Source organism: Meles meles, chromosome 2 (assembly GCF_922984935.1).
Source record: "Meles meles chromosome 2, mMelMel3.1 paternal haplotype, whole genome shotgun sequence".
Classification (NCBI taxonomy): Eukaryota; Metazoa; Chordata; class Mammalia; order Carnivora; family Mustelidae; genus Meles; species Meles meles.
In genome coordinates this window covers 151214471-151471430 of record NC_060067.1, presented here as the reverse complement: position 1 = coordinate 151471430, position 256960 = coordinate 151214471, and the positions used below count along the sequence as shown (strand labels likewise).

Below are 256960 nucleotides of genomic sequence, written 5' to 3'. Positions count from 1 at the left end.
TACCATTTCCTTTGTTCTCCATCTATTTTGTGTAATCTAGATTTCCATCTGCCATTATTTTCTTTCTGCCTGAAACATTTCCTTTAACATTTCTTGTAGTGTGAGCCTGCTGGTGATAAATTCTTACAGGTTTTTTTTTTTTAATTTCTAGAAAAACTTCTTATTTCATCTTCATTTTTGAAGAATATTGAGCTTGGTAAAGAATTCTAGATTGATAGTTTTTTCTGGTAGTACCTTCCTCCACTATGCTCTCAGTTGCATTGTTTCCTAGAACAAGTCCTCTGTCATTCTTAAATTGTTTCTTCATATATGTTTCTTCCTCTGACTGGTCTTTTTAATTTTTTATGGTTATTAATAGGCTTTATTTTTTTAAAGATTACTTATTTGAAAGAGATAGTGTGCGAGGAAGGAAAGGGTTAGAGGGAGAGAGAGAATCCTCAAGTAGACTCCTGGCTGAGCACTGAGCCCAACACAGGACTCTATCCTAGGACCCTGAGATCATGACCTGAGCCAAAACCAAGAGGGAGCCTCTTAACCAACTGAGACACCCAGGCACCTCAGTAGACTTTACTTTTTAAGGCAGTGTAGGTTTAAAATAAAAACTGAAAGGAAAATATAGAGAGTTCCTTTATACCTTCCCTCCTCTCCCCATGCAGCTTCCTCTATTACTAACATCTTGCATTAGTATGGCACATTTATTCTAATTAACTAACCAATATTGATGCATTATTAACTAAAGTCATTAGTTTACAATAGGGTTTACTTTTTGCATTTCACCATTCTATCAGTTTTCATAAATGCATAATATCATGTACCCACCATTACAGTACCATAAAGAATTGTTTACCCACCCTAAAAATTTCCTATATTCCATCTATACCTCTCTCCCTCCCTCCCTGCCTCTGACCTCTGGCAATGACCAATAAATTTTCCTGTTTCTATAGTTTCACCTTCTCTAAGTGCTCTGTCTTTATTGCTTTAAAATTTATATAACATATTTATTGAAGAGACTGTCTTTTTTCCATTGTATATTTTTTCCTGTTTTGTCAAAGATTATTTGACCATAGAGCTGAGGGTCCATATCTGGGCTCTCCACTCTGTTCCACTGGTCTATGTGTCTGTTTTTATGCCAGTACCACGCTGTCTTGGTGATCACAGCTTTGTAGTAAAGCTTGAAATCAGGTACATGATGCCGCCAGTTTTATTTTTGTTTTTCAACATTTCCTTAGCAATTCGGGGTCTCTTCTGATTCCATACAAATTTTAGGATTATTTGCTCCAGCTCTTTGAAAAATGCCGGTTGAATTTTGATTGGAATGGTATTAAAAGTATAGATTGCTCTAGGTAGTATAGACATTTTTAACCCAAGAGCATGGAACGGTCTTCCATCTTTTTGTGTCTTCTTCAATTTCTTTCAGGAGTGTTCTGTAGTTCCTCGAGTACAGGTCCTTTACCTCTTTGGTTAGGTTTATTCCCAGGTATCTTATTGTTCTTGGTGCTATAGTAAATGGAATCAATTCTCTAATTTGCCTTTCTGTATTTTCATTGTTAGTGTATAAGAAAGCCACTGATTTCTCTACATTGACTTTGTATCCTGCCACGTTACTGAATTGCTGTATGAGTTCTCGTAGTTTGGGGGTAGAGTCTTTGGGGTTTTCCATATAAAGAATCATGTCATCTGCGAAGAGAGAGAGTTTGACTTCTTCCTTGCCAATTTGGAAACCTTTTATTTCTCTTTGTTGTCTGATTGCCTTTGCTAGGGCTTCTAATACAATGTTGAACAAGAGTGGTGAGAGTGGGCATACTTGTCGTGTTCCTGATCTCAATGGGAAGGCTGCAGGCTTTTTCCCTTTGAGGATGATATTTGCTGTGGGTCTTTCATAGATAGATTTAATGAAGTTCAGAAATGTTCCCTCTATCCCTATACTTTGAAGCGTTTTAATCAGGAACAGATACTGGATTTTGTCAAATGCTTTTTCTGCACCAATTGAGAGGACCAAGTGGTTCTTCTCTCTTCTCTTATTGATTTGTTCTATCACATTGATTGATTTGTGAATGTTGAACCATCCTTGTAACCCAGGGATGAATCCCACCTGGTCATGGTGGATTGGAGAGGTTGTGGAGAAAGGGGAACCCTCTTACACTGTTGGTGGGAATGCAAGTTGGTGCAGCCACTCTGGAGGACAGTGTAGAGATTCCTCAAGAAATTAAAAATAGAGCTTCCCTATGACCCTTCAATTGCACTGCTGGGTATTTACCCCAAAGATACAGATGGAGTGAAAAGAAGAGCCATCTGTACACCAATGTTTATAGCAGCAATGGCCACGGTCACCAAACTGTGGAAAGAACCAAGATGCCCTTCAATGACGAATGGATAAGGAAGATGTGGTCCATATACACGATGGAGTATTATGCCTCCATCAGAAAGGATGAATACCCAACTTTTGTAGCAAAATGGATGGGACTGGAAGAGATTATGCTGAGCGAAATAAGTCAAGCAGAGAGAGTCAAATATCATATGGTCTCACTTATTTTGGAGCATAACAAATGACATGGAGGACATGGGGAGATGGAGAGGAGAAGGGAGTTGTGGGAAATTGGAAGGGGAGATGAACCATGAGAGACTATGGACTCTGAAAAACAAACTGAGGGTTTTGAAGGGGCGGGGGGTGGGAGGTTGGGGAACCAGGTGGACGGTAATAGAGAGGGCACGTATTGCATGGAGCACTGGGTGTGGTGCAAAAGCAATAAGTACTGTTACGCTGAAAATAAATAAGTAAATTTTAAAAAATTTATATAACATAAAAGTTATCAATTTAAGCATTTTTAATTGTACAATTCAGTGGCATTAAGTATACATTCGCAGTACTGTACAATCATCTCCAATATCCACTTCCAGAACTCTTTCATCATTTCAAATAGAAACTCTGTACGTATTAAACAATAACTCTCCATTCCCACTTTCTCACACCCCCAGTAACCTCTATTATGCTTTCTGTATCTATGAATTTGCCTATTCTTAATACCTCATATAAGTGGAATCATATAATATCTGTGCTTTGTGTCTGGTTTATTTCAGTCATTGTTATTCACTAATGTCCTGAAAATTCATTTCAAAATTTCATTTCTTTTTATGGTTGAATAATATTCCATGGTATGTATATATCACATTTTCTATCCATTCATCTATTGAACAACTTAGGTTGTTTTCACCTTTTAGCTTCTGTGAATAATGCTGCTATAAACAAAGGTATATGGGTGTCAGTTTGAGTTTCTGCTTTCAACTCTTTGGAGAATATAAATACAAGTGAAATTTCTCTGGTGATTTAAGATTTCTGCTTTAGAGAGAAGTAGCAGGCTGAGACTACATCAGGTAGCAGGAAATCAGCTCGATAGCTTATCTAAACATTGCAAACACCTACAAATCCAACGGGAGAGCGAAGAGAAGAAGAACAGCAACTCTAGAAACAGAAAATCAACCACTTTCTGAAAGGTAGGACTGGCCGAGAAGTGAATCTAAAATGATGGGAAGATAGACCGTGGGGGGAGGGGCCGGCTCCCAGCAAGCGGCGGAGGAACGGAGCACAAAATCAGGACTTTTAAAAGTCTGTTCCACTGAGGGACATTGCTCCAGAGGCTAAACCAGGGTGAAGCCCACGCGGGGTCAGCGTGGCTCCAAGTCCCGCAGGGTCACAGAAGGATCGGGGGTGTCAGAGTGTCGGAGAGTTCGCAGGTATTAGAACGGAGAAGCCGGCTGCAGACACAGAGCCGAGGACTGAACTCTCAGCTCGGGGTTACCTTGAACTGGTCGCGGGCATGGGTGAGCTCGGAGCGCGGCTAGAGGCTGGGGATACGGGAGTGATTGGGTGCTGTCCTCTGGGGGCGCACTGAGGAGGGGGGCCCCAGGCTCTCGGCTCCTCCGGCCAGGAGACTAGGAGGCCGCCATTTTCATTCCCGTCCTCCGGAACTCTACGGAAAGCGTTCAGGGAAGAGAAGCTCCCAAAAAACGAACCCGAGCCGATTACTTAGTCCAGCCGCCAGTAAGGGCAGTGCAATCCCGCCTCGGGCAAAGACACTTGAGAGTCACTACAACAGGCCCCTCCCCCAGAAGAGCAACAAAATATCCAGCCAGGACAAAGTTCATCTATCAAGGAAAGTAGGTTCAATTCCTAAGACAGCAGCCCAATTCCAGAGGAAGAGAAAGCAAAGCACGGAACTCATGGCTTTCTCCCCATGATTCTTTAGTCTTGCGGCTACTTCAATTTTTTTTTTTTTTCAATTTTTTTTCTTTTTTCTTTTTCTTCTTCTGCTAAATTTTTAAAAACTTATACCCTTTTCTTTTTTAACATTTTTTGACTAGTTTATCTAAATATATATATTTTTTCTTTCTTTTTTATATTTTTTCTTTATTTGTTTTATTTTTTTAATTTTTTTCTTTTTTTTTCTGAACCTCTTTTTATCCCCTTTCTCCCCCCCACAATTTGGGGTCTCTTCTCATTTGGTTACAGCGCATTTTTCTGGGGTCTTTGCCACCCTTTCAGTATTTTATTTGCTCCTTCATATCCTCTTATCTGGACAAAATGACAAGGCGGAAAAAATCACCACAAACAAAAGAACAAGAGACAGTACCAAAGGCTAGGGACCTAATCAACACAGACATTGGTAATATGTCAGATCAAGAGTTCAGAATGACGATTCTGAACATTCTAGCCGGGCTGGAAAAAGGCATGGAAGATATTAGAGAAACCCTCTCTGGAGAGATAAAAGCCCTTTCTGGAGAAATTAAAGAACTAAAATCTAACCAAGTAGAAATCAAAAAAGCTATTAATGAGGTGCAATCAAAAATGGAGGCTCTCACTGCTAGGATAAATGAGGCAGAAGAAAGAATTAGTGATATAGAAGACCAAATGACAGAGAATAAAGAAGCCAAACAAAAGAGGGACAAACAGCTACTGGACCATGAGGGGAGAATTCGAGAGATAAGTGACACCATAAGACAAAACAATATTAGAATAATTGGGATTCCAGAAGAAGAAGAAACAGAGAGGGGAGCAGAAGGTCTATTGGAGAGAATTATTAGAGAGAATTTTCCTAATATGGCAAAGGGAACAAGCATCAAAATCCAGGAGATGCAGAGAACCCCCCTCAAAGTCAACAAGAATAGGTCCACACCCCGTCACCTAATAGTAAAATTTACAAGTCTTAGTGACAAAGAGAAAATCCTGAAAGCAGCCCAAGAAAAGAAGTCTGTAACATACAATGGTAAAAATATTAGATTGGCAGCAGACTTATCCACAGAGACCTGGCAGGCCAGGAAGAACTGGCATGATATATTCAGAGGACTAAACGAGAAAAACATGCAGCCAAGAATACTCTATCCAGCTTGGCTATCATTGAAAATAGAAGGAGAGATCAAAAGCTTCCAGGACAAACAAAAACTGAAAGAATGTGCAAACACCAAACCAGCTCTACAGGAAATATTGAAAGGGGTCCTCTAAGCAAAGAGAGAGCCTAAAAGTAGTAGATCAGAAAGGTACAGAGACAATATACAGTAACAGTCACCTTACAGGCTAATAATGGCACTAAATTCATATCTCTCAATAGTTACCCTGAATGTTAATGGGCTAAATGCCCCAATCAAAAGACACAGGGTAGCAGAATGGATAAAAAAACAAAACCCATCAGTATGTTGCCTATACGAAACTCATTTTAGACGCGAAGACACCTCCAGATTTAAAGTGAGGGGGTGGAAAACAATTTACCATGCTAATGGGCATCAGAAGAAAGCTGGGGCGGCAATCCTTATATCAGATCAATCAGATTTTAAGCCAAAGACTATAATAAGAGATGAGGAAGGACACTATCTCCTACTCAAAGGGTCTGTCCAACAAGAAGATCTAACCATTTTAAATATCTATGCCCCTAACGTGGGAGCAGCCAACTATATCAACCAATTAATAACAAAATCAAAGAAACACATCAATAATAATACAATAATAGTAGGGGACTTTAACACTCCCCTCACTGAAATGGACAGATCATCCAAGCAAAAGATCAACAAGGAAATAAAGGCCTTAAATGACACACTGGACCAGATGGACATCACAGATATATTCAGAACATTTCAACCCAAAGCAACAGAATACACATTCTTCTCTAGTGCACGTGGAACCTTCTCCAGAATAGATCACATCCTGGGTCACAAATCAAGTCTCAACCGGTATCAAAAGATTAGGATCATTCCCTGCATATTTTCAGACCACAATGCTCTGAAGCTAGAACTCAATCACAAGAGGAAAGCTAGAAAGAACCCAAATACATGGAGACTAAACAGCATCCTTCTAAAGAATGAATGGGTCAACCAGGAAATTAAAGAAGAACTGGAAAAATTCATGGAAACAAATGATAATGAAAACACAACAGTTCAAAATCTGTGGGACACAGCAAAGGCAGTCCTGAGAGGAAAATATATAGCGGTACAAGCCTTTCTCAAGAAACAAGAAAGGTCTCAAGTACACAACCTAACCCTACACGTAAAGGAGCTGGAGAAAGAACAAGAAAGAAACCCTAAACCCAGCAGGAGAAGAGAAATCATAAAGATCAGAGCAGAAATCAATGAAATAGAAACCAAAAAAACAATGGAAAAAATCAATGAAACTAGGAGCTGGTTCTTTGAAAGAATCAATAAGATTGATAAACCCCTGGCCAGACTCATCAAAAAGAAAAAAGAAAGGACCCAAATAAATAAAATCATGAATGAAAGAGGAGAGATCACAACTAACACCAAAGAAATACAGACAATTATAAGAACATACTATGAGCAACTCTACGCCAACAAATTGGACAATCTGGAAGAAATGGATGCATTCCTAGAGACATATAAACTACCACAACTGAACCAGGAAGAAATAGAAAACCTGAACAGGCCCATAACCAATAAGGAGATTGAAACAGTCATCAAAAATCTCCAAACAAACAAAAGCCCAGGGCCAGACGGCTTCCCAGGGGAATTCTACCAAACATTTAAAGAAGAACTAATTCTTATTCTCCTGAAACTGTTCCAAAAAAATAGAAATGGAAGGAAAACTTCCAAACTCATTTTATGAGGCCAGCATCACCTTGATCCCAAAACCAGACAAGGATCCCACCAAAAAAGAGAACTACAGACCAATATCCTTGATGAACACAGATGCAAAAATTCTCGCCAAAATACTAGCCAATAGGATTCAACAGTACATTAAAAGGATTATTCACCACGATCAAGTGGGATTTATTCCAGGGCTGCAGGGTTGGTTCAACATCCGCAAATCAATCAATGTGATAGAACACATTAATAAAAGAAAGAACAAGAATCATATGATACTTTCAATAGATGCTGAAAAATCATTTGACAAAGTACAGCATCCCTTCCTTATACAAACTCTTCAAAGTGTAGGGATAGAGGGCACATACCTCAATATTATCAAAGCCATCTATGAAAAACCCACTGCAAATATCATTCTCAATGGAGAAAAACTGAAAGCTTTTCTGCTAAGGTCAGGAACACGGCAGGGATGTCCATTATCACCACTGCTATTCAACATAGTACTAGAAGTCCTAGCCTCAGCAATCAGACAACAAAAAGAAATTAAAGGCATCCAAATCGGCAAAGAAGAAGTCAAACTATCACTCTTCGCAGATGATATGATACTATATGTGGAAAACCCAAAAGACTCAACTCCAAAACTGCTAGAACTTGTACAGGAATTCAGTAAAGTGTCAGGATATAAAATCAATGCACAGAAATCAGTTGCATTTCTGTACACCAACAACAAGACAGAAGAAAGAGAAATTAAGGAGTCAATCCCATTTACAATTGCACCCAAAACTATAAGATACCTAGGAATAAACCTAACCAAAGAGGCTAAGAATCTATACACAGAAAATTATAAAGTACTCATGAAAGAAATTGAGGAAGACACAAAGAAATGGAAAAATGTTCCATGCTCCTGGATTGGAAGAATAAATATTGTGAAAATGTCCATGCTACCTAAAGCAATCTACACATTTAATGCAATCCCTATCAAAATACCATCCATTTTTTTCAAAGAAATGGAACAAATAATCCTAAAATTTATATGGAACCAGAAAAGACCTCGAATAGCCAAAGGAATATTGAAAAAGAAAGCCAAAGTTGGTGGCATCACAATTCCAGACTTCAAGCTCTATTACAAAGCTGTCATCATCAAGACAGCATGGTACTGGCACAAAAACAGACACATAGATCAGTGGAACAGAATAGAGAGCCCAGAAATAGACCCTCAACTCTATGGTCAACTCATCTTCGACAAAGCAGGAAAGAATGTCCAATGGAAAAAAGACAGCCTCTTCAATAAATGGTGCTGGGAAAATTGGACAGCCACATGCAGAAAAATGAAATTGGACCACTTCCTTACACCACACACGAAAATAGACTCAAAATGGATGAAGGACCTCAATGTGAGAAAGGAATCCATCAAAATCCTTGAGGAGAATGCAGGCAGCAACCTCTTCGACCTCAGCCATAGCAACATCTTCCTAGGAACAACGGCAAAGGCAAAGGAAGCAAGGGCAAAAATGAACTATTGGGATTTCATCAAGATCAAAAGCTTTTGCACAGCAAAGGAAACAGTTAACAAAACCAAAAGACAACTGACAGAATGGGAGAAGATATTTGCAAATGACATATCAGACAAAGGGCTAGTATCCAAAATCTATAAGGAACTTAGCAAGCTCAACACCCAAAGAACAAACAATCCAATCAAGAAATGGGCAGAGGACATGAACAGACATTTCTGCAAAGAAGACATCCAGATGGCCAACAGACACATGAAAAAGTGCTCCACGTCACTCGGCATCAGGGAAATACAAATCAAAACCACAATGAGATATCACCTCACACCAGTCAGAATGGCTAAAATTAACAAGTCAGGAAATGACAGATGCTGGCGAGGATGTGGAGAAAGGGGAACCCTCCTCCACTGTTGGTGGGAATGCAAGCTGGTGCAACCACTCTGGAAAACAACATGGAGGTTCCTCAAAATGTTGAAAATAGAACTACCCTATGATCCAGCAATTGCACTACTGGGTATTTACCCTAAAGATACAAACATAGTGATCCGAAGGGGCATGTGTACCCGAATGTTTATAGCAGCAATGTCTACAATAGGCAAACTATGGAAAGAACCTAGATGTCCATCAACAGATGAATGGATAAAGAAGAGGTGGTATATATACACAATGGAATACTATGCAGCCATCAAAAGAAATGAAATCTTGCCATTTGCGACGACATGGATGGAACTAGAGCGTATCATGCTTAGTGAAATAAGTCAATTGGAGAAAGACAACTATGATCTCCCTGATATGAGGACATGGAGAAGCAACATGGGGGGTTAGGGGGATAGGAGAAGAATAAATGAAACAAGATGGGATTGGGAGGGAGACAAACCATAAATGACTCTTAATCTCACAAAACAAACTGGGGGGAGGTGGGATTGGGAGAGGGGGAGGGGGCTATGGACATTGGGGAGGGTATGTGCTATTGTGAGTGCTGTGAAGTGTGTAAACCTGGCGATTCACAGACCTGTACCCCTGGGGATAAAAATACATTATACGTTTATTAAAAAAAAAAATTTGGAAGGGGAGGCGAACCATAAGAGACTATGGACTCTGAAAAACAACCTGAGGGTTTTGAAGGGTCAGGGGTGGGAGATTGGGGGAACAGGTGGTGGGTAATGGGGAGGGCACGTTTTGCGTGGAGCACTGGGTGTTGTGCAAAAACAATGAATACTGTTACGCTGAAAAAATAAATAAAATTGAAAAAAAAAGATTTCTGCTTTATCCTTGGCTTTAAGCAATTTAATTATGATGTGCCGTGATATAGATTTTATTGTTGTTGTGCTTATAATTTGCTGAGCTTCTCTGCTGTCCAATTATCCTTTTCATAAAACTTGAAAATGTTTCAGCTATTATTTCTTTGCACTTTTTTCTGCCCCCCACATTATTCTTTGAGAACTCTAATTACACATATATTAGGCTGTTTGAAATTGCCTCACATTGATGTTGTTTATTTTTCTCTTTATTTTGCTCTGGGTTTCATTCTGGATAGTTTCTAATGTTATGTCTTCAAATATACTAATGTTTTCTTCTGAAATATCTAGTCTTCTGTTAACCCCATCCAGTGCATTTTTCATCTCAGACACTGTAAATTTCATCTCTAGATCTTTGATTTGAGTCCTTTTTTAAAAATCTTCCATATGTCTAGTTAACACAGCCCATCTTTCCTCTACTTCCTCAAACATCTGGAGATTGTCTGTAATACTTGTTTTAATGTCTTTGTTTACTAATTCTATCACCTGGTTCATTTTTGTGTCTGTTTCTATTGACTCATTTTTCTCCTCATAATGGGTCCTATTTTCCTTCTTTGCATGCCTGATAGTTTTTGTTTTGTTTTGCTTTGTTTTGTTTTTCTGGATGTCAGACATTGTATTACCTTGTTTGGTACTAGATATTTTATAATGCCTGCAAATATTCTTGAGCTTTATTCTGGAATGTAGTTAAATTACTTGGAAATTGTTTGATCCTTTCATGTCTTATATTTATGTTTTGTTAGGTAGAACCAGACAGTGTTAGTCTAGGGCTGATTCTGCCCCAATACTGAGGCAAACCTAACATTTCTGGGTATTCTGTTAGTTTCCCTGTGAATTATGAAGGTTTTTTACCCTGCTTTGTGGGAATACGAACTACTTCTGATCTTATGTGAGCTGAGTTATTGCTCCTTCTAAACCTTTTAGGTGGTTTTCCTAGGCTTGGGGAATTTCCTCATGTGCATACACTGATCCGTACTCACCTGACATCTAAGGGCAGACCCTTTGCAGATCATCACAGCTCTTTCTATGCCATTCTCTTCTGATTCTCTACCTTGGAAGCTTTAAGTGTGTTTGCCTCTCTGTATTCCCAGCTCCATCTCCACAACTCAGCTTCAACAGACACACCACAAGGTTTCAGGCCATCCTCTGGAGTTCCAGTCCATGCTCTGACTTCTAGCCTGCCCTTGACATCCATATTCCCTTCCTGAATCCCTGTCCTATGGACTTGAAATGCCAGCATCAGACATGGAGAAAACAGACTTAGAGAGACTGCTTAACCAGCTCCCCCAATTGTGTGGGGCCACATTCCTGTAACAATTCCTTGATCCTCTATCCCTTTCATACTTTGATCCTTTTTCCTATGAGTACTGCTTCTCTGGTTGAACACAGGCTAACACACCTTGAATTTTAAAGTGAACATTGCCTGCTTCCAGGGAGGGGAATGGGGCAGACTGTGCATGGAGCTTGGCTTGGCAGAGTCAGAGCAGGAACACCATATGCTGCATGTCTGGGCACAAGAAGCCTGAAACAAGAGGTAACCAAGAGTTAGCATCAAAGAGGTAGAAGCCAAGCTTTCAATGAGCAAAGCACAGCGCTGAGGTGTGGAGTCAGTGTCAATTACTAGGGGTCAAATTCAAAACACAAAGAACCAACCTGAGTGGCTGATGGTGACAAGGGTCACACCTGTGCCATAAAAAGCCACAGTGGCTAGAATGGTCACAGTGAGTAGAACAGAGATTGGCTTGGGAAGCCAGCAACCCCTCCCCTACACCCCCACTCTGTGCACTCTTAACAGGACCTATCTACATCAGCTAATTTGCATTTTGTCTCAGTTAATATCGAGACAGGAAAACAGAAACTACTCTGCATAGAGTAAAATGGGGTGACATGCTGTGAATTGGTTACAAATGTGTTGGCAGAACTGGAGAAGTAAAATAGAATGAGGATGGGGAGTACCCAGAGGTCAGGACTCTGCTACCTGAGCTGGAGCCACACTTGAGGCCATTGTGGTTTCTGGAACTGTTGTCACTGCTGTGGTTGCAGAGATGCTGTTGGACCCCGCCATCACCTGCTACTGCTGCAGTGTCCAGGGCTAGACCCAGGGAGATGCTTCTATTTCAGGCCTCTTCTTTCCCACCACTACTTCCTGCTGATGGGCCACACCTGGGAAACAGCCAGCAGGGGAGTCTGAGAAATGCAGTTTTCAGATTTCTGGCCCACTGTAAAATAGAGGCAAACACAGAAAGGCAGCCATGGAGCTGAATGCCAACAGACAGAATCTGACATGCATGCTGTGCTCTTACTTTTCTCAACTGGCTAGAGGAATAGGGATGTTTTTGTGAATGGACATCCTGGGGAGAGGTGGGGACAAAAGAGCAGGAGCCATTAAATCTTTTCCCACCATTAGAATCACCCTGGGCTGATTCTAATCCACACTGGAGCAAAGTCAGAAAAGTCAGTGGCTGTTTTCCTGCAAGTCCTTGTGAACAGAAAGCAGTCAGGCCCAGGTGACCACCGGAACAAATCCATAGGGTTCAAGTTTGTTCGACTGCGTGCAAGTGCTTCAATCCCTAGGAGCATGAGAAGAGTACACAATGTGCTCGCCCTAGCTGTATGGGTATATGTAAGGGAGATGAAAAGACAACTCTGCAAACAGAGTTTGCCTATCTCTGAAGAGCCCTGTTTTATGTTGCTCAGGCTGCCATCACAAAGTACCCCAGACCATGTAAATGAAACAAAAGACATTTGTTTTCTCACAGCTCTGGAGACTGGAAGTCTAGGATCAAGGTGTCAGCTGGTTTGGTTCCTGCTTGGACCTCCCTCCTTGGGTTGTAGGTGGCCATCTTTTCACCGTGTTCTCACATGGTCTTTCTTCAGTGTGTACTTCCGTGTGTGTGTCTCTCTCTCATTTTCCGAGGACACAATCATATTACACAAATGAGTAATGACCTCATTTTAACTTAATGACCTCTTTAAAGACCCTTTCTCCAAAAACAGTCATATTCTAAGGTACTAGGGGTTAGGACTTCAGCATATGAATCAGGGGAGGGGAAACATTTCAGCCTATAAGTCTGGAAGTTTGCAGGGTCAGTGGGGCCAAAGAATCCTCAGGAATGCCTCTGAACTCTGAGCCGTTATGCTTCCTGATGGGAGAGACCCAGGTAATACTTTCCACTCAACAGGGCACATATAAGCACATCAAAATTCAGAGGATGCATGTACTACAGCAACAGAACTCATCTGATCACTGTCAGCTCATTCATAATTTGGCATGTGGTTAAAGCCAGTGCTTCTCAAAGTTTCTCGTGTGTACAAATCCTGGGAGTTTGTTAACACACAGATTCTGATTCAGTGGGTCAGGGTGGGGCCTGAGAGTCTGCATTCCTATACTCTTCTAGGTACCACCCATGCTGTAGGTCTGCAAACCATACTTTAAGTAGCATACAGTAGTTCTCAACCTTGACCATGTTAGAATCTGGGGAGCATTTAAAGCCCCCAAGAGCTGGGCTTTACCTTACACCAATAAGCTCTGAATGCTGATCCTGGGACCCAGGCATCAGTATTTATATAAAGTTTCCCAGGCAATGCCAATGAGCAGCCAAGACAGAGAATCATTTCTATTGATGAGTGCCCACTGCCCTAAGTGTGATGAAACTGGGAAAAAGATCATTCCTCCAGTCATATCTTTACCATGCTCCCCCCCCCCCCCACCACCACCACCGGGTAGCTTTGACACCACACAGCATGTAGATGGCAGCCAGGGACATCACCAGAAATAGGCAGGTCTCAAGTGTGGCCCTGGATCTCTGCCAGAGACAGAGAGGAAGACTAATTCCTAAAGACATGGCTAAACACTGGGGACTCCCCAAAATAACTAGGGGGGAACCTGAGGAAGCTGAAATTTCACATCAGCACGTGGGAGATAGAAAGTTGGCAAGAGCTGAGTGGCATTTTTAAAGTGACTTCTTTCACATCTGCAGTCCGGTGGGATGTGGTACATTCAGGTTAGACAGGTTCAAAGACCGGGGTGTAGACAAGGCAAAGGGAGATACGGTTGCAGGTAGAAAACACTAGGCTGTCTGAGAACCTGTCTGGCACTTAGAAGGTAGGGAAGTGATCACCAGTCATAGGCCTGAGTGTTATTGCGTGAAGTGTTCTTCTGAATGGAAGGTACAACTTAAGGAGGCTGGTCTGGACTCATGGGAACATTGGCCTTATGGCTGTGTGTCTGGCAAAGCCTACTTCAATTAGCAGTTTTCTTTCTTAGTACATTTGGGCAAAGGTACTGGACATCCTAATGTGCCTCCTATGCATGGACCTTTAGAATAAAGAAAGAGACTTAATTTATGGCAAATGTAAGATTGAATACCACGTGTACAGCCTTTAACAGGAAACCGAGTTTTCTCGATAGCTCAATCCTGTGCCCCAGCTCACAGTCTCTGAACAAGCCATACCTGAACCCCATCAAAGTGCCAGAACTGAAATGCCTGCCACAGACAAAGCTTGCCACTACTGCCAGCCAGGGTTTTATCCAAGAGCAAGCTATAGCAATTAATTTTAAAAATACTTTTAAAAATTATTTTCCTCAAACCTTCCTTCCCTATCCCCATCACCACCCCTGTGATCTTGAAAACGACAGAGATGTAAGGAAATGGGGAGGGAAGAAAAATGTGATTATGCTCCTTCACCACCATGGGTCCTATTTGGGACTTATCTTGTTATGAATTGTACCCCCCAGAATTCATATGTTGAAGTTCCAACCCCCAGCACCTCAGAACATGACTGTATTTGGATACAGGGCCTATAAAGAGTTCATTAAGTTAACAGGTAAAGTGATTTGTGGGCCCTGATCCAATATGACTGGTGCTGTTCTAAAGGAGCTTAAGACAGACATGTACAGACAGAAGACTATGTGAGGACCCAGGGAAGGATGGCCATCTGCAAGCCAAGGAGAGTGGCCTGAGAGGAAACCTGATACCTTGATCTCAAGCCCCATAGCCTCCAGAAATTTGAGAAAACAAATTTCTGTTGTTAACCTACCCAGTGTGGGGGACTTTGCTATGGAAGCCCCAGAAAACTACTCTGGTCACCTGCCACAGATCTGCCTGCCTGGAATTGGGACAAAGGGTAAAAAAGCAAGATTTGGTGTTTGGGGCTGGTCCTTTTCATTGTGCAACTAAGTTGCAAATGTCAGATGGGACTTTTTTTTATTACTGAAAGCAATTTGATGCCACAGGTTCTGCAGGAGACACTGTCAAAGAGGAGGAAGCACATCACAGAGCTGGTCTGAAGGCAGTGCTGGAGGAGATACAAGTCATTTCCTGTTTGGACCCCATGGAGTTTAGCTTAATCAATAAACCCAACACACCCAACGTACTTTAGTGTCTTCTGTTGGCTTCTTTTCTCTCCTGAGCCGTTCTTCTCTACTTATGTCTTTTTGAAATCCTTTTGCTCAATTTTTCTGATTCTCAGAATTCTGTAAAAGAGAAAGAATGCAATTGCAGTACTGGGTATTTACCCTAAAGATACAAACGCAGTGATCCGAAGGGGCACATGCACCCGAATGTTTATAGCAGCAATGTCTACAATAGCCAAACTATGGAAAGAACCTAGATGTCCATCAACAGATGAATGGATAAAGAAGATGTGGTATATATACACAATGGAATACTATGCAGCCATCAAAAGAAATGAAATCTTGCCATTTGCGACGACGTGGATGGAACTAGAGCGTATCATGCTTAGTGAAATAAGTCAATCGGAGAAAGACAACTATCATATGATCTCCCTGATATGAGGACATGGAGATGCAACATGGGGGGTTAGGGGGATAGGAGAAGAATAAATGAAACAAGATGGGATTGGGAGGGAGACAAACCATAAATGACTCTTAATCTCACAAAACAAACTGGGGGTTGCTGGGGGGAGGTGGGGTTGGGAGAGGGGGAGGGGGTTATGGACATTGGGGAGGGTATGTGCTATGGTGAGTGCTGTGAAGTGTGTAAACCTGGTGATTCACAGACCTGTACCCCTGGGGATAAAAATACATTATATGTTTATTAAAAAAAAAAAATTTGGAAGGGGAGGCGAACCATAAGAGACTATGGACTCTGAAAAACAACCTGAGGGTTTTGAAGGGTTGGGGGTGGGAGGTTGGGGGAACAGGTGGTGGGTATTAGGGAGGGCACGTATTGCGTGGAGCACTGGGTGTGATGCAAAAACAATGAATACTGTTATGCTGAAAAAATAAATAAATTAAAAAAAGATCTTAAAGGGTAAGAGCTGAGTGTTTTTATGTCATTTCTGTATTTTTAGTGTTCACAAATCATACGGTAAATAGGACTTCACATCTGAAGAGATTTTTTCATGAGTAATTTCTTATTGCAGCATACTCTCTCATGCTTATTTAAAGCCCTTGTTTTTTGAGCCATGGATTCAATTTACAGAACCACTTCAGGTGTGAATCATCTCTATGAATCTGGACTGATACTCCCAGCCACAAAGAAACAACGGTTTCCAAGATGATCGGCCTCAGTATTGGATCCTGGACCATAGCAGTCAAGGCTCTTCTGTTACGAACAACAGATTTTTGTTGGCTCTTTAAAGGGGGTGGAAAAGGATTGTATTGGGAAACATTGAATCAATAAGAATTAAGAAGAATTAAGAAGCCAAACCTCCAGAAAGACAAACTCTGGGAGCATAGAGAGCAGGAATGCACTGAACCTTTCCTCTTGTGCCTCATTATTGTGACACAGCTCTACGACTGTCAGATTCTGCTTCTCTGTTCAAATACACACAATGGACTAACACTGAACCTTAAAAAGCGAGGAAACTCTATCTAACACATGCTACAATGAACCTTGAAGACATTATGCAGTCACAATAGGACAAATACTATAGGATTCTACTTATATAAGGTGCCCACAGTACTGGGATTAATAAAGACACAAAATAGAAGGGTTCAGGGACTTGTTGCTTAATGGGTACAGAGTTTCAGTTTGGGAAGATAGGGAAAATTCTGGACGTGGATGAGGGTGATGGTTGTGCAATAGTGTGAGTGTACTTAATGCCACTGAGGTATACACTTAAACATGGTAAAAATATTCAAAAGCAAAAAGAAGAGAAAAGAAATAGAAATGATGACTAAGAGGTTAAGTCACAACCCTGATTCTGATGCCAGGAGCTAATCATACTCCAAAGACTACAGGCTCATGTTTTGGTTATCAAATAAACAGAGGAAACCCTGAGAAACAGGCAACAGGAGGTGATTTGCCCATGAAGAAGAGAGCGTGTTGGGTGATGACTGTGTGCATACCCTGACATGGAGAACTTGGTGCTTATGATCAGGATTGAAGGCACCATGACCTGTGTTGAGCTTTCTATCTCCAGGGCAGTGAGCCCTTGCTCAGGTGGGATGCTCTGTTCCCAGCCCCCTCCCTCAGGTTAGCTCACCTGGGAGCAGGAGCAGGTTTTCCAGTGCTAACAGGGGTCTAACCACCACAGCTTCTTCTCCTGTTGGTCAAGATTAAGCCAGAGGCTTCTATCCTGGTCAAAGTACAGAAAGCCTCAGCTGATCAATCCCGCAGGTATTAACCTGATAAAAACAAACTCTAAGTCAGTGAACATAGAGGGAGTCGATGTTTTAATTACATTTAGTGTCAGGAGGCTCTATTACTCTAAGCAGACCTCTTCACTATGCCAAGCAAGGAACTCTCCCCCAGTATTTACATACAATACAGACAACATTCCCTTCATTGTTCCCATTTATAATCTAGTTATGGCTCCAGGCTCAGAAGTTTTATGGGCAAGTCTTTCCAAACTTCCAAACAATAGACAATTCTTGCGCTCTGTAAACTACTTTGCAGCACAGAAACAAATGGAAACAATCCAAATTAATTTAAGATACCATAGCCCTAAAACCAAAATCTGAAAAAACTGACATATGCAGAAAAATTAGGTTATTCTTAATAATAAATATTGATCCAAATAAAGTTCTAACAAATTGGTATCACCTTTATGTTAAAAAATAATATGTATAAATTAATGTATCACTTTAATAGATTTTAATTATATTATCCCAATAGGATTTGATAAAATTTGGTATCTGTATTTCTAAAAAAAAAAAAATGCCAGAACAGGATTTTAAAAATATTTTCTTAACACGATAGAGAATATCTTATATTAACACAACAGCCAAAGCCATATTTACTTGGTATATCTCAAAATATGTCCCAAATAATTTTAGTTCTGATGGATTTTATTAGCAAGTATATAAACTATGCTTTGAATAAATAAATTTGAGAAATGATTGATTAAACAAATTAAACAGATGTTTATGTGTTTATATATATATTAACTGTCCATATGTTTCATACCCATTTGACCCTATAGGATATTGTTTTCACAGCATATGTCACCAGGCTACTATTTTACAGGAACTTACTTTGGAAAATGTTATACTGATGGTCTCCCCAGTAATGTGGAGGACAAAATGGAATGCTACTGACTCAACTTTAACATTGTTCTAAAACTTTAAAATAAATTATTCTTAGCTATACCATATTGGTATGGACTGATAAAAGAAGTAGACAGAAAATCATTGTGAACATTACAAGATTTGAATGATTCTATCATCCAGTTTGACCTACTGGCACTTTTAGAATATTCCATCAACCAACAGCAGAAAGTTCATTCTTCTCAAGTGCACTTGAAATATTTTTCAAAGTGGACCACATTTAAATCCATAAAACAATTCTCAATAAATGTAAAGTTATTTAAGTCATACAAAATATGCTCTTTAATTATGATGAAAATAAAATATAAATAAGTAACAGAAAGATCTCTGCACAAGTTCTAAATATTTAGAAACTAAATACCATGCTTCTCAATAATTGATATATAAAAGAAAGTAAAACACTAACCAAGATAAAACTTATAGCACCAAATGCCTATATTAGAAAAGAAGTTTACTAGGAAACTAGGAAAAGAAGACAAATTAAACTCAAATTAAATAGAACAAAGGAAAATATAAAAATCAGAGTACATTATCACTTAAATAGAAAATAGTAACACAATAGAGAAAAATCAATGAAACCAAAAGCTGGTTCTTTGAGAAGATGAATAAAATTGATAGCTTCTAACCATTGTGATCAGGCAAAAAAGAGAGAAGCACAGATTACTAATATCAGGATGAGATGGTGACAACTGTAAAAGTTCTACAGATAGCAAAAACACTAAGAAATAGCATTAACATAATATTTATTAACATAAATTCAACAACTCAGGTGAAATGGATCAGTTCCCTAAAAGACACAAATTTCCAAAGCATATGCAAAAAGAAAGAGATAACATGAATAGCTTTCTACCTATTGAAGAAATTGAATTTGTAATCTAAAAACCTTACCACAAAGATAATTCCAAGACAAGATAGCTTTGATAGCAATTCTAGCAAACAGTTTAGAAAGAAAGAATATCAATTCTACACAAGCTCTTTTAGAGATTGAGGAGAAAATACTTCAAAATTTATTATATAAAATCAACATTACATGTATACTAAATCAAAGACATTACAAGTAAAGAAAACTCAGATTACTTTTCTCATAACACAGATATAAACATTCTAAATAAAAGTTTAGCAAACTGAATCAAACAACGTAACAGAAGGATAATACATAGGGCAGTTTGCCCTAATGCCAAGAATGCAAGGTTTGTTCAACATTTGAAAATCAACCTCGGTAACCCATCATACTAATAAATTTAAAAATATATATATAAGGTCATCTCAATAAATAATGAAAAAGCACTTGGAAAAAAAATCCAACATCTATTCTTATTTTTAAAAAATTCTCAAGGGGTTCCTGGGTGGCTCAGTCAGTTAAGTGTCCAACCCCTGATTTTGGCTCAGGTCATGATCTCATTGTTGTGAGACTGAGCCCCACACTGGGCATGAAGCCTGCTTAAGATTCTGTCTCTCATCTTCTCTCTGCTCTTCCCCATTACTCTCTCCCTCTCTTAAAATAAATAAACAAATAAATACAATTTAAAGATAAAGGATTTATTAATAGTGACTTAAAAATATAATTCTCAGGAAACAAGGAATAGAAAGGAATTTCCTCAACCTTATAAAGAATATCTATAAGGGGGTGCCTGGGTGGCTCAGTAGTTAGGCATCTGTCTGTGGTTCAGGTCAGGATCCCAGGGTCCTGGAATTGAGCCCCGCATCAGGCTCCCTGCTCAGCAGGAAGTCTGCTTGCTTCTTCCTCTCCCACTACCCTGCCTGTATTCCCTTTCTCGCTGTGTCTCTCTCTGTCAAATGAATAAGTAAAATCTTTTTTTTAAAGAATATTTTTAAAAATTTTAGTGATGACATCATACTTTAAAATACTAAATGTCTTCCCCATAAGATGAGGAACATGATAAAGATTTCTGTTCTCTCTGCTTCTATTTAGCATTAGACTAGAGGTTCTAGCCAATGTAATAAGGCATGAAAAAGAAATAAAGGTACCAAGATTAAAACAAAAGAAATAAAATCATTTTTATTTGCAGAAAACCTAATTGTCTCAATAGAAAATTCAGTGGGAGCTACAAAAAGGTACTGAAACAAATAAGCAAGATTAGCAAGATTTCAAGATCCATATACAAAGAGCAACTATATATCTAAACACTATCAACAAATCAAAATTTATAAAACAATCGCACTTCAAATAGCATCAAAACTACAAAATGGGAAAAATCTGACAAAAATGAAAGATCTGGGGTGTCTGGGTGACTCAGTCAGTTAAGCATGTGTCTGTGAGATCATGATCCTGCTTCTCCCTCTCCTGTGCTCCTCATGCTTGTGCACTCTTGCTCTCTCTCTCTCTCAAATAAATAAATAAAATCTTTTTAAAACTTTTTAAAAAATGAAATATCTATACATTAAAAATCTATATACTCTACCCTCAAATAAGGGGCACAAACTCCCCACTCCTTAGTGCAAGACGTGCATGGTGACCTCTTTCCAAAGAGAATAATTTGTAAGAAAAGAAAAAATAGTAACTTCGCAGAATAAAAACCTGAAAAACTCTGTCTCAGCCAAGTGATCAAGATTCACATCAACACTGATAAATCATGTTAATAATATACACCTAAAATGTAATATGATGAGATACATATAATGACAATGACACTTTACCTCCCCAAACCAATAACCCCCACCTAACTGTGAGAAAAACACCAGACAGATCCCTACTGAGGGACATTCTTCAGAGTACCTAACCACTACTCTTCAAAACTATCAAGACCATCAAAAACAAGGAAAGTCGGGGGAGGAGTCAAGATGGCGGAGAAGTAATAGGCTGAGACTACATCAGGTAGCAGGAGATCAGCTCGATAGCTTATCTAAATATTGCAAACACCTACAAATCCAATGGGAGATTGAAGAGAAGAAGACCAGCAATTCTAGAAACAGAAAATCAACCACTTTCTGAAAGGTAGGACTGGCTGAGAAGTGAATCTAAAACGACGGGAAGATAGACTGTGGGGGGAGGGTATGGCTCCCGGCAAGCGGCGGAGCAATGGAGCACAAAATCAGGACTTTTAAAAGTCTGTTCCACTGAGGGACATTGCTCCAGAAGCTAAACCAGGGTGAAGCCCACGTGGGGTCAGCGTGGCCCCAGGTCCCGCAGGGTCATAGAAGGATCAGGGGTGTCAGAGTGTCGCAGAGCTCGCAGGTGTTAGAACGGAGAAGCCGGCTACAGAGACAGAGCCGAGGACTGAGCTCTCAGCTCGGGGTTACCTTGAACTGGTCGCGGGCTGGGTGAGCTCAAAGTGCGTCTGGAGGCTGGGGATATGGGAATGATTGGGTACTGTCCTCTGGGGGCGCACTGAAGAGTGGGGCCCCGGGCTCTCGGCTCCTCCTGGCCGGAGACTAGGAGGCCGCCATTTTCATTCCCGTCCTCCAGAACTCTACGGAAAGTGTTCAGGGAAGAGAAGCTCCGAAAAGCGAACCCAAGCAGATTACTTAGTCCGGCCCCCAGTAAGGGCGGTGCAGTTCCGCCTCGGGCAAAGACACTTCAGAATCACTACAACAGGCCCCTCCCCCAGAAGATCAATAAAATATCCAGCCAGGACGAAGTTCATCTATCAAGGAAAGCAGGTTCAATACCTAAGACAGCGGCGGAATTCCAGAGGAGGAGAAAGCAAAGCACGGAACTCATGGCTTTCTCCCCATGATTCTTTAGTCTCATGGTTAATTCAATTTTTTTTTCAATTTTTTTTCATTCTTTTTTCTTCTTCTGCTAAATTTTTTAAAACTTTTACCCTTTTCTTTTTTAACGTTTCTTGACTAGTTTATCTAAAATATATATTTTTTCTTTCTTTTCTATATTTTTTCTTTATTTGTTTTATTTTTTAAACTTTTAATTTTTTTTTTCTGAACCTCTTTTTATCCCCTTTCTCCCCCCCACAATTTGGGGTCTCTTCTCATTTGGTTACAGCGCATTTTTCTGGGGTCTTTGCCACCCTTTTAGTATTTTATTTGATCCTTCATATCCTTTTATCTGGACGAAATGACAAGGCAGAAAAAATCACCACAAACAAAAGAACAAGAGGCAGTACCAAAGGCTAGGGACCTAACCAACACAGACATTGGTAATATGTGAGATCAAGAATGACGATTCTGAACATTCTAGCCGGGCTGGAAAAAGGCATGGAAGATATTAGAGAAACCCTCTCTGGAGAGATAAAAGCCCTTTCTGGAGAAATTAAAGAACTAAAATCTAACCAAGTTGAAGACAAAAAAGCTATTAATGAGGTGCAATCAAAAATGGAGGCTCTCACTGCTAGGATAAACGAGGCAGAAGAAAGAATTAGTGATATAGAAGACCAAATGACAGAGAATAAAGAAGCTGAGCAAAAGAGGGACAAACAGCTACCGGACCACGAGGAGAGAGTTCGAGGGATAAGTGACACCATAAGACGAAACAACATTAGAATAATTGGGATTCCAGAAGAAGAAGAAAGAGAGAGGGGAGCAGAAGGTCTATTGGAGAGAATTATTGGAGAGAATTTCCCTAATATGACAAAGGGAACAAGCATCAAAATCCAGGAGGTGCAGAGAACCCCCCTCAAAATAAATAAGAAAGGGCCCACACCCCGTCACCTAATAGTAAAATTTACAAGTCTTAGTGACAAAGAGAAAATCCTGAAAGCAGCCCGGGAAAAGAAGTCTGTAACATACAATGGTAAAAATATTAGATTGGCAGCAGACTTATCCACAGAGACCTGGCAGGCCAGAAAGAGCTGGCATGATATATTCAGAGCACTAAATGAGAAAAACATGCAGCCAAGAATACTCTATCCAGCTAGGCTATCATTGAAAATAGAAGGAGAGATCAAAAGCTTCCAGGACAAACAAAAACTGAAAGAATGTGCAAACACCAAACCAGCTCTACAGGAAATATTGAAAGGGGTCCTCTAAGCAAAGAGAGAGCCTAAAAGTAGTAGATCAGAAAGGTACAGAGACAATATACGGTAACAGTTACCTTACAGGCTAATAATGGCACTAAATTCATATCTCTCAATAGTTACCCTGAATGTTAATGGGCTAAATGCCCCAATCAAAAGACACAGGGTAGCAGAATGGATAAAAAAACAAAACCCATCAGTATGTTGCCTATACGAAACTCATTTTAGACGCGAAGACACCTCCAGATTTAAAGTGAGGGGGTGGAAAACAATTTACCATGCTAATGGGCATCAGAAGAAAGCTGGGGCGGCAATCCTTATATCAGATCAATCAGATTTTAAGCCAAAGACTATAATAAGAGATGAGGAAGGACACTATCTCCTACTCAAAGGGTCTGTCCAACAAGAAGATCTAACCATTTTAAATATCTATGCCCCTAACGTGGGAGCAGCCAACTATATCAACCAATTAATAACAAAATCAAAGAAACACATCAATAATAATACAATAATAGTAGGGGACTTTAACACTCCCCTCACTGAAATGGACAGATCATCCAAGCAAAAGATCAACAAGGAAATAAAGGCCTTAAATGACACACTGGACCAGATGGACATCACAGATATATTCAGAACATTTCAACCCAAAGCAACAGAATACACATTCTTCTCTAGTGCACGTGGAACCTTCTCCAGAATAGATCACATCCTGGGTCACAAATCAAGTCTCAACCGGTATCAAAAGATTAGGATCATTCCCTGCATATTTTCAGACCACAATGCTCTGAAGCTAGAACTCAATCACAAGAGGAAAGCTAGAAAGAACCCAAATACATGGAGACTAAACAGCATCCTTCTAAAGAATGAATGGGTCAACCAGGAAATTAAAGAAGAACTGGAAAAATTCATGGAAACAAATGATAATGAAAACACAACAGTTCAAAATCTGTGGGACACAGCAAAGGCAGTCCTGAGAGGAAAATATATAGCGGTACAAGCCTTTCTCAAGAAACAAGAAAGGTCTCAAGTACACAACCTAACCCTACACGTAAAGGAGCTGGAGAAAGAACAAGAAAGAAACCCTAAACCCAGCAGGAGAAGAGAAATCATAAATATCAGAGCAGAAATCAATGAAATAGAAACAAAAAAACAATAGAAAAAAAATCAGTGAAACTAGGAGCTGGTTCTTTGAAGGAATCAATAAGATTGATAAACCTCTGGCCAGACTTATCAAAAAGAAAAGAGAAAGGACCCAAATAAATAAAATCATGAATGAAAGAGGAGAGATCACAACTAACACCAAAGAAATACAGACAATTATAAGAACATACTATGAGCAACTCTACGCCAACAAATTGGACAATCTGGAAGAAATGGATGCATTCCTAGAGACATATAAACTACCACAACTGAACCAGGAAGAAATAGAAAACCTGAACAGGCCCATAACCAATAAGGAGATTGAAACAGTCATCAAAAATCTCCAAACAAACAAAAGCCTAGGGCCTGATGGCTTCCCAGGGGAATTCTACCAAACATTTAAAGAAGAACTAATTCTTATTCTCCTGAAACTGTTCCAAAAAATAGAAATGGAAGGAAAACTTCCAAACTCATTTTATGAGGCCAGCGTCACCCTGATCCCAAAACCAGACAAGGATCCCACCAAAATAGAGAACTACAGACCAATATCCTTGATGAACACAGATGCAAAAATTCTCACCAAAGTACTAGCCAATAGGATTCAACAGTACATTAAAAGGATTATTCATCACGATCAAGTGGGATTTATTCCAGGGCTGCAGGGTTGGTTCAAAATCTGCAAATCAATCAATGTGATAGAACACATTAATAAAAGAAAGAACAAGAACCATATGATACTTTCAATAGATGCTGAAAAATCATTTGACAAAGTACAGCATCCCTTCCTTATACAAACTCTTCAAAGTGTAGGGATAGAGGGCACATACCTCAATATTATCAAAGCCATCTATGAAAAACCCACTGCAAATATCATTCTCAATGGAGAAAAACTGAAAGCTTTTCTGCTAAGGTCAGGAACACGGCAGGGATGTCCATTATCACCACTGCTATTCAACATAGTACTAGAAGTCCTAGCCTCAGCAATCAGACAACAAAAAGAAATTAAAGGCATCCAAATTGGCAAAGAAGAAGTCAAACTATCACTCTTCGCAGATGATATGATACTATATGTGGAAAACCCAAAAGACTCCACTGCAAACTGCTAGAACTTGTACAGGAATTCAGTAAAGTGTCAGGATATAAAATCAATGCACAGAAATCAGTTGCATTTCTGTACACCAACAACAAGACAGAAGAAAGAGAAATTAAGGAGTCAATCCCATTTACAATTGCACCCAAAACTATAAGATACCTAGGAATAAACCTAACCAAAGAGGCTAAGAATCTATATGCAGAAAACTATAAAGTACTCATGAAAGAAATTGAGGAAGACATAAAGAAATGGAAAAATGTTCCATGCTCCTGGATTGGAAGAATAAATATTGTGAAAATGTCTATGCTACCTAAAGTAATCTACACATTTAATGCAATCCCTATCAAAATACCATCCATTTTTTTCAAAGAAATGGAACAAATAATCCTAAAATTTATATGGAACCAGAAAAGACCTCGAATAGCCAAAGGAATATTGAAAAAGAAAGCCATAGTGGGTGGCATCACAATTCCAGACTTCAAACTCTATTACAAAGCTGTCATCATCAAGACAGCATGGTACTGGCACAAAAACAGACAAATAAATCAATGGAACAGAATAGAGAGCCCAGAAATAGACCCTCAACTCTATGGTCAACTCATCTTCGACAAAGCAGGAAAGAATGTCCAATGGAAAAAAGACAGCCTCTTCAATAAATGGTGCTGGGAAAATTGGACAGCCACATGCAGAAGAATGAAATTGGACCACTTCCTTACACCACACACAAAAATAGACTCAAAATGGATGAAGGACCTCAATGTGAGAAAGGAATCCATCAAAATCCTTGAGGAGAACGCAGGCAGCAACCTCTTCGACCTCAGCCGCAGCAACATCTTTCTAGGAACATCAACAAAGGCAAGGGAAGCAAGGGCAAAAATGAACTATTGGGATTTCATCAAGATCAAAAGCTTTTGCACAGCAAAGGAAACAGTTAACAAAACCAAAAGACCAGTGACAGAATGGGAGAAGATATTTGCAAACGACATATCAGATAAAGGGCTAGTATCCAAAATCTATAAGGAACTTAGCAAACTCAACACCCAAAGAACAAAGAATCCAATCAAGAAATGGGCAGAGGACATGAACAGACATTTCTGCAAAGAAGACAACCAGATGGCCAACAGACACATGAAAAAGTGCTCCACATCACTTGGCGTCAGGGAAATACAAATCAAAACCACAATGAGATATCACCTCACACCAGTCAGAATGGCTAAAATTAACAAGTCATAAAATGAGAGATGCTGGCGACGATGCGGAGAAAGATGAACCCTCCTACACTGTTGGTGGGACTGCAAGCTGGTGCAACCACTCTGGAAAACAGCATGGAGGTTCCTCAAAATGTTGAAAATAGAACTACCCTATGACCCAGCAATTGCACTACTGGGTATTTACACTAAAGATACAAACATAGTGATCCGAAGGGGCACGTGTACCCGAATGTTTATAGCAGCTATGTCTACAATAGCCAAACTATGGAAAGAACCTAGATGTCCATCAACAGATGAATGGATAAAGAAGAGGTGGTATATATACACAATGGAATACTATGCAGCCATCAAAAGAAATGAAATCTTGGGGCGCCTGGGTGGCTCAGCAGGCTAAAGCCTCTGCATTCGGCTCAGGTCATGATCCCAGGGTCCTGGGATCAAGCCCCGCATCGGGCTCTCTGCTTGGCTGGGAGCCTGCTTCCTCCTCTCTCTCTCTCTCTGCCTGCCTCTCTGCCTACTTGTAATCTCTATCTGTCAAAAAAATAAATCTTTAAAAAAAAAAAAAAGAAAGAAATGAAATCTTGCCATTTGCGACGATGTGGATGGAACTAGAGGGGATCATGCTTAGTGAAATAAGTCAATCAGAGAAAGACAACTATCATATGATCTCCCTGATATGAGGACATGGAGATGTAACATGGGGGGTAGGGCGATAGGAGAAGAATAAATGAAACAAGATGGGATTGAGAGGGAGACACACCATAAATGACTCTTAATCTCACAAAACAAACTGGGGGTTGCTGTGGGGAGGTGGGGTTGGGAGAGAGGGAGGGGGTTATGGACATTGGGGAGGGTATGTGGTATCGTTAGTGCTGTGAAGTGTGTAAACCTGATGATTCACAGACCTGTACCCCTGGGGATAAAAATACATTATATGTTTATAAAAAAAAATTTAAAAAAAAAAGAAAGAGAAGAAAGGATGAATACCCAACTTTTGTAGCAACATGGATGGGACTGGAAAGTGATTATGCTGAGTGAAGTAAGTCAAGCAGAGAGAGTCAAGTATCATATGGTTTCACTTATTTGTGGAGCATAACAAATGACATGGAGGACATTGGGAGATGGAGAGGAGAAGGAAGTGGAGGGAAATTTCAAGGGGAGGCGAACCATAAGAGACTATGGACTCTGAAAAACAACCTGAGGGTTTTTGAAGGGGCGGGGGTGGGAGGTTGGGGAACCAGGTGGTGGGTAATAGGGAGGGCACGTATTGCATGGACACTGGGTGTTGTGCAAAAACAATGAATACTGTTACGCTGAAAAAATAAATAAATAAATTTATAAAAGGGTAAAACAAACAAACAAAAAAACAAAACAAGGAAAGTCTGAGAAACTGTCACAGCCAAGAGGAGCCCAAAGAGACAAGACAACTTGTCTCACTGGAGAGGACCCCATACCATAAAAGGCACATTAGGTAAAAACTAAGGAAATTTGAATAAAATATGGATGTTAGTTATTATAATGTATCAATATTTGTTCATTAAATGTGACAAATGTACCATACTTACATAAGATGTTAAAAATAGGAGAAACTGGGTATGGGGGGTGCATGAAAATCTCTGTACTATCTTCAAAATTTTTCTCTAACTCCAAAATTATTAAAAGTAAAAATAGATTTAAAATAAAAGTTTACATGCTGATAGTAATTTTATAAAAGCCTTTTAAAATGGAAAGATATACTATATTTGTGGGTTAGAAAACTCAATGTTGTAAAAATTTCCATTCTCTCCCAAATTCATCTACTACACAATCCCAATCAGGCTTTTTCTGTAAAAATTGACCATCTCACTCTAAAATTCATATGGATTCATATGGAAACTTAGGGGACCTAGAATAGCCAAAACAAATTTGAAAATGAAACAAGGTGGTACCAGGGAGGGAGACAAACCATGAGACTCTTAATCTCAGGAAACAAACTGAGGGTTGCTGGAGGGGAGAGTGGAGGGAGGGATTGGGTGGCTGGGTGATGGATATTGGGGAGGGTATATGCTATGGTGAGTGCTGTGAATTGTATAAGACTGATGATTCACAGACCTGTATCCCTGGGGCAGATAATACATTATATGTTAATAAAATAAAAAATTTTAAATAAGAAATTAAAAAAAACAAATTTGAGAAAAGAGAACAAATTTTGAGAACTAACACTACCTGATTCTAAGACTTATTATCAAGACAGTAAAATACTAGTGTCAAGATACAAAATTGGTCAAGGGCACAGAATAAGAAGTCCAGAAATAGGCCCACACATATATGAACATCTGCTTTTTAATAGAAGTATGAAAGCATTTCAATGGAGAATGAAAAGACAATCCCACAGACTGAAGAAAATATTTGCAAGATATACATCTGATAGAAACATGAACCCAGAATATATTTAAATCCTCAAAAATTGATAATATTCAATGCCAAAGAAGATATACAGATGGTAAATAAGTATATGAAAAGATGTTTGACATTATGCATCATAGGGGAAATACAATTTAAATATTAAAAAGACTGACACATCACATGTTGGTTAGGGGAAGCACCAACTAGACCCCGCATACCCGCTGGTGGAAATGTAAAGTGGCACAGACTCTTTGAAAAATTGTTTGGCAATTTTTTTTTTAAAAAATGAAACATGCCGTATGATCTAAAAACCATTCCTAGGTTTTTACGTACGAAAGCAGATGTCCATACAAAGACTGTACCTGAAAGCTCATGGCAGCCTTTACTGTAGTAGCAAAAAAGTGGAAACGATCCAAATGACTGTCAACAAGTAAAAGGATAAACAACTTCTATGCAAGGTAACAATGTCCAGCCATGGAAAGGAATGAACTACTGATAGATGCAACAACATGCATGAATATAAAAATAATTGTACTAAGAGAAAGAAGCCAGGCAAAAATGAATCATACGTACTATAGTATTCCAGTTATATGAAATTCTAGAAAATGAAAATTAGTTGCTAGGGACAGAAAGCAGATCAATGGCTGCCTTGGGATAGGAATGGTGGGGGGGGGGTTGGTACATGAATTACAGGGGCACAATGAAACACAGGGGCATCTGCTCATTATCTTTATTCTGGTGATGGTGTCATACAAGTTCACAGGTGTCCAAACACCAGATTGTTCACTTTAAATATGTATAGTTTAGTATATTTCGCTTATACCTCAATGAAGCTGTTAAAGAACTAGCAGACTTATAAAATATTTTTAAAAAGCAAATCATGTCAAACAATGGGCAGAAGACATGAACAAACACTTCTGCAATGAAGACATACAAATGGCTAACAGACACATGAAAAAAATGTTCATTATCAATAGCCATCAGGGAGGTTCAAATCAAAACCACATTGAGATACCACCTTACACCAGTTAGAATGGCCAAAATCAACAAGACAGTAAACAACCTGTGTTGGAGAAGATGTGGAGAAGGGGTTACCCTTTTACACTGTTGGCAGGAATGCAAGTTGGTGCAGCTACTTTGGAAAACAGTGTGGAGATTCCTTAAGAAATTAAAAATAGAGCTTCCCTATGACCCTGCAATGCTGGGTATTTACCCCAAAGATACAGATGTAGTGAAAAGAAGGCCACCTGTACCCCAATGTTCATCGCAGGAATGGCCACAGTCGCCAAACTGTGGAAAGAACCAAGATCCCCTTCAATGGACGAATGGATAAGGAAGATATGGTCCATATATACTATGGAGTATTAGGCCTCCATCAGGAAGGATGAATACCCAACTTTTATATCAACATGGATGGGACTGGAAGAGATTATGCTGAATGAAATAAGTCAAGCAGAGAGAGTCAATTATTGTATGGTTTCACTTACTCGTGGAGCATAAGGAATAACACGGAAGATATGAGGAGATGGAGAGGAGAAGGGAGTTGGGGGAAATCAGAGGGGGAGACAAACCATGAGAGACTGTGGACTCTGAAAAACAGTCTGAGGATTTTGGAGGGGAGGGAGTGGGGGGTTGGGTAAGCCTGGTGGTGGGTATTATGGAGGGCACATATTGCATGGAGCACTGAGTGTGGTGCATAAACAATGAATTCTGGAACACTGAAAAGAAATTTTAAAAATAAATAAAATTAAAAAAAAAAAAAAAAGCATATGATGAACAAGGCACCTGGGTGTCCCAGACAGCTAATCGGCTGACTGTTGGTTTCAGCTCACGTCATGATCTCAGGGTCCTGGGACTGAGCCTCACATCAGGCTCCTCAATCAGCAGAGTTCTCTCTCTCCCTCTGCCACTCTCCCCCCCCCGTTCACGCCCACATTCTCTCACTCTCTCTCTCTCTCAAATAAATAAATAAATAAATCTTTTTTTTTAAAAGCAAAGGATGATTTAGAGAAATATTTGCAAATACATTAAATACATTACAGAGAAAGGGTAAATATCTGTATACAAAGGCTATACAGATCAATGGAAACAATAAGCACTGTACATTTTAAATGGACAAATGACATGTAGTGAAGAACAAACACAAATATAAATAATAAATATAAGTATAAGAAAGTGAAATAAATAAAAATAAATATAAGAAACAGTAATCAAAGAACTATAAATAGCACAAAAATAGAATTCTTTTGCTATTTTTATGGTTAGTGTATTCGATGTTAGTGAGGATGTGAGGGCACTCAGGTAAATACTTTCTGATGGTCATTTTGACAATACATATCACAGTCTTAAAATTTTTGGCTAAAGAATTGCTTCCTAGAAATTTGTACTAAGGCTAAAATCATGAATGAACACAAATCTACCTGCAAGTGTATTCGTGAATGAGTTATAACAGAAAAAAATGAAAACCAACAATAAGAACAGGGGATTGGTCAAATACACTACACTTTTTTAGAATAGACTACTAATCGCCCATTAAAAATCACATTACTAGGGCGCCTGGGTGGCTCAGTGGGTTAGGCCTCTGCCTTCGGCCTGGGTAGCAATCTCAGGATCCTAGGATTGAGTCCCGCATTGGGTTTCCTGCTCAGCAGGGAGCCTGCTTCCCTCTCTCTCTCTCTCTCTTTCTCTGCCTGCCTCTCTGCCTACTTGTGATCTCTCTGTGTCAAATAAATAAATAAAATCTTAAAAAAAGAAAAATGACATTACTAGGGGTACGCCTGGGTGGCTCAGTATTAAGCGTCTGACTTCTGCTCAGGTCATGATACCTGGGTCCCGAGTTCAAGCCTGGCATCCGGCTCTCTGCTCAGTGGGAAGCCTGTTTCCCCCTCTTCCTCTGCCCCTGTTTGTTCTTCTCTTGCTGTGTTTCTCTCTGTCAAACAAATAAATAAAATCTTAAAAAAAAAAACTCCTAAAAAATGGCATTACTAGGGACTCTTCCTCTGCTCTCCCCCTGCTTGTGCTCGCTCACTCTCTTTCTCTCTCTGAAAAATAAGTAATTAAATATATTTAAAAATGACATTATTAAAAAATATTTCTGTATGGTATATACAGACTGATACCAGGTTTTTTCCTGAGGGTTGGGGGGCAGAATACATGAATGTACATAGCAAAATGTATTGTCAAGTTGCATACTCTAAGTTAAGTGCAGACCAAGACCCTTATGCTTCCAAAACGTAAACTCGATGTGAAGTGAAGATTCATATGTGGCAGTTTGTGCCCAGTTGTGGAAAGAAGTTAGAACAAGGCCGCACTATAGGCAAGTTGGATACTCTAAGGTAAGTGCATGCCAAGTCCCTTATGCTCCAAAACGTATAATCGCTCTTAAGGTTAAGTCTCCTAAGTGGCAGTGAGTTCCCAGGTGAGGAAAGATCTTAGAACAAGGGCCGACTATAAACATGTTGGACACTCTGAGTTAACTTAAAGTGAAGGCCCTTATGCTTGCAAAACCTACAAAAGCCCTGAAGACGAACACTCCTAAATGGCAGTGTTTTCCCAGTTGAGGAAAGATGTTAGAAAAGGGCGGACTCTAGGCAGGTTGGAGACTCTGAGTGAAGTGCTCGCCAATGCGCTTCGGCTTCCAAAACGTAAAATCCCGCTGAATACAAAAACCGATTCTGGCAGTGTTTTCCCAGTTGAGGAAAGAAGTTAGAACAAGGACGGACTGTAGGCACATTGGATGCTCTGAATGAAGTGCACACCAACTCCCTTAGACTGCCAAAATGTATCATCGCTCTTAAGGTGAAGTCTCATTAGTGGCAGTGTGTTCGCAGTTCAGGAAAGAACTTAGAACAAAGGTGGACTCTAAGCAAGTTGGAAGCTCTAAGTAAAATGCAGGCTAAGGCCCTTAGGCTTCCAAAACATATAAAGGCTCTTAAGGTGAAGAGGCCTATGGGGCCATGTGTTCCCAGTTCAGGAAAGAACTTAGAACAAGGGCAGATGATAAGCCAGTTGGATACTCTGAGTTAAGTGCATGTCCAGTGCCTTATGCTTCCAAAACATATAAACGCTCCTAAGGCGAAGAGGGCTATGCGGCCGTGTGTTCCCAGTTCAGGAAAGATCTTAGAACAAGGGCAGCCTATAAGCCAGTTGGATACTCTGAGTTTAATGCAAATCCAGTCCCTTATGCTTCCAAAGGCTATAATCGCACTTAAGGTTAAGTCTCATAAGTGGCAGTATGTTCCCAGTTAAGGAAAGAATTTAGAACAAGGGCGGACTAGAAGCTTGTTGGATACTCTGAGTTAAGGGCACACAAAGACGCTTATGCTTCCAAAACATAAACGCGATCTTAAATGGAAGATTCAAAAATGGCAGTTTGTTCCCGGTTGTGGAAAGAAGTTAGAAGCTGGGCGCACTATAGGCAAGTTGCATACTCTAAGTTAAGTGCAGGCCAAGACCCTTATGCTTCCAAAACGTAAACTCGATGTGAAGTCAAGTTCATATGTGGCAGTGTGTGCCCAGTTGTGGAAAGAAGTTAGAACAAGGCCGCACTATAGGCAAGTTGGATACTCTAAGGTAAGTGCATGCCAAGTCCCTTATGCTTCCAAAATGTATAATCGCTCTTAAGGTTAAGTCTCCTAAGTGGCAGTGAGTTCCCAGGTGAGGAAAGATCTTAGAACAAGGGCCGACTATAAACATGTTGGACACTCTGAGTTAAATTCAAGTGAAGATCCTTACGCTTCCAATACCTACAAACGCCCTGATGACGAACACTCCTAAATGGCAGTGTTTTCCCAGTTGAGGAAAGGTGTTAGAAAAGGGCGGACTCTAGGCAGGTTGGGGACTCTGAGTGAAGTGCTCGCCAATGCGCTTCGGCTTCCAAAACGTAAAATCCCGCTGAAAATGAAAACCCATTCTGGCAGTGTTTTCCCAGTTGAGGAAAGAAGTTAGAACAAGGATGGACTGTAGGCACGTTGGATACTCTGAATGAAGTGCACACCAAGTCCCTTAGACTGCCAAAACGTATCATCGCTCTTAAGGTGAAGTCTCATTAGTGGCAGTGTGTTCGCAGTTCAGGAAAGAACTTAGAACAAAGGCGGACTATAAGCAAGTTAGAAGCTCTAAGTAAAATGCAGGCTAAGGCCCTTAGGCTTCCAAAACGTATAAACGCTCTTAAGGCGAAGAGGCCTATGCGGCCTTGTGTTCCCAGTTCAGGAATCAACTTAGAACAAGGGAAGACTAGAAGCCAGTTGGATACTCTTGAGTTAAGTGCACGTCCAGTCCCTTATGCTTCCAATTGTATAATCGCACTTAAGGTTAAGTCTCATAAGTGGCAGTATGTTCCCAGATAAGGAAAGAATTTAGAACAAGGGCGGACTAGAAGCTTGTTGGATACTCTGAGTTAAGGGCACACAAAGACGCTTATGCTTCCAAAACATAAACACGATCTTAAAGGGAAGATTCAAAAATGGCAGTTTGTTCCCGGTTGTGGAAAGAAGTTAGAAGCTGGGCGCACTATAGGCAAGTTGCATACTCTAAGTTAAGTGCAGGCCAAGACCCTTATGCTTCCAAAACGTAAACTCGATGTGAAGTCAAGTTCATATGTGGCAGTGTGTGCCCAGTTGTGGAAAGAAGTTAGAACAAGGCCGCACTATAGGCAAGCTGGATATTCTAAGGTAAGTGCATGCCAAGTCCCTTATGCTCCAAAACGTATAATCGCTCTTAAGGTTAAGTCTCCTATGTGGCAGTGAGTTCCCAGGTGAGGAAAGATCTTAGAACAAGGGCAGACTATCCCAGGTGAGGAAAGATCTTAGAACAAGGGCCGACTATAAACATGTTGGACACTGAGTTAAATTCAAGTGAAGGCCCGTATGCTTGCAAAACCTACAAAAGCCCTGAAGGCGAACACTCCTAAATGGCAGTGTTTTCCCAGTTGAGGAAAGGTGTTAGAACAAGGGCGGACTCTAGGCAGTTGGAGACTCTGGAGTGAAGTGCTCGCCAATGCGCTTCTGCTTCCAAAACGTAAAATCCCGCTGAAAACGAAAACCCATTCTGGCAGTGTTTTCCCAGTTGAGGAAAGAAGTTAGAACAAGGACGGAGTGTAGGCACGTAGGATACTCTGAATGAAGTGCACACCAAGTCCCTTAGACTGCCAAAACGTATCATCGCTCTTAAGGTGAAGTCTCATTAGTGGCAGTATGTTCCCAGTGAAGGAAAGAACTTAGAACAAGGGCAGACTAGAAGCTTGTTGGATACTGTGAGTTACGGGCACACAAAGACGCTTATGCTTCCAAAACGTAAACGCGATCTTAAAGTGAAGATTCAAAAATGGCAGTTTGTTCCCAGTTGTGGAAAGAGGTTAGAATCTGGTCGCACTATAGGCAAGTCGCATACTCTAAGTTAAGTGCACGCCAAGACCCTTATGCTTCCAAAACGTAAACTCGATCTTTAGTGAAGATTCATATGTGGCTGTGTGTTCCCAGTTGTGGAAAGAAGTTAGAACCTGGGTACTCTGTAGACAAGTTGCATACTCTAAGATAAGTGCAAGCCAAGACCCTTATGCTTCCAAAACATAAACTCAATCTTTAGTGAAGATTCTTATGTGGCTGTGTGTTCCCAGTGGTGGAAGGAAGTTAGAACAAGGGTACACTATAGGCAAGTTGCATACTCTAAGTTAAGTGCACGCCAAGACCCTTCTGCTTCTTATTTTAAACATTTTTTTTTTCCCCTAATGTTTGCTCCTCCTGATTTGGGATACTTTTTCCTTAAGTGACCTGTAACTTATAGAGATGTAAAAGGACTCATTTGTAAATAAATCAAGGCATTCAACTTTTCCCTGTCTGGAAACTCTGAAACCAAAAGGTCTCAGCAAGTATTCTTTCTTCCTTAACAATCAATCATTTGCATAAGTTCAATAAGATTGTGCCCAGTTGTGGAAGAAGTTAGAAAAAGGCCGCACTATAGGCAAGTTGCATACTCTATGTTAAGTGCAGGCCAAGACCCTTATGCTTCCAAAACGTAAACTTGATCTTTAGTGAAGATTCGTATGTGGCTGTGTGTTCCCAGTGTGGAAAGAAGTTAGAACCTGGGTGCACTATTGCCTTGTGCTTTATGCTTTTTAGATACTTTTTTTACACTTAATGTGCCTTACTTTTGCTTTTAAATAGTTATTTTAAAATGCTTACTTGTTCCATGTTCCATTCATTTAGAGTGTTAAGCCTTAGTTAGCATAGATGGATGAATTTGCGTCAATGGTATATACGCAGCTAATGTATTACCTATCCCAGTTATAACGCCTTGACTCACTTAAAATACAGTGTGAAGAGAACACCTCTCCAACACATGGCTTTAGAGTGGAAAGACCATGCTTTTCAGGGTTTCCTAAATGACAGTGTGTAGACTGTATTCCTGTCCGCTAGGCATGATAATGAAGCCAAATCTCGGCATGGGAGCAGGAAATGGGAACAGGAAGGAATGAAATGAAGTATGGTAACCAATTGGACCAGTCACTGGTAACTTTATCTGTATCGACAGAGACAGAGGGGAGAGCGAGAGCGAGAGCGAGAGAGAGAGAGAGAGAGACTGACCATAGGATATCAGCGTGAAACACCAGAACAGGCTACAAGAGGAAATGAAGAGCCCAACTGCCAAAGGGTCCGGCAGGCTAGCTGACAACACTGAAAACAAGCCACCCCCAACAGAAAGGCCACCTTATTAATGGAGGACTTGAGACTTTGGCCCCCAGGAATCAGCATTTTTAGTGACTCTTGTTAATCCTCCACACCACTTTGTATTAACTCATAACTCTCCAAACTCAGAGTCATCCACTGGTCTCCTCATAGAACACAGCGCATCTCTGTATTTGGTGGGTGGGTGCTCATTCAGGAACTGGCGGTGCCCTGGCAGGTGTTGCATTGGGTTCTCAGTTTCAGGCGTTCCGAAGCTTGCTCTTGCAGAGCTGGTACACTGCTGCCATCTAATGGGAAAACTGTGCAACTTGCCGGAGCTGAGTTCTTAATGGGCTTCTTTCCAAATCCCTCCAAAAATACTTTGTCAAATGAGACCATCCTGTCTTAAGCCCGTCAGCCAGGAGGAAAAGGGCATAGCGAGGACAGACAGGACCCTATATGAAAGTGGAGGTAAGCATTTAAAGGCAATCAGGTGAAGGATTGGTCTTCTAAGCAAGGTCCAGAAGGACAGAATGACATTTGGGAATGAGTGGAGGCTGAGCTTCCGGGTGGGGTGTAGAGAAGATAAAGAAGCGGGAATGAGAAGCAGGAAGGACATTAATAATTCCAGTGGAGTAATCCTTTATGAAAACTATAGCGTTTCAATAAGTGTCAGGTTTGCAAACGAATTACTAAGAACTGACAAATATTTCTTGGGCAATACAGAAGGACCAGAGAAACAGGACATCTGGTCACCTCGATCCTAACACGGTTTCATAAAATGTTCAAGTTCAAGCGTCAGATTAGTATCCTTGGAGATGAACTAGGCCTGAGGTGTACATACGACAGGCCTGGGGGTCCCAGCCCTGCAGGAGCAGTCTTCCCCATGTTTGTCTTTGCTCCATTTTCATTGTTCATGACTCATTAATTCTTTGTGAAATCTTTCCCATTCCCTCAATTAGTACAATCTCCCGCTTGTGTATCTTGTGGCTTATAGTTCCGTTACAACACTAATTTGAGTTGTTTGTTTACAAGTCTGCCTTCTTCTCTAGAACGAAACCTCATTTGATCCCTCTGCTGTTGTACTGGGCATGCCCCCAGGCACCTGGGCCTGCTAGAAGCCCACCTCTCCACAAACTGCACAGGAGGCGAGCATAAGACACACCACACTGCCCTCTTCTCTCTGCCCAGCGAGCCCCCAGTGCAGGGACTTTATGGGTGCAGCACTGAGGACAAGTACATCAAGAGCTGAGGCCATAACCAAGAGAGCTCTGAGATGCTGCTGGGATCCATCCATTCTGGCACAGAGAACTGAAACGCTGTGGAATCACTTTCCCATTTTTCTTTAAATGAAAGTGATGAGTATCACATTGTGGAGAGGCACCTGGGCCTTGCAAATCATCTTTAAATAATCTGAAGGTAGTGATATCAATAACATTTTCCACTCCTCCTCTGCTCCTATCAGCCTGCTTTTCCTTTGGGGAACCATCTCATCCCTGGTGGGGCAGCGATCAGACTCTGCGTTAAGCAAACTATGACACTGTTCCCCGGGACGCACAGGAAGTGCCTGTATTTCCCAAGTTCCTTGCATGTAGGTGGGTCATAAGATGAGTTATGGCCAATGAACTGCAAGCGAAATGCCTCGCATGTGTCCAGGCCTGACCCAAATCTCCTCCCGCTCTCTCTTCTGGCAGACCATGTGCTAAGGATGGTGATTCCAGAAAACTAAAGGATCCAGGGTTCCCATGAAGTCAGGGACCAGGGTCCCTCAGAAGAAAGACACTCAGGAAAGCCAAAGCTTCTGGCGTGTGTGGAACAGCCATGCTGAAATGTGCATGAATGGGGAGGCAAATGAACAGTGGCTGCGTTAGCCACCGAGATTTGAAGCCTGACTCTTCTAAAAAGCCTACAATCTACTTTGAGAGGTAAGACAGACATGTTAGAAAGAAAATGACAGTAATAGCAAGCAGTTTACATGGTGCTTTTGATGAATCTGGTATTGTTCTAAGCCCTTCACATATAATAACTTCTCTAGTTGTCACTGTGAACTTCCAAGGTGGGAAATACTGATTATCCCTTAATTTTTGAATGAGGAAGCTGGGGAGCAGAGTGCTTACGTCACTCGCTCGAGAGTGCACAGCTAGTAAGCGGCCGGCAGGTCTAGGGTTTGAACCTAGATTAATCAGGGTCCAGAGTCTATGTTCCTTAGTATGCTGGCTGCTTCACAGTACAGTTCAAGCGACCTTTATTCGGTATCTGCCTGTGCAAGAAACGATGCTAAATGTTTATATGTAAAACTGAGAAGGATCTACTGAGGAGTACTGAGTTCAAGTACGGAGAAGTACTGGGGAGTACCGAATATCAAGTACTGAGAGTACTGAGTATCTAGTACTGGGGAGTACTGAGTATGGATAATGTATGAGGCCAAAGAAGGGAGAGCTGACAGTGCAGGGAGGGTAGCAAGAACTAACACCCACTGACCATTTAGTGGACATGACACGCCAGCATATTCCAGCCTCACCACTGCCTTATGAGGTGTGTTCTATTCTTATCCCCACCCTACAAAGGAGGACATGGGCACAGACTTTCAATGTCTCACCCACACACTCAGCGGGGTGATGGCTAAGCTGGGATTCACACCCACACGGCCTGGCTGCAGAGCCCGAGTGCTTACCCACCAGTCTGTCGGCCTCTGGGGACTCAGCAAAAGAACCCAGGACTCACAGTTTTCAAATTTTGCCATTTCCAGGAATAGAAGTCTGGGCTCATTATTGAGCTTCCCTTAGCCTGAATTTCATCATCTGTAAAAAGAAGCTAATGATGTTTCCTCCACTCACTAAATTATATTTAGGGCTAGGATCATTGATGTTATTCTTATCAGTGGTATTGTCATTAGATAGGGAGGCAAACAAAAGAATAGAGAAGGATGATGTTTGGAGCAAGTGCACTGAGGTAGAACTCAGAAATATATATAACCCAGGATGCCTGGGTGGCTTAGTCAGTTAAGTGTCTGCCTTTGGCTCAGCTCATGTTCCTAGGGTCCTAGGATCAAGTCCCACAACAGGCTCCTTGCTCAGCAAGAAGGCTGCATCTCCCTCTGCCTGCAGCTCCCTCTGCTTTTTCTCTCTCTCTCGTCCTCCCTCTCAAATAAAAACGAAAAGAAGTATGTATAACCCTGCCACAAACTGTCTTGGGAGACCTGTCAGTCATAAGAAATAACTCAGTCCTGCTGACTCAGCTAATTGTAAATACACCTGGTGGGAACGTTTCTTTATTGCTTTATCAGGAACCTTCCCATCAGTGCCAGTTTTTCTGACTTGCTCCCAGGAATCTCTCCCCAACAATTCCTCTGCAATCTTCCTTCCCTACCTTCTAACACTATGGTGTTAGATAGATAGAAAGGGAGTTGTGGAAGAAGAGATTGCCTAGGGAGAGAATGTCGGGTGAAATGAAATAAAAGAGCCATTGTGGCAGAGACTTGAAAGATTCTAAATACCAAGTCAAGTGACGAAGAAATGGCAAGCAAAGAATACCAAATAATGGCTGGAGAGATAGAAAGAAAATAAGGCAAGTGACACAAGCCAGCTTCAACGGAAGAAAGGAGAAGTCAATTGCACTAAGTGCTCCCAAGAGGTAGGATAAGATAAAGATGGAAAATCTCCCCTGAATTTAGTAACAAGGAGGTAGGTCATTTTACAGTCCAGTCAGGATTTGAACAGGTTAAGGAGTAAATGGGATGTGGAAAAATGGATCCAGTGAATCTAGATACCTCATCCAAGAAAGTTAGCTCTGAAGAGGGGAGGAAGAATAGAGTGGTATCAGAATGGACATGTAGCCTTAGGGGAGGGATTTATTAAAGATATTTGAGCATGCTTTGATGTTGATAAAATTAACCGGGAGACAGAGAGATTGAAAATATAGATAAAATTTTCTGAGAAGGCGGGTGCAGCTGGAACAGGTAAAGGTCTGACTCAGACAAAATGTGGGACTGGAAAGGAAGACAGGGTGAATGGGGTTAGCTACAATAGTTTAATTCATCTAGTGAAGAGATGTCAAAGACGTTTCCGCTTGATGGTTTACATCTTCCTTGTGAAATGGGGGGGAAAACACCTCCTGAGGAAGACATACAAAAAAGAGGGACAGAGATTTAAGATCTGGAAAGTAGGACACCAGTCTATAAATTAAAAAAAAAAAAAAAGATTCATGGGAAATGTTCACAGGTCAGTGTTCATAGGTCAGTGTTCAGTTGGAGTCAGTGACCAGGATTTTCTCATGATAGCAATCTGCCTTGTGTAATTTTCCCTAGCAGAATTCTGTGGTTCAAGTTACAGAGAAGGATGGTTGGGTTCATCTAGGGTTGTGGTTTGACAAAGAGGATATCATAAAAAAGAACAAAGGGTCAAGAAATTAGGATGGTGACAAGACAAGAATGAAATGATGTACTGTGAAATCCAAGTAGGATACAGAAGAAAGACAGGAGGAAGCTGGTGGAGGGAGAAGCCAGATGGAATGAGGGACAGGGAGACTTGGTGCTGCCAAAGAGCAGGAAGGTAGGAAATACTTGAACAGCAAGCCAAAGGACCAGAGGATTGGCTAAAGAGGAAATATGTACAGCAACAATTTCAGCAAAGTATTTGGGGAAACGAAATGGCCCAGGGAGTAGGTAGCTAAGGTAGAGTGGAGAATGGATCATACAGTTGAAGATCTTGCATACTGGATGGGCCATCTCCGTGGAGTTGAAGTAACTCCTACTGATGACAGGAGTTGTGTAGAGGTCAAAGCTACACCATGGTTTGATGCCAAAGCCTTCCATAAATGAGAAGTGTCTCTGAATCAGTAGATTACAGCAGTGAACACAGTGTGAGAGCACCAGAGCCAAATGGCAGAGGATGGAGGAAGTATAGAGGCTTGAGCAGGACGGCAGCCCCCTACCATCCTGGAGAACGCAGAGAGTGAGATACAGAGGAACTTCCTCTTGAGAAGACTAGGGATGAAATTTTGTCCAGGAACCAGGATTTTTTTTAAAGATTTTATTTATTTGATGGAGAGAGAGATCACAAGTAGGCAGAGAGGGAGGCAGAGGTGGGGGGTGGGGGGAGCAGGATCCCTGCTGAGCAGAGAGCCTGATGCGGGGCTCAATCCCAGGACCCTGAGATCATGACCTGAGCTGAAGGCAGAGGCTTAACCCACTGAGCCACCCCAGATGCTCCCCCAGGATTTCTTTTTAAAATCAGAGCCGTAGAAGAGAATGTTCAGTGAAGATGGGAGTTTATCGCATTAGATGAGTGAGTTTGTTGGTCTTCAAGCACATATGTAGAGTTTGAGAGTGGGAGGTTTGGTCAAGAGGAGGAAGCACAGAAATGACAGATGCCCCAAACAACACGTGGGGTACAACTGAGAACAGAATGGAAGGCTAGATGTCCCCTGTTGCACAGTAGTGCTTGGGCCTCTCAGAATCTAGTAGTGTCCTAGAGGGAGGCCAGGCAGCTAGGGGTGGGTCATGAATTCTCATTCCTCGTGACTTGGCACATGCCATGGATGCCGGGGAGCCACTAAGCAATTGTCGGGAGATCCTTCAGCCCGAAGTGGTTGTCCTTGTCCTCTGGGGGTGATGCTCTGGGTCAAGACAGAGTGGTGCAGGGGCTGCTCTGGCAGGGTGCTGGCTGGCAGGGCTGCTGTGTTCAGGAGTCCAGAGTTGGGTTCGTTCAACAGGTACAGTTTCAGGACGTGGGTTCAAAGAAATTGAGGGAACTATTAAGAGAGTTCAAGTGCCTGCCATGGGGTCCTGGTGGATTGTTAGGGGGAGACTAACAGCCAGAGGACAACCAAATCAACAGACTGAAGGTGTATGATGTCAAAACATGGGTATAGTCAGAGCGGGTGAGTAGAAACGCTGGTCAGAGTGGAAGATAAACCTGGGGGCCCATCTCCCTACATCTAGGCAAGTTACCCACAGTCCATCCCAGCAGACAGCTAACCCTCCTCTTCGTTCTCTTGAGAAACAAGGCAGTCCTTGATTACATTCTGTGCTTTCTCACCTAACACTTAAGTAAGGAAAGATAAAAATGATTGTCTCCAGCAGAGGGAGCACAACACCACGGAGAAGCAGATTTGTCATAGGCTTATCGTGTACTCAGAGGACTTTTGAACTGCTGAGGGATAAAAAATGGCGGCCGTCAAAATTAGCAAGACAGGAAACAACGTGTGTTGGAGAGGATGTGGAGAAAGGGGAACCCTCTTACACTGTTGGTGGGAATGCAAGTTAGTGCAGCCACTTTGGAGAACAGTGTAGAGATTCCTGAAGAAATTAAGAATAGAGCTTCCCTATGACCCTGCAATTGCACTGCTGGGTATTTACCACAAAGATACAGATGTAGTGAAAAGAAGGGCCATCTGTACCCCAATGTTTATTGCAGCAATGGCTACGGTCGCCAAACTGTGGAAAGAACCAAGATGCCCTTCAACGGATGAATGGATAAGGAAGATGTGGTCCATATACACAATGGAGTATTATGCCTCCATCAGAAAGGATGAATACCCAACTTCTGTAGCAACATGGAAGGGAATGGAAGAGATTATGCTGAGCGAAATAAGTCAAGCAGAGAGAGTCAAGTATCATATGGTCTCACTTATTTGTGGAGCATAACAACATGGAGGACATGGGGAGATGGAGAGGAGAGGGAGTTGAGGGAAACTGGAAAGGGAGATGACCCATGAGAGACTATGGACTCTGAAAAACAACCAGAGGGTTTTGAAGGGGCGGGGGGGGGGGGGCGGAGGTTGAGGAACCAGGTGGTGGGTAATAGGGAGGGCACGTACTGCATGGAGCACTGGGTGTGATGCCAAAACAATGAACACTGTTATGCTGTAAATAAACAAATAAAAAAATATATATAAAAAAAATGGCGGCTGTCTGGAGTAATAGGAAAAATCAAGTGGAATAACCACCAGAAATGGAAAGCCTCAGAAGCCTAGCCTCATCTAGTCCTCTCTGAAGAGGGATCAATCCTTAAGAGCTGTGAACAGCATACAATAAGTTCCCTCCTTCCAACTTCTTCCCTGAGGCATCTACACTTGGGTCCCATCAGAGGTCCCTGGTGTCCCCACAGTTGTAAGATAAAGCTGGAAACACTTGGTCCCAGCGAGGTCATCACTGGAAGTGTATGGGCCACATTCCTCTGACCTCTACCCCATGCCCAACCCACGCAGCAGGTTTCCAGAGAGGGATGAAGTTTATTAGGATGAGGAATGTTCGTGTAACTACAGCACAGACAAAGCTTAACTGCCAAAGCTAATCACATAAATAATCTCAATGTAACACATTATTTGAACCATAATACTTTATGTGTTATCGTGTTTGGTCTTCAATCCTCCCAGAGTTCCTTCCATGAGTCCCTCATGTTATGTTCCTCCTTCAAGATCCCAAGCCCTGAGTGGAGGCCACATTCTTCATTGCTACGGGTGGCATCTGCTGTCTCTGTCCTGACTGCTCCCCGCCTTGACATCCAATCTTCAAAAACAGCAATGCACTTATGTATCTAGGTCCCTTTACTCCTTTTTAAAGTATTTTCTTTTTATTTCTCTCTCTTTTTAATTTTTTTCCAAACTCATGACCCTGAGCTCAAGACCAAGAGTAGAATAATTAACCGACTGAGCCACCCAGGTGCCCCTCAAAGTATTTTCAACAGACATTACACTTTTGAGGCTCCTGGGTGGCTCAATCAGTGGAGTATCTGCGTTCAATTCAGCTCAGGAGCCCAGAGTCCTGGGATCGAGTCCTGCATTGGACTGCCTGCTCGGTGGGGAGCCTGCTTCTCCCTCTCCCTCTGCCACTCTCCCTGCTACTGCCTGCTCTCTCTATCTCAAATAAATAAATAAATAAAATATCTCCAAAAAAAAATAGACATTCCTTTTTTCTTTCCAGGTCCTTATAAAAATTAATTATGAATATACATTTGTGTCTATCTACGATTTGTAATTTTTCACCAAGTCAATACAATTTCTCCAAATCTTCTCTATAAAACTCAAGCATACTCAAGTTATTATTGTTCTCCTTCTAACCCATTTTTCTCCTAGCCCCGTGTTTTGTAGGCCTCTTATTTTTATTTCTCTTAGAGCCCACAGGTCTCCGAATGTGTGTCGGCTGCATGAGATTGTTGTGCTCTCTTTTGCCACGCTCTCACCTGTCCACAGTTTCCCTCCATGGATCTAACTGACCGCACAGTCTTACTCTCTGCCACTTTCCACCTTCTCTCTTTCCCATGTGCTTCTAAACAGGAACTTAATCCTAAGAAATACTAAATAATACTCATGAAGAACATGAGCCCTGGCCCCAGACCGGACGGGTTCAAGGCCCAGCTCTGAGCAAGCGGTTTAACTCTCTGTACTTTTGACTCGTCCCCTGTACCCAGGGGCCCTCTCCTGGGTTGCTGCAAAGCCTAAATGCACAGACATGTGAAACACCTTTAGAGCAGAGCCTGGCACGTGATAACATTAGCTACCGTACAGCGGGGGACTTTAGCCAACAGATTGTTCTGTTGACAATCGACAGCCTCTCTGATGTGTCATGGTAACAGGCTCAGCGCTCTACTAAAGACCTCTGCCGTCACCAGTCATCTGCTAATCTAGTTCTATTTTAGGACAGACCCTGAGGACACTTCCCATTGGTCTTTCACAATCCTCGGCCCTGCACTCCATCTGATGTAAGGCTTGTCCTTTCCGATTTGGTCCTAAAAACCCGAGTTAGGTTGACATAATCTCTATCTTGCAGGAAGGGTAAATAAGGCCCATGGAGGCTTTCCGAAAGATGTGTACCTCGTCAGTGGCCCCACCCAAACCTATCCCCACCTCAGTTGATGAGAAAAGAGTAAATCTGCGTTTTCTTACAAAATACGTGGGCTCCAGAAACTTATCGGAGGGTACTACCAACACGGGACGTAAACCCTTCCTGCAGGGTCTGTATTCCACTTTGCTTTTCCTAGATGCTTTAAAATCTGTCTTTGGATGGGTGTCTGGGTGGCTCAGGGGGTTAAGCCTCTGATTCCTGATTTTGGTTCAGGTCGTGATCTCAGGGTGGTAAGATCGGGCCCTCGTCAGGCTCCACGCTCAGTGCGGTGTGTGCTTCTTTCTTCCTCTTTCTCTTGGCCCCTCATGCTCTCGCTCGCTCTCTCTCTAAAATAAACAAGTAAATCTTTAAAACAATTATAAAATGAAATAAAACCGATCTTTGCATTAAATCACACTACAGAGCTCCATCGTCTAGCCATGTGGCACCCATGGGACTTTCTCTTTAGAGCACCTGCTCCTGGCTACCCCGCCATTCTCCACTCAGATGGACCCATGCCTCCTCCCAGCATCTACGTGGGCCTCTCCAGAGGGCAGACCTCACAACCAGGGTTGACAACCTTGGGGTGACTCTTTGCTAGGGACTGAGCTGTTTGTGGGCATGAGCAAGGGGACTTTTTGGTGTCGGATGAAGCCAGGGTGGGACAGGAGCATGAGCTGTAGGCCTGGGTTTTCCCTTCTTGTCACGGGTCCTGTAATGATTAGGGTGAGCCTTTCTGCCCGTCTTCTGGACAGATTTGACTTTCCTGAGTAACGGTGATGTCACCTCATACAGTGAAGGCAGTAGCCAGACCCAGACATGCAACACTGGCTACAGGGGGCCGCCAGGACTTGCTGGTAGAGCTGAGGGTGGGTAATTTGTTTCCCTTCTGGAGGACTAATGTATATTCTGGTCACTATAAAGGTTTTGTGGTTTCCCGGCCGCACCTCCCTTTTTCGGATTTGCTGTTAGAACACTCAGAGCTCCCTTCCAAGTTTACGATCTCAGGGCAGGTGTGTGGTACGAACTCCACTCAGGTCTTATCTTATTTTTCCTTATTTTCCCTTTACTCAAACACTCCAGTTTATAAAGTTTGTGTGTATTTTTGTGAACCACCTCATATCCTATTTGGACAGGGCTGGATAGAAAACAAAGAGAAAGAGAAAGATCTCCTCAATCACAGGATGGGCCTGGGGAGCCCCAAGCACACACCTCCTTCATTCAGTGTCTTCAGACCCAATATACCAGCATCAGTTAACAAGGGACTGTGGGAACCTAGCAGCCAGCAGGCTGGGGTTGGCCCACCCCTCCCCTCTTCTGCATTCCTGGCACCTGCTCTGGGCCTGGAGGAACACGTACTCTATATCCTGCTTTCCTGCAAGCTACGGACTGGGCCTTGGATGCAAGTCAACCCGTCTCTTTATCTTGTACACCCCCTTGTAGCTTGAAGATTTTCCGGGGTGAACCAGCTCTATGGACGCAGAGAGCAGAGGAGTCACCACACCAACCCTACATGGTGCGCCCTAGACTCCCACTTCCAAACTTGGGTTTGCAGCTTGATTCCGGAAAGATCTCACGCCCTTGCTAGGATAGTCTATGACTGTCTGACACTCAGCTCTGCCATGTAGCGTTCCGTTTGGCCTTCGACCTCAGTGGCCCCGACACAAGCTCAGAGCTGCCTGCAAGTTTACAACATGCAGTGAAAACTCTTGAACTGGGACCGTCAGCAAAGCCAGGCCAAAGACACCCGTGAATGCTTCGGGAAGGAAGGCTGCAGGCAGGCCGGACCCAGCAACCGCCTCCTTGAACATCTCAACACAGACACACCCCTGAAACAACCACATTTTGCTTTATTAGGCGTTCCATGGTAATATAACACAGAGTTCTTAAGGAATAATAAACACGAGACTTTTTTTTTTTTTACCATAATTATTTTGCCATTAAGACAGCGGTTACAAAAAAAAAAAAAAAAAAAAAAGAAGGTACTCTCCTGGCTACACACATCGTCAGCTTTAGCACTGAAAGTTCCTCCACTCATGGGTCACAATCACAATTCCAAGGGTTAGAAACCATCTATGATTAAATCCTACAATGTTTTTAGAGCATCAAGTCACTGTAGTTATTCAGTTCGGAGACACTGTCCATTTATTTTAGCATTTACATATGACATTCATTTAACAGACACACAAAGCAAGCCAACAGGTAAACATGCTTACACAGCCTGCAGAAATCTTCAGGTTTTAAATCGTTTTGAAAAAACAATCAAAATAACCAAAACCACCATGACCTGCTACAGGAAAAAACAGGAAGACTCAGTGAATACTAAAAGAGCTGCAAGTGTGTTTCTTAGAATTGAAACAAACAAAAAAAATTTTCCAACTTGTTCAAATTTCCTCTAAGTGCAGGTGAGAAATAAAAAAGCAAATATATTAAGTTAACCAATTATTCTTTAAAAGTGCAATTTACTTTTAAAATAACAAACAACAACAACAACCAAAAATAAACCCCAACCATAACCCCAAAGGCAAAACGTGTGGAGAGACGAGTGTGATGGAAGTGACCTACTTCTCCGTGTTATGCTTTACGAAAGCAGATTTGGTTCAGTAAAAGCCTGCAAACGTTAACATTGCTTAAGAGAACCTATAAACGCGTTTGGAAGGAAATCGGCAAAGACAGGGCCCGACAAGAAGGAAGCTAGCGGGAAGTGTCACGGATACGAGGGCGGGGATGTGGACACAAGGTCACCTGCGGTCTCTATGGGGGCCACATGCTTGATTTGTAAGATCTTCTCCCCACAACAGCTCTGACGGGACCTATAGCTCCCTCAACAGCTGTTCCCCCTCACAAAGTAAAATGGACTCTAAGTCGAATTTCCCAAGGATTTTCTGAGTTTAGAAGGCCTCCTTATATGGTAGGTCCTGTTCATCTGTGGTCTTGCTTTTCAAGGCTTCAGTTCTTGGCGGTGAACCAACGTCCAGAAGCAGGTGTTCCTCCCTCTGACGTACCGTCAGGAGGTCAGCAGGAGCTGCCGCTAGTCACAGTGCCTATGTCATTCACGTCACTTCATCCCATCATAGCCATCTTACTGGCTGACGTCATCCCAAGAAGGGTGAGTATGGAATAAGGTATTTTGAGAAAGAGACCACATCCACATCACTTTTATTACAGTATATTGTTACAATTATCCTATTTTATTATTGTTGTTAACCTCCTACAGTGCCTAATTTATAAATTAAAGTATATCACAAGTACATATGGGAAAAAAAAAACCCAATACATATCAAGTTTAGTACTATTTGCGATTTCAGGTATCCACTGGGGGTCTTGGAATGTATCTTGTGTAGAAGTACTGCATGACATCTCCCAAAATAATTGAACAAGAAAATATTTTTTGCCCCGAAGTGAGAAGCCCCGGAGTGCTCTGGAATCCCAAAAGATACTTTGAGCTGGGAAAGAGCAGGCCCCAGGGTCAGACTTGCACCAGCTCAACACTGAGCTGGTGGCTGGCTCCAGGATGACTGGTTCACTTGGGTCATGGGGCTCAATTTACAGATTTGACCACATTTTTCTTTAGCTAGTTAGCATTGCACGGAGGAGAAAACTTGTGTCCTATAGCCTCAGGTTTCTGCAACATCTCAGAACTGTTCGAGTTTCTATGCTGAGCCCACAGGTGAGTGTGGGTAGCTCAGCCCTTCCGCTGCACCCGGAAGCATCCCGAACTCAAACGCATATCCTGGTGGGGGCGGGTGGGTAGCACCAGTCGTGTGTGGACTAGGAAAGCATATTACTATGGCTGCAGTGACAAAGCTCAAACCCTTCTAGGCAGGTTCTTACGACCACGCTAAGACAGGAGACCTGGTCATCTGAGAAGACACGGGGGAACGGAGAAAGAACATGAGTCTCGGAGACAAGGGCTGAAGGAAACACAAAGAAAGGGACAGACGTGAAAACAGTCATGAATGAAAAAGCTAGCGAGAGAGAGAGAGAGCAGAAAAGATGTTAAGAAAGGAGAAGAGAATCCTCGAGAAATGTAATCTGCAGCAAAAATCTAGGCCAAAAGAAAACCTGCCTTCATCAACAAGTGACGCAGAAGACGATGGAATGCAATGCGGACATTTTGGAGCCTCTCAGGAGGGACACGAGTCTGCCAACCACCCTGAAGCAGCTCAATGGTTACATAATTGCATCATTAGGATGTCCAGTTCAAACCCCTTGTATTAATATTGAATTAGGCGTCCCAATTTAGTATGTAAAAAGAAAAAAAAAACAAATAAACAAAACACCTACTCCCCCCCTCCCCCACCCACCCTCTCCCCAGACCCACGAAGAAAACTTCAAAATTTAAAAAGAAAAAGGCAGCTCTGGGCAATTCACTTTATCTTCCCCCCACCCCACCCCCTCCCCCCATGAAAAGGAAGATGGTAACAAGTACAACAGAGGTTAGAGATGAAAAACGCCCTCGTTGTGATTTGCTTTGTTTCGCATGTCTGAGTGTTGGATGCAGTTCCGTGTATGGGGTTGGTGGGTAGACTTGGGTGTGATATTCCTTAGATGTATAGGGAAGTGGGTGAGCAAAATCAGTGACTCCGGGTGAGGGACGGAGTGCAGGGCCCAAGAGGGAGCCCCGTGAACTGGCTGCCCCACAGTAACTATCACAGGCTCTTAAAAAAAAAAAAAGTTAGGAAGGAAGTCTCAGAATGTCCTCAGGTGTCCCATCCCCCATCCCCAAGTAGGCTGCAGGCCAGGCCTCTAGCCCAGGCTGGTGATGTTGGCACGGCCACCAGGGGGAGCCACAATGCGCTGGGTGGTGCGGCGGGGGATGTTGTCATCGATCTGAGCACCTGGAGAGGAGACAGGGATGGGGGTCAAAAAGGGTTGTGGGGGCGGGGGGCAGTTACAGGGGTTCCCCCTCTACACCAAAATAGCACAGCCCAGGAGAAAAAGGGCCAGGCCCAGTCTCTGTCCCTCTCCCAAAACTTCACTGCAAGTTTAAACTGCAAAAAAATGGACCTGCCTAAGGTAGCCAAAGAAATCACGGACCCTATAAAGCAGTCCTTGCAAAAGCTGGTTGGGTCCCTCACTTGAAAGAGTAAAACTGTATATAAAATAACACCATGTTTCAGCTGGAGACTGACTGAGACTGCAGCCTGCCCATGTCCTCATTAGTCAGACTGCGTGGCTTTTCTGAAGGTGTCTACAGCCTTCTTTCCAGCACTGGAAACAGTGTACCAGCTCTGTACCTCTGCTGTGTAACCAGGAATAAGAGTGAGGATGTTTCCCTAGATTGGAACGGCCTGGTCAGATAAAAGAGCACAGACATGATTATGCCCATTTCACTCTCTGACAAAACTAGCGCTTGTTCTTCTCAAAATTTTTTGAAAATTCGTAAGTGGCTCAGTCGGTTAAGTGTCTGACTCTTGGTTTCGGCTCAGGTCATGATCATAGGGTCCTGAGATCAAGCCCCACGGGCTCTACACTGGATGTGGCGCCTGTTAAGATTCTCTTTCTCGGGGCACCTGGGTGGCTCAGTGGGTTAAAGTCTCTGCCTTCGGCTCAAGTCATGATCCTGGGGTCTTGGGATCAAGTCCTGCATTGGGCTCTCTGCTCAGTGGGGAGCCTGCTTCCCTTTCCATCTCTCTGCCTGCCTCTCTACCTACTTGTGATCTCTGTCTGTCAAATAAATAAATAAAATCTTTAAAAAAAAAAAAATTCTCTTTCTCCCCCTCCCTCTGTCCCTCCCCCCTCTAAAAAAATAAAAAACCAAAATAAGAAAATTTTTGAAAATTGGTAGCCCATAGATGGAATTATACATGGTAACTTTCTGAAACCCAGCATATTTGACAAGGAAAAAAAACCTATCAGATTTACTGTTTCTTTAATATCCCATAGAGAGTGGGATACTTATCTGTGGCTCAGGGAGCTTGAAAAGAAGGCTTTTAGCCATAAACCAAATGGAGGAGCACAAGTTTCAAGTAAGGAAGCCTGACAATCTGGACGGCTCACGTTTGCTGACATCACACAAATAATAACTATCAAATGGCTCTGCTGTAAGCACTTTACATGGATGGTCACTTGTTTAACCCTTCTGACCGCCCCACGAGGTAGCCACTACTCTTATACCCATTCTATAGATGAGGAGACTGAAGCATAGCTGTGTCTGGCTAGAGAGTCAAGCTATTCAAGCTCCAGACCCCACAAGCTGAGCTACCACGATGTGCTGTATACATGGGGGCAGAGAGAGTTCTGAAATACCACAACACTCTCTTTGAGGATGGACACGAGACTTCGGAGGAATGTCCTCTTACTACATCAAGTTCTATATACAGAGTATGCACATCATGACGTTGTATGTGATGTAAACTCATGTCAAGATTCTGAAATGACCCAACCGGTCATTCTGGAGGAATTACATTTCTGGGGATATTAGTATTTCTCACGAGCATCATTCTTTCCCAGTTCTCCCCCTTTAACGAAAGCACGCCTTGGGGCACCTGGATGGCTCAGTTGGTTAAGCATCTGCCCTCAGCTCAGGTCATGATTCCAGGGTCCTGAGATCGAGATCCACATTGGGCTCCCTCCCTGCTCAGTGGGAAGCCTACTTCTACCTTCCCCTCTGCCATTCACTCCACTTGTGTTCTGTGGCTCGCTCTCTCTGTCAAATAAATAAATAAAATGTTTGGAGGAACAAAACAAAACAAAAAACGAGTCTTGCTGGTTCAGCGAGAAAGTTCCCGTGGAACCGGGCCCAACCAAACCATTACCGTACCAGACAAACTGAATCCAGACTGGTGCAGGTTCCGGACAGGTGGGGCCTGCTGCTTGGCAGGAGATGTCTTAGCCGAGGAGGCCGGAGTGACAGTCTTGGGTGTCACAGACACTTCACACACAGGTCCGTCGTACAGGCCACGAGGAACCCCTCTCAGCTCTGCCAGCTGCAAAACACAAGAGCCCCTTGCCTCAGGCCACATTCACAGAGGACATCTCCCAGGCAACTCTCTGAAGGGGGAAGGAACGGCAGTTAGGAGAGGCCTGTGAGAGGTGGGGATGGAGGGCTCCCCTTATGGACACATACAGTGGGGACAGATGTCAGCGAGGAGTCAGCCCCCACCACTCCAGGCTGAAGTTCCCCCGAGATGGACCATGGGTAGTTGGTTACTCTACAAAAACTGACTAACATGTCTTACCATTGTCCCCCCCAGGCACTTTAACTTACACCCAAGTTCGAAACTCCAAACATGTTGTGAAGAGATTTGAGCTCACATTCAAGATCAGGCGCTCAAACTTCTTTTCAATCTCACTCTCTCTGTAATTCCCTCACAGCTCTGTCTATTCTCTGCCTCACAGTCCAAGTACCGTTGTCTTACCACACCCTGAATACACTGTACATCTTCCCTGCTCATGACATTCTAATCTCCTTGTCTCCCTTCTTTGACTTCTCAAAGTCCTACCTAATCCTCAAAACCCAACTCGAAATGCCCTCTCCCCATGACACTTTTTCCTAGGACTCCACGGCAGTGGCTACCTCCTCTGAACCACTATACATCCCAGCGCACACCAGTTTTACTTCCTTCTGGCTGGCTATGGACATACCTGACTCGTCTACTGGTATTCTGAGCTCCAGAAATAAAAAAATCATGTATTCCTTATCCCTTATCTCCTCCATACTCCTCCACCACCTCCTCTCAATATTCTAACTCAAAGTGCTTAGCGGCATGTACAGAATTGAACATAACCCATAATAAAAGCAGTTTGTAAGATCAAAGCTACTCACTCTGCTCCTCGCCTTGATACGCTTGTAAACAAAATCAGGGAAGGGCTTCCGGGGGATGTAACGCCCAGAGCCTTCAGTGACATGCAGGGTGCCATCCTCCAGGACGATCTTCCCCTGGCTGATGACCACCAGTGGAGAGCCACGGCACTCCATGCCCTCGAAGATGTTGTACTCGAGAGACTAGGAGAGAGAGCACGAAAACTTTAGCATACACCCTGCCCAAGATCTCACAGACCAAAGAAAGGCCCTGTCCCAAATGCCCACCCCAGCAGGCACTTAATCTCTCTGTCTTCATTTCCCTGTCTAGAATTCTCTTTCCCTGCCTCTCAGAACTCTGGGGGGAAAACAGCTGAACAGAAAAACCGTGTGGAAAAGCATGAGGGTTTGTAAATGCTACACAAATACAAAGGAAATGATTCCTTGTATGAGCGGCAGCTTTGTCCTTACTGACTTAAGCACCCATTGGGCTAAAATCCGAAGATCTTCTCTGACCAAGTTCTAAATTTTGAAATGGGGCCATCCATGAGCAGGTTTTCCCACTGGCTTTCCTGGTTCTCAATCTGTTAGCAACAAGGTTCAACGGCAATCCCTGAGTGAAAAGCCTGTGGGAACTCGAGCCAATGCCTTCAATGAAATGTTGATGTCTAGTTAACTTCCAGAATCATGAAGCTATCCTTCTAGCTTCAGGCTTTGCAGGGTGACATATCCGGGCTTCCTCTTGGAAGACAGGTGGGACCTTTGCATGCATGCGAGTCTGCTGTTGCAGAAGAAGGCAACAGAAAAGAGGAGGCCCCAGGCCCATCCCCCAGCTTCGATTCACCCCGTGCTCCTTCCCCAGGTTCCACAATGCCCCGCGCTTCTTCCTGCCTGCCCTGTTTCCGGGCACGAATGACTGTGGCTGGAGAATTCACAGGGAAGCTCTCACCAGAGAAAGCAGCATGGCTTTCTGGGGAAAGTCAGACAGGTTATCAGAATTCAGGGGTCAGTTGGTGAAGAGAGAGCTGCGATGGGACAGTGCAGTTAGGGAGAACATTTCTGCCTGGCACAGTGACTCAGAAGGATGGGGAAACCCTGGGCTGGCTTCACAGCTCACATTCAGTGTCGGAATGCCGTGTTGTTGGTTAAAGACAGCAGGGAAAGGCTGTCAGCACTGCTCGAGACAGCAAAGAATCCTGTGGAAGTTAACTAATGAGTGAGGCAGAGACGCACCTGCAGGAAGGAAGGGGGGCGGGGGTTGCTCCATACACGCACTCTGGGACCAGAGTGTGTATCCTCAAGTCTGGACTGACTGTCTTTCACCCATCTGAAGACACTCATGCCTGGAATCAGTCCATGTCTCACAGCAACGGAATGAGCTCTGCTGGCGGGCTCTAGCTTGGCTTTGCCCACCGCCCTACGGGGTGACCATGCTGAGGCCATTTCACATCAAATGCTCAGCCTGACATTTCTGTGGACTGCTGGGGCAGCAGGTATTCATACCACCAACGTGCGGGAGGACCGGCTTGCAGCTCAGCTTCTCAGGAGACATTCTGCCTGCTCGGCACCCAATGCCGACGTTTTGAGGCACACAGGATTCTCTGCCCCCCACTTTCTCCAGGGCAGAGTCACCTCTCAGTTGTCCTATGTGAAGCACAGGCGAGCCCTAAAGGAGTCTCGTAGTAGACTCAAAGTGGTGTGTCTTCTTTCATGGGTGGTACACAAACTCAGGGAATAGCTTCAAATCAAGGCATCTCAGATCTGGTGAAATCCAGGAGTTGTGTGTGGAACTCTGAGTAGACCACTTGAATACTGCCTCAAAACTACAGGTTCTCCATCTGCCTCTCCCCCAAGGCTTACGTGAATATGACAACATGAAAGCAACATACACGGGTAGATCACACTGTCAGAGTCCTGTCATCTCCGACCTCGGAGAGGGTATGTGTCACCGAGGCCATCAAGCCCCACCTTTTACTCCACACCTGTGTCTACACTCCAACAAGCTCTTCTTGCACCCTAATGGAGGATTGGCGACCACCCTGGATGTGAGGCCATCCACCCTGGGTTCACATCCCAGGTCTGCCATACCCTGGCTGTATGACTTTGGACAAGTCCCTCACAGCTCCTCATCTCCCTGGGATAAAGCCCGCTCAGCAGGACTGATGCCAAGATTCAAGTAAATAAAAGGAACAGAAGCATTCAGCCCCGTACTTGGCACAGACCAGGCATTTAGGAAATGTCCAGTCATCCACGGTCTGGTTTTTTTTCTATCGTCCTTTCACAATAGGACTGCGAGCTCTTTAATGACAGAGCCATCACAACACGCTTATGCTGACTTTAATTGCCTGTAAACGACAGATCACAAATGACTAAAAGGGTTTTGAGCCATCCCCCATTTTGTAAAAGATGGGAAGAACCAGCCCCATGAATCTACGTCACTTAAAACTAACAAACTAACAAGCCCAATGGTTGGATCACAGCTCAGGGAATACAGAACCGACCCTCCCCTCTGCCAGACCGCAAGGCAGTGAGGCTGCGTTGCTCACCAGGTACAGACACTTTTAACCTACATCCAACCCTGGGGCTCCCTAAAATGACTCATCTGGCTGGATGCCTGAAAAGCCCAGGCAGACGCTTCTAGCAACGGGCTCAATAATAGTTAGCTAAATGCTCCAAATTAAAGCTAATTAGCCCAGTAGTCTGAAACACCGTATTACACTGGGAAACCCTCTCATTTATATTTTCCCGGATGATTAATGCTGCACAAATGTGTTTAGTGTGGACTCTCCGAATCAGTCAGGTGAGGCCAGATCAGAGGCACTTCTCTTACACAGGGCTGCCTGGAAGTAGACGCAGGGCAGTGCTATCAGTCCGGGAAAGTTTGGGAGTTACGAGCGAAGGGCAGACTCTGTCTCCTCAAATCCTCTCTTCCTCACAGCTTCTCTCCTGCCACGGTAAGGGCTCCATGTGCACACCCCTTAGCTAGGTCATCCACAGCTTATATAATGAGCTCCGTTCACCCATCCCCTCTGCAGAAGGGACTGCCAGGGAGGGGAAGCCCTGTCTCTGTCTAAGCCTGCCCAAGAGGCTGCATGTGTGGTCTGCTAGGGAAGAACCCCGGACAATTGGGGGTTCTAGTTCTGGTTCTACCACAAAATAGCCATGTAACATCAGGCTGGTTACATAAGCTCTCAAAGCTTCTGTTTCCTATCTTCCCACGAAGCAACTGTGGTCATGGTGCCATCTCTTTACTGAGAAGGCCCCACGTAGAGTAAATGGGACAGTGTTGTGAATGCATATGTTCACTGGGCAGGACCCTAGGAGCTCTGCCCGCCAAAGCCGTTCTAGATCCCCAAAAGGTTGTGATCTAAGTCACATGTAGGTGTAGCTCTAACTACTGTAATGCTGGGAAGCTAAGTCAGCCAGCGGGGAGGGAGAGAAAAAGTCAACTCAAAGTTCATTCCTTTAAGACCACAAGAGCATCTGTCATTGAGGGGTTTTGTCTAGAACACTGACATGAGATAGCAGTGCCTTAAAAAAATAGAAGTGCCCGATTGGCATCTGAATATTTGCTGGGGGGCCATTGTGGCAGGCAATGCCGAAGGTGCTGCCCTCCACCATTAAAATGGGACAGTGCCTGACTTCTAGAAGCTTCTGACATCTTGGCATGACTTTGGAGGCTCTGAAGGTCTACAGACAGAGAGCTCTACCTATACAGAACTCCAAAATAGGGCGCGTGGGTGGCTCAGTGACTTAAAGCCTCTGCCTTTGGCTTGGGATCTGATCCCAGGTTCCTGGGATCGAGCCCCGAATCGGGCTCTCTGCTCAGCAGGGAGCCTGCTTCTCTGTCTCTCTCTGCCTGCCTCTCTGCCTACTTGTGATCTCTGTCTGTCAAATAAATAAATAAAATCTTAAAAAAAAAAAAAAAAAGACCTCCAAAATGCTGAGAAGAAGAACAATCTTACTGTCCTGACCAAAGATAAGAAGATAGCTTTTTTTTTTTCCCTCGGCAAATTACAAGTTATAATATACCCTGGGAAAAAGTTCATTCCTATCACAGCAAGCTCTTTCTGGGGACTCTCCCTTCCTCAGTCTCTTTCGGGGACTCTAATTCATTCGGGATTGGGTCCACGCAGTTAACAGGACTCACGCTGTTGTGGGTCTTGGCAGAGATGGTTTTGACACTGTCAGGGTCCCAGATGACGAGGTCAGCATCAGATCCCACAGCAATGCGGCCTTTCCGAGGGTAAAGGTTGAAGACTTTGGCTGCATTGGTGCTGGTCACGGCCACAAACTGGTTCTCATCCATCTTCCCAGTGACCTGAAGAGCACGACACACACATATGCCCCAAAAGCAAGTTAAAAAGCTGAGGGGTGCAACACTCCTTAGCAAAAGCAGGAACATGCATTAGATTCACACAACAATTTGGATGGATGTTAAGGGCATTGTGCAGAAAGAACCAATCTCAAAAGGCCATATACCACACAGCTTTATTTCTAGCCCACTCTCAAAATAACGAAGTTATGGAGATGGAGGACAGACAAGGGACGAGGTGGGGATTCCTCCAGGGGCTGGGGGTCAGTGCGACTAGCACAGGGCAGCAAAAGGGGGGGTCTTCGTGGCGATGGACGAAATCTGGGTCCTGACTGTGGAGGTGGTTATATGACCCTACATATGGCAAAATGACACAGAACCACATGCAAACACTGCAACACTGTCACTCTGTAGGCTCGGGTATGGTGCCATAATCATGCATTGGTGAGACCGGATGAAGGGTACACAGGACCCCTCTGTCTTGTCTTTGTTAATTTCCTCAGCATCTATAATTATTTGAAAATAAAAAGTTGAGAAAAAAAAATTGAAGCGGGGGCTCTTCGGGAAACATTGCTTGGCTGGAAAGACTGGTCTTTTCACAACCACGGTGCAGCCCTCAGCTTCCAGTCTGGCCCAGTCAGAGGTCCTAGGCCGGTGTCTGGCTGTCTGTGGCATCCCCTAGGGGTCAGCCCCTATCTCCTTACAGCCTTCTCTGCAGCTCCTCGTCTCTACCGCTTGTCTTCCTCTTCCCTTCAGACAGAGACTCTGAGTTAAGGAGCCCACTCTGAAGCTCATTGAAAAATGAACAAAGGAAACGAGCAGGTATCGAGAGAGAGAAAGACAAATGTCGAATTAAGGACATGAAAAAGAAACTCACTGTCATCAGTAACTGAAGAATTAAGTGTAAAACAAATTCGCCAGCCAGATCAGTAAGACTTCTGTTTTGCTCGTGATAATACCAATTTGGGCCTAGTGACAGAAGTCGGCATCAACAGCCTCAAAAATATACATACCCCCTGACCCACGAATACCACTTCTAAAAATTTCTCCTACACGCATCATTAAAGATCTGTCCAAGGATGTGTATACAAGATGTTCGTACCAGTTTAAAAAAAAAATCAGAAAACAGTATGAACATTCAAAGAATGACGAATTACAGACCAGCATTAAGATGGAATCTGCTGCTACCAAAGGCCAAGTTCTTCAGGTACATTTAAGGAAGTGGTGATATTTTCATGATACCCTGTTTTCATAAAACGGGCCACAAAATAGTATAGATGATGCCAATGTTACTTACCCACTCACACACATACATATCACACACACGTGTGCTCTTGCACCGGCAAAAACCGGAAGGACATCTGTCAAAAATGTTCATTGCAGTTATCTGAGAGATGTGTGATGAGGACTTTTTACTCCCTTCCCTACTCTTTTTGGAATAGGGATATATTGTTTCCATAATCTAAAGAAATTGTTAAGAACCAGAAAAACCTACTGTGTTACTACTACTGTGTTTTAAAACACTGCAAATCAGGGCCCAAAGGACCCCTGAAAGGTTGGTGGACATTCAAAACAAGCCTGCCAGAAGCCTGCAGTGGGCAGAAAGGCTAACTCCAGAGAGCCCGAAGAGAGTTTTAAGGAAACGGAGCCCATTTCCCAGAGTGGAAGGTTGCCTGAGACCGGTCACCAGGTTGCTAAAAAAGTATTTGCCTGAATGATCAAAAGAGTCCTTATTTTAAAGAGTCTCTGCGTTGCTTTTGTTTTTTTGTGGTTTTTTTCCCAGTCTCCACTGATCCAGAGGACAATGATAGTAAATACATATGTAAAATTTAGGAGGAAATGACCTCTAAGGAGCTGTCTGGGATTCCCAAACTGGAAAAATACTGTCACACAAGTACCAGCTTCTAGAATTCTCTCCACTGCCATTTCAAGGCCTCCGTGAGACCCACGACCGTGAGACGAGGAGGCAGGAGCAAGCTGACACCCGTCCACGAGCGACGCCCCTGCTCCTTACCACAGCCTTATCCCAGATGACAGACATCCGCTCCTCGGTGCCATTGGTGCCTTCAGGGATCAGGGTGAAGTTGTCCTTCCCTACAGCCTTCTGGGCAGTGTTGAATGTACAGTGAGCACTGCCAGTGACCTGCAGGTCTCCGCTGGAAGGAAAACACACAGCCAGCTTTTAACTAATCTTTGACATCCAGTCACCCTTGGACAGATTTTTTTTTAATTTGCCGAACCACTGGAAGTTTCTGAACTAGCCTATCCTCCCTCCTCAGGAGGCAGGACATTGAGGAGGAAGCAACCCGGTCCTGAACTTCATTATAACACTGCTGTGTATCTAAATCCCTTCGTGAGGTATCTGATCTCTGGGTGTTTGCAGCACCACACTGGAAGCCTTCTGATACCTCTCCTCGCTGGTTGACTTTCAAGATGGCACAGGTTTTATCTGGATTTTCCCCGCAGAACAACGTCAGTGCGATAATGCCCCGTTCCCGCTCTGCAATCTGAGTTTTGAGGACAAAGGCCTCTCTGTGTGCCAGTCTGCTTCTGCCCACCAGGCTGTACCCTGATGGGTCAGCCAGTCTGGGGACAGGCTGGGAATGGGGATCGTGACCGGGTCACCAAGACTCACCAGGACAGCAAGGAGTTCAGAAAGTCCGGAGTGGTCGGGTCAGGGCTCAGGGGCGGGGAGGTGACAAAAGCAGCGGCCTTGGCCCAGTTCTTGCTCCAGTAGTGGGAGCCATCAGTCCCCAAGCTGGCGGTGATGGGCTCGCCATACACCACGGTTCCTGACAAACAGAAAGACAAGGCTGAGTGCTCATGATACAGCGCGGGAAGGAAACGTCCCCCGGTGGGAATCCCTGCTGGCCTGGGTGCGGTCTGCGGGCTCTTGCCATCCCCTCCAAGGAGGCGCCAATGCCCTCCTGCAGATGGCCAGACAGACCCGCCAGCCGAAGTCACCACCCAAAGTGTGCTCCCCAAGATTCCTCCTTTGGGCTCCACTCTTCTACCTCTAACACTGCTGATTCCCATCTCTACTAACAACCTCCTGCTCAACCAAGCATCCAGTCCCAAATGCCATCCAGACTTTCTCATTGGGGCCATCCCTGGGACCATCCCTCCACCTCAAGCTGAACCTCGCAGCTCACAAAACACTTCCCGGCTCTCCCAACGCTGCCCCACTGCCTCCCTGTGCACTGCCCCATTCTGGCTCTGGGGCTGAGAGAGGAAGTTAGACCTGAGACCAGTGGGCTGAAACACTCGGGAACCTGTCTACAGCCCTGCGGGTGGGTCCAAGAGACAAAGAGGATCCCTGAATCCCTACATGAGGGCCACTGTCCCCGAGAGCCAGCAGAGGCACAGCCGACTTGGCAAGACTGAGAAATGAGGGACCCTGCACAGTTACACTGCTGAAATGTTAGTGTTTCCAGAAGCTCGGTCTAACTTAATACATCATCTGAGAACGTCAAATCGTGTCCTCCTCTCTGTTCCAGTGCACGCCAGAAAATCGGGAGTCCCAAAGCCACTGAATGCCAGTGTTTCGACACCTTAAATACATCCTTCCCTGGTCACCCCACATTCCTTCCCTTCCATCAGGCCTTCTTCCTTGCTCCCCGGCTCATTCTGACACAGCCTCCCAATCACAGCTCATATTTGCTTTTGCTTTCTCCAAGTTCTTCCACACCCCTCTGCTCTCCCTGTGACACTTTCAGAGCGATCTTCCCACACCATTCTCTTGCATCAACTCCTCCTAAGCAGCCCCCCTGCCTTCAAGAATTGAAACAAACTTTCCAAGAAAGCATCTAATGCCCTTCCTTATCCAGCTTCGTATCAAAGTTCACCCATTCCTCAGCACCGTCCACAGCTCACCCCGGTCCTCACCTCCAATAATCCAATCATCATCCAATTTTGAATTTTCTGGTTCTCCACCTGATGGGACAATTCCTAAGAAAAGGAGTCTGCCTGCACACAGTAGGCACTCAATAAATGTGTTTCACACTGATGAAAGGACATAATTGAGGGCATCAGCGCCGGAATTTGACCTCAACCAGCCTTAACCACCAACCAGGAATGCACCTCTCCTCGCCTCCTCCCTTCGTACACAAGGCTGACTCACCCCCCACAGCAACCCCCACAGGGTTCCCGCTTCTCCAAACACAAGGCCCTCAAGGCCAAACACTTCCCAGTCAGGAATGCACCTCCTTTCCTCTCCCCAGCCTCTTCCAAGGACTTTTGTCTTGATAATACACCACAACACCCTCCCTGCTGCTCTGAGCCTCAGGAATTTTACAGAGGAGCAGCTCTCCAGCTGGGGGAGCATAGCTCGCCTGAGGAAATCAGTAACAATCCCAGGCAGGAGGGCCCATGGGCTTCAGAACCCAGAGGAAAGCCTCACACAGCAGGAAGCCCCCCAGGCAGAAGAGGGCCAAAGCTCAGAATGGAGTTCCTGATCCACTCAAAGCCTCCCAGGCAGGATTTGGTCCTGAGGAGTTAGCTGGGCAGCTGCACAAAGGGCTCCAGCTCACCCCGAAGTGGAAGAACACTGCACAATGAGAAGGCCTTAGCTGCTGCCAGCACCATTTTTAAACGCAAATGGCCAAGCAGACCAGCGATGGGCCCTGGGCTCTCATGGGACCTCCGGATCCCAGCTTTTGGTTTGCACATTCACCGGGACCTTCTGACCCAGCCGGGTCTGGAGGTCCCACTACTGCCTGAGCACAGAGGGGAGGTCTCTGCCAGTCATTAGGGAACCAAAGGATCCCACCCTAAAAGTTTCCCGGTTCTGTGGACATAAATAGGTTCGAGGGAGCGGAACGCTCAGAGAACAAGAGTGGTCAGACCTTCTTTGAAAATCCATGGGCAAGCATAAACATTTTCCGGTAACTTGTTCTTGCTCATCCTCTTCCTGAAACTTTCGTACAAGGGGCCTCTGGTTCCTGTAACACCTCCTGGATCCCACAACTGTGAGTGCCCTTGACCACCGTGGCCTTCTGTGAAATACAAATCAGGCTGGGGAGTCAAGTCCCGTCCTCTCTGTGCACAGGAACGCGCAGTTCCCCACAAAGGGGTGAACCCAGCCAGCAGCCCCCCCGGTTAGCCCAGCACGGGGTCAGAGCTCGAAGGCCATCGCACACCAGAACCTGCCTCCTGAGACTGAGGACGAGCAGGACATCTGGCCCAGGGCCGAGCTAAGATAGGAATCCTGGAGAAGGAGGGAGGCATCTTGTGGCTCATGTCTGCTCTGGCCTGTTCACATTCCAAGGGATTCAGAGGTCCTTGCTGGCTCTCGGTTGATTTCTTTTCTTCAGCCCCCAAAGGCAGGGCAGGAGTTAAGCCATCCTGTAGGGGCCTCCACCTCCAGGAAAATGTGGGACCACAAGTACAGGGCCCTACCCCCCTGTCCTAATGGCTGCCCAGCCCCTTCCCAGGGCACCTTTCCCATTTTATAAACCCTATATGGAAGGGAGCCGTGGATGAGCTTTCAGACCTCCGTCAGGCCACAGACCCCACTAAAGTGCATGCCAGAGAGAACTCCCAATAATAATAAATCTGAAATAAGCTGAAATTGCCTTCACGCACTCCTCCAAACACACTGCTGACTCTTCCTTGGCAGCAGTTAGACCCTCGTGATTTTCTTCTCCAGGCAAAGTCTGAACTGAAGGATGTGACCCCGAGCCAGCCTCTGGCAGGCCCTCTAGCACGGACGGGAACTGTAAGGCCCTGGGTGGTATTTATTCACCACGAGCCCGGGGCCTGAGTGCGTCGGTGGAGAATAAATGCAAGGCTGGGGTTTAGAAGTGTTTGACAGCTCCCAGCTCTGACAGTTAGGTCATTTCCCATGAACGAGAAGCAGGAGGACAAATCCAGAGTACAAACAATGGGAAACCGTGTATGTGTATTTCAAAACGCAGCCACGAAAACACAGTAAGAAATCAACTTGGGTGGGGGGGCGCCTGGGTGGCTCAGTGGGTTAAAGCCTCTGCCTTCAGCTCAGGTCATGATCCCAGGGTCCTGGGATGGAGCCTGGCATCGGACTCTCTGCTCAGCAGGGAGCCTGCTTCCTCCTCTCTCTCTGCCTGCCTCTCTGCCTACTTGTGATCTCCATCTGTCAAATAAATAAATTAAATAAATAAATAAAAATCCTTAAAAAAAAAAAAATCAACTGGGACAGGGACACACACACACACAGCCACTCTCCCTCTCCTCTCAGAGAGACTACTGCCAGGATTCAACAGCCTAGGGGCTCTCCACGGATAACCAGCACTACCAGCCCATGGTGTGTTGGGTCAACAGAGATGCACAAAATATCACCACTGGATTCCCCTATCAAATACTTCTCAGAAGAGGCTAAGTTTGGGTTGACCATGGATTTGATTCCTTAGAACATGTCTGTCAAACTGAATCTAACAAGATTGGCTGGTTCTTCCTAATGACACTGGGCAAGGTGGGGAAAGAAAAGGATGAGTCCAGCGATTCAAACTCCCGGCCCGAGTGCTACAGAAATGACACAAAAGTTTCCACATCTGCCCTGAAAGAGAGTCTTATCTCCGGTAGTCTCAGAGTTCAGATGGCTGGAAACCAAGCCCAGAGTCTCATCCTGCAAGTGGCTACACGACAACACGGTACTGAACTCCCAGCCTGGCAAGGGCCCTGACTGGGAAGGAAGTCCGCCTCTAGACAGCCTCGGGCTTGGGCTGTGGCCTCAAATCTTCCAAGTCTGCGGGCCTCCCTGGGTTCAGACCTCACAGCACCCACAACCCTGAGAGCCTCTTCCTTCAGACCAGTCTGTTTCTGTCTCCCTCTCTTCCCCTGTCCCTCATTCTCTCTCTCCTTTCTTCCCTCTCTCCGCCCCACTCCCTGCCTCTCCATATACATATATGGGCTCTGTTTCTCTGAAGAGCCCTAACCCAGATTTTGGTGAGATTTTATGACATTCACAAGCCAACCCATATGTCAAGATCATTAAGTTGTGAATTAACTTAATGCTAAGGCTTCATCCCCAAGTTGGGGTAGTCCTCACGGGCCCCACGAACACAAGTTTCTCATGACGCCAGAGTCATTCCGATTGACCCACAGGGCACAGGAAGTTTTGGTTCCAGCTTGGGTTCCCAGGGTTTAACATGCCTCAGCAGTCACCAGATGTTCTAAACATTTCCGCCTCTGAGTTACAGGGGTGGGGCGAGGAGGAGGATGGAGAAGGACGTCTGTCAGATGAGGTTATCAGGCACAGCTGACACACTACCATTCCTACACAGAAGGCACCAGCAGCCACGCTAGATTCCATTCGTGGACAAAGCAGAGTCTGAGGGAGTCATTTCTAGAGAAATCCCCACCCTGGACCCTCAATGGACAAAGGTGGCCAGGAGTCTGGAACCATGGGCTGGATGACCTGCGGCAAAATATTTACCTTCTGCATTTTAACTTCTCTTCCACAAAATAAGCCTATTGAGTTGACCAATGTCTAAGTTCTTTTGAAGAGTAAAAACTGCCCCAAATATTTTTTTCCAGGCTGTGTCTTCATTTCCTTATCTGCAGAATGGGGTGGATGATAAGCAGTCCTGCTGATGGGCACAGCACAGAAGGAACAACCCAAGTGACACCATCTCTCCGGGAGATGGGAGGACGGCAGGTGGTCGCGCTGGGTCTAGTGCACATAGAATATCCTCTCACTTACGGTCATCTCCCATCCTCACTAGCCTATATGCCTCCTGTCTCAGACTTAGGACCAGCATCATTCTAGGTGGAGAAGCACATGGGCATTAAGAAAACATAAAATCATGGTCTTTCAACCGCTCCCACTGTAGAGAAATGTCGAATCCCCTTGTGCAGCCTGATCTCCCTGAGACAGGTGGGGTGTGTCTGTAAACAGTGGCCCCTTCCTCCATGTGTTCTAGCCATACCTGGCGTGCAACGGACCATTTCCCATTATGACTTTCTATCCAAGTGTCCCACCCCAACGAGTGAAGGAGCTGAGGGCTGGGACCATGTCTCGCCTCCAGTGCAAAAGCCTGCAGGATCACATAATAAAAGTTTGCCGAATAAATGAAGATTTCATCTACCCATTTTACAGATGAAGACAAAGAGCAGCAGAAAATTGGCAGTGCCTTACCACCTGCCACTGGGGACCGGAAGAGCGCACCTGAACTAGAATCCTTAGCAGAAAACCCCTAGCCTGGATCAGCAGGCATCCTTGCTATACTTCCAACCAACCCTTTACTCTTTGACCATGAGAACAGTGGGGAGTTATTATAAACATCTGTATGTCTATCACTCTGTTAGGTCCCATTTTCACCCTACAAGTTAAGTCACTATCGCTAGTCCCTGCCCTCGCAGAAAATGAGATCTAATGATGGTATGGAAGCTGCCCGGCATCACATCCTCATGCATGAGAGCTGCGATTTGATCCAGGACAGGATACACTGATCCCAGAGCGCAAATGTGTAATAACACTTTATCCTATTTCCTTCTTGATTATTTGGGAATCTTTGCTTCTGTATTACACACAACTCTACTAGGTGACAAGCGCAAGTTTCTACCAGGTTTGTTAAGAAACAAAACCCCAAAAGGGACACCTGGGTGGCTCAGTCAGTTAAGCATCTGCCTTCGGCTCAGGTCATGATCCCGGGGTCCTGGTTCGGGTCTGCATTAGGCTCCCCCTGCTCTGCAGGGAGCCTGTTTCTCCTTCTCCCTCTGCCTGCTGCTCCCCCTGGTTGTATGCTCTCTCTCTCTGTGTCAAATAAATAAAATCTTCAAAAACAAGAAAGAAAGAAAGAAACTAAACCAGCACTACTCATATAAAAATAATCTCCAAACACGAAGGTAACTCAGCTACTCGTGTGGCTCTTCAGGCCTGAAGTCAGGCACCTGACAAGCCCAATGCTACATTCACTAGCTCTGAGCTTCGGTTTACTCAGCTGCAAAGTAAACCAAAGCACAAAAATTCCTGCCCAGGCTGCCTCCCAAAGTTGTTATGATGAAGTTCCAACAAGATGGAAAGAGCCTTAGGAGCCCACAAGCAAGCAAGGATCTCTCATTCTTGCTCATTAGCACCTAAATGCACCAGAAATTTCTTTCTGACAGCTCAGGCCCAAGGAAAGCAAAAGGTTCCACAGACTACAGGGGGTCGGTCGGAATGCAAAAGCCAACATGGGAACCGTGATGTAGGCACCACACTGCAGGACTCACAGGTGGAAGGTTCTGGAACAAACCGACCAAAGTAGTCCCTTCTTAGTGTTCGCTGCCCAATACACACACAGGGTCAAGGTCCAAAAGATGACAGAGGGACTCACCAGCCACTGAGGTGAGAGTATTAAAGCAGGGCTGGACTTTCCAGTAACATACTCCATCTCTCGTTTTCAAATAACGAACTGAGGCACAGGAAGGAGAAGCCCCTGAGCTGCCTGCTGAGCTGGCTCACAGGCCAGTGCTCTGTGCCCCAGACCAGGGCTGGCGCCACCCACCAGGACCAGGTTCTCATGAGACTGACTCCTCCGCCCTCCGATTTGGACAAGTGAAAATTCTGAATCAGAAAGCATGTTCTCGGGTTTTCCATTCTATTAAATGGAACGTTAAATGATATTAAAATTATGTTAAAATGCCCTACACCCTATGCCCCAGGCGACTCTTAACTCTTTGCTTTTATCATCAACTGGGTACAGCATGGTTCCTAAAATAACTAAAGCTACCCACTCACTTCCTCTTTCCAGACACCGTGCCAACTGTCCCCATGCTCCGTGGAAGCAGCGGTTCCGTGATCAGCGTTGGGGGCTGAGGCGGAAGCAAACATGTGCCCAGAAAGACAAAGGGCCCAGGCGAGGGAGGGTCACTGACAGAGATCATCCAAAGCATCTCCCAGAAAACAACTCCACGCTGATTCTGAGCAGATGCCTTACTCCAGTGACTATCCCTTTACTTCAAAAAGGCAATTCCTACTAGCAGCCAGGAGAGGGCAGGTGTCCAGGAGGATAGGAACACAGCAACCATGCGTGGCCAAGCCTCCGGGCAGAGGCCCCGGAGAGAGCTCCAAGGATCCTGGGCACGGAACTGCTGGGTCTGTCTGGAAGCCATCATCTCTGGGGACAAGTTGACTCAGTGGTCATTGAGCAATCTGTTCTAGGACTCGCACCAAGTCACCCACCATTGAAGGACTTCTACGGTCCTTCTGCATGCGATCACATCCCGCAGAAAACTGGAAACAGAAGCATAAAGGTCACACCGCTCCCTTCTTGGCAGAGAAAGAAAAACACAGAGATAAAGGAACAGAAAGAGAGAAAGAGAGAAAGACCAGGAGAAAGCCAGACAAAGATCAGAGAGAAATGATGAGGCCAGGACGTGCACCCTCACAAACCAGGCGCCATTGGACTGTCCGCGAACCTGGACTCCCAAGCCCAGGACACGTGGGTGGTGTGAGGACTCAAAACTCACAGTCCATGGCAGATGACAGGAAGGTCTGCTGCATTCATAACGTATAAGGGGTGCCACGGACCGGCCTTTGGAAGCACCAGGGGAGGCTGTACTTAGTCAACTAGCTCCCAAGAACCTTTTCGATGGACTCCCTAGTGCTGACAGAGTACCAGCCTCAGCCCTGAATAGGTCAATATAATTTACAGGGAGCGACTCAAGCACCCAGAGAACTAGACATGAGGAGGGTCCGAGGGCAAAATGCCCTGCCCTACACCCTCACAACACTGTCTTACTCACCCGGGCAGAAATCACTACCAGCCACAGAGCAATAGAATGCTCTCCAGAAGGACTCTGGGGCAGATGGAGATGGACGCCATCTGCGTGCCTAGTTTATGGAGACTGCATCGAGTCAAGGCCAACTTGTCTATGGGAGCGGGGGCAGGAGGGAAATGTCCCCACCCACCCACTCTTTGTGCGAGGCTTTAAATAGACGGCGATGAGGCGGCCGCAGTGGAACAGACGGGGAAACTGGAGCTCCCCGCCTTGCTCAGTGGTAATTAGGTTAATGCTGGAACGTGATGAACACAGCCCACTTGGCACGCAGGTCTGGAAAAGGAGCTGCCTGCCTCCCTTGCGAACCTGCCCGCAGTCAGACAGCCAGTAAGGCAACACTCACCCTTTTTCCGGGCCTGGGCAATGACTTCGGCCGCGCTCTTGCTCATCACCTTGGTGACATACAGGGGACAGTTGGTCTGGTTGGCGATGGTAATCGAGCGGTTCACGGCTTCGGCCTCAACCTGCAGAGGAGCACGTGGATGTGAGAGCTGTGCCCAGTCTGGGCACACCCACCAAGGGAGGCCGAGAGGAATGAGAGGCTGCCCCCACCATGTTCTGCCCTGAGCAGCATCACAGGAAGGGGATAGGACCTTCCCAGGGTCACTCAAAATGGGTGGGTGGAAATGATGGGGCAATTCCTTCCAAGACCTTGTGAGTGGCTGGAGGGGTGCCCAGCAGACCTACACCATCAGCATCAGCCAGGAGCTGATATGAAATGCAGATTCTCAGGCCCTTCCCGAAACCAGCGGACCAGTAACTCTGGGGATGGGACCCAGAATGTGGGTTTGAAGAGCCCTAGGTGATTTTTAATGCTTGCTCCTGTGAGAAAACCACCGGGCACGGATAGGGACCGCCCCTAAGTCAGTGCATTCCCTCCAGCTGCAGGGTCTTGAGTCAAGCCATCCAAGGATGAGATTTTTGTGTTGGGCTTCTATCCGTCACGCACAAATGGGACCCAAGGAGCAATGGGACCTCACAGGGCTCTGGGAACAGGCAGATTTGTGGCAAGCCATGGTCTTCAGTATGGTTAACATGTCTATGGCTGCACAGGCTGGTATGACCCTCAGTGCGGGATGGGAGAGACGCTCCAATTCATGATTCTTTAAACCTGATGCTTCAACGAATAATATCCCAGAGACCCCAAGTGATTACTGCTGACTACCTGACCAGGTAGGACTACTGAGCTCAAGGTATACCCTACAGATATATGTGTTAGAATGGACAAGGGCAGAGCCCGTGCAACGGTAGAATGCTAGATCTCGAAAAGCCTTTTACCCCCTCCCTAAATCCTGGCAAAAGCTGTGACTTCAATGCCTCACAGCAAGGGGCTGGCTTCAACTCAGACTTTTTGTAGGTTCTGTGCCCCACCCCCAAGAGTTCCCAGTGTAGGCTGGTATGCAGCGGTCGCCCCGAAATGTTTACTGAGCAAATAAATCACTTTATTTTATGTTAACGGTTAAAGCGAGCGGCTACATTTCCTAAGAGGTAGCTGAGCTCCTAACTGAATTATCTTAGCCAACCAAGCTTCTACAAGAGCTTGACCAAGAGCTGAAGTTCTACAATGGCGTTAACCAGTAATCTAATTTAATAAATGAAGACAACTTCATTCACGTTGGCCCTTTTGGGCATAAGCTATGTGAAGAGAGAGGTCTCAAAATTCAAAGGCAAACCAAATGGCTCTTGCAAAAGCTCATTAAACCTCCAAATGTTTTTAATTCCTGGAATAGCTGAGCCACCGGCCCTCCCTCTCCCTGACTCCAGTTACAACAGAAGTGCCTCTGGCCAGGGGCAGCACAGAGGCGGAACGGCCGGCATCTCTGAGGTCACTTCAAGAGTCCACAGTGTGAAGCACGGAAAGGACTTCTCTAGAAGCCTCAAGGCTTCCCAGGGGCGCCAGTGACTAACCCAATTAATGGGCCCAACACCAACACTTCTGAAAGTGAACAGAGGCACTATTAATAACGGCATGGGAGCAATGGACTGGGCTGGGACTGTCCTGGGTGAACTGGAATGTGAAATCAGACCAATTAGGAAGTAAATGGAGCGAAAGTGCCAGTTCTATGGGGGCCCTGCAGGACGGGCATCCCGGGGCCCTGTGTGGACTTGCTCATCCTCCGTGAGCTGAGCTCGGGCGACCCCTCCCGGTGAGGGCACAGGCCCGACTACAAGGTTACCTCATGGAAAGAGGAGGTCACTTAAACCCCCCCCAAGTCTCTGTGTTCCTCCCAGAACCGTGAAGGGATCCACATTTACCCTTCTGTGTGTACCTGTGCACGCCCCTTACACGCCGGGAACGGATTTAAAAAACACCCACTTGAAATATTGTGAAAATAGTATTACAGCTTAAAATTTTTTAAAAAAATTGTGTTTGTCTCAGTAGAGTTATCAAGGGGTTAGAGGGGTCATCCAGCCTTGCTGATTTTTAAGGTCAGGCACCCCAAGATCCAGAGAGGACAGCCACTGGCCTAGGAACACACAACAATGTCTGTACGCACCAGACAGTCAGAATACACAGTAGTGTCTGTACACCACACACCCTCGCACGCCCAGTCCTCCATGTCTCATACCGCAGTCACACTTCCCACAGGGCCCGGCTAGAAAGTTCCCTTCTCTGGGATGATATTTTCTCTCTGTCACCCTCATCCCTGCGTCCCCCACTTCCTTCCCTGATGCCAGTCTTTTAGCCCAGAGACCATCACAGTCTGCCCTCCCTAGTTACTCTCCACCTGTATCTTCCTCCCCATCTCATCCTCAATCCCCGTCTCATTCGTCTTGCTGTCCCAGCAGGGCCTGGTCATTATGCACGCAGGGCACCCCCGGACCAGCCAGGCGGTTTCTAGATTTCCTTGTCCCCAGCAGTGTCTCCTCTCAATCTTCCCAGCTGGGCCTGGGGAGAACCCTTGTGGCCATCTCACATGGCGGGCTGGAGGGAACAGCAGAGAGGACCAGGGGCACGTTCTATACAGTCCAAGCTAAGTTAAGCACCACGATGCGGCGACAGGGGACAACACCGAGAAGGAAGGATGTGTTCATACGAGGTCAACAGCTGCCGCTGGCAAGCGGGCTGGAATTCCCTCACTGCCCTGCCCAGCTCAAGCTCCTGCTCTCTTCTCTTTTTTATCCACAGAGCGTCTAACACACGACAGATGCCCGGCAACGAACAGAAAAGTCATCACCAGGAGCTGTGGGAGAAGGCGGGGGCTCATGCTTGGTGGCTCCCGGGGCTGTCCTTAAGGGTGCACCTGCTCAGGGGAAGAACCAAATGTTGGGCCAACAAGAGCCTCTGATCAGCTAAGAAGCAAGAGACCCCGGAAAGCACCCAAGACAGCCTTCCGTGAGACAACAGGGTGCTCCCCAAAAGCCCAGAGCTCCTCAAACTGGAGACTCCAGACCTGCCAGTCCCCCAAGGAGGCCTCATAATCCACGGCTGGGGACCCCAAAATTCTCCACGCAACAACTGCTACAAGGGAAACCTCCTGTGTCTGATCATGGAAGAACGGGTTTGACTTTAGTGGTCAAAAGAGCAACGAGAACGACTCTCCTCCAATAGCTTCCCGTTCCGCGAACCCCGGGCTTGTGTCCTGTGTTCAAGTCTGCAGGGATCTGGCGATACGAGGACAGACAGAAGGAGAGAGGAAAGCAAACCCCCAGGAAGGCTCTTACAAGCTCAACAAGAGTCTGGCTCTCAGAAGTAGCCTCGTGAAAGAAGGTAAGTGGCACCGGCTCTTCTCGGAGGGCAACACGTTCTCCCCCACCCACAAGTGGACAACTGGACAAAGGGGACAGCACACTTTCTAAGCCAGGTGTCATCAGGGGCCCACCGGCCTTACAGTGAGCTGCGGCTCCCCAGTGTGTGTGAGTGTGCACATGCGCACACAGGTGCATGCGTGCAAACATGCAAGGGCGAGCATTCCCAGGATGCGTGTATGCGTGTGCACACGCGTGTGTAAATGTTACATGTACACACTGGTATACAAAGCCAGCCTTGGGTACTTTGAACATCAGCTACGGGGACGATCGCCCTCTCTCTCCGATCAGCTCCTCCCCAAGTCCCTGTCCACCAGCCACAGCAACAGCATGCACAGGCGCCACAAGAATCACCTTCAACCTCCCTCACCCGAGCCAGCCTGGGCTCAGTCCTTCGGCTTTCTGGTGTGCGTGGAAGGTTGGGTGGTATGACAGGAATGGCACCCTGAGGCCTGGAGTGGGACCGGACAGTACCGGAAATGTCATAGTTTCCGTCCTTCAGCTGACAAGAGGAAGGTGTCCTGAGGGCCACAGATGGTGCCGAAGGTGCCCTGGTGTGTGTGTATGTCTGTGGCTCTGTCTCTATGTGTGTGTCTGTCTGTTCCTGTCTGTGTGCGTGCGCATGTGCAGGAAGAAGGGCAGGACAACGACATACAAGTCCTCTGTGTGTGCAGGACATTCCAAGGGCCTCCTCCCCCTTCTCTTTTTCCGGCCTCTTTCTGGCTTTCTTTCCCCTTTTCCAGCCTCACTTCTCCCCCAAAGTCAGAGGGAAAAAGCTATGGATAGCCTGACCTCCTACCCCAACCCAGACAATCTTGATGGCATCTGGTCTCCAAACCCTTACAAATCTATCTTCTTCTTAGGGGGAGCCGGTGGCCCCTGTACCACAGGTCAGAAACTGAACCTTTCCCAGGGCCGGAGGGAACCTCCCGTTCTCAAGCTCTGTGCTTTGCAGGCACGGGTCCCATTCATACTCCTTTGATTAAGCATCTCCCTCTACCTGCTGCCACAAGGAAAAATCCTACTGTTAAAGCCAATAGTCAGCTCCTTGAGGACTGTCACTGCCTGTCACTTCTCTCCTGTAAGAAGAGTCTGTTCGTGTCCATGAGACACCCAGCATTCTCTTTGTTGAGAGCTGACCAGGTCCACAAAAGCCTGACCTCCACGGAGCCTTTCATCAAGGAGCCGATTTCCGAAAAGGTCACAGATTCTAAGTTGAGAAAAACAGATTCCCCAGCATGTAAGATGTGACTACCTGCCTCTGTCTCACAAGCCTCACCATCCAAGACAGTGACTCTCAGCCTGCTAGTGCTCCTGTTCTCAGCGATCCCTCCGGGTCTGGAAGATCATCTGCCCCTCTCTGCTGATATCCCGCTCAGACCTACCATGGAAAAACTGACAATTCTCCTTATGCCTTTTAGCAATTTAGAAGAGCTTGTAGATCCCCGTGACGACATCCTGGCGATGGTGAGATTCTGAAGGCTCCACGTTATGAACCATGAAACCCACACTGCAGGAGGCTACTAAGAAGCTGTTCGTGTCTACCCACGAAAGGACGTGGCAGCTCAGAGACACAAGAGCCTCCAGGCTAAACAACCCCCATGGCTCTCCTCCACAGCTCAGGCAAGGACCTTGCATTGCCTACATAGACACCCACACATGTAACCTGTGACTTCTCAGAGGGCCCAAATTCAGATCCTGAGAAGCCGCAATCTCGATGGGAAGAGGGTTCTATGTGCCTCTGGCAGCCCCAGGGGACACTGAGTCACATGTCCCATTCAACAGATGTTCACCTCCTCAGGCCGGCTCAGCACATGACCCTCAGGGCCCGTGATGCCCAGATCCAGGATCCTCTGCTGTTCCTGCAAGGTTGAAAGAAAGCCAGGCCATCAGTGAGAGCTGGACTGCACATGGTTCTGATCGCTAGAGATCTTTGACCCAAAAAGTTACGCAGGCAAGATGTAAAAAACAACCCTGCTGACCACTCAGCCCTCATCCCAGGACCTCAGGAATAGAAGGTCTCACTACACTGTCCCCAGCCCTACCTGAGCTCCCAAGTGTGTTCAGCTCTTCCCCTGGGATGCTGAAACCCCATGTGTGCCCAGCCCTGGGCCACAGTGTCAAATGTCTGCGTGGGGTCACCCATCCCGCCCACCCGGGAGGCAGCTCCATGCCAGCACCAGGCAGAATGGCTCCTCTGTGGAAAGGGAACAGGTGGGGTGTCCGTAAAACACAGGAAGGTGTGTGTCACCAACATCCATGCTGCCAGTGGGACTGCCAGCCCCGGGCCCTAGGACAATGGCACCAGGTCACCCTGCCTTTCCTCCTTGCAGCTGGGCTACAGAGTGCCTTCCCTTTCCTGAGCCCGCCGCTCGCCCTGTAGGTCATGAAGACACCACGAACGAAGAGGAAAGCACCGTACCTCTGCAATGATGTCACCGTTCTCTGCGTGGACTTGGGCAATCGCACCGATATCCCGGATCACGCTCAGGACTTCATAGATCTGGGGGGGAAAACAGAGACAGGGGTTTCCATCTCCCCGTTTACAAGCACAGCCACGCCCCTGCCAGTCACAGGAGTCAGAAACAGCACCCACAGCTGCTCCTACTCAAGCTAGTTCTCTTGACAAGCCCCAAGGTCAAGGCTTCTGGCCCCCCGTGGCAGAGCAGGACCACTGAGGAATCAAGAGGCAGCATGACCTAAAGGACGGGGAGTAGGAGAGGCTCATGGAGGACACCTCTGGGCCATGCTGTCCCAAAGAGGGCGCTCCAAGGCCTACTCCAGAGCCTGGTGGAACACCAGTCGGGGGGGAGGCAGGACACTGGGGTCATACCCTCCCTAAAGGTAAAGCTACGCCAGGGCCCTCATCCACTAGTCATTTCCCACAAAGCTGAGGGACATACATACTCTGGAGGCAGCTTCCAAGACAACAGCATTGGCCCCAATGTACTAAATGCCCATGAGCTTGGGCAGAAAGCCAACTTTCCTTACCTGGGAATCAGTTAGCTGGAAGCGATCCTTGAAAGCCATGTACACGAGGAAGGAATTTACCCCTAGTGGATAGAGAAAATAGAGGCGGAAATGTGACTTTAATGCATAAACCAAATAATCCGGAAGCAAATAAGAAAGATATGATATAGTGCATATGTGTATAGAGAGAGAGACAAAGAGGAAGGACAGGAGAGAGACACAGAGAGCAGAGAAAGAAGGATAAAGCACATGACATAAAACATAAAGAACTGGTTAAAACAAAAAACAAAAAAACTAAGACTGGGGTGCAAAAGTTCTTTTTAGTATCCTGACAGTTCTTCTCTAAATTTATTGAAACTGGAAGTTGCCCACTTTGTACACCCATCCAGATACACAGCGCTGTTACTCACAACAGCCAAAGGGCAGAAGTGTCCACTGACAGATGAATGGATACAAGAAATGTCATACAGCCACACAACAGGACGGAAATCCTGTCACATGGATGAACCCTGAGGACACGATGTGAAGGAAAATATGCCGGTCATTAAAGGACAGACATGCAGGACTCCATTAATATGTCAGACTTACAGAGACAGAGAATTGGGCTTTACCAGGGGGTAGAGGAGGGGGCGGGGGTGAGGGGTTGGGGTTTGTGTTTAACAGGTATGGAGTTCCTGTTTGGAAAGATTAAAAGTTCTGGGGATGGGTAGTATAATGATTGCACAACGCAGACATACTTGATGTCACCGGACTGTACATTTAAAAGTGACTCAGATGGTAAAATTTAGGTTATGCTGTATTTTACCACAATTTAAAAAATTAAAAAGTAAAAGCTGCCCTCAACTGTTGTGCCTTTAAGAACATGAATGAGAAGATTCGGGGCGTAAAGATCTGTAATAAATGCCTTGTCTTTGGTAAATAGACTACTCCAAGCTGATTTTTTAGAAAACTTTTAAGTAAGAAAGGGTCCAACAAGCCCATGTTGCAATTCTCACCCTGGCATTTCAGAGTCCTTGTTACCGAGGCACCAGACCAGACATCCCTGCCCCACATCCATCACAAACATAAACCACTGCACTGACAACCTTCTAGTCCTCGAGCTTAATTCAAGCTACCTGGGGTGCTAGACGTTGCCCCAGGTTCAGTGGCTCGGGACACCCCAACCTTTCTCTCCTGCCAGGCAACAGCTGCTATGGTAACCCTCCTGGCTGATCTAAAGTCAATTCACTTTCAGTATGGAAAGTTAAACGCCCTGAAGCCTCAGTATTCTCAAAAATAAGAAAGGTCAAGGGTGACCTATTTTCTTTTCTTTTCTTTTCTCTTTTTTTACAGATTTTATTTATTTATCTGAGAGATTGAGACCACAAGTAGGCAGAGAGGCATGCAGAGAGAGAGAGAGGAGAAGCAGGCTCCCTGCTGAGCAGAGAGCCTGATGCGGGACTTGATCCCAGGACCCTGAGATCACGATCTGAGCTGAAGGCAGAGGCTTAACCCACTCAGTCACCCAGGCGCCCCCCTATTTTCTTTTAGATGGATCTTCATACCAGAAAGAATCTTATCTAAAGAAAGATATCTAGTCCAATACTCCCATGTGAGAGATTTTTTTTTTAATTGAGACTTTAAAAATTTAAGTTAATTCCCCAAGGTCATAGGAGTCCAGGCTTTCATTCTGAGCGTTTTCTGCCATGTCTATGGATACCTACCATACCGGTGCCTGGAGATCTTCCTCCTGCTATTTTATTCACAGCTCACGGTACTTCTGAGCCTAGATGTCTTGAGAACTTGAACTTGGAACTTGAGACCAACAGGTGCATCCCTGACAGTTAAGATCCCGTGAGGTCAACATGTCACCCCCAGAGTCTAGCCTATAGCCAAGCTCAAGAGGACCCCAGAAGATCATGGGACTTGGCAATAACACCTCAACTCCCAAGGTTCCTGTGGACAAAACGGTCCCAGAAGTACCTTGAGGTAGTTCCCATTCCTCCAGCCTCCCCGTGAATCTTCCAGGGCCCAACCTCTGGAATCCTACTCCCTAAAATAGTCCTACGGAATAGAAAAGAACTTGGAGACCTGGGTGGCTTAGGTGGTTATATGGCTAAGTCTTGGTCTTGGCTCAGGTCATGAGATCAAGCCCTGCATCCGGCTCTGCGCTCAGAGGGGAGTCCGCTTGACATTCTCTCTCACCCTCTACCCCTCCTCCTGCCACTCTTACTTCCTCTAAAATACAAAAATAAATCTTCTAGGGGCGCCTGGGTGGCTCAGTGGGTTAAGCCTCTGCCTTCAGCTCAGGTCATGATCTCAGGGTCCTGGGATCGAGCCCCGCATTGGGCGCTCTGCTCAGCGGAGAGCCTGTTTCCCCTTCTCTCTCTGCCTGCCTCTCTGCCTACTTGTGATCTCTGTCAAATAAACAAATAAAATATCTTAAAAAAATAAAATAAATAAATCTTCTAAAAAAAAAAAAAAAGAAAGACTCTTCAGGTTGTCCCAGAGCCTCCTCACCCTCAAATGTATCGTGGTTCTTATGTGTCTGTACAAAGAGCTTGCCTGAGTCCCCCACTCAGCATCCTGGGCCCCCGCCCCATGATTGCCCAAATCCTTGGTATCAACTCTGCAATCTGGCTGGGTGCAGTTCCCTCAAGCCAGTAAGCTGTGAGCAGCTGTTCCATGAGAACCGGTCCCCATGAGAGGCTCAAGTTCTCATGTCCACGGAAGCTTCTGCTACCGCACTGGGTATGGTCACCTCCAGTGGGCCCTAGCTGCAGCCCAACCCTCTCTCCTGGCAGATGAGCAGGTGAGGCACAGTAGGGATCTGCTAGCGAGATTCACAGAGCAATCCTTCACAGAGCTGCACCGGCTCAGGCGCTGAAGGGGGACTCTCCCCAGAGCCGACTGGTCAGCACAACCTACCGTGGTCCTTCACCAGGGCCTCCATCTCCTCCTGGATGCCCTTATGCCACTCAGTGATATCCACGTGCAGAGAGTAGTCACAGCACGACTTGCTGTCAGCCCATTCCCTCCACTGGTCGAAGGCTGCCAACAGGCTTGTCCCGGGCTCAGGCACGACATGGTCAACTAGAAAAGAAGAGACACGGTCGTCACCAACAGAAGTCTAAAGGGCCAGCGTCAGCAGCTGTTTTCCCATTGCAACCTTGAACAAGACTCCTTGGGTTCAAAATCGAGATGGTGACCTCTATAACCAGCTTCTAAGAATCACCTGAAAACAGCAGACTCCCCAAGAGGAAGAAAGCAGAAACTTGGCATGGTGTGCATGATTACCCTGGTGAAACCACACAGGCACTGCCCAGATCTGATCACCCAGCTCGAAGGCCCTGAAAGCACGTACCTCGGACACATTTCACGGACAATGAGTCCTTATGGACAATGGCAGTATCAAATGGCTGGCCAGAGCCGCCAGCCCTTTTCGTGGGTTCATAGCTGCCAGTGAGACGTCCCCACCAGACGGCAAGGAACTTGAAGATGCTGGACCACAGCCATGCAGACTGGGGCTTTTAAAGGTTCCCGGCATATCCAATCTCTCTACGCCGCTCATATTTCTGCCGCATAATACCACTTTGTAATTTAAGGGAGATCTTTCGTCTTAAGAGTTCAAAGCATCTTTTAAAATGGTGGTTATTGTTATATTGGTATTGAATTAGGCTGAGATGGAGGACAGGGGACTTCGGACTCCAGCTGACCCAAGCTGATCTCTGGCTCCAACGTCTACCAGTATGTGCTCTTGGATAAGCGGCTTAATCTCCAGCACCCTAAGCTTCTGGACTGTTTCAAATGGGGATGTGAACTGCCACACACCTCTCTTAGGAGGACTGGATGAAACAGCGCATCTATTGATCTTCTGTTATTCACCTAGTTAAATCCTCCCACAGCCTCCCCTTGCTCGGAAGATAAGGAATCGAGTCCCTAGCAAGGGCCACAAGATTCTGCCCAGCTTGGCCCTTGCCTACGTCTGCAACATCACTCTGGATTATCTCCACCTTGCACGCTGCTCTCCAACCACGGGGGCTACCTTTTGGTTCCTACTCCCTTCTGCCACAAGATCTTCGCAGAGGTACTGTATCTCCAAATCTCAGAGAGCTCTTACCCGGTTACCCTGACGACAAGCGGTTTACCAGAACAATTACTCCCCATCTTCTACACCGAGACACTAAAATATGAAGCAAAAAGGCTGGTCCAAGGTCAAACCAAACTTACGCAACAAAGACTATAAAACTGAAGACTCCAGACACCTAAAGCAATGAATCATTCTTCTAAATAAAATATTAGATTGTCTACACCCAGGTAAGTAGTTCTCCGCTAAAAAAAAAAATGCCAGCCTGGCAATGCTAGTGAGCTCGAATTTCTGAAACGGATCAAATCTTGCAGATGCTGCTAAATGCTAATCCACGGAGCTTGGTTTTATAGGTCTCAAAAATGTGGGCCTCTAAGCTGAATCTTCTTTTGATGAGATGCTCTTTCTTAATAAGCAATAGTATATGTAATTAAATGGGTCCACGCACCGCTGGTATTGTATCACATACAGAATTATCTAATGAAAGCTATGAGGACGTGCACTGGGAATGCGAGTCGGTTCCATCTGTAAAATGCTAACATAGAAACCCTGACAAAACAGTTCCAATTTTCTTAAACTGTGCCCCCCACCCCCGCAATGCCGGAAGAAGAAAGGGGGAGTGAGGGGGGAGAGAAGGGGGAGAAGGAGGAGAAGAAAATACGACTTTGTGGCCATCACAGAATCTCCCTAGTCATTTGCTGGCTTCATCGCCCGTCCCACCACACCACTCTGCATAAGCAGCCAGATGGATCTTCTTAAGTCTTTCCCCAGATCCTGTCACTCTGCTGATGAGTCTTTCGGTGGCGGTCCACCACACTGAGAATCCAGATTCAAATCCCCTCCCTTCGTTCTGTGGACTGGGTCTCATCTCACCGTGGTACGCTCTGCCCCGAGCCCTGCTCACTACCATCAGCCCCCAGCTGTTTTCATTCCTTGACCTGCCTGACCCCTCCCACCTCTGGGCCTTTGCACCAGCAGTTCTCGCTCTGGAAACCCAGTCCCCTGGCTCTTACTCGGGCATCCTCACCTCTCATCACTATCCCAGGATCGCATCCCCATCAGCAGTCATCTCTGCCCTGTTCCCCCCCTTCCGTGGTTTGCTATCTGACTCTCCCACTAGGATGTAAACTCCCTCAGCGCAGGGACTGAGTGCCTGGGTAGAGGAAGTGCTCGATAAACGTTTCTGATGAATGAATGAATGCTCCCTTCCAGCTCGCACTCCTCCCGGCGAGATCGGGCCGAGCACAGAAGGAGGTGCCCTTCCAGGAACTCGGCCAGATTTTCCTGTTCAACCTCAAGTATATGTGAGGTCGTCTAGTGCTAAGCTACTCAAACTTGAGTGTGTTTAACAATTCTCTTGAGAGCTTATGAAAACACAGGTTCCTGGACATCACCCCCAGAGTTTCAGATTCTGTAGGTCTGGGCTGAGAATTCCCATTTGTAGTCATCTCTCTTGGAGCGGATATGTATGCCTTGAACCAGTCTGAACATCACTGAGTACAGACCTCTTCCCATTTCCTTCTCCTACCACCTGAATTCACTCCGGCCCATTTCACCCGAGGGTCCCGTTGTATGATCCGCCAGCACTATCGTTTACAAACCACATCAGGTTCCCTGTGGCTGTAATATGATGGCTTCCCTCCGTGTCCAAAAACAGCTCCCAGAGTGACAAACTCGTGCAAACTCGGGACACAGACAAAGCTGAGGGCTCCAGGGAAATCCACATGCCTCCACTAAGAACTAACAACAGTCAAGGAACGTGGCCGCGAAAAGCTTCCTCGTGTTTTCCCACAGTTCTCTTCCCACAGGACCTCTCTCCGGGGAAAAGCTGCTGCAGGGAACAGGGCAGAATGTCGTCCTTGCTTCCGGAGGGAGCAGAGATTCCCCACTGAAGACACAAGCCTGCAGAGGATTTGTCCAGAACTCACGGGCCTTCCCTTTGGTGATTTTCCTAAGCCATCTGTCCCTGCAAGAGCCTGGCTCCTGCCTCGCTGCTGACATTTCCCCTCACATAAGAGGTGAGAGAAAGTTCCTCAACCCAGCCCTCCACCATGCAGGGAAGAGAATGAACCTGGGGTCAGCAAGCTGGGTCTGGCTGCGGCTCCGCGCGGCTGTGTCCCCTCTTTGGGAACCCCATTTCTTCACGCGTAAAATGTGAGCCTGAAAAAACCCACTGGGAGGGCTGCCGCAGGTTAAAGGAAGCCTGAATGAAAGCACCTGGCAAAATGTCTAGCACACACCAAGTTTTCATTCCCCTGGGATGAGCCCTCGGAAACATGCTGTGGTTTCGGCGGTAGGCCCGTGAGTCTGGTCTAGGAGGGAGCCAAGAACGTGCCCCCGGACAGCGGCCTCGACCAACGAGTCACAACCAGGGTCCTGCCTCTACAAGACACCAGTTACTTCCAAAGGACTGTTATTACTTCTTTTAAAACTGTCAAAAGGCCCCCAGTTTTTTAAACAGCTGAATGGACACGTAATTAACATATTACACGACTCACCCATTTAAACTTTACGAGTCAATGGTTTTTAGGCGAGTCAGAGAGTTGTGCGACCGTCGTCATAATCTAATTGTGGAACACCACCCAAGAAAGAAACCCCATACCCATCTGCCGTCCTTCCCCATTCCCTCCTAAGCCTGCTGCTCCCAGCCCCAGGCAACCACTCATTCACCCTCTGTCTCTACAGATTTGCCCCAGGTGGACGTGCATGTAAATGGAATCACAGAGCATGCGCTGTCAGTGTGTGGTTTCTTTTGCTCAACATCACGTTCTCGAGATCCATCCATGCTGGCGCAGGCGTCAGCCCTCCATTCTTCTTTATTGCCCTGAGTGCTTGTAGTGCCCTATTTTTTATATTTAGAGGATATTGGCAAGGTGCTGAATGCAAAATATATAAGCTTCTCCTTGAAAACTCAAAGAGAGAACTCCTCTGAAGTTTGCAGGATTCAGAAGACCCTATTTTTTGTTGTTGTTGTTGTTTGTTTGTTTTTTAAAGATTTTATTTATTTGACAGAGAGAGATCACAAGTAGGCTGGTGGGGGACGCAGGCTCCCCGGTGAGCAGAGAGCCTGGTGTAGGACTCGATCCCAGGACCCTGAGATCATGACCTGAGCTGAAGGCAGAGGCTTAACCCACTGAGCCACCCAGGCGCTCCCTATGTCTTTAACTTTAAACTTTGAGGTTAACTACCGTTTCACAGGCAGTTGTGAGAGATCCTTGGACCCTCCACCCAGGGGAGGTCCTCCACCAGGGCCCCCTCCTTGACACAATGCAAGACTCCAAGTGTCTAAAAGGCCAGCAGGTGGTGTCTATGACCAGCTCTCAGGGCACCCAGCATTACTGAAGACACAGGTGCCAAAAAAAGTCATCATCGTGGTCCCTGCTCAGGAATTGAAGTCACTGAGCAGGAACTCCATCCCAAAAGTTTCCTGGAGAGAAGCAGGTGGAGTAGGAGCAAGAGGCGGACAGAACTGCAGGGTCCCCCACTGGCTCCAGCCTCTCTGAAGCCTCACACATAGATGCACGGAGGGCAGAAGTTCTAGAAGCTCCATTTAGTACACGTACCACCTCGCACTCCCCGTGGCACCGAATCTATCAGAATTGCCCATCTCCTGCCTCCCATTCCAGGATCCTCCCTGCCTCATTCTCTAGTCCCTGCACTTAGCCGTCTGTGCATCTGCCTCTCCTGTTCCCGTCCTAGATAGAATCAGCAGAGTTAAATTAAAAGCAAACCATCAGGGAGATGATGGTTCATCTGTGGGGCATTGAGCTGCCACCTACTTACTCAGCAAAATGCTGGGTGACCTATTCCGCAGAGAATAGTTTTTTCCATGGAGAGATAAGAGCCTTTGGGAGCCCCCCGCCTGCCAGTTAGAATAACATGATTTTGTTCTGGAAAAAAGCAGGAAGGGAAGAAAAGGCACCTGTCCTTGGGACATCGGGGGCTCCTGGAGGAGCGACAGTGGAGGAAACGGAGCTAGCACTAGTACCTAACCCACACGGTTCCGGCGAGGTAGAAAAGAGCTAGCCTGGGAACTCCTTAGAAGGAGGCCGGCTATAGAGCCGTGCTCAAGAAACACCAGGAAGAAAAAAAAAAAAAAGAAAAGAAACACCAGGAGGGAGACAGTTACACTCCTTTATAAGGAAAATTGCCACACATAAACCCCTCCGAGAGGTAGTTTGGGTGCCTCCAAAGCACAAGGTTATGGGGCTACCTACTTGCCTTGCGTAAATATACTGCTTCTCCAGCAAAGCCAAGAAGCATTATTCCGAAGATCTGGAAATACCTCAAATGTTGGTGCCTGATTTCTCCTCCACAAACCAGTGACCACGCACATCTCACAGCACCTTTGTGAGTGCTCGGTAAGGCAGTATTAGTTAACAGCAAAGTGCTATTCTGATATGAGCACATCCTCTTCCCTGGGTCCCCCAGAGCATCAGGTGGGAGGACTGGCATACAGAAGGTGCTCGATGAGCACTGGAGAGACCAAAGGTCACACATGCCTCTGGCAAGAAAGGTCCCTGGTTGACTCTAGAAACGGAGCATGGAGGAACCTCTTCCTCCAAGAGGCCCAGCCATGGGGCTCTGTGATTGAATACTCGGGTCCAAGGCTCCCTAGCACTCCCTGGGAAAGCTCTCAGAGCACACAGCTTTCCCGGCCATCTGCCACACAGACTCCCTGCGGCTGGGTGTTACATCCCAGCCCTCCTGAATGCTGGCAAGGGGACCCACCGCAGTGACTACCTTTAATGGAAGTGTAATTCACACACTTCACAACAGGACGAACGGTAACAATTATTCTTATCGAACACTTTCAATGTCTGCTGCGATTTCATGCATCTTTCATGGATTATCTCATTTCATCCCGGCCTCGGCCCGCTAAGGCTGCAGCCAGTGTGGGCCCTGCTGTTCAGCTAGAGAGGAGAAGCTGAGCACAGGGCAGTTAAGTAACCCCCTCATATTACTTAAAATGCAGAGATGCGTAGAAAAGACCTGCAACATTGATACCCCCAGTGCCACGGCCAAGCAAGGCCCTTGGGAGAACTCTGGAAAGTGGTCAGTAACGTGGCCATAGCTGTTACCACTGCTGACTGGCTGAGGTGGAATGTGAGCCCAGGAAGTCTGACTCCAGAGCTTCTACTCTTAAAAGAGGGGGGAGGGGTGGGTCACTGAGACATGAAATGGAGCCTTATCCCTTTATATTTTATAACTACAGCATGTAGCTCAATTAATTCAATAAATAGAAAACTGTATAATTAGCGTAGCAAGTCCAGGGATATTAACTCGGGCTCCTAACTGCTCGACCTTGGAGGCACCTGGGTAATCCCCTTATTTCTCTTTGCCAAACTTTCTTCAATGGAATCTTGCAGCAAAAGCTAAACTAAAAAGCTAAAAGTACAGTCCTACCAGGCAAGCTGAGCCAGGAGAAACTGCTCAACATCCAGTGATCACTGCTAGAATCATTAAGCCAGAATCTGGAGGGAGTAAGAGCTGAAGCGCGATCCAGTGAAATGTATTTATAAAACAAGCAAACAACCTCCGACGTGATCTGGTGATCAGTCAGCTTTGGAGCAAAACAAAGAGGTAGAAGATACAAACCATAACCCTAAAATGTTGAAAATCTAGTCTGGGAACAACAACAGCAAAAAAAGACATTCAAGAGTCCAAGAAAGAAGTGATTCTGCTCCTTCCTCAGGCCCCAGCACATCCCCCCACCCTGCCCTTCCCACCACGCTCCGCAAAGAGCGGAGTGCTGTGGATGTTCCGCTTTGTCACTCACCCTCGGCCCACTGCACCCTTGGCTCTACTGCGCCGACACCCCCCGAATGAGCACTCAATTCTTCCCTCCCCTGGGGACCTCCACCGCCCTCTGCAGCCTTGGCACAACTGCCCGCAGCACCCTGCCGCCCACGCCCGCCCCGGGCTTCCGGACAGCATTCCGCATGTCTGCCTCTGCTGCTCGGAGTAACTGTCCCCTGGCCCCTCTTTGGTCCCCACTGTCTTCAATGCTGATCTCCCCGGGAGCTCTGTCCGACTTCATTAAATTCCACTTACATGTCTGTCGTTTATTCCGAAGGTCCTGCGGCGGGGAGCTGAGCAGCAGAATCGCAGGCCCTTTCCTCTAGCTGGCCCACACGGGGCCCCTTATTTCTTGCTCTTGTCTCTTTTCTGTTCTCCTTGCCCCCGGCCATGTCCTCTCTTTCCTCCCTCCTGATCTCCCTCCTCCTCCTTCTTCTGCTTCCTGCAATCTTCTGCTGTGTGTCTTGGGCTCAGCATTCGACAGATGATGGATATGGGGACTGGGCAAATCCCGGGATCCGCAGCTGGAAGCCGGAGAGCCCTACAGGCTAGAGCACCTGTTGGGGCTGGCTTCTGCCACGTGAAAGGAGCTGCCCATCTAGAAGCTGGGGGTGGGCACCAGGAGCGTCCCCCCTGCAGTCCACGCCTCCTGCTCACCCATGTCCCTTCTTGTGGCCTGCGCCCGCCTAGAATGAGAGTGCCATTCCTTCCAGGCCGCTGGAAGATGACTGCGAGTCCAGGAGCTAGAGCTGGAGGCTGAAGGTGGGAAAGGAGAGGTGGGGAGCAGGGCAGAAAAGGCCCAGCTTCCAAACTCAGCATTATTTCTCATTCTAAAGACGATCCTAGAAAGACAACCTGAGCTTTCCACCATGATCACAACTGAACACCAGCATTAGCAGAGCTGCCCCCAATAGAGAAATACATCCACCCCTCCAGAAGCATTTCTCAATGGGAATGGGACAATGGACCCATGTTAGAACTTCAAACCACTGTTTGCATTTATCTGATGGCAAGAGTATCCGCCTCATGTGGGTACCGCTTTTCAGCGATTCACAAAGTGCTAGCGCAGGCCTTTAACCCACTGGGATGCTTACACTAGCAAGGCAGACACGTTTCTGATGCTGGCGTCACAAAGGAACCGTGGCCGGGAAACTTGCCACAGCCAAGGAGACACAAATTCACAAAGCAGGAATCCAACCCCCCCTTGCATTACAGCCTTTATGAACTGCACCCTTCTTGCCATTTCTAGAAATACCACTCACCTTAACTCTTCAAACCTGGGCTGTCTCCCACTGTCGAAAACAGCTGCAGTTTCACTTACGTGAGCAGCTAATGACCTTCACCAAGTGGACAGAGTAGGAATGGCCAATGTGAGCCGGTGACCGTCAATTTGGGATGTCAGACAAAAAGCTTGTCAAAATGTCTGCACCTCGTAAGACCCTTTTCTCTGACGCTTGGTGTAGGCTACACATGGGTGGAGCGAGCACATGCCCGCAAGATCAAAGGCCAGGCTAATGAAAGCTGTGTGTGGCACTGAAGGGTCATTTATAATGTGTAAATCCTTTCAGAGTGGCAAACCGCACCACGGGCAGAATTCCTCTCCCTGTCTGGGCAAGAACAGACGTGGCGAGACCGGGAGAGTCTGGGAGCCCATCTGCAGGCGGCATGGGCACTATCTTCCCAGGGAAGGGCCCGGCAGAGTCGACCAGGGGGCTTGGGAAGCAAGAGAAGCCACTTCCCCAGGAAGGGTTCACTTCAACACCAGCCTCTGGGGTAGGACTTGGTAGTCTGCTCTCGATTCACTCAGAAACGACGTGCCTGGGCTGCACAGTGCCCACGGGAAAGGTCCCACCAAACCAAGAACGATGAGAACAAATTGTAGGTGCACTGTTTAACCACCAAGGACATTCAAAGGCCTTCAACTGCAGGTGCGCAGTGAGGCTTGTGAGCGCTCGGGAGTCTCTTCCTGACCGAGGCCAGTATGGCAGATTCTCCATGAAGAGAAATCGGTGCCAAGAATGAGGTTAAGATCCAGGATGCTTAGAAACTGTTCTGTCTTCTTACTGATGAGGAAATTGGAGTCCCAGGGAAGTTTCAAGATTTGCTAAAGATACATGATAAGCAATACCAGAATTAACCCTAGGTCTGAAGCCAAACTCTATACGCTGTTGCCTTGCCGTTATAAATTCTATCATATATATATATACATACATATATGAGAAAATACATATATATATATATATATATGAGAAAATACTACCTATAATCCCACCATCCTCATAGTAGCCATGAATCTTTCTCTCGATCATCTTCCAAATCTGTCTTTTGCATCTATTTTATATGGGAGTAACGACAGGGCACACTTACTTTTTCCTTAGTACCATGTTGCCTTACAGTCTTCGTAATTCCATTTTTTCTAAGAGCTGTTTTGGGAGGAATGTCCTATAACTTTATGAACTGCCCCCCTCTGCTGACCCTGTACACTGCTTCCAGTTTTCCTGTGTTACATAATGTTCTCGGGAGCACGTTCACACAAATACCTCTCCCCTCTTCTAGGTGCTTTTCTCTGGAGAAGGTCCTAGAGCTTGGATGAACTAGGGTTCTTAATACAGATGACCATGCTGCACTCCAAAAGCGTCACCCCTTCAGGCTGCCACCAGCAAGACGTCAGGATGTCACCCCAACCGACGCTGGTATTTTCGTTTTATTTGCTTACTATTTAAGGGGGTAAGAAACAAAGCTCTTTTCACTGGGCTATGCCGTCTTCTCTGTTTGATACATGGCCACTTTCCAAGACCAAATCGGGAATGGAGTAATACACGAGAGACCAGACCAACCAGCTGTACAAAGGACTTACTGACTATTTAACAAGAACCTGATTAAATGGCCATGTCCACCATCTTAGCTCTGGTAGCCCCTCAACCCCTCTCTCAGCTTTGTTGAAGGAGCCCAAAGACGGCTCCCACTAAGGCTGCCTTGCCAAGCATCCAATATGTGAGTCGGAGAGGGCCCAGGTGCCCAAGGAGGCTGAGCTTTGTCTCAGCTCCATGTATGTTCACAGGAAGACAGACTCAAGAGGAAGTGCCATCCCCAAAGCACGATGATGAAATCGTGGCCTGGGGAGAAGGCGAGGAGAGCCAAAGGTGAAAATCCCAGCCAAATTCGTTAGAGTGCAAAGCTTCAAACTTCAAATCCATGGAGCATTCCTCCAAGAGATGTTGAAATCATTGGCTAACAGCGGGAGAGGGTTCTGTTTCCTGTAATCAGACAGGCATTTGGAGTCTGAAGAAAAGCCAGGTTTATGGCATCTCCTATCCACGCACCAGTGGAAGAACCACAAAGTTGGCTTCAGGCTAGGATTTTGAGCCTGGAATTCCTTGGAACATCAGGAAGTCCTGGGGAGTGACTCCTCCCTACCGGGCTTCACAGGCCCCGCAGTGTGCTGGCTCTCAAACGCCCTGCTCAGACCCCTGGGCCTCAGCACCACCATCTGCAAAGCTGGGCTCTCGCTTGTGAAGGAAATGCCAGAGAACCGGGAAATAGTGTCGTGTGGGAATGGTCTCTGATGCTCTTAGTGTCCGTGCCCAATGTGCTGGAAACATGATGTGATGAAAGCTCACAGGCAAGGGTACCTGGGTGGCTCAGTCGGTTAAACCTCTGCCTTCGGCTCAGGTCAGGATCACAGGGTCCTGGGATGGAGCCCCACATCGGGCTCCCTGCTCAGCGGGGAGGCTTCACTTTCTGTCTGCTCATGGTCTCTCTCTCAAATAAATAAAATCTTAAAAAAAAAAAATAAAAAAGTAAAGAAAGGAAGAAAAAACCCCACAGGAAGTGGGTTGAATCCCCAGCCCTGCCACTGACTAGGTTCTAGGACCTTAGGCAAGCTACTTAAAAAAAAAAAAAAAAAAAAAAAAAAGTGCCTCAGTTTCCCCATCTGCAAAGTAAGAAGAGCAACAGTGGCTTCTTCCTAGGATAGGGGTTAAAAGCATGAACTCCATAGTAAGACTGCCTGAGCCGGCACCCCAGCTCTATCATCCATCCATGACCTGCATAACCCTGGCAATCTTTTCCCTCTCTGGGCCTCAGTTTCCTTCCCTGTAAAATGGACATTTTAACGGCACCCACTCACAAGGTTGTTATGAAATGGCAATTGTAAAAGGCTTGGGACACTACTTGCACAAAAGGTCTTACATAAGCATTTGTTAACTTAAAAGCAAAATGGAATTGTCTTGAGGATAAAAGATCGCTTGAACCAATTCCTGGCACGAAGTCAGCCTTCCCTAAATGTTCCATTTTACTGAGAGGTATCACACAAAGGGCCCAGGGCCTAAGGCATCTTGGGCGTGGAGAATCTCGGAGGCCAGGGTATACACGCCAGTGCTGCTGGTGGACCCGGGAGCAGGGGAATGGCTCAGCCGGGTAGGCTCAGGTAGAAACCCCACGAGGAGTAATAGGATATGGGAAGGGACAGAATAAAGGTCTTACTGAAAGGAGGAGGCCTGGCTCGCAGGCCACAAGAAAGGCATGGAACTTTAAGTCTTTTGCATAAAACAGAATAAAACCAAGACAAGCAAAACAAATCTGTCCTGTTGATGCAGCAAACCGAACACAGTAAATACTAGTGCAGGAAGAATCAGAGAACCTCTTTTAAGCAACATAAGTGTAGACTTTTCACCTCCCAGGGAACCTCCCTCCTCAACCCCTCCTAAACCCTGGATACTACGATGGAAACAATCTTCCTATCAAATGGAATGTATTAGGAATGAATAAATCCATCCCATTTTATTATGAGTCAAATGCAAGAAAAACGACCCAATCAGAACAGAAAGCACAAACCATTAACAGAGTCCCTGTAATTCCAATCACAAGCAAAGAAACCTGGACCTACCCTGGAGACATCACTTCAGTTAAGTCTCCAGCCAGCTTTTAAAGCACTGAAACGATTCCTATTTTCAAGTACCTCCAGGGATATGGGCACCACAGGCTGGGATCCAGGATCTGGTTTTCCCTGGTCCCCTTGGGGTAAGAGAGGACCTAGCTGGAGGTGAGCTTCCTAAGAGTTCCTAGCAAAGGCTGCTCGAGGGTCTGCAGATTTCCTGAGCACACCCGCTTCCATGGGCTCTGTTTACAACACACAATATCCTGGACACCGGCACGATGATGCAAGAGTATGTCCGTGCGCATGGGTGTGTGTGCATGGGTGTGCGTGTGCATGCCTGTGTGAGCGTGACAGGGGCTGCGGGGAAGGAGGTGAGTTCCCTCTACCTCCCGGGGCCTTTGGGCTGCATTAAGGAAAGAGAGACTTCCCTGTTTCCACCACAAAGTCTGCCATAAAATAAAATCCAGACTGCAAACAAAATTACAGAAAGGGTACAGGAAGGTAAGAAGCAACAGGGACCCTCAGGGGTCAGGGCACAACAACCTGCAGCGCCTGCATGTGGGGCCTGGTCCGACTCCGCGCCGAGGAGCTCCAGCTCGAGAGAGGGGCAGCAGCTGGCAGCGCCGGGCCCAGATGAGGTGGCCGCGGAAACATGTGAGTAATAACACTTCCTCTGTTTGTCTCAGCTTTTGGTTGCCCGGGGCTACCGGACCACAGATTCAGGGCTGGCTTGCCAAAAATAAGAGATTACAGGGCTGTGTGGAACATCACGAAAAAAATAAAACTCACACTGCAAGGCTTTCATGTGTAGAGTGGGTTTGTCTCCGTTTTCCTCCCTGATGGTCACTCGTTGGAAAGGGAATCCAACTATAAATCCGAGGACCTGTGACTACCTAGTTCGAGCCCAACAGAAACCCAAGTACTCACATACATAATAATGGGTAGTACTGTGTTGAGAGCTACAGCCAAAGACCCAAGGTCAAGGTCAACAACAGGAAACAACAGGAAGCAAATTAAAGAAACATGGCCGTGTTTACATTCCTATTTAAGTAGCTAATCAGACAAACCCTGATTGCAGTCATCTTTGTGCAGAAATAGGGTCTGAAATAAAAGATGCGGTGTTCACACCCACTGTATTTCAGGACATCATTCATGGACACACACCAAATAATATAAAAAAAGACAAGAGCGCCTAGTTCAAATAACAACCGACATGTACACAGGACTCTAATTAGCTAACGAGCTGCTAATCCACCAGCTGCTGTGACAGTCTCGCCGTATCTGGAAAAGAACAGATCAGCTCTTAGACTGGAGCTCAACCCAGAAACAAAAGCGTGAGGAGCCTGGTACCTATTCTGTTTATTCCAACGTTGCACAACTGTCCTCCTTGCATCCCCTCCAAAGAAAGTTGGGCAGGGAAGGAAGAGTTGGTGATGTCATATGTTGACTGGGCCCTATCTAGAGCCAACATAATTGACGGGTGTTTTCCTCCAAGGAACCTGGACCGAATTCAAAAACATAGCACAACATCTCTGGAGCCTGAACCATGGTCATTGTACCATCATGTGCTCTCCATCTCAGGCTGAGGGCTAACCGTTCAATGGGTCTTTTTACCATAGTTGATTAATAAGACTCTGAATAACAGCCAATGTATCTGGACAATGAGGTTTAAGCCTGATAAGGGAACCAGTTGTTCAGAGAGTCTTTTTTTTTTTTTCTTTTAAAGAGAAGAAGAGACAGAGAGAGAGAAAGAGAGCATGTATGCACACGGTGGGGGAGGGACAGAGGGCGAGGGAGAGAGAGAATCCCAAGCAAACTCCACAATCAGAGTGAAGCCGGACACAGGGCTGGATCTCACGACCTGAGCCCAAATCAAGAGTCAGATGCTCAAGCCACTGAGCCACCCAGGCGCCCCCAGGGAGCCTTTCATTAAACCTCACAACTCTGCGGGTAGTTGAAAGTTCACAAACACTAACCACTGCCACTGTACATAAAATTCAAACACTTCCTCACATTATGTTCTCTTCCTTCCCAGGAACGGCAGGGATAAGAGATAATACGCAGATGCAAAGGAGAGTTCCAAGGAAACTTCTCTTTTTCTAAAATTCCTTTAAGTGAAAAGGTATTTAAATGCCAAAAACTGGAAAACAAGAGAATTTAGGAAAAACCCCAAATTCTCTGTTAGTCCATCATCCAAAGAAAATACATACTGATGTACTCTAGCTAATCTCTTTTCCTACCCACTTACACACCCACTTATATATAGAAGTGGTATCTTAATTTCACAATATGTAAATATTTCACTAAAGCTCTTTTTTAAAAAAATTGTATGAAATTGGACATATTGGTCATGGTCTGCTTTCTTCCCTCAATATACTATAAACATGTTCATATTAATATGTATTTTCCACGGTGGTTTTTAATGACTACATACTACCTTTTCCTACAGATGGCCATCATTTACTTAACCAATCACCTATTTTGCTCATTTGGCTTGTTTTTAATTTTTTCTCATCATCAATGTCACAATGAACATCCTTAGAGAGAAATGTTGCACATCGGTAATTTGGAGTCAAACGGTATGAATACCTTCTGCTTATATATTGTCAAGGCTCTTGTTAGACACTTGTCTTACTGCCCTTCAAAAGGCCATACCAATGTGAGCACCTAGCAACAGTTTCAGAGTGCCCATTTCACATTAACAAGGAATTACAATTCTTTTCAGTATTTGAACATTTAGAAGACAAAAATTTAGCTCATTGTTACTTTAATTTGTATTTTGTATTACTCATTCAGTAGAGTATTTTTTCATAATTTTTTTTTTAAAGATTTTATTTATTTATTTGACAGACAGAGATCACAAGTAGGCAGAGAGGCAGGCAGAGAGAGAGGAGGAAGCGGGCTCCCTGCCGAGGAGAGCCCGATGTGGGGCTCGATCCCAGCACCCTGGGATCATGACCTGAGCCAAAGGCAGAGGCTTTAACCCACTGAGCCACCCTGGCACCCCTTTTTTTCATAAGTTTAATGGCAGAATTATTTCTTCTTTTGTGAATACCACGTTTATATCCTTTAGTTTTTCTTAGTGTTCATCTTTTTACTGAAGTGGTAAGATTTCGTATTTTAAATGCATCAATCACTTACCATATTTTGCAAATCTAATTTCCTACTTCTGGTATTCCTTTTATTTATTTTACTCTGACAATGTCTTTCATTTCTTTTTTTTTTTTTTTAAGATTTTATTTATTTATTTGACAGAGAGAGACACAACAAGAGAGGGAACACAAGCAGAAGGAGTGGGAGAGGCAGAAGCAGGCTTCCGGCTGAGCAGGGAGCCCGATGCGGTACTTGATCCCAGGACCCATGACCTGAGCTGAAGGCACATGCCCAGCAACTGAGCCACCCAGGTACCCTGATGTCTTTCATTTCTATGTTGTCAAGTGTCTCTGTCTTTTCTGATTCTACCTCTGATAAAATATCTAAATTATAGGACACTTCATCTGTATTCTCTTCTCGTTCTCTTTTGATTTTGTTGTTTAAATTTAACTTAACCCATCTAAAAGGTATTTGGATATAGGATATAAGGAAAGGAATTTATCTTTCTTTGTTTTTCAGATGGCTAACTATGCCAGCATAACGTGCCATCATTTCACCATGAGCTTGAAATGTTCTTTATTTCAAACACTAAACACTTAGACATAAGTTCCACTTATGCATTTTCTTCACCTCATCAATGTAGACGTCTCTTATGGAGCTAATGCCATATCACTTTAATTATGACTTTTTTATGGTTTTTTAAATATCCCATTACACATGGCTTCCTACCCATTTTATTATTTTCTTTTAAAATATTTTCTTGGCTTTTACTGTCTGATGATTCTTTCACCTGAACCTTAGACTCATTCAGTCAAGAGTCAAAAAAACAAAAATAACTTTTGAGGTTTTGTTTGGAATCACATTGAAGTTATAGATTAATCCCTAAAGAACTATAGTATTAGGTCTTTCTATTCATTAACATAGTATTTTTTTATTAATTCCTCTTTCTTAATATAAGAATGTATTCTTAAAATTTCCAGTTATTTTCTATTTTGCATAGCTATTGTGAATAGGATTTTTAAATTATATTTTTCAATTGGTTATTTCTGGCATAAGACAAAGCTGTTAATTTTGAATTCGTATTTTTAAACTGGTCATCTTAATAAACTTTCTTCTTAAATCCAGTATTTCCTTCAGTCAATTCTTTTGAATATTTAAGACCATCTAACAAATAACAATCATTTTAGTTTTCCTTTCTAATATTTTTCCTGCTTATTTTTCTTGTCTTATTACATTGGCTAGGACTTCCAGAAATGATGTAAGTAACAAAGATAATAATTGGCATTCTGGTCTCTTACTCAGGAGGGAGGCAGACACTGAAGTATGACTAGGTCAGCACTAGGACTCCTGCCCAAGCATCATGGCCCGGAGACCTGATGCAAAATTAAAGTTCAAACCAAAGAGAAGAGAGCAGCTCCTATACACTTTACAAAATGAACAAATGCCTCTGAGAAACAAATAAGATACTGGATAATAAAACAGACCAAATGAAGACAATGCTAATATTTCCTAGAAAAAGATGACTTGACAGGAAGAGGATTAGAATGGAGATGGTCAGATGTCAGACTTTTCCTGGGTCCTGTAGAGAAGGAGTGCCAAAGCACAGTGGCCACAGAGCCCAGGGGGCAGCCAGAAGCTGATTTCCCAGCTCTGTACTTCCTCTGACTCTCTCCCGAGGAGGGAGATATATTCTCTCACGCATTCATTCACCTCCCCTTCCCCCAGCTGGGCCCATTTCCCCTCCTCAGAGAAACTTTCTGAGACTATCCAGAGGGAAGCTGTCCACTTGGCCTCCAGATGTGAGAGAGTACTCATCTGGCTTTCACTTCCTCCCTGGCATAATTTCAAAGACGCAATGACACCTCACTATCCAAATATGGCCACCTGACGCCTAACTCTTAACGCCTGGGTGGCTCAGTGGGTTGGGCCGCTGCCTTCGGCTCGGGTCATGATCTCGGGATCCTGGGATCGAGTCCCGCGTTGGGCTCTCTGCTCGGCGGGGAGCCTGCTTCCCTCTCTCTCTCTCTGCCTGCCTCTCTGTCTACTTGTGATCTCTCTCTGTCAAATAAATAAATAAAATCTTTAAAAAAAAAAAAATTAACTCCTAACTCCATAAAATTGCCAAAAAAAAACTTCTACTCAATCAAAACAAACTGCTCTCGGAGAAGTGTGATTGCACAATTTCCTTCAGCACCTATCTCTTTCTACCTTCATACAACAGTGAGGATCTCGGTCATTTGGTCTCCAAGTAGTAGGGAGACTTGAAACATGAGCTTAAATGCAGGAGGGTGGCAACCCCAGTCAGATACGCTAACAACACTAAGAGGGACAGGAAGGGAGGAGGCAGGAAAATGATGAAATGGAGATAAATATTCCCAACAGCTAGAGATCATTTGTGAGAGTTGTTAAAAGCCCAATTCTCTGAGGGCAGGACAGTGCTTTAACATCGATCCTAATAAAAATCCAGAGACATCAAATTATTATGTTCCATTCTCTTCACTTAGAAGGGACCAGACACTACCCTGAGGAGGTATTTTTTTTAATGCACAAAAACAGCAAAGAACATTTATTTTTATTTATTTATTTTTTAAGTAAACTCTATGCCCAATGTGGGGCTCGAACTCACAACCCCGAGATCAAGATTCACATGCTCTATCAACTAAGCCAGCCAGGTGTCTTTGAAGAGGTATTTTTCATCAAAAGAGTTTAAAATCCTTTTGTTTTAGAGGGTACATGTTCAGGAGAGTTTGGAAGGGGCCCTTTGGAAAGGAAGGGATAACATTTATTACGTGCCAAGCGTATGTTCAGCAGTTTGTGTAATCTATCAATTTAAGATGCACAGTAAACTTGAAACCTCATATTACCTATCAATCAGAGAAATGTGGCTAAGAATTGCAGTATGATTCAGCACCTGCACTTCTGGGTATACATCCCAAAGGATTAAAAGGACTGCAACAGGGGCACCTGGGTGTCTCAGTGGGTTAAGCCTCTGCCTTCAGCTCAGGTCATGATCTCAGGGTCCTGGGATAGAGCCCCGCATCGGGCTCTCTGCTCAGCAGGGAGCCTGCTTCCCCCTGTATCTCTGCCTACTTGTGATCTCTCTCTCTCTGTAGAAAATGAATAAAATCTTAAAAAAAAAAAAAAAAGGACTGCAACAGATTATCCACTCATAGAAGATTGCTCACAATAGCCAAAAGGTGGAAACAACCCAACAGATGCCCGTCGGCAGATGAGGAGATTGAAAAATATGGCATATCCATACAATGGAGTATCACCCCGCCTTCAAAAGGAAGTGGATTCTGACACATGCACCAAGATGTGGATGGACCTTGAGGACATTATGCTGAGTGCAATAAGCCAGTCACAAAAAATGTCAAATACGATTCCACAATTCGTAGTCAAATTCATAGAGACAGAAAGTAGCATAGCAGTTGTCAGGGGCTGCGGGGAAGGGGACAAGGGAGTTAGTGTTTAACGGGTGTAGAGTTTCATGCTAGGAAGATAAAAAAGTTCTGGAGATGGGCGGCGGTGACCCTTGCACAACAGCAGGAACGTCTGCAATGCCACTGAGCTGTATGCTGATCAAAACAATAAACTTTGTTATGTATGCATGCTGGCCATTTCAAAAGAAATTAATTAAAAAGGAAGAAAGGAAGAAATAGCAAACTGTGGCTCAGAGCAATGAGGAGAACTTGCCCAACTGGTATGCAGTGAAAGCAGAACTCAAACACCATCTGGGCACATCCGGAACCCGCCTCTCCATCACCATCACACCACCCACCCCAGGACCTGCCCTGAGCCTAAGGCGGTCCTTGCACAAAGGGGATTTCCTGTCAATGCCCTGGTTCTGCCCTCCAGGAACCAACTCTCTAGAACCTGGGGTCCCTCAACATTGCCTGTGACAGGACCGGATGGAAGGGAACAGAACCTGGAGAGGGGCAGGGAAAAAAAAAAAAAACCAAACAGGTGGCGGGGGCTCTCCTTTGACCACAGAGATGAGCGGCAACAACCAACAGCATGCTCTCTACAGTTTACCCTTCCCTGCCATCCTCCTCTCTCCACTCCCCTTCCTTCTAGATTCTTCCTATGCCCGTTAGGCTCAAAACACTTCTTTTTTATTTTTTTTTTAATACCCCAAAATACTGATTGACTTGTAAATTCTAAAGCATGCCAGACTCTTATTTACCAGATACCACATGCCTCAATCCATTTATGCAAGCCTCTCGTTTGGCTGGACACCTCCTCCTACCGTCCGCCCACAATCTGAGGACTCTAGGGTGAAATCCTGACCCACCTTCAAGCCTTGGCAGAAGTCTCCCCTGACCCTCTCAGGCAGATTTTAAAGATTTCTTCTCAGTTGCCCCTGAACCTTAGTGTAGGGATTACCGTGTTATAGGGTAAGCTTTCATTACGTGGTCTCCCCAGGAGCCTGCAAATTTCTGGAGAACAGGGACCATAGCTGCAGCTCTAATGCCTAGACAGGTACCTACCACGTGGCGTAACAAACATCAGCTGAAACGGATGAATGAACAGGGATTTCTTAGGGGAAACCACAGCGCTAATTAACTTCGTTGAAGTGACCACATCCTTGTTATCACCCTCCAGCAGCCCACATGAAGGCAGCCTCAGCCGCCCAGCACAACACCGTCAGTTCTCGGATGCGGCAGGTGCTCCTCGCCATTACACCAGAAACACCCTGAAAGCAAATGACGCCACCTGAAATCCAGCACATGTCCTGAAACCATGTTCACGTGCCTGATGTCCCCTCGCCTGGTGACAGAGGCCCAGCAACATGCCACCAGAGGACCAGGACCTGAGTCTGCATCTGGCCTTGTATTAGCTGGGTGGCCTTGGGCAAGTCACTTAACCTCTCTGTTCTGCGATTTCCTCCTGGGAAGCGGGGGGACGTTTCCCGCCCTGCGTATCTTACAGTGTGGAAAGGAGGGTACCAGGAGAGAGCAGCTGTGTGTAAAGGCCTCTGTAACTATCAGTACAGAAGGTAATTATCTGGCCTATGGCATTGGGGGGTGGGGGCAGGAGGTGCCCATCTGAGGCAGGAATGATGGACTGGCCCAGGAGATTTCCGGTACTCAGCCAGGAGTTCCCCAGGCCTGGCAGGCTAAAGAGCTTCTGCCAAGTTCCCTCCCTGACACAGGGCAATGACTTGCCCACCCCACCATAAAGCAGAATGAAGGATAGTTACAAAGGGCAGCAAAAACAGGACTCGCTCTGGGCCATGGGCTGAGACAAGAACCAGTCTGAAGGGGGCAGAGACAACCACAGCAGCCAGCCAGGACAGTGAACCCTGCCTTCCTGGGGTAGGTCTGATTTCAGGTCTTCTGTCCTAGAGAGATGAGCACCCCTGTCCTGGTCACATCAGATGCCTGCATGCAGGGCTAGGAAAGCATACTCAAAACCAAGTTCTCACATCACAGATCAAGGTAAGTGTGACTAAGAGCCAGTGAACAAGCAGACTGGCCTCAAAATAAAGCCCGAGAGTCAAACCACAATGACATACCCCCTTCCCCCCCCTCCCCGGATGGCTGTGATCAAAACAACAGACAATAACAAGTGTTGGCAAGGGTATGGAGAAATTGGAGACTTCCTACACTGCCGGTGGGAACGGAAAATGGTGCCACTGGTGAAGTCTGGCAGGTCCTTGGAAAGTTAAAGATAGAATTAGCATAAACCCCAGCACTCCCTCTCTTGGATACATACCCGAGACAAATGAAAACATATGAGCAGACACAAATTCTGTCCACCAGTGCACATTATATCATTCACAACAGCCGCAGAGTAGAAACAACCCAAATGCCATCAACTGGTCGATGGATAAGCAAAACACAGTCTATCTCTACAACACACTATTCTTCAGCCATAAAAAAGAATGAAGGGTTGATTCACACAACAGGCACGAGCCTTGAAAACATTTTGCTAAACACAAGAAGCCAGACACAAAAGGTCACATGTGATGTGATTCCATTTATGCGACATATCCCAATCCACAGAGACAGAGTGGCTGAGTGTCTGGCATAAGCTGTGGGTGGGGGGTAGCTGGTAACTGGTATGGAGTTTCTTTTGAGGGTGGCGAGAATGTTCTGACATCAGATGGTAGTGTCGGTTGCACAATTCTATGAATATACTGAAAACCATTGAATTGTACACTTGAAAAGACTAAGTTTTATGGCCCATAAATTTTATATATATGTATATATATGTATATATGCATTTAGACAGTCAATATAGTTTGTGCAAACCGACATATAAATAATGAAGGAAAGAAGGAAGGAAGGAAGGAAGCCTGATGCAACGAGACCTTGTCACTCAGCATCTCTTCTGGATGAAATTCCTCAGAACAAGCAGAATGGATAGGCAGGTTTTTGTGCAAACTGCATTCAGGACAAAGAGAATGAGAGAAGGCAAGGATCAAGTCTATCCATGAAGAGGGAACACAATCAGGAAAATGGCATTTTCCGGCACAGCCATGGATGGAAAACCCAACAGTCGCTAGAGGCCACCTTTAACTGGCAAAGGAGACAATGGAAATCGGGGCTTTATGTCACAGAAACAAACGTTGCGCAGAACATGGTCTCAGGATCATCTGACTCAGAACTGAGACATAAAAGTCATATGCATATTCACTCCAGCCAAAGGCAGCAGGAATATCATTGAATAAAAATTTCTCACCCCCTAAAGAAGAGAATCTATTTCCTTTTTATCAGCTTTTCCAGTCCGTCTTTCTAAGGCTAAGAGACCTTGACATTTAATGAAAACCCCAGTTTTGCCACAAAGAGGAATGATACCTTTTCCAGCTAGTCTCTAGAAAGGAAGGTTTTCATAGAGATGAGCTTTGCACGGAGGAAAAGTTTCTCTTTGCGAGGAGAGAGAGGGAACTTCTGCCAGCACTCACTGCTGGTAGTAACCGAAAATGCACATAAGACAGGCTAATACAGAGAAAAACATGTCCCATGGGAGACAGGGCTCAGCAGCAGTCTCTGTCCCGTCCCCGAGGTCACCCACCTCCTGGGCTTTGGTCTCCCTGCGGCAAAATGAAGAGACAAGCAATAAACAATCCCTAAGTCCCACACACAGGCCTCACCTGGAGCTCCCAGTCCCGTGTTGCACCATCATCCAGCCCCCAGAAACAAAGATTTCGGTGTTCAAATTTTACCTGTCCTTGCAGCCAGCCATTATTTAACCCACTGAGCCACCCAGGCGCCCTCAGCCAGCCATTATTTAAAAGTAACTTTTTCGGGCGTCTGCATTCTGCTCAGGTTACAATCCCAGGGTCATGGGATGGAGCCCCTCATTGGGTTTCCTGCTCAGCGGGGAGTCTGCTTCTCCCTCTCCTACTCCCCTTGCTTGTGTTCCCTCTCTCGCTGCCTCTCTGTCAAATAAATACACAAAATCTTTTAAAGAATAAATAAAACAGGGGCACCTGGGTGGCTCAGTGGGTTAAGCCTCTGCCTTCAGCTCAGGTCATGATCTCGGGGTCCTGGGATCGAGCCCCACATCGGGCTCTCTGCTCAGCGGGGAGCCTGCTTCCTCCTCTCTCTCTGCCTGCCTCTCTGCTTACTTGTGATCTCTCTCTGTCAAATAAATAAATCTTTTTAAAAAATAAATAAATAAATAAAATAAAAGCACCTTTTCCCTAACTAAACAAACGGACCTTTTTCTAGAATACAAGGGAGAGAATGATCAGGTATCTTAAATTTCCCACTAAGCAGGATATAAAATTCAGCAAAGAAAATCTTCCTTTTCCAAAGAAAGGTGGAAACTATGTTTCCTGGGGCTGGGGGACTCTCCAATAACAGAGTGAAATGCTTCCAGCAAGGAAAGAAATTTGGGTGATGGAGAGACTGTGCTATCATAATGTCCAAAAAAAAAAAAAAAATACGCTGACCACTTTGACCAAATCTCGACAAAAGAAGGCGAGGTGTATAGATGACGAAATGTGGACGGGATTGCTGAAGTCAATCGCTACAAAACAAAGGTACCTTCAAATACTTCAGGGTCCAGGCGTCACGATAAAAAGTTTTCACTGTCAAAACGCAAAACTAGGCTTTAGGGCCGACCCCCCATCCTGCCCCACATAACCTCAAATGTATCATCCCACTGAATCCTTCCTGCAACCCTGTCAGGCAAGAAAGTCTGACCCAGGCCCTTCAGGCGATGGACAAAACCAAGACAGGATTACGGGGCAACCTGCCTGAGCTAATGAACATACAGCAGAGTCCCTTCCAGAATCAAGGGCTCCTGATCCCCAGCTCTGTGAAGACGAGTTGTCAAGAAGTGCGGCCTCAAATACTTTCCACTCCACCTCATGCTTCTTCTTGGATCCTCTCCATAAAGGAAAACGCAATGTGCAGAACAGAAATCCCCAAACGGTCGGGTTTTCCTCCCTGTCCTTGCTCCTCCTCGAACGATGCCATCTGCCTGAGGTGTTTCCCAATCAGACTGGTGAAAAGCTGAGCCCGGTGAACCTCATGGGGGTCATACCAAAGTGAGTCAGAGAAATGAGGAAAGACGAGGCTCAGGCAAAGGCAAGAAGACCTTTGAAGCAGCTTGCGTGACGGGACACAGCACCATCAGGCCCTGCACAGAAGAGAGCTCCCGGGTCTCCCAAAAGCACGGTTAAGTTCAGCTCATGAACGCACGGCATCAGTTACGCCTCTCCATCGTTCCTGCTTCTCCCTCTCCCTCTGCCTCTCCCCTTGCTCGTGTGCTCTCTCTCTCTCAAATTAATTAATTAATTTTTTAAAGATTGTATTTATTTATTTATTTATTTGACAGAGAGAGAGAGAGAGAGACAATGAGAGCAGGAACACAACCAAGGGGAGTGGGAGAGGGAGAAGCAGACTCCCCGATGAGCAGAGAGCCTGATGCAGGGCTCCATCCCAGGACCTGAGCCGAAGGCAAATGCTTAATGACTGAGGCACCCAGGCTCCCCTAAATAAAAAAAATTTTTAAAAGTAAATAAATGAAAGTTAGATCAAATAGCAATAGAGATAGAGCTTGAACACCAAAATCTTTCGGTTTCTAGGAGATGGGTATTAGCCCAAGGCCTGATGGCAAACTCTAGGCGGGGGCTGCATCTAGAGCATCTGTGAAGCACCTGGCCCAACGCTGGGCACAGAGCGGCATTCGTACGCACACTTTTTATCTGTTAAAAAGCAAACAGCACCCCTTTATTCTGTGATCTGCAGGGGCTGTCCGCCCAGAGCCTGGATTAGAATCCCAGTCCTAACACTTGCAAGCTCCGTGGCTTTATGCAAGTCTCCTGGCTTCTCTGGGATTCCCATTCATTTCCTCATTTATGGCATGAGCAGAAGCCCACCCATCTTCAGGGCTGATGGAAGAAGTAGAAATGGCGGGCATAGGGCTGGGCGTACCAATGACCTGCTCCTTCTCAGTTACCCCACATTCTTCTAACCATCTCAAGTGTAAAAGACAGCCATGCCCCTCCACCCTGGGAATTCCTGCAGGCGGGGGGCGGGGGGGGGGCAGGGTCCAGAGAGAGCCGCTAGGTCATTTAGTTTCTCAGCCCATACGAGGACAAGAGAAGTCAATGCAAGCCCCTCCGAGGAACAGTGATGTTCATCCGGGTTTACCTGAGACCACCCTGGTTGATCCTGTTGTTCTATTGTCCTGGGGTGACAATCAGGAGCAACCCCACTTTCTGCCAAACATGCATTCATCTGGACAAACACTTGAATGCACGTCCCAGTCATAGGGCTGAAGCCCCATCCAGTGCTGTCAAATGCACTGACAACACACCGCCAATACTGGGCTTGAGCTGCAACGCTCTGGCAGGTTTGCAGGTAAAATTCTAAAGCAAAAATGACATTTCCTCCCAAATACCAATGCCGTAAACCCATTCCCTTGGGCTCAGTATCCCCAAAATATCTGTCAACCCCCCCAGAACGTGGGTTGCTAACTAAACTGTCCTCTTGCCTTCACAATGGATTTGTTCCGTCTGCTTTTTGTCCCGCATGATTTTGTAGCTAATGAATCTAGGCAAGAAATAAATAAACAATAAATAATAAAGACTCCCAGCTGGGTGCAAGCAGCAAGAAATGTGCATGTCAAAGAAAAGGCAGCTGTTTGTCTCTGCCAGAACTGGCCAGTAATGGATCAGGGACAGGCACTGTCATCTCTGAGGGGTCTAACACGGTCCCTTTATTTGATGTCAAATACAGGTGACTCACCTTGCCTGCCCAGAGAAGAGAGAGCTCAGCATTCTGCCCAGACTCTCTCATCACGCTCTCTGCATGGGCCCCCTATGACTAAAGCCCTCCTTCGGTAGAACACCCACTGGGGAAGAATTTGTCACCGATGCTGCCAGAGGAGTGACCCCGGGGCTGGGCTCGTGCGCTCGGTGAGCTGAGGGTAAAGAGGTATTTGTGCAGGGAAAGGAATGCAAACCTCCTTGCTGAGCATGCAGGGAGTCCCCATGAGACACAGAGGGGCTCACGCGTCCAACAGCACAGCCACAACCAAGTATCATGTTGGTCTCGTCTGAATTCCTGTTTGGCTGAAAATTCAAACCTGGCAAGAGTTATTGACTTGATGAGCTGTTTCCTGGTGACATTGCTTTGCATCTGTGGGGCGGAGTGTGTTGTCAAGAAATTTGAGACCCAATTTTTCCAGTGATTATTTGGAGGGGAGGCAGGAATTGAAAAGTAAAATTTTAAATTTCTGTATGAGAAGCCATTTTAGAGGGTTTCAGAGAGAGAGAGAGAGACAGTCAATATTCCTGCTAGGATCAGAACACAATGTCCATTACAAGGGCTTGAAGACAACACAGACCTTGAACTCACCAAGTGGGAGCAAAGAGAGGTGAGCCATCTGGAATCAGCTCGCACGTGACTGTACCCTTGGAGCAGGAGAGACGAAAAGCTCATCAACACACCCACTGACACATCGATAGGTAGGCAGACATTAGATTATGCAGATGGATTAGACAGATAATACAGATCTATCTAGATGCACTGACTAGATAGAACAGATGACGATAAATCACATACAGAGATGAGAGAGGAGATACACAAGAGACAGACAGACAGACAGTGATATTAGACAGACACGTAATAGGTAAGATAGGGAGACAGACTGATCAATCGATTCACACATGTGCCAAGTGTCACACTAATCACTTACAAGTTGTGGTACAAACAACCTCACTTACTTTTGCACGTAACTCCACCAACATGTCCCCACATTACGGACGTGGGAACGGCCATCTAGAACTAAGGTATGACTTGATCCCACTCATGCAGCGCATCCTAGAAAGGACTAAACGGAGGTTTTCGGCCCCGTGGAGCTCTCTCACCCCTGCCTGCTATGTCGCCCTCTGAAGCACGGTCCAGTCAATTTCACCCAGATGGCAGACAGAGGCGGGGACAGAAAATCTGAATGGTTGCCTTAAAAGTCTATGATTCTATGTTATTACCAGGCTCTTTTGATTTTTCCCTCACAGGCTCCCCACAAGGAAGGATTCCAGTTCTGACCTATCATTAGAGGGAGATTAGGTCATAAACACTACTGATTCAACCTAAAGACAGTAGGGTTTTCTCAGGGAAACCAGCACAGCAGGTGGCCCACGGGGCTGGGGACATCAGTTCACATCCCAGCTCCAGCCTGACTTCAGCACTCCCCCAGCACCCACCTCCCACCCCACTTCCTCCAAGTGCTAACCAGTGCCCTATTAGGGCGCGTTACCCAAGTACATCCTCCCAAGTCACCAAGGACAGCAACTGACATTAGCTCAGCCCCATCCTATTTCTTTAAGATTTTTTTTTTTTATTTGTCAGGGGCAGGGGGAGACACAAGAGAGTGCCAGGCCCAGGGAAAAGCAGGCTCCCCACTGAGCAAGGACCCTGATATGGGACTCGATCCCAGGACCCTGGGATCATAACCTGAGCTGAATGAAGACAGACACCTGGCCAGCCGAGCCACCCAGGTGCCCTTCATGTTTGATAAGCTTCTAGAGGCCACTTGGCTACAGAATCCACACCCCAGGCCCGTGACAGTCCAATCCTCACCCCCCTTCACAAAGAGGACAGGAGATAGCAGGAAGCAGAAGGCAGAGAGCATCTCTATCTTTCAGAAAACCTTGACAGAGGGCACCTGGGTGGCTCAGTCTGTTAAGTGTCTGCCTTCAGCTCAGGTCATGACCCCAGCATCCTGGGATCCAGTCCCACATCGGGCTCTTTGCTCAGCGGGGAGCCTTCTTCTCTTTCTGCCTCTCCCCAACACTCACACTCACTCTCTCTTACAAAAAGAAAATAAAATAGAAAACCTTGACAGATACTCAGTTTCAGATGAAGACCAACTGTTGGAATAAGATTCCTAGATCCATAGCTTTTAACCCTGGCCATTACCTGGAAGTTTAAAAAAAAACTAATGCCCAGGCCACCTAGAGCAATTAAGTCAGATGTTCTGGTCTCTGAAGTTTGTGAAAACTTCCCAGGGGAGTCTAGTGTGCAATCGAGGTTTGGAACTAGTGCCCTGGCTCCCCCCAAAATTTCCTTCCCTGGAGAGGCAGCCTCAGCCAGAGCCCCAGTCCGCCCCCCATACCCTCTCTATCATTAGGGGAACATTTAGTCACATTCAAAGAAAGCTGCCTCCCAAATGGGTTGACCAGAAAGAACTCTAATTTCCACTCACTGTAATTACCCTTTATCATGACCATGGCAGTTAGGACGGCCTAAAATCAAGAAATTTGGGTAAATGGCTTCACCCAACAAGAGCAGGAAGTCAGAGGCAGAGCTCTCAAACCCAAAGAAATAATCATTTTCCAAGAAAGAAAAAAAAATAGGGAGATCTTCTCCAAGAGGAAAAAGGGGCAAGCAGCCCAAATGAAGTGATCTGGGGCCAGAACTATGAATGGTAGGTAGGAAAAAGCAAACACCTACACCAGCCACTCCCGAAGACAGGCATCTGTCCCTTTAAAACACTGTGTGTCATTAATTTTGCAAACGAGGACAGAGTATTTACCTATTATGGGCTTTCAGGAAAAGCCAAGCAAAGCAGTGCAAACCTAGGCAGGGAAAAGGACATGGGTGCTCTGTCCCTGTTCCCGTCTTGAACAGAAGGAGAGACGATACAAAAAACCACCGCAAACTTCCAGTGCAGTTAGGAGTTTTCTTCAATGACTAAGTGGGTATGTCCCTTCTTATTAAACGTCCTCTTCCTCTACAACTCCGCTGTGCAGGAGCAGTCACATGGCTGGGTAGGGAAGGGAAGCAATGCGGAAGGCAATATGGAATGGGGGGGTTTCCGAACTGTGCTTCCCCAAACCCTAGAATTCCCAGAGGCAGAAGGGCTGTCAAGACGGGGAGCACAGTGAGAAAGGGGGTGAGGACCTGGGCTCTCCCACAGCCCACTGTTCCAGCCAGAGCAGCTCTGCCTTCAATAGCCTTATCTGCCAGGTGGTGGGGAGCAGGAGGGGGAGGGCTGCCCAGGTAGGATTTTACATGAGAAGAGGGTTCCCAGGACAATGATGCTAAGCTACGAAGGTAGAAGGAGCAATGCGGTCCAGATTTTGGTCCAGACTCATTGGGCCCTTGATCAGGCAGCCAGCAGAGGCAGCATCCACGCAGCCTAGGTGCCCTATATGAATGGACAGGGCATGATATGTGCCTTCCAGAAGTCTCTGCCCAGCTTACTGAGCCAGGACCTAGAACAAGGGTGTCCTCGGACACGTATAAGTCATGCAGGCTCTAACTGAGCCACATGGAACCCTGATGCCATAGGATACTGACCGCTGAGCCTATCCCTCACCATCTGGAGACTGGGAAGAACTTGCTGGAACTCAACATTTCCACTTCCCCGGCTACCACTCCTGGCTCTAGCTGTCACTGCAGGCAACAGGGCTGACAGGAACTGGGACTTACATGGTACCACCTGGGTAGGCCCAGTCCCATGGGATCTGCTCACAGATGACCTCGCCCATGTGGGCCTGGGGAGATGTGAGCAACAGACAGGAGGAGCCTTCACCGACAGCCCATCGGCTAACGTGGCTTTCTAATCGCCAGGCCACGGGCAGATTCTGTGGCCGTGACTTTGGTCCTGGACTTTGAAATTTTAGTCTGATGTGGTCGGCCTTTTTTGTAAACACTTTCCAACCCGAGTCAAATGAATGGTGCAAAGGGAATAATCAAAGTATCAATTACAGACAATTCATATTATAGTGCGTGTGTGTTCACACATGTGTCCTCATCAGAAGCAGCAAGCAAACCCACACGCCACATGGATGAAGAAATGACAAGCAGGAAATGTACCACAGCGACATCCCAAGCCACGTCTCCTGAGGAAAGCCTGGCCAGCGGAGCCCTGGAAAGCCACCTCGCCTTTCTGTCAGGCCTCCCGCCTCCACAGCCAAGATTCTGCAGAAAAGACGGGGACGGACCTGCCCAAGGGACGTCGGGGAACGGCTGCTGCCTGTCTCACGGTGCTCAGAGCTGCTCCTCAAAAAGCTCAGACCCTGTGCGCCTAGAGCAAGCTCTCTCCCAGGACAACCGCCTGACAGTGCAACCCCGCCTCCTCCTGCAAGAAAGATCCATACAGGGGCACCTGGGTGGCTCAGTGGGTTAAAGCCTCTGCCTTTGGCTCAGGTCATGATCCCAAGGTCCTGGGATCGAGCCCCACATCAGGCTCTCTGCTCAGCAGGGAGCCTGCTTCCCTTCCTCTCTCTCTGGCTGCCTCTCTGCCTACCTGTGATCTCTGTCTGTCAAATAAGTAAATAAAATCTTTAAAAAAAAAAAAAAAAGAAAGAAAGAAAGATCCATACAGAGGGACAGGAGGGAGCGGTCCCTGATCACGACCTTAGTTAGGCCTGGAGCAACCGGGGCTCTCCCCTCCTGCCTCCCTCCTCCAACTGCTGTGCTGGCTGACAGCAGACACGGGGGTCAGTGCGGGAGACAGCTGCTTTCATCAAAACAGCCACGATGGACATCAGACACCCTAACCCCACCCCAGGATTCTCAGTCCTCTGGCAGCGTGCTCAGATGAAATGTGAAACCAAGTCGCCTTAGAGTCTCCATTCACTCATTCATTCATTCATTCATTCAACTGGAAGCGTCCATGGAGTGCCGGAAGGGGTGGGGACACACTGCTGAGTGCATGGAGAGGACTGAAATGAAAGGGGCAAGAGCCTTGACCAAACTATAACCCAGGATGGATGCCCTGAGGGCCATGGGATAAAAACCCAAGGTCTGCCGAGGCACTGAGAAGCTCCTGTAGATTACAGTGAAGGGGGCTGAGCAGGGGCTCTGGCACAGAGGTAACACCCAGCTGGGCCTCCAGGGGTAACAAAGCTTCCTGGAGGCAAAGAAAAGATGATGAGGGCATCCCTGGCTGAGGTGACAATGTGAGTCCAGACCCAGGCCGCAGGACTGGCTCACATCGTGGAGGGCTCTGCGGCTAGAGAGGAGTTCTCTGGGCAGGAGGGAGCCACTGAGGGCTTCACCGGAGGGAGATGGCACTTATCCCCACCGTGCCAAAGAGCCCAGGGTGCAAGGACACGTGCAGCGTGCAGAGACAAGATCCCAGAGGCAGTGGGAGGCCAGAGCTGCAGATGTGATTTCACACCCACCACCCACACCAACACAGAGGATAAGTGGCCACGAAGAACGCCCCCCACCTCCAGGGCCTCACGTTTCCCGTCCATAAGATGGACATAACCATTCCCATCTGCTTCCCGGAGATGCTGGGGTCTTCCCTCTGATGACCATAAAGCTCCCAGGGAGGCGAGCAGCACTCCCCCCATGATGCAAAGCCAACCTCCGAGCCCCCACCCCTGGGCTGGAAGGGGCCCACAGGGCACGTCTGGAGGCTCCGCCCACCCATCGCTGGATGGAAAGGGCAAAGTTGCAGGCACCGAGCGCCCCTTACAAAGATCTCCTTGTGCCATTCTCAATGGGAGGCTCTGTCTGATGGCAATAATATTATTTTCTGCTGCTGACGTGTCGCCTCCATTTTTAAACTTGGACGGCTCAGCTGCATTTTCCACCTCGGGCAGCGCCGATGCAGACAGACCTGAGAAGCACATGGCAACGCAGAGAGATGGGAGCGAGGTGGGTGTGGGCTGGGGGCACCGATTTACTTCGATGGCTTATTTCTGCAAGTGTTCACTGCAATCTTTTCAAGGGCCCTGAGCACTTCCATTGGGCCTCCAGACTCACTGAAAACCAAGCTACCATCTCACGGAAGGAGGAGGTCGAAGGTACCAAACAAAGTCACATGAAGCATCTAGCTCTTCCTCTTGTCCAAACTGTCTCTGTAAAGTGTGCCCGTGCCAGGGGACTCACTGGAAGCCACTGCAGAATGTATGACCAGCAAGCAGAAAAAAACCCTGACTTCCTCACCTGTATTATTCCCGCTTCCCAAGGGAAGGGCAGGCCGGTGGGCATTCAAGAGAGGTCGGTAACCACCGGTGCTTATTTACAAGGTAGTTAGTATTTTTGTCAAGCTATAAAAGCAGTGGAGTTTGGGGTGTGACAACTCTGACTACATCCCCACAACCACTTACACTCTTTGGGGTTTGCTCATTAAATCCCCTTATTCTTTGCCCTGACTGCATGCCCCACAAACCCTACATTAAAACATGATCACACTCTGCCCAGCTGAGTAGGGCAGATGGTCCAACTCCTCACCTCCCCCTTCATTCTGACCTGCCATAAGGCCATCTGCTGACTGTTCTCAGGCCCCAGGCCAGGGGCAGGACTGGTGGAGCTGGCCCTTGTTCCTGCTCAGAAGGAGCCCACCCGGAAGGAAGGGAAAAGAACCCCAGAGCTGCTGAGGAGGAAGGTCAGAGAGAAAGTCAAGGCATCAGCAAGAAGGGATGTGCCCTGGCTCATGGTGAAGGTGGTGGAGGATGGAAAAGCAGAGAAGAGACAAGAAGCAGAGAGGGGGACAAAAATGGGTCAAGTATAAGGAGCGAAAGGCACATTCAGAGATGCAGGAGAGGAGGAAACAGAATGATGGGGTCTTTCAAGTAAGGCTGAGAGAAAACAGGGGCTTTACACATGTGCTGAGCAAAGTGCATTTGATCAGAGGCAAACTGTCTCTGATCAGAGGCAAACTGCCTCTGAGCTCAGTGAATCACCAAATGTGGTAGCTGAGAGGGACATCCGAGGTCCTCTGGCACAAATCCTTCATTGTGCAGATGAGCAGCCCTGCCAAGGAAGGTGACTTGCCCGTGGTCACACAGCAACTTAATGCTGGACGGATCCCAGAATGTCAGACTCCAGGTTGGGGGCATTTCCACCAGGGAGTGCTCCCGCCTAGCCATCCCTCCAGTGAGAGCCATCACTGGCCACTCACTCAGGAAATATTACTTGTGGCTTCTTAACACTCTGTGACCAACGGTGAGGGCCAACAGGGGCCTCGGATGAACTCCAAATGGAGGGAGAGTAGAACCTTGATGTGGCTCTGGAGGCTGACACCCAAGCGGTCTGTGCTTCTCAAAGCTCGAGTATGGCTCTGCAGCCAGCCCAAGGACGGGCAGCCAAGCCTACGGGCACCAGGTGAGGCCTAACGGACACCACTGACAAAATGGCAGCCTTCTGCAGGAGGTCAGGATTCTGAGGTGTGTACAGGGGATCCCCTCACCTCTTGAGAATGGCCCCCATTAGGTTAGAAGGTGATGTGTACAGCAAAAAAAGAAGTAATAAGACTTAAATCTGCAGGCTCTGTCATTAGAGAGCTGAACCAGGAGAGAACGGTCCCTCATCCTTCAGGCACTCTGGAGACTGGGATGAGGACTGAGGGAAGATCCGGAATTCACAGTTTAAAATGTAGGGGAACTCAAACTACAGAGGGATGGCAGGGTAACATTCACCTAAGTGGTAAGGTAGAAAAGAGGAAGTGAGAGACTAGACCATGAAGTTACAGAGGAAACGACCATCATTCTGAAAAATAAGCAGTCAAATGGGTTTCTCTAAAGCATAAAATAGCAAAGTTCTTTCTACTTTGACCCTCTTCTGAACTGAACTATAAGTTTTGAAGAGAGACTATATACTTACTTTCACTCTCAGAGAAACTTGTTTTTTACCTATGTGTAGCTTGCCCACCTCCTCAAAAAAAAAGATCTGTTACAGGGACATCAGGAGACACACTGGAAATTGACATGCTACAAGCAAACTCTTAACATACATGCTATGATTCCAGGAAACAGACTTTAGATGTAGATGAAGGAAAAGCATGAATTCTTCGGAGCAATGCATGAGGGACCCCCAGCTGTTGGTGCTGGCAATTTTTATATCTAAATGACAATACTATCCACGCGTCCCTCTCCAAGCAGGACTGGTCAATTCCATTTATGTCAAAGCCAGGCCATTTCCCCTGTTTGATTTTCTCAGCAGTAGAATGGAGGCTGCCACTTCAACATTTCATTTACTGCACCCCGTCTTCATTCCAGGAAGATACACCCTCAGGAACTCCTTAAAAACCAAAATCAAATACTTTGGAGCAAAGGCTCAAAACAGATAGCTGTGACAATTACTCCAAAGGCTATGTCTTTAAAGTGACCACAATCAAATCATATTTTCAGGTTCAGGAAGACAAAAGTTCAAGCAGAAAAGCAAGAAGTCATTCCTTCTATCCTACCAAGATTCTCTAGAACCATAACCTCCAGTTCACCTGGACAACTAACTCCGAGCTGGACATGAAAATGAGGACAAGGACACCAAGACAAATGGCTGGCCCGACCCCACCCCCTTTCACAGGAAAGGAATCCACTGCTCAGTCCAGCAACTTTTAGAAGGAAAGAACCAAACAACAAAGACTCGTTTTCAAATGATAATGGCTCCCAAGCTCTAAGATTATTATTCATAAGCTCTCTTACTGATCATGGTGGTTCCCCCAGCCAGGGCTGCCTTGGTGCCTTGAAAGAAGTCATCGGCTGACGTCATTCCTTGGTCAGGCATCTGGAAGCGGGTATGGACATCAATCCCTCCAGGGATCACCATCCTAGAATGGGCTTCGATGGTCTTCACCCCTCCTGGCACAATCAGGTTTTCCCCTATTTGCCTAAATAAAAAGGATGGATGTTAACAGTTGTAAATGAACCCATCCCCTGATCAAATAGCATGTGACAGACATTTCATGAAGCCAGCAGCCATCCTCCCCTAGGTTCTATAGACTTTTTGGATTACTGTTCATTTTCATATGTGCACGTCCCAGTCCCAAAGTCCAACTAAGAGGCAAAGCAGAGCATACTAGAAAACAAAATTTAAATAAAACACCAGAAGCCCTGATCAAAGAGGTTTAGTTGCCAGAAAACCCCTAAGATCAAAGGATAATAAGATCCCAAGATATCTACAGAAAAGGCCACAACACTTTCTCTGTAACACACATAGTTGAACTCATTATCACACAGCAATTCTTTCCAGGCCTGGCTGCAGGTTACAAACATTTATTTTCAACCCTGAGAAAGCAGGGGTGGAAAGGCAGTAGGAGAACAAAGCAAAAGAAAAAACAAAACAAAAAAAGTGAACATGATGATTACAGCTATTTAAAAATCTGGAAGCATGCACTCACCAACTCAAATACGAAGGACAGAATAAGTGATATTATGTTGGAGGACACGGATTCATTTCCAATTTTTAAAAAACATCTGGGCTACATCTTCCTACCAGGTTTGTTTGTTTGTTTCTCCCGAAGGAAAAAGTAATCAAGGAGGAGTCGATAAAGTTCTAAAACAAATTAGTGTTGACTAAAAATAGCACGCAGGCTTGCTCACTTCTAGGCCAGTATCATGCTGCCTTCTAACGGGGGGCGGGGGGGGGGGAGGATATGGAACATGAAAGTCATGGTATTTGAGAGCCTGGAACGGAGAATGTCACAAGCGAACACACATGGAGAAAACATTAAATGAGGAAACGTTAAAACCTATTTTAGGTTCATAAATCAGGGTGTGAGTTTCCAGGCAACAGACACATCCACTCCGGTTTCCCTCTCCTCTGGACTGGTTTGCTGCTAGCACTTGATGAATGTTGCTTATTTAAAAGATGTCATTTGCTACAGTGTTTGTCTTTAAACAGATGTGCTCCTTCTCCAGGGCCCTGTGAGCTGTCCCAATCCGGAGGGCAAGATACTGGTATATACTCAGCTCACTTAACCCTCTGTTGGTTCTCCTCTGCGACACAGTACACAGCAAACACAAGGGCAGTCTTACTTGTGTTTGTTGCCACTTACAGAATGAAACCTACCTCGCCCTCAGGATGAGGCAGTACTTTGTTACTTGGTGAATTGTTAATTTGGTGTCCATTGCCCCCCACCAACTTGGATTCTTAATTAAGAAAGCAGATGTGTTATCTTGGTAGAAGAAGCTGTAACACTCCATTTGTGTTCTAGATTGGGCAATCTACCGAAACAACTACAGTCTAGGAAAACCTTTAACATATTCAACAGATAATAAACCAAGCATTTGAACTTGCAACGAGACACTGTGTCACCTCAGTTAAAATAGTAAATTACATAATACATAAGGAAATCGGTGCATTTAATTGTGGCTTTGAATTCCTAAATGTGAGTTTTCAAATTCACTACTTACCACCAATCAAAGCGAACTTAAACAGACCCTAAGTTAGTCAGTCTCTAAAGTCTCCAAAGTTTGATCCTATGTACGTGAACTGTAAGTAATGCTTAGGAATACGGGAAAGGTACACAAATTCGTCTCTATAATGAGTTATACTTACTTGATCAACCCATCTTCCATGTATATGTCTGCATAGAATGACTGGTCATCATTAACAATTTTACCTCCTTTGATCAGAAGACGATCGCTCTGAAACAAAGAAAGTAATAAGGTCACAATTCATACCTGACCTATTATTAACACTGGTACTAAGACAATGAGCTAAAGACACATTTTTCACTATTCAAAAGAGATGCTCAAAATGAGTCAACTTTGGAAAGGTTCAGTGACAAAGGGGAACCTGATGGACAACTTATTCATCACTCGATGAGTCAGAACCTACTGGCAAAAACTCAAAGCTTATCCTGGGTTTAAAAACAAAACAAAACAAAACAAAAACTATCCCTTTCTACTTAAAGAAAAGAGAGAAAATGAAAGAAGACACAACAATCTCCTTTAAAGAGCAATGAAAACATTTCAGATAAAGAAGACAGTATTTTTTAAATGGCTTTAGGCTAAACGTCACTTAAAAAAAAAATACACCCACATGTAGGGAAGTCAATTCTTGGCAAGGCTGGTGTCGGGGTGGGGGGGGGGGGGATTAACCAAGTCTGTTGTCATGGGATACACTACACAAACACACTTGGTTCAACCATTGCAAAGTTTCATTTCAATACATTCTTTATATTTGCTTTTTATCTTTGATATCTTTTTATCTTTTAATCACAGAGATCGTTACAGAGGGGGGAAACACCATTCAAATACACACCATTTTAACTACCAAGTTGTTAAGAAAAAGGTAGAGTTCTGTGATCAAGTAGATGAAACGGCAAGTTCCAAAATCTATACCGTTGATGCACTTGTATTTTAATTAGTGCAGAATATGTATCAATGACCAGCAGCACGAGGGCCAGAAATGTAACAGAAATGTTACGTTATGACTCATCTCTATCCCAAATGCTGTTGATGGAGTGGGATATCATGGCCTGTGTTCAGTGGAGATGCACCTGTATTCTTCCAGACTGGGCTACAAGCTGAACCACAGACGCTCTTTTAATATACAAAACACTTTAAAGGATGGCAATCACTTTGATAATGGTTAACTTAAAATTCAGTTTCAAACCCAATATTCTTACTAAGTGCTACTTGTGTTTATCACCCACCAAAAAAAGAAAATTATAGCAAATCTTTAAAAAATATGGGTGGTGGTGGGAGGAATGAATGAATGAATAAACAAATAAATAAATAATAAAAACAGATATAAGCTGCCAGACACCTAGGGGAAAAAGATACTTTTACACATAAATGCACACACAGCCAGGTACAGAAAGCATTTATTGTTTCCCTAACATAATGAAAAACAGTAAGATCATTTTAATTTTGTGCACTGTAGGGTCCTTCATCTGCTATAGACTTCGGAAACTCAAATGGGAAGAAATAGTCAACAGTAATTTCTGCACTTGTGTAAGGTAAATGTAAAGACCTTTACAAAATGCTGTCATGTATCCAAAGTCGCCAAAGCCTCAAAACTCACCTGTGAGGTGGGTGGGGCCAGATTCTTATTACTATTAGAGGTAAACAGATGAAGGCTGACAGGTCAAGCCACTTGCTCAAGGTCACCTGCTTCAGTGGCTTTTTCTGTCTATAATCATCTTTCCTCCTTTCCCCCAGTTTCCAGCTCTAACAGGATAAATCTCGCCTAGAAGGAGAAGCCTTGCCCTTCACTACCAGCGCCCTTAGTCACTGCGGTACCTGTCCCAGCCATCACTGCGAATCCCCGAGCCAACATCATGCTAAGAAAAAAAAAGAGAGAGAGACATCACAGCCCGTCCACTCTAGTGCCTTCCAGAAGGCTTCTTACATAAGATGCTGGCCATGATGATGGAGGGAGGGAAACCATGCTATAGGTCCCAAGATAATGCAACCAGATTTTTAAGGGTAGAGGGGGCGCTCTTTAAAAACAAAAACAAAAAAAGGCCTTGATTGTTTGCTTTTTAAATTTTTTTCTCCCCACACTGTCAAAATGAAACTCTTTTCATTCACGAAAACAACAAATTTGAGGCTTGCAACAAATCTGCTCCCCATCACCACTCCCTAGACTCCTTCCTCCGGAGCAGGGAACACGTAATGTAGGGTCAGTGCCCCTGAGCCCAGCCCTTTCGGATCTTGGGTCTTCCGCCTTCCAGAAAAAGCTAATGTCCCCCCCCCCCCCCCCCCCCCCCCCCGCTCCGCTCGCTGTAGCACAGCTTGGCTGATCCCATAAAGTCCTCCCGAGCACACGCCCCCTCCCCTGTGCATTTGTTTCCACTTCTCTCTCCTGCGGATGGGTGTGCCCTTGTGCATCCAGAGGAAGCCGGGGTGTCGGTGGCTAAGGAGGAAACCAGAGCGAAAGCGCGCCCTCAAATCCAGCCCTGAACACATCTTGAGTTTACCAGGATTCTTTCGGTCTCTGCCTCAGCCCTGGGTTCTACCCAGCAATCAACTGCCCAATTCCAATTGCATATCATTATATAACAATGAATTTCCCTCGCGTTCCTCCCTCCCCGGGATTTTATTCAGGAATGTAGAGAACTAGGACTGGTGAAATTTTTTTCCAGGGAAAGATGGGAAGAGGGTGGGGGCAGGAGAGCGGTGAAAGCAAGAACCGGTGGTTCAGCGCTGAAGCATCGCAAATTCATCATTTAGATTTTTTTTTTTTTCTCGTGACTTACGAACTAACCACCCCAGGCCCCAGAACCGCGCCGACACCTCCGGCCGCTGCGATCATTGTCTGGCCGAGGCCAGGCCGGGCCATCTGCTCCGACGTCGCGCAGCGCCATTACCTCCGCGAGCCCGGCTCTGCGCTGTCCCCAACGCCCACCCTCCCAGCCCGCTCTGTATGCGCCAACACAGGCGCCTCCTTGGCTGCAGAAAGGGCAGAAAGACACAGGAGAGCGAGTTCAGAGCCCTGCCTCGGTTCCAGCCCCAAACGAGGGCGAGGAAGCCGAGAGGGACACCAAAACCCAACCCCTGATCAACAAAAAGCCCACGCCTGGCCCCCCACCCTCCCCTGCTCATCACCGCGTCCCTGTTTTTCCTTCCCGTTTCCACATCATCCCGGTACTCCCTGCCCTTTCCAGCATCCCTCCGCTGTCATTACGCCTCCGGGCTGAACCCCGCTCGTTTTTCTAAGAAGCCGGAGGAAGGCTCCAGAAAGCCTTTACGGTGGGGGCGGGAGGCACAGGGAGAATCCATTTCTCCATCTCCCCCATCCAGCTCCCGGAGTCCAGCCTCGCAGCACGCAGCCCGGAGAACAATATCCGAGCTTCAACCATGCATATGCAATCTGGCATCCATTTGCTTACACCCCGCAGGCCAGCACTGCAGCATCTCGCGCTGACAATAAAAGGATACAGCGGATCTGGCGCGCTACCTAAGACGTCCTTTAATGCACTTATACGCTCCTATTTTAATGCCTTACAAATCACGTAGCTTACAGTTCTCTATGATTGCGTCTCCCACCACTCCGATCACCTTCTTTAGCAACAGGAAAAAAAGAAAAGAAAAAAGAAAAGTTGTGTTCCTCTTCCTCCCCCTCCTTTTAAAAAATTCCTTAGATGTTCTTTACCACAAAAGGTTGCTGGCCGACGGCAGATTTCCCAAGTACCAAACTCACCGTGATGCGTGGAATATTTTTCTTCCCCTGATAAGACATCTCTCTCCTGAGAAAAAAATAATTTCAAGAGGATAGCTGTAAAGCAAAAACTGCCAGAAAAGAGATGGGTTTTTTTTTGTTTGGTTGGTTGGTTTTTTGTTTTTTGTTTTTTTTTTTTGCAGGATTGTAAAAGATGCAACTGCTTAGCTGGTCTTGCTGATAGCAGATTTCAGGAACGTAAAGGATAAATGCAATCCTCTCTCTTTCTTCCTCTGTTCCAACACAGCCCCAGCTAGGGCGGAAAAAAAAGAAAGAGAGAGAGAGAGAACAGGAGGGAAAGGGGTGGAAATAAACTACAGCAATAAAAGCCTCGGTTCAAGTCGGCCACCGCGGCGCATGCGCCGCCAGCCACTCCCTTTCCTCTCAGGCAAAAGCCATCCGCTTCGAGAGAGACGAGCCCTGATTGGCCTCAATCGTGGGATATGCAAACGAGCGCAGGCGGGGAGGGGAGCGGCGCGAGAGCGCGAAATGCTGCAGTGTGCCGCCGAGGGCGGCGGTCGATGCGTGCGCCCGAGCGGGGAGCGCGCCTTTCGCGCCCTTTCTTTAGGCCGGAGCGCTGGCGACTGTGGCTGGCAGCCGCCCCAAATGCAGCATCGGCAGCTCAAGGACAATGGAGGGATGGTCATTACGGGCCGGGGGAGCCAAGCCCGGCGACGGCGGGCTTCGCCGAAGCCCGTGCGGCACGCACCCGCTCGCGCGCGCCCCGCTGGATGCCCGCCCGCGCGCCAATCCGCGGAGGCCGCCGCTGCAGCCCCGCGTGGGGTGACTGCGCCGAGCCAATGGCTTTGCTGGCGGCGAGCGCGCGACTGCACCGCCGGCCGGCGCCGCGCAGCCCGGGAGGGGCGCCCAGGCCGTCCTCCCGCCGCCCTCTCCCTTCGCGAAGGCTCGCTCGGCCTCCGCCCAGGAGTCGATGGGGAATTCAGAGGGCAGCGAGCGGAGGGAAGAGGAGCCGGGCGGAGAGCTGCGCGGCGCCAGCCACGCCCGTACGCCGCCCAGCTCCCGAGAGAGGGGCGGCTGGACGCGGGCCTGCGAGCCGGGCGGCGCGGGGATGTGGGGCGCGCGGCCGGGCTGCCTGGGGCTCCGGGGACAAGCTGCGGGAGGACAGCTATCCTGAGGGAAGGCGCCTGGCAGGCTGCAGGCTGCGGTGGTTTAAGCCCTTCGTACTGCTTGCAGGGGAGGGAGGCCGCAGGAAGGAGGTGGTCGGCTGCTGGAGCTGGGAGACAGATGGGCCCTGAAAGCCCTTTGGTGCCCGCGGGCCGCCCGTTGAGGCCCAGTGTAGGGCCCTGCTCTCTTGAGCATTCACGCCTGCCCAGACGGGGTGCTCAGGTGGTGCCTGCAGATCTGTCCAGGAGAAACTTGGCAGTACGGTGCCGTGGACAGGGCCTCCACTTCACAATGGGACAGAAAGAGGAGATGAGCTGTGGGGAAGCAGAAGGAATGAAAGAAGGGGAAACTGAGTCATGAAGAAAACCCCCGAAATCAGAGTTAAAACCACAGACCGCTCTTCACTTCCCAGTCAGAGGCACTAGTTAACGATTCAGAACGCGTTCCAGGCCTCCCTTCTTGGCGCTACCAGCTGAACAGGCCTGGAACCCCTCGGCTCTGCTGGTCCAAATCGTGTAGTGGCACTCTAACTGCAGAATCCTTGTAGGAGAAATAAGCCCGTCCACTTGATCCCGAGCAATCTACCAGGGGTCTCTGGAGGTTGCCCAGGCAAGTACAATGACTACAACATCCGGGTAGGCCCATGGCCTTGGGGTTCTCTGCCTGAGATCAAATGATAGATAGAACCTTTCCATAATCTAAGCCATCAGGCACGCATGGGAGGGAAAAATAGAATCTATTTAATTGGCTCATACCTGCTCAGCAAAGATTAGCCAGATAAATATAAAATAATCCTGGGGCCACTGTGGGCCCACGTTCCAGTGTCTTTATGCATCTGGCCACCTGTCTGTCCAGAAGATGTAAGATTATACTCTTTCACTCCTATTCTGGTAAATCCTGAAGTCCCAGAAAAGAGCCACAGCAAGCTTCATAGCTGGCTAATTCATTCAAGTTCCAATGAGCTGTGCATCTTGAAAACAAAGTAGAACCCTCCTCCCCAACTATGCGATGTGCTAAGAGCAACGTGACTTGATGTCAGCAGGTATTGGTGTCAAGCTGTAAGGATTGAAGTCACAAGTCTGAGAAAGCTAAAACGTGCCCTCCTACCAGTGAAAGCCAACTGTAGGTTCCAGAAGGGCCAGGGGCAAGTGTTCAATTAAATCATGAGTAAAATACCACTAGGAAAGCAAGCACATAATGAGATTCAAATTAATTTAAAACAGAATGACTTCTAATTAAATTGTTTAAGATTCTTGTTAAATTTTCCTGCTCCTGAACTGTTTGATCTTAACAGATTTAACTGTATCTTGTTACCTACTAACTTGCCAATGAATACTTTGCTTTGTAATAAAAGCTTTAAAAAAAAAAAAAAAGGTTATTTATTTGAGCAAGGGAGAGCAGGGGGAGGGGGAGGGAGAGAAAGAATCCCAACCAGACTCCCTGCCAAACAGAAGGCCCACAAAAGGATCTGTCCTACAACTCCCAGACCATGACCTGAGCTGAAACCAAGAGCCAGAAGCTCAACCGACTGAGCCACCCAGATGCCACTGTAATAAAAGCTTTTATGTCAGTCTTCTTTGTATCAACCTTATTTCTATAGCCATCCATATGAGGTTCTTAGTCCATGACAACTGACATTTCCGCTCATACACACCCAAAGATTTAAGGTTTAAATTGATTTGTCTGTTCTGACTAGAGCTTAAGAGTATTTGGCACAAAGAGGATACCAAATAGTATTAATTGGCCAGGGAACTGTCTGCAATCTGCATTTCCTACCATACTTACTGCTCAATGCAATGCAGAAAAGTAAAGGGGGTGGGGAAGAATTTTCCACCCACTCTGCACTGATAGACTTGTTAATATACACTGTTTTTTCACACTGTCTTTAGACAAACACTCCATGAAAATTCCTGTATAGTTACAAACCTTATCCCTGAACCAAATATTTTAGTCTATTCTCGGGCATAATTTTTCCAAACTTCTAAAAAATTAAATGCATATCAGGGCACCTGGGTGGCTCAGTGGGTTAAGCATTGGCCTTCAGCTCAGATCATGATCCCAGGGTCCTGGGATCAAGCTCTGCATCAGGCTCCCTGCTCAGCAGGAGTTTGTCTCTCCCTCTAACCTTTCCCCATGCTCGTGATCTCTCGCTCTCTCAAATAAATAAATAAAATCTTATAAATTAAGTGCACATCAAATATGAAAAGAGAGCATTGTACCCAGGTTCTGCATCAGTCTCTGACCACGGCCTCCTCTGCAACCTCGCCTCTCGTGCCTTGACACCCGTGCCTCCATCCCCATGTCAGGTGATGCATACAGACAGAGACCAGCACACATGCTGTGCCTCGAGGCTGTGTGCCTTTGCAAATCCGTGCCCTGGCCTATGTGGTTCCCTTCACCTCCCTCCCTTGTCCCTCAACCCTTCCTCTAAAAGTGAGCTGAAAGCTCACCTCCTCAGTGCCCTCTACCTCCCTGCTCCCTCCTAAAGCGTTAAGCACAACCTCCTCTCTCCACTGCTACCGGAACATGCTACCGGAACATGCATCCTTCTGTATTACAATTATTTGTCCTCTTCTTCTGTCAGAGCAGGACTCCTGAAAGCCAAGAGCCTGGCATTTCTTCTTCTGGTGACCAGTACCCTCCCTGACCTGTGGCAAGGGCCCTCAGTGTTTAGTATATAACTAAATGCTGTCTTTGCTATTCCCAGAGAATTGCCATGTTTCTTCCCTGTCACCGCCATGGTGAGTCTTCATGTCAGAAAAATCCCCAGCTCAGCCTTTCCCTTAGCACTGTCACCTTGCTGGGTCGTCCTTCTCTCCTCCGAGTCCCAGAAACTTCGAGAGAGCCTCGCTATAATGCAGCTCATCATTCCTTGTGTGGCCATAGCTGCCTGAATTTTCAGTTAAGCAGCCCCTAAACAAAGCTGCCATGTACCACCACTCCTGATAAAATCCAGGGGGAGGGCATCCCGTTCAGAACTCTAGAATCCTACAAGGAGCCTCGAGTCGTTTTTCCCGAGCACTAGTTCTTAGACGGTTCATCTCCGCCCTTCCATTACTCTTTCTACGTGCCTGCGGGGAACCCTTTATCATGTCTCCAACCTACACCATGCCATCCTCACCTCTGGCATGACGAGGCGAGCAGGACTTTCCATTGAAAGCTGGCACTCACAAAGACTAGAACTCTTTCAAAACGCTTCCTCATGCCTCACCCTTTACAGGGCCTGAGGGTGGAGGGGGGTGAGAGGAGGGCTCTTGAGGGATGACATCCAGTCAGGATTTTTAAGATGTCCGAGTTGTACAGACAGCCGGGAACTGGGGGTGAGGAGACGAAGGACCGGGGACACCGCAGGGTGACTGGGCTGTTTCCGGTTCCTCAGCTGCCGGCGCAGTCTGCCATCCAGCCTCAGACCGGGCCCACCACTGTTCTTGGTTTCAGCTTCCCCCTTCGGGCCACTGCAGTAGCTGGTTCTGCTTCAACGGCCCCCGCTGGGCCTCCCTCTGTGGAAGGGCAACATTCAGGATGTCCCAGAGTGGGGAAACCCCAAAACAGACATTTTGACCAGAAGAACAGAGCCTAGATGTGGCAAAGAAGAGAAGTACCCCAGGCCTCCTCACCGCTGCAGGACTGCTGCTGAGGGCTGTGGCCTCAAATGCACCCTGCAGAGGAGGTTGAAATTAATGCAGTGGTAAAGAGAAGGCACCAGAATTCTTCCTTGCCAAAAACTAAGGGCACTGACTAGGACACTTGAGCTGGAAGTGACACCGTCTCTGCAGATGGAATCTGGCCATAACAGTCGTTTTCTCTGGGTGCAGAACCCTCAAGGGGCAGTCCGCAGAGGGACAGGCACGGGCTGCCCGGTCCAAGCCTTTCCAGTGGGTGCGTCCGTAACCCAGCGTCGCGGAGTGCTGACCCACGAGGGTGGAAGTGACTGGCCCTCTGAGTCAGATGCCACTTTTGAGAACACTGGAAGGAGTAGTGGCCTGCCCAGCAGGAGCTCTGAGAGCATCCCCACCCAGTCCTTACTGGGTGAAGACAAGAGGCTCATCTGCCCCAGTCCTGCTGGACACTGGGACACAGAGGAAAGCATGCACTTCAGAATCTCGTAGCCTTTGGCTTTCTCCTTTTACCACTCCTTCGTAACCTACCTTGTACATCATCCTCTGTATGACTACAGATTTTCCATAAGGTTTTTTCTGCGGGAGGCTGGAGACACACAGCCCCTTGCTTTGGCCGTTGTGCCTCAGGCTCGCCCTCTGGTGGTCAATGAGGAGAGTGCGTTCTGGGTCCCCTCTGTCCTCAACTCAGAACTAGGAAAGGGCCCAGTCCCAGGGTTTTGGGGGCTGATTTTGCCTCTGCATTGGAATTGCCTGGGACCGGGTCAGACCTCCTGATTAGAGTCTCCAGAGATAAGGCCCAGGGATGTTTTTTAACGGGTTTACCTCCAGCCAGTACCCAACCACACCCTGCTTTTTAACGGAAGAGGAAGCTGGGAGAACATGGACTAGCACTCAGGTCTGAGGCCCACCCAGGACTTCTCCGCTCCCCAAAGTAGAGCCATGGCCCTGCTCTGTACCCCATGGAAACATCTTATGAAAGAGTGGTAAATATTCCCGCTATCTCCCCCAATTGATTGCCTTTTAGTGAAACACCCATGTGGTCCGCAGGAGGCAACTAGCATTACTGAGCACCTGCTGTAGTCTACGAAAGCAGAGTGCTTTAAATACGCCTTATTTAACCCTCCCCAAAAACCTTACTAGGGAAGTATTCACGTTCCTGTCGTATAGCTAGGAGAATAAAATGCAAAGAAACCTCTCATTCAAGGCCCAGCGCGGGATTCGAATCCAGATCCAAGTGACCCCATAGCCTGAGGCACTAGTTCTTTAAATGATAAAGTACTTCCATAGCAGAAAATGAATGAGGTGAGTATGGGTGGCCTGCTGTCTCTTTCTTTACCCCTTTCCCAGTCCCCCAGCTGCCACCACGGGAGGCTCCAAGGACTTGCCGCATTCCTTTGGCCCTGCCCCTTGTCTGAAAATTCCCTCTCTCTCTTCATCACCAGAAGGGCTTCACTTTCGGTCAGTGGCCAGCTCTCCTCTCATTGGGAACATAATAGATGATCACCAACATGTAAATGAGCAATGGACCCTTACCTAGCTACCCCGGGGCTAAAAGGGCAAGCCCTCATTGAGAGGGCTTGCCTAAAGAAAATGCAAACTATCAAGACTGCCTTCTTTCCTGCCTCATCCTGCCCTCCCCACCTCCGCAGCACCCCGGTTTCCTGCTGCTGCAACTGTCCTCTCTTCCCTTCCCTGCAGGGATGGTCCTTCTCACCCCTCCATGCCCTCTTCCGGGACACGGGCCCTGACTCCCTATCTAAAGTCACCCCACGTGTTGGCTACCTTCCCTATCTCGGCAGGCCCTCAACAGTGGGGACCCCAGTGGGAAGAGTTTCGTGTGTTTGTTTCCATCTGTGTTGTTTAGTCTCTACTTCACAAAAACTGCAGCCTCCCTAAGCCACCTTGTTCTCCACCCCACCCAGCAAAGAGCTCACAGCTCAATAAACAGGAGTTCCCACAGCAGCCCAAGAGCAGAGCCTCTCTGAGGACCTGGCGCAGATCGCCTCCCACCACCCTGCCCCAGCTTGCCAGCCCTCCAGCCTAGGTAACCCAGGCATCCCCTTCCACCTCTGCCTCCCTGACTTGTACCTCTCCCCCTCCAATCCCGGCCAGTCCTCATTCATTCCTTTGTTTAAAACGCCAGATGGCAAGAATTCACCTCACTGTATTGGGACACCTAGCCTCGTGGCTCCTTGTGGCAGATTTCTCTCCCACTGGGACCTGGCCTTTGGTGCACTGGGCCTTGACCTTCACCAGGCATAACTCCAGCCGCAGGTCCGCCTGTGGCACCTGCAGGTGGGCTCCCTTTTCCAAGCCCAGGCTTCGGGCTCGGGCTCCAACACTCTTAGGAAGTAAAGCAGTTGCTCATCCATTTGGGCCGTCCTTGGTTCAGAAGCTGTGTCAGTTCCATAGAGGACAGAGAACACATGTCAGCTGCATGTCCAGAGAGTCTAAATAACGTGTCAGGAGCTTCGGTCTCTTCGAAGAATCCAGCTGTGTTCAAAAACTGAGAACTACCCACTTACTCAAAAACCTTCTGTGCCTCTAGCCCAATTCGTTCAAACAAGGGTCCCTGGAGACCTCGTTGGGGGCGATTTATTAGCTTAGTCTGTGAATTTTTGGAAGTAGTCCATCTGGGTACTGTAAAGAATTGCTGAATTTTCCCTTCATCAGATTGGGCTTCCTCACTCCCCTCTCGCCTGCGTACCCGCGTTCTAACTTTGAGTTAGAGTTTATTACGCAGTGTACCAGCCCAAGAGGACTGAAGGGTAATCGGGAGGTGAGCTCACAAGCTCACACACAGCCCCTCCGAGGGCTGCAAGGCCTTGGGCAGGGCGAGGCCATGGGGTGAGGATACACGGTGTTTCCCCGGCCTCAGAGAAGCTGTGCTCTGCCATGGGCCTGGGCCCCTACAGTGTCACCCACAAGATCACCCACCAAAGACTGAGCACCCTCCCAGTTCTGAGCATGCCCAGCCTCCCTGGAGAAGCAGAACGGGACCCGATGGGACATAAGCAGATAGGTAGGTGACTGTAAACTACGCCAGCTGGAGTAGATTCTCCATCACATATATGGGCCTTTAAACCAGATTCCACACGTATGGGCCACACCGACTTCAGGTGGGCATGCCGTCTAACCACGGGAGGAAGCCGAGTGCCTCAGGAGTTCCCCTCTCTTCCTCAGGGATTGAGGAATGATGTTAAATTAGTAAAACGGCCGCTTTAAGGTGATTGGCTGAGACAGGAAGAAAGTGACCCTGGGGGCCTGAGAAACTAAGGGCTACTACCTCATTGGCGGTGTCACCATCTTTCCTGTGCTGAATTAAGGGCGCTGCTGCTTCTGGATCTCATGCGGTCCTGAATAAGTACTTTCCCCAAAGTGCAAATCTGACCATGTTACTCTTCCATTTAAAATGCTTCCACGGCTCCACAATACGTGTGTGACAAAATCCAAGGTCCGTAGCACTGTGTCCAGACTTTTTGCATAGTGTGGCTTCCACCTACTTCTTGTGCTTTCTTGTGTGCTGTCGGCATCCCTGTTCCACATCCCATGCTCCAGCCACGTCAAGCTCTTCACCTTCCCTGGAGGTGTCAGGCTGTTTGTAGCATGTGTCTGTACTCATATGTCCACGTCTCCCATCACTGCGTCCCCTCTCTGACCCCTCACACCATCACCTCCTCTATGCAGCACTCCTGAGACCCCAGCTAGAGCTGACCACTCCTGTTGTGCACCACTGGACCCTATAAAGACTCCTTAGCCGAGTGCCTGAAGCAGTTTCCTGTGTTATTTCTTTTTTTTTTTTTTTTAAAGATTCATTTATTTGACAGATAGAGACCACAAGCAGGCAGAGAGGCAGGCAGAGAGAGAGAGAGAGAGAGAGAGAGAGAGGAGGAAGCAGGCTCCCCGCCAAGCAGAGAGCCCGATGCGGGGCTCGATCCCAGGACCCTGAGATCATGACCTAAGCTGAAGGCAGAGGCTTTAACCCGCTGAGCTACCCAGGTGCCCCCTGTGTTATTTCTTTATACACTGTCTCCTCTTAGACAAGAAGCATCTGGATGGCAGATGACAGTACTTTCTTTTGCAGCATGCACCATAAGGCCTTGTAGACACATACACACATTCTGAAGGAATGGATGGATGGGCAGATGGGCAGATGGATGATGGATGGATGACTCGATGGACGGATGGATGGTTGGATGATGGATGGATGGGTGGGTGAGCAGATGGACGGATGGATGGATGGATGGATGGATGATGGATGCATGAGTGAGCAGATGGATGGATGGGTGGATGAAGGATGGATGGGTGGGTAGATGGATGGAAGGAAGGAGGGATAAAGGATAAACATATGAATAAATGAATACGCTCCTTCAACAAAAGTCCCAGTTATAAAACATGGTTACCCTGACACTTGAGTCTAAAATGATCTTCCAAGGCACAAAGTTTACCACCAGGCTCTGTCTTAGCCCCTATCCATTTAGTCCAAGTTTCCAGGAGCACCAGTGGACACTCAGGACAGCCATTCTTTCTTGCCAGAGAAGACTGCAGAACTTCCCCTTGGGCCCATGTACCTCTAACTTGCTGTCAGTGCTACTGTGTACTTAGAGATGGATGAGGCCCTCTCTGGGAGAGACCCGCAATGTTGCAGAAACTTCTAGGATCTTCAGACATATCCATAGACACTTCTCCTTGATGGGAATGAGATCGGAGACCTTAAACAAAGGGTCATCTTTACAATACTGGCATCTTCCAGTAAGACAAATGTCCCTGCTCGGTATGGGGAACGTTCAGACAGGCAAAGGCAGGGTGACCAAGTTTAACCTGTGGAAAATTTGTTTGTTCTTTCTTTCAAAATTTTATTTATTTATTTATTTATTTATTTATTTGAGAGAGAGAGAGAGAGAGAGACAGCATAAGAGGGGGGAAGGTCAGAGGGAGAAACAGACTCCCCATTTAGCTGGGAGCCCGACACGACTCCGGGTTCATGACCTGAGCCGAAGGCAGTCACTTAACCAACTGAGCCACCCAGGCAGCCCTGGAATGTTTTTTCAATCCAACATTGAGACAAAAGCTCCTTATTCTTCATTCTTCCCCTCCCACTATTTTTCCTCACCCCCCCCCTTTTTTTTAAATTTTTGGCTTTAACAAGTCATTTGGCCATTTTTGCCTAGAAAGTGCCAGAAGTATCCATCATCTGGTGGACCACCAAGGTTATCATCAGAGCTGCAGGGGTCTGAATGCTAAACTTGTGACCGCTGGAGAGCCTGAGGTTTGAGCCCTTCCTTTTCAGCCCTCTTTAGGGTCAAAGCCAGAGCTAAGGAACAGCCTGAGCCCCACACCTATCCTTTCCAGAGTCATCCCCTGCTGCCCGATGGTGGAGAAGAAGTGGGAAAGAATACTTCAAGGCTATTGTAATTTTGACTGCAAGGATGCAGCAAAACGTAAGCTGGCAGCATCGTAAGCAGGACACACAACCATTCCTGGCTTAAGCCAGCCCCTCAGCCCACGGATAGCCACAGCCAGTTGGCCAAAATGCAGCTTGCTCGCATCACTATTTCAGCCCACTGAGGTTAATGCTCAGCAGCAGTTCTTACTAGGAAAATCTGGAAATTTCCCCCATTTTCTTGTGAAAGTTAATTTGGTGCTCAGGATGACAGCAATGACCATGGTCTAACCCATCCTCCGCATCATCTTCCTAGGACAGCTTTTGCGTCATCTTAAAAGCACCCTCTAGGCATCAGTTTTCTCTGTGTGGTTATTATTCTTTTGCCTCAAATGTCCTGCAGGAAACAAGAGGACAAAAAAGACCTTTGGTCAAATGTGGAAAGCTTCTTTTCTATTCCTTGTCTCTTCATTTTTTTCTCCTTTCCCTTCCCTGTCAGGTGTATGTTTGCCTCGAAGGCATTGTAAACGTCCATACCTGCCCCCAATCCTGTGAATGCCCCATCATGTTTTTGACCACATTCCTCCGTTTCCAGACAAGTCCAAATGGGATACGAGGGTTGCAAGCTGTCACAGTCAGGGTTGGATATTAGGCATTTTTCTCTGAGAGGGGACTCAGGATTTTGCAGTTCACTGGGCTCTTGTTCTACCCTCTCCAATTACCATTGCCCTCCTTCTCCTGCAGGGACCCTTTGAAGGGGGGCTCCTGGAAGTTGGAGTTGGGGCCCAGCCCCTCTTAGGTGCATCAACCTCTATGGACTGGGTCCTGCTAGTCTCCCTCTTGAGGATGGACATCCAGCCCTGGCCCCCAGCCTGGTGGATTCCAGGAACAGAAATCTGATATGCATAGAGGACCTCCCAAGAAATGGTGGCCCTCCCACAGAATGGCAGGTCTCCCGCAGAAAGGCTGTGGCCTACCTACCAGCTAGTGCTTCTCAGAGTGACCTACTCTTGGACCCCATCCCAGGTTTCTACTTAACCGATGTACCACTGGCCTTTGCACCTTGGAGATTCCCCTTACCCCCCACCAACCACTGCCCCTGCTACCCATTTTGCCTGAAATGGGGTGCAAGAAAGCTGAATTGCTAGATGGACTGTACTTGCCTGACTAAAGCATCAGTCTCAATCTCTGCCCAACAGTCGCCTTCCTCGCATATCCATTTCAACAGAGAAGGACCAAGGACATACAGATCACGGCCCCTTCCGACTGGAGAAACCAAGTGTTCTGCCTCTAAGGTGTTAGGATGTCACACCTTCTCCTCACCCAGGGTGTGTGTCTCATCTTGCACATCCGGAGTGCAGTGGATAGAGCCAAGCTCGAGTGGAGATTCTCCATCCATGCCACAGAGTCAAGTCTCCATAATTCACCAGTGTTACAGCCCGGGGATGGGTCTTACACTTGTGTGTGAGACAACATGAAACTCTGTGAGTCTTTCCTCTGAGCCCCGTCTTGGCTGTGTGATAATACTGAATTCATCAAGACATAAAATATAACAAAGGTCTAAGAAAGGGAACCACCTGTAACATGATACTATCTTTCATGCTTCTTCCATCTAGGGAGCTTTGGCTTATAAAAGAACTTTCTTCCATGAGAGGGATCTTCTATATCTGCTCTGTCCAACACAGTAGCCACCCCCCCACCCCCACCCATGGCTGTGGAGCATTCAAAAAACACAGTTAGTATGATTGGGGAGGGTCTCAATTTTTAATTTATTTCACTAAATTAATTTTAATGTAAATAACTCCTTGTGGTTATGGCTGTTGTGTTCGGCAGTGCAGATCCAGAAGGCTTTAAGTGATAGAGACTATGTAAGTCACAAACTGGTAGCCCATGGGCCATATCACCCATACTTTGTTTCACCATACAATGTTTTCAATGGATTTTTAATTTGGCCAACATTTTCGAGTGAGGAGACCTCTCATGAAAAAGCCGCACCTTCACTTTCTTCCGGAAATCAGAAGCTCCAGGCAACTCTAATGTCTGTTCCCAGGTGGCTGGAGGAGGGTACTGCTGCCCCTGGAGAAGGGTCCTGGGCTCTGCTTGTGTGACCTCTACACTCCATTGAGACTGAGCTGCAGTTACTGTCCAGCCTTTACCTGGACACTCTACTTTCACGTCTAGTACATGTCTACCTACCTGGCTCCGGTAGTCTTGACGTAAGGTCTGCTCTAGCCAACCACAGACCTCACCCAACTTCTTAAACAAGATTTCTCTCTGCCTGTGACTTTGAAGAGCCTTAAATGAGCAGCAGAAGAAAAATAACTGATGAAACGGCTGCTATTCACTAAAAATTATGACATCCATGATCCACGGAATACTATGAAGTCAGGGGCATCCATCCCATTTTACAGATGAAAAGACTAAAGCTGGAAGAAGTTAAATAATTAAATTGAATAACTGGGCCCGAATCAGAAAGTGACAGAGCCAGCATTCAAACCAGATAAATCTGACTCATATACACTCCATCTGTCCACTGGACAAAGTCATTTCCAGACCATCACACTCCCATTACCCTGTAGAAGTCCCACCCTCCAGTGTGCTGTTATCTCTCAGTTTCCAGGCCACCTCTCCACATTTATCCAGGGTCTAAGTGATTGGATCAGCCTTTCTGTGGAACTGCAATGTGGCAGAGGCTGCTACCTGTTCACAAAAATCCATGTTCTCCTCTTCTGGGACCCACAAGCGCACCACATGTCCCAGCCTACTTAGCAACTAGATGTGGCAGGCTTCGAGCCAACTGAATGGCTAGGGGAGAACTATGGTTGTCTCTTCTAGAGACAGAACTCTCTCTGTGCTCCTCCAAGCTCCTTTCTCCTTCTGGCTGACTGAGATGGTGCTCCCTAGAAAACCTTGGGAGCCACATGTGGACAGTAGAGCCATCAGCAGCCCGAGTCTCTGATTAACTGCATGGAGCAGGGACCCTGTGCCCAATCTCCACCTGCTGATCCATCATACACACCTTGAACTGTTCTGTGATATGGACATAAACTCATCTTGTGCTTGAGCCATTACATGTATTGGGGTCTATTTGTTATAGCAGCAGTATTCCCTCTATCAACTCCTATCCTAATGCTGTTTGGATTCAAAATTTGTGGAACACACACACACACACACACACACACCCTCAATTCGCTCATCTTCTTGACCCCAGCAACCTTGGCCTGCCCTTACCTTCAGCCATTGCTTCTAGGGCTTGGTGAAGGCTCATCCCCACACACATCGTCAAGGCTGGCTGAGTCACCTTCTCCATCCCAGCTGAATTCCATGGTCCATCACATGAACAACTCTCAGCAGCATTATTCCTCTAACCCTGCAATGTCCCGATCCTGGAGCAACCCTAAACTCACTATTCCTGCACCAGAACTGTAGAGAGATGCCAGAGAAAACTCACACAGCCTTAAAGATTAGGACAGATCATCTCAGAAAAGCCCTGGCCTTGGTCACATCTCAGATGTGCCTCAGAAGCTGTCATGACCTTTACTCTCTCCTGCTCTCGTGGACCTCACCGTCTGGCTGGCCAGGTAGACGCAGAACAAAGAACTACACAGGCAGTGAGTATTCCTAGCAGAGAATCATGTATGCTCATCTTCTCTCCTTGCCTACAATCTCATTGGAAGAGGACAGCCTGTTCAAAGGTTTTTTCTTAATCCATGTTTTGTCCAACCCTCTTCCTCCTGAACCTCATCTTTTCTGCTACTTGTTCCCTTCAGCTTAGAAACCCTCCCCAGGCATTCTCATTCTGCTCGGCCCTGTGTTCTCACCACTCCTTGCCCTGGCATTTCTCTCATCACAGTCAGTGTCAAGGTCTCTACCTTCTCAACTTCAGCTCCCACTAGCTTCTTAGCCGCTGTCAACCGGCTCTTCCCCTAACTGCACTGAAAGAGCTCTGGCAAAGAGCCCCCTCCTTGGTAAACTTAAGGAACATTTTGCAGTGTTCATCTTAATTGGCCTCCCTATGATACTTAACATTATCAGCTCTGTTTTTCTTCGAGGCCCCCTCCCTTGTTTCTCGGTGCCTTTCTTCTGGCTCCCCTCATACCTTTATGTTCCTTTTATTTCCATGTTCATTCTCACCCCGTTGTAAATATTGATGATTTTTTTCACATTATCTCCTGAGCTTCTTTCTCTAACGCATTCAATGATTAAGCAGAAGGTTAACCACTTCAACGTTTCTGACTTCAAAAGCTTCATTTCTGACCCCTCCCAACCTTCATTCATCATTCATCATTCAAACTTCCTATGACCATTCATCATTCAACTTTCATTCATTCATCCAACAAGGATATATTAAGTGCCTCCTACATGCCAAGGGATAGGGTAATGGGGAAAAAAACAACAACAACTTACGACCTGCCCTCATGGAAGTTACATACTAAAAATAGGTAAAGAACATACACAAGATAACTACAGATTGCTCTAAGCACTATCAATGAGATAAACAGAGCATAGAAAGATGGAAGAACTTTTTTTTTAATTTTTTTAGAAGATTTTATTTATTTGAGACAGAGAGAGCGATAGCAAAAGAGAGAACAAGCATGGGAGAGAGGGAGAAGCAGACTGCCTACTGAGCAGGGAGCCTGAGGTGGGGCTCAATCCCAGGACCCTGGGATCACGACCTGAGCTGAAGGCAAATGCTGAACCAACTGAGCCACCCAGGTGGCCCAAGAAGGAGTCACTTTAGATGTGGTGGTCTAGGAAGCTCTTTCTGGGCAGCTGATATTTAAGTGGGGATTTAGTCCCAAGAGCAAAAATCAGGTCCTTGCCCCTGGAGGGAAATTTCTGGACTTAGCATCAGGCAGCAGAAGTCAAGACCCTGACCCCACAGGAAGAAGTCAGAACATGTTGACTGGGAACTGAGTTTAGGCCTTTATCTCTGGAAGGAGCTATCAGGGCTTCATCACTGGCAGCAAAGTTTCAAAGTCATCCTGTCCCTTGAGAGTACATACTTAATCCAAACTCTGAGAAGGAGCCAATCATGCAATCATCTGGGAGAAGAGAGTTCACATCAGAAAGTACAAAAAAGTGAAAATTCTGAGTTTAGGATTAGACAGTGTGTCTCTAGAACAGAAAGGAATCTGGTGTGACTGTAAAGCTGAGAGCAGAAGAGAGAGACAATGATAAGTAAGGCAGTATGAAAACACTGCCATAATTTTTCAATATCCTCCTACCTTCGGTGGGGTCTGAGTGCCTTCCCCTTTAATCTGAGTAGGACTGCCACTGCTTTGACTAAAAGAATATGTGTGAAGAGAAGCTATTTGGCTTCCAAGTAACAGGTCATAAAAGACCATGTTCTGAATTCTGAGCCACCACATAAGGAACCCAGCTACCTTGAGGCTGCCATGATGGAAAGACGTGCAAGTCATGATGAAGTCAATGTAGAACTCCCAACAGACAGTTCCAGCTGAGCCCTGCCTTCCTACCATCCCTGTCAAGGTGCCAGATGATTCCATCCCCAGTTGTTCAAGTCACTCCAAGTCACTCAATTTTCCCCAGATGGGTCCCCAGATATTGTGGAGTAGAGACAATACATCCCTCCTCTACTGTGTCCAAATTCCCAGCCCACGGGATCCATGGGCATAATAAAACTATTGTTGACTTTTGCCACTGCATTTGTTTGTTTGTTATGTTTATAGTTTGTCCTTTGCTTACAGTTGTTGTAGTTTGTTATGCAGCAATATCTACCTTGTATGACTGAACTGAAAGCAATAGAGAGGGGCCACATGTAGAAGACTTTCTAGGTCATGGAAATAAATTTAGACTTTCTGTGTTTGAAAGGAAACCATTTGAGGGCTTTAATCAGGGAGCAACAAAATCCGATTCATACTTTCTGTATATTGTTCTGGCTGCTGTACAGTAGGAGGATTGCTGGGACACAGTCTATAGGAGGGTGAAGCTGATTAAAACCAAGAGTAGGGTGGGGGCCGGTAACAGTGAGAGAAAGTGGATAGGCATGTCTTTTACTTTGGGGATAAAGTAGTATCAACAGTTACCACTTTTTCAGTAATTACTGTCTCGGGCATTGTTCTAAGAGCTTTATCTGTATTAACTCAGGTTAATCTTCATAATCCTCACATTTAATCCTCACACAAACCCTGTGAGGTGCAGGGGGAAAACAGAGAGAGATTAAGGAGCTTTCTCCAGGACCCAAAACTAGTAAGTGGCAGGGACAGAAATCAAGCCTCTGCTGTCTGATCAGAGTCTGTGTCTCTTCTCGTTGTTCTGGGCAATGGGAATCATGACTGGATTGGATGTAGGGAGGTTCAAGAAAACCACCAAGTGTGAATCCTAGATATGACGCCTGACGGGAGGGGAATGGTGGAACTCTCGGTCAATGTAAGAAAGCCCACGAGAGCAGCAGGCTAATGTGGGAGTGTGTGAATATGAGGCTGGTCAACACTTCCATGGGAGTGGAAGGGATTTCCATTTGAGGCATGGTGATTTGACATGTCTTTTAGACACCAAATGGAAATAATAAAGTGCTCATGTGAGAAATCAGGGCTTAGGTGAGTTAGTTAGGATTCATTAGCTCATGGATGGTAACTGCTATAGACTGATTTCCTGTGACCTCCCAAAATTTATATATTGACTCCTAATCCCCAATGGGGTGGTGTTAGGAGGTGAGGCTTTGGGAAACGATTATATCATGGGGGAAGAGCCCTCATGAATGGGAAGAATGTGCTTCTAACTGTGGCCCCAGAGGGCTCCCTTCCCCTTCTGCCATGTGAGGACACAGGGAGAAGAGCCATCTATGAACCAAGAAGCAGGCTCCCACTAGACACCAATCTGCCGGTGCCTTGACCTTGGACTTCCCAGCCTCCAGAACTGTGAGAAAGAAATATCTGTTGTTTATAAACCACCCAGGCTATGGGATCCTGTTATGAGAACCTAAATGAACTAGGACAGTCGTTAAAGCCAGAGGACACCATGAGACCACAAGGGGACAAAGGGAGGATGGTGGAACGAAGAGGGCTCTGCTTTGATGTTTCCACTACAATTAGAAAAAAAAAATCTGCCTGTGAAGACTCAAAAGCAGTGGCCAAAAGACAGGGGGTTGTGGTGTGATGGGCACCAAATTCCTGTAGGAAATCTCCCTGTACCCCAAAGTTATGGCTACTCACTCTTAATGCTTCTATTAAAGAATAGCCATGAACCTGCTTCAAGCACATTATTGGGTGTCTACTCTAGGGACTGCCCCCCCCATGCTTCCCCTGACCAGTTCCCACTGGGTCCACCCCACAGAGCCTGGTTGTGAGCTAGGGACATACTCACTAACGTCCATCTTCAAGATCAAGTAAATGGACGTCCACTACTTCTCAGACTTTCAGCCAGAAGAAGTTCATCTCACCAGTGATCACTGGGAATAAAATCTGAATGTCATCTTAAGTAGTGAATAAAGCAAATCCTTTGATGGGGCACTGTCATTAGGTGTCCCAAGATTTGTTTATTGTTCATTTGCAATTAATCCAAATGTGGCCTGGCCTAGAGAATGGAAACATACCTGGTTTTGTGAAAGTGCTAAAACACATGCCCAAGGTCAGTCAGGATTACCCGCCAAGACCATCAGGCATGGTGGAGTCTGCTCATGATGCATAGTTACACTTGGTCTTTAGCTGAGCCAACTCTGTGACTACTGTTGATGGAGTATCTGTTTTGGACTAACAGTAGGGGAGCTGAGATGCGAGGCAAGAAGAAGATAAACTCTTCCATGGGATATTTCAATCCAGCACAGTGTGATTACTGAACCATCCTGAACCACAGTCCCAGGCCACTCCTCCCTGTGTTTGATCTCCTACAGGAACTTGCTCGACTTACAGGAGCCAGAGTGCAAAGGAACGAGCGGCGGGTAGAGAATTTGTGAAGCCTGACACCAAAGCTAAAAGCCATAAAGGAAAAGATTCATAGAAATGTCTCCATATCATACATAAAATTAAAAGCAGGTGACAAACAATGAAATGAACATTTGGAACCCATGACGGTAAAGAACTAATATCCTTATTTAATGCTTCACAATAGATCAGTAAGAGAAAGGTGAACATTCCGGTATATTTAAAGATGAAACTAAATTCACATTCATAAGAAACAAAAAAGGAAAACAAAGGAAGTATGTCTAACGTTACATTATTCAAAAATAATATTTAATTAGTACCTATTATTTACTATTTTGTGTCAAGTAAATAAACCCTTGAAAGATTGGGAACATTCAGTTTTGACCAAAGTAGGAAGAAATGAGCCCTTTCATTTCTCTCACAGGAAAATATATTGGCACAATCTTTATGGAGGGAAATACAAGTAAAAATTTTAATGTGCATGCCCCTTGATACAAACGGATTCCTTCTCTAGAAATGTATCCTAACGAAATAACTGGCAGATATGTGTGTTTACAGATGTTTTTCACAGTACTATTAGAAATAGTAAAAAAAAAAAAAAAAAAAAAAAAAAAGGAAGGGGGGTGCTCCTGGGTAGTTCAGTCATTAATCATCTGCCTTCGGCTCAGGTCATGATTACAGGGTCCTAGGATTGAGCCCTGCATCAGGCTCCCTGCTCGGCAGGAAGTCTGCTTCTCCCTCTCTCACTCCCCTGCATGGGTTCCCTGTTTCACTGTATTTCGCTGTCAAATAAATAAATAAAATCCTTAAAAAGAATAGAGATAATAAAAAAGTAGAAACAATGGAGAGTTTTTTAAATTCATGATAACTCCGACCATGCAATTATTAATATTTTAATGTTTGCAACATATTACGTGGAAAGGTAAGTTACAAAAACAGTTTATATAACATAATCCCATTTTTAAAATTAATACTTTTTTTAGAGCAACTTTACAGACAAAAATGACCAGAAAGTACAGAAAGCTCTCCTATAGCACATTCCCCTCCCACAAACACAGTTCCCTTATTATTAACATATTAACATCTTGCATGATATGAGGCCAATATTGGTGTGTTATTATTCACTAAAGTCCATAGCTCACAATAGGGTTCACTCTTGGAGCTGTACATACTACAGGTTTGGACAGATATAGGATAACATGCATATAGTATAGTATACACTATAATATTACAGAATAATCCCACTGTACTAAGCATCCCACGTGCTCTGCCTATTTATCATTCCCTTCCTCCTCCTGACCCCCTGGCAACCACCGTTCTCTTTACTATCTTCATATTTTCACTCTCGACAGAATGTCATTTTACTGGAATCCTATAGCATGTGACTCTCCAGATTGGTTTCTTTCCCATGAACAATAAGCATTGAAGGTTCTTCTATGTTTCTTCATGGACTGATAGCTCATTTCTTTTTGGCACTGAAATCTATTTGTCTATTCTCTCATCATTACTACACTGTCATGACTCTATAGCTTTATATTAAGACTTAAAATCAGGTAGTATTGGTCCTTCAATTTTATTCTTCTCTCTCAATACTGTATTGGCCACACTAAATCTTTTGCCTTTCTCTATAAACTTTATTTGTTTATATATTTATTTATTTATTTATTTGAGAGAGAGAGCATGCGCACACGAGTGGGCGTGAGGGGCAGAGGAAAAAGGAAAGAGAGAATCCTAAGCAGGCTCCATGCTCAACACGAAGCCTGATGCTGTGTTTGATCTCACAACTCTGAGATCATGACCTGAGCTGAAATCAAGAGTAGGACACTGAACCAACTGAGCCATCCAGGTGCCCCATTTCTGTATAAGCTTTAAAATCAGTTTAATAGTGGGGCGCCTGGGTGGCTCAGTGGGTTAAAGCCTCTGCTTTCCGCTCAGGTCATTGATCCCAGGGTCCTGGGATCGAGCCCCACATCGGGTTCTCTGCTCAGCGGGGAGCCTGCTTCCTCCTCTCTCTCTCTCTGCCTGCCTTTCTGACTACTTGTGATCTCTGTCTATCAAATAAATAAATTTTTTTAAAAAATCTTTAAAAAATCAGTTTTGTACTATTAATGAAATAACTGATTGGGATTGCACTGATTATATAGATTAAGTTAGGAATAAATGACATCCTAACAACATTGAATCTTCTTATCCACAAACATGGGTTATCTCTCTATTTAGACCTTCTATGATTTCTTTCATCAGAGAATTATAGGTTTACAGGCTTTAATGGATTTATACCTATGATGTTAATAAAAATATTTTGTAATTATAAAGTCCAGTTGTTCATTACTGCTCTGGTAAAGCAATTGACTTCTTTATATTAACATTCTACAATTTTTTGTATCACTTACTTGTTCCAGGAGGGTTTTCTTTGTTTGGTTCTTCAGAATTTATGACTTAAACAATTATGTCCTATGCAAACAAAGACAATTTTATTTCTTCCTTTCTAATCTGTATGCCTTTTATTTCCTGTTCTTATCTTTTTTTTTTTTTTTTTCCCTGTTCTTATCTTATTGCATTAGGTAGGCCTTTCAATACCACGTTGAACAGAAGTGGTGAGAAGATAGATCCTTGGCTTGTTCCTAATGTTAACAGGAAAGTGTTTGGTTTCTCATCATTAACTATGATGTTAGCTATAATTTTCCTGATTTTCTGGGAATATTTATTATGAATGGATGCTGGATTTTATCAAAGACTTTTTCTGCATATGTCAATAGGTATGATCAAATGATTTTTTTTCTTTAGCCCATGAATGTGATGAGTTACACTAATTGGTTTTTGAATGTTGAACTAAACTTGCATATCTGGAATAAATCCCACTTGGTTGTGGTATAGAACTCTTTTTATGTTTTGTTGGATTTTACTTGTTAATATTTCATTGAGGATTTTTACACCTATGTTCATGAGAGACATTGGTTTATAGATTTTTTTTTTTTTCTGGTAATGCCTTTGCCTGGTTTTAGTATTAGGGTAATGTTGGCCTCACAGAATGGGTTAAAAAGTAGTACCACCTTCTATTTTCCAGAAGCCATTGCGAAGAACCAGTACATTTTCTTCCCTGTTTGGTAGAATTCACTGGCATTTTCTGTTTTAGAAGATTATTGATTATTGATTCCAGTTCCTTAATAGATATATCTATTCAGATTTTGTATTTCTTCTTCCGTGAATTTCGGTATATGTGCCTATCAAGGGATAGAACCATTTAATCTCTATTACCAAATTTGTGGATATGGAATTATTCATAATACTCCTTTATTATCCTTTTCAAATCCCAGGAATCAGTAATGATGATTCCTCGTTCACTTCTGATATTAGTAATTTGTTTTTACTCTCTTTTGCCCTTAGTCGGTATGCTTAGAGATCTATCAATTTTACTTATTCTTTAAAAAACTATTTAAAAAAATTTATTTATTCATTTGACAGAGAGAGAGAGACAGCGAGAGAGGGAACAAGCAGGGGGAGTGGGAGAAGAAGTGGGCTTCCCACTGCGCAGGGAGCCTGATGCTGGGCTTGATCCCAGGATCCAGGGGTCATGACCTGAGCTGAAGGCAAACACAAAAATTGAGCCACACAGGCACCCCCAAAACACCAGTTCTTGGTTTCATTGATTTTCTCTAGATATTTCCTGTTTCAATTGTATTGATATCTGTTCCCATATTTAGTACTTATTTTCTTCTGCTTACTTTGGATTCTTTTTTTTTTTAATTTTATTTATTTATTTATTTATTTGAGAGAGAGAGAGAGCAAGAGAGGACAAGCAGAGGAATGGGCAGAGGGAGAGGGAGAAGCAGGCTCCCCATTGAGCAGGGAACCTGATGTGGGACTCAGTCATGACCTGAGCTGAAGGCAGATGCTTAACTGAATGAGCCACCTAAGAGCCCTTACTTTGGATTGTAATTTGCTCTCCTTTCTCTAGTTTCCCAAGGTGGAAGCTCAGATTAGTGACTTGAGATCTTTCTTCTTTTCTAAAAAATGCATGCAATTCTATAGAATTCCCTCGTCGTGCTGCTTTTTCGGCATCTTTATTCTTTCTTTTGCCCCCCCCCCCCTCCGCAGTTCTTTGCTGCCTTCTCTTGTTTTAATTGAGCATTTTCTCTCCTCTCTAAGCATATCGTTTTTACTTCTTTTAAACTTCTTTTTAGTGGTCGTGATAGAGTTTGCAATACACATTTAGAACTAATCCAAGTCCACTTTCAAATGTCACTAAACTGCTTCCCTGGTGGTGCATGTATCTTATAACAAAAGATTCCCAAATCTTCCCTCCCATCTCCTCTATCATTGCTTTTATTCACTGCACTTCATAAGCTATCAGTACAAGTATGCTGTTGGTATTATTTTGAACAGTTATCCTTTATGTCCACAAAGAACAAGAAAAATAATTTCATTTTATCTTTATTTATTCCTTCATTTTACCTTTATTTATTCCTCCTTATCTCCTGCTCTTCCTTCCTTTATGTAGACCCGAGTTTCTGACCTGGATCATTTTCCTTCTCTCTGAAGAGTTCCTCTGAAGAATTCCTTCTCGCAAGGCAAATCTACATGCAACAAATTCCCTCACTTTTGCTTGAGAAGGTATTTATTTCTCCTTGTCTTTTGAAGGCTAATTTCATTGGATACAAGATTCCAAGTTGATAGGGCTGATGCTCCTGTTGTTGTTTTCTTCATCACTTTAAATATTTCACTGTATTCTCTTCTCCTTTGCATGGGTCTGAAGAGAAATCTGATGTCTTTCTTGTTCCTCTCTGCACAAGCTCTTTCCTCTCCTCTTTGGCTTCTTTCAAGATTTTGTTCTCGGGGTGTCTGGGTGGCTCAGTGGGTTAAGCCCTTGCCTTCAGCTCAGGTCATGGTCTCAGGGTCCTGGGATCGAGCCCTGTATCGGGCTCTCTGCTCAGCGGGGAGTCTGCTTCTCCCTCCCCCTCTGCCTGCCTCTCTGCCTACTTGTGATTTCTCTCTCTCTGTCAAATAAATAAATAAAATCTTTTTAAAAAGATTTAAAAATCTCTTTAAAAAGATTTAAAAATGAATTTTGTGCATTTTTCAGTATGCATGTCTAGGGATAAATTTTTGAAATATATCCTGCTTGGTGTCCTCTGAGATTCCTAGGTTTCTGTTGTGGTGTCCATCATTAATTTTGAGAAAATCTCAGTTATTATTGCTTCAAGTATTTCTTCTGTTCTTTTTTTTATTTCTTCTCCTTTTGGTATTCCCACTACATATATGTTATGCTTTTTATAACTCTCCCACAGTTCTTGCTTTTTAAAAAGATTTATTTATTTATTTGAGAGAGAGAGAGAGAGAGAGAGAGCGCGTGTGTGTGCGCACGCACAGTGGGGAAGGGGCAGAGGAAGAGAGAAAATCTTTCTTTTTTTAATTTTTAAATTAACATATAATGTATTGTTAAACCCAGGGGAGAGAGAAAATCTTGAGCAGTTTCCCCACTGAGCATGGAGCCCAATGTGGGGTTCTATATCGTAACCCTGAAATAATGACCTCAGCCAAAATCAAGAGTCAGCCATTAACCGACTAAGCCACCAGCCACCCTGGCCCCACAGTTCTTGTATATTCTGTTCTGTCATTTTCATTCTTTCTTTCCTCTCTGCATTTCAGTTTGGGAAGTGTCTATTAAATTTTCTTCAAGCTTATTGATCCTTTTTTGTCTGTGTCTAGTCTCTTGATAAGTTCATCGAAGGCATTCTTCATTATTGTTACAGTGTTTCTGTTTTCTAGGGTTTCCCTTTGATTCTTTCTTAGAGTTTCCATCTGTTCTTGCACGTTTTATACTTTTTCCATTAGAACTTTTAGTTATATTAATGGATAATTGTTTTAAATTCCCTGTTTGATAAATCCAAAGTCTGTCATATCTGAGTCTTGTTATGATGTTTGCTCTGTGACTTCAAACTATGTTGTCTTTTAATATGCTCTGTAATTTTTTGTTGAGAGCCGGCCACCATGTCTTGGATAAAGAAATCCATGCTTGTTCTTATGGAGGATCTCTGCCCCAGCAAGATGATTCTCTGTATTGGTTTGTCTCTCCAATTTTGGTTATAATAGTTTGACCTGTAACCTGGGTTATCCGATGGATGTAAAGAGAGTTGTTGATTTTTCATATGTTCAGCTTTATTTTTATTGTAAAAACAGAAGTCATGACTCCCAAACTGCAAATATGTCAGGCCCCAAACCAGAATCCCTCTCATCTGATCCTGTTTATTTTTAGCGTAATATACACAGTGTATATACACACAATAAATGTAAATAAATGTATGTATATAAACTCCTTTAAAAGACTCTAAAAGGATATATACCAAAATGTTAATATTATTAAAATTTCTTGAGCAGCCACTGTGTGCCAAGTATTATTTTACACTCTCCTCAGTAATTAAGTATTATTATATTATATAATTATGATGCTATTATATAATTACTAATAATGATGATGATTTAGTTAAGTGATTAGTTAAATGATTGTTTAAATGTTTAAATAAATAGTCCATTTATTCTTTTTTTTTTTTTAAGATTTTATTTATTTACTTGACAGAAAGAGATCACAAGTAGGCAGAGAGGCAGGCAGAGAGAGGAGGAAGCAGGCCCCCTGTTGAGCAGAGAGCCCCATGCGGGGCTTGATCCCAGGACCCTGAGATCATGACCTGAGCCGAAGGCAGCGGCTTAACCCACTGAGCCACCCAGGCGCCCCAATAGTTCATTTATTCTTGACACCAATCCTAGAGACAGTTTGATATTACTGTCATTTCCTTTTTATAGATGAAGGAACTGAGGCACAGAAAGGTCAAATAACTCACTTAAGTATTTGAAACCAGGCAATCTGTCTGCAGCATTTGCACACTGAACAGGTGGTTATCCTTGAGGTCGAATTAGATAAGAATCACCTCCTTATTCTTTTCTGTAATGTCTGATTTTTTTCACAATGAGCATATACTACTTCTATAATAAAATAAATAAAGATATTGTCTTGAAAAACAGACCAAGTAGGAATGCAAGGCAGCTGGGGGAGGAAATCAGAGAAAACTTGCCAGTCAAATCTACACTGCTCTTACATTATCCAGTCCTAAGAACACATTACCACTTGTCTCCATAGTGGGCTGTGGTCCATATATTCATCTAGCAGAAAATTTTAGACAAGTGTTTTGGAAACATTTGACCACAATTCTTTAGTTTAAAAAAAAATACGTTTTATGTCATGACCTAACATACATATGTGTCTGTGCAACTAAAATAAAACAAAATATTTTCTCTCTTAAAAATGGGTCGGAACTAAGTATGGTGATCTCAACCACCCATTAGCCCCAGCTGAAAGACCTTTAGATAACTATAATGGAGAATAATTGAGACAACATGACCATAAGTCCCTTTCCTTGACTTTTAGCTAAACATCAGGAGTTTAGAGGGTAAGTGTATGTATACATTCTGTCTTCACAACTCATCTGCCCCAGAGATTGTATATCCACTGTTCAAAACTGGACAAATCCCATGGTCTTTTGAGGTTCTGGTATACCATATATCGCAGGCAACTGCTACAAAAATCACCAGCTCCTAGGGCCTGGACTTTACAAAATCCTCAGAAGATCCCCCTCCAGGCAAACTCAGCCATGAAGCTGGAGCCTTAGGACTCAACAGACCTGCATGGTCAGCAGGTTCTGGTCCTACTCAGTAACTTCAGGAGAGCACATCTGACCTTGGAGCTCAAGAAAGATCACTCAGATGCCTGCAACCCCACATCCAATCAGACAGTAAACCAAACTCCCAAGAACAAGGACTTTGGATCAATGAGAGCTATCTGTCTACCCTGGCCTCTGCTTCTCATGAAGCATCATGCAATTACCTTCCCTCCTCCAGCCTGTTCAACAAATAAGGTATTGATACTGGTGCTGGACCCTGGGCGTGTAAAGACAGACAAGGTCCATATTATCCAGAAACTTGCAGATTAGAAAGGGAAATAGAAAAAAAAAAAAAAAGAAAGGGAAATAGATAATTAGATAGTCACACTAATGAAGTGAGAAGGTAGGACTACAAACTAATAAGAAGCAGTGAAGAAAGAAGCAGCTGTGTTTTGAAAATATCTGAAGTATGGAGCATGGGTTCCAGAAGACTCAGACTGGACAAAAGGAGAGCAGATAGTAGACTATCACAGGATGTCCTGGGGAGGCAGAGGGTGGCTGGAACTGTACTGCATAGTGAAGGGAGACCCAGACTAGTTCCAGTCCTGCCTGTGTCAGAGATTTACTGTGTCACCGTGGGCAGCAACACCTTGCTGAGCCCCATGCTCACAAGTGTCAATTTCACAGGGTCTGATAAGGATTAAATAGGAAAAGGTCCTGACAATTATAAAATGCTACACACTGACATAAGAGCATTTTTCTCTACAGTAGGCAGACTTCTAAGGTGCCCCCTAGTAGCCCCTTCCTCCTGGTCCTCACACCGTTATGTAATCTCATGAACTGTTCCAGATTGAAGAATATTAAAGAGATGAAAACTAAGTATAAATCCTGACTTATGGGGTGGCTGGGTGGCTCAGTCAGTCAAGCATACAACTCTTCATTTCGGCTGGGCTGGGATCATGATCTCAGGGCCATGAGATTGAGCCCCTCATCGGGCTCTGCACTCGGCATGGAGTCTGCTTAAGAGATTCTCCCTCTCCCTCTGCCCCTCCCCTCCCTGCTCTCATTCTCTCTCTCTCTTAAAAAAAAAAAAAAGTCCTGATTTAGATGTTAAACCCCAAAAAAGGACATTGATTGACAAAATTGTAATGGCAGCTGACGATTAGATGGTAGAACTATATCAAGGTTAATTTTCTACTTTTGATGGTTATACTTGGTTATGGAGGAGAGTGTCCTTGTCTGTTAGGAAATACAAACTAAAGTATTAATGAGTGATGGGCATTATATCTATAACTTTCAAATAATTCAGAAAAAACACATTTAGAGGTGTGTGTGTATATGTTTACAGAGAGAGAAAGCTTTAAAGAGAGAATAAGGTAGATGAAGGAAAATGCCAACAATTTAGAGAAACTGGGCAAAGTTATATAGAAAGTCTATACTATTTCTGTACCATTTCTCTAAATTTTAAATTTCTTCGAAATATTAAAGTTAAAAAATAAGCTTAAAAGAAGTTGATTTTTATTACATACTGCATAAATAAAGACTGCCCCAGATATAACAAAAACGAGCAAACGCCTGGAGTTAGGGACCCTGCGCTGAATCACCCTGCAGCTGCTGCCCTTGCCTTCATTCCGCAGAGCCAGGGCAGCCTGCCCAAATCAGGCTCCACTAAATCAGCAAGTGGAGAATCAAGGCCATCCCTCAGCTTCTCCCAGAACACTTGATTTTGACCTAATCATCCAAATATTCAGGCAGCTGTGAAGAAACCGATACCCAATCATTTCTGTAAGAATGACTTTCACTCCATACAGACCATTAATATAAATTTAGCTGTGAGCAAATCTACTTATGCCACTAATCAGAAAATCAATTTTTTAAAATTCTCTATCAAATAAATATATCCTTATGACCTATCATAACCTTCCTTTGCATGCCTGTCAGCAATGAAGGGACGTCAGGTTTAATAGGCATTTCCTCCAGGCATCACCAGAGTCCCCTCAGTGGCGTAAATCAAGCTGTACTTCCTATCTTCCTCATTGTTCCTTCATCGCCCGTCGATAAATCTGCACTCAGGGTCTTTACCACTTCTCTTATCAGATGCAAGTGTTACTCTGTCATTTCTGTTCTGCTTCTTTTGGACTTATTTCCAGATTCTTCTTCATGAATCCACCATTCATGTCTCACACACCTAGTAATTTACCTTTTGGAAGCATGTTACCAACAGAGAACTTACTGTTTAGATGAAAGAAAGCTATCTGAGCTTGTAATGGTAGTGTGCAAGGATAATAGCATTGTGTGTTAACATAAAGTCCCCGTTCTTGTTGAAGTGGAACATGCTGGCACTGTGTCCTGGCACATTTATTTCAAGACAATGTCAACAAGTTAACAATCTCATCTTGACCAGCTCATCGAAGTAAAGAACCCATTATGTCCCAATTCATAATATTGTTCTACACGACCCTTACACTGAAAAAGACCCCAAATCTCAGTATTTCATTGTGAATGAACAGGCCAAAAACACAGTATGTTTCTCTTTTTGTTGTTGTTTTCTACCACAACTACCATACCCACATTCTGTTAAATAAATTCAGGCTTCAGGCTAGAGCAGGAAAAGCTCCTATAATATCAGAGGTAATAGTTTAGTTTTTACTATATGCTTACTCATGCTCTCAAAACCGTATAGGTATCACACATTTAATCCCCCTAAACAACCTAAATGTTATGGGCTGAATATTTGTGTCCCCTCAAAATTCATATTTTGAAATCTTAATCCCCAATGTGATGGTATCTGGAGGTGGGGTCTTTGGGAGAGAATTAGGTCATGAAGGTAGAGCCCTCATAAATGGGACTAGTGCCTTTATAAGAAAAGGCCAGAGAGCTGGCTCGCTCTCTTTTCTACCATGTGAGGATACATAAAGAAGCTGGTTGCCTACAACCTGTAGGGGGGAGGTGGTCTCATGAGAACCCACCCAAGTTAACACCCTGATCTCAGACTTCCGGCCTCCAGAACTGTGAGAAATAAATGCTTGTTGTTTAAGTTCCCAGTCTATATCTGTTATATCAGCCCAAATAGATCAAGACACCTAAAGGTTTAGGGCACCTGGGTGGCTCAGTCGGTTAAGCATCTGCCTTCAGTTCAGGTTGTGATCCCAGGGTCTTGGAATTGAGCCCCCGAATTGGGCTCCCTGCTCAGCGGGGAGTTGGCCTTTCTCTGCCCTTGCCCCACTAGTTCTTTCTCTCTCAAAAATAAATAAAATCTTTAAAAAAAATACACCTAAAGACTTAGACAGTGTTCTTCCCTTCCTTTAAGCAAGGAAACAGTCACAGACTTCTAAGGTACCCAGTTAAATTTAATTAAATTGCAGGATGCCTAGTTAAATTTGTGTTTCAGATAAACAATGAATAATATTTTTGGTATAACTATGTCCCAAATATTTCATGAAACGTATATATATATTAAACAAAGTAAAAAATTATTTCATGAAAAAAAATACTTGGTGTTTATCTGAAATTCGAATTTAACTGGGTGCCCTATATTTATTTATTTATTTATAAAGATTTTATTTATTTATTTGAGAGAGAAAGAGAGAGTGAAAGAGAGAGCACAAGCCTTGAGGGAGAGGGTTGGGGAAGAAAGAGAAGCAGACTCCCCACCAAGCAGACAGCCTGATGTAGGGCTCAACCACAGGACCCCGGGGCTGAAGGCAGACACTTCACTGACTGAGCCACCCAGGCACTCCTGGGTGTCCTATATTTAAATTTATGAAAACCAGCAGCCCTGCATAAAAAGAGTAGGTAAACTGGTCAGGGTCACACAGTTGGTAAGCAGTAGCAACTGCCAGTATGAAGCCAGGCAGCTGATACCAAAGCTCATGCTTTTCCCTCATAGATCTTTGTAAGGATTAAATAAGATAGTCCACGTAAATGGCTTAGCATGGTGTCTGACACCCGTAAGGATTCAGACCTTAGTTGTGAATCATATAATGTTAATAACCAGCATTGTTGCTGCTGTCACTGTTGTTAGTTCTAAGATTTTCATCTCCAAAGGACGCCATCAAGAAAGTGAAAAGACAACCCACAGAATAGGAGAAAATATTTGCGAATCATATATCTTATAAGGGGCTAGTTTCCAGAATATATAAAGAACTCCTAGGGGTGCCTGCGGGGTACAGTCAGTTAAGCATCTGACTTCGACTCAGGTTATGATCTTGTGGTCCTGGGATGGAGCCCCATGACAGGCTCTGCTCTCAGCGGGAAGTCTGCTTCTCTCCCTCTCCCTCCATCCCTCCCTCTGCTTGTGCTCTCTCTCTGTCTCTCATAAATAACTAAAATCTCTTAAAAAAAAAAAACCTCTTACAACAACAACAACAAAACAACTCAATTTTTAAAATGGCGAAAGACTTAGACATTTCTCGAAAGAAGATATCCAAATAGCCAACAAGCACATGAAGAGATGCTCATCATCATTACTCATGAAGGAAATGCAAACAAATGCAATCAAAACCCCAATGAGATACCACTTTACACTCACTAGGAGGGCCGTAATCAAAAAGACAGTAACAAGTATTAGTAAGGATGTGGGGATTGGGACCATCAGAACAGTTTCCATACTGTAGAAAACAATTTGGCAGTTTCTTAAATGGTTAAACACAGACTTGCCGTATCAACCAGGAATTCCACTCCTAAATACATACCCAGAAATGTGAAAGCATATGCCCACACAAAAACTTATACATAGATATTCATAGTAGCATTATTCATAATAGCCAAAAAGTGGAAACAATGCAAATATCCTTTTTAAAATTTTTAAAAAGATTTTATTTATTGCCAGAGAGAGAGAGAGACAGTGAGTGCACAAGCAGGGGGAGTGGCAAGCAGAGGGAAAAGAAGGCTCTCTGTTGAGCAAGGAGCCGGATGTGGGACTTGATCCTAGGACCCTGGGATCGTGACCTAAGTGAAAGGCAGATACTCAACCGACTGAGCTACCTAGGCATCCCAACAATGCAAATACCTGAATGGGTAAAGAAAAAGTAGACTATCCATAAAATGAAATATCATTCAGCCATAAAAAAGATAAAGTCTTAAGACATATTTTAACGTGGATGAATCTTGAAAACATTACACAAATTGTATTTGTTTGGGCTGCTGTAACAGAAGGCCATAGACTTGATGGCTTAAGTAACATTATTTCTCACAATTCCGGAGATCAGAATTCCAAAATCAGGGTACAAGCATGGTCACGTTCTGATGAAATTCCTCTTCCTGGTTTATAGACAGCCATCTACTCAACATATCCTCACATGGTGGAGAGGGAGAGAGAGAGAGAGAGAGAAAGAGCAAGTGAGTGAGCAAAAGAGAAAGAGAGAAAGTTGATTAGTTCTCTTTCTCTTATTATAAGGGCACTAATCCCATCATGGGACCTCCACCCTCATGACCTAATTGCCTCTCAATGGCCTTACCTCCTACTAAAATCCCAATGGGGGTTAGGGATTCAACATATAAATTTGTTGGGGGACACAAACACACAGTTTACAAAACCAAGGAAAGAATCAAATCACAAAAAACTTCTTATTGTATGATTCCATTTATATGAAACATCCAGAATAGGCAAATCAGTGGAGATGTTAAACAAATTAGTGGTTTCCAGGAGTTGGGGGTTGAGGGACTAGAGAATCACTGCTTAAGGGTTTCCTTTTGGGGTAATGAAAATGCCTAGAAAGTAGATTGTGTGTTGCTGCACAACCTAAGAACAAACTAAATCAGGCACTTTATTTTATTTTATTATTTCTAAGATTTTATTTGTTTATTTGACAGAGAGAAAAAGCACAGCAGGGGGAGCAGCAGGCAGAGGGAGAGGGAGAACCACGCTTGCCCTGAGCAGGGAGCCTGATGTGGGACTCGATCCCAGGACCCCAGGATCATGAACTGAGCTGAAGGCAGATACCTAATGACTGAGCCACCCAGGCGTCCCAAATCATGCACTTTAAAGACGTGAAATCTTAGGGTGTGTGAAGCATATCTCATTTTAAAATGCCTTTATCAAAACTTATTCCTCTCCTGAAGTACACCCTGGCTTCACTTACCTTTGAAGATACCCTCCCTCCTCTTTCACCTAAAAATCAAGCCCGCCAGACATAAACCTCCTCAAGTGCTCTCCCTTCACATTTACCTCCATCCCTGGTCACACAGTTTCTTTCCAACTGCAAGAAAAAGCCCTGATCATCCTCCAGAAATCACATCCAACCCTGCACTTGAAGCCAATCCATCTTTCCTAGTAAGGAAACCAGACACTCACTCTCTATCAATCCTGCCCTCCCACTGGGGCCCTCCTCTCACTACCCAAAGTGATCAGGGTTTCCCATTGCACCAAAACAAATAAACTTACAAAAACACAAAGGGCCTGCCCATGCCTGCCTCCCCAGCAAACTACCTGTCTTCCCTAAGGACATCAAGATGAGATCCCTCCATCCGGCGCCACCATCTCATCTCCCAATCTCCCCAACCTTACAGCACATAGGAGCTGCCACCCACCTTCCACCACCCTCCACTCCTTGTTCAAAGATCCAGAGCCCAACAACCAACCTGTGGTGTCCTTTCAGATTTCATCCTATTTCATTTGATTCTGCCTTTGCACTGTTGACCATCTTCCACCTCCTGAAATTTCCTTCTCTTCCCTTCCTATCTTGACTTTCATGATATTAAATAAAATACAATCACCATTTATAAAGCATCTGGTAATACCAGGCACTGTACTTCCACCAATCTTCTGGGCTAATCTGAACAATGCTATGGAATAGGAGTTGAGGCAATTAAAAAACTGTTTCTATTTTTCATATACGATTCCGGAGCCAGTAGATTAATTACACTCATGCCCAAAATTAAATAACCGACTCATCTCCAGCTCTGGATGTCTCCTTAATCAGTGCTCTATGTACCATGATACCACACCTGTCTGCAATTGGTCTTATTCCTCTGAAAGCTGCTTTTTAATCTCTTTTGGTCATTTTGCTTTCAGACTCTCCCACATCTAATAAATTCTTCACCCTTGTGCCAGAACGATCTTTTTGCAAAAGACATCTAAGCATGCCATCCCTGTTGAGAACCTTCCAGGAGAGTTCCATCAGACCTTTAAAAAATAGGTAAACCCAATGTTATTTAAACCATTCCAGAGTAGGTGGTGCCTGGATGGCTCAGTCAGTTAAGCACTGGACTCTTAATTTCAGCTCAGGTCATGATCTCAGGGTCATAAGATTGAGCCCCATGTCAGGTTCTGCATTGAGTGTGGAGCCTGCTTGAGGTTCTTTCTCTCCATCTCTTTCTGCTCCTCCCCACTCCACTCTAGAAGAAAGGAAGGAAGGAAGGAAGGAAGAGAAAAAAAGAAAAAGAAAAAGAAAAAAAAGAAGTGTGAGTAGTCTGAACTGAGATATATTATAAGTATAAATAAGATACATACCAGACTTCAAAGACTTGGTATGGAGAGATAGCAACGAGATGAATGAATAAGACACCCTTCACTTGTATCACTTCAAAACCAACAATTTGCATTTTTTACAGACAGATGTGTTTTTGTGGGAGCTATGGGATCCACCATAATGTGTGTAGATATCTAGGAGTAGCTTCACACCCTGTGTGTTGGGTAAGAGGCACACAGACCTCAGTCTCAGCTGTGGACTCTGAAGTAGCCCATGAAACAATTCCAGTCCCTCTCAGCCATGGCCAAGAACCTCCTGGAGAACATTGTCTTAGACAATCGTTCACAGATAAGGGAGCACTTGTGGAAGTCCAGCTTCCAGTAGAGAAGTTCCAGCATAACGTTGGAGAAAAAACAAACCCCTGAGTTTGAATTCATTGGCATGGTAAGAGGGACAGCTTGAATTACCTGCATCACACCTGCCCCAGGATGGCACAGCTCTTTGCCATGAGCCCTTCTTGACTGTGATTCCTCCCAGAGAGAAAAGTTAGAACATGTGAATGAGCACCCAGTTTCCCCAGCTATGTGGGAGGCTGCCAAACAGCCCTTTCTTTCTCATCCAGATTACTAAATCCTGAGCTGCATGACTGGGGGGGGGGAGGGTATGTAGAGGCTGGGAGAGCAGCAGATAAGACAATCAAAGGGCAATAAAGTAATTCAACTGCAACAATCAGGAAGCCAACCCAGGAGCCACTGGAGATGCCTCATTTGCGGATCCTTCCAACTGGCTCACAGGTACCCTCAGTGCCATGAGCACCTCACCCGCACACACCCTACTCTGTGGCTGGCTCCCTGTGCATGCTCCTAACAGTAGCGAAAGTGGCAAGAGAAAGCTTTGGCCGACAAATAGTGAACACATGTGAATAGCTAACCCAAATTTGTGGGGCAAGGAGAGGACCACAAATTTGAGCTTTAGCTCTACCCTTGGGAAAGCAAAGGGGAGGCTCTCAGAATCTGAGTCCTGCACTGCATGGTTGAGAGAAAGCGGACAAGCTTAAGGATTCTGCCACAAGAGGGAGCAACAAGTGTGGAGCAGATATATCCAGAGATGATCTGACAAGTCTCGGAAGTTCTAGTAGGGCTGACAAAGGGCACTTCCTTCCCCAAGTCAGGGAGTAAAGACTGGAGGTGGGATGCCTGGATAACTCAGTTGGTAAAGCATGCAAAACTTGATCTTGGGGTTGTACGTTCAAGCCCAATTTTGGGTACAGAGAGTACTTAAAAATAATAATATCTCGCTCTCACTCTCTCCCAAATAAACATATAAAATCCTTCTTGAAAAAGAAGAAATTAAAATGGAAATTTAAAAATATCTTTAAACAAATGAAAATGAAAATACAACATACCAAAACTTGTGGGATATAGCAAAAGCAGTCCTAAGAGGAGAATTTATAGCAACAAACACCTACATTTTAAAAAATAATAATAAAGGTCACAAATAACCTACATTTATAACTTAAGGAACTAGAAAAAAGAAGAAAAAACTAAGCCCAAAGTTAGCAGAAGTAAGAAAATAACAAAGATAAGAGTGAAAATAAGTTAATTAGAGACCAGAAAAAAACAATGGAAAAAAACAAAACAAAACTAAGAGATGAGTTTTTTTAAAGATAGAAAAATAGTCAAAACTTTAACTACACTAACTCGGGAAAAGTGAGAGAGTATCCAAACAAATAAAATAATAACTGAAGGAGGAAACATGACAACTGTTACCACACGGATATGAAAGGTAATAAGAGAGTACTATGAACAATTATACTCCAATAAACTGGACATCCTAGAAGAAGTGGATAAATTCCTAGAAACATAGAACCTACCAAGACTGAATCATGAAGTAGTAGAAAATCTGAACAGACCAATGAGTAAAGAGACTGAACCTAATCAAAACCTTCCCAACAGAAGCACCTGGGTGGCCCCTTTGGTTGAGCATCTGACTGACTATTCATTTTGACTCAGGTCATGATCTCAGGGTTGTGAGATTGAGCCCTGCATCAGGCTCTACATGGAGTGAGGAGTCTGCTTGAGATTCTCTCCGTCCTTCTCCCTCTGCCCCTTCCCCCCTATTCTCTCGGCCCCCCATTAAATAAATAAATAAATCTTAAAACAAAAACAAAAACAAAATAGCAACAAAGAAAGGCCCAGGACGGGTTTTCCTGGTGAATTCTGTCAAACATTTAAAGAAGAATGAACAGCAATCTTTCTCAAACCTGTCCAAAAATTGAAGAGGAGAGAATACTTCCAAACTTATTTTACAAGGTCATCATTACCCTGATACAAGAGCCAGTTAAGGACATTACAAGAAAAAGAAAATTCTAGGTCAATAATCCTGATGAAAATAGATGCAAAAGTTCTCCACAAAATATAAGCAAACCAAATTCAAGAGCACATTAAAAGGATCCCACACCATGTTCAAGTTGGATTTATAGCAGGGATGTAGGTGTGAGGCAACATCTGCAAATGAGTCAGTGTGATGCACCACTTAATACAATGAAGGATGAAAAATTATATGATCATCTCAGTAAATGCAGAAAAATCTTTTTACAAAACAATTAATATCCTTTCATGACAGAAACCATAATAAGAAGGGTGTACTTCAACATAATAAAGGTCATATATGACAAGGCCATAGCAAACATCATATTCAATACCTCCTAGTACTGGAAGTCCTACCCAAACCAATAAGGCGAGAAAAAAAGTTAATTAAAAAAAAAAAATCTGGGGCGCCTGGGTGGCTCAGTGGGTTAAGCCTCTGCCTTCGGCTCGGGTCATGGTCTCAGGGTCCTGGGATCGAGCCCCACATCGGGCTCTCTGCTCAGCTTCCTGCTCCCTCCTGCTCCCTCCCTCTCTCTCTGCCTGCCTCTCTGTCTACTTGTGATCTCTCTCTCTGTCAAATAAATAAATAAATTTTTTTTTTAAATTAAGAAAAATCTAAATTGGAAAAGAAAAAGCAAAATTGTCTCTGTTTGCACATACATGATCTTTTGTATAGAAAAGCCTAATGAGGGGCACCTGGGTGGCTCAGTGGGTTAAGCCGCTGCCTTCGGCTCGGGTCATGATCTCAGGGTCCTGGGATCGAGCGCATCGGGCTCTCTGCTCAGCAGGAAGCCTACTTCCTCCTCTCTCTCTGCCTGCCTCTCTGCCTATTCTTTAAAAAAAAAAAAAAGAAAGAAAGAAAAGCCTAATGACTCCGCAAAAAAATCTATTAGCACTAATCAAGGAATCCAGTAAAGTTGCAGGATACAAAGTGAACAGACAGAAATCATTGCGTTTCTATACAACTGCAGTGAATTATCTGAAAAAGAAATAAATAAAGCAATCCCATTCATAATAGCCAAGGAGCCACCTTAACCATGGAGAAAAAAGATCTGTATGCCAAAACCTGTGAGACCCTGCTGAAAGAAATCAAAGGAGACACAAATAAATCCTGTGTTCATGTATCAGAAGAACTAATATTGTTAAAATGTCCATACTACCCAAAATCATCTACAGATACATTTTCACAGAAATAGAAATAAACAATCCTAAAATTTGTAACGAACAAAAGGACTGCAAACAGCCAAAGCAAACCTGAGAAAGAACAAAGCCGAGGCATCACACTTCCTGACTTCTCACTATATTAGAAAGCTGTAATAATCGAAACAGAATGGTACTGACTTACAAAGACACATAGACCAGTGGGACAGAATCCAGAGCCCCGAAACAAACTCATATTTGGTCATGGAAGCCAAAACATATTTGACAAGGAAACCAAGAATACTTAATGGGGTAAGAATAATTTCTACAATAAATGATGTTAGAAAAACTGGAAAATCAGATACAGAAGAAATTAAACCCTTATCTTACAGTACTCATAAAAAATAACTCAAAATGGATTATAAATTTAAATATAAGACTGGAAACTATAAAATTCCTAGAAGTAAAAACGGGAAAAATCTCCTTGGAATTAGTTTTAGCAATGATATATTTTTTAAATTTTTTTTTTTATAAACATATAATGTATTATTAGCCCCAGGGCTACAGGTCTGTGAATCGCCAGGTTTACACACTTCACAACACTCACCATAGCACATACCCTCCCCAGTGTCCATAACCCCCCTCCCCCTCTCCCTACCCCCCTCCCCGCAGCAACCCTCAGTTTTTTTTTGTGAGATTAAGAGTCTCTTATGGTTTGTCTCCCTCCGAATCCCATCTTGTTTCATTTATTCTTTTCCTAGCCCCGAACCCCCCCATGTTTAGCCATGATATTTTGAATATGACACCAATAGCACAAGCAATAAGGCAAAACTAAAAAATTGGGACTACATCAAACTAAAATGTTCTCCGCACAGCAAAAGAAACAATTAACAAAATGAAAAGGGAACTTATAGAATGGAAGAAAATATTTGCAAGCCATCTATCTGATAAGAGGTTAATATCTTAAATATATAAGGAACTCATACGATTCAATAGTAAAAACAAAACAAAAAAATCTGATTAAAAAATGGGCAGAGAAACTGACTAGACATTTATAGAGATGGCCAATGGGTACATGAAAAGGTGCTCAACATCACTAATCATCAGGAAAATGCAAATCAAAACCACAAAATATCACCTCACACCTATAAGAATGGCCATTATCAAAAAGACCAGAGACAACGTTACTGGCAAAGATGTGGGAAAAAGGGAACACCCGTACACTGTTGGTGGGAATGTAAATTAGCACAGCCACTATGCAAAATGGTATGGAGGTTCCTGAAAAAATTAAAATTAGAACTATCATATGATGTAGCAATTTCACTTCTGTGTACATGTCCAAAGAAGATGAAATCACTAACTAGAAGAGATATCTACACTCCTGTGTTCATTGCAGCATCATTCACAATGGCCAAGATATGAAAACAACCTAAGCACCCATCTGTGGATGAATGGATAAAGATGTGATACACACACACACACACACACACACACACACACACACACACATGAATATTACTCAGACAAGAGAAAGAAGGAAGTCTTGACATTTGTGATAACACAAATGTACATTGAGGGCATAATGATGTTAAGTGAAGTAAGTCAGACAGAGAAAGATAAATACTGTATGATATCACTTATATATGGAATCTAAAAAAGCCAAACTCATAGAAACAGAGAGTAGAATGGTGGTTGCCAAGGGCTCTGGGGTTACAAATTTCTTATTATAAGATGAGTAAGCTGAGATACTTTACTGTAGTATATATTTGAAAGTTGCTAAGAGAGGAAGTCTTAAATGTTCTTGCCCCCCCAAAACAGTAATAATATGAGGTAATGGAGATGTTAATTAACCCTACTGTGATAATCATTTTTCAGTACACTTGCATAACAAGTCATCACGTTGTACACATTAAAATTTCACAATGTATGTCAATTATATCTCAACAAGGCTAAAAAAAAGTTAGTATGAGCAAAAGAAATAAAAGATGTCATTAATAGGGTGCCTGGGTGGCTCAGTCAGTTAAGCTTCCAACTCTTGGTTTCAGCTCAGGTCATGATGTCAGGGTCATAAGATCGAGCCCTACATCGGGCTCCTCAGTGGGTGTGGAGCCTGCTTGGGATTCTCTCCCTCTTCCTCTGCCCTTCCCTTCACTTTCTCAAATAAGTAAATAAATAAATAAAGCAAGCAAACCCTAGTTATCTTTTAAAAAAGAAGTCATTAGTGATTTTATAACAATTGCATATTGAAATTACAATATTTGGGATATGTTTGGGTCAAGTGTACTATATTAAAATTAATTTCACATAGTTCTTTTTACCTTTTCGATGTGGCTACTAGAAAGTGTGAAGTTACCTAGCCCATCATATTTCTACTGGACAGAACTGCTTAGATAAAAAAGGGAGCCTTTCTGTAGGGCTCGCTGTCAGAAGATCTTGCTATAAAGGTGATATTCAAATCGAGACCTGAAGCATAAGCAGGAATTATTCATGCAAAGAACTGAGGAAGGAATGATTCAAGTAGAGGGAAGAGATGATACAAAGACTGAAAGATGAGAAAGAGATTGCCATGTTCAAGGAAAAGAAAAGAATCCTGAGAAAATAGAGTAATAAATAAATAAAGGGATAAATGCTCTGTATGTGAATGGAGTGGAAGACAATTGTCAAATTATGAAGAGTCTTTGGGAAACAAACACTAAAGCCAGAACAAGCTTAGGTAGAAGAATGACACAATCTACTTTGCATTTTTTAAAAAATCACTGTAGCTGCTGTGGGAGAGTTGGATTATAGTAGTACAACAGTTAATCAACAGTAATAATTAGGAGATCGTTACTATGGTCCAGGTGAAAAAAGATGGTAGCTACAACCAAGTGGTAAGTGTAGAGATGGGTGGAGAGGAGTCAGAGGATTTTAAATGTTTTATGAAGGTAAACACTACAAACTTCCTGATGGGATGGCTATAAGGGATGAGGAACAGGGAAACATTGGATGTGTACTGTGATTTCTGACTTGCACATTCATGTCGGAGTGCAATGCATTGAAGATGACCAGTAGATAAGCATATTTAGGAGAAGGCGAAAGTTCTATTTTGGACATGTTATTTTTGAGATGTCTATTAGATATATGAGTGAAAATGCTGAGTAGGCAAGTGGATAAGTCTTCTAAGTTAGAGACACAAATTTAAAGTCATTAGCACATGTATTTAAAGCTGTGGGTTTGAAGGACATCATCTAGGTAGACATAGAGGATTTAGGCTCTCGTCTGCGTCCTAAGGCACTCACTCCAGCACTGGGTTTCTGCAGGGGGGTCTCGAAGATCAGAACTATTACTATTATAATAATACCAAGATATAATTTGTCTTCAATTCCATTCTCTCATGAGTATAGTAGGATTTTCCAAAGGCTGTAGGATATGTGATAATATAGCTCCAACAGTTACCAGAATATATTCTTATGCATCATTATGTTTTCTAGAATTTTCTAAAGTGGTAGGTTTGAGTTACAAATATGTGTGTTTTCAAAGATTTGTTCTTTTCTTAGGACTTATACTCTGTTCTTGCCAGCTATCATCAGTTACACCTACTATACTCTATAGTCTCATTATCATTCAACAAACAGTTATGTTGAAATCCCAGAACTTCCTTGAACCCATGTGGAAACATAACTAGAACTAAGTATAATTTGTTTCCTTGTTTTATAACAATGATTTTAATAAATTTTTAAATTTTATTTTGGTGCTATTAGGAAATTTCATTCTAAAATGAAATTTATTTGTATTTAATTATATCTAAGGAAAGATTGTTGGCTTTAAAAAAGATTAGAAGACTCAATTTCTAGACATATAGTATACTGTCTACACTTAAAGATGATGAAAACAAAATCAATATATAAGAAGGTCCTTTAGTCACTTTTCATGTAAAAGATGTTATTTATGTTAACTTGCAATGGGTTTATTACTGTTATTTTTAAATAAATGTAATTTAAATCCTCAGTCCTAGTTTCTAAAACAGTAAATATAGAGAAATATGACCTGCAAAAACAAAGGCTCTTTGGGGAACCTCAATTTTTCAAAATTTAAAAGCATCCTGAGTCCACAAAATTTGAGAATCGCTGATCTAGAGGATGGATTGAAGGTGTGAATCAGCAAACTGGACTAAGAGAGAGGTGATTAGGAAGAAAACCTGACTGCAGCATCATGTAAATCAGTAGAGTTTTGAAAAGAGTGTTAAGTATATGGGTTACAGATGGCTCCTATATATTGGGCCCTACATTGTTTTTTCTTCACAGTACACTGGGACTTCAGGCTCAAAGTCCGCCAACACCAAACTCAAATTTTTACACATTTAATTGCTGTAAACGCATTTTTTAAAGTCATTTAGAGCCTGCTTGCTTTGCAGATTCCACAAAACTGCACCCAATACGGCTAACCCAACCTTACAAAACAACCCCCAGGCTGCTGCTACCCTTTGAAGCTTTCTGACCCAGAGACACCCCACTGGGCTGCAGAGGAACATCACCAAGGCATGGAAACCCCAACCCCGTCGCCTAGTGTGACCCTCTCCCCCAGGAGCTCCCTGGCCCTCTTCCCCTTTTGAATGGTGGCTCCCCCTCTGCCCCTGGAAGGTCTCTAGCTCTGAGCGACTTCCTCTCCCGGGCACCTTGTCAAAGGACCCACCCAAATAAGACTGTTGCGTGCTACTGCCATCTAGCGGTCATGTTTTTCCTTCACCAGCTCCGAGACCCTCCACCCCACTATAGCGGGCGTGGTCGCGACCTACCGAGTTAGAGTAGGATGACCCAGATCTACTGAAGCCACTGTATGAAGGATCCTATGACCTCAACAAGTTTTAGTAGAGACAGAAGCCATATGGAAGCGATCTGTATGAGCTGTGGTACCCAAAATAGGTAAACTCTTACAAACAGAAAAGAAAAAGACAAATACTCCCACAGAAAAACAGGTAAAGATTTTAACAGGCAACTCATAAAAGAAGCTTTGTAAGTAACTAGCGACCGTAGGAAAAGATGTTCCACCCACTAGCACAAGTGAAACTGGGGCGCCTGGGTGGCGCAGTTGGTTAAGGAGCTAACGCTTGTTTTCGGTTCTGGTTATAATCTCAGGGTGGTGAGATCGAGTCCCAGTGGGGAGTCGGCTTGGGACTCTCTCTCCCTCTCCCTTGGCACTCTCTCCCTCTCTTCCAGCAAAATAAATAAAGAAATCTTTTTTAAAAAGAAAAAAGCAAGTGAAATTTATGAGATACCATTTTTAACCTACACGATTGCAAACTTTTTTAAATTTTGGTAAAATGATAAAGAAATGGTATGCTCCTATCTGGTGGCTGAGAATATGAAATGGAGAGGCCCTCTGAAAGGGGATTTGACAATATCCATAACGGTAAATGTGCTCACCCCGTGACCCAGAACTCTCCTCTCCAGCATCTACCATCGAGAAGCGCACACTCCTGCACAAGCTAGCAAGCATGTACAAGATGCTCGCTGAGGCATTGTTTTTTATTAATAACAACTGTAAATAACAGAAACCCAGCTCAATCAGCCATGGTGTATTCATACTGTAGAACAACGGCATGATTAATAACACAGAATCTGGAGCCCCTGATTTTACACCCTAACATCATCATTTACTGAACATATAACCTTAATTAAGCAAGTTACTTTGTCTTTTTCTGCCTCAGTTTCCTCATTCAAGTGGAGACAGCAGGGGTGCCTGGGTGGCTCAGTTGGTTAAGTGGCCGACTTTCAATTTTGGCTCAGGTCCTGATCTCAGGTGGTGAGTTGGAGCCCCATGACCAGCTAAGAGCTGGTGTGAAGCCTGCTTGAGTTTCTCTCTCTGCCTCTCCCTCTGCCCCTCTCCCTGCTCCCCCACTCTCTCTCTCTAAAATAAATAAATCTTTTTTAAAAATGGAGACAAGAAATCCTATTCCCCAGTGCCATTGAAAGGGCTAAATAAGTAACCACATGTAAAACATGGAACATGGTCAGCACGCAATAAATATTAGCAATTATTAATAGAATCAGAAGCTAAAAGAATATAAATTTATGTGAATTAAAATAATTTTTATTTAGTAACACAGACTTCTGAAACAAAGAGAGAAAAGAGATAAATTGCTGATACGGGGTGGTATCATGTAAGTAAAACAAACACACTAATAAGACTACACAGTTTTGCAAGGACATATACACATGTACCTATGTGGAAACGGGGCTGGAAGGATACAGGCAACACACAGATCTTGGTCAGGGGAGAGACAGGATGGGGAAAATGCTCGAAGTGGGCTTTAGCCATATCTCTGTGCTTAATAATAATATAATTCTGTGATATACAGAAAATTCATTTTCTTTTTAAGTTTTCATTTATTTATTTATTTAGAGGGAGAGAGAGCATAGGAGCTGGGGGAGGGGCAGAGGGAAAAGGAGAGAGAATCTCAAGCAGGCCCCGCGCTCGTTGCGGAGCCTCACACCAGGCTGGATCTCATAACCCTGAGATCATGACCTGAGCCAAATTCAAGAGTCGGACGTTCAGCGGACTGAACCACCCAGGCATCTCCAGAAGGTTCATTTTCTAAACAGGAAGCTGAAGAAATGGAGACAGCAAATACAGGTAAGACTTCAGAAAAGTTTGCTAAGAAAAGAAACAGAAAAATAATAGCTCTGCAGGAGATTGTGGAGTCAAGAGAGGATTCTGTGAGTTTTGTTGTTGCTGTTTTTTTGTGTTGTTGTTGTTTTTTTTTTGACAGAGAGAGAGAGATCACAAGGAGGCAGAGCAGCAGGCAGGGGGGGGGAAGCAGGCTCCCCACTGAGCAGAAAGCCCGATGTGGGGTTCGATCCCAGGACCCTGGAATCATGACCTGAGCGGAAAGCAGAGGCTTAACCCACTGAGCCACCCAGGCGCCCCTGTTGTTGCTGTTTTTTAATGGAGGTGTTAAAGGATATTTGCATGTGGTAGAAACGATGCAGTAGAGGTGACGGGGGTGGACAGTTTCAGGAGGTAAGAAGTGATGCATTCAGGTCGTAGGTGAGCAGATCGTCAGAGAGACAGTAGGACCTTTCTTCTGCTGTGAGCAGCAGGACGGCAGGACAGTACCAGGGACAGAAGGCGATATAGTTAGCGGTAAGAAGATACATGGGTTCCTCTCTCAAAACGTGTTTCCCCTACGACCTCCCATGAATCCTGTGAAGTCAACCACTGACAGAAGGAGGATGGAGAGTGTCTAAGACCTGAGTGTAGAGAAGACGTCGATCATTTGTCTTTGTCCTGGAAAGGCTTCCAAGTCCACTTACAGTTTGTCGCCGTAAGTTAACAGAAAAGAAACCCTTCCTACCTTGGTGTCCCCACAGCAGGGCTTCTGTACCTGTGTTACGGACCTCACCAAATGGCACTTTAATTATTCATACACGTGTCCATCTCCTCACTCAGGCCAGGCACTTCACATGCGATACCACCAGTCTTCACACTAACCTGTGAGTCGCTCTTTTGATGCCCGCTTTTCAAATGAGAAAGCAGGTCTAAAAGAAATGGGTGATTTGCTCAAAGTCACCATCTGGTATAAGCAAAGGCTCTCTGTACCGTGGAACAGTCACCCTAATCTTTTACACACTAAGTTCTCCAGCGACATTCAAGGAAACCTTCAGAACTGAGCGCGCCATGCACAACACGGGAGTGGTTTCCTCACAGAAGTACATCTTCTGTCCTAACTAAATGGCCACAAGGAAGGAAAAAGAACCAAGTGGTGATAATGCTAAACATTAAAGAATTCTAAAAGGAGCCCTTGGTCCTGTTGGGTTAGAGAAGTTTGTAGACTATGCCCGCATTGCTTCCTCTGATTTCAAACTTGGGTAATTCCATATAGGGCTTAATTCCTGAATCTTGCAGGATGATTTTAGAGTCCACGCCTTCATTAGGCTACCTCACAAAGTTATTTCCAGAAGAGCATTACAAAGATATCCTTTTGCTGATGTGCTGTGGTGAGGCTGAGGGAACTGGGATAATGCCGTGATTAGTGGGCTCACGGCCACTGGATGAACTCACGATCTGAAGGTCAAGCTGATCCTGCCCAGAAATCCTGCTTTTGCGAATTCTGTCCTTGAAGTTGGAGGAGATTTAGGGCGCAGAACTGTGGATGAGAATTTTTTGCGGTTGATTTTTTTTTTCCTCCTAGCTATCTTCACTACCAGCTTTGGCATGATCATGCACTCTGTAAGAAACGTAGTTCATTTATATAAAGAAATAAAGTGGACCAGCAGTGGAATGAGCAGGTTTTGGTTCCATTTCTTTTAGTGATTGTAACTATAACTCTGAACATGCATCAAGTTTTTAAAAGTTGAGTTATGGATTTCCAGACTTAAAAAGGCATTGGGCCAGAAATCGCAGATAAAACATTCCAAATAATCGCAGATAAAATATTCCAAATAATGAAGAATGTACAAGCACAAAAGTGCCCAGTAATTCTGTAAACCTAAGACCAAGAGACATCTAAGTCCAGAATCTTGTAATATTCTTAAGTCTACTATTGCCAGCTAGTACTGTATTCAATCATGTTTTTTTATGTTCTATATTTCTGGTGCTAGGACATCCGGGGCTTTACTGACCCTAGAAAGACTGCCCCTCCCAGGACTAGACAATTCCTACATTTCCAAACTCTCTCGGGAGTGCACCTTTCATATCCAAACGAATCTACCAAGAGCCCATATAGTCATCTATCTCATTTTTGAAGCTCTTAAACTCAAGGCCATTGTCCAACTGCCCTATTCACCCCAGGGCCAAGTATCAGACAACTAGGAAGAGCTCTTATGCCCCAGGGTCCCTAAAATTATCCAAACTCAGTCTGTTTTCCTTGCCTTGCATGTTCCTTCCCAGAAACCACAACAATGGCTCTTAGCCTTGTCTTCCCTCATCCCACTGCCTTCTGACGAACCAGGTGCTTCCCCCTGGAGCTCTGTGTGCATGCTCTGTCTCTCGTTCTAGGGATCCATGAGGATAGAAGCCTCCTCCTTCAGGACAGCCATTTCCATACTGTGTGTCTCACTACCCCTGGTTGTAACAAATCCCAGGTGCATTTGAGAACAATTGCCTATCCTAGCCTGTGAGAGGTGGTCCTTTATCTGACAGAGATAACAACTTCTGGGAAGAGACTACTCAGGAAAGGACAGACGAGGAGAAGCAAGAGAGGGACCACCTCCACCATGCTGGTTTGGTAGCTGATGCCAGGCTGCCTGGGGCAGAGTGTTCACGCACTAGGTCAAAGTAAGAAAAATGAGGACAAGACATGTAATTTTTCATAAAGCTCAATTTATGCCTACTTCTAAATCCTGGAGTTATTTTCCTTTTAATGGCTTTGGCGCTAAATTGTTCTTAACGTTAGGGGATGACACTGTGTAGTGATGTTTTTGTTTGGTTTGGTTTGGTTCTTTAGTGTCCCTATTTTGGCAACATAAAAATTTGGCAACCCTTAGCTTGTTCCCCAAATTTGTTTTTGAAATTTCACTGGAGTGTGAAAGCCAAAGTCTGCCAACGCAGCTCCAGAAAATGGGAATGGGACAGGCAGCTGGCGCTCGAATCAAGCCTCAAACTATAAGTCTAGTAAGGATTCGGCGCTCGAATCAAGCCTCAAACTATAAGCCTAGTAAGGATTCAACGACACATGTAGTCAGTTCACACATCTCTCTGCTAAAAGCATGGATTCTGATGGGATCTCACTTTAATTGAAGGTAAGAACACAAGTAAAAAATAATAATAATAATAATAACAAGCTTACCAAAACCTATTAGAGAACAAGGGATAGGAGGTGTCATGGGGGGATAGGGGGAGGAAACATTCAAGAAATTATTTGGCATCTCCATTCGAGGGTAGGAAAGTATTGCTAAAACAGAAACAGATAGGAAACACACTAGATGATCTATCAGATCAAATCAATTTTTTTTTTTATAAAATGTATTCATCTTCCTTGGAACTGAAAAATAAAGCTATATACAAAACAGGAAGAGATCAGGCTCCCCTCACCCACTCACAAACCCCTGCAGATTTCCTCCGGAGTCCCCTGAGACGGGCGGGATCTCGGGGAGGTTCCCAGAGGGTCAGAAAGAGATCTGCTCTGATCTGGGGCCAGTTTGGTCAGGAAGGCGGCGGGGTTCAGGATTCACAGGCCGGAGACTACGTTTCGTGTCACAGACTCGCAGAGCAGAGAAGGGAAGAAGCTAGGATTTCCAAACTCTAAAAGTTTAAGTTCTTTGGGGTCTGGGGCTTGGTTTCCCAAGGGATGGAATTCTGAGTATATTGAGAAACAGAAAATACTTGCCAAGAGCTGGCCTGGGTGTTATCCTATTGAACATAAATTTCAGAGTATTATTGACACCGGAACGTTCCATGACTATGACGGATCAAGAACAAATGAAACCCCTCCATAATCATGCCTGATAAAATATAAACATTGTCCAAGTCACAAAGTACCAAATCCCCCTATCCTAACTGCTCTAAGTGCCTGCTGCTTCTTTCCCAATCACAGCTCGGGCTCTGTCTCATCAATCTCTCCTTGTAGAGGTAAGATATATTGAGACAACAAATCATAGAATTGCCTTCCTTTTTGCATCCCCAGCCCATTGGGAACCCTCATTTCCTTGCACCCTCCCCCAAATCACCCCACTGAAACCCAAATAATCTCTAAGTACCCCCTCACAAAGATGCCCCATGGTTCTCCACGGTGTGTGTTCTCCCTCACTGCAAGTAATAAACCCATCTCATTCAACCACAAGTGCGCTCCTAGGGGTTGCTGGCTGAAGGATGTGTTACCAGTAGGCTCAAGTAGGAATTCAGTGATTATTTAACATGTTAGAATTATCTCTCTCAAACAATAGTGAAGTATAGAGACCTTCTCATTAAAGTCAAATATCAAACAGGGAGCCCTAATACTTCCACCATTATCCAACATTGTTCTAGAAGCTCTAATCAATGTAGTCAGACACAGAAAAGAAATAATAAGTAAAGGCAGTGGAAAAAAGACATAAAAGCAATATTAGGTAATACAACTGTCCCAAGAGAATCAATTGGAAAATATTAGAGCCAAGAGTAAGTTGAATAATGTACTCTGCTATTAATTAATATAAAACTCAAGTGTCACACAGAATGTAAACTACACAGTATAATGACAATTATATTCACAATAACAACAAAGCACTGGGAATAATACAACAAAAAAATTTCAGAGCAAAAAAGCAGAATACCTGAAAAGATAAAAGGGAAGTCCATACTATAAGCTTAGGTAGAAAGACTTGTTATCTTAAAAATTATATATATCTTCCAGTTCACTAGATAAATTTCACATAATTCTGGTAAAATCATATCAGGTGTCTGTAACTGAAAATATCTTTCATGGAAAATTCAGTTGAATGGTGGCAAAACAGAAAAAAATAAAAATATTTAAAAGCAAAAGTAACTAAAGCAGTTTTGAACCACTACATCAGTAAGGCAGATCCATGAAACAGCAAGGAGCTAAAACTGATATCCAGACATATGGAAAAGGTGGAGTATATAAAAAATAAGTCAAGAAACATAATTATTCACTAAATGCCATTAGGCCATTAGGCTATTTGGAAAATTAGGTTACACCTAATTTCAAGGTATTGAAAAATTAATTGCATTTAATTTTTATATAAATATAAATTTAAATATAAATGAACACAGAATCCAAAAAGGTTTTAGAAGAAAATATAAGTATATAATAATCTTGAAAGGCAGGGACATATCAGAAAAGATAAACTGATTTAAGTTCAAAATTTAAATTTGGATATCAAAATATAAAGGCCACAAAAAATCAGATGCAACCTAACAAAAAAATGTGTAACAAGTTGACATTGAAGTGGATATATTCTAATATAGAATTTTTATAAATCAGTGTTTAAAATATGAATGCTTTAGTAGGAAAACTGGCAAAAAAGCAAGATACCACTTGTCACCTACAAATTTGGGAAATATCTATAAAAATGACAATACCTAGTGATATCAGAAATGCTGAAAAACAGTATTTCTCATTCATTTTTGGTGGGAGTATAAAGACTGGAAAAAATATTATACAAAAATGTTATCAATGCTTATTTTTAGATAATCAGATTATCAAGGATTTCTTTCTTTTAAAAAAGATTGCTCACCACATGTACAATAAACATGGTACTGTCATGCTATTTCTAAAGAAAAAAATAGAACAAAATAAAAATTAAATTCAATTTGTTTCTCAAATTTGTTTTTTCTGCCCTCCTCAACACCATCCCTGTGGTTTTCAAATCACTGGAGAGATAGGTAGGTAGGTAAGTAGATAGATTTATATTTATAATATATATAATTGAAGTTGAAAACTTGTGTGTATATATATTTATATAAAATAGCAAATACATGTGTGAATATACATAAAGGAAAGAAATTTCTTTATATGAACAGGATCATGAAATAGATCAGACTTAGGTAGTACACAAAACACTCAAGGATACTGACCTATTGGAAATACTATTCTAAATGAATTTCAAAACTCCCATAAAGCAACGGAACTTAGTTACATAATTATCATTCCAAGAAATGAGGCCCTGGAACTTCTTTGCTAGATTTCAGTTGATCCAGTAGTTTTGAGAATAACTGGGAATAATTATAACACCAAAAGCGGAAGAAACAAAAGTAAAGACAGATAAATCAGGCTTCACCAAAATTAAGAACTTCTGTGCATCAAAAGGCACATATGAAGAAGATGAAAAAAAAAAAAACAGCCCAAAGACAGGGAGGAAAATAGGGGCACCTGGGAGACTCAGTCAGTTGAGCACCCAGCTCTTGGTTTTTCCACTCAGGCCATGATCTCAGGATCCTGAGGTAAAGACCCCTGTGGGGCTCTGTGGTGCACTGGGTGTGGAGCCTGCAATTTTGATTCTTTGATTCGGATCTTGATTCTTGGATTCTGCAATAAGATTGTTTCTGTTCCTCTCCATCTGCCCCACTCCCTGTTTGTGCACACGCTCTCTAAAATAAATAAATAAATCTTTTTAAAAAATGGGAAAAAATATTTGCAAATCATGTATCTGATATCCAGAATATATAAAGAACTCGTAGAGGTGCCTGGCTGGCTAAGTCAGTTGACCACGACCTTGGGATTGTGAATGTAAGCCTCACGCTGGGTGTAGAGATTACTTAAAAACAAAATCTTTAAAAAAAAAAAAAACACAAAAAAAAAACGACTCATACAATACATCAACAAAAGGACAAACAACTCCATTTTTTTAAAGTGGCAAAGCACTCGAATAGACATCCTTCCAAAGAAGGTATGCAAATGGACAACAAGCACGTAAAAAGCTGCTCAGATGCTTGGCCATTGGGGAAATGCAAATCAAAACCACAATGAGATACCACTTCACAACCACTGGGGCAGCTATAATCCATAAAAGGGGGGGGGGGAATACTGTTGTGGAGGATGAGCAGAAAGAAATTGGAACCCTTGTACATTGCTGGTGGAAATGTAAAATGGAAGTAAAATTGTGGGAAATGGTTTGGCAGCTCCCCAAAAAGCTGAACACAGAATACCGTATGATCTAGAAGTTCCGTGCCTAGGTATATTCCTAAAAGAACTGAAAACATATATTTAAACCAACACTTGTAGAAGAATGGTAACCGTGGTATTATTCATGAGAGCCAAAAAGTGGAAACAACTCAAATGTCCATAAACTGGTGAATGGATAAATGAAATGTGAGATATACAAACAATGGAATATTGTTCAGTGATGGAAAGGAATGAAGGACTGACACACGCCATCGTGAGGGTTCACCTTGAGACCATTACAAGGAATGAAAGAAGCCAGACACAAAAGGCCACATGTTGTAGGATGCCATGTATGCAAAATGTCCAGAACAGGCCAAATCCACAGAGACAAACGTGGATTTGTGGCCTCCATAGGCTGGGGTGAGAGAGTATTGGGGAGTAGCTGCTTAATGCATATGGGGTTTCTTTTTGGAGCCATGAAATGTTCTGCAATTAAATGGTTGCACAAGACTGTGAATGTCCTAGAAGTCACTGAATTGTAGATGATAATGGTTTAAAGGAGGATTTGATGTTATATGAATTTTATCTCAATGTTGAAACAAAACAAAACAAAGAAAGAACAGCCGGGGGACAGCATCACTTTCTTTTAGAGCCTTTAGTGGAAATGAGAGGAGTCTTGGAGGTCAAGGCCCCTCCTGATGACAGCTCAGATTAGGTGACTGTACAGAATGGCTTAGCTAGTGAACAAGAGCCAGGACTATGGGCTGGGTTTCCTGACTCCTACTTGGGAGTTCTTTCCACTGGAGAGCTGCCTGGAAATCAGAGACCAGGCAAGCAGTCTCTACATGTCTCAGAAACACACCCCAAGCCACCACCTTCAAGACCAGATGCTTCCCCTTCAAGGCACTATTTGCATGCAGCTCTTGGCCTATGCTACCAGCCTTTGCCCCAGGCTGCAGCCAACCAAATTCGTGTCCATCAGCCCATCCGCCAATGCTTTTATTGATGGCTTGCTCGTTATTTGCTTGTAGTTCATGATTTACATCCAGTGGAAAAATTACATTGTCATCACATTGCTCTCATCTTAGAAAGGCATGTCATTCACACTGTCAGATTGGGCCTCTGTCCCAGTGATATCTGAAGACATTTCTTGGGTTAAAAAAAAAAAATGATGGACAGAATATCAGCAGCTTAGGGCACATTCATAAAGACAGATCAGCAGTCCTTTTTACAAATGGCTTCAAAGAGTACACCACAAAACAGAAAGCAAACAAAGGTAGGCACTCGGAACTATTTTGTAATAGTTAATTCTTTGGAGATAAAATGAGAAAAGAATAATTAATAAAGAAAGCAATTCAGTACATCATAATGATTAAAAGACTATTTAGTCACGTGGACCTGGGTTCAACTATTACTTTTGGTTAGCAAGTTGCTTTGCAAGTTTCTTTTACCTTCAGATATTTCTTTTGCAAAATAAGGGTAACAGTAGCACCTACTCAATAGAATTACCTTAAGATTAATAAGATAGCACACATAAAGCATTTAGCACAGAGCCTACCCCATAGAACATACGAAGTTTGATGGTATACAGAATATTTTGCCTGCAAAACTAAATTGTACCTTTAAGCTCACTATCTCTGGCAATGGAATGGAGCCACAGAATGGTATAGTGCAAGAAGTATGGCCCTGGTGGGCACTTGGGCAGCACAATCAGTTGAGCATCCAACTCTTGATTTTAGCTTATGTCATGATCTCAGGGTTGTGGGATCAAGCCCCATGTCAGGCTCACACTCAGCATGGAATCTGCTTGTCCTTCTCCCTTTGCCCTTCCTCCCCACACCCTCTCTCTCCTTATCTCAAATAAATAAATAAAATCTTAATAAAAAAAAAAGAAGTATGGCACTGAGTCAGGTTCAAATCCTAGGTCATACATTTACTACAGAGCAAGACCTTGGGAGTGGTCAGTAAATATCACTAAACCTCAGTGTCATTTATAAAAAGGGAAAATGCCTATATCAGAAGGTGTTGAGGCAAGTTTCAAAATAATATATTTTCTACATTCTAAAATATAGGATCTAGAATGTAAACGTACATTCTAGAATTATATAATGTTACCAAAATAACAAGATTTTACTGGTGTAGGACTGCAGTGGGACTGGGCAGTCAGAAGCCTCCAAACTCTCTCTGAAACCATCACGAGAATTCCAGAGGATGAAGCATAATTTTTCTGGGCATCACTTTCTCCACTGCTAGAATGAGGTGATTAAATAATCATTAGGTCTCTTTCAACCTCTACCATCCAATGGCAGCGTACGTTCAACCCCATGGTCAATTCTGACCCTCCCAAGAAAGGAGAAAGGGGCACTGGCACCGAAGGACCCACGAGAAAAACTGGCCTATCACTCTCTGGGCTCAGACCTAGTTGGCAGCGGCATGGCTCGATGCACCAAGAAGTTTGGAATCATAGGTAAATATAGAACCCGTTATGGAGCCTCCCTTCAGAAAATGGCGAAAGGGAGTGAAATAAGCCAGCAAGCCAAATACACTTGCTCCTTCTGTGGCGAAACCAAGACAAAAAGAGGAGCTGTGGGGATCTGGCTCTGTGGCTCCTGCATGGAAACCGTTGCCGGTGGCCCCTGGACCCGCAACACCACTTCTGCCCTCACAGTAAACTCTGCTATCAGAGGACTAAAGAAGTTGAAAGACCAGTAGAAGCTCCACCATTTGAAACATTGCTAGCCTGTAATAAATGGGTTAATTTATGTAACAAAAAAGAAAAAAGAAAAAATAGCCTATCTTTACCAAGGGTAGCAAAATGCCCAGTCCATTCCTGATTCCCATGGCCCATGAGTTTATGAACTATGGGGCATTCAACCAGATGTTGCCATTGGACCTTCAATGACAGCAATTTTCTTCTCCACCTTTGAGCCACAAGGGAGACAGATGATAGAGGCTGTTTAGCTGGTGAGAGTTTTCTTCTATTCAGGTCTCTGGCTGGAGGAGTCTATTTCATTCCCAGTGTAACCCTTCTTACTTCCTCCCACAATTAATTGATTGCAAAACTATTAATTGTGCCACAAATTTTCAATCATCAATGACTTATCAAAATTTAACAAATTATATTATTCAACCTTTAAAAAAGAAAGAAATCTTGTCACATGCTAGAACATGGTTTAACCTTAAGGACATTATGCTAAGTGATGTAAGCCAGTCACAGGAAGATAAATGCTGTACAATTCCACTTATAGGAGGTATCTAGAGTAGTCAAGTTCATAGAGACAGAAAGTAAAATGGCTGATACCAGGACGTGGGGGGAGGAGAAATGGGAGTTAGTGTTTAATGGACACAGAGTTCAGTTTTGCGAAAGGGAAGGTTCTGGAGACTGAATACACAACAATAGGTGTGTATTTACACTACTGAATTGTATATTTAAAAATGATCAATATAAACTCTCTGTTATATGTATTTCATCACAATTATTTTTTTAGTTATGGATTATCACCATTTCTTTCTCTTCCCTTTGTTCCCTGATGGGTCTTGGGCTTTTTGGAATCCTGAACATACAAATGTTCATATTTATGCCTCTCTTTTGAAACAATGTAGCCGCTACAGTATCAAATGGATGCCCTTGTTCATGGCTTCCAGCCAAAGCTCTACCACATATCTGGCTAACTAGATGTTCATTTTGTTGAACAGGCTAGCCTACTATCAAACAGGTATCTCTGGGGGCAACCTACATATCAGTCATTCACATAGCAGATAGAAGCCTTCAATCGCTGGGATGTCTTTCTAGCTAAGATAAACACAACGAAGGGATTTTTGAATGGGAGGTGAGGGCAAAGGAGAAGAGTGATTTCAGAACTTGTTTTGGAGGAAGAAAGACCTAGAATGGGCATCAGCATCAGGATAGGGTAAGAGTGGCCTTGAATAGCAAGAAGGCAGCATGGTCACTGGGCACCAGTGGCTTGGGTTATCAGCTTGGAGAGGGGATGAGGGGAGACACAATGGCAGGGAATATCAAAAAGCAGTTTACAGATCTGGGAATTTTATCAAGTTCAGTGGAACTCCTATATCGTTTACTCACTGGCACCCGCCCTGCAGAAATGGAGAATCACTCCCCAGCCACATAGGTGTGGCTGTGGGAAAGAAGAGCTTGCTAGCAACTTTGGAAGAGAGGCTCATGATCCAGCATCCCTGGTTAAACTGTGTCTGAGGTAGGATAAAGGGAATTCTTAAGAGGAAGGGAGGAGGCTGAGGGACCTCTGGGCACCAGAAAGGGGGAACTGGGCCAATAGTACAGCCTTTCTCCTCTCTTCCAAGAGGCTCAGAGTCCTTTACAGATGGTAACCAATCTAACCTCACTGCAGCTCAAAGAGGAAATTGCCAAAGACACAAAGGAAAAGAGTAAAGAGGTAGCTTTCCTCAGTCATATTCACTACACCGGCTTTTCCCTTCACCAAAACCTAACATCCCAGCTGGAGCCACACCCATTTTTTCTGATGATTACCTGCTAGCACCTGTAAATGCAAATATAGACACCAGTGTCCCACAAGCCGCATGGTGTATGGGTTGAGGAAGACTGTTCCCTCCTCTAGCAAAGTGTTTCTAGAGAACAGCAGACCCCCCTACAACAGGTGGACAAAGCCACTTCTGACCAACCTATATACATTAACAATACCTATAAACACAGATTCAGGGGAGGAGAGAGGTGCAAATCAGGGACCCCAGGGCCCACTCACTCTAGTTCTCCTCCTGTCTCTGTCCCAAGCCTTCAGAAAGGAATGCACTGAGAGATTGGCAGTCATGTTTCTCATTAGCAGAAAATTAAGTGATGGCTACTCAAGTCAATCAAAATGGTGGGCCCAACTGTGCCTTTGAAAATCACTACTGTCACACACACACACCAAATACCTTTTCTCTCTTGTATAGACATGAAATATTCAACCACTGTAAGTACTGATCCCAGTAAGTGCTCTTAGTCATGAATGAAACCAATCCCCCAGGAATAGCCCTTATATGATAAGGCAAGATTGAATGAAAATTCATGGAAGGCTGCAGAAAAACCAAGCAGAATCATCCTCTTTTGCTAATAATTGGGCAACTAAAGCCAATGTGAATTTGCAGAGGCTAAAAGTAGCTGGGGTTCTGGTTGTGTATTTCCTCTTCAAATCTCCCCCTCCATACACCTTAGGTTTACAATTTCAAATGTCTATTAAAATCAGGGAGTGTTCATACAAGAAGCTGATGATCAAACATCTAAGCTTCCAGATGGACAGGAAAAGAGATGTATTATTCAACCCAATGAAACTCTCCCTTTGAAACCTGAGTTTTAATTCACTGCCATTATTATAAGGGTGGCCATTCTCAAACTCTGCCCCCTGATCTGCCATTTTAAAAATAATCCCTTCCTTATATCAAAGAATTTTTCCGTTCCCTTTAAGAAATTAGGATTACCAGCACAACTTGTTAAAGATGAGGATACTCACACAACCATGATGCTATATGATCATGGTTTGGCCCTCATCCAATGTGTTCACATGGGAAAGTATTTCACACTCCCTCGCGTTTCAATATTAGTTATATTTTTAAAAACTTTTGCTTCAATTGTCTGATCACTTGAATTCAGGTGAGTTTTCTGGATTAAGTTCTTTGGGCTGACTCATAGTGAAATATGGGTATCAAGTACCCCCTATATGGAATAAATCAAAGGACAGAGCTGGGAGAGGAGGAATCAACTAAGTAATTAATTGTCCCACCTTTTGAAAATGACAGTAAATGGTTTATCTTTCCTAGAATTTGTGCAATAAAAGTCAAAAGCTGCAAAAACTATGCCGTGTCAGGAAACAGTAACGTGTTCCAGCCATTATAACCAACTCTTTAATTGTCCTCCATGCGTTCACTGTAAGCACACAGCCTGAATACTAAATAAATGCTGGTGGAATCAGGGAATATGTATAGACCACTCCCAACTACTCTGAAAGCCCCTTCAGAAGAAATCACCTTGAACTTTTTATAGCTAACCTTCTCCCTGCCCCACAAGGCAAGGCACACAATGGGTATTCAATAATCAATCATTGACTGATTTCTCCTCTTCACCAGTAGGCATGGTAGATAAACAGCAAACAAGTGTTAAAACATTTCACAGTGTAATCTAACGGTGGAGAAATTAAGGATGTGGGGGAAAATGCACAAGTATGAAGGTCACCCTGATAAAGAAAAAAAAAAAAATGTGTGAGAAGACTACCGCACTTAAAATGCACACTGTTCACCATAGCCAGAGATAACAGATATTTTCTAAATTCAAGGTTCGCAAATTGATCTTCTTTGTTTCTCCATTAACACGGTACAGGGGGTCTAGTCCATCTTTGACCATCTATTCAAAATGAAAGGGATTTTCCCCCTTTCTTTTCTTTTCACCCCTTGAACATAATCCACTAAGTCTCCACTCCCAAAGCGCCTCCCAAATAGCGGCGGGGGGGAGCACTCTGGGAAGCCCTTGCTGGGAGACTTAGCGGAACTTTGTTCTCCACATGGGCTATTTGGAGCGTCTCGGGTTCCCTGGGTGACTCCACAGCCTCCCTCCGTCCACGCCGCGAACAGGAGTAGGGCGAGAAGATCCTCCCAGGCGGTCCGCGGAGGCGCTGACCATGGTCCTGGCCTCGGAGCTCCGGACGCGAGCGCCGAGGGCGCCAGAGCGGGTATAGTGGGAGTGGGCGCAGGGCGCGGCGGGGAGCGGCTGTCGAAGCCCCCGCCCCTCCCGAACCCCGCGGAGCCTTCGGGCCTGCACGCTAAACCTTCACTGCACGCTCCGAGATGCATCAAAAAAGGGTGGGGCACCCAGCCACAACTGCAATCGGAAGCCGCCCGGAAGGATTTAAGAAGAATGGAATCGGTTCAACCCTCCCCCACACCACCATACGACCCCCAACCGGGCATCGGGATCGGTTCATCCTTTACTCCCACCCCCCACCTACCAGGCCCAGGGAGGAGCGGGCAGCCTTTGTGGGCGCACAGCCGCCCACCGCCGCGCCCGAGCCTCTCTGCACCCTGTACGTAGAAGGGGCAAGTAGGGCGGGGTGCATGTACAGATTTGAGGATGCAATATTCAAGTGAGGCAGGACGGTGGGCACGCTGGGATCCTCGGTTCTCCACCGAGCTGGAAGGGAGCCTAGGGAGGAGAGACCCCACGTCTGGTACTGCGTCTCGAACACCCCCTCCCCGCCCCCATACCAACCTGGTCGTAGATGTTCTGCAAGGCTTCCTTGCCCGAGGCCCGCCGGATCTCCACCTTCCGGCTCGATTCAACAGATGGCTCCCCGCCGGCGCGCCGGCCCTGCCGGGAGTACGGCGGCTGCGGGTCCGGGCCCAAGTGGGCGACGTCCCGCTGCTGAGCCACCACCTGCCCCGACCCCCGGCCCACAGACAACGAGTCGAAGTCGATGGTCTTGTTCTCGGAGGACCCTTCCACCGGGCAGAACATGCCACAGAATTTCTGCCGCGGCTTGGGGCTGCCTGAGCCCAGGTTTTTAAAAAAGGCAGGGACTTCTTCGTCCTCTGCCGGCTTCCCGGATTGCTTCCTCTCAGCCATGGCGCGGGAGCTCGGGGAGGGTCCTCTCCGTCCGTCCGTCTGCCGGTCCCTAAATCAGTCTCTCTGTGCACAAACCCCCTGGCTGCCGCGAGACTGCCGCTCTCTGCCTACCGCAAGGTGTACAGAAAGGAAGGAGGGCTGGTGAGCGAGCGACCCACCCCTCCCGGTCCCTCCCTCTGACCCCGCTTTCTCCCCTCCCTGCCCACGCCCCCCGCCGCCGAGCCAGCTCCCGCGAGCAGCAAAGTTGGGTCTGGGAGGGCCGCCGCTGCTGCAGCGGGAGCAGAGAGGCGGCCAGTTCCAGGCAGCAGCGGGAGGAGGGAGCCGCGGGCGAGGCGGGGGCGGGGGCGGGGCGCGGCGCTGGGGAGGGGAGCGGAGCTCAGGGGAGGGAGGGGAGGGCCGGGCCTCTGAGAGCCCCGCGCTCCGGAAGTGAAGCGGCCAGACCACCCGCTAATGGATGCGGAGCGCAGGGCCTGCTGACCGCTTTCCGCGCCAGGGTAAGTATGGGGCAGGGTACGCAGGGGCGAAGACCCGAGGGCGCAGCCCCTAGCTTCTGCGCCTCTCTCCCACACCTGCCTGGCCCAGCAGTCTTCTCCCCCTTCCGCATTGCAGAGATGGGCCAGGGGCAAGGGTCCACCAGAAAGAGGGCTTCCTCCCCTTTACCCAGGGTGTAAGCTGATGGATGGGGAAAAGGGGACGAACCGACTGACGCCTGGACACCCGGGGAGGACGACGGGGCAGCCCTGACGATGGGGAAGGGATGGCGCAGACTGTATGGAGAGGTGGGGGCCTTAACGATGCACGGGATACGAAACCTGGTTACCCGCGGGCCTTGGTGGGCTACGCAGAGATTGAAACGAAAAGGTTCTCCCTCACCGCACCCCCAGTGGTTGGGGGCGCCTAGCCTGGCGGGGAGAAATGCAGAAGGGCGTAGCAAACGCGGCGGGCGGTGTGTGTGTGTGTGTGTGTGTGTGTGTGTGTGTGTGTGTGTGTGTGTAAAGACAGAGGTCTGCGCGCCGTGGGAGTGTAGCAAAAAGTGCAGTCTGCAAATTCTGGCACCGAACTGCAAGTTGTAGTAAGAGTGGGATGAAACCTGTTCTATTGCCCAAAGGCGTCAAGTACAGTAACTGCGCCACTGCATCAAGAAGGGCCCCAGAGATTGTCTTGATTTGGTATCTTCCGCCCCTTCTTCCTTGCCAAAAAAGAGGGTAAGACGCAGATTGAAGTCCACTCCCCAAGTCCCCAGCCCTCGGCGCCCAGAGTGCCCCTCCTTGCTCCCCCGCCCGCGTGGCGCACTGCGCCAGAGCCGCGGGGTTTCCCTGGTTGCCAGATGCCAAGTGCCTGGGATGTAAAGTGCGTGCGTGCGAGTCCAGTGGTGGGGTAGGAGATGGGGTGCAGTCTGTGATGGTGCCTTGAATTGTGTGAGGCCACGCCGGGGAAAGGTGTGTGGACTTGGTGTGTAGTGCAGCTAAACCAGCCACAGCTACTGGGTTGGTGCGTAGATAAGGGGCATTTTGATTTGTGCCGGTAACTCGGTTTCTGAGAGTCCTTCATTGCTTTTTCCTGTCCCCACGTCTTTTCCATGTATCAGTCCCTGCCTCTGGTCGATTACAGCCCCGCCCCTCTTTCCATAGTGGCAAAATCCTGCAGGAAAGATGCCCATCCTTTGGCTGCTGGAGAGGGAGATCTGGGCATGCTCAGTAACCAGGGTGGGTTTGGGTTAGGAGAAGCTGTATACTGCAAGACCGTCGCGCAGTGTAGTGCGACTGAGGATCCATTCCCATTGTCAGCCTTTGCCCCTGGATGGATAAGTTCAGATACCTCCCCACCCCACCCCCCATCGTGAGGGACAGTTTGGGGAATGGAGTTAAATTTGGAGGACAACCAGTCACAGTTTGAAGACGAGCCCACCATTACGGGTGGGAAGGAGGACCCAGCTGAGAACAGGAGACTGCGAGAGGGGAAAAATATTTGTGTGGAGGGGCCCGAGAGATCCAGGGCAGGCATTTGGACTTTGCACCCGATGTGCTTCGGTTTTGAATAACGTGCTTCCACAGAAATTACATCATTTCCGGGGCACCTGGGTGGCTCAGTGGGTTAAGCCTCTGCCTTTGACTCAGGTCATGATCTCAGGATCCTGGGATCAAGCCCCACATCGGGCTCTTTGCTCGGCAGGGAGCCTGCTTCCCTCTCTCTCTCTGCCTGCCTCTCTGCCTACTTGTGATCTCTCTCTGTCAAATAAATAAATAAAATCTTTAAAAAAAAAAAAAGAAAGAAAGAAATTACATCATTTCCTACCCAGAGCAAGCCCATGAGAGGAGTGCTTTTACCATCACGCATTTCCAGAGCAGGAAACAGATTTAGGGAGAGTGAGGCACTTTGGCCAAGGTCACTATCTAGCTAAATGATCCAACAATTTCAAGCGAATATCTGATTCCTTTTCTAACGTATCCCATCTTTACGTGAGAAAATACAAGATTTTTACTTTTTTTTTTTTCATGTCCAAGTATTTCCATTGCAGGTAGAGATCACCTCTGGAAAAAGCCGCTGGCCAAAGGTAGCCTAACCTCAACATGGCCTTTATTACGTAGACCTTGGAGATGTTTCTTCCTGGGCAGTCGATATCTTTATACAGTTCCTATTTCCTCTAAATATTATGAGGAGAGGATAGTTACCCCTCATATCTTAGAAGGGAGAGTATGGCATGGAGAAGCTCAGATCCTTGGGGCTGCTGGCTGGGGGTCAGATCCAGCATTTTGCCCTCCTGGCCCTCTGGCACATGCCATGCCTTCAGCACCTTCCAGAAAGACTCGGAAAATGTGCCTGCGGCGGGAGCAGCTGCCAGCATAGCTGTGGGCTGACATCTGTGGCGTTCGGACCCCATTTGGACTGATGGGGATGTTTCAGGCCTACAGAAGGATATTTGCAGCCCCGTAACACACAGCACATGGCAGTAAGTGGGAGACGGTAGGAACTCTTCCCTTCCTATATCCCCTGTTCTCCACCACTCTCCACACATGTGCTTCCTGTTTTTCTTTTTCCTCCAATGACCCGTTCACACTTAAATGTTATGAAGCATTTTTAACATTCATAGCAAAAGAAACACCTAGTTGTGCATTTGCAAAGTCTGACCACACATAACAAAAGAGAGTTCATAATTCCAAGTTTAACATATTTGGTTCTGAGTTTGTTTTTTTTTTAATTGTTAAACCTGGGGACACCTGGGTGGCTCAGTTGCTTAAGCCTCTGCCTTTGGCTCAGGTTGTGATCCCAGGGTTCTGAGATGGAGCCCCGCATTGGGCTCCTTGCTCAGTGGAGGTTCTGCTTCTCCCTCTCTTTCTCCCTCTGCTCCTGCTTGTTCTCTGTTTCTCACTTGTTCTCTCTCTCTCTCAAATAAATAAATTAAATCTTTAAAAAAATGGTTAACCTATACTAAATTATTATTCCTATAGTATAGTATGGTATGGTATATAAGTTAAATTATTATACCTATATTAAGTTGGTTTTAAATGTTTGAGTGATTAATTGGATTTTTTAATCAAAGAAATGGGACAACTCCATATTGTTTAGTAGACTTAATTATATTGTAAAGAATTGTCGTTTTTAAAATAAGTTCATTAATAGTCATCACTGGATGTCATCAAGCCATAAATATATATTTGTTATTTATGTGTAACAGGGCAGCTTGGCTTGGCTGGAGCTAAGAAGGTCCCAGACACACCATTGTGTGGAGATGGGTGACACCTTCCTTTTCTAGAAGCTACTAAATAAGCTCGTGACTCTCATGAACAACTGGAACACATACACAGGTATCTAGCCATATCTAATTTCATTCTTCACACGGGGGGAAAATCTCGAGTCCTGTCTTCAACCGTGGATCAGACATTAATTGGCATGCCTGATGAGCAAATGATGGGGAAGCCAGATTGCAGGAGGGTCCCCCAAGAGAAAAAAAAGAAAGTCACTCTTAGCAAAGAAGAGGTCTGACAGAGTGGGGCAGATGCAAATCCAAAATGATACAGAACCCCTGGTCTACCCCCCACTTGCATCCTGAACCAAAGCACAGTGCTCCCCAGGGAGGAGAGGGCTGTGTGGTAAAACTGACCATTGTTTCACTAGGAGTCCAGGCCACCTTGCTGGGACACTTCTCTTCAGGATCACTGGGTGCCAGAGTGGAGGCCTTTCCCAGTGGCTAGCGAGAGCAGCTCTTGCAGGTGGCTGAGGCCATTGGAGAAGGGTCAACACCACCACGTGGCTGCTAGCTTCGGGAGGAGAGCCACAGCAGCCCCTGGACTGCAGAGGCACAGGGAGTGGTGCTGGCATTACCGAGATACCCAGTCAGCCATCTTGGCTCAGGTCTAGAGACAGAACTGGCAGTGCTGAGTTCTTGCCACTGCATGAGTAAGGGTTATTGGTCCCCAAGACTTGGGGACTGCTGGGGGAGTGGCCTAGGACCCTGGAAGTAGAAGTTCAGGAGCTCACCCAGGATATTCTGAGTCCTACTGCAGCGTGTATCTGCACCACAAAGGAGTTGGTAGCTGCAGAGTTAGAGCGAGGGAATACCGGGACCATGGCACTGGCCCTGTTGGAGGACTGGTGCAGGATCATGAGCGTGGATGAACAGAAGTCACTGATGGTTATGGGGATACCAGTGGACTGTAATGAGGCTGAGATTCAGGAGGTCCTCCAGGAGTCTTTGAAGTCTCTGGGCAGGTATAGACTGCTTGGCAAAATATTCAGGAAGCAGGAGAATGCCAATGCGGTCTTACTAGAGCTTATGGAAGATACTGACATCTCGGTGATCCCCAGTGAGGTTCAGGGAAAGGGGGGGATCTGGAAAGTAGTCTTCAAGACCCCTAACCAGGACACGGAATTTCTTGAACGACTGAACCTATTTCTGGAAAAAGAGGGGCAGACAGTCTCTGGGATGTTCCGAGCCCTCGGGCATGAGGGGGTGACTCCAGCCACCGTGCCCTGCGTATCGCCAGAGTTATTGGCGCATTGGTTGGGACAGGCGATAGCACATGCCCCGCAGCCTCTGCTGCCCATGAGATACCGGAAACTGAGAGTGTTCTCGGGGAGTGCCGTGCCTGCTCCCGAGGAAGAGCCCTTTGAAATCTGGTTGGAACAAGCCACTGAGATCGTCAAAGAGTGGCCGGTAGCGGAGGCAGAAAAGAAAAGGTGGTTGATGGAAAGCCTGCGCGGCCCTGCCCTGGACCTCATGCACATAGTGCAGGCAGACAACGAGGCCATCAGCGTAGAAGAGTGTTTGGAGGCGTTTAAGCAAGTGTTCGGAAGCCTGGAGAGCCGCAGGACCTCCCAGGTGAAGTACCTGAAGACCTATCAGGAGGAGGGGGAGAAGGTCTCAGCCTACCTATTGCGGTTAGAAACCCTGCTCCGGCGAGCAGTGGAGAAAAGAGCCATCCCCAGGAACATCGCAGACCAGGTCCGCCTGGAGCAGGTGATGGCGGGAGCCAACCTCAGTGAGGTCCTTTGGTGCAGGCTGAGGGAGCTGAAGGATCAGGGCCCGCCTCCCAGCTTCCTTGAGCTAATGAAGGTAATCCGGGAGGAAGAGGAGGAAGAGGCCTCTTTTGAAAAGGAGAATACTGAAGAGCGCGATGAAGGGGATGGCTATGGCCGCTGGGATCACGAGGCAGACGACTAAAAATCAGCTCAGCACAGGACCCACGGCCAGCGTGCCTAGGGACATTCGCTTTATCCAGCTGAGACCACGTCGCTCTTTTTGTCGTTAAATGTATGCAACTGAAATCGAGGCTTGGAGCCAGGTCTTAATGCTTCCTTCTCAGAAAAAATTATCCGAAAGTTTCTTGGACCCTGCATGGATGATGAGAAGAAACACCGGATTCAATTCCAAATATGAGCTAGGAAGCCTGAAGGAATCTGAGGCACTTGAGGTCTCCCAGACAGACCAAATTTTACCCCTACCATTTAAAAAAAAAAAAAAAAAAAAAAAGATGTGAGGAAAAAAATCGTTTGTAATTTATTTAAAAATAGAAGCTCTTGGACTTGTCAGGTGATTTCCCTTCTCAAATCAGCACCTTCTGAGTGCCTAGCAGTGTGAGGAGGTCAGGATACTAAATCTAAGAGCCTGGGTGGTGCTCTCGGGGAGCTTACCACCTCCTTGAAGATGTGGCTTGGTGGCGGCATGGGAGAAGCTAAATAACCATGTGTAAATAAGTCACCACACCAGTAGACGCACCATTGCGAAATGAATACAACCACCTCCCGTGATGTTTCTTTTCTTTACTTGGGATGCACTCCTCCACTTCTCCGCTAGATGGCAGATGGACAGTTCCAGGCACTGTGTTAGGCCCCCAAGGCACAGATGACTCGGCCTAATCCCTGTTGCAAGAGATCTACCGTGTGCCAGACACCTTCAAGAAAGAGTGGGCATTATGGGAAGGCATGCAAAAGAGGGAGGATTGGATTTAGTGAGCAGACCGTTCTGGTAAGAGAAGATTTTTATTGGCAACAAAGGGGATGGAGGAAAGGAAAGGAGCTCATGTTTATTGAGGGTCTGTTATGTCCCAGGTGTTTCACATGTATCTATTGTATTTATTGTACACAGCAATCCCAGTACGCTACCATTTTGCCTTTTTTGAAAGAGAAGACGAAGCTCAGATGAGTTAAGCGGTCTCCTCAGTATTGAAATAATAACAAGTGGCAGAGCTGAGATAGAAGTCTAGAACTTTCTGTCTCTTGGTAATCCTCTGGCCACTACCATTGTGATTTTCAAGTTGTGCTCCATAGTTCTGCAGAGATTTTTCAGGAGTTCCATCTTTAAAATGTATTTTGAAGTCTTCTCATCTCTACTGAAAAACAGGTCGATTCAAGCTGTGTTGTTGATATACAAACGTCCTCACACTGGCATTCACCCACAGGCTCCCTGATGTTTCCAGAGGGACCTTGTGCAGATCTTGGAAGGAACATTCTCTTGTGATATCTGAGCACATATCTGGATTTCTCTCAATTGTTTAAAGATTAAAGAAGTTATGGCATCTCACAGGTGTTTAAATCATATACATGCATGCCCTGTGATGTAATGTGTGCTTGGAGAGCATAAATGAGCACCATTCAGTTAAATGCTAGTTGATAGATAGCATCATGGTACCTTTTTTTATACAACAGACTTCTCTAAAAATCAGTTTCCTTATCAAGAAAATGGGAACGTAATAGAATAGGGTTGTTGTTAGGCTCCAATGATGTAATGCCTTTGAATCACTTAGCATGATGTCTGGAACATAGAAAGCCTTCAGTAAGGCTTAAGACTCCTGATTTTCATGATACTTATTGTATGTTTAACGCATGCTGTCTTCATTGTTCTAACAGTGCTGCGGTAACAAGTAAATATGTGATCTGTCAGTCAAGTTGTGACCACATCGCATTGGAAACCATTTTAACTCCCCTGGTACATTTGAGTGCTTGTTGTCTGTTATCTTTGTGATAGGTATGCCAGCAGCTGTTGATTGTTGTTAGTGATATGACTTGGAAACAATAAATTATATTTTCTGATGGTGGATAATTTTAATGGAAAGTATTCTGAGATTGTAAGAGAAGCATTTTTTAAAAGGTATCATTTGTCATCACTTCTAAGTAACAATTTTGCCATGCTATTCAACCAAATACACCTTGATTTCAGGTTTTTTGTATTCATGGAAATGGCCTCATTGTTTTCAGTTATTGACAGTATACAAAGTAAAATGTTGTAAACAGGAAGTTATAAAATAAATATATGCTAATAAAATTCTGAGGTTTTTTGTTTCATGTATTGTGATTCTGTGTTAACTGTTGCTTGAAGAAGGAGATTCATTACCAAAAAAAAAAAATTGATAGGTAAGGTTAGAAAATAAACCAAAGCCAAAAGATCTTGAATTCTTCTAGATAGGAAAACCTGAGAGCCAGGTGCTGGAATAAGGGTACTTGAGCTTTGTCTCCAGGGTTGAAAGACAGTGCAGTCCACCCATCATCGATTTCCCTTTTAAATTCCATGGAAACAACAGGTAGAGGCCTGTTCCCTCAGAGACCTCCAGCTCATTTTCTTGGTCAAGTTCTGTACAGATAAATTCTCCATATCTATTCTGCCAAGAGTGAAAGGACCTAGAGGTAAAACGTTGCATCTTTTGGATGAAGTCGTTTTCTTTTTACCTTGCAGATGTGTAGGAGGAAAATTCCTCTTGCCATAGGCCTTCTCGAAATTTTTTTCTCTTCCACTTTTCTGCAGTGCAGTGAGGGGGGATTCATCCCTGAGCTATACACAGTGCAAAGTGGCATATTACAAGATGAGTGTCCTGAGGGATGCCCAACACTGTCTCCCAATCACTTGAGCAAAAAACCTCATAAAAAAATTGGCTTCACTTTATACTTACTGTGTCTCCTTGGACACTGAGACCTCCAAGATTACTTAGCACACTGCTGAAGACAACTTTTCAGCTTTTTCAGGCCTTAGGGTCATCTGACATCTCCACTGCACCAACCAGTACTGCCAAGCCTCACATCCTATTGTCATCCACCGTCCATCCCAAATGCAAGATTCTGATCATCAGTCTCATCTTTGCTCTCCTGTCCACGATGCACTGTGTTTCCTCGCAGTGCTGATCTTCAAGGTCATCCAACATGCCTTCCTGATACTCTTGATGTCCTAGACAAACTAGCCTATATTATCAGAGTCCTTGCAAAATTCCCTGGCACCGTGTTCCTTCACTGAACTCTGGTCCTCCTGGTACCCTGCTGCCCTCATGTCTCTTGAGTGGAAGCTGCTGAATCTCCCACCTCAGGAAAGATTGGAGAGTGCTGGTGGGACTTCTTTTAGTTCACCATCATCACCTCCCCACTTGCAAATGCATTTCCTGGCATAAACTGACTCCCTCTGCCCCACCACTCACTGTAGGTTAGTCCTGGCAAGCCTAGACAGAGGATTGGCAAAGCAACCTGATTTGTGAAGAGCCTACTTAGGATGGCACCTGGCCAGATGTTATCTCTAGCAAGAACAAGTAGGAAGAGAAAGAAAATGAATGTAAGCCATATCTAAGGGAGTCTTCCAAGTCAAGACTGGGAAAGCAATGATGGTTGGAAGCTAGAGTTTCAAGGAGTGGAGCCTGAAATGAAACATAGAAGTGAAGTAAGAGGATCTGAGACAGTCTTGTCAAGTACACTCAGAGTTCATTTTTTTTGACCATCAGCATAACCTTTGAATGGTCTAAAGACCTATGATCAGAGCAGACATCTCTCCAAACTCCTTTCTTTCAGGGTGGACCAGGAGCTCCTCAAGTTAACTCAGGGAAGACTTCTACTCATTTGAAAGTCTCTTGGGGTGCAAGATGGTGTCCAGAAATGGGCTTCCTAGAAACTAGCCTCCCCATGGTAGCAGGCTCTGGATTTGTCTCTGATCCTGACACACAGCCTTCTGCTGTACCCGAGTGGCCCTTGATATCCCAGATGAACATTTTCTTAAAAACTAGAGTAACCCTGGAAGTGGATGCCAAATCAATTCGATCATAAGAAAAAAAAGTGTAGGATTTCAGTCCATCTTTCAGGACACCAGCTGGAGCTGCCCATTAATTGTGTGGGGTGCTTAAAGCAGCAGCTGAGGCTTTTTCCCAATCTACCCCACCCCCACCCACCCTTGCAGGGAAAGGTTAAGCAAAGGAGGCGATACCCAGACTGTGGGTGGTGCTGAAGCTAGGAGCTGAGGCAGAAAGTTCCCAGAGAAGGCAGGGAAGGCTCACCTCCAACCCATCCTGTCCGAGACCTGCCCCTGCTCAGCACAGCCTAAAGGCAGTTCTGCTGAAGGCCCTCCCTGTCTTCTTGGTACAACAGCTTTCCCAATTAATTCAGCTCCTAACACAGCTTTCTTGAAATAACAAGCAATTGTCACAAAAGTAAACTTTCTTTTTTTCCAGCTTTATTTAAGATATAATTGACAAGTAAAAATTGTGTGTATTTAAGGAGTACAATGTGATGTTTTGATGTCCTTATGAATTGTGAAATGATCCCCACAATCAAACTAATTAACACGTTCATCACCTCATGGTTACTGTGTGTGCACATGCACGCAAGCGTGTGGTAAGAACACTGAAAATCTACTCTCTGCAAATTTTCGGTACACAGCGTGGTATTATTAATTGTAGTCATCGTGTTGTACATTAGATCTCCAGAACTTATGCATCCTGTTTAAGTGAAAGTTTATACCATTTGACCAGCATTTTCCCATTTCTCTCACCTTCCAGTCCCTAGTAACGGCCATTCTACTCTCTGCCTCTATGAGTTCTACCTTTTTCGGTTCCTCGTGTAAATGAGATAATGCACTATTTGTCTTTTTAAGTTTGGCTTATTTCATTTAGTTTAATATCCTCCTGGCTCACACATGGCAGGATTTCCTTCTACAAAAGTAAACTTTATATTGTAGGTGAACGTAAGAAAGACAGCGGAAACCAGGTTGGGGAATAAGGGACCTAAGGGACATGGAGTTCTGCTAATTAACGATCACATTGCATTCCCTGGTAAAATCCCATACAAGGGATGGCAAGCCTCTGATGACATTTGTTGAACGTAGGAACCCCCACTATTCCAAATAGTAGCTAATAGACATTTTAAAGGTTTCAAATAGAAAGCTTCTACATGAGCCTAAGACAACTGTAAAAGTCGGGCTGGATGTGCTGCCATCTTGGGAAAAATATCTAACAACCCAGAATTGCCAATTACTGTTTCAAATTGCAGAGTGATTTATGGGTGTAAAACTAAGGTAGTAATCCTTTGTGATTGATAATATATATACATTTTGGTCCTCCAGACACAGTTTCTTGCTTACAGCTCCCCAAACCCTTGGAATTTCCTAAGTGATAAGAACAATGGGAGCATCGTTTGTTCTATTTGGTCTCAGTGTCCTCTGTTCCTTAAGTGACTTCAGAGCCACAGAGGTGAAATGGGTGTCTTACTATTCACGACAAGCTCCTTTCAACCACTGAGTTTATGTTAGTGATGCGATTTTGAACCAACCATGGATAGAGGGTTGGTCCCGCCCTCTGATTTCCAGTAAGGGGAGAGGGTACAGGAGGTTGAATCAATCACCAATGGCCAAGGATTAATCAATTGTGCCTAAGTGATAAAGCCTCCACAAAAAAAAAGAAATGGGGGTGGTGGTTAAAGACTTTCCAGGTTGGTGAACTGGAATGCATCCTCATGCCCAAAACTTCAGATACAGAGTGAATTCCTTGGCTACAAATATCCAATCACAGTGTGAAGCAGAATCACAAAAGGACTCTGAAAGTGAAATGTGACCCTGGCCACATATATGATTACATGGCCCCTTATCTTAGAAAACTTGAAAGAAAAAACCTGCCTCTGGCTTGATATAATTTTCTAGGGTGTTTAGGCCAGGTACCCTCCTGCGTATTTTGTGTTAATTACCCAAGCCAACCTGAATACCTAAAGTTGACTGTGCAGAAATCCTATTTCTTTTCCCTGTATTGGACAAGCCCAGACAAGATAATCATAAGTTCCCCCCAAACAACCACCATCATCATAAAAGATTAATTATGCTAAAAAATTAATTATGGTAAAGCCTGTGAAAAGACAGCTTGTTATTTTTTAAATATTAATATTGTCATATATGTGAGTACTTTATAGTATAAAACTACCCTCACATATATTTTGGTTCTCCCCAATAACCTGTGCCATAGATGTTTTCTGAGACAATTAACATAATTTCCAAGGTTGTATAACTATGAAGTAACTGAAGCAGATGAGAAACTAGATATTCTAATTTCATATCCCACGGTCTGTCCAGTAGGTATTTGGTAATCTCAAGATCTATACAACCTTTAAAATGTTATGTGCTTAAGCCTTCTACAGGCACCTCAAAACTAAATTTTGCTTCAGTTTGCTAGAATGTAGCAGTGAAGCCAACATGACCTGGAGATTGATTTAGGGAAATATCTTAATTATTTTATTATTATTTTTTTTAAATATTTTATTTATTTGACAGAAAGAAATCACAACCAGGCAGAGAGGCAGGCAGAGAGAGAGGAGGAAGCAGGCTCCCCGCGGAGCAGAGAGCCCTACGTGGGGCTCGATCCCAGGACCCTGAGATCATGACCTGAGCCAAAGGCAGAGGCTTTAACCCACTGAGCCACCCAGGCGCCCCTATTTTATTATTTTTAAGTAGGCTCCATGCCCAACCTGGGACTCAAACTTACAAACCTGAGATTAAGAGTCACATGCTATACCAACTGAACCAGCCAAGAGTCCCTCAGGAAAGGTTTTATTACAAATTCAAGCCATTCCAATTTTCTATTTTTTATTGAATCTGTTCTGGCAATTTCAAGAAATTCATGCATTTCATCTAAGTGATCAAATTTATTGTCAAAAAATTTTATTGTCACAATAAGTGTATTGTTCATAATATACCCTTTGTATCCTTTCCAAGACTGTAAGAGCCCTAGTATTCCCTCCTCCCCCTCCCTACTTTCATTCCTGTTATTAGTATTTTGCATCTACTCTTTTTCCCTTGATCACCCTAACTAGTGGTTTGTCAGTGTTACTGACTATTTTAACAACACAACTTTTGGTTTTACTGATTTCTCTATTTGCTCATTTTCTATTTCATAGATTTCTGCTTTTACCTTAATTATTTTCTATCTCCTTACCTTGTGCTTAATATCTTTTTTCTAGCTTCCTAAGGTGGAATATAAGCATTAAAGCTATAAATTTCCCTTATAAACTGTTTTGCCTGCATTTCACAACTTTTTATATGTTTTATTAGTAATCATTTCAAAATATTTCCTACTTTCTCTTGTGATTTCTTCTTTGATTTATGAACTACTTAATAATATGTTGTCCAGTTTCCAATAGTTAGGGTTTTTCAATCATCTTCCCATTACTGATTTCTCATCTAATTCTCTTGTGGCAATGGAATTCACTCTGTGATTTCGAAAGTATTGAGACTCAGCTTATGATCTAACATGCAGTCTATTGTGGTGAGTGTTCAGTGTGCCCATAGAAATAATGTGGACTCCCGTATTGAAGGTTATACGTTTTGTTAACCTTCAAAATAAAACTGCCAGTTATTTACCAACAAAAATAGGTTTATTCGTGAATAGCTGAGAATTTCAACCCAGAACAAGCAAGCTCCTGCTAAACCATGGGCAAGTCCCAGAGAACAAAGGAAAGAAACGCTTTTTTACAGAGAAAAGGCGACTGTTATAAACTAAAAGTCCTTTGGAGTAAGCTGGGAGTTCAAAATATCATCACTTTTCATTGGCTGAGCTGTGACTGTCTCTTATTGGCTAGACTGTTACCAGGGTAGGAAGAAATCTTTCTTCCTCCTGCTAGGATAATCGTACTATTGACTTGCAAGGTCTGTCTTTTCCTTTTGGATTTACAATTGACAACAAGGGCTGGACATGACAGCTCCCCCTGTTAGTTTCCCGATGCCATTCTAAATGAGTTTTCTTTTTATTAATTTTTACAGTTTTAATTAAATCAAGTTGGTTGAAAAGGTTGGCAGTTTTCAAAATTTTCTTACTCAACTATCTACATGCTTTATGAATTACTGAGAGGAGTATTACAATATCCAATTATAATTGTAGATTTTTCTATTTCTCTCATTTAGTTCTTCCAGTTTTTGCTTCTTTTTTTATCTCTTTTGCATATGGATATCCAATTGTTCCGGCACCATTTGTTGAAAAGACTATCATTTCTACTAAATTGCCTTTAAATCATTGTCAAAAATCAGTTGGCCATATATGGAGGTCCTTGTTTCTGTACTTTGTTGTATCCTATTGATCTGTTTGTCTGTCTTGGCATCAATACCCACTGTCATGTTTACTGTAGCAATATAATGTCTGGATGTCAAGTAGTATAAGTTCTCCAGTTTTGTTCTTTTTCAATGTTGTTTTAGCTATTCAAGATCCTTTGCATTTCCATGTGAATTTTAGAACCAACTCTTCAATCTCTAGCCAAAAAGCCTTCTGGAATTTTGTTTGGATTGTCTTTAATCTATAGATCAATGTGGGGATAATTGCATCATGACAATAGTTAACCTTCCGATCTACCAGTTGGTATATCTCATTTATTAGGTCATTTTTTTTTTATAACAAAGGTTTGTAGTTTTGAGTATTGATGTCTTAGGCATAGTTTGTCAAATATAATCATAAGTATTTCATTTTTAATGCTATTGTAAGTCATATTGTCTCTTAATCTGTGTCCTGCAAACTTGTTAAACTCAGTTTTCAGTTTTAGTAACTTTTTTAAAAAAGGTTTTATTTATTCATTTGAGAGAGAGAGAGAGCATGAGCAGAGGGGAAGTGATGGGGGAGAGGGAGAAGCAATCCCAAGACCCAGAGACCGTGACCCAAGCTGAAGGCAGATGCTTAACCAACTAAACCGCCCAGGCACCCATAGTCACTTTCTTAAAGATTTCATGGGGGTTTTTAGCTGTTTAACTTCTTTCTGTTAAAGAAGATTGTTTAACTTCTTTCTTTCCAATCTGAGTATAATTTTATTTCTTTTTCTTGCCTTATGGCACTGGCTAGAACCTACAGTACCATATTGAATAAAAGTGGTGAGAACATTATTGTCTTGTTCTTAATCTAAGGGAAAACCATTATTTTTTACCATTAAGTTTGGTGGTAGTGAGGTTTTTCATAAATATTTGTCGTAGGTAGAATTTCTAAAATGACTTCCCAAAGATGTTCTTCCTAATCCTCTGAAAGTCTGATTATACAACTACCAGAACATGTATAAAAGTAGAATATGACCCAAAACTTCTGCAGCAACTAGCCCCAAGTAGTTAGCACTTGGTCAATAACTGCCAGCTTCCCTAATTAGTTCCCACTTCAAACTTAAAAACAGTAAGAGAAAGACAAATATGCTCCCCTAAGAAACCACATAGGATGTCTTGCTTCTATTTAGCCCAGTCCGGGTTTCCTATACCAAAAGTCTCCAATCAGAGTGTACTCTAAGCCTTCTCCTTTTCCACTATAAAGTCTTCTGGTTCCCCAGCCTGACTTTGAGAGTCTGCTAAACGCAAATGATGGTGTCTGCCCACCCTGCAAGGGCTAAGTAAGTAGCTTTTGTTTGTTCTTCTTTGGGTAGTCTTTATTTACTCCCATACCCTGGATCCTGTGAATATGAGATCTCAGTCCTGCAATTATGTTATGTTATATGACACAATTGACCTTAAGAGAGAGATTATCTATGGGCCTTATCTAATCATGTGAACCCTGAAAATTAGAGACCTTTATAGACCAAAGACCTTAATAGACACTTACCAAAGAAGATATCCAGATGATAAGCATGTAAAAAGAAAATGCGCCCCAATCCTCCCAACTCCCTGTGGCTCTATCTTTTGTTTTGTTTTGTTTTTTGCTCTTTGGTTTCCTTTTGGTTTATTTCTATTGCTGTGTCTTCTGTTCATTAATCTTTTCTTCTGCAGTAGCTAATCTTTTACTGGTCTTTTTCAGTGTATTTTTAATTTCAGTGTATTTCTACTTTTCCATCTCTAGAAATTTATTTTGGGTCTTTTTTAATATCTTGCATATCTCCACTTATTGTGCTAAATTTTCTTCTAGCTTCTTAAACATATGGAATACAATCCTAATAATTGTTTTAATGATCTCTTCTAATTCTATCTGATGAGTCATTTGGGTCAGTTTCAATTTATTTTCTTCCCATTGTGAGTCATACACTTCTAGTTCTTTGTATGCTATGCATGGTGATTTTTGCCAGACGTTGTGAATTTTGCCTGCTGGATAATTTTTTAATCCTATAAGTGTTCTTGAGCTTTGTTCTGGGATATGGGGAAGTTACTTGGTAACAGTTTTATCCTTTTGATTCTTACTTTTAAACAGACAACACCAGAAGAATAGAATTTAATTGAAGTCTAATTTTACCCAATACTGAGGCAAAACCTTTAGAAGTACTCTACCTAACGCCCCATAAATTAAGAAACTTTCTACTCTGGCTGTGGGAACAAGCACTATTCCTGGACCTGATATGAGAACCAGGAGGACTGTGTTCATCAGTGCTTTGAAGTGATTCTTTTCTCTGCATTAGTTAGTTTCTTCACACACATAAGCTAATCAGTAGTTAGCTGGATCCTCAGGGGGACTTTCTTCAAATCTCTGAAATTCTTACTGTGTGAAAGCTATCTTATTTCCAATACTCTGGCTTATGAACTATATGAATTGTCTTTGTGCTCCCACCTCCAGGTATTTAACTCGGGGAACCCACCAAGTTCTACCTGGTTCCTTCTCCCTGCACTACAGTTGAAATTCTCTTTAGGCAGCAAGCTGGGGCAATTATGGGGGTCACTTCATTTTTACCTCATTCTCAGGGATCACTGGTCTTTGGTACCTGATAGTCAATATCCTATGAACTGTTTTTTCATATTTTTTTTTCTGGTTGTTTCAGACCCCCAAAAAAGTGTAAATCTAATTCCTGTTCATCCGTCTTGGTTGAAAACAAGTCTTCTGGGTTCAATTTTCTTTTAAACAGATTTTAAAACTAGAACAAATGTCTTTTAGATTTAATATTTTTAGCACTATTCATTTCTTTGTGCTCAGTTGAGTTTCCATCTAATATCATTTTCTTTCAGTCTGAGGACACAATGATTTCTTTAGTGCTAGTTTACTGGCAATGAATTATCTTAGCTAAACTAGCTATATGAAAATGTCTTTATTTTGTCTACACTTTTAAGGAATATTTTTACTAGATATAGAATTCAAGGTTTGTAATTTTTTTTTTATTGTAGAACGATAAAAGCCTTTCCTTTATCTTCTGGTTTACACTGCTCTTGACAAAAACACCATGGTAGATCTCATGTATATAATGCATTTTTTTTTCCTCCAGTTTCTTTAAGATTTTCTCTTTCTTACTGGTTTTCATCAATTAAGATTATAATGTGCTTTGATGTGGTATTTATTCTGCTTAGTGTTCATTGAGCTTCTTGAATAGTATGGTTCATATTTTTCATCACATTTGGAAAATTTTTAACTTTTTTTTTCAAACTATTTGCTGATTCCACTCTCTTTTTGGAACTCCACTTTCACATATGTTAGACCACTTTATATTGCCCTCAGTCATTGAGAATCTGTTCCTTTTGTTCAACTTTGAGAGTTGCTATTATTATGTCTACAAGTTTATTAATATTTTTCTTTTGTGGTAAAAGTAAAGAAATAATTGGTAAATTTTTCATGTTAGATATTTTATTTTCAGCTCTAGATGTCCATTTGTTTCCTTTTATGACTTCTATTTATCTCATTATCTAAAGTTTTCCCTTTAAATTCTATTTTTAAAATAATGTTTTAGTTATTTATTTGTTTTTTTTATTTTATTTTAAAAGATTTTATTTATTTATTTGACAGAGATCACCAGTAGGCAGAGAGGCAGGCAGACAGAGAGGAGGAAGCAGGCTTCCCGCTGAGCAGAGAGCCCGATGCGGGGCTCGATCCCAGGACCCTGGGATCATGACCTGAGCCGAAGGCAGAGGCTTTAACCCACTGAGCCACCCAGGCGCCCCTATTTATTTGTTTTTTAAAGTAATCTCTACACACAATGTGGGGCTTGAACTCATGACCCTGAGATCAAGACTTACATGATCTACCAACTGAGTCAGCCTCCTTTAAATGTTTATTATAGATTTTAAAAATCTTTTTCTATTAATTCCATAATTTCTGTCATATATAGGTCAGTTTATACATTTTTTCCTGGTTATGGGTCCCATTTTACTGCTTCATTGAATGTCCAGTATTTCTTAATGGATGCTGAATGAGATGGCTTTGTAATATGTCGAGTTGGCTAGGCTGAGCTACACCCTGCAGGCTTAGAGAACTTACAGCGGGTGGCTCTCCTCTTTTCATTTGTGTTGGTCATTTGGGCAAATTACTGGAAGTTGGAGGTTCCAGCTGAAAGGCACACATACATATTTCTTACACACTGACACTTGAACGATGCAGGAGTTAGGGATACCAACTGCCTGTGCAGTCAAAAGTCTGTATAAAACTTTGACTCCCCCCAAATTTAACTACTAATAGCCAATTGTTGACTGGAAGTCTTACCAATAACATAAACAGTTGATTAACACTTATTTTATATAAATGTTACACACTATTCTTACAATAAAGTAAACTAAAGAAAAGAAAGCATTATTAAAACCATCATAAGAGAAAATACAGGTGTAATAGTATACTGTGTTTATTTTTTTTAAAAATCTGTGTATAAATGGACCCATGCAGTTCAAACCCATATTGTTCAAGGGTCAACTACATAGAGAGATGATAGGTAGGTAGGTAGACAGATAATAGATAGATTATAGTCTCCTACTCATTCTGCTTCTCTGATTGAACTCTGACTACTTAACCCTGACAATACACTGGTCATTGTGAATGTTAGGTTGTTGAGTGCCTAGATTTTGTTCTCTTCCCTTAAAAGTGTCGAAGTTAGTTCTGGCAGATAGGTAAATTTTCTGTGAATGAGCTTCAACCCTTTGAAGCTTGTTTTTAAACTTTATTAAAAGGAGTCAACTTGGGGCACCTGGGTGTCTCAGTGGTTAAGCCTCTGCCTTCAGCTCAGGTCATGGTCTCAGAATCCTGGGATCGAGCCCCACATTGGGCTCTCTGCTCAGTGGGGAGCCTGCTTTCCCCCTCTCTTTCTACCTGCCTCTCTGCCTGCTTGTGATCTCTGTCAAATAAATAAATAAAATCTTTAAAAAAAAAAAAAAAGGAGTCAACTAGGGCTAATTCAGCCATGATCCTTCTGGAGTCTCATGAAAGAGACTTCACTCTTTCAATTAGCATAACTCAAACAACTCCAAGCCCTGTGTGAGCTCTGGGAATGTTTGGTTTTAGAAACTGCACTTTTCTTTGCCTGGTGATGTGGAGTGTTTTTTATAGAGGCATAATTAAGTATTTAGCCAAAGATTCAAGGGGACACCATGCTTATATATGGAGCTCTTTTCTCTACACAGCTCACTTCTCTCTAATACTCTGCCTGAAAATTCCAATACGTTGGCTCTCCTTCAACTCAATGCGACCACTGTCTCTGCTTGAGTCCCTCTTCCTTGCACCAACATCAAGAAAGTGTCTTTGGGAAGAAAGCCAAGGCAATCCTAGGACTCATCTCATTTGTCTCTTATCTATCAGGAATCACAGTTCTACACTGCCTATAGTCTAATGTCTGAACACATTTTTTTCATAATATTTATCCTGTTTATGGATGTTTACAGCAGGAAGGCAAGTCTGGTGTCATACTAGGTGTTACATTGTGGACGAAAGTGTAAGTCCACCTTCTTGTTTGAAATATATAAAACACATCCAGTGCATTAAATACTGATAGGAAATAACCACTAAAGAGGAAGCTGAAGATGGAGAAGAGGAGTGATTGTGGGTCAAGGTCTCTGAAGAGTAGGGTTCTTTGCACACAAAGCCTTGGGGAGGAAGAAAGAGAGAGTGGAAGGCTCTATGAAGAGGATCTATTTGGGTTGATGCTCAGTCAAAATATTAAGGCCAGAATGTTTAGAGATTGTCCAGTCTAAAATCCCACCTGTATAAAAGAAGAAATTTCAGCTGCAGAGTTTGTGACTTGCCCAAGGTCATGGTTTATCTGAGTGGCAAAGGCAAAGGCAATACCTCTGTCTTTGTCTCTCCAGGCTTTCTTCCTAACTTACAGCCCTATTTTACAATGCTCTGTAGGTTCCTTTTCCTCCACTCATGCCTTCCAGCCCCCAAATCCCTCTGCTTTTATTTGTGCACCAAGCCAAAAGAGGGAGCAAGGGAAGGCTTCAGTCAAACTTGAAGATGTAGGCAACTTAAGGATGGACAAGTAATGAAAAGAAGGGTGATCTGAGTCTGGGGGAAAAAGCAGAGCAGAGTTACAATGGATGCATTTTTCTGGGACCAGAGAGGAAACTAAGCCACCTAGAGCAAAAGATTGTATCTGAAGACTGGAAATTAGGGACCAGAGTATGGAGAACTGGGAATGCCAGAGGGAAAAATTAAGAGTTATTTCTTTCATTTATTCATTAATTCATTCTTTAAAATTGTACTGAGTGCTTACCATGTGCACTGTCTTTGCTTGGAACCATGGACATTGGTAGCCATTAAGAGTCTGAGTGAAGGGGGGCACCTGGGTAGCTCAGTGGGTTAACCCACTGCCTTCGGCTCGGGTCATTATCTCAGGGTCCTGGGATTGAGCCCCACATAGGGCTCTCTGCTCAGCAGGGAGCCTGCTTCCCCCTCTCTCTCTGCCTGCCTCTCTGCCTGCTTGTGATCTCTCTCTGTCAAATAAATAAATTAAATCTTTAAAAAAAAAATAAAGAGTCTGAGTGAAGGGAATGGAAAAATGAAACAGGTGACTCCTAGTAAGTACACAGTCAAAGCAGGTCCTCTGAGACATAACACACACATTCATACTTGGTTGCTGTCCCTCAGACATTGCGCCTGACTGAAAATATAGGTGTTGTCCTTATTCTCCTGAAGCGGGTTCACACACAGTGAGCCCTGTGTTAAGTTTGTGGAATGAGAGAGCAGAACTATTCCTGAGCTGATATCCAGGAGACCTTGGTTTTAGTGCTGATTCTGCCTCTTCGTGCCTCAGACAAGCCACTTCAGTTCCCTAAGCCTTTGTCTTCTCTTAAAACAAAACAACAACAAATCCAAAAACATTAGAAACAGAAGACCACCAATTCTCTTTCCCTGCGTCAGAATAAGATTCATTAATGTATTCAGAAATACTTACTTCATGTCTTCATGCTAAGTACAGTCCCCATGGCTGGGATACCAAGCAAAAGAAGAGAGCATCCCGACCTCAAGGAATCCCATTATGGGATCTCACATACACTACATATATGGTAAAGGTGGGAGTGTAGAAGAAGCAAGGACACAACCACTTATGTGGGCCAGCCCTCCCTAAGCTGAATCACTCAGACCAGCCTTGGCCTCCTTTTGCTGGGAACCATGGATGGCTGGGTCTCCATCAGTAACGTCCCAAGAAGCTGTATCCAGTGAGAGAAAAGACCTGCAGACACATCAAGACACAAGCGTATCATGTGAAGGCAGCCAGCCTGCCTGTGCCCCCTGAGGACCCCACGCTCTCCGAACGGGGTTGTACAGCAGAATGATTTGAGGCTGACGTTCCTGAGTCTGACAAGTGGAGCTTCAGCAGCCCAGAGGGAAGTCATTAGTTTGCTCAGGCAGCCACAACAAAGTACCACAGACTGGGCGTCCCAAACAACAGACATGTATTTCTCCCAGCTCTGGAGGCTGGAAGGCCCATAATAAGATGCTGGCAGGCTGGGTTTCTCCTGAGGCCTCGCTCTCTGGCTTGCTGATGACCGTCTTCTCATCAGGTCCTCACAAGGCCTTTGCTCTGTGCTGGCACACTGCTGGTGTCTCTTCCGTGTGTTCCAATTTCCCATTCTTATAAGGACACCACTCAGATTGGATCGGTAGCCCCCTACCCCCAATAGCCTCGTTGTAACTTCCTTGAAGGCCCTGTTTCCCCCAGTCCCATTCTGAGATCCTGGGAGTTGGGGCTCCGACATAAGATTGGGGGTGTGGGGCACCTCCACCGGGAACAGAAGTCAAGTTTGGGTCTCTCACTGCTTAGCACAGGGGGGACAAGGATGAGGACCAGGGGCCAGGGGCAGCTCTCCTCTGAGGGGAAAGCACTGCCCACGTGCCATGACTGACAAAGAAACAAAAAAAAGGGAAGCCAGCCGCTTCCAGGGCAGGCGCGAGGCTCAGAATGTGCGAACATGGCCCTTTTCCAAAATTAGAGAGCTCTGCAGATACTCTGTTGCTCTAAATAGCGCCTGTTGATGCCACTGTCAGCTTTTTTCAGACCTCATCTTTTAACCCCTTGGTGACCACCATGTGCCACCCCCCCCCACCCACCCAGAGACACGTTGAGATGCACCCCTCCTGCCCAGCCTGCTGGCTCCGTGTGTCCAGACGCTCTCTCCTTGTCTCAGCAGATCTCATTTTCCATGCTGGCCATTACTCTCAAGAAGAGAAAGGCGGGGGTCTGGCACACCAAACAAGAAATTATTTCAAAGAAAGCCTGTTGCCATGGGAACCGGTTGTCAAATGCTTTTCTGCGAGGGAGGTGTCAAGAGTGGGGCCCAGCAGCTTTGCAGAGGCCCTGCCTGCCTTTCTCCTTCATTTGCAACAAGAACAATGAGTGATTGGAGAGGGGGCTGGGGAAGAAAGCACTCATCTGTCAGAAATTCCTCCTGAAAGTGAACCCAAGGGCTTAAGGTATGGCGGGCTCTAATGGAACCTTTGAAAGGCAGTGCTGAGGGGCAGGCCCGGGGAGGGGCTGGAAACAACGGGGATGGGGAAGTAGAGGGAAGCCACCTCAGATGGATCAGAAAATGTTCCCGTGGCTTTTCCTCTGTGCTCAGCCTGGGGCCAGGCTCTGTCAGGGATGCTGAGAGAGTGTCAAACCTAGACTGAAGCTTTGGAGAACTGGCGGTCTCCATGGGTCAGGGAACCCAAGTCCCTGAGAACACGAAGGCCCCAACCCCTCCCTCCACTGGGCCCAGGCACCCTACGTGGCCTCTCCATCCCTGATACTAGGCTTTTCCTCCACTGCCCCTGGAAACTCTATCTGGTTGTCTCTCTCCGCAGCCTTAATTGTGTTTTCCATTTTGGGCTCAGGGTCACCTCAGAATCTGGAAAACAAGTGTGTAGGTGCAGTTTCAGGGGCAGGGGAAGAAATGCCTCCACCCAGGGTTTTTCTTCCTAAATTATCCAGAGATGGTTTCTGTCACCGGTCACTAAGAGCCTTTATGATTAGGGCATGAGGGGACACTGGATTACAGGAAGTGACTTTTTTTCATGACGCGGCAGCAAGTTTTACATCTGAAGAGACTCTGGGATGAAGCAAGTCCCACAGAGAACTGCTAAAGTGCAACAGTATTTATTTTTATTTGTATTTTTTATTAAGTAAACTCAAAGTCACAATCCAGAGATCAAGAGTCCCATGTTCTACCAACTGAGCCAGCCCGGTGCCCCTAAAGTGTAACAGTATTAATCATATACAAGCCCGATATTAATTATAAGGAGGTCTAATAACTCCAACGTTCAAAGCCAGTCCCTTTGAGCTTCTTTGAAAAAGGATGAGTGTGAATGGTCTGAGATACGCAGTATGATTCCCTCAGCTCCTGGTGTCCCCAACTCACTGAGCCTGCGTCCTCACCTAGATTTCCTTCTGACGGCCGGGCACGTGCTTGCTTCGATTAGAAGCCCCAGTGAACGAGGAAGAGTAAAGGTGGGTGTCAGGGTCATATTGAGTACCCCCAAGACTCATATGCTGAAGTCCTAGCCCCCGATACCTCAGGAAGTGACCTTATTTGGAAATAGGATCATTGCAGATAGAATTAGTTAGGAAGAGGTCATACCGGAGCAGGGTGGGCCCTTAACCCAGTATGCCTGGTGTCCTAATGAGAAGAGAAAGCACAGACATAAGGGGAGACACAGAGGCCGAGACTGGAAAGATGCAGCTATAAACCAAAGAGCATCCACGACCGTGGGAAACCACCAGAAGCTAGGGGAGAAGTATGGAACAGACTTCCTGATGACCCTCAGAAGCCACCAACCCCGCAGACACCTTGCTCAGATTTCCAACATCCCCAACTGGGATACAATGAACGTCTATTGTTTCGTGATGTCATTTATATGTGGAATTTAAGAAACAAAACAGAGGAGCATGGGGGAAGGGAAGGAAAAATAAAATAAGATGAAAACAGAGAGGAAGGGAAACCTTGAGAGAGTCTTAACTGTAGGAAAAAAAGTGAGAGTTGTTGGAGGGGAGGTGGGTGGGACATGAGGTAACTGGGTGATGGGCAGTAAGGAGGGCACATAATGGAATGAGCACGGGGTGTTGCATGCAACTGATCAATCACTAAACTCTACCCCTGGAATACAATAATATAAAATAAAATAAAATAATTATAAAATAAAATTTAAAAATTAAACTAAACTAAACTAAAATAAAAATAAATAATAAAATAAAATAATAAAATTGAGATAAAATACAATTAAATAAACATCTGTTGTTTAAACCAGTCGGTTTGCGGTACCTTATTATGGCCCTATTGACCATCCCGTGCTTAATTAAATTCCTTAAGACCAGTGACACAGCCAGGAGATCCTCCTTTGTTTTTTTTTTGTTGTTGTTTTTTTAAAGATTTTATCTATTTATTTGACACAGAGAGAGATAGATCATAAGCAGGCAGAGAGGCAGGCAGAGAGAGAGGAGTAAGCAGGCTTCCTGCTGAGCAGAGAGCCCGATTGGGGGGCTCAATCCTAGGACCCTGGGATCATGACCTGAGCTGAAGACAGAGGCTTTAACCCACTGAGCCACCCAGGCGCCCCAAGATCCTCCTTTGTTTATGCTTTGCTCAGCATCCCCCTACCCCCACCCCTGCTCACCTAGACTTTGGGATCCTGGCTAACCCTTGTGTGTCCCCTCTGACCTGGTTCAGTGCTCCCTCGTGGACTCTCTTGTTTCTCACACTAGACTTCCTAGCCTGAAGACACTCATAAACAACCTCAGGGAGTTCAGGTCTCTTCCCCTAGCCTCTGTCCCTGGAAGCAGTGACCTTCTACAGGGAGTTGAGGCTGTAGGGTGTCTGCCCAGTTCCTCCCCAGCAAGGCCCAGGCTCCCTGCTGTCCAGCCGCCTAGGAAGGGAATGGTCGCCAAAGTTGTCTCAGCTGCCACATGCTCCCAGGGAGCCCCAGGCTGGCCCGGCTGCCCCCCCCCCCCACACCCGCCCCGAGGCCAACTTCATTCTACTTGCATTTGCCAGAAGCCGAGACATTTAATAAGCAGAACAGAGCAGTCATCTCATTGTGAAATGTCAGGCACTAGGACAACTGGTGGGGGAGCGGTTTGGGGGTGAGAGATGCAGTCCAAATCACACCTCACAGGCGGCTCCCTCTGCTGCCTCCTCAGACGGGACAGCCCTGATCCCAACACTCTCCCCGGGACCAGAAGTGACTTCAGTGCTCCTTTTGCTTTCTCTTAAAATTAATGACTTTGTCCATGTGGAGTTGAGGCCTTATTAATAGATGGAGAACCGACACCAAGGGAAGTAGAACAGTGGGATTATTTAGGGAATTAGGGAAACATGTGTTACCAACACAATTCCCAAGGCGGGAGAATATCAGCTTACTTTTGCTGGGTGGCTCTATGTTCTCAGCAGACTTTTCCACAAGGGTTTATTTTGTCAGATTCCACCCCCCACCCCCGCCTGCCCCACCCAGGGACCTCATGCTTAAGCATCTTCTTACAACAAAAAGATCAGAGAGAACTTGAGGCAGGATGGGGGATGAGGGCTAAAATGCAGAAAAGCAGTCCACCTGTGGGGCCCGCCAAGGGCTCGGGGGTATCACTTTGCTCGGGGGCCCGTGGAAGGAAAGTGCTGTCTGGTCGTCATGTTGGATCTCAGATAACCACCGTTCCAGGTGCTGGGCCAGGCAAACAGTTGGCAGTATGTTGGAAGTGGGGGTTGGGGGGCTGATCTTAGAACTAGAAAGGAAGGGACTGGTCCTTATTTACCTCTTCCCATGTGCCAAAAACTGTGCCAGCAACTTTACAGAAACTGTTTTATTTAACCTCATGGAAATCTTTATGAGAGAGTCCCATTTTACAGACGAGGACACCAAGATCCACAGGTCACCCAGCTGGTAAACAACAGGGACGAAATTTGACCCAGATCCCTGACTCAGAGCCCAGGGTCTCTCCCCACAATACTAAAGCATTTGAGAAAAGAGCTAAAAGGTACTGGGAACACAGGGACTTAATGGCGGATTCCAATCCTTACCAAGAGGTCTAGAAAGAGAAAGACCATTTTCCCCCCAACTACAGGACGAAAGTATTCAAGGGTCACCAGGGCAGGAAGCAAAGGGCAGACCACCTGATGGTCAAGTTATCATATGTGGGGCTGGAGCTGCTTGAATCCCTTCTGCCCTGGGTCTGGATTCGCCTGCAATGTCTATTTTCCTACTACTCTTCTTCCTTACTAAGCCGTGAGTTCCTTACATGTTCTTTGTTGTACAGTACTGGGTGCTGGCTGGGTGCTCCATAAGTAACAATGGAATGAATGAATGAATGAATGAATGAGTCCTTCTCTGAGGGGCAGGCAGCACCACAGAGATGTGTAGGTTCCGCAGTGACTGCGCAGATACGGTGTCAGTCCCCTGCAGAAATATCCACCATCCTAGCTCAAATTCTCTCCGAGGATTCTTTGTCCTTTTATATGAGCTTGATAGGTATAAGTTTTAAAAACCCACACATTCTTGGTCTATAAAAATAAACACTGGTTTGGGGGGGGTGATTCTTACATGCTGAAGACTGAATTAACTTGGTTTTTCATTCCCTTGTCTTTTGCATGTGTAGTGGGAGGGGCTGTAAACAGTGTTAGAGAAGGAAGCCCAGAACCTTCTCAGAAGCATCCAATCCATTGTTTATCCAAGGCCACAAAGAGCCCAGAATGCTAGCATCCTCCTTCTGAGTTGTTCCCATGGAAACCAGGCTTGTGCTGTGCATACAGAAGGGCAACTTCTAGCGTGATCTGCTCTGGCTCCTGAGATAATGTAGTGCCTGAGGTAGGAAACCGCAGACAAGCCATGAGCAGGGGAAAGCAAAAAAGACTGCTGTTTGTTCTTCAACCAGAACATACACTTTCCTCATCCCCCCTCCCACCCCCCTTCACTGATACCCCAGTGGGAACTGTGCCAACCCTCAAGGACACTGATTGCAGACCTTCCCTGGGCTGAGTGACGGGTCACACAGGCACCTGCTTATGAAGGCTAGAGTGTTAATTGCACCCTGTCATGTCAGAGGAGGGAAGGGATGGGGCCGAGGGGCAGAGAAGGAATTCTGCACAGGGCATTGTCTGAGGCATTGTGCAGCATGGACAGATGAGGGTCAGGCGTACCCAGGACAGGAGAGACGTGCCACCGCTTTCCTGGGCAGGGAGACAGACAATGGCCACCCCACTATCCCCACCCACTTCTGCTCAGCCCATCGGTCTTTTAGGCAAGCCACTGGAGTTGCCATCTTGGTTTCTGATACCAGCTCCATATCTGTTCCGTGCCACTTACTAGTTGGCTGTGTGACCTTGGGACATTGCATGACCTCTCTGAGGCTCTGTTTCCTTGCCTGTCACAGGAGGATGATAAGATCTGCTGCTTAAGTTTCTTGAAATTCTTTTTTTTTAAAGATTTTATTCATTTATTTGACAGAGAGACCTAGAGAGCATAAGCAGAGGGAGGAGCAGAGGAAGAGGGAGAAGCAGGCTGGATGTGGGGCTTGATCCCAGGATGCTGGGATCAGGACCTGACCCAAGGGGAGATGCTTAACCACCTGAGTCACCCAGGTGCCCCAGTTTGTTAAGATTCAAAACAGAGTTGATACACAGGAGGTTCCCAGCACACGACTGGGCACAAATGAGCATCCAGCCAATGTCCGTGTCCTCTTCCTGCTCTACCTGAATGCTAACATCCACTCTCAGGAGGACCGGAGTTCCTGCCTTTGAAATGTCTCTCAGCAGGCCCCTCTCCCCACCCTTCTCTGTCTCTATTTATAAGAAACAGGCTTCTGCCAAGGAAGTGCTCCAGTGCAAATTAGAATCTCTGAAAGGATGCGGGGGTATCTTGTGGAATACTGAGATGGGAAACCCAGCCCGGACCAGGAACGTGGACCAAACGGTTCCTTGTCTTATTGTGTGGCAGGGTAACTGTCTCTCTCTCTCTCTCTCTCTCTCTCTCTCTCTGCTTCTTTGCTTGCCCTGCCACTGTGTGCACGTGGAAAAAAACAGTCATGTGGCCCTGACTGCTCATGGCCTTCTGACTTGTCTGTCCAATGAGAACTAGAAGAGTCTCTATGCCAGCTCCCAGTTCCGGGAAGATTATCTCATTTACCTGCACTCGGTCAGGTGTCCCCCTGCAGTCTATTCAGTTATGGCCACAGATAGTGGTCAGACCTTCCCCTTCCACAGGAGGAATTCACTGACAAGGAGCACAAAAATGAGCAGGCACCCAAAGTCTTTTCTGGTTCTTCAAAGCTCACACCCCCCACCACCGGCTGCCCCCCACACTGGCCCTGCCTTAGTGAATTTGTTCCTAAATCTTAGGACAGATGACTCAGTGGGAAGTTCTGGTCCAGACCGTCTTCTAACACATGCCCTGTCCTGGAAGAAATAGAGGTGCCCTCCTGTTTCTATCATATGTCCACATCCTCCATATGCAAGAGGAGGCAGACAGAGCCGAACCTGGGGACTTCCCTTCTGCTGGTCTTACAGTAAGGTGCTGAAATTCAGATCTTACAAATGTGTCTGAATGTTGGCATCTGAAGTCCTGAGCGCTTCCCTCAAGCTCTAAGGAATTGGGGGTGATGTAAAATGCAGGCTAGGTCCTAAGTATGGCTGTGTGTTGGGAGAAAGAGACAGTATCTGCTTGTACTGGATCCTTCCACAGAAAGTCAAAAGCCATTCTCCACAGCAGAGTTTAATAGGATGTATCTGTGTTAATCATTCATGGTTCGGAGTGCTGCTTGATCTGCATTCTTACACCAGCCTTAGGAGGAGGCAGCCAGGAGGCTCGGTCCTGCTTATAGAATTCTAGACGGAAATGATTTATTTAGTCCTTCATTCATTCAGCAAATATTTGTTGAGTGAATGCTATGAGTATGACAGTGTACTAAGAACTGGGGACAAAATGGTGACCAAAGCAGGAAAAGTCCCCAGTTTCCTGGAGTTCACTGACTAATGGCAAAAGCAAACTACACTGATCACACAAGCTTTAAAAATTGTAGCTGTGACCGGAGTTCCACAGGAGAGGGAGCCTGAGCTGTGAAATGGAGGCTTGTCCCACTCAGGGAGTTGGCTTCCTTTGACAAGTGATGATTTCTCAAGCTGAGTAATAAATACTGAGCAGGTGTTCCCAGGTATTGAAACAAGGAAGGATTCTAACTAGAGGAAACTGCGCATGCAAAGGGCCTGAGGTCTGAAGGACATGGAGAGGAGGGACTAAATCAGGTCAAAGTGAGTAGAGTAGGGAGTGGTCATTGTAGGGCAGGACCATGTTAGGGCTTTTACTTATTCTAGAAGCAAGAGGGTGACACGAAGAGACTTGCATGTTGAGTCTAGCTATTGTCCCACTTGCAGTAATTCCGCTGAGAAAAAATAAAGCCTCGGGTGCCTGACTGGTTCAGTCATTTAAGCATCTGCTTTAGGCTCAGATCATGATCCCAGATCACGCTCTTTGCTCAGCAGGAAGCCTGCTTCTCCCTCTGCCTCCTTCTCCATCTGCTTGCCACTCCCCTGCTTGTGTTCTCTCTCTATCAAATAAATAAATTAAATCTTAAAAAAAAAAAAGAAAAGAAAAAGAAAAAATATAACCTGAAGAAGGTTGTTATTGTTTTTGGTCGTGGTAGTGGCAGTGGAGATGAATGGATTTGAGAATCTTCTGGAGCTACAATTGAAAGTAACTTGAATATGAGGATGAGGGAGAGGAGGGGAGGGTGGCCCTGAGGGCTCTGGCTTTCCCCAGGTGGATGGTGACATGCACAGAGACAGGGGCTGCCAGAGGAGGGCCAGGACTGGACGCTGAGCGTTAGAAATTCCTCCACTCTGAACAGATTTCCTTGTCTAATCTAGTCTAGATTTCTCAAAAAGAGGGATTAGTCCTTTAACAGAATTTAGAATAAGGGGTTTACAATAAGGGGGTTAATAAATCGTATCTGACTTCAAGGGACCGGAAACCCCAGCTGTCAGCTGGTTACAGATTTTACAAAGAGAGAGCGACAGATGGCAAATAAGCATCTGAGCTGATACACAGCATGATATGTCACAAGATGACCGCAAATCAAAGCCACAGGGAAACACCACTGCTACCTATCAGAGTGGCTAACATCCAAAGATCTGACAATCGCAAATGTTGACAGAGCTGCAGTAACTGTCATCCGTTGCTGGCGGGAATGCAAAATGGTGCGGCCACTTTGGAGGATAGCTGGTCAGTTTCTTACAAAATTAAACCTAGCTTTACCATACCATCCAGCAATCACGCTTCTTGGTATGTATACCCAAATGAGTTTAAAACTCAGATCCACACGAAAACCTGCACACGGATATTGATACTCATAATTATGGACACTTGGAAATGACCAAGATGTCCCCTGGGAGGGGGAGGGATAAGTAAATTGTGCATTCAGACAATGGAATATTAGTCCATGCTAAAGAATGAGCTAGCAAACCATGAGAAACCTGGAGAAGCCTCAAGTGCGTATTACTAAGTGAAAGAAGCCAAACTGAAATGGCTACATGCTATGTGTTTCCAAGTATACATTCCAGAAAAGACAAAACTATGGAGACAGCGAAAAGATCAGTGGCTGCCAGGGGTTGGGTGGTGGTGGGGAGGAGGAAAGGGATGAGTCGGTGAAGCACAGGCAATATTTAGGGAAGTGAAACTCACTGGTATGGTATTGTAGCAGTGGACACACGTCACTACACATTTGTCCAAACCCATAGGATTCTTTGTCCAAGCCAGAGAGTGAAACCTGATGTAAACTACAGACTTTAGTTCATAACAGTATATCAATACTGGCTCATTGTCAGGGATACACCACACTAATGTAAGACATTAAAAATAGGGGAAACTGGGGGGAAGGAAAAGCATATAGGAATTTTTTGTGCTCTCTGTTCAATTTTTCTGTAAACCTAAAACTTCTAAAACATAAAATCAATTAGTGCAAAAGGAGAGCATATAGACAATGTTTATCTCTGTGTGCTGAGGCTGTGGCATCTTCTTTTCTCTTTGGCTGTAATCTCAAAATTTCAACACAAGAAGTTTTTATTGCTGGGACTCCTGGATGGTTCAGTCGGTTAAACCTCTTGTCTCTTGATACCCTCTTGATTTCAAGGTTGCGGGATCAAGCCTCACATGGGGCTCCATGCTGGGTGGGGAACCTGCTTAGGATTCTCTCTCTCCCTCTCTCTCTGCCCCTCAACTCCCCCCAAAATGTTTTATTGTTATATATCTTAAAAATTGTTAAATTACCTGATTCATACACAAATAGTTCCTTATTGAAAATATTTGAGAGGTGCTTGGGTGGCTGAGTTGGTTAAGTGACTGCCTTCTGCTCAGATCATGATCCTGGAGTCCCGGGATGGAGTCCCACATTGGGCTCTTTGATCGCCAAGGAGTCTGTTTCTCCCACTGACTTCTCTCCTCTCATGCTCTCTCTCTCTCTCATTCTCTCTCTCTTTCTCTCAAATAAATAAATAAAAATCTTTTTAAAAAAAAGAAAATATTTGAAACCCTGCAAAATTATTTAGAGGAAAAAGTCAACCCACTCCATTCCAGAGTGATAATCATAAACAATTTGGTGAGAATCCTTCTGGATATTCTCTGTATATCTTTTCTGGATATACATAAACCGTTAGGAATGTTTTCATCTAGAAATTTTAACCAAAACTAACTCAAACAAATAGGGATTTTTAAAATTCACAATCCAAGAATTCCAGACACGAGTAGTCCGGGAGTTAGCTCAGTGGCTCTGTGATCTTAGGCGGCACCAATGTCCTGATGATTCTCTGGAACTTTCGCTAATGTTTGTGACATCATCACTGCAAGATGACACTCCCCTTCTATCAGTCCACCTGCTACACATCTGTGTTCAGACTGGGAGAAGAGGCAAGTGCTGCTGTATCTGACCTTTTGATCAGAAAAAAAAAAAATTCCCGGAAACCTACCAACAGAATTCCATGTGCATTTCATTTGCCAAATGTGTCACGTGGCCAGCGCTAGTCACAGAAGACTGAAAAGCAAGCATTTCACTCTTTCAACCACTAGGGGAGTTGGCATCAAAGAGGCAGTATGGCAATTGCTTTGGGGTCTGCCAACAGCTGTATCTGAAAAAAACAGCTATTTTTTAAATTCAGTTTGTATGTGTTTTCATTTAACAATATGTCTCAGAGATTTCCTCTTAAGTGCATTTATATCATCCTTTTTCATTCTGTGATATTGCATAGTATAAATACATGATGATTTTTGTTTTATGTTGATAATCATGTAGATGATTCTTAAATTTCCCAACTTCAAACAATGCTGCAGCAAACTCCTTTGACAAATTTCTTCGGGAACAGGTGATAGTATCATTCTAGGATAGCCATAAGTGCAACTGTTTGTCAAAGGACAACTGACTTTAAAATATGGATAGTTGAAAATAGACTTAGCCTATGTCCAAGCAATTGTACCTCAGGGTATTTACCCCAAAGATACAAATGTAGTGATCCGAAGGGGAACCTACACCCCAATGTTTATAGCAGCAATGTCCACAATAGCCAAACTATGGAAAGAGCTGAGATGCCCATTGATAGATGAATGGATAAAGATGTGGTACACACACACACACACACACACACACACACACACACAGGAATATTACATAGCCATTAAAAATGAAATATTGTCATTTGCAATGATGTGGATGGACCTAGAGGGTATTATGCTAAGCAAGATAAGTCAATCAGAGAAAGACAGTTATAATATGATTTCACTCATGATCAAAAACCTCCCAAAAAACAAGAGCCCAGGACCTGACAGATTCCCTGGGGAATTCTACCAAACTTTCAAAGAAGAAATAACACCAATTCTCCTGAAGCTGTTCCAAAAAATTGAAGCAGAAGGAAAACTTCCAGACTCTTTTTATGAAGCCAGCATTACCCTGATCCCCAAACCAGGCAAAGACCCTACCAAAAAGGAGAATTTCAGACCAATATCACTGATGAATATGGATGCTAAGATTCTCAACAAGATCCTAGGAAAGAGGATCCAGCAGCACATTAAAAAGATTATCCACCATGACCAGGTGGGATTCATCCCTGGGTTGCAAGGTTGGTTCAACATTCGCAAATTAATCAATGTGATAGAACAAATCAATAAGAGAAGAGAGAAGAACCACATGGTCCTCTCAATTGATGCAGAAAAAGCATTTGACAAAATCCAGCATCCGTTCCTGATGAAAACGCTTCAAAGTATAGGGATAGGGGGAACATTCCTGAACTTCATAAAATCTATCTATGAAAGACCCACAGCAAATATCACCCTCAATGGGAAAAAGCTTGCAGCCTTCCCGTTGAGATCAGGAACACGACAAGGATGCCCACTCTCACCACTCTTGTTCAACATAGTATTAGAAGTTCTAGCAATGGCAATCAGACAACAAAGAGGAATAAAAGGTATCCAAATTGGCAAGGAAGAAGTCAAACTCTCTCTCTTCGCAGATGACATGATTCTTTATATGGAAAACCCCAAAGACTCCACCCCCAAACTACTAGAACTCATACAGCAATTCAGTAACGTGGCAGGATGCAAAGTCAATGTACAGAAATCAGTGGCTTTCTTATACACTAACAATGAAAATACAGAAAGGGAAATTATTAAATCGATTCCATTTACTATAGCACCAAGAACCATAAGATACCTGGGAATAAACCTAACCAAAGAGGTAAAGGACCTGTACTCGAGGAACTACAGAACACTCCTGAAAGAAATTGAAGAAGACACAAAAAGATGGAAGACCATTCCATGCTCTTGGATTGGAAGAATAAACATTGTTAAAATGTCTATACTGCCTAGAGCAATCTATACTTTTAATGCCATTCCGAACAAAATTCCACCGATATTTTTCAAAGAGCTGGAGCAAATAATCCTAAAATTTGTATGGAGCCAGAAGAGACCCCGAATTGCTAAGGAAATGTTGAAAAACAAAAACAAAACTGGCGGCATCACGTTACCCCGATTTCAAGCTTTACTACAAAGCTGTGATCACCAAGACAGCGTGGTACTGGCATAAAAACAGACACATAGACCAGTGGAACAGAGTGGAGAGTCCAGATATGGACCCTCAACTCTATGGTGAAATAATCTTCGACAAAACAGGAAAAAATATTCAATAGAAAAAAGATAGTCTCTTCAATAAATGGTGCTGGGAAAACTGGACAGCGATATGTAGAAGAATGAAACTTGACCATTCTCTTACACTGTACACAAAGATAAACTCGAAATGGATAAAAGACCTCAACGTGAGACAGGAATCTATCAGAATCCTAGAGGAGAACATAGGCAGTAACCTCTTCGATATCAGCCACAGCAACTTCTTTCAAGATATGTCTCCAAAGGCCAAGGAAACAAAAGCGAAATGAACTTTTGGGACTTCATCAAGATCAAAAGCTTCTGCACAGCAAAGGAAACAGTCAACAAAACAAAAAGGCAACCCACGGAATGGGAGAAGATATTTGCAAATGACAGTACAGACAAAAGGTTGATCTATAAAGAACTTCTCAAACTCAACACACACAAAACAGATAATCATATCAAAAAATGGGCAGAAGATATGAACAGACACTTCTCCAACAAAGACATACAGATGGCTATCAGACACATGAAAAAATGTTCATCATCACTAGCCATCAGGGAGATTCAAATTAAAACCACATTGAGATACCACCTGACACCAGTTAGAATGGCCAAAATTAGCAAGACAGGAAACAACGTGTGTTGGAGAGGATGTGGAGAAAGGGGAACCCTCTTACACTGTTGGTGGGAATGCAAGTTAGTGCAGCCACTTTGGAGAACAGTGTGGAGATTCCTGAAGAAATTAAGAATAGAGCTTCCCTATGACCCTGCAATTGCACTGCTGGGTATTTACCCCAAAGATACAGATGGAGTGAAAAGAAGGGCCATCTGTACCCCAATGTTTATTGCAGCAATGGCTACGGTCGCCAAACTGTGGAAAGAACAAAGATGCCCTTCAACGGATGAATGGATAAGGAAGATGTGGTCCATATACACAATGGAGTATTATGCCTGCATCAGAAAGATGAATACCCAACTTTTGTAGCAACATGGACGGGACTGGAAGAGATTATGCTGAGCGAAATAAGTCAAGCAGAGAGAATCAAGTATCATATGGTCTCACTTATTTGTGGAGCATAACAAACAACATAGAGGACATGGGGAGATGGAGAGAAGAGGGAGTTGAGGGAAACTGGAAGGGGAGATGACCCATGAGAGACTATGGACTCTGAAAAACAACCAGAGGGTTTTGAAGGGGCGGGGGTGTGGGAGGTTGAGGAACAAGGTGGTGGGTAATAGGGAGGGCACGTACTGCATGAAGCACTGGGTGTGATGCCAAAACAATGAACACTGTTATGCTGTAAATAAACAAATAAAAAAAATATGATTTCACTCATATGTGGAATTTAAGAAATAAGGCAGAGATCATAGGGGAAAAGAAGAAAAAATGAAATAAGATAAAACCAGAGAAGGAGATGAATCATAAGAGACTGTTAATCATAGAAAACAAACTGATAGTTGCTGGATGAGAGGGGGATGGAGGGATGAGATAACTGGGTGATGGACATTGGGAGGGTTTGTGTTGTAATGAGCACTGGGTAGTATGTAAGACTGATGAATCACAGACCTATACCCCTGAAACAAATAATATATTATATGTTAATTAATTGAATTTGTTTTTAAAAAATTTTAAAAAATTAAATAAACTGTGGATAGATTCTGCTGAATTGCCCTCAAAAATGGACTGATTTACCTCCCTACTAATCCTGTGTGTGGGTGCCATATCCCTACACAGGACATTCTAAATTTTATCCAAATAAGGGGCAAAAATATCACATTGTTTTCTTATATGTCAGAGTAAATAAGATATATAAATATATGTAATATATATTACATATATGTACATAAATATAAATATATAAATGAAATACTATGTGTCTCAACTGATTGTCTAAGATGTTTGTAGTAGATAATTGCAGTAATGCAAATAACAGTCCTCTCTCTTCAACCTCTGAAATTTTATTTGGATTAGCCTTTCTTTTAATTTTGAGGGGGACTTTTAAAAAAAGTCTTTTTTCAGTTGAAACTTAGTTCTCTTATGTTCTATGTTTACTATTTTCTAATATGTACATTTGAGGCTATCCACTCCCTCTGGCTACTGCTTTGTATTCACCCACAGGTCTTGAAAAATAATGGTACTTTGCTTGTTATGTTGCTTACTATGTTGGTTTTTTTTTTTAAGACTTTATTTATTTATTTGACACAGAGAAAGAGATCACAAGTTGGCAGAGAGAGGGGCAGAGGGCGGGGGGGTGGGGAAGCAGGTTCCCTGCTGAACAGAGTCCGATGTGGGGCTCCATCCCAGGACCCTGAGACCATGACCTGAGCTGAAGGCAGAGGCTTAACACTTTGAGCCACTCAGGTGCCCCTTACTATGTTTTGAAGCTACATTATTAGCTGCATAAAGATTTATAATTATTTTAATTCCTTGATGAATTATAACTTCTAAAAATAAAAAATAACTTCTCTCATAATTTTCACTTTGAATTCTACTTTGGTCTGATATGTTTTGTTAACATTTGCTTAAACCATCTTTTTTATGTTTTGTTTTCAGCTGTCCTAAGACATTTCATTTTAAGAAGTTCTCCTAAAAAGTGTGTATTCCTGGATTTGAAGTTGTTTTTCTTTTTCTAGGTCAATCTGAGAGACTTTTAATAGAATTTTCTTTTTTTTTTTTTTTTTTTAAAGATTTTATTTATTAATTTTGACAGAGAGAGATCACAAGTAGGCAGAGAGGCAGGCAGAGAGAGTGAGAGGGAAGCAGGCTCCCTTCAGTGCAGAGAGCCCGACGTGGGACTCGATCCCAGGACCCTGAGATCATGACCTGAGCCGAAGGCAGCGGCTTAAACCACTGAGCCACCCAGGCGCCCTTAATAGAATTTTCTAACCCACTTTCATTTGATGTGATTACTGATGTACTTGGATTTATTCCTAGTTATCTTTTATGTTTTTTACTTGCCATGCTTCCTCGTTCTTTATTTTATTTCTTTTCTGGTTCTATTAGATTGTATTTTCTTCTAAGGATCTGGGGATTCTACATGTTGATTCTATTTTTTCACTGACATTCTTTAATTTAAAATTTATTTTTTCCATCAAAATCTAGTGTTAATAGAAAGATTAACTCTCTCTCTTCTTTAAGATTTTATTTAATTATTTGAGAAAGAGTGAGAGAGGGTGAAAGAGTGATCAGGAACAGGGGAGGAGCAAAGGGAGAGGGAGAAGCAGGCTCCCCACTGAGCAGAGAGCCCATGTGGGGCTCTATCCCAGGACCCTGGGATCATGACCCAAGCTGAAGGCAGACACTTAACCAGCTGAGCCACTCAGGTGCCCCAGAAATACATCATTCTTCTAAGCACTCTTGGAATAGGTAGAGGGGAACTATTGTGTTTGAACCTGAAGGCCCTCCTTGGTAAAGACCTATTTTTTGTCATTTCATTGGATTTGGGATAAGCGAAGAAATAGATCCATATATCATTTTGATCCAATTTCTATTCTTTTGTTGTACAAAGAAAAGCAATTGAGAAAGCATATTTCAAAACAAAAAAGAAAGTGAGAGAAAGCAGAGAATGATGCTAAGGGCACAGGGAATCATCTGGTGATGGGAAAATTTAAAGCATCAGAGTGAGCTGATTTGGTGTGTTGGAGACTTTTAAAAGCAACTCCAATTACCCTGTGAAGGTAAACTTCTCTTCCAAGCATAAGTTCAGCTCTGCTTGTTGTGTCCGGGTTGACGCTGGCTAGAGAGAAAGGAAAGCAGGTTAGTAGCAGGTTTGTCTGAAGAGCCAGGTGCCAAGCTTAATCCTTGATGAAAGAGTCAAGGCCAAGAGCAAGGAGCCAAGTTCCATTTTGAATGTCACCAGGAATTGCCAAGATTTGAGCCAAAGAGAAGCTGTAAGTCGTCATAAGTTGTATACGGGATTTTTTTTTTAAAAGATTTTATTTATTTGACAGAGAGATCACAAGTAGGCTGAGAGGCAGGCAGAGAGAGAGGAGGAAGCAGGCTCCCTGATGAGCAGAGAGCCCGATGTGGGGCTCGATCCCAGGATCCTGAAATCATGACCTGAGCCAAACGCACAGGCTTAACCCACTGAGCCACTCAGGCATCCTGTATCTTGGATTGTTTTAATCAGGTACAGTGACTGTCATGAAGGAAGAAGTATTTCACACACACACCTAAAACTAGGGGACATGGCATGCCGTGCAGGGTCACACTGGGAAGCACTAGCGTCAGGAGGGAGAGGAAGCCAGGGGGATACAGGGACAGGAGCTTTTAGTGTGGCTTTTGCTGGGAAGGCAAAGCAAGCAAGCAGGTTTAGGATTGGCTAGTCTGAGACATTTCGGTGGGCTCTGGGGCATAGGAGGTGTTCCTAGTTGTCCAGTGCCCAGCCCTGGGATGGTTACAGTAAGCGGATAGGGGCATGGAGTGTGGGAACCGGATAAAGGGGGTTGGGGTGTGGGCTTTGGGTTGATCAGACTGCTTAGGAAAGACGTATTTGCAGGCAGGTCTTCACGATCTCTAGGAATTGGCTAGGTCTGGGAGGGGCAGTCCCTCCAGCATGAGCAAGGCCCCAGATGTGAAACGTCAGAAAGTAAAAAGGCATGATTAATACAAAAGTGTTAGGTCAAAGTGGGAACTGAGGATCAGGAACCAGCAACAAAGTCGAAGTGCCCGCAGACCAGAAGATTACAAATGTTTATGTGGAGATCTGATATTCGCCCAAGAGGACCTTGGGGACGTTTCAAAACGCTGTGCCCACACGGGCTCACTGGAGCCTCTGCCCTCTGTCTGAAGGGTGATGTCTGATGTCGCCCAGAAACAGAAAATTGTCTTCCCAGCTGGAACATCTTGTCTCTCGGTGTCCCCATAGCTCACGCAACACAAGAAGTAAGGGCAAGGGGCTGTCTGAAGGATCTGTAAAATCAGTGACTATACATAAAAAAAGAAGATTTTACAACGCCATAAAACGTACCTCATGTTCAACAGCTATGGTTAGCACTTGGTCTTCGTTCAAGGGAGCCAAGTAGCGATCATCTGAACGAGTCCAGAAGAAACGCAGACGTAACTCAGCGTGTTCCTCTGGATACGGGGAGATCTGGTTTCTATTAGGTGATGGACAGATCCAGCTCCCCCTGCGTTTGAGCTTCTGAGAAGGCAGACGCACAGGGAAGCTGCCAGGCCCGCAGACAGGCGCACACAAGAGGCCGACGTACAAATCCGCCGCAGAGGACCGGTGCTCTCCGGCTCGGCCAAGTCCAGCTGAGATGTTAAACAGAGCCCATCGGTGACAGGAAGCCAGTCCAGCCAAGAGCCAACAGGTCTGCTCTAATGAAAAGGCCTTTGGCTGGTAGCCCTAGAGGCAACAAGTACAAGCCTCTGACATGTCGGAGGCGCCTGCCTCCGTTCCCTGCCTCTGTGGTCTTGGCTGCTGCGCTGGGTCCCGCACAAAGAAACGCTGAAGCGGCAGGACGGCTCTGACCCAGAGTTTACAATTCAGAGAGGGCAGGAGAAAGAAGAGCTCTGTCGGTTCCTTTTCAGCTGCCTTCCCGTCAGGGCGGGAGGCAACAAAGCCGGGGGCTGTGGACTCTCACCCATTTTTGTAACCATTGAGCATTTTGTGCGGCCCCTCCAGGTCCGGCGCCTGGCAAAGCGCAAAGCATACAATCTGGGCTCTGCCTTTGGCAAGCTCATGGACCAGAAAGGGGTGAGGTCAGCACACAAGACCCAGACGCGCAGGGAAAGGGAGTCAGAAACCGTATCGTGGGGAGGCAAAGCGTCTCCCCAAACCAGCAGCGCCCTAGGGCTGGTTGGAGCGGACTGTGCCGGGAGCCAGAGCAAGGACGTCATCTTCACTCTTTCGGAAATTCAGTCTAGTGCGGGAGCAAAGGGAGGCACGCAAACACCTCCAAGCCAGTGCTCTATATGCAGTGATGGAACCACAGAAATAGCGCAGTGGAGCACTTGAGCTGGGTTTTTGAAGCATAGGGTTTCAACAGTGGGGAGGAGTGAAAAATCAAGGCTCAGGCCAGAGAGAGCAGCGCTCGCCAAGACCGAGAGGCCGGATGTCCAGGGCATGTCCAGATTAGACAAGCCAGAGACCAGACGTGGGTGGGGCTTCCAAAGCCAAGGTGCAGAAGATCGATTTAGGCCCTTAATCCATCTGGTATTTTTAAACACCGTGGCGAAAAGCATGTAACATAAAGTTGACCATCCTAGTCGTTTTTAAGTGTACCGCTCAATAGTGTTAAGTGTATCCATGTTGTCAAACACATCTCCAGAAGTTCTTCCTCTTGCAAATCTGAAACTCTGTACCTAGTAGACAACAAATCCTCTTCCCTCCCTAATCCACCCCAACCTCCAGTTACTCCCCCATTCTACCTTCTGCCTCTATAAATGTGACTGCTCTAGGTAACCTCATTTAAGTGGAATCATATAGTTTCCTTTTTTTTTTGAGACTGACTTACTTCCCTTAACTTTAAGATTCATCCACATTGTGGCATGTGACAGGATTTCCTTCACTTTTAAGGCTGAATAATATTCCATTATTGATATAGACCACATTTTGTTTATCTCTTTGTCTGTTGATAAACAGTTGTGTTATTTCCCCCTCTTGGCTATCATGGATAATGCTTCCATGAATATAAGTGTGCACATATCTCTTTGAGTCCCTGCTTTTAATTCTTGGGGGTGTATGCCCGGAAGCGGGATTGTTGCATCATACAGTAGTTCTACCTTTAATTTTTTGAGGAACCATCTCAATGCACTGTACTCAATGTACTCAATGTCTGTGCCATTGTACTTTTCCACCCACAGGGCATGAGGCTTCTGATTTCTCCACATCCTCACCAGCATTTGTTACTTTCTGTTTTTCATAGTAGGCATCCTTGTGTGTCTAAGCATCACTGGTCGTTTCTGAGGGGAGGCATGACGAACCAGAACCATTGGTTAGAGATTCTCTCCGGCAGCAGAAGAGCCAAGAGGCAGAAGATGGTCAAGGATTTGGCAGCGGTCAGACTAGAGGGAGGGACTCCTGTCAAAGTGTGGCAGCAGAGGAAAACAGGGCCACCAAAGAAAAAGAAGTAGCCAGACTCAGGACAGGAGAGCAGACGCCAGAGAGACACCAGAGACGGGTGCTAAATGGGACTTGAGTTGCAAGCAAAAAGACTGAGAAAACAGCACTACAGGGAGGAAAAATGGGAAGTTGGGACAGGGTGCTGCTTGTGGGGAGGTGCCGAGATATGAGAGGTGCCCGCAGATGACAGGTTTAGTTGTCGATGCAGGACTGGTGTCCCAAAGAGAGACCAGGACTAGACATAGTCATGGAATTCATTTTTACAGCACTTTTATTTATATGAGCCCCTCGATGTTCATGACGCCTGGTAAGGTCAGTCCAAGCAGGTGTCTTTTCCATCAGCTAAGCAACAAGAAAGCAGGAAGTACAAGGGACAAGCCTCATCGCACATCAGACGGCATGAGAGCCTGGGTAAAGTCCTGCTTCTAGTTGAGTGGCCTCTACTTTTCCTGAGATAAGACTTTTCCTAGGAGCGCACCGAGGGTCAGATCATTGGAGGACACATTTGTTCATTTGACAAATTTTGAATGCCAGGTGCTGGGGATTCACTAGTTAATAAAACAGACAGAATAGACAAGATCTTGCCATCATGGAGCCTATATCCTTGTAGATGGTGGAACAACCCAGCTGACCTTTTGGCAGTCTCCCAAGAAGCCCAGAGAATTCCCCAGGCACATCTGTCCCTTGAAGAGAAAGGTAGTCTAATCTGTCTGTCATGCTAACTCAGGTTGGACCCCCTTGCAGTCTTGACAGACCACACTCAGGACAACAACAAAGGAAAGCACTGCCTAGAATAAGCTTATAAATTATTCAGGCACAAAGAGTACTTAGAGTTGACTTTTAGGAAAAACACTTCTTTCTCCCTATTTTCCTTCCCTTTTACTTGAAACTCGTCAGCCAGAAGTCTGTCTTCTTCACTAAATACCAATAATCCGTGTCTACAGAGGTGGTTTCCAATATATCCATTTTTATAGCAGCATTATTTACAATAGCCAAAAGGTGGAAGCAACCCAAGTGTCCATCAACAGATGACTGGATAAACAAAATGTGGTCTACAAGTACAATGGAATATTATTTGGCTTTACAAAGGAAGGAAATGCTGTCACATGCCACAACATGGATGAACCTTGAAGACATCATGCTAAGTGAAAAAGCCAGGCATAAAAAGACAAATATTGGATGATTCCAGTATATATGTATGGAGGTTCCATGGACCTAGAGTCGTCAAATCCATAGAGACAGAAAGTAGAATAGTAGTTACCAGGGTCTGGGGATGGAAGGGAGAAATGGGAGTTACTGTAATATTAGGGTATAGAGTTTCAGTTTATGAGAATGCTGAGAAATTTCTGGAGATGGGTGTTGGTGTTGGCTACACAATTTTATGAATGTACCTACTGCCACAGGACCATACACTTCAAATGGCTAGAATGGTAAATTTTATGTTATCTATTTTGGCCTGCTGCCAAAAGAAAAGTCAGTAAATCACTTTCCCATCTCATCCTTGTCATCATCTTTTATAAGAGGTGCTACCTAGACGCATCTTGGTCTACGATCTAATGTTTCCATGGCAACCACTGTAATGCAGAGAGAAGCCTGGTGGGCACGATCTCACCAGATCAACAGGGTTCACTCTACTGGCCTCTCTCCCATCCATTCCACTCCGTAAGCTGCTCCACAGAGAGCAAAAAATCGGTGTCGAATCGCGTGCTTCTCTGCACCTCACACCATCTTCAGGCTCGGTTCTTCGAGCACTCCACGTGACAGTTTGCTCCCAGCCAGTCATACATGCTCATCTTTCCACTCCAGAACATCTTTTTCCTTCTGCTCCTACCCCACGCCCCCACCTTGTTCCTTTACTAGCTCTTCCTCCTCCTCAGAATTCTTCAAGGCTCTGATGAGGTGTCTCTTCCTCCAAGAAGCCTTCCTTTCCTGAATGCCCAGATGATGTTATGTCTACTAGTTCATGGTCCTGTGGGAAAAAACCACAGTGAGAGTGAGAAAATCAGGCCGCAGGAAAGGGGAGTCATCCTAGATGCATTTTATTTAAATTAAACCAAAGCCTGTGAACATAATGGACTTTGGATTAAGAATCCATCGGACCAGAAACCCCAGATGTCCTGCTCACAAGCTCTGTAACCGTAAGCAAGCTTCTTAACTGCTCCCAGTCCCTTTCCTCTTCCGTAAAGCCAGATGAAATGTTCTAACTTTCCTGGGTGCTGCAAAGGTGAGGTAGGGAAGCCGCATATCCCAATCCTTCTTGTCTTGGGCCACTCCCCACCCCGGTTAAATGTCCTCACAAACTCCCAGATTCCCACCTGCGCTCTACTCCCCCTCCAGCCCACTTCTCAGGTTGCACTTGGAGCATCTTTCTAAACTGCACATGTGGGGCGCCTGGCTGGTGCAGTCGGTTAAACTTCAGACTCCTGATTTTGGCTCAGGTCATGATCTCAGGGTCATGGGATCGAGCCCCACGTCTCGCTCTGTGCTCAGCACAGAGTCAGCTTGGGATTCTTTCTCTCACTCTCTCCCTCTCTCTCAGACCCTCCCCCTGCTGACTCTAAATAAATAAATAACATCTTTAAAAATGAAATGAAATAAACTGCACATGTGACAGGCCCCTGCTTGCCTGTAGGAGAAAATCCTCATTCATAGTTCGTCCCTGCCTTCTCTCTTGGGTCCTCCTGTCTCACTACCGACCCCATGCCCTGAGTTCCAGCCATGCCCTGAGTTCCAGCCATACCGAGTTCCAGTCTCAGGCTCTTTCAGGCCTGTGGATCTTCCCACACATTGCCTCCGCCTTAGGAAAGACCCTCTCCTAACCCGCATTCTGCCTGACAACACTTCTATGTCCTCTGGTAGTTTCTTCTGTGAAGCCTCACCCGACCGCCACCACTTGCACACGCAGCCTTGTGACCTGGGAGAATGCTATGTTTTCCCTTCCCCTTCCTTATTGCATGTTTTCTGTGCATTAAGTTTGTTTTAATTTTGGCTTTAACAACTTTACTAACATGCAATTGGCATGTAATAAGCTGTATATACGTGAGTGTATAACCTGATAAGTTTTGACATATGTCAGCATCCATGAAAGAATGACCACAATTTAAAAAAGGGGGATTCTTCTATGAACCCCCAAATTTCCCTTGTGCCCCCTGGTAATCTCTTCTTCTGGCCCTCCCTGACCTCTCTCTCATTTGTAGGCAACCACTGATTGACTCTATTACCGTATAGTAGTTAACATTTTCTAGAATTCTATATAAATGTAATCATAGAGTATGTACTTTTTTTGGCCTGGATTTTTTTGCCCAGCATAATTATTTTGAGATTCGTCCACGTAACAGCAATGGTTCATCCTCTTTCTTTTGTTGTCAAGTAGAATTCCATTGTACGCCTGTAACACAGTTTGTTTATCCATGTATCTGTTGATGGACATTTGTATTGTTTCCTGTTTGTATGAACGTATGATTTCCTTTCTCCTGGGTAAATCTGTGGGAGTGCAATGACTGGGTCATGTAACAGGATAGCTGTTTGCCAAAGTGGTTGTATGCCACGGCCCGCGTGACAAATCGACCAGGAACGCGAGGGTAAGAGGATGGTGAAAAGAAATCAAAGAGACAAAGAGATGGGGGCAGGAGGAGCACCGGGGATGATTTCCACCAAATGCCGCTTTGTTAGTAAAAACAAGAGAGTATATAGAAGTCTTACAGTGAATTGGTGCCTTATCTAAGTATTGCTGCAGGATTAAAGGTTCACACACCAGCTTCATAATATTTTTCACTACAGACATACCAGAGCCAGGTGGTGGATGGTAAATATCATCCACTAGAAACACACTTGAAAGATTATCTCATAGCTTCTAACAGGACAGCAAGAACCACTAGAAGATTAACGAGTGCATCTGGGTTGTTTAGAAGGTCAAATATCTAGAGGGCATGTGAGAAGTCACGTAGGCGAGCAAGCAGCGCATGGCATAGGCTCTTTCTCAAATGTAACTCAACTCCGTTATCCTCTGCCTTGAATCAGGCAGTGAGACATTGGAGGAGGCACAAGTCCGAGCCTGGTTTGGCTCTCGTCTCGAGCCCCACCGCGGCTTCCCACAGTTGTACCATTTCACATTCTCACCAGGAGTGTATGAGAGTTCTATTCGCTCTACATCCTCATCAACACTGGGTATGGTCAATGTCTTTGGTTTTAACCATTTAGGTTTGTCATGGTGTCTTATTCAGGTTTTAAGTTATATTTTCTTAATGACTAATGATGTGGAGCCTCTTTTCTTTTTTTTTCTTTTAAGATTTTTCATTCATTTATTTGACAGACAGAGATCACTGGTAGGCAGAGAGGCAGGCAGAGAGAGAGGAGGAAGCAGGCTCCCTGCTGAGCAGAGAGCCCAATGCGGGGCTCGATCCCAGGACTCTGGGATCATGGCCTGATCCGAAGGCAGAGGCTTTAACCCACTGAGCCACCCAGACGCCCCTGGAGCCTCTTTTCATGTGCTTATTTGTTACCCATACATCTTGGTAACTGATGTGTCTGTTCAAAAAGTTTTAAAAGAAAACAAATTGTAAAAGCTAAACCTATTAGGTAAGTTTATTTTCATGAACTTAATTTCTATGCTTTATTTCACTATGTAAAGGTAGTATCATTTTTTCCACACTTAAAAATATTGTGTTAAAATATACACAACATAAAACTTACACTTTCACCATTTTTAACTGTACGGTTCAGTGGCAGTAAGTGTTAGTTCCGTTATTAAATGAAACGAGACTGAGACAAAGTGAAAGTTATTTAAAGCTTTATTTTATAAGTATTAGAAGTTAGACTGATCGGCCAGGGGAATGAGACTGAGACAAGGTGAAAGTTATGCAAAGCTCTATTCTATGCTAAGCATTAGAAGTCAGACTGACTGGCCAGGGCCACCTCGGAAGAGAGCGACCTCTCCCAATCTTACAGGCTACCTTTTATTGGGTAAAACTGTAACCCATATTTTGGTACCTCAACCCACCGGGTTTATGTGTTTCTTGTCGATTGGCTAGTTTCATCCGTTCTGGTGACGTGTTATTCAAGATTACTCCATACTAGGACAGTTACAAACAGTACTTTCTGAGAAGGCTTAGTCAGTTAACATATTCAGTCGTCCTTCCCAGGATGGAGTCATTTAGGTTTGGGCAAGACCTTCTCACTGTTACAAACAGTACTTCGTACTGATTAGATGTCTCCATCTGGCCTGACTCGTTCTTGTATTCTGGGCTCTATTATCAGGAACGAGCCGACTACATTTTACTGGTTTCCTGGACTTGCTTCCAAGTAAGTTTCTCTGCCGGGGAGAGTCAATTTAAGTCTACTGCACAAACAACAAAATGGCTATTTACCCAAGATGGAGTCGCTCTGGCTAAACACGTCCTTACAGTAAATACGCTGCCATTGTCACCCAACCATCACCACCATCTGTCCTCAGAAATTTTGTCATCATTTCAAATTGAAACTCTGTACCCAGTAAACACTAACTCTCCACTCCTTGACCCATCCCCCCACCCCAAACCCCTGGCAACCACCATTCTACTTTCTATCTTTCTGAATTTGGCTACTCTATATACCTCAAATGAATCATATGGTATCTGTTCTTTTGTGACTGGCTTATTTCACTTAGTACAATGTCTTCAAGATTTGTCCATGTTGTAGCCTGTGTCAGAATTCCCTCCCTTTTTTACAGCTGAATAATATTCTTTTGAGGTATATGCATTTTGTTTATCCACTATCCATCAGTGCTTTCTAGCTTTGGGGCTATTGTGAATAAAACTGTTACAAACATGGGTGTACACATATGAGTCCCTTAGTGATTGTATTTTTGATTTTGTAATATACTTTTTAACCAGTTGCATTTTTAAAAAGATTTATTTGTTAGAGAGAGAGCGTGTGAGCACATGTGGGGAGAGAGGAAAAAGGAGAGAATCTTCCAGCAGACTCCATAATGAGCAGGGAGCCTGATGCAGGGCGCACTCATGTCCCATGAGGTCATGACCTGAGCAAAAACCAAGAGTTGGAATCTTAACCAACTGAGCCGCTCAGATGCCCCTAATCGCTTGCATTTTAATGGTTGCATCCCATTGCCTACCACAGGGCCTGCCATGTAGCGAGCGTTTAATAACTACAGGTGACATTACTGGTCAAATGAAAGAATGAGTGAGTGATTATGAGTGATGACTCACACAGCTACTTCATTCGTCCTGTAGGTGTCAGTCACGGTGTCCTAACGCCAGGCTGCTTTGTGAAAAAACCCATCTCAGAATCCCTTCCAAGACGTGCACAAAACACTACCCCTGCCTTGGTTTGTCACCCTTGCCACCACTGTTCCCCACAGGAGGCCCAGCTGCCTGAAGACTCTGCGTTAGTCATAAACTACTAACTCAGGGGGAGGCGTAGCTGAGGCTACTCCAAGAAGGAATTCTCTCCTCCGAGACGTCTGGGGAACCACTCACCGCATTCCTTCCCATGAGATCACAACAATCTCAACAGCTCACATACTTGTGTGCTGACTCTCTGTCAGGTGCCCCAGAAGCAGTATCTCAGTTAACTGACAAATACCCCCGAAGTAGGCACTGTAAGATTCCTCACCTTATAAAACAAACAAACAAAAAGGCACAGAGAAGGGGCACCTGGGTGGCTCAGTGGGTTAAGCCGCTGCCTTCAGCTCAGGTCATGATCTCGGGGTCCTGGGATCGAGTCCACATCGGGCTCTCTGCTCAGCAGGGAGCCTGCTTCCCTCTCTCTCTCTCTCTCTCTGCCTGCCTCTCTGCCTACTTGTGATCTCTCTCTGTCAAATAAATAAAATCTTTAAAAAAAAAAAAAAAAGGCACAGAGAAGTTAATGGACTTACCCAAGATCATCAAGCTGAGATCCAAATCCAGGCTCTCTTCTCCAGAACCTACCAGGCAGAAGGAAAATAAATACATAAATATAACCACAACCAATCACTCAGGTTGAAGGCAGTTTTCAATTAGTTATGTTGAAATTAACCAGAGTCCTTCTAAAATACTTTTTTTTCCAAAGTTTGAATAATACTTATTGACTATATTTTGGAAAACATTATTTAAAAACTTTAAGCCACATAAGCCCACCACAAAAGATCATCACTGTTAGCACATTAAAATGTTTCCTCCTTAAAACAGTATTTTCCCCTGACTTACATATGTTAAGTCAGGTGATATAATGAGTGTCTTCATTCTCTTAAGAAAGAGGCATTAATCCTCTGTTGATGTATCCACCATTTGCGCCCTGTCCTCCTGCCTGCTCTCCGGCATCTCTAATGTGTCCCTGCCAGAGGACGCAGTAAACCATGAAAACAGTAATGTATAGTCACAGTGATGGCAGTTGACAGTGAGTGCCCTCCACCAGCCAAGCACTGAGCTGAGGAAGCACCTCACATATGTTACCACATGGGCTGCTCATGGCAACCATATTAGGTGGGAGCCATTATTCTGCTCATTTTACTGATGAGGAACCTCAGACTTAACATTTAACACGTGGCTCTTCCTCTTCCCTTCCCTTCCTGAAGAACTCAGTCCTAACACCACCGGCTGAGGCCCAGAAAGGTATGTGTCCACACAGGGGGTGGCAAGGGGTCGAGACTGGGATGTCAGAGCCCCCACGTCACCCCAAGCAGAGGAAGAACTTGTCTGTATGTCTGCATGAGGGCAGAAGGGTTTCTTGGTATAGGGGGACTCAGTGTGGGGGTATGAGGCCCCAAAGAAGGTGAAGAGAGCCAATGGTGGTATGAGAGGGTGCCTTGGGGCGAGGGGGGTGGTTGTCAGAACCTGAGCAGATGGAGGATGGAGTCCATGCAGGAAGTGGGGGGGCTGCATGGAGTATGAGATCCTGATCAGGGAAAGGGGACTGTGGGTGGGAGTGGGGTGCTGGAGCCCAAGCTGGGGGAGGATGGCATCGGCATGGGAGAGGGACGCAGTGACAATGGGAGATGGTTACAGGAAGGGGAGGTGATCACTAAGCAGTCATATGACATGCAATACAAGCCAGAGGTGTCTCTGCTAGAGAGTCACGAATATGTCGAGGGAGGAAGCTAGAACGAATCCTGCGGTGCTAGACTGACATTGAGCTCTTGGTGTGAGGTCACTGTGTTCAACAGTATGGCAGACACAGAAATAAATATATACGTATAGATGTAAATATATGAATGTCTCTTCACGGATCTCCCTGGCTTTGTCCACTGAGAGGGCCTGGGAGCCAAAATACCCCAACTGTAACAAGCCTACCTACCGCCCCCAACTTGGTTTCTAGTTCATTCTCTGCTAAACAGAACCAGTGCTACCGGGACAAATGGCCAAGAGAGGACTAGAATATTGGTATGCTACTCATATAAGGAAGTGCTCAAAGACTGATGGGGACATCTCGAAAGGACACAGGAGCCAGCTCAGAGAGGCTCCCACTGGTCCAACGGAGGACAATTTGGTATCATAATTAAAAAAACAAAACTATAGTAATAGACTATAGCTTATTAAACAACACAGGAATCCATGATTCCATACTCATGTAAGTAACTAAGTGAACTAAAGTCTCATGAAGAACAGGTTTCAAAGGACCTCCCGCAAAATAAGTAATAATTACAACAGAAAAAGTAACTTTACAGGGGAGAGAGCTTGGCAGGCACCATACTAATCAAATGGCAAAAGCAATCATTCCAGGAATGGTTCAAGTTGAAATCCGAGCAGCCTGAGAGGTCAAAGTGAAAATGACAGAGTCACTTGTGTGATGTTCCTGCCAAGGATTCACAGCCTGAATCCAAAGAAGAGGAAACACTGGACAAACCCAAACTAAGGACATTCCACAAGACAACTGACGTATAATCCACAGATGGTTTAAGCTTCTGCAGGCCAAGGCTGAAAAGCAGTTCCACAGAGCAAAATGCAGTGTGTGGCCCTGGGTTAGATACTTTGCTACAAAGAATATTACTAGAAAAAAGGATAACTTTCTAGCCTAAAGATTAGATGGTAGAAAGGTATTAATGTCAAATTCCTAACTTTGACGGCTGTGTCCCACACAAGTGGATCCTCCGTGGAGCCTCCCTCTCCCTACCTGGGGCCCTCCCCACACAGTCCAGCCAGAATCCCGAGCCTCTGGCTCAGACAGCACACTGGATCCACCTGGTTTCCAGGCAGTGGCACCGGAGGGGAAGCAGGTCTGGTGAGCTGAGAGGGCGGGGGTGCGGAGGGGGTGTCAGGGCTGGGGAAAAGGGCCTCCCAGGCTCCTGCACAGCGACATTTCTAGAAGACCTGCCTCTCTTGAAGAGGTAGTGTGGTTTTATTTTTTGTTTTATTTTTTTTTAAGATTTTATTTATTTATTTGACAGAGAGAGAGAGATCACAAATAGGCAGAGAGGCAGGCAGAGAGAAAAGAGGAAGCAGGCTCCCCGCAGAGCGGAGAGCCCGATGCGGGGCTCGATCCCAGGACCCTGAGATCATGACCTGAGCCGAAGGCAGCGGCTTAACCCACTGAGCCACCCAGGCGCCCCGGTAGTGTGGTTTTAAAAACAGCCACAACCATCCTTCCACTCCACCTGCCTCTTTGTGGTATGACTCTCGCCACTCCTCCTATGAAGAGATGGGGTCCATGTCCCCCCAGAGTCTTGGTGGCCCTGTTTTTAGTCAGTAGAATGCAGAAGTGACACCAAGTAACTCCTAAGCCTTGGCAAGAAAGGCCTCTCAGAAGGAAGGAGCCATGCTGTGAAGAGTCGGCCTGGCCCACGTGAAGCGTGAGGGGCTCCATGGAGAACTGAGGAGCTGCCCCTGAGGGCACTGACTGCAGCCATGTGAGGGAGGCCATTTGGACCCGTGCAGATGGGCTCCCAGCCCACGGCAACCACACAAGCCACCCCAGGCAAGAATGGGCCCCAAAAGCACCGCCTGAGCCCAGCCCAGCTGGCTTCCCTTCATGAGCAAATGGTTGGTTTTAAGTCACTAAGTTTTGAGAGGAGGACGAGGAGGAGGTTGTTACACTGGAAAGATAATGAAAGTGCTGCTAAAGCTGACTGCTTTCCCTTAGCAAGGCCCTGGCGTGTTGGTATACCCCTTTCCTCCATCTTGCCAAGACCCTGCCTCATCTTCCTAGCTGGCAGTTACACCCAGAAGTTACACCCAGAAGTATTTAGTGAGAGCCCGAAACTCACTCAGCATCACTTTCAGGGCCGTAGGGTACGAAGACATATCTGGGAGCCTCTCTGCCACCAGGAAACCTACATGCCAGAGGAAAAATTAAATTCATAAATGCGGAGCAATGGCAGGTACCTCACGATCGCATCCAAGTGTGTGGAGGCACTTCAAATGCTGTTGGTTCCCAGAGCCAGGCTGGAACTTCTGCGAGCCCTTGAGGATGGGAAGGACTGACCGAGATGGGAGAGAACATTCTAGGTGTATATAGGAGGGTGTTTAATTATAGGTAAAAAGATACAAATGAGCTTGCTGAGGAGAGGGGGAGCATAAGGCTGACAGGACGAAGAGGTGGGAAGACAACAGCAGGCCAGAATGAAGAGGGGTCTCACAAGCCAGTGCTGTCTCTAGGGTTCCCTGGGATGTTTCAGTGACATTTAAGAGCTGACATAAGCAAAGGCCGCTCAGCATGGTGTTCTGTAAAGCCCTTTGGAAGAGCTCCAAGAAGGAGCCTTTCGTCAGAACTGGGTGCACTTGGAGAAGGAAACGAGGCAGTGGCCAGGGTCAGGAGGGTTTGGCTGACTGCAGCCCTCAGTCAGGAAGAAGGTGCACACCTGCATGCAATTCATGTGGGGCAGCCCTGATGATGCCATCAATCAAACCACATCCTAACCCGGAGCCCACATTTGTTACAAAGGGAAGCTTCCCCCATCCTGGCCAGCATCCAGGCATTCAGACGGCCATGCTCTGCCCCTAGGAAGAGGACACTGGGAACCCCAGGGTCAAGATGTCTCTCTCCACCAAACCTGCCACACCTCTCTAGCCTTCTTCCTCCCCTCCCTTTAGTGGGGGTACCACCCTCCCCAACAGGCTTCTCCTGGCTCCTCTGTGTTGCCTCAGTCATGCCAGGGCACTGAACTCACTGGAAGGTGGCACCCACACCATCCCACAAAAATGACATTCCCACCCACCAGCTGCCTTAAGGTGGGAGGAGCTATTTAAGACTGCACCTACCCTAAGGGAAGCTCTACAGCCCATGTCCTTGCTCCTAATTTATAGGTGGTGATACTGAGTCATGAGAATGATTTATCAGGGCATTTTCAACACTCTAGTGACTCACCGGGGTCAAAATCCCACAAAGCCCAACCCACAAGTTGTGTGACTTTGGGCACGTTTCTCTGCTCTGTGCTCTATCACCGACAGTGGGCCTCTCTGGTGCCTGAAGTTTTGCCTAGGTCTCTGCCAGAGCAGTACTGGGGTCCCACCTCTCAGACCCTATTAGGTCTCTACTCTTAAGGCTAGAATCCCATACCCAACCAACTTCGAGTTGCAAATCAAGGAATTCTTCTTTTTTTTTTTTTAAAGATTTTATTTATTTATCAGATAGAGATCACAAGTAGGCAGAGAGGCAGGCAGAGAGAGAGAGAGAGAGGGAAGCAGGCTCCCTGCTGAGCAGAGAGCCTGATGCGGGGCTCGATCCCAGGACGCTGGGATCATGACCTGAGCTGAAGGCAGAGGCTTTAACTCACTGAGCCACCCAGGCGCCCCGCAAATCAAGAAATTCTGACTGAGGATAACCTGGGCAGTTTTGTGAACCTGTGAGGGAGGGAATGCCGTCAAATGTGTGTCTGTCTGTGTGTGCCCATGCTGAAGCAGTCAGTTCAGTAATTTCCCTCTGTTGTGCTGTGTAAGAATTCTTAAAAAGAATTTAAAAAGTTGAACTCCTGGCCTTACTGTAAATCCAGCCTATAAGGGGATGTGCATTCCAGAAATAGACGGCCAGCTAGGCCAGGCACCTATTACCGACTCAGCAATTCTGTTGGACTCTGTTTGGCTGTGTTCCTAGTGTCCACAGAAGCCTTGCAAGTTGACTTCCTTCTCCTTCCAGAAGGGAAAGGCACAATTTCATTCACATGTCTCAGAAATCCTTCCAACTGCTAGCTATTGTCCCACCTACTCACGAGGACACCAAGGACAAGGTGGCTCACAAAGACTACCTTTGCCAGGTCACACTGCTGAGTGTGGAGGCCTCGTCTTGCATCAGGCAGGCTCTGCAGGGCACTAGACTGACCTGGAACCTCCGGCTCCCTCCCTGCCCCTCCAATCCTTGACCCCAGCAAGCTGTGTCCCTGCTTCCATCACATCTATCCCTCTGCCTGGCGCAGGCACCTCTCTATAGGCCAGCTCGCCCCTCCCCACCAAGGCCCACGCCTCCTCCACCCCTGAGCTTGCACATCCCATGATCACACCCCCTCAAGGACGCCATATAGCTGCCCCTCTTTCAGGGTCCTCCTGGTTGCCCGTATTCCTGTCCCCATCCCACTCACCCACCCCGCACCGGGCACGCAGTAGGTCGCGCTATTGGTCACTGAGTGTCCCCCACCCCTCTGCACCGCCCTCAAGCACCAAGGGGCACGACCCAGACGTCCCTGCACTCGGGCGCGGGCAGCCTAAGGAGGTAAGGGCGGCGGCTGGAGAAGGGCCTGGATAGCACCAAAACGCCCAGAAACGTGCTGTGACCAGAAAACTCCTGGACGCGGCGACAGAGCGAGAGCCAAGGCTCAGCCGGCGCGCGTGCGCCGCCGCCCTAGGCGGCCCTGGGCCGATTCCTCCCGCGCGGGCGGCCGGGTCCCGTCCCCTCATGGAGCGGTAATGATTCTCCAGGGCCAGTGTCTCCGGTGGGAAGAGGGACGCGGCCATCGGGGTTGAGACCAGGCCTCCGCCCGGCAGCGCAAAAACCACTCCCGCCCTCGTCTCCTCCCTCCTCCCTCCGCGACCCTGCTGCGGGTCCCACCCTAGCCTGTCTCCCTCCCCTCCTCCTCCCCTTTCCTCTCCAGCTCCTCCGCCCCTTCCCCTAGTCTCCCTCCCTCTCTGCCCAGCCGCTCCCACCCCGCCCCTCCGTGCTTCCGAGCTTTTCCCGGCGCCGCGCGTCACCGCTCGGCCCACCTCCTCCACAGCCAATCCCTGCTCTCCTCCGCGTCCGGCCTGTCCTCCCCGGGGGAAACCTGTGGCCACAGACGTGGAATCCAGAACAGCGTGTGCAGCCACCGTGCGCGAGTGAGGCTTCGGTGCAGAAGAGGCCAGAAGCCGGGAGGGTGGGGGCATGAGGAGCGCGCCACCAGTCCTGTGGCTGTAGTGGTGGCGCCGCCACTGTCGCGTGTGTTTCATTTAGCGCTTTATGACTTACAAAAGGCTTTCCTATGAATGATCTCTCACTTGGGGCTCAAAACAACCCGGGGAGGCCGGTGGTGATCTCCTTTCAAGGGGAGGAAATGAAAGCTGGGAGAGGTAGAGGAATGCGCCTCCAGGTCCCGACTGGGCGGCGGAGCCCGGTAGGGGCCGCCCTCACCCAGGCCGCCTCCACCGCCCTCCGGCTCGGAAACGAGGACAAGTTGAAGCATGGGTGATCGTCTCGGTCAGCCCCGATCTAGGTCTGAGATCCACTGGCCTGGTCTACACTTTTAAGAACGTCGATGGTTGGGGCATGGGAAGACGGGAAAACGCTGGGGAGAACGGAAGGGCGGAGTTTACAGAAGACTTTTAGATTGAGGAAGCCAAGAGAAAGGAGTAAATTCAGAGGGTTACTTAGCGGTTTCCTCAGCTACAGGACTGACAGGGGAGAATTTGCATCTTAAAAGGAAAGCCCAAGATGTTAGAGCTTTAGATCGAGTGGCAGAAGCTCGAGGCAAATAAAGCTTTACTTGTGAGTGCCCCGCAAGTAAGCACTGGGCAGGGGGCCTGCTGCATCCCCAGGCTTGGGGGATGCAGCATTGGAACCAGCGCTCCAACCCATCCAAAACAGAGGGCCTGGGATAAAGACATACTGAGCGTGAGTGGGGTGCAACCGGATGCTGCTTCACCGGCTCCCGGTGCGCCAGTTGGGGGCAGGGGTGGCCCTTAGCATTAGCTGCAGATTCTTCCTCCAGGTATGTGCTGAGCTCACCTCTGGTACCCCAAGGACTCCTTCCCAGCAAGGCCTCCCTGACCCCTGATGTCGGAAAGGTTGGAGTTTGGAACCAATGGCCCAGAAAGAATTCTTGAGACATCTTTAGTGCAAAAAGTTGTTTTTATTAAAGGGCAGGGAACAGGACCTGTGGACAGAAAATATTGGGGTGGGGAGAAATGCCAGATTGTATAGTTTCAAGGTGGGAGGGCCTTAGGGATAGGTGTCTAAGGAATTTTGGAAGCAAGGTTTCCAGGACCTTGAGGGAGCTAGCTATTGTTGGGAAAAGGACATTTATAACGGTCTAATAAAACCTGAGTCATGCCACCCTTCTAATGTGTATCAGTGGGCCATTGCCTTGGAAGATGATTGCCAACAGGAATGGGGGGGGGGGGCAGTTAAGAGATAAAGGAAGTTTCCAAAGGAACTTTTATATGTTAAAAAAGACTTTCAGGGTAATGTTAAGCTAAGATCGCCTTTTGCCCTTAGCAAAGTATTAGCATTAAAGCGGCTGAGTCTGTAGAGAAATATCACTGTGTCTGTTTCAAGGACTTGTCAATGGGCTGTAGTTAGTAAGGAAATTTAATTTCTGTTTTGCCCCTCCTGCCTAATTTTCCTAAAACCCTAGCACTCAGTAGGGGCTAAGTGGTGCTTCTCAAACTTGAATGTGCCTGTGAATCATTTGGCCATCTTTCTAGGACCCAAAGCCACACTCAGCAGGTTCAGGATGGGTCCCCGAGTTTCTAACGGGTTCCCCCATGGTGTTGCCACTGCCCTTCTGCCTGTGAATCTATGGAGGACACTCTAAATAGAAAAGATCAAAGACACTGTACTATATTTTCACATGACCTTTTTCACTTCCTTCCGCCCTGCACAAGAACGTAAAGCTCAGAAGGGTAAAGATTTGGTATATTTTGTTCCCTGCTAGTTCTCCAGCACCTACAAGGGCATCTGACATACAGGTGGGACAGTGGTTCCCAATGAAGGAATAAATGAAAGACAAGCCAAGAAAGGAAACAGAGGGATAAATGTGTCATACCAAATAGAATTCAAGGGGAAAGTGTAAATGGAACAAAGGTTTATTTGACATTTGTGAAAAAAAAGGAAGAAATAACAACCACAAACCCTTAGGTCTTGAATAGTGTGATGTCAACTTATTTAAAGTAAAAACTGTCCAAGGGATGAAAAAAATGCAAATATTACATTGATCTTAGAAACTTTAACTCCCTCGCTCTTGGTCACATCTCACAGGCAGAAGGCTGACGTGGAAAACTTGAAGAAAGAAATTAATTTTAGGGCTCTGTGTATATCTTTTTATTGTGGTAAAACATACATAGCATAAATTTAGCATTTTAGCCATATTTAAAAGTAGGGTTTGGGGACGTTAAGTATGTTCACATTTTTTTTGTAACCATCAGCACCATCTATGTCCAGAACTTTCCATCTTCCCACACTGAAGCTCTGTCCCCATTCTCCCTCCCCCCAGCTCAAGGCAACCCCCATCCTAATTTCTGTCTCTGAATTTGACCTCTCAAGGTACCTCACATAAGTGAAATCATACAGTATTTTTTCTTTTGTAACCGGCCTATCTCACCTGGCACGATGTTCCCCAGGCTCACCTGTTGTGGGACCTGTGTCAGAATGTCCTTCCTTTTTAAAGCTATTTTAAATAGTATTCCATTTTATGTACATACCACATTTTACTTATCTGTTCATCAGCTGATGGACACTGGAGTTGTTTCTACCTTGTGGCTATGGTGAATAACGTTGTTATGAACATGGGTGTACAAATATCCAAGTTCCTGCTTTCAGTTCCTCTGAGTATGCACCCAGACGTGGGATGGCACAATTATCTGGACCGTTCTTTGTGTAATTTTTTTTGAGGAACCACCATACTGTTTCCCACAGCAGCTGTACCATTTTTATAACCCCTCTGGCAATGCACAAGGATTCCAATTTGTGTATGTCCTTACCTACATTTGTTACTTTCTTTCTTTCTTCCTTTCTTTCTTTCTTTTTTTTTTTATAATAGCCATCTTGCTGGGTGCCAAGTGGTATCTCATTATGGTTTTGATTTGCATTGCCTTAGGGCTTAGTGATGCTGAGCATCTTTTCATCTGCTTATTGGTCATTTGGATATCTTCTGTGGGGAAGTGTCTATTCAAGTCTTTTGCCCATTTTTGAATTGGATCATTTGGTTTTTGTTGTTGAGTTGTAAGAGTTTGTTATGGATTCTGGATATGATCACTTACCAGATATATGATTTACAAATATTTTCTCCTATATTATAGGTTGCCTTTTCATTTTGTTGGTAGTACCCTTTGAAGCACAAAAGTGTTGTTGTTGTTTTAAAGAGAATTTACTGGGGAGAGAAAGAGAGAGCGAGGGAGTTGGGCTTGGGGGGAGCAGAGAAAAAGAGAGAGAAGCACACTCCCCACCAACCCTGAGATCATGACCTGAGCTGAAACCAAGAGTTAGATGCCTAACTGACTGAGCCACCCAGGTGTTCCAAAGGTTTTAAATTTTGATGAAGTCCAATTTAGTTTTTCTTTTGTGCCCCAGGTTTTTGGTGTCATACCAAGAATTCATTGGCAAATGCCATGTCAGGAAGCTTTTCCCCCATTTTCTTCTCAAGAGTTTTATAGTCTTAAGACCTCTTGATTGACTTTTACGGAGAAGATCTATTCTTTTTTTTTTTTTAAAGATTTTATTTAATTATATGGCAGACAGAGATCACAAGCAGGCAGAGGCAGGCAGAGAAAGAGGAAGGGAAGCAGGTTCCCCACTGAGTAGAGAGCCAGATGCAGGGCTCAATCCCAGGACCCCGAGACCATGACCTGAGCCAAAGGCAGAGGCTTTAACCCACTGAGCCACCCAGGCACCCCAAAGATCTATTCTTTTTAAAAGCCCCATACAGTTCAAAGGTTGACATTGTACAGGCCACAATATCTAGCTGCAATACAGTAAAAACTAGTAATTTCTAATAATGAGTATTCTAGTAATTTTATATTTGAGCATAACGAAGAGAGTAGATCTTAAAGTTCTCATTACAAGGAAAAAAATGCGGAACTATGGGATGAGTGTTAACTAAACTTATCATGGTGATCATTTTGCAAGATATACAATGGTATTTCTAGCAGAGGCTTTCCCTCCTTACCCTCACGCCCTCGTCTGGGTAGATGCAGAGAGAGAGCATTGCTTGGCAGCACTCTGTGGAATCATCCCCCACATTCCACGATAACCCTCTTCAATTGTTATGATTTGGGCAAGTTGCCTCCATCCCTCAAAAGATGGGCTTGTGACCTGTGACTCCTATAGTGGGGGTGCCATAGACTTGGAGAAGACCTTTGTCTGAGATTACCTTTGTAAACCTGAATGTAACAGTTTGGGTGGAGGCTGATCTTTGCCATCCTGTGGAGGGATCCTTCCTGAGAATAAGTAACACTGAGGATGGCAGATCGACTCCCATGAGCTTCAGATTTTGCCAGTAGACACACTCCCTTTCTTCCTCTCAAGCCAGAGTTTGTCTGACACTTTCAACCAGAGCAAATGCTAATAGACCTATGGTGAAGTTCTAGAACCTTGGTGAGGTTCGGTGGGCTGAGGTCTGGAGCTGATGACCAAGAAAGAATTCTTGAGACATCTTCGGTGGTTTATTAAAGCACGGGGACAGGACCCGTGGGCAGGAAGAGCTGCTGCCCCGGGGATGTGAAGAATGGTTGGTTATATACACAGGAGTTGGGTAGGTGAGAACAAAGGGGTGATGTTAGTTTCTAAGGAATTTTGGAAGCAAGGTCTCCAGGACCTCGAGGGGCTAGCTCTTGTTTGGGGAAAAGGTTATTCATTACCAATAATAAAAATCTTCTTGTGAGACCCTTTAGATGTATATCAGTGGGCCATATGCTTGGGAATGATTCTCAACACTATCTTGGAGATCTAGAGATAAAGTTTCACATTTCTCCCATCAAGTGTCCTTGTTAGTGAGATTTGGGTTTAGAAGAAATTTAACTTTATTTAGGGCTTGAGGAACTGAGTTATTTGCCTCTGGAAATTGTGCTTTTGTTAAAATAGCTTCTTTGTTGTAAATCTCCAGGACATTGGTAAACCAAGGGAGACTCCTATCTTGCAGGATTGTAATCTCTGCAAGTTAACTATTTGTTTCTCTTTTATGATGGTCAGGGGTGCCTGAGGAATGTCACACATATTACCGAGGGGAGCGGGTGGAGAGGGGGTGCAAGGTGCCAGCTTTTGCTTTGTCCTCAGCCAGCCTCCTGCTCCCTCATCACAAAGATCATTCAAGTTCCAACCTCTGGTACCTGTGGATATGACCTTATTTGAAATTAAGGTCTCTACAGATGTGATCAAGCTAAGATGAGGTCATCGTGGATTAGGGCCGGTCTTATAAGACAGGAAATTTGAGCCCATAGACACAGGCAGGGGAGAACAGCATGTGAAGACAGAGACAGAGATTGGTGTGATGTGCCTACAAGCCAGTAGGCACAAGGATTATCAGGAGCCTCCAACAGCTAGGAGAGAGGCAAGGAAACTCCCCCTCAGATTCTCTCTCAGAACCTCCAGAAGGAACCAATCCTGCTGACACCTGGATTGTGGACGTCCAGCTTCCAGATCCATGACAGCATGAATTTCTGTTGTTAAGCCATCCAGTTTGTGGACCTTTGTTATAGCAGCTCTAGGAACCTAAAACAACCTTAAGGGACAGTGTTGAGCAGAGTATCACCTCCTTCCTCTCTTCCTTCTCAGAAACACATGCAAGAGGCTTTTATGAAATAGAATCAGCAGAATGCCCTATTTTACCAAAAGATGATGTTTTGGTAGCTGTTTTCATCAGATCCCTGACCTCTTGGATATCGTGCCAACTCTTCCCCCAGCAACTATGCTAACAGAAATTTTAGTGTGGGCCTTCATCATATCTTGACTGGATTGCTATAACAAATCTGTCATCAGGGCACCTGGGTGACTCAGTCAGTTAAGCATCTGACTTCAGCTCAGGTCATGATCTCAGGGTCCTGGTACTGAGCCCCACATCAGGCTCTCTGCTCAGCAGAGAGTCTGCTTCTCCCTCCCTCACCCCTGCTCATGCTCTCTTCCTTGCTCTACTCTCTCTTTCAAATAAATAAATCTTTAAAAAAAAAAAAAGAGTTTGTCATCATTTTCTGTCTTAGTTCCTCTACCCATTGTCACTTTTCCCCAAACACTGATTTCATCATTGGTTACCCAGGCTCTACAGAAGAACTCCAAGCTCACCAACATGTCATTCAAGAATCTCATTTCAACCTCTCTCTGTGTTGTTCACCATCTCCCCCTTGCCATATGCCCTATACTTTGTGATACCAAATTATTTGATCATAAATATTCCAGGGGCACCTGGGTGGCTCAGTGGGTTAAAGCCTCTGCCTTCAGCTCAGGTCATGATCCCAGGGTCCTGGGATCAAGCCCCACATCGGGCTCTCTGCTCAGCAGGGAGCCTGCTTCCTCCTCTCTCTCCCTGCCTGCCTCTCTGACTAGTTGCAATCTCTATCAAATAAATAAATAAAATCTTAAAAAAAAAAATATTCCACACACTTTCACAGCTGCATGTTTTTGCAAATCTGGTTCTGTTTAAAATGATCAGTCTGGGGGCGCCTGGGTGGCTCAGTCATTAACCATCTGCCTTTGGTTCAGGTCATGGTCCCAGGGTCCTGGGATCGAGCCCCGAAAAGGGCTCCCTGCTCAGTGGGAAGCCTGCTTCTCCCTCTCCAACTCCCCCTGCTTGTGTTCCTGCTCTCATTGTGTCTCTCTCTGTCAAATAAATAAAATCTTAAAAATAAAATAAAATAAATCTGTTAGTTGGCTCACTCAGGAGCCCATTCCAACCCCCTCCTCTGACCTGGCTTGTCATTTGGAAGCTGAAAAAGGCAAATAGTCTCTTTCCCAGACTCTGTTGGTCCTAAGGTTAGTTATGTGACACAGCTCTGACCAATGAGATAGAAGGAGAAATCTGCCAGGGGGTTTCTGGGAGTTTTTGCTTTCCTGATAGAAGGAGAAAACATGGCTGGCCCTGTCCTCCTCCTCATCTTTCTCCTTTGAATGTGGACACAATGTCTGGACTGTGGCCACCAACCTGTGACTATGACTAAAAGGTCATGAGAATTCCAGAAACTTCAACCCTGACATTGTTGAGTTAATGAGTCATCTTGAGTGCCTAACCTACTTATAATAATAAATATATATTATATATATCATGTATGTTATATATAATATTTCTTTATTATTATTATTATTATTTAAAGATTGATTTATGCTAAGAAAGTAGCATGATCAGGGGCACCTGGGTGAGAGAGAGAGAGAGAGAGCCTGCAAACACGGTGAGGGAGAGGAGAGAGAATCTGGAGCAGACTCTGTGCTGAGTGTGGAGCCAGACACAGGACTCAGTCTCATGACCCTGACATCATGACCTGAGCTGAAACCAAGAGTCGGATGCTTAACCGACTGAGTCACCCAGGAACCCCTATTATTATTATTTTTTTAAACCACTGCTACTTCAACATTCTGTTACTTGCAGCTGAGGACATTTCTAACCAACACACTGGTAAGCTCTTTGATGTTCTACATCTTTCTAGTTAAATTGCTGCTTGCTATGAGAAGTAGTCCCAGACATCCTAGTCTGACAATGACTTCCTCCTCTAAGCACCCAGGACTTTGGCACTTAGCTTAGTTGCGGTACACATCACATTAGAATGAATCGCTTACTTCCTGCAGTAGGACTATGAGCTCTGATTTTAGTCTTGCACCTGTGGACATGATTTTAGTCTTGCTCCTGCCTAAGGCATGCCTGCACCCAGCAGAGTGGCCTGTACAGAGGAAGCACTCCCAAAACACTGTGCAACTGGAGGATTCCATTCACGGCAGCTCATCACTGTATTGTAGCCAGGGGCAAGGAGTCTCACCCTTTGAAATCTGCAAGACAATGGCCGACCCACCTCTCTGGGGCCTTTCCACAGTCTGTCTAGGCAGATTGTGCTCTGCAGGTCCATCCCTCCAGCAGATACCCCCCTGTGCTCTCCTGTGGAAGATGCTGTAATATGTTCTGTGCAGGACAGAAAGGAAGGCGCATCTTGTGTTTTAAGGAAGTTAATGTTTCTCTTGCCTATGCCTTTTCTTTTCTTTTTTTTTTTTTTTGGAAAATTTTATTTATTTATTCGACAGAGAGAGAGATCACAAGTAGGAAGAGAGGCAGTCAGTGAAAGAGCAGGAAGCAGGCTCCCTGCTGAGCAGAGAACCAATTTGGGGCTCGATCCCAGGACTCTGGGATCATGACCTGAGCCGAAGGCAGAGGCTTTAACCCACTGAGCCACCCAGGTGCCCCACTCTCTTGCCTATGTCTTAAATAACAATGCAACCAGAGGAGAGGAAGAAATACATATTTGTTTGCAACCGTAGTTCTCACCCCTGGCTGCATGTTAGAATGACCTGGGAGCTTAAAAGAAAAAAAAGAAAAAAAAAGCAAATGCCCAGGGATACCTGGGTGGCTCAGTTAGTTAAACATCCAAGTCTTGATTTCAGCTCAGGTCATGATCTCAGGATTGTGAGATGCAGACCCCAGTCCGACTCAGGGAGGAGTCTGATCTAGATTCTCTCTCTCCCTGGCCCCTTCCCCCATCATGCTCATGCTCTCCCTCTCTCTCTCAAATAAATAAATAATATATGTATATATTTTAAAAAGGCAAATGCCCAGGCACTCTCCCTGCAGAGCCTGATGAAGTTGGTCTGCTGCTCCCTTCCCTACCCCGTCTAATATTTTAAAGCTGCCTGGGTGATTCTGATATCCAGTCAGGGGTGAGAACCCCTGACTTAAAAGAGGGAGAGATGTAGACTAGAAAGGCATTTTGGAGGCCATGGTCTCTGGGACAAACCTTGAGGTATAAGGGAAGGCTGGACAACAGGGAGTCGGGGTATCTGAGGAGGGAGGAATGGCAAGAATGAAACATCAGTCTAGCTGTCAGCCAATCAGCCAGACTCGTTGTAGAAGAGAGTTGTAATGAAGTCCGTACCGGGAGATGCAACTAGAAATATGAGTGGGTGTGGGGCGGAAGGGCCTTGAATGCCAGGCCAAAACCGTCAGACCGTTCTGAAGGCAAGGATAGCGTTCTGATGGCAATTTTTATGCTAAGAGAGTAGCATGATCAGGGGCCCCTGGGTGGCTCAGTTGGTGAAGCATCTGACTCTTGATCTCAGCTCAGGGCTCGATCTCAGTGTCATGAGTTCAAGCCCCATGTTGGGCTCCATGCTGGGCTTAGAGCCCACTTTAAAACAAAACAAAAACCTACCAAAAAAAATTTTTTAAAAGAATGTGTGGTCAAAAAGAAATGGAGGAATACGTGTCGTATGAATTAGTAAACAATGATATCCTCTGTTAAGATAATTACACTCCAGCTAACACAGCCCTCAGTGAGGTTGCCCATGGCCCTCAGGTACTCCCAGGTTAACCTGCCTTTCTCCACAACTTCCACCGCAGCTCCTGCCCAGTAACAGACACGCTCAGACCTAAACCATGTTTCGAAGAGAACCCCAGGTTTCTTTGGAGTTCCTTGGTATCAACCCTCATGTTCCTTTCATCCTTTTCTGCCTAATGCCTATCATAGCTCATCACAGTGTCTGGCATCTCTCAGGTTCTCAGGAAACACTTTCAGAAAGGAAGAACCCCCCTGCCCCAACAACTCAGGTAGGTTCAGCTGCAAGGAATCCTGGGAGCTCAGAAACATGAGATGGTAGGGAAATGGAAGAGAAGGTCAGACCCAGTCGGAGCTGAAAGAAGTAACTCTCTGTCGGGCTGGCCTCAGGCATGAGTGGAAGACGGTACAACACAGAACATTCCAGGGGCCATGGTGAGGCACCGAGAACTAACCGAGGCTGGGAGCCAAGTAAGCGTAAACTTGGGAAGGTTGAGAGGACCCCAGCATCGTAGTGTCCAGGTTGCAGACCTGCTGAAGAACAGGTGGAAAGGGAACCGCAATCCCAGCTGTTCTCAGGGTTCTGGCCAAGGAGAATGGCCAGAGAGCTCGGCAGGGTATCAGGTCCAGACCAGAGCGGAAGGCCACACAGAGCATGGGGCCACGCACCCCCAGTGGAATGACAAGGCCAGCACAGCCGGCGTCAGGGCCAAGTTGTAGCTCTGAAGGCATATGAGGGTCTGAGCTTCCCCTGAGCCTGGGGCTCATGGCAGCAGGGACAGGTCTGGCCCCTACTGGGTGGTGGGATTAATCAACCAGCGCTCTGCCCAGCACTGACTCTGAGGCTGCTGGGGGGGCATCGCACCGGCCACATCTCCAGCCGATCAAAATGGGGAGGTGCTGAAGATGCCCAGGACCAAGGTGCCCATGAGAAACAAAACAGGAGTTGCTGGTTTGTTTTCAAGACCTAGCACGGGGTCCAAATCGATGAAATGAAAACACACATTTCTGGCCTCTTTTTTATCCTCTCTGCAAGAGAGATGATGTGACCGATATCCTGTCCCTGCGCCTTGCCTCTCCAGGACCATAGTGGCCCCACCTGTCCCTTGCCCACCCCAGCCTTGCTGAGCCTGCCCTCATGTGCTCTCCCCAGGAGCCTCAGGCAGCCAAGAGTTTCTCCAGGGCAGACACCATAGGAGGCAGACAGACAGGCAGTGGACTGTTGGGGAAAGAGCCCTGGCCTCGAGTCAGAAGATCCAAGTTCCGGCCCGATTGCATCATTAATTTACTGCATGCCCTTGAGCACAGTACACACAAGGCCTGTCATTTTGCCCACACACCGCCCAGATGTTTTCCAAGGTCCCTTCCTGCTCTCCCACTCAGAGGCTTCCCATTAGTGTGCGGAGAGCAGGCCAGGTTGAGTTAGAACCAAAGCCAAATGGCCACTCCGAGTCTGCCCCTTCTCGCGTCTCTCCCAGCCCTTTCCGATGCTGCTGCTGGCTCACTGTGCTGAGCTGGTGGCCGTGCTGTGCAATGCACGGCAGGAGGAAGAGAAGGGCAGTTGTTGGGAAATGGCGTCGACACTGAGAATTCAGACGGCTCTCCTGAGGTAGAAGCCACGGTGCCCTGCCCAGAACCACCGCCAGGCCCCTGTGCCAAGTGGCTGTGGGGGGCCCCGAGAGCAACTCCCCTCGCCTCCATGGTGACCCTTCCCTGATGAGGGCTGCCCATAGCCGCAAACTGATGTTGTTTACGAAGCTGCTCCTTTTGCCTCAGGGTGGGTCAGTTCTACAGTGCTGTTTATGTTCTAGAAGCTTCCCCTGTGGATTAAGTCAAACCTAAATTTTACTTATTTTTTTTTTAGTTGAAAGAAAGTCGACAATGTTACATCTGTTTCAGGTGTCTGATATAATGGTTCCACAAGTCTCTGTGTATCCTGGCCCACCACAACCACTACGACCACTGTCTGTCTCCACATGCCACTGACCATCTTCCCTTTTGTGTTTTCATCCCCACAGCTTACTCCTTCTGTACTGGGAGCCTGAACCTCCCACTCCCCTTCACCCATTTTGCCCATCTCCCTCCCTCCCTCCCTCTGGCAACCACCAGTTTGTTCTCTAAACTTATGGCTCTGTTTCTGCTTTTTTGTATGCTTCACACCTAAACTCAACTTGAGACGATATCTTTGCTTGGCCCCGTCCCTTCCCCCACGGTCCCTCACAGGGTTTTCCCGCAGAGCATTCTCTGAATAAATCACTTCCACAAGAGTATCTGTCTCAGGTCCTGCTTCCTGGGACTTGATCCAAGACAGGATGTTTTTAATAAACGAAAGTGAAATGCCATCAATGGGTAAAGCATGAATGTGGACAAAATACGTTTGAGAGTATGGGAAATACATTCCTAGATTCTTTTTTTTTTAAGGAAAAAAGGGAAGTCTGCAATAGTCTGTTTTTGGGAGGGAAGGAAGCAAAGACTAGCTTCCTGTTTGTCCCTGAAGGGCAGTAAGATGAGAGGTTCCCTTCCCTGGTACTGAAATGCCATTTTGCCTCATGCTTCTCCTAAATATCACGGGACAGCTGAGAGCTCCCCAAATCAAGATCAGTCGCACTTTCTTGAACAGCTCCCGTCTATGACCTACCTAACTCATGCAAGTAACCATATCCTCTTCTGATTATAAAAGGGGCAGGAGCTGCTTATAATGAAACTCTCATAGTGAACGTGGCGTTTTTCTTTTAGAAACCAGGCTGATCCTTTAAGAGTCCCACTCAAAAAGGCTACACAGGCCAAAACACCCAAACTCCCCCAGGTCACGGTGGCCACTCATGTCCAAATAAAGGCCGTGCCTAATGAAAAGCTCTCCTGGGCCCCCAAACTGTTGTCAGGCATGTCTTTCTAATGTTCTTGCATGGTTGTTGATGGTGCAAGCTTAGAATCAACATGCCCAAGTTGGATTCCCGGCTCTACTCCTTGCTAGCGGTGTGGCCTTGCCTCAGCGTCCTCATGTGTCAGACTAAGGGCTCATGTGTTATTAAATGCATCAGTCCAAGGATGAGCTGAGAACAGCGTTTGGCACAAACTGAGCTGTAACACATGTTAGCTTATTATTATCGTAATAACCAGTTGCTCATTCACTGGAGGGCACTTGACTCTCCATCACTACGGGGCTCTATGTAGCTCAGCAAAACAATTAAGCACTTAGCGCTCTTGAACACGAGGTTCAGCAGGATGCCCTCTGCAGGCCTTTCCGGACCTAAAATTATATGAGTCAATGAACTACTGACGTCAGCTTTGAACTCATTTTCAGGTCCTGAACTTTTCCTCATTTATCCATGAGATTTGCGATGTTGATAATTTTGTGTGTCGACCAGACTGGACCACGGGATGCCCAGATATTTGGTTAAAGGAGATTCTGGTCTTGTCTGCGTGGGTGTTTCTGAGTGAGGCAAACACATGAATCAGGAGACTGAGGAAAGCAGATTGCCCTCGCCAGTGTGGGTGGGCCTCGTCCCACCTGCTGGAGGCCTGACTAGGACAGAAAGGTGGAAGAAGGAACAAGTTACTCTCTCTGCCTGTGTTCAAGCTGGTACATGGCCCTTCTGCACTCCGGCTGGAACTTCACCACCTGATTTACAGTAAGACCGAAATATAATAAGACATAACATAAAATAAGTCTATTTATGTATTATCCCGGTGTCCAGGACACGGCTGTATTAATTTGCAAGGGCTGCCATAAGAAAAAAAGCACAGTTTCGGTGACTTAAAGAAGAGAAATTTATCTTCTCGTAGTCTGGAGGCTGCAAGTCCAAGATCAAGGTGTCAGCTGGGTTGGTTTTTGTTTCTTCTCTCCTTGCTTACAGATGGCTGTCTTCTGTGTCTTCACATCATCTTCCCTCTGTGTGGGTCCATGTCTTCATCTCCTCTTCTTGTGAGGACACCCGTCATATTGGTGGGTTCCACCCCACTGACCTCATTTTATCTTCATTACCTCTTTAAAGGGTCTATCTCCAACTATAGTCATTTTCTGAGGTACTGGGGATTCTGGCTTCAACCCTAACCACACTGAATTCAATATGAATTTTTGGAGGACATAATTCATAGCAACAGCTTAACATATAGTAGGCATGCAACAAACATGTATCGGACAAATGATAAAACGATGAGCATACCAATAGAAAAATAAGTGAAAGAAATACACTGGAAAATCACAAAAGAAAAACTCAGCTGGACAGTAAACACACAAAAATAAGTTCAGGATCATTGGAGCCTCAGAAACACAAATTAAGTCAACACTGAGATATTATCATTGTGCCTATCAAAATGGCCAAGATGAAAAAGAACAGATAATAGCCACCCAGCAGAGTACAGATATGGGGAACCCAGGTCTTTGCTACCTTGCTAGTAAGAAGGCACTTGGAACACACCCTGACCAAGGCAGCTTAGCATCATTTTTTTTAAAGTGCCCGGTTCTAGCGGGTGAGCAGACATCCTTGAAGAAGTGACCTGAAGGGTGGGTCTTAGTCAAGTGAAGGAGGAGGGAGGAGCAAATAAGGCAGAGATAACAGTTTGTGTGAAAGCCCCGTGGCCAGAAAACACAGCACCTTTGAAGAGAGGGAGAGTAAGGAGGGGAGGGGCCCCCTCATGCTGTCCGCTCCTAGACCAAGGTCAACATGATTGTCTTCTTCCTCCCCTAATCCCACGGCATCAACGTCTACTTTCACATCTAGTGCATCACCCTGGTTTATTTGTTTGATTGCAACTTATCATCACCTAAAGGGCCTTTGTCTATACAATTTATTTAAATATCTGTTAATATATCTGTTTCTTCCTCCACTCGACAAGACTAAGGCATGTGTCTTTTTACCGATGGCAGTTGTAAGCCACTGAAGGGATTTGAGCAGAAGGTGATATGCAGGCATGCATTTTAGAAAGACCACTCCAGCTACTGTATGCAAAATCCTCTGAAGGTTGGAGGCAGGGGGGACATCAGGAGGCTGCTCAGTAACCTGACCAAAGATTACAGTGACCAAACCGCAGAGGAACAGTAGGGAGTAAGAAAGTAGGTGGATGCTGGAAAAATATCAGAGTCAGCATCAGTAGACTTGCAATGTACTTGACCTTGGGAGAAGGGGTAGAGAAGGGAGTGTGGGTGCCATCGAGTTTTTGGCTGGAGGAGTTGAATGGTAGTAATGCTTTCCAAGGGAGTAAAGGAACAGGAGGAGGAGTTTGAGGGGAAGAGGTCAATTTCTATCTTAAACACATTGGGTTTGAAGTATTAGGAGATATTTCCATGGAGAAGTCCTAGGAGGCAACATATAATATTATCTATATAAAGTGAAAAGTGGAACCCAAAATCTATTGTTGGGATGAAACAGCCCACATAGGGTGCTACAGCTATCCAGGACCTGTCCACAGAGCCCCAACCACGAGGGTCCTAAACAACACAAATCAAAGCCCATCTCCTGGGGGCTGCCAGGACACAGGAGACATTATAGGCTTCATGGTGAGGTCAACACCATATGGAAGGTGAACATTGTCCTTACATAAGGCTGATTCTGAGAGAAAGATTTCACAAAGATTTTATGAAGTCCAAAAATGATAATAGAGTATCTTTTATAAAGACCCTTCCTTGGGCTCCTGGGTGGCTCAGTCGTTAAGCATCTGCCTTTGGCTCAGGTCATGATCCCAGGGTCCTGGGATCGAGCCCCACACTGAGTTCCCTGCTCAGCAGGGGATCTGCTTCTCCCTCTCCCACTCCCCCTGCTTGTGTTCCCTCTCTCACTGTCTCTGTCAAATAAATAAATAAAATCTTTTTTAAAAAATTAAAAATAAGGGCCCTTCCTTAACCCCAGCATCCTCCCTTCCCGACACAGTAACCATATCCATACAAATCGGAATGAGGGGAGGATGCCTTAAAGAAGAGGCAACTTTTTCTTCATCATGTGTGTTGAAAACCTTTTCTCAGCTCATTGTTTATCTTTTGAGTTGGTGGGTGGTTTGCTGTTGTTTTTGCAGTATACTTGACAGGTGACATTTTTTTAAAAGATTTTATTTATTTATTTTAGAGAGAGGGTGAGAGCAATAGAGAGAGCAAAAGTGAGGGGAGTGAGGAGGGGGAGAAACAGACTCCTGCTGGGCAGGAAGCCTTAACCGGGGCTCCATCCCAGCACCCTGAGATCATGATCTGAACTGAAGGCAGACGCCTCACTGACTGAGCCACCCAGGCGCCCCAACAGACAATATTTTATTAGGTTCAGGTATGGAACATCATGATTGAACATTTATAGATATTGCAAAATGATCACACAAACCTAGTTAACATCTGTCATCACACATAGGTACAGAATTCTTTTTTCTTGTGATGAGAATGCTTAAAATCTACTCGCTTAGCCACTTTCAAATATACAGTGCAGTACCATTAACTCTAGTCAGCATGATGTATACTATATCCCCATGATTTACTCTTTTTTTTTTTTTTTGGAGATATTATTTTTAAAGTAATCTCTACACCCAACATGGGGCTCGAACTCACAACCCTGAGATCAAGAGTCTCCTGCTCTACCAACTGGGCCAGCCAGGTGTCCCTTACTTATTTTTTAATTTAAAGTTTATACTTTTCGACTCCCTTTACCCATTTAGCCCACCCTCCTTCCTACAACTCTGACAACCACCAATCTATTCCCTGTATCTGTACGCTTATTTTTTTTAGTTCCACATACATGTGAGGTTACACTGTATTTGTCTTTGTCTGTCTGAGTGATTTCGCTTAGCATAATGCCTTCATGGTCCATCCATGTTGTCACAAACGGCAAAGTTTCATTCTTCTTAGTAGTTGAATAACACACACACACACACACACACGCACACACACCCACCATATTTCCTTTATCTGTTCATCTGTCTGTAGACACTTGGGCACTTGGGATGCTTCCCTTTCTTGGCCATAAGGCAGCAGTGAACATGGGGCTGCAGACATCTTTTCAAGTTCATGGTTTTCTTTTCTTTGGATAGATGCCCAGTAATGGAATTATGGGATCACAGGGTACTTTTGTTTTTAACTTTTTGAGAAACATCCACAGTCTCTTCCACAGTGGCCGCTGGCTTGCATTGTCACCAGTGGTGCACAAGGGTCTCTTTCCCCAGTATTTTTGGTATTGTTCATACACAAGAGTATACATGTGTTCAGAAATCTAATTTAAGTCATCAACTATTTCCTTAGGATTTTTGAGGTTAAGCTTGGGACCCCCAGTGTTCAGTTAAACCCCCTTTCTCTTTGTCCTTTATGAATCAGTTCTGAAGTTTAAAAAACAAACAAACAAAACACAAGCACTCACAAGGCAAGATAGCATGAGCAGTATCTTAGGTGATAACTATATTTTCTATATAAGCCAGGTTATGCTTTGCTGTCCACTGAATTGTAAAAGTTCAGTGTTGTGTTTATTCCAGAATTAATTGTTGTGCATGCAGGCATTCACAGGACACTGTGTCCTTTTTTTAATACCTCTCAGGAAAAAAAAAAAATCAGGCATTACTAATCAGACCTACACAATTGGCTTGTTTCAGTTTTTGGACTGTGTGAATGTTGATTTGGATTATGTTTCTCCCTTTGCACTGGAGGCTAGGATGCTCAGATCCAACCTTATTTGTGCTTCCTTTATCAAAAAGTTTATCTTCCCAAAGTGTGTGTTTGGGAATTAATATTTGCTCTGCTTTTAAGTTTATCTTTTATTTCCCTTCCTCCAATTTATCCTCTAATTTTTAAAAAAGATTTTATTTAATCATTTGACACACTGAGATCACAAGTACGCAGAGAGGCAGGCAGGGGCGGGGGGGGGGGGAAGCAGGCTCCCCGCTGAGCAAAGAGCCCGATGCAGGGCTCTATCCCAGGACCCTGAGACCATGACCTGAGCCGAAGGCAGAGGCTTAACCCACTGAGCCACCCAGGCACCCCTATCTTCTAACTTTTTTTACTTGCCTTTAATATATCGTATCAAATCCTTATTGAAAGGGGTGGGAGAGCAGTGCCTGCATGGCTCAGTCGATTAAGCATCCAACTCTTGATTTGGCTCAGGTCATGATCTCAGGGTTGGGAGATCCGGCCTGGAGTCGGCTCTGTGTTGGGCCTGGAACCTGCTTGGGGTTCTCTCTCTCTCCCTCTTCCCCTTCCCTCCATACCCTCTCCTCTCGCACATACTCCTGTGTGCTCTCTCTCAAAAAATAAGGGGGGGGCGGGTAAGAATGGAGGCTAAAAGGGAGAGACAGCGGGGTGGTAAGGAACAAACTCTCCTAAGACATGTACTTAGCAATCAACATTCATTATTTATATTTAACTTCACCATGGGGCTCCTTCATGTAGAATTCCCTGAAAACATTTACATTTTCATTTGCTTTAATAAAAAGCAGTTTCCCATAGTACAGGATCTCTCCAACACGTCTGCTATGTAAAGCAAATTTTATCTGTATTTCAAAAGAGTTGTACCCAGGTCCAGCAACATCGGTGTGTAATGGGAAGAACTCAGCTCCATGCTGAACTCGAGCCTCTTTGGGTTGCTTCTCTTTGCCTAGCTGGCCATGCGGTGAAGTGCCCGAGTGTCTCAGCCGGCTCTCCTACATGCATGTGCCTTTCCATCCTCAGTGGACACCAACCCCAAGTGTCAGAGGCAAAGCAGATGAGAACTCCTGCCTCCACTCCCTAGGTGTTGCCACCACATCACATTGACTCCTTCTCTCCCAAATGATTCCAATTATGTTCTCACTGCTATTTAGCAAAAATACACAGTGTACATCTGTGCAGTAACCTCTCTCTCTTAGACACACTCATGCACACAGACACTTTTAACTATGATGTATAGCTTATTAGATATACAACATTTCCAGGTCAAAATTAAAAATATTCATCTTGGGCAGGTGCCTGGGTGGCTCAGTCAGCTGAGGGTCTGACTCTTGATTTCAGCTCAGGCCATGATTTCCGGGTTGTGGGATCGAGCCCCACATCAGGCTCCATGCTTAGGGGGGTGTCTGCTTGGGATTCTCTCTCTCCCTCTCCTTCTGCCCCTCCCACCTACTCACATGTGTGCTCTCCTTTTCACTCTCTCTCTAAAATAAATAAATCTTAGGTACACACATACACACACACACACCCCCCTTGGTCTCCTTACACCAATACGATGGCTACTACAACAACAAAAAAATAGCGGGGAAAAAAACAGAAAATAACAAGTGTTGACAAGGATGTGTAGAAATCGAAACCCTTGTGAACCACTGGTAGATTGGTACAGCTACAATGGAAAATAACATGGAGTTTCCTCAAACAATTCAAAACAGAATTACTATATGATTCACCAATCCTACTTCTTGGTCTATACCCAAAAGAACTGAGAGCAAGTTCTCAAAGAAATTTGTATATCTATGTTCATTTTATCATTTTTTCCAATATAGCTAAGAGAACAAGCTAAGTGTCCATCAACATTTGAATGGATAAAGAAAATGTGGTGCGTGGATAAAGAAGATGTGGTGTATACACACACACACACACACACACACACACACATACAATGGACTATTATTCAGCCTTTTTAAAAAAATTATTTATTTATGACAGAGAGAGAGAGAGCAGAAACACAAGCAGGGGGAGTGGGAGAGGTAAAGAAGGCTCCCTCACCAAGTGGGGAGCCCAGTGAGGGGCTTGATCCCAGGACCCTGGGATCATAACCTGAGCCGAAGGCAGACGGTAATGACAGAGCCACCCAAACACCCCAGAATATTATTCAGCCATAAAAAGAAGGAAACTCTGTCATATTTTACAACATAGATGCACCTTGAGGACATTACATTCAGGAAAATAAGCTAGTCATGAAAAGAGAGTTACTATATGATTCCATATAATATGAGGTATCTAGAATAGTAAAATTCATAGTGATACTGCAATACATAGAGAAAATACAAAAGTGGTTGTAGGGGTTGGGGGTCAGGGGAAATGGAGAGATGTTATTTAATGGGTGTAGAGTTTCAGTTTTGTAAGATGGAAGAGTTCCAGAGATTTGTTGCACAATAATGTGCATATAGTTAAGACTGAGCTGCACTTTTAAAAAAGATGACTCAAGGGGCGCCTGGGTGGCTCAGTGGGTTAAGCCTCTGCCTTCGGCTCAGGTCGTGATCTCAGGGTCCTGGGATTGAGCCCCGCATCGGGCTCTCTGCTCTGCAGGGAGCCTGCTTCCTCCTCTCTCTCTGCCTGCCTCTCTGCCTACTTGTGATCTCTCTCTCTGTCAAATAAATAAATAAAATCTTTAAAAAAAAAAAAGATGACTCAAAAATGGATCACAAACCTAAATGTAAAATGCCAGCTCGTAGAAGATAACATAAGAGAAAATCTAGATGACCTTGATGACTTTCTAGATATGACACCAAAGGCACAATCGTTGAAAGGATTAATAAGCAGGACTTAATTAAAATTAAAATTTTCTGCTCTTTGAGAAATAATGTCAACAGAATGAAAAGACAAGCCACAGACTTGAAAAAAAAGGTATTTACAAAAGACACATCTGACAGAGGACAGTTAGCCAAAATTTTCAAAGAACTCTTAAAACCCAACAATAAGAAAACAAACAACTTGATTAAAATGGGCCAGTGACCTTAACAGACACCTCACCAAAATACAGATGGCAAATAAGTACGTGAAAAGGTAATCCATGTTGTATGTTATCAGAGATAGGTAATTTTTTTTAAGATTTTATTTATTTATTTGACAGACAGAGATCACAAGTAGGCAGAGAGGCAGGCAGAGAGAGAGGAGGAGGCAGGCTCTCAGCAGAGCAGAGAACCCGATGCGGGGCTCGATCCCAGGACCCTGGAATCATGACCCGAGCCGAAGGCAGAGGCTTAACCCACTGAGCCACCCAGGTGCCCCAGAGATAGATAAATTAAAAAAAAAAAAAAAAGGAAATACCTCTACACAATTATAAAATTGCTAAAATCCAGAACACTGACAATCCCAAATGCTGATAAGAATGTGGAGTCACAGATGCTCTCATTCATTGTTATTGGGAATACACAATTGTATAGCGGTTTGGAGGACAGCTCAGCAGTTTCATACCAAATGAAACATACTCTTACTATATGATCCAACAGTCACAGTGTTTCTAATTTACCCAGAGGGATTAAAAACTTACACCCAAACAAAAATCTTTACACTCGGAGTGCCTAGGTGGCTCAGTGGGTTAAGCCTCTGCCTTCAGCTTGGGTCATGATCTCAGGGTCCTGGGATGGAGCCCCGCATGTGTCTCTCTGCTCAGCAAGGAGCCTGCTTCCCCTTCTTTCTCTGCCAGCCTCTCTGCCTGCTTGTGATCTCTCTCTGTGTCAAATAAATAAATAAAACCTTTAAAAACAAATCTTCACACTGATGTCTGTGTGGTTTTGTTCATAATTGCCCAAACTCAGAAGCAACCAAGATGTCCTTCAGTAGAAGAAGAGATAAATAAAATATTATTCAGTGACTTTATTATTTTTAAAAGATTTATTTATTTGAGAGAGCGAGCATGAGTAGGGGGAGGAGGAGAGAGAGGGAAAGAGACAGAAGCAGCATGGAGCCCGATGAGGGGCTTGATTCTACTACCCAGATATCGTGACCTGAGCCAAAATCAAGAGTCAGACACCCAACTGACTGAGCCACCCAGGTGCCCCTATTCAGTGACTTTAAAAATGAGCTCTGAAGCCATGAAAAGAGATGAAGGAAACTTAAATGCATGTGACTGAGTGAAAGAAACCCATCTGAAAATACTATGTATGATACGATTCCAACTGTATTGCATTCTGGGAAAGGCAAAAGAATGGAGACAGTAAAAAGATCAGTGATTGCCAGGGGTTGGGAGAGGGAGGGAATAGTAGGAGGAGCACAGAGGATTTTGAAGCAGTGAAATTGTTCTGTATGATACTGTAATATAGTTACATGTCAGTACACATTCATCCAAACCCACAGAACATACACCAAGAGTGAACCCTAATGTGAACTATGGACACTGGAGGATAACGATATGTCAGTGTGGGTTCATCAATTGGAATAAATGGACCCCATTGCTGGGGGATGCTGATAGTGGGGGAGGCCATACGTATGTAGATCAGGGAGTATATGGGAACTCTGTACCTTCCACTCAGTTTTGCTGGGAACCTAAAACTGCTCTGGAAAATAGACTACTAAAAAATAATAATTGAAAAACTGGTTAAGATGGTAAATTTTGTTATGTCTTACTACAATCAAAAAACAACACTTGTTTGATCTCTAAGGACTAAACTGTATCAGTTTGATACATTCCAAATTTGACTTTCATGAGAAAAGATGAATAAATTTGGGCTTTTGGGGGCACCTGTCCAGCTCAGTCAGTACTACTCTTGATCTCAGGGTTGTGAGTTTGAGCACTACATTGGGGATAAGGTTTACTTTAAAAAAATAAAAATAAAAAAAATAAAACTAGATAAATTTGTGTTTGCAAATGTCGGTATCAATAAACCCACATATTGTAGTTAGAAAATTCTGATTAATTATATGCTAATTCAAAAAGCTGAAAAGGACTTCATTCAGTAGCACTATCAGTTTGTCTAAGACATTAAGCTCTGAAATGGTAATTTGTCCTGTGCTTCTCCCCACCCCCTACCTTTGAATCTTGAGGTATCTTTCTCTGCCCTCTCCCAATCGGCCCTCAAATCTGATGCATATCCATCACACTGAACCCAATTTCACGAAACTCCTTACAGACACAGGGAGACAAGGAGACTCCATCTCAGGGCATATGGATCTCAGAAGTACACAGACACAGCTTAATTTGAGGACAGAGCCAGAATCAGGAGGGGATCAGCTGGGCATTGCCGGGGCTTCAGTCCCTGGGAGTCCAGAGACATCACTACTAAGTGTAAGGAGAGGGCAAATTCCAAGTTCCTTTGGCATTCTGCTTCCATAATGGTGCTGAAATCGGTTTGCTGATACTCCTCTCCTTCTCTTAATAAGGATCGATTTATACCTTTATTGAATTTTTCTCCCTTAATCTGGACAGAGTCTCAGGAGGGAGAGGAGATTAATATTTGTAATTATAACTCCTAAAGCTATGATTCTCTTTGATACTGTGTGTGCACACATGTGTTCACGTGTGGGTATGTGTGTATGTATGCGTGCACAGATTTCAGGACAAGAACAGAATTTGGCAGGCAAGCAAGTTGCTTTGGAAGCCACTGTGGAAATTTTTGTGTTTCAAAGGTAGAGACCCACCTCGGCAATTCAAGTGTATTGTCCATGAAGTGGTAGAGGCCAGCTTTAGGTGGGAAGAGGGAAGTGGCCCAACTTTAGGAAGAGTGGATTCCCTGAGCCTGAAGGAGGAAGGGCTAGTGGGTTTGGGGGAGAGCAGACACCTGAGCCCCACTCGTGTATAACTGAATCCAGCTTTGTATGTTTACAGTCACAGCTAAATTTTATTTCAGGAAAGCACAAATGAATTTGCTTTAAATCACTTAATATAATTTGCCACACTAACATATGAAGGAAAAATATCTTTTCTCAACGGATGCAGGAAAGGTTTTCAGTGTAAGTCAAAGACCATTGGTGGCAAATATTTTTTTCCTGATTTTTAAAAAATAGGCATGTGTATGTGACATAAATAGCATCCTGTCATAAAGCTGGTTTAGGTGCCTGAACTCCCTTCGCCTGTTTCAGGTCCTCCATCTCCACACGTCCCCTTAGTCATTTTTCTCTGAAGTCATGCAATGCCACTCACACTCCATGTGCCGTGCTTGGAACAACTGTCCCCCACTCCCTGCCAGCAGACATTACCCATTGGTAATGGGTAGCAATAAGGGGCTTGGAGACTGAGACATCTTGAGAAGGCTTTGTCTTCTGTGTCATAAAACTTAACATGTCAAAAAAACAGAACAAAACCCTGCCCCTTGTCATCCCTCACCCTCATCTCCAACTCCTCTATTACATCCCTTCCATAAATATTTATTTTTTAAAAAAGATTTTATTTATTCATTTGACAGACAGAGATCACAAGCAGGCAGAGAGAGAGGCAGAAGCAGGCTCCCTGCTGAGCAGAGAGCCAGACACAGCCCGAGGACCCTGAGATCATGACCTGAGCAGAAGGCAGAGGCTTTAACCCACTGAGCCATCCAGGTGCCCCCCTTCCATAAATATTTAAGTATGTTCAAATTTGTTCCATCTTTTAAAAAAAAGATCCTCCCCCAAGTTCTATCCTGTTACCACCCCATTGTTTTCTTGTCCTCTGTGGCGCATTTTCCAGAAAGGGCCATCCCTCTTTCTTCCTCTTTTCACTCAGCAAATTGTTCCAGTCTAGCTCCCATCCCCTGGAATCTTTGTCTGCGGTTCTCATCGATGATGAACCAACCAACTGCTGTGCAGTCCTTCATTTAAACTCATCCTAAATCATGTGGCATGGCAGCTCTATAAAACGCTCTTCTCCCCGGTCCCATGGCCTGATTTTCCTTCCAGTTTCTTTCTGTCTCTTCAACCTCCTTTTAGTTTCTCCTTTATCCAAATTTGTCAGTGCCACAGGGGCTTCTCCTAGACTTCTTTCTTCTCCTTCCCTCTCTTCCCCTAGACGACATCATCCATGCTATACCTTCATTGATCACCCTTTTGCTGATTAAGACCAAAATCTGCATCTGCAGCCCAGCTCCTTCTTTGGGGTTCCAGACTCGTCTATCCAGTGACCTGCGTACACTTGGAGTGGATTCTCCGATGAGCCCTTGAATCCTCGGGACCACTGGGCTGGCTGTCCTTCAGGAAACGGCGCTATCATTCAGTAGCAATCAAGAAGTAACCCTTTTTACCTTGGTTGGGGTGGTCTGTCCCATCATTCGCCCCATCTTGTTGATTTTACCTCTTGGATATTTCTCAAATCCATGTTTTGCCCCATCTCCACAAACATAAATTCAGTTTGAAGCCACTATATAACCTCTTCATCCTCACCAGTCATTCCACATCCATTCTTTTCCTTCTCAAGGTCATTCTTTAAGTTTAAAAGAGTGGTTTTTGGTTTTTTTTTTTTTTTTGTTAAAGATTTTATTTATTTGAAAGAGAGAGAGCATGAGCTGGGTGAGAGGCAGATGGAGAAGGAGAGGTAGACTCCCTGGTGAGCAGGGAGCCTGATGTGGGGCTTGATCTTAGGACCCTGGGATCATGACGTGAGCTGAAGGCAAAAAGGCAGACAGTTAACCGATTGAGCCCCCCAGATGCCCCAAGAGTGGTCTTTTAATAATGCAAATCTATGCTTTTTGCTCCACTGCTTGAAATCCTTCAATGGCTTTCTCAAGCTCTTGGAATGACATCCAGCATCATGAGCTTAGCCTCCGAGGCCTATTTTGTTTGTTGCCTGTCTCTCTGACTGCTGTCAGCCTCACCACTGACCTTCTCCCAGTTTTTTGCACATGTTCTTCTTACTTTAACAGCACATGCTGCTCCCTCTGCCTGGAATGTTGTCTGCCTTTCCCCCCAGCGGTTTCAGCTCAGCGTCCCGGGTGTGGTCTCAGGCGACCTCCTCTGCTCCCTCACATTTTTTCAAATCCCCATGTCACAGGCTCAGAGTGTTCTTTACTTCATCCTAACACTTATTATAATTTGTGTAGTTTTGATGCTCACTTTTCCTGCTAGATGGAAAGTCCCATTATCTGTTCTCCTTGGTCATAGATGACATTTGTCTTTCCTCAGAGTGACCCTGCACCAGCACTTTTATGTCAGAACAATCAACCACTTTATGAATCTTGGTGGGAGAGGGAAGGAGCCCAAAAGACCATCTCCAGCTCTGCTCACTTTCCCAGCCCCTCCTTTAGGTAGGACACAGACAATACCCCTGTCAACACACCCTTAAAGGATTTGGGTTCAAGAACTGGTAACATAGAAGGAAAGGGGAAATTCACATGTCTCTTTCAGGCGGAAGCAGTGGTGTGGTGTCTCCTGGCACAGAAGCAGCTTGGGTGGTGGCTGCCCCATGAGGTCCTGAGAACAGAATGAAACACTGCCCTTTGTGTTCAGCAGTTGCCCTCTGGGCAGTGAGGTGGCTCTCCAGTCCTCTCAAGGATTCTGTCACTTGTAATCAACGTTTTAATAGACACTATGTCACTAGAGTGAGACTCTACCAGAATCTACTAGTCAGAACTGACTAACAGAACAGCTATAAATCTGGTGTCTCAGAGGAGTCCCTGGCACAGAGCACGTGCACAATGAACACTTGCTGGCTTAAAGAATGCACGAAACATAAGGTTCCTAGGTGCCCTTGTGGACTGGGGATCCCTTATTCTTACACAGAATAATATTTAAAACTCCCATCCTCCTTACATTTAAAAGGCAAAAATCACAAATATTAAACCAGTTTGGGAAATACTGCATTGGTTGCTATTGAAAATTCCTTAGAAATTGCACCTACTGGGGCGCCTGGGTGGCTCAGTGGGTTAAAGCCTCTGCCATTGGCTCAGGTCATGATCCCAGGGTCCTGGGATCGAGCCCCACATCGGGCTCTCTGCTCCGCAGGGAGCCAGCTTCCTCCTCTCTCTCTGCCTGCCTCTCTGCCTAGTTGTGATTTCTCTCTGTAAAATAAATAAAATATTAAAAAAAAAGAAAGAAATTGCACCTACTGGATCACCATGATTTCTCTCCCCACCAGGAAAAGCTCACATCCACCAAAGAATAGTTGGCCCAGCAACCAGGAAGCGTGTACTGAGTGAAGGACAGTTCACTTGGAGGTGTCACCTAGCTATAGACTAAAACTCAAAGGGATCCAGGAGCTGTTTTATGAGAAAGGATGTGGGGCAGCGACCTGCTTCATTTACCGAACCCAGATTTTCTCTTCTGTAAAACCCAAAAAACAACTACCTCAAATGGATTGTTATGACATTTAAATCGCAGAATGTTAAGCTCGCTGAAGTCCATGTCTGGCCCATGCTTAGCGCTCCCTCCATGTTTCTGTATTTTCTCCACCTCCCCCACCCCCCCAACCCGTTGCCCCTCTGTCCTCACCCAAAACAGTGATCTGTTTATTAAATCATATGGCAAGTGTGGCAATGTTTAAAAAAACAGTGATACTGACAGTTTGTCATGCTATTCTCGCCCTGAATTACATCCCCCCAAACACGGATTCTTTGGCAGGAACATGGTAGCATTTCCAAAAGCACAGATGATATGAAGATTAGCTTTCAGAAATGGTTAAAATGTCTATGAATTTCCTTCTCCAGATTTATTCATGATGCTGAATCTGATGCCCAAACGGATAGATTGAAGCTCAAAGATCTGCCTCTACCCAAGGATCATTAGTGTTGCCAAATGTAACAAAGTGTGCCATGCTGCCAACACTGCCCAGCACTTGATCCCATTCTGTTCATCTCCTACATCTACTGGTAAAACTGTTGATAAGCATTTTCAAGAATATTAATGATTGCATAACGCTTGCTGAGAAGCTGTGATTTTTCAGGATATAAATTGATATCGCAGAATTATTTTGAGAAAACTAAGACACCCCAGATGCTTGATTTAAAAAGAGACTGGGGCCCTGGAAAGTACTTTTGCTTTGACTTGGCACGCTGTCATTTCTTAATGGTGGGATGTGGGCTAATTGTTGAACACCTCTGAGCCTTGGGTCCTTCGCAGTAAAATTACCTATAGGATTCTATTAACTGACAGCCACAACAATGCTCGACAAAAAGAAGATCTCTAACAGATGTAGTTTTTCTTAACAGGCAGCAGAGATAAGTTGTAGGAAACTCGCCCCACCTTTCTCTGTAGGCTGAATTTTAGTCCAGACACCTCCCACATGCGGTCATCTCATTGCAAGACATCTAATTCAATCCCACCCTATAAACAAGGTTATCTGGCGAAAATGAATCAGTCCCATGTATAACGTCATGCTAGCCAACCCTGCAGTACTCCCTAATCCCATTATTGAAACAAATGGCCACGCAGAGTGGTCATTTTTGCATGTGACAATCCTAATACAAAACTCACAGGGCACCCACTTGGCTAGGGTGAAAAGGAGATTCTGGGTTTCGCCAAAATCTTAAGTAATCGATTTGTCTTGTCACTTTGGGGGATTTCAGGTGTCCATGGGCTCTATTCTTTTCCTGAAGTGTTTCTTAAACATTTTCCTCCCCTGTCTTAAAAACAAAACTTCAAAAATCTAGTGCAATTTTATTCAACTTTTCTTAAGAGTTCGATCCTTCCTGATTTCCTGGGTTATTTCAAAATATTGCATCTTGCTATTCCACTTATTTAATTCAGGTAAATTAAATAAAACTAGCCCAAAACTAGGTTGGTTTTTCATGGGTTTCTTTTTTCTTTTTCTTTTTGGTGTCAAAAATAAAATTCAGTCGTTTTCAATATTTTTAGCATGCAT

At 44.9% G+C, this 256960-nt stretch overlaps 2 protein-coding genes and 1 long non-coding RNA gene across 4 annotated transcripts; 1 reads left to right on the top strand and 2 right to left on the bottom strand.

Moving 5' to 3' along the window:
• Positions 1-47482: 47482 nt before the first annotated feature.
• DPYSL2 (dihydropyrimidinase like 2) lies at positions 47483-175142 on the bottom strand. Of its 2 annotated transcripts, none has more exons than XM_045994851.1 (14): positions 174672-175142; positions 113717-113805; positions 111862-112046; positions 78082-78246; positions 75196-75257; positions 74627-74707; positions 73998-74066; positions 68798-68918; positions 60350-60506; positions 59729-59870; positions 57550-57720; positions 53424-53603; positions 52419-52584; positions 47483-50493 (listed from the first exon to the last, which is right to left on the bottom strand). In XM_045994851.1, exons 1-14 carry the CDS (start codon positions 175023-175025, stop codon positions 50402-50404), a joined length of 2034 nt encoding a protein of 677 aa, XP_045850807.1. In that variant the 5' UTR covers positions 175026-175142; the 3' UTR covers positions 47483-50401. The 2 variants fall into 2 exon arrangements, with proteins under 2 accessions (XP_045850807.1, XP_045850817.1); XM_045994861.1 differs by lacking the exon at positions 174672-175142 and adding an exon at positions 117311-117681.
• Positions 175143-175432: 290 nt separating this feature from the next.
• Positions 175433-180972, top strand: PNMA2 (PNMA family member 2). Its single transcript, XM_045986683.1, has 3 exons — positions 175433-175519; positions 178702-178831; positions 179142-180972. Exon 3 carries the CDS (start codon positions 179593-179595, stop codon positions 180685-180687), a length of 1095 nt encoding a protein of 364 aa, XP_045842639.1. The 5' UTR covers positions 175433-175519; positions 178702-178831; positions 179142-179592; the 3' UTR covers positions 180688-180972.
• Positions 180973-217581: 36609 nt separating this feature from the next.
• On the bottom strand, positions 217582-226278 carry LOC123937591. The gene is made up of 3 exons (XR_006817498.1): positions 226211-226278; positions 222908-222955; positions 217582-218005 (listed from the first exon to the last, which is right to left on the bottom strand). It is a non-coding gene; the product is annotated as an uncharacterized LOC123937591 (long non-coding RNA).
• Positions 226279-256960: the final 30682 nt, after the last annotated feature.

Coding starts and splice junctions, on each gene's coding strand:
- PNMA2 (XM_045986683.1), top strand. CDS start 179,593: ATGGCACTGGCCCTGTTGGAGGACTGGTGCAGGATCATGAGCGTGGAT.
- DPYSL2 (XM_045994851.1), bottom strand. CDS start 175,025: ATGGCTGAGAGGAAGCAATCCGGGAAGCCGGCAGAGGACGAAGAAGTC. Junction 59,871..60,349: donor CTGAACTCCTTGCTGTCCTG/GTGAGTCTTGGT, acceptor TTTTCCTTCCAG/CGGAGACCTGCAGGTCACTG. Junction 53,604..57,549: donor CTGCCAAGACCCACAACAGC/GTGAGTCCTGTT, acceptor TCTCTCTCCTAG/TCTCTCGAGTACAACATCTT.